At 40.9% G+C, this 252,363-nt stretch overlaps 14 protein-coding genes across 23 annotated transcripts; 9 read left to right on the forward strand and 5 right to left on the reverse strand.

Annotated features, from left to right (window-relative positions):
* Nucleotides 1-706: 706 nt before the first annotated feature.
* Nucleotides 707-9,083, reverse strand: LOC106699831. Its single transcript, XM_023348363.1, has 6 exons — nucleotides 8,914-9,083; nucleotides 8,770-8,827; nucleotides 8,114-8,192; nucleotides 6,149-6,611; nucleotides 5,629-6,030; nucleotides 707-5,274 (listed from the first exon to the last, which is right to left on the reverse strand). The coding sequence occupies exons 4-6, from the start codon at nucleotides 6,590-6,592 to the stop codon at nucleotides 1,387-1,389; spliced, it is 4,734 nt and encodes a 1,577-aa protein (XP_023204131.1). The 5' UTR covers nucleotides 6,593-6,611; nucleotides 8,114-8,192; nucleotides 8,770-8,827; nucleotides 8,914-9,083; the 3' UTR covers nucleotides 707-1,386.
* A 4,103-nt stretch (nucleotides 9,084-13,186) lies between these two features.
* Nucleotides 13,187-16,262, forward strand: LOC102232118 (3-mercaptopyruvate sulfurtransferase-like). Its single transcript, XM_005806085.2, has 2 exons — nucleotides 13,187-13,920; nucleotides 15,542-16,262. Exons 1-2 carry the CDS (start codon nucleotides 13,203-13,205, stop codon nucleotides 15,838-15,840), a joined length of 1,017 nt encoding a protein of 338 aa, XP_005806142.2. The 5' UTR covers nucleotides 13,187-13,202; the 3' UTR covers nucleotides 15,841-16,262.
* Nucleotides 16,263-18,352: 2,090 nt separating this feature from the next.
* LOC102231862 (3-mercaptopyruvate sulfurtransferase-like) lies at nucleotides 18,353-20,466 on the forward strand. The gene is made up of 2 exons (XM_005806084.2): nucleotides 18,353-18,979; nucleotides 19,657-20,466. The coding sequence occupies exons 1-2, from the start codon at nucleotides 18,388-18,390 to the stop codon at nucleotides 19,953-19,955; spliced, it is 891 nt and encodes a 296-aa protein (XP_005806141.2). The 5' UTR covers nucleotides 18,353-18,387; the 3' UTR covers nucleotides 19,956-20,466.
* Nucleotides 20,467-22,902: 2,436 nt separating this feature from the next.
* On the forward strand, nucleotides 22,903-29,576 carry LOC102224681 (SUMO-conjugating enzyme UBC9-like). Its single transcript, XM_005806057.3, has 7 exons — nucleotides 22,903-23,229; nucleotides 23,513-23,597; nucleotides 23,726-23,809; nucleotides 25,336-25,408; nucleotides 26,663-26,772; nucleotides 28,025-28,104; nucleotides 28,447-29,576. Exons 2-7 carry the CDS (start codon nucleotides 23,532-23,534, stop codon nucleotides 28,508-28,510), a joined length of 477 nt encoding a protein of 158 aa, XP_005806114.1. The 5' UTR covers nucleotides 22,903-23,229; nucleotides 23,513-23,531; the 3' UTR covers nucleotides 28,511-29,576.
* A 7,340-nt stretch (nucleotides 29,577-36,916) lies between these two features.
* On the forward strand, nucleotides 36,917-45,669 carry LOC102231600 (interleukin-2 receptor subunit beta-like). The gene is made up of 10 exons (XM_023348435.1): nucleotides 36,917-37,196; nucleotides 39,362-39,445; nucleotides 39,601-39,733; nucleotides 39,852-39,915; nucleotides 40,143-40,236; nucleotides 40,365-40,513; nucleotides 42,250-42,415; nucleotides 42,520-42,628; nucleotides 42,707-42,785; nucleotides 43,541-45,669. Exons 2-10 carry the CDS (start codon nucleotides 39,364-39,366, stop codon nucleotides 44,297-44,299), a joined length of 1,635 nt encoding a protein of 544 aa, XP_023204203.1. The 5' UTR covers nucleotides 36,917-37,196; nucleotides 39,362-39,363; the 3' UTR covers nucleotides 44,300-45,669.
* Nucleotides 45,670-51,496: 5,827 nt separating this feature from the next.
* On the forward strand, nucleotides 51,497-56,807 carry LOC102231337 (complement C1q tumor necrosis factor-related protein 1-like). Its single transcript, XM_005806082.3, has 3 exons — nucleotides 51,497-51,888; nucleotides 53,059-53,250; nucleotides 54,881-56,807. The coding sequence occupies exons 2-3, from the start codon at nucleotides 53,061-53,063 to the stop codon at nucleotides 55,426-55,428; spliced, it is 738 nt and encodes a 245-aa protein (XP_005806139.2). The 5' UTR covers nucleotides 51,497-51,888; nucleotides 53,059-53,060; the 3' UTR covers nucleotides 55,429-56,807.
* A 4,504-nt stretch (nucleotides 56,808-61,311) lies between these two features.
* chst12 (carbohydrate sulfotransferase 12) lies at nucleotides 61,312-69,137 on the reverse strand. Of its 2 annotated transcripts, none has more exons than XM_005806056.3 (5): nucleotides 69,056-69,137; nucleotides 64,416-65,067; nucleotides 63,619-63,771; nucleotides 63,351-63,530; nucleotides 61,312-62,040 (listed from the first exon to the last, which is right to left on the reverse strand). In XM_005806056.3, exons 2-5 carry the CDS (start codon nucleotides 64,782-64,784, stop codon nucleotides 61,492-61,494), a joined length of 1,251 nt encoding a protein of 416 aa, XP_005806113.1. In that variant the 5' UTR covers nucleotides 64,785-65,067; nucleotides 69,056-69,137; the 3' UTR covers nucleotides 61,312-61,491. The 2 variants fall into 2 exon arrangements, with proteins under 2 accessions (XP_005806113.1, XP_023205191.1); XM_023349423.1 differs by lacking the exon at nucleotides 69,056-69,137 and adding an exon at nucleotides 68,568-69,037.
* A 1,899-nt stretch (nucleotides 69,138-71,036) lies between these two features.
* Nucleotides 71,037-105,259, reverse strand: card11 (caspase recruitment domain family member 11). Of its 4 annotated transcripts, none has more exons than XM_023349429.1 (25): nucleotides 105,077-105,259; nucleotides 93,387-93,590; nucleotides 92,679-92,816; nucleotides 90,185-90,361; nucleotides 89,514-89,662; nucleotides 88,007-88,186; nucleotides 87,571-87,717; nucleotides 86,788-86,913; nucleotides 86,493-86,687; nucleotides 85,166-85,306; nucleotides 84,814-84,883; nucleotides 84,566-84,726; nucleotides 83,957-84,063; nucleotides 83,787-83,827; nucleotides 83,522-83,633; nucleotides 83,233-83,434; nucleotides 82,915-83,041; nucleotides 81,427-81,670; nucleotides 80,258-80,342; nucleotides 79,595-79,693; nucleotides 79,030-79,147; nucleotides 75,299-75,481; nucleotides 74,462-74,583; nucleotides 71,862-71,977; nucleotides 71,037-71,441 (listed from the first exon to the last, which is right to left on the reverse strand). In XM_023349429.1, exons 2-25 carry the CDS (start codon nucleotides 93,577-93,579, stop codon nucleotides 71,237-71,239), a joined length of 3,438 nt encoding a protein of 1,145 aa, XP_023205197.1. In that variant the 5' UTR covers nucleotides 93,580-93,590; nucleotides 105,077-105,259; the 3' UTR covers nucleotides 71,037-71,236. The 4 variants fall into 4 exon arrangements, with proteins under 4 accessions (XP_023205197.1, XP_014326895.2, XP_023205196.1 ...); XM_014471409.2 differs by having other exon boundaries at nucleotides 93,387-93,582; nucleotides 104,945-105,259; XM_023349428.1 differs by having other exon boundaries at nucleotides 104,945-105,259.
* Nucleotides 105,260-111,753: 6,494 nt separating this feature from the next.
* ap5z1 (adaptor related protein complex 5 zeta 1 subunit) lies at nucleotides 111,754-123,850 on the forward strand. Of its 2 annotated transcripts, XM_023348597.1 has the most exons (18): nucleotides 111,754-111,865; nucleotides 112,787-112,924; nucleotides 115,804-115,984; nucleotides 116,783-116,933; nucleotides 117,016-117,128; nucleotides 117,207-117,381; nucleotides 118,349-118,396; nucleotides 119,338-119,478; nucleotides 119,574-119,611; nucleotides 119,854-120,016; nucleotides 120,447-120,625; nucleotides 120,703-120,845; nucleotides 120,922-121,040; nucleotides 122,096-122,223; nucleotides 122,291-122,388; nucleotides 122,464-122,596; nucleotides 123,174-123,388; nucleotides 123,475-123,850. In XM_023348597.1, the coding sequence occupies exons 1-18, from the start codon at nucleotides 111,825-111,827 to the stop codon at nucleotides 123,725-123,727; spliced, it is 2,457 nt and encodes an 818-aa protein (XP_023204365.1). In that variant the 5' UTR covers nucleotides 111,754-111,824; the 3' UTR covers nucleotides 123,728-123,850. The 2 variants fall into 2 exon arrangements, with proteins under 2 accessions (XP_023204365.1, XP_005806137.1); XM_005806080.2 differs by lacking the exon at nucleotides 118,349-118,396.
* A 132-nt stretch (nucleotides 123,851-123,982) lies between these two features.
* Nucleotides 123,983-135,753, reverse strand: mmd2 (monocyte to macrophage differentiation associated 2). Its single transcript, XM_023348598.1, has 7 exons — nucleotides 134,603-135,753; nucleotides 130,753-130,834; nucleotides 129,355-129,515; nucleotides 129,008-129,082; nucleotides 128,074-128,175; nucleotides 127,878-127,947; nucleotides 123,983-127,076 (listed from the first exon to the last, which is right to left on the reverse strand). The coding sequence occupies exons 1-7, from the start codon at nucleotides 134,629-134,631 to the stop codon at nucleotides 126,876-126,878; spliced, it is 720 nt and encodes a 239-aa protein (XP_023204366.1). The 5' UTR covers nucleotides 134,632-135,753; the 3' UTR covers nucleotides 123,983-126,875.
* An 8,307-nt stretch (nucleotides 135,754-144,060) lies between these two features.
* wipi2 (WD repeat domain, phosphoinositide interacting 2) lies at nucleotides 144,061-152,197 on the forward strand. 2 transcript variants are annotated; one of them, XM_023349334.1, is made up of 12 exons: nucleotides 144,061-144,313; nucleotides 144,985-145,067; nucleotides 145,684-145,853; nucleotides 145,932-146,028; nucleotides 147,635-147,732; nucleotides 147,902-147,994; nucleotides 148,097-148,167; nucleotides 148,314-148,421; nucleotides 149,097-149,261; nucleotides 149,551-149,658; nucleotides 149,744-149,841; nucleotides 150,791-152,197. In XM_023349334.1, exons 1-12 carry the CDS (start codon nucleotides 144,240-144,242, stop codon nucleotides 150,901-150,903), a joined length of 1,278 nt encoding a protein of 425 aa, XP_023205102.1. In that variant the 5' UTR covers nucleotides 144,061-144,239; the 3' UTR covers nucleotides 150,904-152,197. The 2 variants fall into 2 exon arrangements, with proteins under 2 accessions (XP_023205102.1, XP_005806110.1); XM_005806053.2 differs by having other exon boundaries at nucleotides 144,062-144,313; nucleotides 148,314-148,427.
* An 8,669-nt stretch (nucleotides 152,198-160,866) lies between these two features.
* On the forward strand, nucleotides 160,867-184,787 carry smurf1 (SMAD specific E3 ubiquitin protein ligase 1). 4 transcript variants are annotated; one of them, XM_023349260.1, is made up of 18 exons: nucleotides 160,867-161,159; nucleotides 174,683-174,721; nucleotides 174,812-174,920; nucleotides 175,018-175,151; nucleotides 175,243-175,308; nucleotides 176,643-176,718; nucleotides 176,808-177,019; nucleotides 177,096-177,180; nucleotides 177,965-178,114; nucleotides 178,444-178,672; nucleotides 179,967-180,070; nucleotides 181,056-181,170; nucleotides 181,257-181,435; nucleotides 181,648-181,785; nucleotides 181,876-181,996; nucleotides 182,116-182,317; nucleotides 182,893-182,977; nucleotides 183,069-184,787. In XM_023349260.1, the coding sequence occupies exons 1-18, from the start codon at nucleotides 161,105-161,107 to the stop codon at nucleotides 183,166-183,168; spliced, it is 2,199 nt and encodes a 732-aa protein (XP_023205028.1). In that variant the 5' UTR covers nucleotides 160,867-161,104; the 3' UTR covers nucleotides 183,169-184,787. The 4 variants fall into 4 exon arrangements, with proteins under 4 accessions (XP_023205028.1, XP_023205030.1, XP_005806109.1 ...); XM_023349262.1 differs by having other exon boundaries at nucleotides 182,902-182,977; XM_005806052.3 differs by having other exon boundaries at nucleotides 160,868-161,159; nucleotides 177,968-178,114.
* A 1,438-nt stretch (nucleotides 184,788-186,225) lies between these two features.
* rnf216 (ring finger protein 216) lies at nucleotides 186,226-204,913 on the forward strand. Its single transcript, XM_005806078.2, has 18 exons — nucleotides 186,226-186,342; nucleotides 187,203-187,320; nucleotides 188,309-188,439; nucleotides 188,560-189,840; nucleotides 190,581-190,657; nucleotides 190,783-190,891; nucleotides 191,746-191,907; nucleotides 192,017-192,128; nucleotides 192,231-192,364; nucleotides 192,711-192,761; nucleotides 193,523-193,660; nucleotides 194,476-194,624; nucleotides 194,726-194,804; nucleotides 200,567-200,664; nucleotides 202,142-202,364; nucleotides 203,680-203,749; nucleotides 204,162-204,539; nucleotides 204,732-204,913. Exons 2-17 carry the CDS (start codon nucleotides 187,257-187,259, stop codon nucleotides 204,530-204,532), a joined length of 3,249 nt encoding a protein of 1,082 aa, XP_005806135.1. The 5' UTR covers nucleotides 186,226-186,342; nucleotides 187,203-187,256; the 3' UTR covers nucleotides 204,533-204,539; nucleotides 204,732-204,913.
* A 6,378-nt stretch (nucleotides 204,914-211,291) lies between these two features.
* On the reverse strand, nucleotides 211,292-230,958 carry fscn1 (fascin actin-bundling protein 1). Its single transcript, XM_005806050.2, has 5 exons — nucleotides 229,880-230,958; nucleotides 218,060-218,216; nucleotides 216,186-216,307; nucleotides 213,156-213,323; nucleotides 211,292-213,065 (listed from the first exon to the last, which is right to left on the reverse strand). The coding sequence occupies exons 1-5, from the start codon at nucleotides 230,718-230,720 to the stop codon at nucleotides 212,857-212,859; spliced, it is 1,497 nt and encodes a 498-aa protein (XP_005806107.1). The 5' UTR covers nucleotides 230,721-230,958; the 3' UTR covers nucleotides 211,292-212,856.
* Nucleotides 230,959-252,363: the final 21,405 nt, after the last annotated feature.

Raw genomic sequence — 252,363 nt, forward strand, 5'->3', positions numbered from 1 at the left:
CACTTTTTGTACCGTTTATTGATCAAATCTTCTTGATTATTCTTAAATGTCCCCTGCTTACAGTTGGTCATGATTGGTTTTTAATATGCCTTTTCAATTTAGTAAATTACCCTTTTTCAATAACGTAAAAAAAACCTTTATTATACTATACTGTACTGTACTATACTATACTATACTATACTATACTATACTATACTATACTATACTATACTATACTATACTATACTATACTATACTTCTTACGTTTTGTTGTGTTACAACCACAATTATTTTTATTGGAATTTTATATAATAGACCAAAGCAAAATATCACACAGAAATAATTTCCCTGCTGGGATGAATAAAGTAATTCTATTCTATTCTATTCTAATTGTGACATGGGAGCTTAAGAATACATAATTATTTTTATTTATTTCTTATTTTACAAAAAAATCTGAACAGTAGGATGTGCACTTGCTTTCAGGATCCCTGGTTAAAAAAGAAAAAACAACAACTTTTTAGGACTATGTGTCAGTGTTAAATTCTCAAGTGTTTTGCCATCTTTTTAATCCTTTCTTCCAGTTGTGCTCTGTATTCAGCGTCTTACTCAGACATAAGTAACATTTCAATAGAATAAAACAACAAAATGGTCATAATTGTGCTGTTAACCTGTGTAATTTCAGTCAGTTTTGCAAGTCAATACAGATATGCAGAAAACTGTTGCAAAGGCAAGAATTTTATTCCACCATGAAACAATACAATTTTACACTGGCGAAAGCTAGTAGAAAAAGATTTCAAAACAAAATGTACTTTCTTTTTTTCGAGAAAATGCCAAAACATATCTCCAGGTTATTCAGATTGCTGACAAATATATATTTGCTACAATGATACATAATTCAAATAACAATCATTTGCATAAAAAGGCAAGCTGCAGAAAAGACAAAAATATGAGTGAAACCGGTTTATATGACAGACAACAATAATGATTTTTGAACACAGCCAAAACAAACAATTTTTCATATCCTTGATTTTGAAAACTGTTACTGTGTTTTGTATTATCTGTCCTAACATAATGCGATGAAAGCAGATTATAAGTAAATTTGTGTTTTATTTAATTGACATTTTAATGATAAGAAAAACAACTCAATCTGGTGTAACGTCACTACGTTATAAAAGTTGGATCCAGTGTATCATTGAGTTCTAAAAATATTTGCAAGCTTCAATAATCAGGATAAAAGACTACAGAACATGTTTAGAAGCTGAAGAATAGAAATTTGTATCGAAGTTACAAATAATGCATCCCTGATGTATTTGCGAGCCCTTGAATCTACACTGTATGCTGTAGTTTGGACCAGTTACCACAAATATATTACATCTGTTGGCCTGATTGTCTGCAGTAATTGTATGATCAGGGCATGTACTTTATTCCTTTCATCCTTGGTATAATATGCAGATCTCTAACGTCATCATGCTGAAGCAGCCAACACAAATAGCGCTCTGTCCCCATGCCCCATCCACTGGTGAGGAGAGGTTTCACTTTGCGCATGCTAATGTACCATTTGTAAGACTCTTCTGGTACTGCATGGTGCCTGAGAGCTTCTCGTACCACCTCAGGGGTGGGGTGGCGTTCACCAAGACCAACAGTCTCACCAAGCCCCAGCAAAAGGTCTGCTGCTTTGGCTTTGGACCGTCCTGTGCCCTCCATGTACGCCTGGTAGAAGGGAACGCCCAGGTGGTCCATCTCAGTTAGCCATACAGCACCACCAAATTTCTCTATTAAAACGTGCTCTCCTTTGCGAGTTAGCTTTCTACCAAAGAGGGGTTGGCCATCTTGCACCCACTCTAAGCAGTCTGCAGAGGGCATCATGGAAATGGCTTGAGCCAGGGGGATTCTCGGAAGAGCAGTTTTTCCTTCCATTTTGCTCAGGATTTCTGTCACGTGTGCTAATGTTCCAGCAGAGTTCTGGATTATGTCAGAGTGATTTTTTAACATAGACTTGGTGAGGTGAACCAAGTATCCCTCTGCAATGGAAATGGCATTGTCCATGTCCCCTACCAATTCACACTCTACATGGTAGAACTGATTCAAGTGTGTGGTGTCTGGATCTTCCCCTCTAAAGCTTGGAGATATGTAGTAGGTTCCGGGTAGGTTCTCCTGAAAGCGAAGGAAGTATTCAAGAACAAACTGCATTGAGTCAGCCAGGTACACATCTTGACCAAGCAGACTTACAGACACTGGCTCTGAGTCGGATCCCAGGCCCATTGGTGAAGATATGGTGTCTGTGGTGAGAGGGGTCAGAGCATAAGAGTACTGGCAGGAATTGTGGAAATATTCCACTGTGCTGTGGAACAAAGTGTTTTGAATTTGGAACAGGTTGCGATACCACTGGCTTTTCATGGCCAGAGTGGAGTGAAGTTGAGGATCTTTCCATGAATTAGGAGGTCTGCACTGAGTGATTTTCAAGTGTGTGTTTTTGAGAGATTCAGCACCAGCTGGTGGGCCATCCAAGGATGACACAAATCCAGGATAGGTTTGGAAGAATTCTGGTTGTAGCTCGGCAGCTTTTGTCCCATCTGGTGAAGGTAGCAGAGGCACCAGCTTGACATGAGCATGGTCGATCTCAAACCCCTCAAAGATCATTGCAACGCTTGAAGCCTTCATTCCTTCCTGCAGCAGTTGAGCAACTTTATATGTGGCCAAGAGGAGAGTTTTGTACCCTGGATTGTCTAGACTGAAAATGTCACTGGACAGAGGCTTGCGTGGTACCACAACAGTTAGACCGGGTCTATTTGGGTATGGTGTAAGGAAAGCAACATGCTCACTGTCTTCCCACACTCTCCATTGTTGCTGTTCTCCCCGTACAATCCGGCTAAACAGGTTATCACTGGAAGGGTCACCAAAGTAATCAAAGCAAAATGGTGCATTAGGTGTAGGCAGTGCATTTCTGATTTTGGCTTGAACTTGAGTCAGTGCCTCATCATTCCAGCGTGGGCCACTTTTTGAGTTACAGAAGCCTGTATCATAACTGTGGAACTCCTCTTCTTTGGCAAGATGAGGTTGCCACTTTGGTTCTAATCCATAAAGTGGCAGTAATCTAATTTGTGCTGGTTTATCAGGTATTGGATTAAAAATCAAGGCACAACGTTGTACTCCCAGTCGCTCACATAGCAAGTTTGATACTGTTTTTGCACCTTGTAACATAGTTACAAAGTCAGGTGTGGGCAACTGAAAGATACTGTTAGCCCCACTCAGAGTTTTTCTAGCCAGAATGGTTGACCCAGGAGTCCAAGGGTTTGGGTTCAGGTAAGCAACCAGCTCTTCTGTTTCCCAGATCACATTGATGTAGTTCTTCATCGGCTTGAGAACTTCTACCCTGGAAATGCCACCACTAATTGAGGCCACAAACATCACACCAGCATTTGTTTCAATGACAGCATCACCCTTTTTGTCCACAGCAATGATACCAGCACACACATCTTTCAGATTTTGGTCTATCACTTCTTTGCAGGCCTGTCTAAGGCTATAGCCTTTGTTGTGGTATAGACTGGCTATTTTCTCTGCCACACTGCTCCTTAAAAAGACATCTCCATCTCCAGAACAAGTAATTGCTACCTTGTCATCTGCATATATCCCTGCTCCTACTACTGCAGTATCCCCTACTCGTCCTTTTAATTTTCCCACCAACCCACCTGTTGAGGTAGCAGCTGCCAATGTGTTCCAACGATCAAAGGCCACAGCTCCAACTGTCTGAGGATGGTTGTTTTTTGAGGCATTTCCACTACTGATTTTTGCGAGTAACTCTTTGTGACGTATATCAGTGTAAAAATACTCTGGCCCAATTGGCTTCTCTTTGTCCTTCAGCCCTTGCAGAAACTCTTCAGCTCCTTCCCCAACAATCAGTGCATGTGAGCTCTTCTCCATTACACATCTGGCTGCTTTGATAGGGTTTTTTACACTTTTCACACAAGCAACAGATCCTGATCTCATTTGACTTCCATCTACAATGGTGGCTTCCAGTTCATTTTTGCCATCTTTGTTGAAAACTGAACCTCTACCTGCGTTAAACAAAAAGCAGTCTTCCAAAGCTTCCACAGACCTCTGAACAGCATCCAGACTACTGCCACCTTGTTCAAGAATTTGGGCCCCAAGGGTTAAAGCTGTTTGCAGTGCAAACTCAATCATCTCTGTCACTTTGCTGTTCAGCATACTCTCCTCTCCAGCACCACCATGAATCACAAGAATGTAGTCAGAGCTCATGCCAGATACAGGGTCAATAGCACCTTTGCCCTTTTCTACATTCTCTTGGCATTGAAGCACCTGCTCTGTTTTTTGTTGTTTGAACAGGCAATCTAGTGCCCCCATTTGGCTCGTGATGGCATACCTAACAGCTAAAAGCATCAACAACTTCAAGCTCATCTTGAAGTTTTCTTGAAGCTTCTTCAGAGCAACAGCAAATGTCCCCTTTCCATTCAGCACAAGTCGCACCTTATCATTCTTTCCAAGGTAGGTTACAGCAAGTTGGTCTTGTGCATAAGCATTCCCTACTCCACACTCTACACCTTCCATCATGTCAGAACCTGTAAGGTATACAGATGGACAACCAAAGGGATCCAGGAATTTCCTTAATGGATTGTCAGATGGTAAAGACCGGCGCAGAGCAGCCAGGTGTGGACCAACACCTTGGCCAGTTTTGGTGCTTCGGATAAGGCTCTTGTGCTCTAAAAAAGCAAAATGGAACAGCTGCAGTAAGTCTTTAGTGTAGTGGATGGTGTTATCAGGACGGATGCGAGATCCCAAGGCATTAACTAACTTCCGGGAGTGCATTGTGAGAGAGTACGTGGGATCACAACGACCATGTTTGTAGTGCCGCATATGTGTAGGTGTGACAAGCATATGTTTGGCAGCAGACTCCCCAAGAGTCTGCCAAAGGGAGAGCTGCAAAGAGAAGTTGACCCAAGCATCATACAAGCCCCTCTGCCCTCTAAAAGTAGAAAACACATCAGGATATGAGGGTAGATCAAAAGTGAGAACTAGATTGTCTGTTGTCAATACAGGGTTCTGTTGGAGGTTCCCTTCAAAGGGGAACACTAGGGCTTTTGGACATGCAGAATGAACAGTGTCTGTTGTCTCAGGCTTGGTCATGTCTTCTAAGTCATTATTGACAAGGTTTAAATCAACAGTCTCAGACAGATGATATACACGTTCAGTCACAAGAGAAGCTACCATTCCATCCACAGCGCTGTGTTCGAACACCATCCCAGCCGTGCTGTCTTTGAACACAACAAGGTTCAGGACCTGCAAAAAAAAAAAAAAAAAGCCTGAAAAATTGTATTGGTTTCTTCCTGAAATTTCAGCCATCTCTTAAAATTTTAAAGCTTTTAAACATAAAAGTACAAAATCCTGTTTGTTGTAACTCAATAACATTGGGTTTTGCTTTGTCCCTTGATGATCCTACTGGTTGATTGAATACTGTTTAAATTTAAAATAAATTAAGCTAATTTGTGTTCTTTATTTGATTTTAGAAATTCTCTGCAGACTTGCGTAATTTGTTTTATGCACTGTGAAACTACGGAAGTCCTTAATTATTCTTCCTATTCACTATTCACACGTATTTTTCTGTCGGATCATTAAAAACCAGTTTAGATATACCTTGTCATAATGTCTCAGACATGGAGTGTCTCCTCCTCCTCCCAGCCTCACTGCATTGAGGACGTCAGCCATTTCAGAGGGGGCGTCACTATCTTCCAGACAGAGTGTAAGGACGGCGCTCTCCATGAGCTCGAGTGATTTTTGCACATCACCTCCTTGCTTGAGAATCTCTTCTCTGAGGGAAGCCCAGGACTTGCGCTCCAGAGTTGAGAGGCTGCAGATGAGAGAGGGATCTTTTTGTTCCCCAGCTTTGGGCAGATCCATCACCTGGGCCAGTTGCTTGTAGATGTCTGTAAAGGACCGTGCAGAAACTGGTCCACCGGTGCTGGGACGCCAGAGTATGTCAACGGGGAATGCTCCACCGGCACAGGTGATGATGGCATGGAGGCTATCTGGATAGACCTGATGAACAGAGTTTCACAGTATAGTAAGTGAGCGGGAAGCAAATTCAGCGTCATCATTGCACAAAATGTTTTTTCAGAAAGGTAAAATGTTTTGACATTTACTGCATTAATCTCACCTTAATTTCATCACGGCTCTTGCCAGGAATACGGCTGGCGGCGAACACTTCAGACTGCTGAGTGTGTTCCATAGGAACATCGCCCTCCAGTAAAACGGGTTCACTGTACAGCTTTGCTGCTGCCCAGAGCAGAGCAGCTGCCCTCCCAAGCTGAGAGCATCCCTTAACTTTAGATGGAAGAAGAACAACCGGGAGGGCCGTTGAAGTAGGCAGGGGGTCAGCACAAGAAAGCAAACCCCTCTTGAACTGCTCTGTCACCCAGTTCTCCTGGCCTGTTGCAATGGCCTCTAATTTCCTCTGGGCCTCTTCCAGGGCATTCCTCTGCTGTTCCAGGGTGCTTTTGAACTCAAGGTAAAGATCTGGGCTTAGCGTGAGCTGCAGAACACGGCTCACTTCTCGCAGTGTAGCGTCCAACTCTGGAACTGGGTAGTTGAGAAGCGTCATCCTGTTAGAACGGAGGGGGCTTGTCAAAGAAAGAACAAAAGTGACACTGTCAGTGGAGAAAACAGCATTGTTTTCAATAATCAATCCAACACAGTTAACTCCAAAAGCTGCTGATCATTTTAGGGAAACGATTGCATTGCAAAATTGCAAAATTATTTATGTAACTTACATGTTTTCAGATTGTACAGGTACAAGTTGTACCTGTATATAGCATCAACAACTTGATGCTGTTATTCATTGTATTTTAATGGGATGTTATAGGTCAAACAAAGAAGTACATAATTATTAAGTGGAAATAACAAAAATAGGAATGTCATTTTGTGGTAAATAGATTTGCATAAATGTTTCACAAAGCATATTTAATTTTCTAAAATTAAATCACACCTAAATGGCACATTTTAGTCATTCCTGTTGAAAAATGCTTCCACCAACCATTGCTAGGCCTGTTTTTAGTGCTGCAGAGATAAGCTAGATCTAATTATTAGATATCAACGTCATAAATTCTTCTTTAAGAGGTAAACACCATAGAGTTTTACAACTTTAGGTTGGGAGAATGGAATTAAATTCTTCTCATATTTCCCAGAGGTAGCTTTCATTTACAAGCTGTTCCTATTTCTGAAGTATGTGACAGCTCTCACGCACACACACACACACCCACACCCACACACACACACACACGCACGCTCACAATGAACATATATTACACACAGTATGACATACGTTTCCTTCACATGACGTCCAACCGTTCTCACATTAGTGGAGCCAATAAGTCGGTTAGGTTGTTAATGCTTAAAAAAGCACAACACAGCTCTCTTTGTGAGTGAAATTGGTGGACATGAATGGAATGCACCCCACCACTGCTGAAGAGCACAGCTCCCTCCGTAATGTCCGGTAACAAGGCCCGTCTGCTCACACGTGAAAGCAGTTACTCCTTTCCTAAAACTACAACTTTCTGGTTGTCAAGGAAACGCGATGGAAATTAGATTTATCTTGATTTGTTCAAATCATCCACACAGTGCCAGCTATCTGCGGTCTGACCAACTTCAGCAGGAGTCAGGCTTTCAAAGAAAGCTGGGTTTGTGATGCACGCTACCATAAGAAGGAAATGTACTGCAAAGGTGAAATAAACCAACAGAACATTTACAAGGAATGTTACGCACCAATAAAACAATCACTTTCTGTGTGTGTGTGCTATAATATCCCAACTTTTATCCAAACAAGTCATTAACAAATAAGGTTTCTCTGACTTGTTTAAATATATTAGAAAAGCAACCCTTCAACTCCGCAAAAAATAAAATATGTTCACATGAAACTTCAACTGGATGTCAGGATTTGCTATCGCAAAAAAGAAAATGAATAAGACAGAAATATGTCCAGGTAAGAAAAATGTATCAGAATGCATAAAAATGGCATAGTCGTTATAAACTGGGATGTACAGGTAAGGTTATAAACGTCCTGTTAATTTATTTTTAAAAATCTTTTTCTCTTGTTATTGTGATTGCAGAATAAAAATGATCTTACCTCTCTAAAGGACTTTGTCCAAGACTTGGCCAGCTGCTCCAGTGGGAGACCACTCAGTGGGAGGAAAACTCAGAATGGACTGCAAAAACAAGGGATGTTTTTTTTTTTTTTACCATAATGAAGAAGCTGTGACTCCAATTAAGAAACCTTCTCTCCACCTCTCACAGCCCATCTTTCTGAATAAACTTTCATGTTTCGCTTTCTTTGTTTTTTTCTTTTCTTTTCCCAAAAATTACAACTGAAGTTAAATATGATACAAAACAAAATAAGACGTAAGAGTAGCTCAGAAGAAATAAAATGAATCTCCCTCGATCATCTCAGATCGAAATCCTTTAGAAAAACTGAGGGTTGAGCTGAAGAAGGAATCTAGAAAAATCTAGAGATAAAAAGAGAAATGGTCAAATTAATAAGAATTTACTCAGATTTTACTCTTAATTCTCCATACACTAGTAATTTACAGCAAAGGATAAAAAGACATGGTCTGTATCAAAGTCTATAAGTTTCTTCCTTCCTTTAATCCAATTATTACCTAAAATAATTTTTTTTCTAAAATCTGATATTTTATGCATTAAATCATTTGTTTCACTTTGAATAGTATAATTTCCATATTTTACACATATGTGATGATGTGTGTAAAATAATGTGACAGAACTTACTTGCGTCTTTCTGATGATTTGCCCCTCGCTGTTTAGATCTCAAGATGCACTCCAGGTCCTGAGCATAAATCGGTTGAATAAATGTCAGGCTTCAATAAATACTCATAGCTCCTCTTTGAGATTTCAGCTGATCAGCTTACTCACCTTGGTGTAGTTAGGGTAATGTCATGTGACATAAAAAGTGGTGAAATTCAGTAATTTATTTTTACATGAATGACTATCGTGGGACTGAGACGTCTTAACAAAAGCAGATGAGATCAACAACTCAGTGTATTTATACTCTGTGATGCCTATATAATCCATGAAAGGCTTCCCAAAACAAATCTTTTGCAGGCTTGGATGAAAAAAACTGATTATGTTCTTTTGCTTTTGTTTTCCAGGGAGAAAAAAAGGGACCTCTCTTCCTGATTAACAGTAAATGTCAGGCTAATATCCTCATACCGAAACCTTTTCAGGCGTATACTTCCCTTCTGATAAGATTGACCCCTTACGTGACCCTCCCCAAAACGCTGACATGTCAGACTTTAGTACTGTGAGGACACCGGTGTCTTCATGACAGGAAAGAGGTTGAACACTCAGCATTTCTTATGAATTTCTTTGTTTCAGTAAAATATCTGGCTGGACAGACCAATAAAACATTTTAATAGGCTTAAGAGATCACCACTAGGGCAGTTGCCCAGGGTGTTATTTGAAAGTGGGCACAGCAGTACCAAACAACTATATATTTTAAATATCTTTTTCAATCAATTAGTGAATCAATCAATCAATCACATTTTATTTGTATAGCACATTTCAGCAACAAGGCCTTTCAAAGTGCTTTACGTCGTAAAAACACAAAACTACAGTCGTAGAACAATTGAAACGTTACATTTTGTCAAGTGCCATCGTTACACATCAGATTGGTGATTAATGTCTCATTGATTATGTTTCAACAACAACTCTAAGCAGGCAGGATTTTTAGTCTAGTTTTAAAGAAACTCAGTGCCTTTCACCCTAAAGGAGAACTGAAAAGTGTTTTTAAGCTAGCATCAGGTGAAGGAAAATCATAAAATATTCTTACTGTAAGATATTCTCCAAGAAATACCACTCAGCTGTTTTTGGCATTTCTGTAATTCTGCTGTGTTTTAGTGGCCAGCTGAGCCTCATGAACTGAGGACGGTAACTCAGCCCCTCAAAATCACCCCAGTTCGGTATTTATTGACAAAACCTCTAAAGACATTTATTTAAGTTTTAGGTCAGACAAATGTTTAGTGGAAGTGTTTCACTGACTGATATTTGTGCAGTATCAATATTTGAGATTTCATTTAAGTTCTCCTTTAAACAGGTTTTCTGTTGCTTAAATGTGTGTGCTGTCAATGGAGAGACAGCGCCCCATCCTTAGTGTCAACCTTCTTAGTTTGGAGAACATAACAGAACAGCTGATTGTCATCTGCATAAAGCTGATATTTAAAAATGTATTAATGACATGTCCATATGAGGGAAAAAAGCAGGGGGCACAAATCTCACATCTTGATCATATTCTAATTAGTAAAGCGGTGACATCTGCACACTGGCGTCATAAAGGAAAATTTCTACTTTTCAGAACTTTTGTCCACCACTGTAAACCAGATTACCATAATTATAATGCTTTCTTCTTTCATACTGAAATTGTGTGCGAAAGGTTTACGTTTTTTTGTTGTAAAAATGCAAGTTTGTCTTTCGCTGTGTGTTAATCCTTTTTTGGGTTAGCCGTCTGCCTTTAAGTTGGAACAGACTGCAGATCTCCACAGAAACAAAACAGCAGAAATAAATAATGGGTAGATAATCAGTCTTATTTCATGCACACAAAAGATTACAATACAGAAATGTAAAAATCATAAAGCATTTTCAAGGAAGGATTGTAGCAAACACAAATGCAATATGTTAGAACTTGACATAGTTTTCTCTTAGTTTGTATTTAACTTGTTTTTTATTCTTTGTGTTCAAAAATGTGCACAGCTGAGTAAAAACAAAACACAGAAAACAGAGAAGTGAAGAAGCAGCTGCTCATATGATGCAGATCATTTTCCCTATATTCTATTTATACAAGGTCACAATGAATCACCATGATGATCTTACACTCAAATGAACATTTGCGTGATTACAAACCACTAAAAGAAGGATTTGGTCAGTTTCTAATCCTGGTTTTCTTTCCTTAACCTTTGTCCTCTGTACAAATTTCACAACAACAAAAAACCAATTATCTAATTTTAGTTTCTCTTCTTGTCTGGCTGCTACTAAACGCCATGAAAGGCCACCAAAGTGGTGGTTACACTCACAAAAGATGGTGAAAGTTTAATGTATAAACTATTGGACAGTTTTTAATTTCATCAAGCCAGTAGCTCACACAGTATGGTACAACCTCTATGTGTGAGTGTGTTCCTGTACTGTTTTAACACCTAAAATAAATAGGTGCTATCAGTCTGTAAATAGACCGAAAGGTGAAAAGATGCTTTAGCAAAGTGGGGCTTTTTTGTTATTATTAATTGCTATTCTGGTTAATTGTACAGAATAAATGTCTGAGAAAAAATTTCTAATTATCATTGTGTCATTTTTACATGAAAAAATCTGACATTTTAACATGGGTATGTACACTGAGAGCTACTGTAACCACAGCAGAAGACAAATGCACTATTGATTACTTATTTTATGATATTATTGCATTAACTACAGGCTCAAAGAATGTTGTGCATGCACATATTTTTCTCCTCTGGGAGCCAGAACTTCTCTTGCTGAGCCAACGTTGTTCTGTGTTAGTGTTCAATCCGCGGGCTCACTACTTAGACACAGAGTACTGTCATTTCAAGGTCGGAGGCTGCAGTGTTTTTGTTTGGTTTTTGTCCCTCTGTCCCAGTTTTTCCATGCAATTTGTATTTTGCTTATCTAGAGAAGTGAAGTGAGGAAAGAGTTCTTCCTTCAGTGGCTGCTCCTGCTTCTTTATTGCAGTAACTCACTCTACCATGATAACTGCACTACCTTCACCGCTGATCTTTAGATAGCATTGTGCTACATACACAGAGGACAGATGGTAGGGAAATAGATAATGTGTTGGGTAAGCAGGCACCGCTCAGGTGCACCTGCAGAAGGTGTGCACCCCCACAGAAGAAGAAATCTGTCATCATCTGTGTGTGTGTGTGTGTGTGTGTGTGTGTGTGTGTGTGTGTGTGTGGGTGTGTGTGTACAAACTAAACAGTGGTACATTGTGACCTGATAAGATTTGATCTGTAATAATTTCCCCATTTTTTAAACACTTTACAGAAGCACCCTTTTGAACCAAAGCAAGCTAAACTCAGGTTAAAGGTTACAGTCGCCCTCTAGTTCGCGTTTTGTTACGAAAATATGCCTTTTCACTCGCTGCTTTTTGCTGCAGATACTTCTATAGATCATTTAGGGGTATTTCGTCGGTGCTTCAACAGCAACAAAATGAAACACTGCCATCAAGTGGACAAAAAATGTAAGTGCGTAACAGATAGCGTCAAAACTCAAAATAGCCAGACGAAGAACATGTGGAAACTCATCTAAAATAAAACTTATTTCTCCATTTGTTGATCATGGCCGTCACTGGAGCTTGCTGGAGATTCAAAGCCTTAGAAATGGCTGTAGGCTAATCCTTTGCAGAGGACTGTGCCAGTGCCTTTGTTTCTCAGCTGTTCTTGGCCTTCTTCAGATGAGATGAATTGTGAGATGCTTCTATTGGTCTTTTTCAGCCTGCTTCATCGATTTAAGTACATTTCTACTTTACATAGGTCTGGATGCGGCAGTAATCAATGAAATTGAAGTCAGCTTTCCAAAGACGTAATGATTTAAGGCCAACCAAATGCTGCCACCTGCTGACCAAAACGTGTAAGTGCAGCTCAAACTAATCAAAACGTTGTTGGTTCGTAGTCTTTACTTGAAAGATGGTTGATGTTTTACATTTTTTATTGTCAGTAAAAGATACAAAAACCATCATAGGTGCGTTCAGTACTTTAGATAGTTTTGACGTACTCATGTTAATCTTTGCACAAATGTTTATTAATAATCTGAAAACTCAACTTGAGCAAAATCTGAAGTTAGTAGTAACTATTGCTTTTCTTAAAAATAGAGTGTAATCTATTCATGGATCTTTTAGTCGATTTTGTGATCAAATATTTAAAATCGTGCACATTGTAATGCATTGTAGAAATAAAAAAGACAGAATTCAAATTCAAAATGATTTTATGAAAGATTTATTATTATTATTATTGCATTAAAATTTTGTTTTTCCAATGGTTCTCATCTTTGAAGCTTGAAGTCATACTTACCTCTTTGCAGGATGTTTAACTTGATAAAGACTTACCTAGAGGAAACTTTAACTGTGAAATATTTAATTTAAAAAATATAGAACATTACATAATATCTTTTGAGTAGTAACAATTATTTCACAGTTTCAAATAATGAAAGAGTTAACAGAGCTCTTTGACTGGATAGATAGAGATCAGGGCGGGACGAGCGATCGGTTAAATGCCAACTGTTTGCAGCTCAAGTCTGTTTGCTCCCCGCTGTCCTGCCGCTCATTCCCCGTCATGATGGATCCCACTCCCGCTGTGGTCTCCGCTCAGTGGCTGGCGGATGCCATCCAAAACAAACTCGTCGGTCCAAAACTCCGTATTCTGGACGGGTCCTGGTACCTACCGAAAAGCAAGCGGGACACCAGAGAGGAGTTTAACCAGAAACACATACCGGGAGCGTCGTTTTTCAACATAGATGAATGCTGCGATCAGAGCTCCCCGTACGACCACATGCTGCCGACTCCCAGCGACTTCTCCCGGTATGTCAGTGACCTCGGCATCGGGAACGACACCCACGTCGTCGTCTACGACACCAGCGACTTCGGATCGTTCAGCGCGCCCAGAGTGTGGTGGATGTTCCGGGTGTTCGGACACAGCTCGGTGTCGGTGTTGGACGGAGGCTTTAAGCACTGGGTGGCTGACGGTCACCCGGTGACCTCCGACTACACCAAGCCGGAGAAGAGAGACTTCCAGGCGAGCCTGAACCAGTCCTGGGTGAAGAGCTACGAAGATGTGCTGCAGAACATCAAGACCAAGCAGGTCCAGGTGGTGGACGCCAGGTCTGGTGGCAGGTTCCGGGGTACGGACCCAGAACCAAGAGGAGGTGAGGAGGATCAAAAAATGCATTGTTAACAAACATTAATAAATGCTTAATGTGCTTATATAATAACCCTAGATTCACACATGAGACCAATTTATGTAGGAAATGTACTGAAAGTCAAGCCTGAAATAGGATCTTTCAAAAATTCAATGCCACAGAGTACAGCCAGACTGACTGTGTTTTACTGGTTTTGAGTCAAGAGGTCAACTTTATTTGTGGCAGGAAGAGGTTGTAAAGCAAAGGAGTTGATTAAAAATAATGAAGAGTTATCTGCTGTCAATCCATAAAACCATAAAAAACAGAAATAACGTAATTACTGGAGATGCACTTGTAAGCATTTTGTGGTCAATGTCTATAGGGATCTATAGTTTTGATAAAGCGTTGACTTGAAGATATAAGTTTCAGGTTAATTTAATTTCTCTTTTAAGAAGTAAAATAAAAGAACAGGATTGAAAATGGTTTATTTTATAAGTGGGAGTGGAAGGTCTCTATAAAACAGAATTATACTATTTTGAGACAAAATAGAAATGGAGTTGAAATGTAAAAATCTTAAAATTAACACAATAGGCTACATGGGTCATCTAGCTTATAAGTTTCCAAATCCAGCATGTTCCATCACAGATGTTGAAAGCTCAAAAGGATGAAATGGAGAAAGTTTTCTGTAATACGGTCAGCCTTCCTGTTATCGGCTGAAAGTCTCACTCTCTCACACTTCATCTCAGTATTCTTTGTTTTAAATACTTTTACTGTCTTTACTTCTGACTTAATGTTAAGCACACCACTGATGCTGGAAATGATAAACCTTGAGCCTTCTTCCGTCAGTAACAACTTCCACAGTTAGGAGTAATGTTACCATGATGCCGTTGCACTAATTTTTACTAATTTCTTTTTTAGTTTTCCAACAATCAGTTTCCAGACGTTTTCTTGGTCTTAATTGTTTTCTTTCTCTTAATAGCCGATTATAGAACTCAGTGCTAAAGTTGAGTTGTTGAATGCAAATGAGGTTCGGTGGGCCTTTATTCACACTTCAAATTATTATTAGGCTAAAATGGAGTTGTGACTGCAAAGGTAAAATCACATTTAGATTGGATTATCCAAGTACCGATTTTCCCCCAATGCTATTGATAAATATCATGTAAAAGTTCCGGTTGATGAGGGGCAAACTATTCAGAACCAGCAATAAAACCTTAAAATAAAATCTGTAACTAACAGGAGTTTGGTAAATATGAGGCCATCAATAATGTTATATTGTCATTTATTTTCTATTGTCCTTAAAAGTTACAATTTCTGTTGAAATAAAGCCATAAATCTTGGCTAAAAATCATTGTCATCCTAGTTCAGCGATGCTGATATGAAGCCTGAAAAGCTTGTTGACTTGGAGATGAAGCGTCCCTTGGCAGCCACGCCCAGTTGCTACACACGGTTGTTGCTACTCACAATGACAGTGCACAAAAATCTTCCGGCCTGATTCCTACAGCAGAATAATGTGAACTCTGTGAGGGTTTTATGAACCAAATGACTTCATTGAAAGTGCTTCTTGCAGTCCTTGAACTTCACTAGTTGAAAACAGAATAATTTTTTGACGCCCTTTCCTCTCCCACCCCATTTATCTATCTCCTCTCAGATATACAGTCTGGGCATTTCCTCGGAGCAATCAACATGCCCTACACAACTTTCCTGGAATCTAATGGAAAGCATAAGAGCACAGAGGCCCTGACCAAGCTCTTCCAGAATGCTGGAGTGGACCCGAAGAAGCCGATCTGGGCCTCCTGCGGTTCGGGAGTCACCGCATGCCACGTTCTTCTGGCTGCCGACCGGCTCGGGCACGCCGATCTTTATCTCTACGATGGCGCCTGGGTGGAATGGTTCAAGAGGGCTTCTCCAGACCTCATCATCTCTGAGGGGGAGGGAAAGAAGGCATAAACCATTTTAAAATAAGCCAGAAGCTGGATTCGATTGCTGTTTGAAATGAGACTAGTCTGTTTGCTGTGGAAATTAAGAGTACAACACTTAACTTCTGCTGCAGGGTGTATATTTTTATTTGCTAATGTTGGGATGATGGAGAATGCTATTAAAAAACTTCTAACGTTATAAATTAAGTGCTTTATAAATGTAAGCGAACAGGGGAAGGTGTTGGTTTTCTGCAGCTGAAGAGCATTTTATGAAACTCTTTACATTATGCAGATATGACTTTTTTTAACAGATCTATGTATAATTTTTCTATTTTCTGGTATCATGGGACAGCAGGAATATTACATTCCTTGATTAACGTTCATATGTAATTATGCACGATTTGCTTTTTTGTTTCTGAAACATAAAATGAATAAAATGTTATCTTGGGTAAATGTGCTTTTTTTTCCCCAAAAGATGGAAAATATGTTAAGCTTTATATACATAAAAATTGACTAGAAAAAGTCAAAAAGAAGAGAAATGCAAGCCTATCTGCTTGTAATTCCTATTCATGTATTTGTTAAGTGCAGAGTTTTATCTAATACAAAATCCAAAACGCTTATTATGAATTAAAAAAAATAAATCCTAACATTAATGTAAGAGGATCTCGTCAAACGGTCCTTACCTGATGTGCCGGTTTTCCTAAACGTTAAACTTGTTCAACTGGATTGCAGTTAAGACATTTTTTCCTTCAAGTTAACGAGATCAAGACCAAAAAGCAAAGTGTAAATATGGATAAAAAAGGAATCCGAACCAATTTTATAGGGCGAAATTATGTTCACACAAAAGGAGTTTGACTTGGCTTCACACGTTCACATCATACAGACATTACAAATATATAAACTAAAGAGGAAACAAAATATAGGATAAAATGAACAGCATGTACAGCCATTAAAAAAGGCATAGTGCAAATTTGCATATTTTGTTCACAGCAGAGTGGCTGACTGCTTAGAACATAAAGTGTTCACTATGTTTATCAGAGTGACATCCTCATGAAAGAAACTGACTCTGTGGCGACTGTTTTCGTCAAACTGTTTCATTTTTCAATGTCATTTGAGCAAAACAACCATTTCGCAACAACATGCTCCCCATATTAACAAGTGGAAAAATATAAACAGTATTGGACCAAGCACTCAGCCCTGTGGCATCCCATAAATAACTCTGAGACATTAGGCAGAGTTATGGATCACATAAATAAGTAAATGAAAATTAAACACGCTGAGGAAGCCCAGCTGACATTAAACACGCCTGGAGCCATTTTGGAAGAGGACTTGGAGCGGCGCGGGAAAAACAAAACACATAGAAATACATCGGATTTAGAAAAGGCGGATTTGGGCATAAACTGGTATGTGAATGGTTCCGTTGGAAATGGAGATAGAAAATGAGGAAGACATGGATTTTGAAGGGTGGACGCCAGTGGGGAGAGGAAGAGGAAGAGGACGTGGAAGAAATAAAATAGATGAACCAAAAGGGATTGGTAATATTCAAGGTAGTAAACGAGAACTGGAAGGAAGTAATTCAGAAGAAAAAAGGATAGTTAGGAGGAAAGTTGTGAGGGAGGAATTTAAAATAATATTAAAACTTAAGAATGAGGAAGAACAGGATAACATCAACCCCATTGTGGTGTCAAGAGAAATAAAAAAGAAAATTGGAGATGTTGAAATGGTAAAGATCTTGAGAGATGGAGACCTATTGGTAGTTTGTAAAAATGAAGAACAAAAAAATAAGGCTTTAAATGTGGACAATATCTGTAAAAAAACTGTGTTGGAGAAAAAAAATCATGGGAGAAAATAAAAAATTAGAGGAGTGATTTATGGCATCCTTCTAGATGAAGATCTTGATAAAATTAAGAGAACTATTGTAGGTGCAAAAGTGAATAACTTGAAGAGATTGTCAAAAACAATAAATGAAGAAAAAGTAGGAAGTTTGTCTACCCTCATTGAATTTGAAGAAAAAGAGTTGCCACAAAACATCAAAATAGGTCATCTCAGTTTTCAGGTCAGACCTTATATCCCTCCACCACTTTGTTGTTTCAAATGTCAAAGGTTTGGACACATAGCAGCAGTTTGTAAAGGGAAGCACAGATGTCCGAAATGTGGTGAGGATCACAGGTTAGAAGAATGTAAAGAAGAAGTACAAGGAAAATGTGGCAACTGTGGAGGGCAACAGAGAGTTGCGTATGGAGGATGTGAAGTAAGGAAGAAGGCAAAAGAAACCATACAGATGAAAATAACTAAAAACATAAGCAATGCAGAAGCAGTTAAAAATGTGAAGGAACAGAAAACAAGAAAGAGTGAACAAACAGCAAATCAAATTCCACATATATATATATATATATATATATATATATATATATATATATATATATATATATATATATATATATATTCATTTTTTGTAGATAGACCATCACGAACCACACTCTATACCAGTAAGTGGCGGTAATGCTACTAAACGTTTGTTGCCAACCGCCAGAAAATCCAAGAAGAAGAACCACACGTCTGTTTTGACCTCTCCAACATGGCGGCGGATCCCACTCCCGCTGTAGTCTCCGGTCAGTGGCTGGCGGATGCCATCCAAAACAAACTCGTCGGTCCAAAACTCCGTATTCTGGACGGGTCCTGGTACTTGCCAAAAACCAAGCGGGACACCAGAGAGGAGTTTAACCAGAAACACATACCGGGAGCGTCGTTTTTCAACATAGATGAATGCTGCGATCAGAGCTCCCCGTACGACCACATGCTGCCGACTCCCAGCGACTTCTCCCGGTATGTCAGTGACCTCGGCATCGGGAACGACACCCACGTCGTCGTCTACGACACCAGCGACTTCGGCTCGTACACCGCGCCCCGTCTGTGGTGGACGTTCCGGGTGTTCGGACACAGCTCGGTGTCGGTGTTGGACGGGGGCTTCAAGAACTGGGTCGCTGACGGTCACCCGGTGACCTCCGACTACACCAAGCCGGAGAAGAGAGACTTCCGGGCGAGTCTGAACCAGTCCTGGGTGAAGAGCTACGAAGATGTGCTGCAGAACATCAAGACCAAGCAGGTCCAGGTGGTGGACTCCAGGTCTGCTGGCAGGTTCCGGGGTACCGAACCAGAACCAAGAGAAGGTGAGGAAAACAACTAAACTTTTCATGAACGCCAGTGAACAGGCTGCTCGTTAAAGATTACAGGACACAGGTCAAGCTTAAGGTCATTTAAAACACACAAGGCCTACTTCCTTTACAATTTAGACAGGAAAGGAGATGATATAGATAATGTAAATATTTTACATGTCACAAAAGCCATAAATTTAAATGACTAAAGTGGAAAACCAAGGGGAAGGATAACCGTTAGCAGACATTTGCTTGCTCTAAATATTAAGTTGTGCTGGATTTGGGCACCACAATGTGGATTATACATTATACAATAACCTTCGTTAAGACTTGTGTTAAATAAACATACTTTTGTGCTCATTGCAAACATAAACCCCAGATCGTGATAACATTTCCCTTTACTGGAACAAAAGTTTCTAAATTATTTAAATCACAACAAATAAACCTGTTTTGCATATTTATGTAAAAATGTAATATTTAATGTAGACCCAGCAGTCCCAGATCTTTGGGATATTGTAAATACCATAGTAACGATAAATTTGTGTTGCAGCCCAGGCTGGATTGGTATCACAGGGTTTTTAAATGGTATTTTTAAAGCGATGATGCCAACATTTCGGTATTCGATGCCTTTTTGTGAATAACACCATATTTACCGGGGAACATTTTCTTACTTCTCTGTCTTCCCTGCTCAGATATTCTCCCGGGACATTTCCCCGAAACCATAAACATCCCCTTCACGTCTTTCCTGGATTCCTCTGGAAAGCACCACAGCCCTGAGAATCTGACCAAGCTCTTCCAGGAGTCCGCGGTGGACCTGGAGAAGCCTCTCTGGGCCTCCTGCGGTTCTGGAGTCACGGCTTGTCACGTGATCCTGGCTGCCCACCGGCTTGGCTACTCTGGGGTTGGTCTTTATGACGGGTCCTGGGGAGAATTTTTCAAAAGGGCTCCTCCAGAGTTCATCGTCTCAGAGGGGGAGGGAAAGAAGGAGTGATAGCCAGGTGCAATCACGAACAGGTCTCTTTTTGAGGATGGAAGCAGCGTTTGGCTGCGGAGAAGCTTAAAATACTAGCCTTGTATTACGAGGTTTATGCTGGGATGAGCACATGAAAGGCTTTGATGAATCCTGACTAACTTACAGAAAGATGCAGATTTTAAGAGTTGCAGAAGAAATCATTTCAGAGAATCTCACACTGTGCTATGCAAATATAATCTAGCTTTTATTTTGTGGTCTAATATAAAATTAAAGAAATGATTCATGTTAAATAATGTGTTTCAACGTGTATCATTGCTCAATAATGTGAAAACTGAACTGCCAAAGTGCCTTAAATCTGCATGCGTCTTACGGTGCTGCGATCTCTGTTTTGTTGCTATACTGCTATTAATGTAATGATTCAATGAGAAATTATGCAAACCTGTAAATGTCGAGGGTTCTGTCGCAGAACTCTATGCATTTCAATTGTAGATCATAGCATTAAAGGAATTGCCACACTGTATGTGATTTTCTTCAAGTGACTGTCTCTAATACATTTTAAAAAAGGTATAAGCTCACTTTTGTAATCATGTGACTGCGCAGTGAAAGTGATGCATTAATCGTCTGACCAATTAAAACACCAACCTGAGCAAAGAGGCGGCTGATTATGAGGACATCCCACGGCTTTGTGCCACAAATCCCACAGCATCATGTTTTTTTTTATCTTATTGTCTAGTGAAATGAGGCTCTTTCCATTCACATGATCCGTTTTGTTTATAACATTTTTTTTTTTTGTACTCAAATCCTGTTTCTTATCACATGATGCTCCTCTAGGGAGCCGCAGATTATTTCTTCCCAGATATAATTCTTTGTACCTCAACGAATGAGCTAAGAGAAACATTATGTTTGCCGTACATTTATTAGATTCCTCCGGCAACGTCTTAAAACTAAAACTGCCTTTGCAGTGATGTCATTTTTAGCAGAATGTTTCTTATTTTAAAAAGCAAGATCCAACTTTGTAGGGTTTGTTTTTTTTCTACCTCAAAAGATTTGAATATTATTTTTGCTGTATTTAAGGACTCGACAGAATCCGAATGAATCTACCATTGATCAAGACTGATGATCACACATTCGCATTACTACTGCTGGCTTTCTTTATCTGACTTTATAGCAATACATTCTGTTGTGAGCAAGCTAGAATCACAAACTTCAAACTAATTGGGATTTATGTGATGGTAAATAGTTTATCTGTGTGTAATTTAATCTCTTCATTGAAATAGCTCAAGCACTGAAAGATTTACAGGGCTTGAGCCCGGTACTTTATAGCTGTGTACTTTATAAAGTTAGTTTTTATGGAAGAGGGACCAGAAGAAAAGCAACAGGAAGTACAGTATTTGGTTTATTACATGCTATGAAAGGGATGACACACACCTTTTGCTCTCTGCTCAGAAATTTTCTGTGATACTGATATGAGGGCAAGGTGATGGTCCACGCCAAAACATTAACTTTGTTGTACGCAACCCACTTTGCAATCGACTGTTTGCCTACAGTCGTTTTAAATTATGAAAACTCTTTTTTTTTTTTTTTGTCTAAGCTTTATCTTTGTAACTAATTCTTTGAAATATGACTTTTGATTTTCCACATCATTTTTTCTGCTCAGTGAAGTGGACTGATCTATCCTGCAACCCGATGCTGCCACTTTCATACTTTGGTTTTACCAATGACATAAAGATGCGTAATTTTTTAAAAAAAACAAACAAACATTTTTTTACATTTGAAGAAAGCATTTAGTCTGGAATTTGACAAGACTAAATAATTTGTGTAATTCCGGCTGACTTTAAACAGGAAAGTTGTAGAAAGTTATTGTCCTTTGCGGTGTATGTAAATATCTGGTTTCAACATGCAAACAGAAAAACATATACAGGTATTTCTATGAGGAACGACGAACCAAATTGACGCAGGCTTTCCCATCCATCAGTATTTGAAGTCTTAATTCACAACTAATGCTGCTGTGTCAAGAGTCACTCGGTACAATTTACCTCACCATGAAGTATTTTTTAAAATTTTCTAATCCCTATAATGCTTCTCTCAAAGTAATGTGAAATAATGTGTGAAATTGTTCTCTGTAGCTCCCATTGATGTGGTGCTGTGTTGTGCTGGAATGAATGTAAGCAGATCAGAATAAGTAGGAATCATGGTGGAGTGAAGAAAAACAGCAAATAAGCTTGATTACATACAGATAAGCTGATTCTCAAACGCTCTGCTGCAGAATGTTTTTGTAGCCCAAAGCCATTAAAGTATAACTAATTTTTATGTGATGTGTTAATAAGAATACATTTTTATAAATGTATTTAAATATTGTTTTTGTTGTTGTTTTGTTTTATTCAGAAACTGTTTAGGAAGTTGATCCCATAGCATAATTCAAAGTATCACCAGGGGAACTTGTCTGTTCCCATTCCCAGGACTTATTATGTTTGAAACCTTCTCATTCAAACCCACATTCACACCACAAGATTTTCCTCTGGGGAGCTGCAAATTCTTTCTTTCCAGAAATATCTCATTGTACATCATTCGTTGTACAATTTATCATTGATAGAGGAAGTTACAGAAGTGGCTTATATTATATTTCTTAGATTCATTTGGTAAGGGTGTTGTGGTTATAGATCTTTAAAATATTTTCCTTTTTAAGGACATAACAGAAATGTGTACTTGATTGATCACAGCTGCTTGTTACAAGTGGATTTTTTCAGCCGTAAACTCTTGCCACACTTTTAATCTTTTCAAAAGAGATATTAATATTTTTTTCTTTTTACAAAAAAATAATAATCTTGGGAGGATTGTAGAAATTTTATTTGTCACGTTGTAAATTCTATATTTTCCATTTCAACTGAGTGCGAAAGAAGAAAAAGAACTACAGACAAGATGGCGGACCATGCGACCTAATCACTGCCTGAAGGTCCTTACGAAATAAACAAATTGGGGTCCTTTCTTGCTGAAGGCTAGCTTTTAAAACGGGTTTTAGCGCTACATTGTTTTAACTATTCTTAAAAAAGTAGCCCATAATTTTGTTACTAGGTGTTATATAAGCTATTAGAGTTTTGTTATTAAAAGAGAAGTTTTATTCGGCTCGGCTTTTTGTGCTCCAAGTGGCGCCGTTGGTGCGTTTTTAGGCGTTGTGTTGTTTATCTTTCCGTTTCTCTTACTACGGAGCTAACGTTAGCATCACTTCAGCGAACAATCTGCGCCTACCACCTGCCTAAGATCTACTGTGATATTCCCTCATAAAAAATACGACGTAAGTTTATTGAAATGATGTGATAAAGTAAAAAAAAAAAACACTGCTGTTTGTTGTGTGCCGCTAGCGGACATTGTAGTTTCGGTTCTGTGGCGAGTAAGGAAGATGGTAGCTCGTTTATGTTTATTTCTACTGTCTTGTTAACAAATTATAATTCTTACAATTCAAAATTAAGCGAGTTTGTATCGCTACCTGTAGAGATGCACCACAAACGGGCATTTAATGGCTGAATAACTTTTTCATGGAAATGAGCAGTAGTGTTGTGTTTTGATTCTTCCACCAGGTGGCGTTGATGAGCAATCATGTCTGGCATTGCTCTCAGCAGGCTGTCCCAGGAGCGCAAAGCCTGGAGGAAAGACCACCCATTTGTAAGCAGCAACACGCTTTTATCCTAAAATACCGTCTCTACACGGCGATGTCTGCTAATGAAAACTTTAAAAAAAAAAAAAAAAAAAAAGAAAATCACATTTATTACTTGTTTCCTCTAAACCAACAGGGTTTTGTTGCCGTGCCCACTAAGAATCCGGATGGAACCATGAATCTAATGAACTGGGAGTGTGCCATCCCTGGAAAGAAAGGGGTACGGCGATATTTAGGTTTTCCACGTTTATTTCTGTCAGTTCTTTACATGCGCTGTCTGGCAAAGTGTCCACACTGCAAAGATATTTGCACTTACAAACAGACCAAAATGATCTGGTAAGAGTTTGTGTTTTTGCAGTAGAGAGCACTGTTGCTACCACACATTTTTGTTGGGAGTTTGTGTGATGGATCAACACGAAGTGGCACAGCATTATGCACTGGGATGTCAAGTATGCATGCTTTTATTTATTTATTTTACAAGTAAGAATGTGAAAAACATGACATGCATTTCTGTTGACAGGACAAATAGTGGCACTCCTCAAATCTGGCCTTTTATGGAAGAAAGATATTGATGAAAGAAAGCCATTAGATGTTCTGTTTGCATTTTGCCACCAGTTAAATAAGTGTATGACTAAAGTTAGACTTTTAGCCTCCAAACTTATCACTTCACATCACCATGAACATGCTATCCCACAACATTTGTGTTGGTCTATCAGATAAAACCCCATCAGGTTTGTAATTATAATGACAAAATGTAGAATAGCTCTTGGCAATATACATCCACATCACACAGTGCTTCCCTGCTTTTGTGTAGCTGCATTTAAAGTGAACCTCTTATGCGAAATTCACCTTTTGCAAGTTTTTGTACTTCAATTTGGGTTTCTACTCCTAAAAACAACCGAAGCGCTTAAATAAACAAAACAAAAAACACTCGGCTGTTTTTTGGCAATAGGTTTGGTGTCTGGAAAACAAGCCATTTCAAAAACCTCCCGATTGTAACATCACAAATCAGTGGACACTACTCCTCACCTAGCAACCCCAGCAAAGCTCAACCTGTTACCTAACAACCCAAGCTGAGCTCCAGGACATTTGGTCAGTAGGTTTAACCGCTGTATGTTTTGTACAACGGCTGCTGGAAAAGACAAGTGTTGTGGGCTGAACATCCAGGAACCACTTGCTGCATTCTTGTTGGTTTTGCAGGAGGCTCCATTTCTGCTTTTCAAAGATGTACAGTTGCACATCTTTGTGCAACTGTTGAAAATGTACAACTGTACACACACAAATGCGAGTGTAATATTTACTACTTTCACATGCGAGTGTAAATATTGAGTAGTGGGGCGTGGCCAGCAGTAGCTTATTTGGATTTAAAGTGACGAGACGCCCTAATCCAAGACCTCAAAATAGGCAGAACTGACCAGACTAAAATCTCATTATCTAAGGATAATTTTGTGCAAAAAATTAAAATAAGATAATGAACGTGTATAGACCATAGACCTACCCTAATCTGTTCAAGGAAGCTTAGTGGGTCACCTTTAAATATTTAGCAAACACACATTCTTTCACATCTGTGTCCGAAATTAGAAATCTTTAACTTCTTCCCACTCAGTTTTGCATTTTAAAAGTCGATGCTTCTTTGCTGGACTCCAGCTTTGGACATGAAGTGAGATTCAGAGTTTAAAAGCCATAACATTTGATGAATTACTCAGTTCATTCAGAAACTCCTCTGCTTCCCCTTTCATCCCTTAGACCTTGTGGGAGGGAGGACTCTACAAGCTCCGAATGCTGTTCAAAGATGACTACCCGTCCTCTCCGCCCAAATGTGAGTCGCTCTCTTCTAGCATCTTCGTGCATCGTTAATGTCACGCTAAAGAGCACAAACAGCCAGCTATTTAAAAAGGAAGCAGGAAGAGCTCAGGAAATAATAGTGCTGGCCACAAAAACCTGTGTATAAAGTTTAACTGTTGCACTACCTGGTGCAAACCACGCAGGTTGACTGAACCACGTGGTTTTAGATGTTATCACTACAGCAAAGAGTTTGGTTAATGAGAATCTAGAAAATATTTTTATTAAATCAGTTTCCAGAGTTGCATTGTGGTGGCTGTAGTTGTCCTACAACACGTTGCATGCATGTGAAATGCATTTAAAAAATTTTTTTTAAATGTTGCATACGTGCAATATGCCTCATAGAGTCGGGTGGCCGTGAGAAATATGAAGCACATTTTAATAGAGGTAATGTTGGAGGATGCATGTCTTATTTAGAAGAAGTGCAGCTCTTTGCTGAAGAATTCAGACCTCTTAAACTTTTCCAGATTTTCTTCCACGCATTTTAATGGGATTTCTAATCGGATTTTCACCTGGAAGGAAGATAATATATGCTTCGCAATCAACTGCTAATACGTGTTGGTGTCTCTCATGAAACCCATTGCGGTTGTAACAGGAAAAGTTTGTGAAGTTGAAGGATTTTTGCAAGGCTCGGTGCTCAAGTTGACGCAGATCTGCTTGTGTTTTAGAGACATTGTGTGAGTCGCTCATTGATGGCTGGGTAATGCTGTGATACTACGTCAGTTTTGTGAGTTTCTTTCAGGACTTTAGGATTTTGAACTCATTTTCAGCTCTGTCACAATAATCAATAAGTCAATTAGTTGCATGATGAATTAAAACTCAATAATTTCCATTGGCATAATTTAACATTTCTCTCTTTTTTCTGTCTTTCTACCAAAAATTGGATGATAAAAGTCTTCAGTTTGGTGCTTTGGTCTCAACAAGACCCGTTTTTTTGAATGACAGTTTCGGTTACAAAGTCTTCAAAATTCATTTTATTTGTCGTTTTGTTTATTTTGAGTATTTAAAATGCCTTCCAGTTCCCGTGTCAAATGTTCATTAGATTTAAAGTTTATTGATCTTTAAGAATGTGCTCTTGCATTATTATTTTGCTATTACCATCATATTGCTTAAAAATGGACTCAAAACAACGTTATCGTTCATTGCAATAACTTCTGGAACATTTTATCGTCCAGCAAAGTTTATCGTGACAGGCCTACTCATTTTTTAAAATTTGTTGCTGTTTCTTTAGGTAAGTTCGAGCCGCCGATATTCCACCCCAACGTTTACCCATCAGGCACCGTGTGTCTGTCCATCCTAGAGGAGGACAAAGACTGGCGGCCGGCCATCACCATCAAGCAGGTTTGGATTGTTGCAACTTCCTTTAGTTGACTAAATGTTTTTATTCGTAGCGTTACGTAGCTCCTGGCAAATTGGACAAAAAATTACAGTACTTTTTTGTATTTATAGATTTTATTAATCAAATTAGCAATTTGGTGTCTTTGGTGGGGGGGGGGGGGATTTATTTGTGTTTGTGGCTTTGATTCATTAGTAGCGTGACAGGAAAAGAGAGAGGGAGGAGAAATCGAACGACTGTAGCCTCAGCTTACGGTATGACGCGCCTGCTTCACCACGGAGCCACACGGCGCCGCCTGATCCACTACGAACCGAGTGAACAAATCCAAATAAACGTTATTAACCACAAAAGAGATTTATTTCACATATTTCACTTTGTGCAGAAAACAAACATGTTCCTGTATGAGCATAAAATTATTCAAATCTACTTTGCGTCATGTCAGAATGCTTAAATAAAGACGGGCCCACTTGATGCTTTTTGATACCGTTTACTGACGTCGAGCCAAAACAAAAAGCAGTGCAGAGAAAGCAGAGACGATGCAACACGGTCCGACTTCTGTCCTAGAAAACTCGTTCGACTTTCCACCCTACAAACGCTGCATGTTGCATTATCTATCCGCTCGTAGAAAAAGTCTGTTGGGCATATCTGGCACGGTGGGTTGCATCAGTCTGGCTGCTACGGCAACAAGGTGCAAATAAGGTTAAATTAAGTGGAAAAAGTTGCATAAGAGAGCTGCTTCTCTGCTTTTTCTTCTACTGACAACCAGCTACTCTAGTTGCCTTTTTTTGCCAAAGTAAAAAGCTATTTAGATTTTTTTATTTTTTTTAAATTCATGCAATCTTTAGTTAGAACATGTATTTTAAAGGAAGCATGTGTGGTTGTGCAAGTAGTTTATTTCAAGCTGGGAAGTTCCTTTGTGACGGTAATAACAAGATGAGCAATGAACAAACTACAAGTAATTAACATAAAACAATAATAACAATTTTAAGAGGTTAACAGATTGAAAATAATCTATGACTTCAAATCACATATTATATTCAGTTATTGAGCAAATGTGACAGTAAGCTAAGAAGAACGCTACGCTAATGCAACTAAGGATGGAAATCCCCTCAGTTTAAAAATCACACTAACGTTTTTACTGCTTCCTGCCATCAATGTGTGTGATCATTTCATAAATTTCAAAAAAAAAAAAAAGAGGAAGTTTTTTATTTATTTATTTTTTGGGGATGTAATGAGTGCAGAACATTTTCTGTTTAGATTCTGCTGGGCGTCCAGGAGCTGCTGAATGAGCCGAACATTCAGGACCCGGCACAAGCAGAGGCCTACACGATTTACTGGTGAGTGTCTGAGTCGGCCCGCTGCAGGACGATCACCACTGTCAATAATACAGTGGAAGTATTAAAAAGTGGAAGTCAGTCGTTTTGGAAGTGTATGGTTTCCTACATTTGAACATTTCTTCTTACAGACGTGTATCATTTGTGAAACATGCAACATTGAGAATTGAAAACCAAAATATGAGGTGCTTAAGTTTGAATTTGTCCATGCCTCCTCAACTCTGTACCCTCGGGAAAATAAAGGAAAGCAAAGAAAACTGGGAGAAAAATCTGAATTAATTGCAATTATACATGTTTTTTTTTAAAAAATATCGCTCAAGCCCAATTTGTGTTTTTGTGTTTCAGTCAGAACAGGATGGACTATGAGAAGCGGGTCAGGGCACAAGCCAGGAAGTTTGCCCCCACATAGAGGGGTGGATCAGCCGGAGGCGACAGGAAGCACCTGAAGGACCACTCCAATAAGAATCTGTTTAAAGTATTATTACACTGTCCCACAGGTGAAATGCAAAGCATCTTTTGCTTTTTTTTTTTTTTCCTTTATCCCTTTTCAAACTACAAAAACACAAATGATTGTACATGTAATAAATATTTTTGCATTTTAAATGCATTAGCGTTGGCGTAAGTGCTCAGCTCACTCATTTCGTCAAGCTGTACAAATAAGAATCCACCTCTAAATCCTCTGAAATCCTCAGTTGTTTTGTTTTGCAGTAAAGGAGGACATTTCACACGGTGTACCTTCACCCAACCATCAGTGCTCAGACGTAGTGTGCTTCTGTGTCCATTAGTGTGCCTACAGCTGGAGATAAGGCTAGAAATTATACACGCCAGTGAGGTCGGAGTCAAAAGAAAAAGACAATCCTGATGCTTGTCATGAAATCGGCATTGAAGGAAGTATATCAGTATATCTTGGCTCAGGAAAAAGAAACAGCAGAGCGGGCACGAGTCTTTTCTCCACACACTCCTCTGTTTTTCCAGTTTAAGACACTTGGTGTGCAGATTCTCATTGTGAATCCAGCTGAAAGTGATGAAGTCATTCGTTTTCGGTGTGTCGTCCCCTTCCGAGATACTGTAGCTTCCTGTAGATAAGCTCCATTGTGGGGAGGGAAACAAACAAAAAAACAAATCAAAAGCAAAGCGGTGACTGTTAGTCGTCGGCCACTTTCATTCGGTCATTTTTAAACCAACAATGCTTCCATGTCCGGCTCCGAACCGGCTCCCGGGAGCCGATGGATCCTTGTTGGAACGGCCTCTCTCTGCAGCAAAGATGGACTGAAGCAAGCGCACTTGTGAATAAACTAAGGCCCGACTTTGTCTTTTCTGTGGGCCTCCAAATATGAGTGCATGTACATAATATAAATAAACTGTGGAAGTAATGTTTTATATTATTTTAGCTAGTTGATAAACATTGTATGTGGTTATTGTAAGAAAAGGAAATAAATGATCTAAAAATTGTCAAATAAAGCGAAATGAAAGAATCGAATGTCTTTCTGGGATGTTTGCTATAAAGTGAATGAAGATCCTTTGGATTTCTTTTGACGTACAGAACCTTGCTAAAACATTTTGTAATGCAAAAACCACTCAATTTAATTTATCTTTTTTTTAGTAGATTTTAGTAGTGGGTGGAAAATACATAATTCTTTAGCAAAAAAAGTATATTTTTTGTGAAGGTTAGAGAAAGTTGGTGAACAAACTGCATCATGAATAACAAGGAACAGAATCTTGAATTTCACCTATACATCCAGAAATGTGTTTAAACAGCAACCAGACAGTTTTACCCGTTTCTTTTCTCAGAATAACTGCATTTAATTTATTCTCATAACAGAATGACACCCAATCCACCAGTAATAAATATATTTTAGATCTATTTTTATTGTCACTAAGATGGAAACTATGCTGATTTTACATAATTTTTTCTAAGTTTTCCATAGAAAAAAATCATTCTCTTTGCAGAAGTTTTCTTTATTTAAAAATCTACAAATGGAAATAAAACTGCAATTCCTTAAAAGGTACAACAAATTTCCTAGCGTAGTACAAACTCAGGAGGGGCTGAACACACTTCAGATTTTTAAAGGAGAAACGTTTCGCTCTACCAAATAAAATCCTGTTTAGTTTGTAACTTGAAAAGTAAAACCTGAAAATGCTCCAAGTTATTTTGCAAGGTGCTACGTTTCTATAGCATGCTGTAGTTTTTAAAGGTTTGTAGCTGTGGTGTTAAATATAAAGTGGCTTTCTTGTTAAGATGAGCATTTTTAACCTTCTCTTGTTTTTATGTTCTCTAAATATAAGCAGTATTGGGGGGACTTGTTTTTGGCCTGAAACTTGATGTAATGTTTGCCGGGTGTCTAAAGAAACATAACACCTGTTGCTCTGTTTTGTTGCACCTTTCCAGCGGTTTTATCATCTTTGTTGACCAAAAGGACACAAAACCAAGGTGAGAAACTTCAGTTGTTTATTTCTCTTTTTCTCCTCCGTTGCTATGCAGTGTTTATTTAGTTCCTCCTTGTGTGGTGCGTCTTTTATAGAAAAAATAAACCTGTCCAAGATATAGTTGAGAAAATGTCCTTAATCGGACTTGAGGTAAGCATTCAAAATAAAATACAAAAATTCAGAAACACACTTTTATGTTTTTAATAAAGCTTTTAATGACCTTTAAAATTGAACACCTGGAAACTTTTCATGCTTGCTTGTTTTTTTATTTAGGGAATCTGTTTTTCGGTTGCTCAACAGCTCGGAGAACATTCTGTCGCATTTTTCTTTTCATGAACCGCAGGCTGGGTTTTTAAATCTAGGTACAGGAAGTTACATCGTTAAATTATCGCCAGAGCTTCAATTTTTGGGTTAGTTGCGGTAAGAAACTAATAATCAGATTATTGTCTTTGTGGGGAAGCCTTGTTATTAAAAGAAACAATCATCCTGTTTGTTGAAGGGTTTGTTCCCCCCCTTTTAGATCCTTGCAGTAATTAATAAAGTCCCCATAAAGTCTAAATATAAACCCTGGACAGGAGCTGGATTTGTTGCTTGTTTTGGATGATACAATATCAGTCACTGCACAAACGACATGCATGAAAACATGGTTGTGTAATCATGTATATTTCACTGGGTGCCTCACCTTGGTTGAACTGACAGCAAACGCCTACACTTAACAACCAAATATTTACACACGCGTTCAGAGCCGACCCAAGGCATAAGCAAACTAAGCTGCTTCTTAGGGCTCCTGTAAATGCTTGAATTTGCATGCAGATAATGGATCTAACTTTATTTATAACCAATTGTGCAACAGGTCCCATACAACCTTGGGCCAGCCCTGTTTACATTGTCTCCCATTAATTCAGAGATAAACTACTGTTTCTCTTACTCTTGTCTTTAAAATTGAGATGGTAATTCCATCTAATACTGTTACTAATATGGCGGTATGCTTAAAATAATTATCCACTCCCTCATGCCTATCAAATGATTTGAAATACTGCTTTAATATTTCAAAATATAATCCCTTTTCTCCATCCAAATGTTACACTGGTCATTATGTACAACAAACCTATTTAACTGAAAGCCATTCAGTTAAATGGCTTTAAATGTATGACTGTCTGTAATGATCCCACATAATGTATTAGCAGTAGTTTCGCTTGTTTTTAGCTGAATTACTAAACAAAGTGAAGGTTTCTGTTTCTCATCTATAATCCAGTGAAAGGGAGAGAAAGGCATTATTTACCAGAAACTGAAAAAGCTGCCAACTGAAATGGAAAAGAAGGGGGAACCACAAAACGAGGTCCGGCTTCCTACCTCAACACCACAACACACACAGAGTCCATGTGATTCATGCCTAGAGTTGCTTTGGATGTGCAATCATCTGTACTGCTTTGCACGTGTGTGTGCGCGCGCGTTTGTTTGTAATACCTTGTGGGGACTATTTTCCTGACATATACTACGTTGCGGGGACCGGCTGCTCCTTGTGGGAACCGAAGCCTGGTCTCCACAAGGGAAAACGCTGTTATTGGTTCAGGGGTTAGATTTAGGAGTAAGGTGAGTTTTGTTTAGGGTTAGAAATAGGGTAAGCTTTAGGCTGTAGAAATGAATGGAAGTCAATGGAAAGTCCCCACAAAGACAGTCACACAAACGTGTGTGTGTCTACTTGTTTATATGACTTTTGAGGACCTTTCATGTCATTTTCTGGATGGACCATCCTTAAAGGGACTAAAGCCAAGTCCTGATGCATTGTCATTGATAGGGTTAGAGTTTTGGTTCAGGGCTAAGATGTGAATTATATTTAAAGCAAGATTGTAAAGATAACAGTTAGGGATGGATAGTTTAGTGTCAGGGTTGGCATGAAAATAATTCAATATAATGTGCAAACTTGTGTGTTAAGCCAAGCAGCACCGACTTGTGAGACTAGAGAAGCAGCCATCTGAACCACTATTTGTACAACATGTTATTTTATACTGAAAGGGTGAAATAAGAAGATAACCTGTTCATGCTTAGTAACGATTACTCAATGAAGCCTATTTAAACTGGAGAGTTGGAGGACAAAAGATTACGGTAGTATGAATAGCAGGGTGATGTAGTGGTAAGGGGAACACATGGACTGTGACAGACTTTAGAAAGGACTTACAAGGTGGTAGCCCAGGGCCACCGTTTTTGGGGCCGGGCCCAAAGATTTTTTGTTTTGTTTTTAATGAATGAGTGTTTTTCTAGCATTGCACTTAACATAAAACTCATTGGCCCAAATCATGTGAGTTGCATTAATTTAGGACTTTTATGAATATAAACAATATTCAAATATTTGTTGAAGAACACTGAGTTGTAGGCTAGAGGACAAATTAAACATGCAATGCATCAGTTACCTATTAACGTACTGTAATTTGAATTACTAAAATAATTTTTCCTCAGTGGACTGGACACCAGCTCCTATGTCCTTGGAAATTCAGCTCTGCTGATGGAAGAGACTTAACTTTCCAAAAGAAATACATTTTTAAAAATCACAAACAACTTGTCTTTTGATTGAACATGTACTTTTTGTGACAACTACTGTAAATGAGATGAAAATGAGCATCTGTGTTATGGTTTGTGTCAACATTAGCACTACTCAACACTATAGCATTTTTTACATTTTGATATGAAAGGGAAATAACCTGAAAAACACTTACAAAATTTCCCTAAGGGATTGAAAGGAACTCCTTAAGAATATGTTAAAAAAGAAAACTGCCATGATCGAGTTCATCCTGCAACGAAGAATAAATTTAGACTCTTTTTCTTTTTTACTTTTTTAAAAAATTCTTTGGCATTTTGTTCAACTCTGAACCTTTGCTCCATTTTTCCAGCAACTCATGATTGACTAAAACAGGTCAAATTGACCACAAGTGTTCCAGCTCTAACTCAGCCTACTGAGAGGAATATTTATTGCTTAGGGTGTGATGTGTAAAAACAGCCAAATGGAGGTGGTTTCGTTTGAAACCACTGAAACTGATCCATTCTTTAGCAGAAAGATAAAGAGGGTTGAGGGAACTGTTTGAAGTCAGTTTCGCCGTCTTGCACAAACTGCCAAAATCAGCTCCAGCTGACGCACTCCCTCTGTATTAAACAACACCTCAGGGGTGCTTTCTCAGCACTATCACACTGTAAATTTTGAAGCAAAAAAATGCAAAGCTTTTCTGGGAGTACATTTAATTAGTTGAAGGGGGAAAGATTGAATAAAAATGTTGTTTTAAAAGAATCACAGGTACCACATTTATGTGAAATTCCATTACATTTGGCATACAACTATTTAGACGTGTTGGTGGTAGTGTGATGCTTTGGTGTTTCAGGATCTGGTCAGCTTGCGCTAAATGATGGAATCACAAATTCTGTTCCGCATAAGAAAATCCTCAAAGTGAATGTCCACCTTAGGCTCAAACTCACATTGGTTATGCAGCAGAAGATTGATTTGAAGCACACCAGCAAGTCAGCTTCTGAAAGACTTAAAAAAACTAAAACAAAACTAAATTAAAGTTATGGAATCAACACCTAAATCTATTTAGGTGTTTCAATGTGACTATTAGTAAGACATCAGTAAACAAGAGTGTGCCATAATTCCTCCTTAGCTTTGCAAAAGACTGCTATCATAAAATCTGATGAATCTGTAAATCTGTGAAGACATTGTAGCAGTAATCAATGCGACAAGAGATAAACGCATGGATGAGTTTCTCTAGATCTTGCTGGAGCATTATTCCATTAATCCTGGAAATGTTCATCAGGTAGGAGGCTGAATTTGTGACTATCTGTAATAAATGAAGCTGTGTGATGACTAGTGGTTGTTCCTCTTGCGGTCCAAAAATATGCTTTTCAGTTTCCCTTCTATTCAGCTGGTGAATGTTGTGGCACTTCCATCTTTGATTTGAAGTTATCCAGGGTCTAGACAATGGATGGATAGGCACTATTGCGTAGGGGAAGCTGGTGTTTATCCATCACAGGAACACACAGAGACAAACAACAACTTGGAATATGGGAGGAAACCAGAGTACCCAGACAGACCCCCTGCATTCAAACTCCATGACCTTCTGGCTGCAGGATAGCAACAGTGCTACTCCACCTGTGGATTCTGCTTTATCTGCAGTTACTGTTTCCCGCATGCTCTCTCCTTCGTTTCGTGTTTCTACCAATACCTGCTAGCTTGCATGCTAAACCACTTGCTTTTGCTTTTGCTTCTCTTAAGTCAAGACCCAGTAGGCGTCAAGTGTTACAACAGACTCTTTTAATGCGCAACCATCCTTCTACATCACAGGATATTGAACTTAGTCACCTCAGGTCCTGCTTACAGGAATTCAACATATTTTATAGCTTACTTCTCTATTTGATGAGTCATTGAATGATGTATGATAAACGGAACATATTTAGCACCCTTTTCTCATCACAGCTTGAATAATGTGAGAGGCCATGTGCCAAAAGTGTTAATTGCAGTTATTTGGGAGTCAAATCACATTGTTATACAGACCTATAGTGCTCGTATTATGAGCGCACCGTCTCTTGTTATTGTTCTCACCTCTTCCCCACAGTGCACCCACCGTTCCCCTCCCTTCCTCCCCCACGTAGCACTATCGTCCTCTCAGCGGTTTTCCGCTTTAGGCACTGCGGACTCTGACCTTTGGGCGAGAGCTGTACGCTCGTCTTCCTCCTCCCTCACTTTCTCCCCGCTTTGACACCCCTAGCTGATGCCGACAGCTAAGTAGCGCCAGCCTCCGGCTCTACGTACCCACTCAGTCAGACAAGCCGAGAGGCTGCTGACAGCAGAGAGCAGACGGGTGAATGTTGCAACACTTTCTGCATTGTGTACATGAAGGCCTTGTGGTTTGGACTGTCTATGCAGTAAGGTATAGGGAGGAGTGTTTCACAATGGCCTTTTTCTGAACCTTTAGCCAGAGAGGAACACTACAGTCTTATCTAAGCATTTCTGGGTCACAGTCACTTCACTTTCATCTTGACATTTTGTTGCCGATGTGATAATATCACGCCAAACCATGTTGTCATCAAACTTTTTCTGTTATTCTTCTACTTATGGCTTGTTTTGCTCCTGATATACCCTAGGTATTCATGCCCTCATTCCTTATTTTTCCAGAATTGTGAAGCGGTATAATATCTTAGTACTTCAAATTAGACAAAACTAGCTTACAAGTAACAGTTAAGAAATATATAAGATCTTGAAGTAAATAATTTCTTAATCTTGATGAAAAAGTGAACGTTTTTCACATTATATGCATTTTGCATGCCTTACATAACTTCTCTGACTTTCTTTTTTTAACGCATAAAACACTTTTCAAACATAACAGAAAAAAAAGAAATAATAGAGAATATCACGCCAATATCAAACAAGGAGGGCTGGGAGCCTAAAAGTAATAAGAATGGTTTACCTGTCTTTTTAACTTAGTGACATGGTGAGTTAATTGCATTATTCTACACCCTGAGAAAATAAAGATTTTCAGTACTACACAAAAGGTGAAATGTTTTCATGTTATAAGTGAAATAATCTGCCAAATTGGCAGTTTATCATTGATATTAAAGAATTATTTACTTAAGACAAGCTCCTATATTATATGTCTTGCTGAAAAGTTACTTGTAAGTTAGTTTTGCCTTATTTCAAGGTAGTATGCACCAGAAACTATGTCAAAAATACTTGGTAAGATTTAGGATTTTATGCAGTGAACGACAAGAAGTTTAAAATTGTTCTGCATTTAGCTCCATTTATTATTAAGTGTATGCTCCACTGCAATGGACACAGCTACAGGCCTGGTCGCTGCACTAAAATGTTTGGTGACCTCTGGTTAACAAGAAGGCTGCCTCCTTAACTGTCAACCTGTTTCCCTCTCACAAGCAACCAGAGTTGTTTATGTGCATCTGCAGTGGTTGTGGCTGTAACAGCAGCGGTTTTAAGTCTTTACAGCTTAGTGAGTTTCAGAAAGCGAGAGAGAGAGAGAGAGAAAGAGGTTTTATTTTTACATTTTCCCCCCCAGCATGATTCTAAATCTGATCATTTTTGCCTCTCCACTCCTTTGAATCGTCTTTTTTTAAGCCGGGTTTCGCTGATGCAAACCACTTCACAAGAACATGGAGTTTCTGTGCATACAGCCCCTTGTTTTACGCTGCAATTGAAACAGGATGTGGTGATTCTTTGCGTTTCTTGCTTTCAGTACAATTATTATGACCTTAAAGCATGTGATGGGGCCCAGGTATGGTGACTGCATGGCTGCTGCTGAGAGAGGAGGAGGAGGAGGAGGAGGAGGCAGAGGAGGAAGAGGCGAGCAAAATAGCCCCACCAGCAACACGCAGTAGCACCTCCACCAACCCGGCCCGTCCCTTCTCACTATCACTCACCGCTGCTGAAGCTTCCTGTAAGACCTGTGAGCTGTGGTTTCAAGTGGAAAATGTCACTGGGCACTTAGAAGAAAACAGAAAAGGGGCGAGAAAGACAAGAGAGAGAGAGAGAGAGAGCTGATGTGACAGTCAGTTTGCTCTAGTAGGGAGAAAGAGGTGCAGAGAGAGAAATTAGAGAAATTGAATCATCTGGCCAGAGGAGGACTACGCGAGGATGTCATTCCTCTTGCCGACCACCTGCTATCAGGATACATAAGGTAAGTTTTTTCCCCAACTCTGCTCAGGAAAATAACAGAAATGCAAAAGTGAAAAGTCAAATTGAGCATGTTTTCTGTGCAAATTTCTAAATAAATTCACTTCTTACCTTTTCAACACAACACCATGGTGTTGTTCTGGGTCGCAGTGGTGAGATCACTCTTCTCTGTTTGCTTGACTTAAAGTGACAACATTTAGACTTTCCATTTATAGCTGTTGCCATCTTTATCAAAAAACCCGAAGCTAAATGACACTGAACACTGAATGTAGTCACTTGTTTCTGAAGTGTGATGTGAATTGGTTTATAGTGGTAATAAAGGATAAAGTGAGTCATTATATAGTCTGGTTGGAGCTCTTTCTGTTATAGAAAGGTAAAGGTAATTATATTTATATAGCACATTGTCAGCAACAAGGCAATACAAAGTGCTTTACAGGATTTAAAAGAAAATACAAACAAAATAACAAACCAAAGGAAAGAGCAAAAGAAGAAAAAGCTAATAATGTTGATCCAAAGTAAATAAACTAGATATTCCTATTCAGGGTTGGTAGATAAGTATAAGTAAATATCCTCTGGTCTAATTCCTTTTCTGGGTTGGGAGAATAGGAGTCTAAAAAGTAGTTGCTAAGGTAGTTTTTCTGGGTTACAAGTTCTAATCCCTGTTCTGTGTTGCTAAATCAGTGTAAGTAAGTAAGTAAGTAAGTAAGTAAGTAAGTAAGTAAGTAAGTAAGTAAGTAAGTAAGTAAGTAAGTAAGTAAGCAAGCAAGCAAGCAAGCAAGCAAGCAAGCAAGCAAGCAAGCAAGCAAGCAAGCCAGTCAGTCAGTCAGTCAGTCAGTCAGTCAGTCAGTCAGTCAGTCAGTCAGTCAGTCAGTCAGTCAGTCAGTCAGTCAGTCAGTCAGTCAGTCAGTCAGTCAGTAAGTAAGTAAGTAAGTAAGTAAGTAAGTAAGTAAGTAAGTAAGTAAGTAAGTAAGTAAGTAAGTAAGTAAGTAAGTAAGTAAGTAAGTAAGTAAGTAAGTAAGTATCCTCTGGACTTCTGGGATGCTAGATAAGTATAAGTAATCTCTGGACTTTCTAAGTGTGCTCTATATTTGTAAAAGTAATGAGCACTCCACAGTTTCTAAGTAATAATAAAAACTAAATGTTTCTGTTCTGGAAGAATTTTTTTCTGGATTCTAATTTTGTTCTAATTCCTTTTCTGGGTTGCAATAATAGGAGTCTCTCTGCATCTAGATAGTGAGTACTCTACAGTTTCTAAAATATAAGCTAAAGAGGGACTAATAAACTAGAGTCTCTGGATTCCAAGTTTGTTCTAATTAATTTTCTGTATTAAAAGTGAGTACTCCACAGTTTCTAACTAAATAAAATAAAAATAAAATAAAAAAGAGTTACTTACACAGTTCGTTAATTTCAGATGAGTGTTTGATTTTTATTGATCAATCTGAACCTTTATTACACAACTAACCCATTGAATGTTTTTAAAGGCAACAATTGGTTGAACAACTATAAATTTAATGCAGAGTTTCTCTAATGCACAGAGTCAAAACTATATATATATATATATATATATATATATATATATATATATATATATATATATATGTAGCTCCTTTAAACTTCATGCTAATATTTAGATAAATGTGGCCTGTGCAAGTTGGACATTTGGTAAAACCTTTACCAAAAGCTTTGTGGTTAGAAATGCTAAAGGTAGATTTAATGCCTGGCTTTTAAGCTTACGTCTGCACGTTTTTATATCAGGATGAGGTCAGGACCATTCCAGAAACTTGGTTTTGGTGCTGGTGTTGTCAGAACACCCAGCTGTGTCAAAGCTCCACTCTGACGCAAGCCGTCACCTCCAAGTGAAGGAGATGAGTCAGGAGGCTTAAGAACATCTCTGGAACCACAGAGTCTGCTGTGAACTGAACTGCACTGGAGCTTCGGTTTTACCGTACACCATAGACTAGAGAGGGTGCCAACCAAGGAAGAAGTGACAGCTTACAAGCTGGACTGAAACTTGGTAAATGTCGTCTGGAGAAACGTTTAGTGGTCGGATGAGATGAGGCTTTCAAAATTAGGAACATTAGGGGCTTTCAGGTTTCAGAAACAAGTTACAGAGACAAACATTTCTTATTTAGTCTCATTGATATTCACCTGATTTCTGCCCTTCTTCAGTCATGTCGCTGGCCGTGGAGACGCTGTGGGCCCTGTGGATGTCGCTGGTTCTGATTCCAGCTCATTCTCACAAAGCCTCACCCGGTACGGACGTGTTCGATAATTACTGTCTATTTTTTTTTCTATTTCTACTAAAAATCAGCAGATAAATAAAACTAAAACTAGTTTCTGTTTGAGCCTCTTCAGAGTCCACCGCTCTGTTAGGACACCTTTCTAATCTCCTTGTTTGTCGTCTCAAGGACTCGTCTGCACAAATAACTTTGTTAACAACATCAGCTGCAGTTGGACCGGAGCGGTGCTTGGTTCTGCGGAGGACTGTTCGATTTATGGAGAGAAGACTTTTTGGATTAATAGACAACCGCTCTTAACCCGGTAAGATATCACAGACATTTTCTGGGAAAGAGAACATTTCTGTTGTTTTTCTTTTGTTGTGTTTTTTGCTTATTAAAGATGAAGCTGTAAGTTTAATCGTTTTGGTCTTGTTTTCCAGTCAAAGCTGCAAACTGAAACAACATGGCAATTCTTTGGGCTGCAGCTTTGTCTTTGGAAAAACAGTAAGCGGTCTTCTCACCTCTTGAACTTTTCCACATTTTATCACATTATAGCGACAAACTTCATATTTATTTCACTGGAGTTCATGTCGACAAAGTGAGGCCAACTTTCATTTTATAATCGTGTTGATCTTTCAAATGCAATCCCAACCAGGAGCTTGTGGTTGGAACCTTGAAAATCCTGTTCCTATCTGCTTATAAGACATTTTTTATGTGATGTTTCTGTGTAGGAGTTCTCTGGTTATGACGTGATGCCAAGCATCTATTTGAAGTGTAACGGGACACTGGTGGAGAAGATCACAGACTACAAGCCAGGGGAACACAGTGAGCTGCTTTCCCTCTCTTAGCTCTCTCTCACTGTTGTAGTCTGGCCTCAAGTGCTTTAATATGTAATTATTTGTGCAATGGTTGGTTAAATCTTGTTTTTTGTGTGTGTGTTTGTGGACATGCAGTTAAAATGCATCCTCCAGAGGCTCCCCAGGTCAACATCACTGCCAATTTCACCTTGATATCATGGAGCCTGGAGAATCCTGTCTCAAAGTATTTCACCTCTGGCTTCGACTTCCAGCTTCAGATCAAACAGAGAAAACAGCAATGGAGGGTGAGAACATTTATACATGTTTACATCTTGAAATCTGTTTATTTAAATAGAAATTTGGGGATAAACCTGAATAAAACTCACCGATGTGGTAGAAATATCACTTACGCAAGCTAAAGTGACAAAGGTTTGTTCAGTCACTGTTTTGTTCAGTACGCAATCGTTTTTTTTCTTTGCTCGACCAAGATTCTGTGTTCCCCCCACCCCCCACTGTGAACCGATTCAACTATTTGGGAACGACGGCAAGGACATAATCTAACATAATCTAGATGTTACTCTGGATTTCTTCTAATTTACCTCTTAAATCTCTGAATACAAAGAAAGAACAAATAAAAATGGCAATGAAGAGAACAGAAAATAAACCATGTTTTAGTCATGCTCCTTCAGTTTTCACTGTTAGAAAGCTTCACTACAGCTTCGGGTGAGTCTTCTGCATCCAGGCTGATTTAGAAATGGCAATAAAAACAAAAAACAAAAAAAAAATAATGAAAGTTCAAAACTTCCTCAGGTATTAGTTTCTACCCTGACCTTAATTCAGCCATTAGACCAGGGGTGGGCAACTCCAGGCCTCGAGGGCCGGTCTCCTGCAACTTTTAGATGTACCTCTACCTCAATAATAAGGTCAGATAATGAGGTCATTAGCAGGACTCTGGAGAACGTGACTGACCTTAGGAGGTGATTCAGCTGTTGGATTCAAGTGTGTTGGATCAGGGAGACATCTAAGAGTTGCAGGAAACTGGCCCTCGAGGACCAGGATTGCCCACCCCTGCATTAGATGGTGAGGCGACAGCGGCAGGAGTTGCCGGTTTGAACTCCCGCTCAGTCTGTTTCAGTCGCCGTGTCCTTGAGCATCATCAGTGTGTGAATGTGTGAATGTAGTGTGTAGTGAAGTAATCTGGATGGCATAAAGCGGCATTTAGTGTTCGCCATTCCGTTACTTTTCCTGTCCAATCTGTTCATGTCCAAATGTAGGATGTTAGGGAAACATGGAACCTCGATATTGTTGCTGAATGTTGTAATGATGACATGCCAATGACCCAGAACGGTGTGCTGGGGCCGTTTTATGTAGAAAAAACAAGGACATTTCTGAGTTGGAAAAGTTGAAGATTTGCTAGAAAGAAATTTAGAATCTTTGAGATTAACCTCAGAAACTATCTGGAAAAAATACTCAGAGATTTCAGGGTTTGAAAAATGCAAGATTTGTTAGGAAAAAAAAATTAGAACTTTCTAGATTAATCTAAGAAATGTTCCAGATAAAAACCTCAATTTCAAAATTGTAAACTTTTGGATCTCAGAAATCCAGAATGTTTTTTTCTTGAAAACTTCTGAGTTTTTTCATGCACGGGCAAATAACAAAAACAATGGCAGATAGGGTAAAATGTGCTATTACACCAAGACCCTCCAGATAACAGATCGTAACCTCTAAGGCAAAGTCGGGCCATCGTCTAGAGGAAGCTCATCTTAACCCCTTTTATCTGGAATTTCCATCCTTTTGGGAATGATCCATATCTCTTGACCATAGACGAAAGCCATTTGAGAAAATGTGCTTTTTGTTATTCTTTGCAGTCTACCAACATCTGAGTTTACTAGTCTGATGCCGACACCTGTTGCGTTCACTTTCACTTAAACTGCAGCTTAAATTAGTGACTGTATATTTTCGTGTGATGAAATGGGGTAGTGTTCACTTTCATCCAGCTGATATTGTCGCAGATCTGCTCGCTGACGTTAATATCTCTCAGGACTCCAGAAATGTTTCCACGAGGGAGCGAGAGCTGAGGTCTGAGGTGGGGAAACTAAAGGGCCGCTTGGAAGTCAGAGTCAGAGTCAATCCGGTTGGGAGACCCGGCAGCCACTGGAGCGACTGGAGCCCGACAACATCCTGGGAGGATTTGAAAGATGAGAAAAGTGAATTCATTAACCAAAACACAATTTTTATTCTCATACCTCTCCTACAAGTTTATTTCTATAGTTTCTAACTTGGGTTTGGTCAACGTTTTGTATCTGACCAGGTCATTCATACTCACCATCGGATCAGAACACAGTGAGGTGGAGCTTATTGGCCCTCGGCTTGTTTCTCGCCACCGTCATCCTTGTGTTGGCCCGCTACAAGACCCGGGGGTAAGTAATTGATCATCCTGATAGTGTGTGTTGGCATGTTGCCATGCCTAAGCTAATGCTGAGCTTGTTTACTTTCAGGCTGCTCAAAGGGAAGCCTCTACCGAATCCCTCGGAGTACTTCCAATCTCTCCACACTGTCCACCAGGGAAATCTGAAAGTAATTATTATGTCCTCATTGCAATGACAGCGTCTGTGTGTGTGTGTGTGCTTGCAAGAGTCATAGCAATGTAAGACTGATTGACAAATTCGTTTATAGTTTTGGGAAGCGCTGGTGGTATTGTTTTTTTCACATTTTTTTCAAAGCTGCAACCACCAACTTCAATGTTTTGATTGGGATTTTTTGTGACAAACCAACTCAAATGAGTCTAATTGAGACAGAAAAGCGAGAGAAGTCTTTCCTCCAGGGTTTAATTTTACCCGACTTGTGATCAATGCCGTCCAGCTTTGCTGAAGGAAGGTATCCCGACATCGTGATTCAACCGCTGCCATGTTTTACAAAATGGGCGGTGTGTTCAGGGTTTGTGTGCAGTGTTAGTTGTTTCACACACATAGTGTTTAGCAAAAAAGGCAAAAGTTGAACTTTAGTCCCGTTTGATCGGGTGGTTGCTATGGTCACTCACGGCTTGTGTCAAACTTTATAAAGGAAGTAGAGGGAATGAAAGCAAAACACTTAGCAGGTTTCTGTTTATTTGAAAGTAAAAGGTGTCATTTTCCTTTTAATTCACAATTATAGACTATTGTGTGTTGATCTCATGTAATCTGAGTAAACCACATCGAGGTTTGTGGTTGTTACATCACTGAAATGTAAAAAAAAACAAAAGTCCTTTCAAGTCACTATAATTTCACAATCAACACACACTAATGCGCCTTTGTCATCCCTGAACCTGAATTTGCTTCTTGTTTTTCCTTCAGGAATGGCTTAATCCCTTTTCAGGGACCCAGTCGTTCTTCGTCACCCCTTCGTGCGACCGAATCTCCCATGTTGTGGTGTGCGAGGACTGGAACGAGGAGGCATCCTCCCCGTCTCCAACTTCCATCACCACAAGCCCCCTTCTTCACTTCCACAGATACCCCACTTCTTGCTCAAACAACAACGGCCTGATCTACAACTCGTCGTCCCTGTCAAGCTTCTCAAACGTGGGCTACTTCATGTCCAGCTCCTCCGGCGGCGGCTCGGCTCGGACCGACTCCAACCCGGCTTACTTCGCCTATCAAGACAATTTCCAGGACCCTCCCCACATCCATGGCCTGCACTTCCGCCTGTGTGATTCCCTCGCTTCGTATCCCAAATATGAGAGCTTGAAAAGGGAGCCGGAGAGCCCCGACTCTGGTTTTGGCATTATGAAGGAAGATGAAATGAAAGAGACACAGAGAGCGATTAGCAGGGAAGGGGAGGAAGTTCTGAATGATCAGAGTTCCCCCCTTCTCTTCCTTCCTCTCCACCTTCCCTATCGCCCTCCCTCCTCTCCATCAGCTCATCCTTCCACGTTGACACAGCCGTCTGAAAGCCAGCAGATGGACGCTGCTGAGACAGACACAGGCAGTAGCTCAGCTGCTCAGCCTGTTGCTGGCGCCATGTGCAGATCCTCCTCTATGCCCGTGGAACCCTTCAGAACCGGCTATCTGACGCTTAAAGAGCTGCAAATGACATTCAGTAACAAATCCATCTAAAAGCTGAGCTTAGAAACTTGACTCATCATTAGGAGGAATTCAAGAAGTGTTTCTAAGGAGAGAAAACAGGAAAAAAGCCAAATTTGTCACAAAAATTCAAAGATAGACGCAAAGTAGTCTATCTACTGTCTACTGCTTGAGGACAGTAAAGTGTACCTTGCTAAAATTTTTGAAGTCATCTGGTTGAGAGTGGTTTGGAGAAGAAGAAGAAAAGAAGAAGTTTGTGTGGTTTATCTCAGATCTCTTAATCACAGAAAACATAACTGACATAAACTTATTTGGGATGTTTGATCTCATGGTGTCAAGAAAGCCACCCCCCAATACTGCGACCATTTTGCATTTTGCATCCCCAGTTTTTACAAATCTCAGTCTATTTTTGTGTACTCGGCTTGCAAAATTGTACTATAGGTTGTGCATGTCATTTATATGATCTAACACGTGTGGGTTTTCCCTAACAATCTGAGTTTAGCATTGGCTGCTGCATCTCCCCATTCTGTCTGTGTCACATCGCCGGCTCTGGTAAGCAAATCCCTAGGTTTATGAAGTAACCGAATGACCTTGTCTAAGAGCTTTGTCTACACATGACTAACTAGGACGGTGACCACAAGTCATCAAAACATAGAGCAAACATTGCTAATATTAGCCTAGCACTACTTTTCTGGATAAAAACAAGGTCATCAGCAGTCAAATGTAAGTTTATTGAAGACTAACGGTGTGTTGAGTCACATACAGCTACAGAAATAAACAATAAAAAGATGCTTATGGCATTCCTCTTTTGGAGCAGCAACTAACTAGGACAAAATACATGTAGCTTTCTAGAAACGCAGATATTAGAGGCTGCAGTGCCATTTGTACGTGTGCCACAAGTACGTTACTAATGTAGCCCATTTGCAGCAGACCCATGGGGTTCCCAGGAGATTGAAACCACAATGGTCCATAAATGGCTTAAATCTGCAAATACTTGAAACCTTCCCCACCAAAAAGACGCCTATTACTACCTATTTTAGTAGTTGAAACATCAAATACACCTTAATATCCACTGATACGCGCAGTGGAAGCCATCTTTGCACTACCGCAGAAACTAACACCCAGTTAATCGTCTTGGCTCTTGGGGACAAAGACAGTCGGCACCAAAGAGAATGAATGAGGCTCCTGCTTTGGGTTCTTTCTAAATACCAGCCAATAGTGTATCAAGAAGCATCGTCTCTTGGTGTTTCGGCTTCCCAAGCTTCGTTTGCTTTTGAATAGTTTGGAATGATTGCAATTTGGCAATTGGCAATTTTCTGCCAATATTTTGGAGTCAGGGCTGCACAGTGGTGCAGTTGGTAGCACTGTTGCCTTGCAGCAAGAAGGTCCTGGGTTCGATTCCCGGCCCGAGGTTTTTCTGCATGGAGTTTGCATGTTCTCCGTTTGCATGCGTGGGTTCTCTCTGGGTACTCCGGCTTCCTCCCACAGCCCAAAAACATGACTGTTAGGTAAATTGGTCTCTCTAAATTCTCTCTAGGTGTGAGTGTGTGTGTGAATGGTTGGTTGTCCTGCGACAGACTGGCGACCTGTCCAGGGTGACCCCGCCTCTCGCCTGGAACGTTAGCTGGAGATAGACACCAGCAACCCTCCTGACCCCTCTAAGGAACAAGGATGTTAGAAAATTGATGGATGGATGGATTTTGGAGTCACATTCCACAGAGAAAATCTGCAAAAAGTTGAATCTGCAAATCCTGAGCCACAAGTAGGGGTCCATTGTCATACTGATTATTGTAAAGCCCAGACTTCTATCAAATAGTACCTATGTACTATTACATCAACTTTTTCTGTGGCTGCTCCCCCCCCAAATATATAATATAGACGAGGTGATCTGAACTGCTTTTCTCACATCATGAGAAATTTTTGAAGATGGTGAAACCTAATAAATGAGCTGCTAAGAGCTGCATAGATGTAAGGGGAAGGAAACGCTGATAAATCTGTGCTGGTTTAACTTCACTGCTAATTTTTATTGTACTATATTGTTTGATCTGCATTAATTAGTTATCAACGTTTATCCTCAATAAAGAAAAATACAACAGCTGCTGTTGGTTCTTGTATAAATGGTGCCCTTGTTGAGACTCTTCTCCTTGACCAGATCCTCCTGTTTTCCACAAATAGCTTGAGTGATTTGACCAAAGTTGCAGATTCAGAATGATTTTATTGTCATCACAGAGAAGCACAACGAAATTTCGTTTCAGTATAGTCCGTCCAAAGAAAAGACAAACAACATTTGACATGGGAAGACAGTGCCTGAGGTTGCATGGGACGCACAACTCTTTTTGACAATTTGACATCAAAAAACTGTTAAAGATCTTCTTTTTTTTACCAACAGACCTTCCGTTAACCTATTTGGTCGGGGATAGGGGATGGTGCCAGTCTCCAGTACACACTGGAGGAGAGGCAGGCTACAGGTCACCAGTCAGTCACAGGTTATCAAACAGATGCAGAATTTCACAACTCTTAAACTACATTTTAAATCATCATCTCTAATAAGTTTAGAGTATTCATAATAATGTCGGATTCTGGCATTATTGTGCAAAAATCCTTGACAGATTCCTTTAGAAAGCAGTGACATTATCTTTTTATTTAGCTATAAAAATCAGAAACCAACATTAACAAGTTACCATGAATGCAGCGGCACCCCCTAAGTGGGTCTAGGACCGGTGAGGAGTGGCATGGACCCCGGTAAAAGTGCTCATATATCTCTCAAAAGAGGAAAATAATGGATTTTATCCTGGATATTTTACCAGTAATGATGAAATATCTTTATTGGGAAGAATACCAATTAAATGTTGTTAGTTTTTTCTTATAACGATCTTTCATCGCATTTCATCCAACACAATGAAATGTCGTTTTTGCCATTGCTATGCCAAAAACACAGATTTTCTTCTCTCTGTCTTGGAATCTGTTGCTCTTAGACGCTCTCTGATTGTTCACATATCAATATGACGCCAACGTTGCTCCAGAATTGAGTCATGACAGACTTTTGATGTCTTGTCACTCGTACCATCTACACACACGCCCCGTGTGATAGAAAATCTCAGGTGGCATCGAAACGAGTGTCGTCCACGCTAAGAGAAAGCCAGCTGGGTTTGCTGTTTCTTTTGGTGCCACCTCATATCTTTACATTTAAATTAGCTCCTGTGCTGCACCTGCTACATTTAGGTCAGCAGATTCCGTACCACACAGCTCACTTTTATGGGCTTCCATACACTTTTAGTAAATCACTCAGGTCAATATTTGTGTTGTCACTCCTCCTCCTCTCTGCGCGCGCGGCACGTTTCCGCTGCTCACCGTGACATCTATACAGAGACCGAAGAAAACCGAGAAATGGGTCACCAGTCACTTCCTGTGTCGTTGTGGAATGAGGGCTGAGGGGTGGGCATGTGTTGTGAGTGAGTGTGGGACAGCTGTGTGTGTGGGTGGGTAGTGTGTGAGTGTTTACATGTCCTGTCAGGTGGTCCTGGCGGTCTGGGTGTGTGTGTGTGTGTGTGTGTGAGAGCGTATGTATTAGAGTGTGGTTTGACATTTAACTCTGACACAACCAGCAACATCCGCTCACCCCAGAGTCAGTTTATCATATTTAGCCATGTAAGTACGAAAACGCCTGAGATGTTCGTTTTCATCAACATTTCTGCCATTCGTCTTTGTTTTTTTTTTTTGCACAACACTTCTCCACACTGATTTTATCAGGACAGCTTATTAAATCATTCTGATACACATGTGCACATTAAACCTCTTCCCCCCCACCCCAGGTGCTGTTTTAGACATTAATGCATTCACACCCCTTCACACAGCTCTAGATCAACTGTAGAAATCTGAAAATAACAGTCTTATTTTCACAGAATTACAAGGAGATTATGCAACCAGATCGGAAAGTAAATGTCTACAAAAGAGCAAGCAGTTGCCACATTCATTTGTGACACCTGCGCAAAATCGTAGCGTGTTTAGCTTTTGCGTGAAGCTCAGATGAAATTGTGACAGCTATGCTGAGGCGTTTACGCAGGAACCCAGAGTTGTGCTGGTGTGGTCAGATGTACCACAGATATATGTAGCATGAATGTTTCTCTCATGTGCAGAGCCTTGATAATATATTTATACATATTTTTGTTTTCTTCCTCCACCCCCCCCCACATTTATCACATGCTGCAGTGGTGTTGAGATCTTATCTGATAGGACAACACAATAAAAAAAAGATTCAATCAGTTTTGAAATTAAAATCTTAATTAAAGTGGTTTTAATTAAATATGCATCTTTTTTTTAAAAATGTTTTTGTTTTAGCCACCTTTATTCACAGATCTCTAAATTAAATCCAACCACGTTATCTATTTATTTTATTCATCAGAGCCAATCTGGGTGGAATTTCTTTTCCAGCTTTATTTTTAGATTTTTAATTTTAACATAAATATCAAACTGCGACGAGACCCATCAAGATATAGGAGATATTTATTGTGACTAGATGGATGATCAATTTGTCAATTTTGATGTCTTACATAAAAAAAAAATGCATAAGATTTCGTAAAGAAATAGAGAACAAAATAAATAAATAAGCAACAAGAATCGAAAAGTTTAATTTCATATCCAAAACAAGAGAGGATCCGTATATCTTTGGTGTCAGCCTTAATTTTTAAATGTTAGAGGATCTGTACAGAATAAAATATTCATATCTTAGTTTTTCCAATATCAGTCAATCAAGTTTATTTGTATAGCAAATTATATTTAATTATTTTACACCATAAAATTAAAAATAAAAAGTCATAAAAACATCATACATTCACCAGTTGAGAAAACCAGAAACAAACATTACATTTTGTCATCAATAGACATCATATATATTGGTAAATGTTTCATTTATTATGATTAAAAGGCAACTCTAAACAGACGGGGGTTTAGCCTTGATTTAAAGGAACTCAATGTTTCGGCTGTTTTGCAGTTTTCTGGACGTTTGTTCCAGATTTGTGCTGCGTAGAAGCCGAATGCTGCGTCTGGTTCTTTCCACCTGAGAGTCACTTAATCTCGATATAAATCCAGCAGTTCTGTTTCTGGCTGTGGAGGATTGTCAGAGAGCAAGCAGCGTCATGAAGATCAACAAACTCAGAACGCAGGGCAGGGAGAAAGTTAACGAACAGTAAAAAAAATAAAAAAAATATAAAGAGATATATTTGATATGGTCACAAGTCCAACATGTAGAAGGTTCTCAGTGCAGGTCAGAAAGAAAGAGGCTGTAAAAGATGAAAACAAAGCAGAGGTTCGTCTTTCTGCAGTGCAGCAACCGCAGGGGCTAAAACGTAGGCGTTTAGATGATGCGTCAGAATGGCCCAGTCAAAGTCCAGACTGAAAAACGACAAAAGTGCGAACGAGTTCGATAGCTATGAATCCTAGGTGACAGCGTAGATCAGAGCAGCGATAGATGAAGACGCTCCGGGCTTGTTTTGGACCACTAACCCACAGCGGACTGTCAGGAACGCGAGGACGGACCCGGACACGAGAGACGCCTGTTCGTCTGTGAGCCACAGCGACCGCAAGGGACAAACAGTTTCTCAAGAACACCCAACACGTCAAGAACACACAAAAAAATCCCTGTTTGCAACATAGAAGCACATTAAAAAAAAAAAGAGAGATACTCGTGTTTGGCACGCATGTTCTCTTGCATACGTGTGCTGCAGGCCGAGAGGAGCCAGACGAAACGTTCTCACCAGCTGCCTTTTTTCTTTTTTCCTGAGCTAAACCACAAGAATGCTTTGAGGTCTGAAGTTTGAACTCACCTCTGCTTTTTTCAGTTTGAATGCACTTCCCCTCTAATCACGCTGATGCGTAAGAACGACATATCTTGAAGAAAAATGAGAGTGGGGTTGCGGTCGGAGGGGGCCCGGAGGTGTGGAAATATCTTAAATTCACCACAAAAAATCTCTTAACCCTTGAGATGAACAGAAGAATGCGAATATCTGATCTACTTTTGACCGCAGGCCCCAGCTGTTTTGCTCTGTTGCTTCTTGTGAGTCGGTTGCATGAGCTTCAGATTCTGCAGACAGGAGGAGAAAATGGTTCCTCTGCAAGGTGGGAGCATCTAAACTTCATTCGCCGGGTGCATGGGGACTGAGAGACAACATGCAGCTGGGGGGCATCTAGGAGCACCAGAGGAGACTTAACTTGGACTAAACTCATTAAGATAGTAAAAGCAACACTGCAATGTTCAAAGTAGCAATGCTGCATTCGAGTTTTACTCTGAACCAGGAAATCCTGACTGTTACGTGTTCCGAATCCAGATTCCCCACTGGGAAACTGGGAGCAACTCCGACTCCCACCAGTTACGGCTTTGCGTTTCAACATGGCCGCTGCTCACGGCAGCAGTAGCGTTGGTGGAAACGTGTTTATTCTACAAGATGTGAGGTAAAAGTATGTCTAAAATCAACGTTACATGTAGAGCCTGAAACGCAAAACTGAGCAAATTAAAACTGCTGTGTGCTTATGGAAAGTAAAGCTTAAAATGACGTTTGTGAGCGTCGCCATGTTGAAATTCCCACTTCTTAACTCCGAGTTCCCACTTCCCAGGTACCTGGAACGCAGCATAAGACTCTCCTGGGGATTTCGGAGGGTAACAAGTGGGTTTATAGGCGACTAATAAGTTGTTATTTTTGCCTAGAACCAAAACCAAAACAATCATACCAAGATCATCCTTCACCCAACGATTGGTGCGGTTCCAAATGAACCCTACAGCGGATTGTTTGTGTTGCCCTGACACAGCAACCAGGAGAATACAGAATGCTTTTTCATAAAGCAAGAAGCCTTATACAACTTTCAGGACGTCAAAACAATCTATTCATTTTGCTTGAAGCAGAACCCAGAAAAACACTTATTTGTGGATTACGTTCTCCGTGTTTTTGCATGTAGTCTGCTACATTGGGGGCATTGTTCATTTGAAAAACCTCTTATCGCCCTTTTTGACATAGAGTACGCCTGGAAAATATGGGTTTGATTAAATTTCACGTCTGCCTTTTAGTTCCTGTAATTTGTCTTAATCCTTGAGGTAATCGTCCTTCCTCCAAGCAGCCGAACTCAAAACTCAACTCCAAAGTTAATCAAAACATTCCCTTTCTGTTTCCCCTCGTCTTTCCGCTGGATTCCCTCATTCCTTGCAGCTGGGTCTCTGGAAATCTGAGAGGAATTCAGCGCAGAAGAAAGGCGGACCCTCCAGGGAACGACGAGCGGCTTCCTGTGTGTCTAATGCAGAAAGTGTTCATCAAGTGTTAAACCTGAACAGCGGCTAAAAGGAGATTTTCTCATCAGACTGGCCGCTTTCAGAGTGATTAGAAACATTTTAAAACAATCAGGCATGAAAATCAGGCGCCCCGCTTTTAGTCGTGTCAAAAACGCACAAGGCTCTGTTTGGATCAGGGGTCAGCAGGGAACTGCTGGGCTCTGATCGCCAACCGGATGCTGCTGTTGCATAAACGGTCATGAAGGAGGGATCGAGAGAAAGACGGGTTTTCTCTCAGGAAACGTCACTCGCTCGTACAGGAACACGGGAAAGCTGCGGACTCGGGAATCTGCCTCCTGAAGCCGAGGTGAGGATCACTAACCTCCACTTTGTCTGGGTTGTCCGTCTGTTGAGCTGCAGGTGCAAGACTGCTGCATGACACTGACACGAGGATTGCTTTGAAAAATAAGAAAACAAAAAAAAGACTACTGAGTAGGAAAGGGAAGCGGCAGGTTTCTTCTTTAAACTTTTAAAATCTTGGTTTTATAACATGGCTGCATATATGGGATTTGTTACAGAAGACGGCTGTTGAGGAGAAGCTTTCAGAAAAAAAAAACCCCTCACTGTTATGTAATGTGCTAGTGATAAACACTGAGCAGCACCATCTGTGTTTCACAGAATCTCCACAGTAGATTTATGGTCAGAATGAAACGAGAGAAAAAGCACATTTTTGGGACGAGCTGGGTGAGCTTAGTGTGAGCAAACTGCAGCGAACGTTGAGATCAGGGCATAAACATGGGACTGACAGCTCTAACCAAATGAAAGCATTCACCCCTAAGGGTTTGCTGATCCCTATTTTTTCGCACTAATGCAGAATTATGAGTTTATTGCAGGTCTTTGGCAAAAATAGTGAAAGAAAGATATTGGATCCAAGTACTCCCAGCTGTAGATGGACGTATTTCTTACTTTTACTAAACATCTGCCTCAGCCTCACTTGATTTCTAATTCCATAATGATACGGTGAGTAATAAAAAGTCGCATTTCCCATAAGTGCAAATATTTCAAAAATAGCACAAACACCTTGATTTTTATTGCAAAAGAAAAATCCCCAAAACAGTTGCCAGATCCTGGAGGGACTGAAAAGATGCTCACTATTGCTTAATTTTGAGAATTGATTTATACTGTAACATTTCGTTAACAGGTTTCAGCCACAGATTATAACACAACCGGTGATCTTCTGAAAGATCAGTCATGATCCTGATTTGGCCCAAAATCAAATTGAGTTCGACACGCCTGATGTAAAAACATTATTACAACCTCCGATCGATTATATTCATGCACACGATTATGACATAGTCATGTGCTAGAAAGCGTCACAGTCTCTCCCCGTTCAACCTGGCACAGAGTTGGAAAAGCCTGTGTTATTTTAATTATGATCACTTAAGTGATTAAAACATACAGCATTTGTCTGAAGCTATGTATTATGTATTCATGCATTGTAGCTGTATTTATAATAATAATCTATACATCTCTGCAGTTATGTTGGGCGTCCTGCTCCTCCTGCTCTCCTCCTCCTCTCCTGGGGTCACGGTTCCTCCGCCCCTCGCTCCCTGCAGCAGATGCTGTGACCACATGCCGCCAGCAGAGGGCAGCGGAGATCCTCCGGCGCTGGCGGAGTTCAGCCACGTCCCAGAGATCCGCACCTACATCAACATGACTATACTGAAAGGTGACTTGTTGCACACGAGTGCTTTCTTTTTCTTTCTTTAAAGCCGTAATCAGAGGAGACTTGTTCAAGGATATTAGAAATTAACTAAAAGAGAGTATTCCTCCACAAAAATAATCAGGACTCGCATATCCTTCATATTTTGTTGGGGTTAAAGTCAACAAAACTATTTGACATTTACTTGTACAACAAATTGAAACCCGTGCACTTCATGTTTGTGTTTTTCGACTGCATAAAATCCTAATCAGATAATCAAGTTTATGATTTGATTAAATCTGACAAAGGGGTGGGAATATATTATTTTTATTATTCACTGTGCTTGAATCAGCCCAATTCTTACAGTAGAGCCAAAATCATACTTTATACTTCCTTTGAGTTTATATTAGTTTAAGAATGCAATTTTATTTTTTAAATTGAATATTTGGACTTATTATGTATTTAATAAAGAATCTACAGATTTAATTTGAGGTTTAAATAGACTCTATTTAATAGAGTCAGGTTTATTTCTACAGCACATTTCAGCAACAAGGCGGCTGAAAGTGCTTAACATCATCATAACACAATAAAGTCATTAAGCAGTAAATATTAAATTATCGAGCAAATACACGTCAGATATGGTGGCCAATGGTCCAGTTACCGCTAAACAGGTGAGGGTTTTAGCCTTGATTTAAAGGAATTCAGTGTTTCAGCTGTTTTGCAGTTTTCTGAACTTTTGCTCCAGATTTGTGGAGCACAGAGACTTAATTCTGCTTATTGGATTTATGAGCAAAAACAAAGCGCTGGCCGGTTCCCCACGGCTTGCTGAAACTTCACCAAAACATTGGACGACTCTCGCGTGAGCCTCCCCCGTCGCCCCGTCTGCTGCAGGATGTTTGCGGGTTCTTCTCGGAAGGGCTGCCTTGTTTAAAAGCCGCCCACAGAATGACTTGTCCACGTTCTTGTGTGGATTTGTTATTACGACTCGGCGCATTTTCCTGCAGGAATGTTCGCTTTCAGTGCTGCTGATCAGACAGGTGGCCTCAGGGTAGATTCTTTTCAGAAACGAAAGGATGTGGAGCTGACGGAGAGCGAGAGAGTCGGTTCCTATTAGTAAACCTTTAAAAAAAGAGCCATTTCTTTCACGTTTTTCTACAATAAAGTATTTTTTGTGCCTTCTCAGTGCGTCTTAATCAGTAACTAGTTGTTCAGTTCCATTTACTTGAGCAATGTTTTGGGGAAAAAAATTACTTTTAGGAGTATTTTATATTACGCTAGACTTTTCACTAGCGTAATAAATTGTGTCTATGTTTTAGCCAAACATAGACACAAATCTGCAGTTTTTGTTAAAGTTTCATAAGTTTTATATCGAAACATTGGGAAAAAAAAATTTCTTTTGACTTATTTTGATATTTTGTATTATTCATATGAATTATTTTCATTTTGACCTTTAAAATACATCTGATTGTGTCATTTTTTTAGTATTAAATGACTGTTTCGGAATACTAGGGCAGCATTTTTACTAAATACTTTTTTTATTCTTACTTCATTTCCTGGACGGCTGAGTTTTACTTTTACTTGAGTAGAAATATGTTCAACTTGAGTAAAGTTTTTGCCTACTCTACCCACCTCTGGTCTTAACTCCAACCTCACTCAGGTGACAAAGGAGATCGTGGGGACAGAGGAACCCCAGGAAACGTTGGACACGAAGGCCCTCCAGGGGCCCAAGGCGTAGCGGGGTCAAAGGGCAGCAAAGGCCATGCGGGTCCTCCAGGAGACCCCTGCAAGCTGTCGCACTCTGCCTTCTCCGTGGCTCGCCGGAAGTCCCTGCACAGCGACGACGCCTACCAGGCGGTGATCTTCGACACGGTCTTCGTCAACCTCGGCGGCGACTTCGACATGTTCCACGGGAAGTTCTTCTGCCGGGTCGCCGGGGTCTACTTCTTCAACGTCAACATCCACACGTGGAACTTCAAGGAGACGTACCTGCACGTCATGCAGAACGACGCGGAGCGGGCCATCGTCTACGCCCAGCCCAGCGACCGCTCCATCATGCAGAGCCAGAGCGTCATGCTGGAGCTGCGGCCGCGCGACGCCGTGTGGGTGCGCTTGTTCAAGAGGGAGCGAGAGAACGCCATCTACAGCGACGACGTGGACGTCTACGTCACGTTCAACGGATACCTCATCAAAGCCGGCGGGGAATGAGGGACATTTCGGCGGGACGTTTTGAAGATTGAGTTAATTTGTTAAAAGTATTCACACCGTTTTCACATCTTGTCAGGTTACGGCCTCAAACTTCGATAAATCTCGCGATAAAACAGTAACATTGTTCTTGGCTGGCACGTCTCAACAAAATGTGCGCGTGACGACTAAAACGTCATCAATCTTCCGTGTTTAAGGAAATAATTCCCGCAGCAAACAAGCATTTTTGGCATAGTTCCTAGTGTAAATATCTTGGTACACTTGAAATTAAGACAAAATTAACTTTTTAGCACGACAAAAGGAGCTTGTTTTACATCAATAATCCCTTAACATTGATGAAAACGTACTAGATGTAAGTGGAACGTGATGTACAGTATTTTTTTCCCCCACCATTTTGATCTCATCTCAGCAAAACACCTCCTGTGTCCTTATATGTGGTTTTCTTTTCCACACATCTATATTAACTATATTTATCACATTTTAGTAACTTCCAGTCTAACAAACAGGAGAAACTCTGTCAATACGGTATTACATTTGGTTTATCCCATAAAATCTAAATAAAAACAAAAATAAATAACTTTGCGACATGAATAAAATGTGAAAAGGTTTAAGGTTGTGAAAACCTTGGCAGCAGTAGACTGTTTTCCCCATTTTTAAATTTGGGATTAAAAACCAAAACGTTAAAGGAGAAATTCTGTTGATGCTTTTTCTGTTGAATTCTCAGCTTGGTTTTGGGGGCTGGCGTCGGTGGTTGCTTGTGGTTCATCCATCCATTACTGGTCACTCACTCTGCCACAAATTTATAAAACTCAAAGGAGTAAAGAGAAATAATTTGACTCCCATATACTTCATCTGTAAACCAATTTGTTAGGGCGGAGCTGGAGGACCAAACCCCTTATAGCAGGCACAGAGGAACACAAGGACAGACAAGTATAAGAGGACAAATAAATTAAAGAAAACATTTTGTGAAAATATACAACTAACAATATAGACCCAATTACACTTAACTAAGTCACGAAGCCACTGAATGCAGCATAACCACACTAGGAGGTTCAACCCAGGACTGTAAATTTATGCTTGAAAGAAAATAACTCTCTCTGGGGGATTTTGACCCTGCTTTCATTACAGACATTTCAGTACAACCTCAGGAAAATGTGTCAAATTGTGAAAGATGCACAGGATAGTTAACAAACATCCTCAAAAATGGTTTTGAGGCTCCATTAAAGTCTTCCAGCGTGTTGATGTAGGCTAAGAAAATGCATGACCTGTTTTTTTCTAGTGGTAACAAACTGTCTGATTTAACTGGCTAATTTTAAAATATGTTCAGGGTTTCCCTCAGTGTATTATAAGCCTGGCGGGCCACCGGGCTTTACTTGCGCCCCCACCAGGCTAATCATTGCTTATTTATCTCAGACATTTTAAAATGTTTGCATTTTTTAAGACTTTATAGTTGGTGTTCAGGTATTAATCTTCCGTTCTTTCAATAACACATAATTATCAAGTGATATTTTCAAATTTCCTGTCAACTTTAAACATGTTTAACTCAAAAACACGACGGGCCGCTGGATGAATGACCGCCCTGGCGCCCATCCACCGGGCTTAGCGAGTTTTCTGGGGAAACCTGATATGTTTCTTGCCAAAACGTTTTTCTGTGTGTTAGCACAAAACTGAACTCACTAAATTATCTTTCTGAATGACTCAGACCAGGGACAAGAAATAATACAAAATGATGTTGCCAAAAAGTGGCAACAAACAAGATTTTATTTATTTATTAAATAATAAATAAATAAATGAGGCATGTACCTTTAGATTACTGTATACTCTATTCCAACTGAGACATCAGAACATTCAATTACGTAAGTCCAAGATGATTGCACCTACACGGCTTAGCAGATTTGTAAATATATGAAAAAGAAAAATCTTAACTAAAACCATTCTGTTGTGTATTTTGTAACTGTTTAAGCTTGAGTGACAGATAACGGACATAAACTCGAACTTGAGTAAAACGTCTTTTGTTGGTTTGACTCATCACAATGAAAATCTAGACCAGTTTATAACTTTATCACTATGATCTTTTATATATTGTGAGAAAATCATTCATTTGTACTATTAAAAATATGGAGTGAAGTTAATTTGTTTTTCTCGTGTCTATAAGAGATGATATAGATGAGGTAACGTCAGAACAGCAAACAGCATTATGTAAGGGAGCACCAGCAGGCGGCGCTGCAGCAGGAAACTGTGCCACTCGTTTGTCAGTAATGTCTCTTCACCAGCCTGCCTTCAGTCTCCATGGTAACCAGCTGTTGTTCTGAATGAATACTAGCATGGACGATAACTCAGTCTCACACTACATTAGACTAACCATGGAGACTGATAAGTTAAATATACTTATCAGAAGGAAGAGAAGCTTTTACAAGACCTAAGTAATGTCTTACTTAATGTTTTAAGACTATTCTTATTTTCCTGTTCCTGTCCAAATCACATGCGTTTTACTTGAATGGCATGTTTTTATCTATTTTGAGGAGAAATTTGTGTCAACTCTACACCAAATCAGTGATTCCTAATCAAATTATCTCAAATATTTTTGATTTGCCTAAAAGGAAGTACTGTGTAGATTTAAGAGAAATCTTTAAATTACAATTAGCAGTGTCTGTTTGGTACCAATTCTATGTATTTTTAAAAAATAATTAAAAATAAAATGTACAAAAATCAAAGATGAGTTTTTTTCTGTGAGCGATAGAAGTGATTTTGAATTGATCCAGTTGTAGTTCTTTAATTTGACCTCTAGATGGCAGTAAAGTCCCGCTAATTAGCATTTAGTTGTGTTTTACTACTGGAATGCTTTAAAGGGAAAGAAAAAAAACACGCTTAACGTGTGATAAATGCAGATTTTAACATATCAGACGAAACAAACATAGTGAGAACCTAAAATTCTGTCAATATTAACAATAATAGTACTGTGCTTCATGTTTGTTGAAGGACTTAAAATGTGGGTCGTAACTTGTTTCTGTAGCTTTAATTAGTGATGTTGAGTTCTCATTTGCAAGAAACAGCACACACTCATAATTATTTGTTTTATTTGAACCACAAATAAATTCCTTTTTTGACTTGCAAACATTTCTGTTTCGATGTTTTTTTCCCCTTTGCCCATTGACAGAAAGAAAAATAAATAAATCAAAAGTCGGAATTTTACACAGGAAACATCAACAAAGAACATGAATAGAAAAACCAAAGGTATGAAAATACAACAGGACTTAAAGTACCAACACAGCAGAGGTGGACTATATCCACACTCACAGCATATGGCCACAAGATGAAGACAAAACGTCCCCCCAGCCCCGTAAACAATTCTCCATAAAGATCAGATTAAAAAAAAACATTAATAAAGAAACACCAATACGTGTGTGTCTATCACATCAACGAAGAGTCGGAACAACAGCGACATCCAGCATGGATCTGTGTAGATTTAAGAGAAATCCTAAATCTTAAATGGCACTGAACATCAACACAATGGAGAATCCAAACAAACGGAGAGATTTACAGCAAAGTCCCACGTTAACAGTTCAGCCGAAAGGCTTTTGTTTTTCTTTTGGTCCCTAAATACAGTTGAAATCAACACGCAGTATATCAAATATTCCTTTTTGTGAGTCTGTGATTTTAGTACAAATGAAGTCCTATAAAAATACTTTCGTTTTTTTTAAGCTGTGTAAACTTTTAGCAACCAAAGGCACTGTCTTTTCCTCACTTTCATCACCTAAAGCCATCGATTCATTAACACCACAACTCCAATAACTTACTTATCTCCTTTTAACTAACACTATTCATGTTGAACCAGCTTTCAGCTGTGCAGGAGTTCATCGAAGCTCAAAGTAATGCTACACAAACAATGCAATGCACCGCATAATAAATGCAGAAGCAACCTGTGGATATCATGTTTAAGGGTAAATGACAGCATATAGTTGCAGTATGCAGGAAAGCTCAGCATCAGTAACGGTTGCTTCGTTCGTTCTCCATTTTCGTTGTTTTCCTCTTTTCTTACCGTAGCGTTTATGTTTGGTTTGCTACCAATATGAAGCTTTTAAAAAGTTACAATCTTAAAACCATCAGACCTTTTCTATGTCTTAAAGTCCTTCTCAGAGAAAGTACTTGAAGCATAAAGTAATGCCCCGCTGCCCCTCCCCCACATGCTGCTGCACACTGCTGGACAGCTGGCTGAAAGAACGCTACAGCACCTTCCCATTGGTTGCAAAAAGAGGAAACCAAAGGTAGTCCTCCATCTTCTTCGTTAAGCGTTACTAAACATATGTATTTGAAATAAAAGTAGCTCATGTTGCATTTTTTGTAAAGAAAATGTTGAGATTAACAAAGTGAAAATGACATTATCTGTCATTTTATTTGCTTTGACGTAACAGACACCCGATAAAGTCTGTTATCGGTGTCGAGGACAAGGCTTACAAAGTTACGGCCTTAAAACCACGAGGGCTTTCTTCCACAGTTTGACTTCAAGACCAACGCATCGCTGCTCCCTGCCGGTCAGGAGGCTGAAACACGACCGCCACACTTCTTCCTTGCTTCGATTGGGAAAATACTTCCAGTCCTGGTGTGAAACTAAAGGTAGTGCTGTCTTAAGACGACTGACTGAATGCTAAAAAGGGACGGTGTGAGCAATGAGCACAGCTAAATTCAGTGGTTGGATTGCTGTGTAGATTTTTGCTACTTTTTCACCTACATTATAGGCAGCATAATTGAAAGTGTAATAATAAATATGCTATTTTCTGTGAAATCAAAGATATTCTGTGATTAGTTTTTGTTCTTATTTTGTGTTAGCATCATAATACTGAAATTTTTACTCAACATTTTCATACATTAAGAATCTCTTAACTGCACTTTTCTCATTTTGTACCCACTTGCACATGTACTTTTATATAATCTTCTATAAGTTACTACATTGTATTCATGATCCGCTGTGTTTAAGTGGCTCTATAAACCTTAGAGCGTCCTCAGAGTCATTTTAGTTTAATCAGGGAGTGAAACAGTTCAAGTAGAAACTATAAAACCAAAGTAAGTGGAAATAGGACGGAACATAAAATCTTTCAAAATATCCAGCAAGTTTACACGATTCTGTAAAATACTACTTTTACCAAGGGAAGTAAACTTACAAGCAATTGTTATGAATATTCTAGCGAGATGGTTTGTTTAAGGTCATGAAACGATGATGGCGCGAGTTAACCCAGACCTGCCTGGAAAGAAAACAAAAAGCAAAGACACAAATGAGAGATTTCCCTTTGAAAAAGATTTCTGAAAAACAAGCAGAGGCACATCTGTGCATTAGTAACCGTAAGAATATGTCTGAAACAAGCGGAGACAAACCCAGGTCACCAGCTGCCTGCCGCTGTGCTTCCTTATGCTGAGGCTACATTGTGGCAACCGGCTTTAAAACTAACCAGACGCCAGCAGCGGTACTTCATTTCCAGAACATATTTTGCTCGCAGAACCTTATATAGCTGATATAAATTAATCAGCCCGGTTCAATTCACGAAAACGTAAAGTGTGAATACAAGGTAAAAAAAAAAGACTTACTTCAACATAAAATCACTTTCATGCTTAAAAACATTGCACTTTAAACAATGTGAAATAAACTAGCTGACTACTGATAGTGTAGTGAAAATTTAAGATAATCTAGCAACGCAAAAAAAGAATCTAATTGTCCAAAGCGAGCAATCACAACCAAAACGGTCTCTGTGCATCATTTTGTTTTTTAAACAGAGTGCTACCAAAGTATGTGAATTTAGTCACAAAAGTGGGCACAGATGGCATTACATAAAAACATGGAGGTTAAAGTCCCTAAAGAGGGCAGAGGGACAGACATCTGAATGTGACTGCATGCTTCTTCTGTGGTTTAATGAGGCAGAAATGACTCCATGAGTGTGTCTAATCATGTGCACATTCAGTCCAGCAAAGACACGGCGGGAGAAGGTGTGTGTGACGCCTCTCGCTGGCCGTTGGGGGTGCGGCGCCCGCTGTTGTGATTTTAAAAACTACATTTCGCCTGTGCGTTTGCGTGAATCACTCATTGAGGATGGACTCTGGCCTGTCGTAACCAAAAAGCCGGAAGTCGGGCTCGTAGAGCTTGTAGAGCTGCCGGCGTGCCTCCACAGGCACCGGACCGAACCAGTCCGTCTCCCAGCTGCTCGCTGTCAGGTTCCTCTGCGAGGTGGGGAACTCCACCACATTGTCCACCCGCAGCAGGCGCAGCAGGTGCTCGGCGTCCTCCTCTGCCGTTTCCAGGTGGCCCACGAAGTCGTACTGGATCTGGCACGGGTGGCAGAGGCGGTACACCTGCCGCCAGTGCTCGTTGAAGGGCACGTCCTTCTCGGTCTGCGGGTCCAGGAGGTACTGGGTGAAGTGGGAGAAGGACGGGCGGTTACCCAGAGCAAAGGCCTCGTCCACGGAGGCGGGAGGCGTGGGCTGGTTGGCGTAGCGGCGCAGCATGACTTGTGCAAAGTGCCGGTAGAAGTCCTCGTTGCGCATCTCAAATTTGTTCCTGTAGGCGGAGATGAGACGCACAAACGGGTCCCGCACGAACAGGAACTTTGTGTACTTCTTCAGCTTCACCTGCCAAAGGTAGTTCCAGCATTATTTTAAAATACATCAGAAAAATACATATCAAGGCATATTCTACTACACATTTTAGAGTAAAAAATTCTCAGTAGTCAGGGGAAAAGTAATTCACAATGATCTGTTTTGATGTTTTTAACGCAGCCTTTGAAAGGAGGCCTTGATATAACAGAATATATATGGAGAGATTTTATATCTGCAACATAGAGGGTGACTACCTATTGCTGTGAACAAAATACAGACCTTTCTCAATGAAACAAGTCGAATGGATGCTAGCTCTTCATCTTGGGAATACAGTAATGGAGTGAGCGCTCTCACCTGCCCCAAGATCCTCTAATCATCATGTGATTTGTGAGAGTCACTAGGAAGAATCTCTCCTCTTCCACAGAAAGAGTGCTTCAATTCAAAACGCTTGTTGGCACACGTGATTGAAACGATGAATCGGATAAATCGTAACTATTTCATCATCAGCCAATTTAGTAATCAATTAATCGTTTTCTAGAGCTTACAGACTCAAAAGAGGCCATTTGTTGAAATAATAACAAAAATATTCAAAGTAGTGAAGCAAAAACTGTACAAAATATATACATTTTGAATTTAAGGTAACTATACAGATTCTACCCAGAACTCCTCAAATGACAGTTCTAGCTTAATCTGACTCAAATTCTGAAAAAAACTAAAATGAATAAAAATCTCCGGTAAAACACCTTCTGCATGCAGTTATTAATTACTTAATCGAACAATTAGAAAAATGTCACTTTATTGATGCGATGTCAAGCAGAAGGGACAGAGCTTTCCACATGTTGATGCTGCAGATACATCCCCTGCAGCAAATGATCAAGAGTTCACTAAAGGGTTTTAGGTGATAGAATGTTTATTTTCTTGCTTAAAAAATTTATGAATTGTTTATTTCCATTTTTTAATTGATTCCTAATATTGCATAAAACAGGCTAAGATGAAAACTCTTCAAAATGTTCACTTTTTTTTAATCCGATTAATCAGTTAATTGTCAGAATAACAAATAGATTAATTCATAACTAGAATAATCGTTAATCGCAGCGCTAGTGTTAAACATAATCTTGGCTTCAAGTGGAGGAACGACTTGAAGCTGTGGATCGAGGATGCAACAAAGTTTAGGGCGACGATGGGCGGCTCTAGTTGAGAGTTAACAGCCAGACCACTATGTTCACGACGTTTAGATGTTGGATGTGCTCAAGCGTCTGTTTTCTCAGGTAAGAAAATGCATTGTGACCATAACACAGTCATCCCAGCATGAAGTTAGTTTGGCGGTATTTCTCAGAACTGACCTTCATGAGGTGCTTTGCAAACTTGCCGTAGCGCTTCCAGAACTTGTTGAAGGTAAAGTGCATGCTGCTGTTGTGGACCAGGTCCCTGGGGATGGCCAGAGGGTCTCTCTGAGGAGCGCCGTCCTGCTGCAGGCTCTCGCTGAGGACGATCATGATGCGCTTCCAGTTGCTGCACGCCACCTGAAGTTACATTCACAGCAGAGAAACAGATCAACCCGATGTTATAAATGTGACAAAATGTACAACACTGGCTAACCACGTTGCATACCTTGGGAACATAGCAGTAGATAATGCCGTGTCTGTCATCCACAATGAGATGATCCAACTCCTTGTTAGGAATGTCATCAAACGAACGGTTTTTGCCCGGAAACGGCACGCTGTCGTTGGCGCAGACCTCCTGGAGTAACCTTCGCCTCTTTTCCTGATTATTCCATTTGGAGAAACAATTATGCGATAAATATCACATGTTGGTCTTACACTGATGACTTTAGAAAGGGTCAAGCATGAAAATTAAACACATTCAAAACAAGTGTTTTTATTAGAGGTGAACCGACTGCAGTTTTCTGGTCGATCGCAGATCTTTTAAAAGTCTCACCTGTCGATTCCGACCAATAGCAATTTCTTTTGTTGGAAAAATCACTAAATATAGCGAAAAGGTTGCTAAGTTATCCTTTGTGGAGATAGATAAGATCAGTGGGAAAGATCGGTTTAACATGTTAGTATCTGGTGATTGCAGATCATCCAACATTAAGGATATTGGGACAGATTTATTTACGAATAATTGAATTAATCGTGATTAAACAATTATTAAAATAATCGTCAACTACTTTAGCAATCGGTTAATCATTAACTGCAGTATACAGACTCACAAAAAGGCTCTTTGGTGAAAAAACATGTTAAGAACAACAATGCAACCAAAACTGTACAATATATACAGTATATGCACACATTTTGTATTTAAGATAAAATCATGTTTGTCTGTAAATATGTTTTACCCAAAACTCCTCAAGTGGCTTCTTTTCCACCTCTTTCCATCTGAAGCTGCCTGCCAACACCTTAGCTCACCTGTCTCTCCCGTAGCTCCGCGGCAACCGGCGTCAGGTGAATCTTCCACTCCCTCCGGGGGACGTAGCGCTCCTCTGACTTCTCCGACTGGTTGCTGGAGTCCACCGGCACCGTGTCCGTGGGCTCCCCGGTTCCGGGCTCCAGGAACTGGTTGACGAAGGCGTCGATGTCGGACAGGAAGGACGGGGTCCGGGTGGTGTGGGGCCTCGACTGGGGGGGCTGCGGGTGGGGGATCTTGGGGCCCAGGGACACCGGGGTGTGCAGGTAGAGGTGGGTGGCTCCCACGTCGTCCCAGTAGATGATGATTAGGAGGATCATGAAAGCCGAGCCCAGAACCACGAAAATGCGGAACATCCTGGATGTTCCCATAGTGACAGCTGCTTGCTACAGAGTCACCATAGCAACAGACTTATGATTTCGCAGGGCGTCTGCACAGCGTTGCCATGGCGGCAGATTATAACAGATACCTGCGTGTTTTCTCATGCACGGACCGGGGGACGTGGAGGCTCGGTTTTGCTGCGGGGCTAAAAGAAACCCAGAAGCTCCATGCGGGCGCGGTTAGGGACGCATCGGCTTCAACGGAGTCTGACGTCGGATCGGGCCAAACATGACGGGGGGACTGGAGACCGCCCGTCAACGATCTGCGGAGAAACTGACACAAAACACATGTTTGCACTCTTGAGAAAAAGTATCCAACGCATGCTGACAAATCCTATTAAATCACATCTGAATTGTGTTCTTTGTCTCTCAAAAAAAAAAAAGAAGAAAAATCAAGGTCACACAAATCACGGCAACACCATCAAATGTTTTCTGGTGAAAGATATGAGCAAGCTAATTGAGAGATTATTATGTTTCAAAGATAATTTTAGATGGCTTCATCAGATTTTAGATTTTAGCAAAACAAGCTCTCATTCAAACTATTCATAAGTAGGCCTGTCACAATAAATTTTATTGGACGATAAATTGTCCAATAAGTAATTGCGATAAACGATAATATTGTTGCTTTGAGACAATTTTCAAGAAATATAATGGTAAAGGCATAGTACTGCAAGAACATATTCTCAAAGATTGATCAATTTTCTTTATTTTATTCTACATTTAATACTGGAAATGGAAGACATTTTAAATATTTAAAATAAACAAATAAAATGAAATATGAAGTCTATGTAAACAAAATTGTCCTTGAAAAAAAAGGGATGGTTAAAACCAAAACACCAGATTGAAGACTTTTAACATCCACTTTTTGGAAGAAAGAGAAAAACGATAAATCATGCAAATAAAAATTATTGAACTCATTTGAATTTATCATGCGATTAACTGACTTATAGTTTGTGACAGGCCTAATGATATGTTCCTTCTTTTCTTTTTTTAACAGCTTTGCTTGTTGCTTTTAGTGTTTAAATAAAACAGCAGGTTTTATTTCAGAATAAAACCCGCCAAGAGATGTGAAAGTTTACTTAGATTACATTTTTTAATTTTATTATGAATTATTCCAAGTTATATACAGTTAAAACCAAACATTTACATACAGTAAATAAAAAGACACACACATATTTTCTTCCTCACTGTCTGAAGTTATGAAAAAAAGTTTGAGGAAGTCTCAGGCGTGATTTATGGTGAGGCTTGTGCAGAATTTAGCATTCTGGCCCCACACCGCTTCCCAGCAGTAAGATCACAAACGTTTGTCAGATATTTTCAGGTCAGGGGGACTCGGCATACCAAAGAGGGATACGCTGAAGCCCGCAGCAGTGTTTGCTTTAAATGCCACGCCCTCCTCAGATAATAAAAATGCCAGTGTGAGCCACTTTTGAAGGAGAGGCGGTTATAAAAGGTTTCGCAGCCTGACCTCGGCGCACGCTGCACGAGGGAGACACACAGATGCTCACTGTGCTCGCGTGCTAATTAGCTTGGAAGGGTCTGAAGTGGAGGCAGTGTCTGTTCCGTCCCCGAGTCGCATTTCCTGCATCTCGGGGATAATTGGGCTCCAGTCTTCTATACTTCTCCTTCCTCTTTGGATCAAAAGTCACGGAGCGTCACCCCCCCCCCCCAGCTTACTTCTAAACTTGGAGCTGTCATGCATCATGTTTCTGTACCTCCTCTTCCCCTGAAGCGAAGAGGCAATTATTGACATGGAAACGTCTGTTAGGAGGCAGCAGACATCTCTCCTCTTCCTCCCTACCGACATATCAGCTGCTGTCTTACTACATCGTGTTGTATTTATCATCGCCGTCGGCAACAACATAAGTACTCCGGTGCAGTTTGCATTTCATAGACTAGTGGCGCATCAAATAACTTGTCCTGGGTCAAAGTCTGCCCATTTTCCTTTGACCGGCTCGGACCAGGCAGGTCACGTTCTGTAAAATCCAAGTTTATTCTCAGTTTTTCCTGTTTAAAACTTGAATAATCCCATATTTCCAGCCGTCGAATGCATTAAGAAAACAATTTATTCTGAGTTACAGATTTTTGCTTGTACTGCATAAGTGGGGATAGCTGCAGTAATCTAACTATTTTTCTGTTAAATAGTTTAAATAGCCACCCACCAGGCTAAGCGTCATTTATTTAAGTTAAATAGGGCTTTTTATACTCTTGTAATGGTGACAGTAAAGACAGATTAAGCTAGGTTTAGAGCTGACACATTGGTTGGCTTCACACACACTGCCTGCTCCTGCACCTCTGAATTTTTGTATTTTTTAACATTTTTAACACAAAAATATGGTGCACCACTAGCTGACTGCCCTAGCGCCCCTACCACCGGGCTCAGCCACGTTTGTGGGGGAAACCTTGCAGAAGAAGAAAATATTGAAATAGGGCAAACTTGGTAAAAAAGAAAAAGAAAGAAAGCTGAAAATCTGAATCAGCACGGAAAAGCAGGATTAAATTAGGTCACAATAACTGACCAACTAGGTTTAAAAAGATTCAGTGATTTGAATTAGAGTTGGACAATATATCAAATTGCAATGCAGTTTTGTTGTGTGTGACATTTTAATAGCAAAGCACTCTTTGAATGTGTTATTTATAAGGATGTAATAACATTTCAGGGGGCATGGATTCAAACTCTGCATGTTAATAACAACTTCAGTTGATTGGACTTGCATCCTAATCTTTAATACTGAACTTTAATAACCACATCAAAGCTGTCATAAAAACATTATACTACCATCTAAAAAATATTGCTAAAATTACACGACTCATGTCCCCACAAGACTCTGAAAAATTAGTTCATGCCTTTGTTTTTAGTAGACTCGATTACTGCAATGGAATTTTCACTGGATTATCAAAAAAAGCACTAAGACAGCTCCAGCTTCTCCAGAATGCTGCTGCAAGAGTCCTAACTAAAACAAAAAGAGATCAGCATATCAGTCCAGCTCTAAAATCCCTGCACTGGCTGCCTGTTGCTCGAAGAATAGAATTTAAAATCTCCTTAATGGTTTACAAAGCACTTCATAATAGAATCCCAGACTACATTTCTGATCTTCTTCAACCATATGTACCACTCAGACCTTTAAGATCATCAGAATCAAACCTTCTAACTATTCCGAGAGTCAGAACTAAACACGGTGAAGCAGCTTTTAGTTTTTATGCTCCAACACTCTGGAATAAGCTTCCTGCTCACTGTAAGACTGCCCCTACCTTGCGTTTATTTAAAACAAGGTTAAAAACCTTCTTATTTGACGTTGCCTATTCTTAAATTTTTGTTTTTTTTTAAACTGTATTCAAAATTGTAATGTTTATTTTGTTTATTTTTAATCTGTCGTTTTTAACTTTTTTGTACAAGCAGTTTGAATTGTCTTTGGCTGAAAGTTGCTATATAAATAAAGTTGCCTTGCCTTTCACTGTCTTTAAAATCCAGAACAGTAGTGGGAAACAAAGAGACAATGTTAACAATGTTGCAATATTCATCAATAATATTAAAATTTGAATGTTTGTTGTTGTTTGTTTTTTTTACATCAGGATTAATGCAAATAAAATGATTGTGATTATTTCTGCTACTGTTATGAATGTGGATCCATAACACTATATTAAGAGAGATTTTAAAAAGCATCCTGGTTAGTTTTGTGTTTTAATTCTTCTAAATTGATTAGAGAATCAGAGTAAGTTAATTTCCCACCATACATTTTCAAAGAGCTTGAACTTTGAGGTCGTGCCACTCACCTTAGTTGATGTCTTTATGAATTTAATTTCCCACCACGTCTGTAACCTGCAGCTCCAGCCCAAACGGGAGCCTGGGCTGACCGCTCGGCTCACACGAATCCCTCCGTCCTGTCCGCAGCAGCCCTCGGCGGATGCCAGACCGGACACAATGCTACCTTTGACGGACGAGCAGCGCCGCGGGAAGAGGCTGTTCCCTCACGCCGGGAGCCCCGAAACCCCAACCCGCCCGGGACCCGCTCGGTTACAGCGTCGTGTGCGGTGCATTTAGGCGAACAAATACGACGAGCGGGTAAAGAAAACACCGAGTTTCAGTGGTCACGGTGGGTTTGTCGCGCTGTCAGTGCGCCTAACGGTCAAACAAGTCCAAAGCACTGGGGCAAAGGTGTATGCGGGGGGAATGTGCACCAAAATCTTATGATATTTAGTATTATGGTCATGTTTTTATATAAAAAAAAGTACAAAGATATTTAAGAACTAAACGTCCTTACCTCTCTTTTCCCTTTCTGCTCCTCTGGTCGCGTTAGCTGAGCCTGCCCTGTCGGCGCTCCGTGTGATGAGAGCCACCGTTTTTTTTTCCGTGGGAGATGGAGCGGGATCTCAGAGCGAAACACCGCGAGAGTTGGTAGGCTGAGGTTTTCTGCAACGTGAGCTCGTGAGGAGGAGATAAATTCACTTTTCTGGGTCAGCGCCAGCGTGACATTTCTCTGATCCGGGATGATTCACGTGTTCCCAGGGGGTTAAAAATAACTTTTTAAAAACCTGACTGCAACATTAAATGTAAAAAAAAACAAAAAAAAAAAATGACAAGAAATAGAGAGAAAAATAATGAACACTGGCAATCGTTATCTTGATTAGATGAATTAGGTGATACTGAAGACAGCTGATTCGTGTTGTAACCTAATCTGTGTGGGATCGGACATTGTCAAAAAATTTGCTTAGTGTAATCGGGTTTTTTTTTTGTCCTAGCAGCTGACTTTCTTCCTTAAACACACACAGACAGTTTTACAACACAAAGTGGGGGAGGTAGTGCACCAAATTTAGCATTTCTGCTCCATATACCTGATATGAGCCGCACTGGGAATATTTTCCCACATATTTTCCATGCATGTATGATTATTTGGGTTTCTTGGAAAAGTATGTTCCTCAAAATTCCCACTGACCTCTAGAGAACCACAATAAACACTTTAAAAAACGTTTTGATGCTTTTTAAAAATGCTTTTCTTCCTGTTTTACTCATTAAAACATGAAGATAGACATCAACAGTAATGTGTTTTCTAGGAACAAGTTTGGACAGCCTTCCTCCTCGTGTTACCACCTCGCTATTAATCTTCGGTGAGACGAGTTTGTGCTGCTCCTTGGATGATATATGAGGGTTTTCTTGCACGCGCTGCCTGTTTCAAGTAATTCTACAGATCTGGGCTTTAACTCAGTCCAGGAATTTCAATTGCTTAGTTTTCAGTCAGTCCCTGGTGAATTTTTTGGTATTTTTGGGGCCTTTTATATGTTGTAGAATCCAGTTCTGCTTCAGAAATATTTCCTTTACAAATAAGTTGCAGGATTTCTGAGCGTCTCACCAATCTGACAACGTTGCACCTTCAACAGCACTCCTTCCACTCATGCACTCAAAAAGGTTTCCTATTTGTAGCCTGTCTGCGTTAAAGTTAGTCAAGCAGCTAGTCAGAATTTCATCTTGAGATATCCTGTAGCTGTTTAGGCACATGTAGGTAATGGTTGTTGTTTTTTTCTTTTACATGTTAGGCTTGAAGTGCCTTGACATGACATGTGGCGGGAAAAAAAGAGACTTCTACTAAAAATAAATGCACCATGCCGTCTTTCAGATATTTATTTATAAAAGCTTCTGAAAACCCACATAATTTTCCTTCCACTGCAGTCATGCAGTATTCTGTTGGTTTGTCACATTCAGTCCCAGCAGAACACACTGAAGTGTGTGGTTGTAATGTCGTAGAAAGAGAAATGCAGTCATATTCAATAAATTGGAATATCCACTCCACTGAGGCTCGTCTTTTAGATTAAAAGTGGCTTTTGGAAATAACAATATTTAAGCATGTATTAAATATATTTAACCTTAAGCCCACATTTCTGTACTGAAAATGTCTTATCATTGTGTTTCAATTACCTGTAAGCAGAAAAACATCACAACAGAAAAAAAAAAGGCTTAAATGAATCATTCTGTGTGTAATTAATCTATATAATGTGTTTCACTAAATGAACTGAATTACCGAGGAAATGTAAACTTTTCAATAATTTTCTAATTTGTGGAATATGACTGGTTTTTACTGGATTGGTCTAACTGTTGTTTCTGTAATGACCCAACCTCGCCACTAGGTGGCAGTTTAATCTTGGTTAAAATCTACCATCAAACGCAAGCGCTGCTTAAAAAACATTTGCCTGCAGCACATCCTGTGTCAGATGTTGTTTTTTTTTAAATAAGGAAATCTTCACATTAGGGTTTTTTAAATCCGTTTATCTTTAGAAAATTGAAATACAATTTTACAAAATACATAATGCATTTGTTTGGGCCTCTAAGACGTGCCTCTTTGAGTCTGACTATAAATATAAAACGAGAGCTACAGTAGATTTACAAGTTTTGTGGCTTACTGCATTTAGCTACACACGTATTTAAATGTACAGACTGGTGCACAAGAGGCCTACAGCAGGTCCTGCTCCACCCAGATCGTCTTCTTCTGCTCCTCCAAAATTCTGTCCTTGATGACCCTTACCAGGTCCTCCATCCCCGTCCAGGAGTCGGGCTCCAGGGTGGCGTACAGGCAAGGGATGGTCTCCAGCTCCTTCTCTTTCGCCCGACACAACCTCACAAAGTCCTCCTCTGACTCCACGCGCAGAGGCAGCTTCCTGTGTGGACAGGAAACAGGAAGGAAGCAGCATTGCGGTGGTGAGTGCGGTGATGTTTGGAACCCAGTATCTCTGATGCCGAGATCGTGTGGAGCTGCAGCGGCCCGTCTAATTCAAAGACGTCACAGAATCCACCCAGAGATACGTCAGAATTTTTTGGTAATTTTACTTAGAAACAGCAGAACCACGGAACAGACCTGTTTTTGGGGGTTTATTTTTAGAAATGGTTGCATTTGCCCATTTGTTTTATCTACTTCATCTTTCCAGGTAGCTCAAAAAGAAAGCATCAAACAGAATCGTCAAAGTGTGTTCTCTCTAGTCTCCAGCATGGAAACATTAGCTCATTACAAGAACTGACGTGTGTTTGGATTTGGAAAAAGAGGTTTCACTGCACAGGCAGAGAGTTCGTGTTCGACTTACCTTAGCTTCTTGACATTTTTCTCACAGATCTTGACATAAACGATAATGGGGTAGATTTCGCTCCGTAGAAGGTCCTTGACACAGCTCAGCTCGGCCTCCAGCAGGCAGTGTTTACCCTGAAGAGGGGTAGAGAGGAAACGAGGCTTGAAAACAAGTCTACAGGAGTGGTGGCAAACGGCGTGCATCTAATCTATCTGTAGAAGTTAGGAGGTGCTGGTTTGCACTCGTGAAGGTGTTGTAGTCTTCGTGCACACGCTGTGTGTGTGAAAGTTTGCGTTTTCTTTAACAGAAAGGCCAGTGGGGGAGCGTCAAGCTAGTCCTCCACTCTTTTGGTGAACTGATGCAGTCGTTTTAAAAGACGCGCTGACGATTAGGGCCATTCCATGAAATAATTACTATGCAATAATCTCTGTTCAATCAGCCATGGCAGACCAAGTGTCTTGTTTGACATTTGTTCTGAAAGTCCCCTGTTCCTTCTTTTAAAAAGGGGGAAAAGATATTTTTAAAAAAACCTTTTGAGCAGCATGACATCAACTAGAAGCTGATATGACTTGGCCTCCAAATATGGCCCTGAGAGGTTCATGGTGTTGGAGAAAGGAAGTCCGATTCTAAACTAAAAAGCAGATCAAATACTGTCCCGATTCCTTAAAGCCTTCAAAGTATCCATTTAGCTTAGTGTCAACTAGGAGTCTTCAAATCACAAACCTGCCTCCATGACACTTTTTGCATCACAGTGAGGCGCTAACATCCCCTTGGCTCAACGTGGAAGTACAATTTGAATAATTAATTAATTTAGTCCTTCTCCTCTCTGGATTTTCCTACATGTATTTTTTATTCTTGTTTCATAAAAGACAGAATGATTGTAACCTGTGTCCGTCACTCATTGTGACCCATCTCAGAATAGGCTTTCTTGGTTTACTGATTCAAAGAATCAGAGAAACTCCTGCTAATATCTGAAAAATGTTTACAACTTGCACAAATACACAACATAGTGTATCTCCCAAACTCATCATTGATGCAAAAATATAGTTTTATTACATAGTGCTTTATACAAGCCTGCCTGAAAACATACACGATTTCTGAGAGGTTTCAACAATTCAAATTTAAGACTCCTTCAGACATTTTTAAGACCATTATCAAAGAAATGTACGAACTTCGTCCAGCCAAGTGCTTATAAATTTGCACTTATACATGACAGATTTAAAAGAACAAAAGCTAGCTAGCTAGCATACCTGTCATGCAACTTGGAAAGATAAAAAAAAATCCGGCAAGAAAAAAAAAACAATACATGGAATATCCATGATTATATAGTACAAAATGTAACACCTATTATGATTAACTACTCCTTACTTTTATAAAGGGGCAATAATAGGCAGTGATGACATCGGACAACTTTATTCAGTAACTAGTCACCTAATGCGTTGCTATTTCAAATCCAGTAGTCAGATTACAGTTACTTATCGAAATCACTTTGTGTTACTATTTTCTTTTGTAATTTAATTTTATTTCCTCTAAGCGTCTTGGCGAGTGACCGCCGTTTCTGTGTGACAGCATCAGCAGCGACAGAAACATAAACAATGGAGGGAAGAGGGAGATGCGCATTTTGTTGCTGGAAAAACTATTTTGAGTTTTGCACGTCAAGTAAAATTATAATAAGCGGCTTTGGGCTCGTTTTTGTCTAAGGTCCGTAACGCAGAACCTGGACGCTGGAGGGGTGGGGGTCTAAAATCCTATTTATAGTTTTCCAGACAATAGAAACACACACAAAAAAAATTACAAACATTTTTTTTGTACTGTTGTAACCATTAAACAATCTCCCCTTCAGTTCAACCATATAAGTGGAGACACATTGTTGATGTTACCATTATAAAATAACTTGCAATTAAGTTTTGGCAAAGGTCAATGTAATTTTCACAGGTGGCAGAGCGTTGCTGTTAGCAGCTGCTGAAAGTAACTAAAAAAGTTACTTTTAATGTCACTTAGTCACTTTCCAAATCAAGTAACCAGTAGTCTAACTAAGTTATTTTTTCAAGGAGTAATCAGTAATCCGATTAAAGTTACTTTTACAAAGTAACTATACCATCACTGATAATAGGTGTTTCCCAGGCACCTAATACTGGTAATTACTTCAATACTATCAAGTAACTATGCTACCATCAGTTGTTATAAAAATGCCATATATCAAATATGACTTAAAATGAATTTGTCTTAGAAAATTAACACCTTGAAATTGTGTCTCTGTTTCTTTAAAACCTCCTGCTGGTTCTGAAACTCCTCTTGCAAGAAGGCATCGCAGCATTGCTCCCCTATTAACCCTCTAACAACATTTTTCCCAGCGTTGCTCTGAGAAGTAGCTGCTATAATGAGATGCGCAGCTCCACCAGGTGTTTGCTAACTGCTGCTGGCTAGTCTGAAGGAGCTGAGTGGGTAAGTATCCAAGTATGTTTTTGATGAGAAAACAACACTACAACTCAACAAAGTTGATTTGTCATAATACTGCCCCTTTAAAGTCAATTTAAGACATTTTAAGTGGACTCCTTGCATTAATAACCTCAACCTACTTCTTGAAGGCACCAAATGCAGATCGGATAAACACCAACCTTGGCAGCGACAGCTTCGATGATTTCCTGGGTGATGCATTCGAATGTGGCCTGCTTCTCCTTGTAGTGAATGAAGGGCTCCACGATCTGTTTCAGACGAAACTCCTCCTTAGTCAGGGTATCTGGACACGGAGAGCAAAACGAAAAGACGAGGGGGAAGCGTGAATTGAACGTCACACGTCGTGTAAATTTGTGGAGCTCACAATGGGACGCATTCACACCGTGCTCATTTGCTATGCCGCTGCACGGCATCATTTATCACAAGGAACAGAAACTTGAGGTTTTCGCCCAGGGGACTCTCCACGTCAGAAAGTCACAAAACAGACTCTTGACTCGCCAGATGTTCAACCTTCACCGATAACTTGCCTGACGGCCCCCTCCTCTGTCAGGAAAAGGATGATTTCCCACAGGACAGGGAGGGAACATTTACAACATCTAAATGTTGTAAATGTTTTTTTACAACATTGAAAAATGTTGTAAAAAAACAACATTTTTACAGTGTAGTGTCAGCGTGGCGTCTAAAATATCTGTGTCATTGTCACTGCAGTGCATCGTCACGCTGGTTATCAACTAGGCCATCTTCTGTGCTGCGTCTTTTTCTATCTCTGGTTACACTTCTTAACTTTTTCATCACAGTGCAGTACAACACATAAGTTAAATCCCCACGGTGGCTTCTGTTTCTCTAGCATTCACCCACGCATCATACAGGCAGCAACACACTGGGATTACACCCAGTAATCCCAGTGCAGGGTTAAAAGAACAAAAAATCCCTTCACAGACAATTAAGTGACATTTCTTACAAAGACTTATACTGCATGCTGTTGATCAGACACTAACCCGGTTTGCAGATGTTAAAGTCCATGGCTGCGCCCATGTTCAGTATTTTCTGGATGATGGTTTTGGCCAGTGCGGCCGGAGTGAAGAGAACCGGTCTTCGCTTTTGGGTCCGCTGAGGCGTGACGGGACTGTAAGGGATCAGGTTCAAACTTCTGCTCAGTTCGTTGTCGGGGTCAGCAGCGTCTGCTTATAGGTGACGCACAAGTACAAAAGAGAAAGGCGTGCATTGAGAGACCCTGTTTCTAGAAGGAAAAGCTGTTTACAACCACAGTCTGCCTTTGCATCGTTTTGTGAAGCTGGGTAATTTTGTAGGACTCTAATAATTGTTGCTTGTAGACTCAAAACAATAAAATAAATACTTCTTTTCTGATACTTGAATTCAATTCTATTCAAGTCAATTCATCGTCGTAGAACCAATTCATAGCATATCAAGGCACTTTACAGAAGAAATAACTTCAATTCAATCACACGTACACAAATAGTATCCTACTTGTCAATGAGTTAATTATTGAAAGCAGTTAAAAGTTTTTATCTAAGGATTGCATCGGGTCACTGACTTGCGGCATTCGTCAAGTTAAGTCATTTCAAAGCGAACTTTTGAAATGACTTAAACTTGTTTCAGTATTGGTTAAACATTTAAACAGTGATTTGATGTGTAAAACGCAACATGCTTCATCATTACTAGGGCAGTAAAGGAATGAGAGAGCACTTTTACTTTCCCCAAATATCTTCTTTTAGGGACAAATGGGAAGGAATTGTGAAAGTTACCAAAACTAGTCTCCTAGTTCGACATGTTTTATCTCAGTCTTATAAAGTAGGAGGCTTGTCTACCTAATCCCGACGGAGGAAGACACAACATAGTTCATGTCAGGACAATGACGGACAGCTGGAGCTGATTCAGCAGCCATAGCAACAAGGTGTTGTTTGTGAGCATAAAGTTTTTCAGGATATAAAATGGATAAGCAACCCATGTTACCATGCTTTTTCCTTTTTTGTGTCATCTGTCAGTATAAAATGGTCCAAGCAGTGCTCTAACAAATTAAGTCAACAACTGCTCTCTCCAAATGTTTCTGTTGCATATTTGCTTCTGATAGTTAGCGGTAGCGCTCTGATTCATATAAGTGACAGATTGTATGGCAGTATTTTACATCGCCTTCCACCCACCATGTGTGTGGGACTAATTAAAGTGACTTTTAAGAAAAATTCACTGTGGACCCATTCAGAAAATTTAAATAGGACAATAGATGTTCTCCAGATACTAATGCAATACACAAACAAATATTCTGAACACAGAGAAAATGAACATGTAGAAAAGTGAGACTTTCAGCTGCTTCCATTCACTGCTGCTCATACGAAATGAGCTATTCTAGAGAAACACTCATTAGTATAAAAGTTAAATCTTGGAATATCACTGCTGGTCAGAATAGGAGCAAAAATCACAATGTAAATCTGAATACTGAGTTTTTCTCCCCATTGGCGGGTACGTAGTGTTTGCATGAGCATAATCTTTCTCTAAACTTCCTCTCTTCAGTGGACAGATTGCTATTTTGATCTTTGCCCTATAAACTCACATTCGAGCTGAGTACATAGCCACCTACTTTTGTCTCAATGTGGCCATTGTGTTACGTGTTTATGTGGGTTTGTTGTTCTTTCCATAACGCCGTCCCTCTCTGGCTGCTTTCCGCTCCTTGCTCTGCGTCTCGTGCCAGCTTTCTCTTTCTTTCTCGCTTTTTAACATTTGCTGTGCATTTCTGCCATTTTGGGGCAATTACTTTGAAACTAATAAAAATAATCAAGCCTGATTCTTTCTTTGCCGACTGAAAGTTGGCGACAAAGTATGTTGCCATATTTAAACGTCTTATCATAAAAGTACCGTTCTTCTGCTTCACTGTTCGGTCTGGACATTCGTTGTGATCAGGATTGTCTTTTTATGATTTATGATTGTATGTTCTTTCACAATATTCACAACTTTGCGTCAGGAGATTTCTTGGATTAAAGAAACTGGTTGCATAGAAAGTGTTATTCTTTTAACCCTCCTAGTGTTGCAACCCTGTTTCAGAATTGGTTCAGAAATGAGCTGTCTCTCTCTTTTTTCTTTTGCATAAAAATGCCTTCGCAGCTCTAATTGATGTCACTTAGCTATTTCTACACATACTATTTGATGTAGCTTTATTCAGTCGGATGTTACGTAGGTGCCACCTCTTCCTGCTTCTCTATCTCAGCGAAAGCGCTTGATCTTTTTTTTTAATTCTTGCAATCTTTGGAACGGCAAACACTTATAACAACATTTCCAATCTGACGTTCAGTGAGCACCTTCGCTCATGTTTTTGTGCCCAAAACAGTGCGTTAAATGTAAATACTGTATTTTCCGGACTATAGAGCGCACCTCACTATAAGCCACATCTACAAAGTTTTTTTTTTTCAACTGGAAACGTACATATATAAGCCGCCCCAGGCTATAAGCCGCATGGTTCTAAGTGTAGGAAAAAAGTAGCTGCTTATAGTCCGAAAAATACGGTACTTATGAAAGAAATAGCTATGATTTGGAAAATTAAGCTTTTCAAGAAGCTTCATTATATCTTGCTTTATCCTGTCCTGTTGGAAGATCCTCAGATCAACCAAATTTCAAACAAACTGTCACTATCAGTTGAAAAAACCCCCAAAAACACAAAGGCTCATGAACTTGAAACTGATGCTACCGCAGTGTCACTGTCCACAGCGAAGAAAGTTTAACACCAATATAAACATAAAATCTATTTCTATATCGAAGATGTGTTAACTGAAATGAGGTTGCCAACCAAACAAATTTTTTCTAAACACCTCACCTTTACTTTTCTGCTGGTTAAAATGTAAATGCAACCCAGCTTTTCAAAAGGATCCAAAAAAACATCAAAATAGTTTTTTAAAACGGTAAAACAAGTTAATATTGGCATAAAAGTACTGAAAGTCTTAATCTGACTTTCAGTAATGATGAATTTACTTAGCGCCATAAAGACATTAATTTGTCTCTCCACAATGTTTCTGGTATTTATCTTCAAATCTCACCACTTCTCTGCTGTTTTTCAAATTAACTTCCAGAACTGCTCAAAGACCCTGAAACATGTCCTCCATTTTGACCCTCGGAGACCATTTCATCTCACCAAGATGAATGGAGTCCGCTTCCTTCCTCCTCCGACTGGGTGTTTCTGCTATTCAGAGCTTCGTTGTCATGGTTACAACTCTTCCCCCCCCCATCTGAATGTTGTGAAAGTTCAGCTTTCATCGTCTCCGCGATACGACGCTCATTTCATCCAACATGTCAGCGCTCACACTTTCATTGTCCGCTTTTTTTTGTTTGTTTGTCTTTTAGGGTAACACATTTTGACTTTCGAAACGGCTTCGACTTCATCGTTCTGTACTAGCATCAGCTTGGGCCAAAGATGTCTAAGCACCCTTGCTGAACTTCCACTTCCTTTTTTATTTATCTAACCCAGCAGCTCCTTTTAGAGAGGTGCCGCCTTTTCATATCAAGTGATAAAAAAAAGAAAAGAAAAAAAAAAACCCAAAGCATAAATTCACACTTAGGCTTCTTTATGTGGTTACGACTTCGAACATCCCTCCTTGCAGTATCTAATCTTAAACCGTGACCTTAGACGCAGTTCAGACAGCTTTACTGTGACTCTTCAGAATTGCGTCAGTTTCCTTGTTGGTTCTGAAGAAGAGTCGGTTCGTCCGCGACGCTTCGCGCTCACCTTCTTGCCTGAGCACCTCGAAGCTTTGTCTTGCTAGTGTTGCACTGCCAGTGTTGATGATCCTCACGCGCTCGTTGCTGTTCAGACGCTTGTACTTGATATCCACCCTGCTGACAAACTAGAGTGACAGAAGGCCGCAGTGAGTCTGACGGGGTTCCTTTAAGGGGAAAACAGTTTTTGCTCCAGGCATTTTACAACCAGCTGCCTTCACTTTGATTAGCTGACATGCAAACTGATGGAAAACTAAGGCAGCGAATCACAGTGAACGCACTCCCAATGGGGAAACGTGGTGGTGGAAGCATCATGCTTTCCTTCTCTAGAGACACCGAAGCTGGTCAGACTTAATGGAGAAATGGACGGAGCTAAATGCACAACAGTCTGAGAAAGAAACGTGTTGGAGGCTGTAAAGGCCACAGAGCAGAGCTGCAATGCTCAACAGTACAAACCTAAATCTTTTTGAGAATCTGTAGCAAGATTTCCACATTTCCAGATTTTTCTATTTGTAAAAAAAAAGACTTAAAAACTCGTCAGACTGTCAGCACCAGACGTGTTTGGACTTTATTACCTGCAGGATCTGATTGAGGAAGATACTGGCTCTGGACAAACGAGGGCTGGCCTTAAGATCGGGAGGGGAGCCGGCCTCTTCTGGCTGTAAACTGCTCGCCTAGGCGCACAGCATCATAACACAATAAATAACAAATAATTAATATTGATAAAGTCACAGTAAAGATGTGGCGCAAAATAAAAAGAAAAAAAGATTGAGATGCAAGAAAGATTTTAGTAAAGATGCTACAGACTGTCAGAGTTTGGTCTGAAAATGTATATTGGTGTCAAAAGTTTGACGTTTTTAGATTTGGAAAAGTTTCATAATTCTCTGAGCAGCTTAAACATTTGAGAAAAGACACAATTTAGGTGAGATTTAAAAAAAAACAATTGAGAAGCAACAACAACATGGAGAAGCAGCATTCAGCTTCTCTAATCTTGAACAAAAGTTCAGAAAACTGCAAAACTGTCGAAACACCAGTGTCCATTAAATCAAGGCTGAAATCCCACCTTTGGTCAACAATAACTGGAACAGTGATTAATATATGTAATGACGGTTGTTGCTTGTTTGGCCATTAAGTTATACAAATGAACTAGACTTAAATCAGACTTAAATTATTATGTTGTTGTTAATTTGTTGTTGTCTCTGACGACAGCTGAAGAGATAAATCTGGTAGATCCTTACCCTGCTGGTGCGTTGGCCTTCATTTTCTTCCTTCCCTCCTCGACAGACGAACTTCTGAATCTTTACCAGCAGCAGCTGCTGAGCTCTGCAGTCACACAAAAACACTCGTAAAGCTCTAAAAATGCAAGGATTTAAATCAGCGCTGAAAATAAAGCAGAGCTGTGAGAAAGTATTTTCCCCCTTTACAGATCTCTCCTGTATTTTGCCCCCTTTTTTGGCACAATAAAATGTTTCAGATCAATCCGATTTTGATACCAGACAAAGGTAACATGACTATTAAACTATCAAGATCACTGCTCCCAAAGCAGCAACATTTGTTCTGTTCCTGAACTTCTGTAGATTGGGGGGCAATGTGTTGCTTTTCGAGATCTTCCAGCCTGCTTCCTGTTGCCAGGTAGGTCCCGGTGAAAGGATTTCCTCTTTATAGGTCTGGATGTGGCTTGTGAAACTCAAACACATCACTTAATTTGTGATTTAGCAAAGGAGCCCATTACATTTTCACATCACTGTTTCAATTTGTCATTAGAAAAATGCTTTTTAAATTTATATGAGTAATTTTTGTATAATAATTTGAAAGATTTTGATGCAAAAAAGGAAAAAAATCTTAGAAGAAATATTTAAGTAGGCCAAAATTAGTCATGATGACTAATTTTGCTGGACAATTAATTGTTACTGCGATACACAATAATAATAATTGCTTTCGAGACCATTTGCAAGTAATACAATGTTGATAGCATAATAATGAGAGAAAACCCTATTAAAGATCAATAAACTTTACTTTCTAATAAAGATTTGACACTAGAACAGGAAGATATTTTTAAATACCCAAAATAGATTAAAAAAACAATCAAAACAACAAATAAAATGGATACTGTAGTTTCTGTAAACAAAACTGCCCTTCTGGAAAAGGTGTAGTGCAAAGGAAAATGTAAGAAAATATTACATTTATCACGCGATTAATCGATTTATTGCAATAGGATTATTTTTGAAGTGGGCAAAAATTTTCTACGGCACTTGAGAAATATTTAGTCATAACCATCAACTCCTGCTACAGATTTTCGATCGAACAGATTATGTGAGAAATGTTCACTCTTTGGAATCAAAGCGCCACACAAAGCTCTGATCTACACCTTTCAGATTGTCTGACAGCGTCTGAGTTTGGGGCCTACCGCGAGTTGCTGGGTATGGTGCCGCGCTCGGCCAGGTCCGTTCCACTGTAGGGGTCGATGCGGGCGCACAGCCACTCGCAGCGGCCCTGGTGCCTGGTGTCCAGAACGTGCACCACCTCGTCGCAGCGCACGCTCAGGGAGCAGCTGTCCGACTGTCCACAGATGTTCAGGTTGACTCGGATGTAGAAGGAGTCTCCAGACGCCAGCGTGCCGTCGGACAGGTTGCTCTGGAGCCGACGATAAGCTGGAGAATGGGCATTTAGCTTATTTAATATAAAGCTGTGAAGTATGTCAGTGTAAAGGCTTGATCTAAGGAGACGTAAAACAGCTACGGGGCTTCAACAGGGGACAACGCTTTGGTACGTTCATTGGTTTTTAGGGCCAAAAACCAAGAAACATAATAAGGTGTTGTTGTTGGTGTGACAACAAAAACCCAAAGAAAACGCCAAATGCTTGGTTGGTTTTCTAAATGTTTCCAGGTCGGCTCACCATATAACCAATTTTGGAATTCAATTTTGTATCAAAGCCATGCTATTTCGTCTCTGTTTCTGAGCCATACACAAGCCAGTTGTACCGCGCTACTTGAGTAGCTAAACCGTACAAACAGACCATAAAATTAACCAAAACACAACAGCACGTTTCTTGAACTGAAAAGCTTCTCTCCTTTGCCTGCACCATTTCAACTGTTTCCACCTGGTGGCAAACTGTCTGAACTCTAGGTGGCGCTTATTAAGAACCAGGTGACTGAATTTGTGGCTAATGGTTCACTTTTGGTGTATGTAATAAAAATGATGCCGCATAAGAGAGATTTATACTAATCAAACAAATGGCTTGACATTGAGTCAGTCGTCTATCCACTTCTCACCTAGAAGGAGCGAATGACGCAAGTCGGCAACTCAATACAATCTACTGGGTCTCCTTAGGTAGAAAACAGTTTAAACTATTTAAATAAAATGGGAAATTGTCTGCATTGTTTGACAACTATATAAATTGCAATGCATGTAGTTAACTTGGAATCTGCATGTCTGATTGGACTGATGTAGCTTTTCTGTGTTGTGAAGAGCTGCTACAAATGCGTGATTTTACTGGCAGAATTGAATAAAATAGGCTATTATATGACTACTGTGTTTGCCGTATTTTGCCGTCACTTGACCTGAAACCCAAACTCTTGGTGCTGCTCATCAAAAACAAGCAATTCGATCTTCAGCCTCCTGCGTGATTTTACTGGCAGCCATTCTTGCATTAGTTTGGCGTGGAGTCGTTTAGATAGTAACTTCACTGACTCGTTTTCCGTCGTAGAAAAAACAAAATATACCAACAAAATCACTTTTGCATCCTCTTCTTAATCTAAATGGTCGTTGGCTGTGACTCACTGCGAGGGACGTCGTTACTGTGTTGATACGAACACACGTTCCGCTACACTGTCTTCTTAAACCCAGCTGCCATTTATTTAAGCTTCTACAACTCTCAACAATAAAAATGACTTACAGTCAAAACTGGCTCGATAGTGCAGCTTGATTGGTCCAGAGCAGTGCTGCAACGTCCAGTGGGCTTCTTCCTGAGTGCTGGTATCCAGTGGAAGGCTCTGGCTTTCCCCTCTTACGGATCCCTCAAGCTGGTTAGTCGATCACAGAATAAACAGGGGTTAGAAACCCATCTTTGGGTCTCATAGATTACAGCCACAGTACATTGAAACAAGTAAAATAACTTGGTTTGTGATGTTCCCGAATAAATCCTTGACGACCTAATAGATTTTCACCTCATATTTGACTCATTCAACTTTCAGGATGAACGTTAACTTCTTACCAGCAAGAGGAGGTGGCCTTCTCGCAGCCCTGCTCTCTCGGCGTTGGACCCAGCCTGAACCGACGAGATGAAAATCCCGCTCTCGTTGCCACCGACCAGCGTGACGTCCTTCAAGAGGTTGTCGCCTTGCAGCGCCACCTCCTGCACCGGCTTGATGGTGGAGCTGATTCTGGAGAAGGAGGACAAAGACGGGCGAAACGGCCTGCGCGTCCACCAACACAGAAAAAAGGGGTTATTGGTAGAAGATTTTTTTTTATTTTTATTGAGTAGATGGAAAGTTACAGAATACCTCTCCAAAGAGAACTTCCTGAAGATATTGTTGACCTGCTCCAGATCATACGTGTCCATTCCCTCCGATTGGTGGGAGGACGACGACGAGATCACAGAGTTAGGACCATCTTCTGAGGCAAAGCAATAAAAATCAACACACACACACACACAGAGAGAGAGAGAGAGATCAATCAAGATATTAATTTTGAAAAGATGTTTTTTAGAGCACTATGACCAAATTAATCATTTGTGTTATTTCTGAACGTTTCATTAAAGCACATTACCATACTCCATTTCCATGTTGTCGCTATCAAAGTCGGAGAGGCTACAAAGAAAACAGAAAAAAAAGGCTTTTTTTTTGCTCTCACTTCAGGAAATGAGAAATAAATCAAATTAAATTCAGTGAAAACTGGTGGGATTATAACGACCTGCAGTAAAATTAAGATAGCTGTACCTGCGGAGCGGGAAGTCGTTTTCTTTTTCCCTCTCTCGTCTGTACAGCGACGCCTTCTCAGGAGGCTCCGGGACGATGGACATGATGCTGTCGTTACGGAAACGGAGCTGAAGTTTCAACAGAAAGAAAAACACCGAATCAGTTCAGACGACAAAGGTCAATTTCATTCACTCCGATGTTCAATTCATTTAATAACAGCAGAATTCATTTCAATTAAAATCTTTAAAAATTAATTTATTATTAAATTGAATAAATGTTACTAATAAGTTACATCATCAAAGTGAAATAGAAATGAAAAAACTCCAAATAAGTTAAATTAAATAATATTTAATTGTTTTCTAACAAACTTAAATTGAATTTTAAAAAATCCCATTTTAATTGAATCACTCACATTAAAAAAGCAATTGATTTACATTTCATTCAATTTATTAGATAAATTCCAAATAGTCTAATTTGATTTTAATCAATTAAAGGTACGCTTTATTTCATCTGAAATAATTTTATTTCACAATAATTTCATTTACAATAAAACCTATTAAATAATTTTTAAAAATTGCATTAAATTAAATTAAAATGTAGTTTGTACATGCTCAGTTGCCCCCTCTTTACCATATTTTGCCTGCACTGCTCCAAGGGGTAGATGTTTGGTAGGGATGACGGAGCAGAGGGCCCTGGCAACGTGGGGGAAACTGGGAAACTGGGCGACGGAGGGAGAGAGTTGTTGTTGCCGTTGACGTTTGGCGTCTGAATCTCTAGGAAATCTCCGTTGACTGAAAAGTAGAGATAAATAGAGAGTTAAACCAAACCAATCGACTGGCAGTGTTGCATTACAAGCTGAATCCCAACATCCTGCGTACCTGTACGATGGCTGGCGTCTGAGGTGATCGGACTGTCTCTGAGCCCCAACACTGGAGACTTACATCGGAGCTAGAGACAAAATGATGAAACAATTATTCTTACTACTCCTTTTTAACCAGCTTTGATGTCTGTTATGTTTTTTTAAACAAATGAAAGCAATAAAAAGTTGAGGGATATTAACACAGTTCAAGTTCAACCAATTATTTCCAGGTGGAAAAATTATTTAGATTTCAAATGACTTCAAAACGTAACTTGTGTTGCATGTTTTGTTCCCCCACTGAACACGATTATTTCTCTTTTCAAAAAAGAAGCGAGTTGCTTTAAATAAAATGAAAGTGCAGGACGGCTTACCCCCGCTTTAAGGTTTGGCCTGCGTTTGAGTCGCGGCTCGTCCGACGGGCACTTCTCCTCGTGCGACTCGTCGCTGGACCAACACTGTTTATCCTCGGCCGCATGAGAGATGATGGGCAGCGGCATGTCCCTCGGCAAACTCTGCCAAAATAAAATACATTTAGCTTGTGGTTTTAAATCACCTTCCAGCCTCCACATTTTACTGAAGTACATATAAAAGTTGGTGTTGGCGCTGCAGCACAGCTAGCTGCAACAGGAAGTTAGAAAAGCAGCTGTTGTTAAAACAAAGCGAAGTTTTTGTCTTGGTTAGGGTTTTGTGGCAAGAGGAAACATTAAGTAGGGAACAATTATTTGGCAATATTTGATATACTGTTAGTGTTTGAGCTAGTCTATTACTGACATAAATAAGGATCTAAAGCATACATGTTGGTACAGAAAGGCATTACTGCTGCCCCCAATGGTGAACATGGGCATTTAGCATTTATATCTATTATGGTTGTCACACTGAAAAAACATCGATCTTTAATTTTGACTACATTAATATCCAATGTTAGGAAAGAGTAAATATTGATACATCGTACAATCCTTCAAAACAACTGTGACTAAATTCACTTTTCATCAGTTTGCTTTAGTTATTTCAAACTGCGTCTTGAAATTTAGTTGATAAACTGTTTTAAATTCCTGGGAATTGAGCAAAAGAAAAAAAAAAAAAAGAGATTTCCAAACATCACAATTTCTCCACTGAATAAATGTACAAAAATAATAGTTTGGATTTTACTACATTTTTCTGTGTCAGATTGTGCAACTGCAAAAAATACTGGAGGCTTTTTACGGATCTTTACTAATAATAGTACATGTCCAGAATAATAAGACTTCTTATTATTCAGTCAGTACAGAAGGCAGTCCAGTTAAATAGAGATAAATGACAAGATTAAAGTATGCTTCCATATATATATGGAATATAGAACACATATATGATTGGCAGGACAGTAGATCAGTGGTTCCTAAAGATTTTCTGGGCCTCCCTATGGATTACAATAAAATCCCCCTCGAAAAAAGAAAAAGAAAATCAACTGGGCACACACATCGTTCAACCACACATAAACCTACACACATATTTTGTTTTCAAACTCCACTGAAGCTTATTTCACACTTCAGGTTACAACAAAACAGACTACAAACCATCTTTACAGTGAAACACTTTTGTGAAACTGTTTTTTTTGTTTTCATTCAACCATACTGCTTCCCGCGCCCCACACTTTGGGAACCACTGCAGTAGGGTGCAGGGGGAAACTGATGACTCTGTGATGATGTGATTATGTCTGACCTGGTCCAGAGGAATGTCCTTGGACATCCGTCGCAGGCGACTTTCCAGCGCCACCAGCTTGGCTTCCTTGCGGACGATCTCAATGTGGAGCTCGTCGCTCTTCTCCTCCAGCTCCCTGATCTGCTTACGGTATTTGTCTTTGTCGACGAGGCTCTGAGAGAACTGGTGCTGGGCCTCATCTCTGGCCCGAAACGCCTGCGGAAGCCGACACAGCAAAGTAAGAAACAAAATGTGTTGTTTTCATACAAAGTGACCGACACACTGAGTGTGTAGAGTGTGTTTTGATGCTGGTCACCTGGTCCCTCTCCTTCTCCACCTCATCCAGCTGGGCGGAGATGGTGTCTATGCGGTTGCGGTACATCTCGCAGTCCTTCTGAACGGTGGAGCACTTCAGCTCCAGCTCCTCCTTCTCCTCCAGGTACTACAAACGAAACAGACAGCACAGGCGGTGTAATTTATAGGTGTGGTAACACACACATTATTTGCAACAACACACAAATACTAAATGAATGCGGCTGCACACTGACGGTACACTTTTCCCTCACTCATAAAAACCATTCAGTCTGAATAGAAATATGTCCAGTTAGGACTGGGCGATAAATATATTTATATATTTATTTTCATCTGCATGATTTATTGTTTTTCTCTTTCTGCCAAAAACTGGATGACAAACGTTTTCAGTTTGGTGCTTTGGCCTCAATCAGCCCCTTTTTTTGAAGGACAGTTTTGTTTACAAACACTTCATATTTCATTTTATTAGTTTTTTTCTTTTTTGTTATTTTGGACATTTAAAATGTCTTCCAGTTCCAGTGTTAAATGTTCATTAAAATTTAAAGTTTATTCATCTTTGACCATGTGTTCTTGCATTATTGTGCCTTTACCATTATATTGCTTGAAAATTGTCTCATAGCAACAATATTAACAATAAGCACAGTAAAGTGAAAGGCAGACGCAGAAGGAGGAAGGCAAAGAGAGAAAAGCCTAATTATACTTTCAAATCAGAAACCACCGAAACCCACATGACCATCTCAGAATGTTAACAATGGGGGTGGTGTGGTGTGTCGTGCCGAGCTGTGACCTTATCTCGTAGTTCCTCCGCCTGTCGAACTTCTTCATGGAGGTTGTAAAGGCGGTTGACCAGATCCTGTCTGTCCTCCAGAGCTTCCTGTCTGTCATGCTCCAAAATGTCGAGGATGGCCTTGTCTGACGCAGGCAAGGGGCCAGGCTGAGAAAAAAACACACACAACAAAGTTGTTGTTTTTTTTACAAGGCTTAACCTTTTGGGGTTTTTTTTTCTTGAGGCGTCTGGTGAGCAGCGGGATATAAAGTCACGAAAAGCTCAATTATTTCCCCACATACTCTGCATAGCTTCATGACTTGGCCTCATATTCAACTCCAATCAGCTTCAACTGAGCAGCAGGTGGCGAGTGGAGTCAAATATTAAATATTACGTCCATGTACAGGCTGACTCTGTGGATCATAATCGTCTCTCAGAGGAGATAAATGCTCCCTACCTGTATGATGGACTGAAGTTCCTGCAGCTTGATCTTGAGCATTTCGTTTTCCCTCTCCAGCTCGAAGATCTGCTCTCTCTTGGGTCGGTTCTCGATGTCATTCTTCAGCTTGAGACTCTGCCTCCTCTCCATCTTGCACTCCTCCTCCACTTTGTTCAGCGTGTGCTTCAGCTGGTCGATCTGCAAGGCAAAGAGAGTCCGACATTTCCTCAAAATGTGTTCACGAACAAAGAAAGATCCAAATGCAGTGCAATACATTACCGCCATAAATCTCAGACTGACATAAAGTAATGCCTAATCATGAAGTGGAAGAAAAATTAAGATGAAATTATAGGTTTTAGTTTCTCTGTTTTTGGGGGTTTTTTACTAAAAATCTCAAGAGATTAGCAGATTTTATGATTTTTATTCAACAATGTTTAGGGTTGTTGTTAATCAGATTAATTGTGATTAATGGATTATTGAGATAATCGTCAGCAAATTTAGTAATGGATTAATTGTTAACTGGATTACGCAGACATGTAGCATTTGCTGGAAGAACACACTCAGATCATTAACTGAATACATTTTGCATTTAAGATAAAAAAAAAAAAACGTGTGTGTGTTCTACCCTGAAATCCTAAAGTGGCCATTTTTGCTTCAGCTGGTTCAAACTCTGTAGAAAAAAAAAATCTCTTCTTGAGCAACTTTTGCTTTTCAAATATTAACTAAAAAATAATCAAGGCTAATATATTGTGTTTTCTGTTGTTGACTTAGCAACAGAACAGCCTTCTACAGCGTAGCGCTCCCTACGCTGCATTGATGTTAAGTCAACCAGAAAGAGCCTTTCACATGTTGATGTTGTAATCCTTTGCTGCGACTATTCGAGCGTTCACCAAAAGGAATGCTGTTATTGCATTTTAGGTGATAAAATGTTTATCTTGGTCTTTAAAAAAGGAATTGAATCATTTGTTTATTTGTATTTTCTTGCACATTTCAATATATTGTATAAAACAAGCTTATGTAGTTAAGTAAAAAATCTGCCAATTTTTTATCCAATTAATTGACTCATTGTGAAAATAAACAAATAGATAATGCATTAAGGTCTCTCGTCTTGCTAATCTTTCGCAAAGGGCAGATTTGATGACTGACAGTCCTCTTGTCAGCTGTGAATCTCTGCAGCTCCCCCAGAGTTTCCATGACGACTTTTCTATAATTAAACCTCGTTTCCAGCCTGTCTGGTTCAGGGGACCTGCCAGGTCTTAGTAGTTTCCAGAACAGCTGTATTGATGCTCAGATTAAATTGCACACACATAGACTCTTTTTACGAACTAGGTGATTTCTAAAGGCATATAATTTTTCAAATGTCAGAATGAACCCTAAAAGATTTGGGAAAACCCAGCATCCTTTTCCATTCACGTCATTATTGTGCACTACAAATGTTGAATAATTAAACAATATTTGTGGCTGTAATGTGCAAAAGCTGAAGCGGTGCATTTTTATTTGTGTGAATGCTTTCAGGTGGGGGAACCTCAAGCTGCAGGTCTCGGCTCCTCATCACGGCCATGTTCTTCTCCTCGCTCAGCGTGGCGTACCTCATGGCCAGTTTGTAGTTTTCATCCTTCACCCTCAGCAGCTCGTCGCTGAAGGTGTTCCGCTCCTCTCTCAGTTTGTTATATCCTGGCAAACGTGGCAGAAAACTAATTACTATATATGAACAAATGGATTTGCATAAATTAGTTGCGCTTATTAAAGAAGTGTGTGGGTTTTTTGTTTTTCCCATTACAGTCTAGAGGTGAAACCTTAACATAATTTCCTCCACACTAATTTAGGCTTTCAGTGTGTAAATAGTTGGAAAAGTCTGCTTAGCTTAAGCTACGTGGTCTGTTTTGAACCCGGCTAAAAGCTTTCTCACTGTATTTTTAGATCTTGCTTGAAGGTGCCTCAGTGTGCCAGCTGCAGAGGTTAACTGCACAGGATATGATAACAAAGACCACAGTGTCCTAGTTTCAGAAGCAGCCCTTTGGTAAGCTATGTGATTAAAAATCCTTGTTAAGCTAAACTGCGGCGCACCGAGAGAGGTAAACCAAACACTAGCGGTGGGGTTAGCGTTTTCCAGCACATAAGCCCAGCCGTTTTATCCTTGCCAGAGGTTAAAAGTGTGTAGCTTGTCGGTGGAGGTGAAATGTGATTTATCTTTACTCTGCTGAAAGGCTTGAAGCTCCTGATTAGCCAAGCGAAGCTTCTTGTACTCGTCCTCCAGCGTGCGGGTCTTTCTGCTGAGCTCTGTGTTCTGCAGGGTTTTGACTTTGGTGTTCTTCTGCAGCTTCATCACTTCATTCATGAGGAACTGGGTCAAACCCTCCTGACCCTCCTCCACTAAAGAGGGGAGTGGAAAAATATAAAGAGGAGAAGTTATTGTACAATACCAGCTTTAAATATATACAACACACATCTCAGATTCTAACCACAGACAGTAAAGCAAAACCAGGAAGGCGGGGCTGGCTTTGCCTCAACGGAGTGTAAAGCTCTATAGCTGCACGGCTGGTTTCGTTCATTTCAGAATGCGTGTGAGCACATACTGTCCCAATTGTTCATGTCAGAACCACAAACCTTAAAGTTGTTCATCAGAAAACAGTGTGCAAAACCAAGAAACAAAGTAGAGCACAAAGCAGTAGATGGATAATCATGCAGGTTTTTTTTTAATTTATTTGGTGGAACTGTTGGTAGCATGGCTGCTTTGCATCAAGAAGATCCTGGGTTCAAATCCCAATCTCGGGTCAGTTTGCATTTTCTCCCTGTACAAGCGCTGATTCTCTCTAGATAATCCGGGCTTCCTCCCACAGTTCAAAATCATGACTGTATCTCTAATTAAAAAATATATTTATTAATCTGACATGGATTATTTTCCTGTCCCACAAATCAATCAATTATAGTACATTTGAAGGAAAGAGAAAAAGCAGAGGAGTTCATCCGTTTGTTGGTACTGCAGCTTGTTTCTATCAGATAAGAAAATGTCAGTCAACCTCTACAAGAAAAATCACCCACAGTGACTGCATGATTAGACGCCTTAATCAATTATTACTCAAATTTAATCTTTCGGGTGATACCCGAAGAGACACATGGCAAATTTCTGCCAAATCGGAGTTCAAAGTGTTTTTTCTAGAATAGTAAATTCATCTTTGTTTACTTACGAGTCAATCAATTCAAATTCTACAATCTTTATTTTAGATTTTTATTTCACGTCTATGTTTTTGATCATTGATCTAGCAAAGGATCGCCCCCCTCAATCTCAACTGTGTAAAAATAAACAATCCAAAGACTGATGTTTTTCCCGCCCAGTGATCGAATCCAGTTTGTTCCAGTAACTCCAGAAACGTCAGTCGAGGCTGAGAAAAACTGGTAACAATGTCGGCCATGGGGAATGTTTGACAGATTTTACAGATGCGTTATCTCTTCCTCAGCTCGGGTGTTTCTTGGCTGCCGGCCGTGTTTGGGCTGATGCGACTTTATCAGCATAACGGAAAGATGTTTAGGAAAAATCTCCCTACATCGCCATAACTTACTTTACAAACCCAAACCCTAAAAGTAACGATTTCCCGCTCCGAACTAGATAGCTAGCAGAAAGGAGTAATCTGTCTCTTTGTGACCTTAAGTCTGTTATTCTGTTGCAAAGTGCATTATTGCAGAGGTGACACTGTTCATGAGCTGAAACAACTCGACTTTGTCTCGGCCTGCTTTGCTCATCTAGAAACTGAATTTGGAGAGCATTCGTTTTTTTGCACAATAGCTCAGTCAGTCTGTTTCCCAAAACGCAAACTTTTAAGGAATTAAGGTTTAGACTTTGAAGGGGGCACGCAAACACATGAATGAGGTTTGATCTTAACCATCAAATCACATCTCTGAGAATTAGTATTTACTTTGTGTTATTGCTGGAAGGCAAATCGTCTTCAGAAGCCCCTACACCGATCAGGATTGTCCCACATTTAGCTCAATCTACTTCCCAATCAATCAAGAATCCCAACAGCAAGCTGTTTTGCAAGGAAGTTAAAAAGATTTTTAAAATTTGGTGTTATATGAACAAAGCAGCTTTCTCTGCTCTGTCTCCTCCGTGACTTGTAGTAAGCTTTAAACAAAACCATTAATGTCTTTACGCCCAAGTAAAAGGTGCTGGAAATAAATGATCATTTTCCTTACACTTCTCAGTTAAATCTTTCCATGTTGGTCAATCACATAAAATCCCAGTAAAATATCAAGATTAAAGTTTATGGCTGGAATGTGACAGAATCGGAAAAGGTTCTGGAGGAATCTAAACATTTGTGAGATACTGTAGGTGTCTCAGATAGGGGAGAACCGATCTCCGATTAAAAATCCTGACATGTCGATACCGATTTTGGCCGATACCAATTTTTTTTTTTTGTCCGAAATGTCGCTAATGGTAGCAAAAAAGTTGCTGAGTTGGCAACTGCAAACGTGCAGATATAACCTGGTGAGCTGGTCCATCAGTCAAACTTCTCTCAGAGGAAAGCAGAAGAGGATAGCGTTAATGATTTTTAGACCTTTGCTGAGGTCAATAAGATCAGGGAATAACATCGGCTTCACATGTAAGTATCGGCCGATCACAGATGTCCCAAAATTAAGGAAATCGGCACCAATAAATTGGTGAACCCTTAGTCTCAAAGTGTCCGGGACTCACCTACGATGGTGGAGAATCGTCTCGTTGGGTCTTTCCCTGTGACCGACTTGTAAAGTTCAGGGTAGTAAAACTCCAGACTCTCCAAAAACGCCCCATATCCCCTCTCCCCTTTGGTGCGGAGGATGTCCAGCAGACGACCTAAAAGAAGGTTAAAGAAAGATTCTTGTTTTGTTTTCAAGTTCAGCGAATGCAAACACAATGCTCCTGATCTCTGTTATAAGACAAAAATCAAACAACTGCCTTAATTCTTCAGCTACAATTACAGAGTAATGGGGTAATTTTTGTCATTTTTAAATCTATTGCCTGAAGGCAGATGTGATGAGAAATTCATGGCTTTTTTGTGGCCTGAGAAAGACCATAAAAGTTCACTGAAATAACAAAATATCATATCAAAATAGTAGAGAAACAAAAAACTCAGAGCTTCTGCTTTGCAGGAGACGTCCGATAATAACTTTATGTCTGAAAGTGTATTCATTGTGTGACAGAAAGAAATGTGTAAGGCTAAATATCTAAGTCACAGGCAATCACAATTTTTCCTAGATTGCTAGAAAATCTAGCATTTGGGTAAAAAAGTAGACCCTGAAAGGCTTTTATTTCTAAAGTTCAGAGCCAGTAAATGAACATAATTTCCCATCCAACCGTAACGTTTCACCATATGTAAGAGAATTCACTTTTCTCCTTACAAATCATGACATCTCTTTTACTCACTCGTGCGGTTCGCTTTTGTCTGGAGCAGCGGGGAGTTGAGGATCTCGTCCTCGTCCTGCTCGTCCAGCACTTTGCACTGACGGAGGTACGGGGTGAGCTTCGCCGGAGTGATGTTGCGACACAGCTGGTAGCGCTTGCACTCCACCTTCTCCCACAATGCATCGTTGTCCTCCAACGTCCCGTTCTCGTCCATCTCCTACGGCCCTGACGAGCAGCAAAAACGGACAGGAACAGTTCACTTTGCTGTCTGGCCTGTGACTGTGAGCAGAGGCGGTTCTTGGATGAATGCTGCCCTGCGCACCCACTGAGACTTAGGTTAGAAATTAACCTGAGTAAAATGTTTAAGAAGTATGTGAGAAACAGAGCCATCCTTCACACAAAGTAATAAAAAAATAAAAAAATCTGCACTTACTATGAAAATGTCGGTTTTTAAAAAGCGAATCATTTGGATTATATATGCAAATATTCCCCAACGGATGTAATAAGCAAATATTTTCACAAATAGAGAATGTCATTGTCATTTTCCTTCATGTTTACATATACATTCCCATGAGGTAATGTGTATCACCTCTACAACTCTTATTTGGTTGTAGAGGTGGTGATTTTGATCACAGCGCTCCGTCTTATCTACGGCAGCTGCAGGAATCTAACGGAGGCTGTTTACAAGATACTGATTCAAACCACCTCCTTGATGGACTTCACGATACGCTCATAAATCTAGAGAGACTCAAATCGACTGAAATAAATTGTCTTTACCACTTTTATCCTTTTTCATCTGACACCAGCAGTTAAATCTGATAACCTCCTGCTGAAAACAATCCGATCTGTATCTCAGCGAAGAATAAGCATGCCTGTGCTTGGATTAGGTAAGAAAATACGAGGAAACCTGCATAGACTCCACACGAGACGATGCTTAAATACATGGAACGCCTTTAAGCAAAGATATCCCACAGCAAAGAACAGTGGGAAATGTTGGTGACTTTGTAAATCACGCATTTCTCATTTAAATTGTAAGTTATTATTTAAAATCGGCTGGAACTTCAAATCACCTGAACATACAAATTACTTATCAGTCCATCGCTCCAGTTGTAAATGGCATAATAGAGAAGCACTGTTGCAGTGACTTGCTGAGGGCAGAGTGTTGGAAAGAGGAGGAGCTTCTTAAAGAGACAGAGGCCCAAAGTCAGGGTGTTAAATTACAGTCAGTTTTCTTTCGAGTTAATCTTTGATAAATAAAGCATTTTTAGGACAAATGAAGGCAACAGAGTTAGTTTTAACTGAAGTAAAATAGTTCTGTGAAATTAGATTTTATTTTTAACAGTAACAGCTCAAAGAATAGAGTACCTTTTTCTCTTTATTATTCGTGTTTTTGTGAGAACGACAAACGGGAAACGGAGGTGGAGTCAGCCAATTACGATTTATTTTATTTTTTATGTAATGCGACCTGTATCCGATCTTTTCATGACAGTCTGAACAACACAGGTCGGAATTTTTTCGAACGCGACCGTATCGGATTGGGTATCCGATACGTACCTGATTCAAATGTGACCTGAATCCCCACTGCCAGGTCGCGTTCATCCGACGTTAACGTCACTGATACGGGACGTTATTGCGCCCTCTACTGCGCATGCGGGACACTTTCAGGGCATTTGCCCTTTCACACTGGAGAACAAAAACAGCTCGTATTTATTTGGAACCGTGAACGACCACGGTAAAAAAAAATAAGAAATCCGATTTGACAAAAAATCGGAATTGGTTCACTTCAGGCTGCAGTGTGAAAGCAGCCAAGAAAGTGAAAGAAAATGACCAAGAAGCCCCAATAATTTTAATGAATGGACATTAACGAGTGTTTCAGGTACTGAAGGAGCCTGTAGAAAATCACTAATTTCTATGTTCTCTAGTCAAGACATACCATATTTTCTTTCCTTACGTATTTTCAATATATTGGAAGTTATGAGAAATTGTGTCTTCTCTACACCTAAATATCAAAAACGTCAGAATACAGAATGCAACAATGTCTCAGAGGCTATGACTTTGAGATTCATGTGACCCAGGAAGCAGCTTTTTCTGCTAAATTCAGAAAGAAATGAGGAGGCGGCAACAGATGTCTGATAAGATCTTATTTTAAGAGACCTTCATCAAAGACCAGTCTAAATTTATACTCTCTTTAGCGTGGCGTTCCACAGGGTTGTGGCTTTGAACCAATTCCATTCTTTCCTTTAATTCTTTCTGAAGAAAACGTGACAGATAACACCCAGCTCCATTCATCGATGAACTCTGTGCTGGTTCGCAAACTTCAAAACTTCAATTTTTAACAATGTTTTATGATGTAACCAGGACAAAAATGACACATTTGGTTCTAGAATCCTTTGAGATTATGTTCTGATTTTATTCTTATTCTGGATGACATAACGCTGCTCTCCAGTGTTTCATCAAGTCACCAGGAACTCATCTTTTAAATCTCACATTTAGCAAGTCTGAGCAAAGTTTTTCTAAAATTAGAATTAGCAAAAACTCTATTCTCAAGGTTGAAAAATAGTGAATGACCAGTCAACTACTTTGACAAGTACTTCTGAAAGAGATTGTGCTGTTCCAATTACAGCTTCTCTAAATTGGCTTCCTGTGAAATGTAGAACTGCTTGGAATTTTTTTCTTATGGTGTATAGAACCAATATTGGCTTTTCTAATGCTTTACAATCCCATAAGGTTTAATGTTTGCTGCCGTATTTTGCTGGAACAAAAATTAAAAGGGAGCCTTTAACTTTCCTTTTCACTGTCGGGTAGAGAAAAGGTCTGTATCTGCAGGGATGTGGGAAACAACTTGACTTTAGAGAGTAACAAATATCTGTAGTCCATTGTCAAGTCTCACAGACGGTTAATGTCTGTCTATGAATGCACAGGAGTTGTGGTCAATGCCGCAATAATGTTATGTTGTGTTTGCAACCTTGGGTGGCCAGTTTCTCCAAAATCTCTCAGCATATTGATATATTTGTTCGTTGTGGTTTGCCCCGTTCAGTGGACGTTGTATGCGCTCTTCCGGCACAATTGATACAAAGGTTTCACACCTCAATGTTTGACTATACTTAATTTGCAGCTCAACATCTCGCCAACTACTACGGTCTTATCCAAAAGGCTGTTTGAGATATTGTTATTGGTATATCCATGGGCCGATCAACGAAGGCATCAATCAAATCGCTTGTGCACAATTGACGTGGCTTGTACCCCAACTGAGATGGTTAAGAAAATGTGGGGGAACCGTGCAGGATCTGCAAATGGAGATGAATCTGGCTGGGAATGAACTAGTTAAAGAGACCTGCAGACCAAATATGCAAGGTCAGGGTGAGGTCGTTAGAGGTAAGTCAGAGTCGTAGTCAAGATCCTGTGCCCCAAGGACGAGTCAAGTCAACTTAAGACCAAGACTATGAAGGAGGTGAGAACAAGACCAAACCAGTAATGTAGTTGTTGCTGCAACTTTTTCAGTAAAGTGTTCTTGCATGACATTTAGGTGAAGCCAAGCTTGTGTGTAAGCTGAACCACCTCTAAATGCCCCTTACTGACAAGACAGAAACAAGGTAAACAGACAAACCAGACCACTCTGATGAGTGGATACATCTAGATAAATGTTATACATCTTAGCATTAGCTCCAGGCAGAGTGACAAGAGGCAACAGGACATGGAAGACTTCACTTCCTTTCCACTTGATGTACAAATAAAAAAACATTGGCGCATTTACTCTGCTCCCGCTTCACTTATTTTCTCATCCCTGGCATGTAGGAACAAGGATGGTAGATGAAAGCCAGAAGGTAAAGTCATTATTAGTCCAGTTTGAATGCAGTCTACAGTTTCACATGGTCTTGACTATTCTTAGAACAAACAACAACAACAACAACAAAAAAAGTCCAACACGTCCAAGACCGAGACAGGGTTGAGTAAAAATATAAACAAGACCAAAACAAACCAAAACCAAGGCCAATCTGGAGCAGTACAACACTACGATTGGGAGATTAACAAGGCAGACAGCAAAACCAATGCAACATAATAAAACAGGAAGCAAGCTGAGACGAATATGGAGGAGAGCATAACAAATGAGCAAATCTAACCAAACAAAAAGACATAAATAAATCACATCAACATGCAGAATCAAAGGAGAAAGGTCAAACCAAAACCCACAGACCATGTCCATCATATATTTTTAACACCTAAAGCTAAATAATGGTAGGTGGCAGTAAAGTTGAAACCTGACATTTGGGTGTGGAAGGACTCAAACTTTGGCTGCTGATGTGATACTGTGCAGAATAACCACCAAGCAACACATGTGTTTCTGACTAATTTGGAAAGTGTATGCAACAGCTTGACATTGAGCAAAACAAAGATGAAGTGAGAATTTTGTTTCCATTTTTGCGCTGTCAAGTTGTCACCTCCAAATTTCCATTGTAACGGTTTTCTATTTGTAGAGTTCAACTTAATTGTTCAGACTGCGGTCGATGCCAGACGAGGCAGCCCGAGGCAGGATATCACACGGGCTGAGTTGCTGCCAAAAGCAATCCACAACAAGCCGACGTCGTTGAGTAAGATCTGTTTCGGCTTCACTTTTACACCACACATCAATCATGTCACAATGAAAACAGACAAAAAGGAAGCGAGTCCACTGTGCAACACATTAAGGGTATCGAGAAGAAAGAAAATCTGTGCGACTTTACCAGGTTTTAAAATCATTTAATCTAACCTCAAGTGTAGAAAAATGTATGGCTCGTGTCATACCAATGATATTAATTCAACACAGTGTGGAGGAAAAGAACGACAGTCTATCAGTGTAGTAAAGGAAGTCTTGCCAAGTCTTCTGGCAGTTTGTCAATGCTGCGATTCATTTATCCACAACTCAAACGTCCGGTCACAGCTTTTCGATTTGGCCGAGGTATTTCAGACATTTGGTTTTGGATTTGCTGCCGTCTCTGTACCGCAGGTGATCGTCCACGTTCTTCCAACCTTTTTACTCTGGAACCGGAACGGATTGCTTCACATTTGAATCTGGAATACTTTTCTACACATTGGAGTTTATGGTCAACTCAGTAACTGCAAGATGCCTGTGTCCAGCTCATCACACTTCACCACCATGCTTGTATACTGGCATGCCATCTTTTTACTTTCATGCCACGTTTTATTAGTTAGCTCTCATCTAATCCAAAAGACATTGGATTAACCAAGATGCAATCTTGTTCTGTCATATTCTCTCTTCTGCGTGATCTGACGCAGGGGAGAAACGTGTGGGATGTCTACTCCTGGGAAACTTAAATGTTTCCACTCGATTAGAAGCTTTCCCACAGAGAGATTGGGATTGTTTGGAAAAGGCTTTACAACTCTTCTTAAATCATTTGGCAGCTTTTCCAAGTTCACTGCAGATTGTATTCCTGTTTGGCGTTGTGTTAACACACCCATATGCTCCAGAGCTACAATCTGCTGAAGACTTCGCTGCTTTACACATGCTGACACTTGCTAATTTTCCATTTCAGATAGATGAATAAAGACAAAGTGACATCTGTTTTTCCACAACTAAGGCTGAATTTAAACGACGTAGAACTGTTGAAGACCAGATAGTTTTTTTTATTAGGTCCTGATATGTAAAACCCAAGGCACAGAAACATGAAGAATCGTGATGCGTAACTACGCAAACTCAACCTGACACATTTCACCATAAAACATTCTTTTTGTGCAATTTTTATCCTGCACACTTGTCACTTTTGTACTCCTCTATCGTCCCCTTATTCCCCCTTGCGTTCCATTGCCCTCACCCTCTTTCAAACATTAACACACATATCAACACCAACACACGGTGCCTGCATCGCAAAGCATTTGCATGCCTTCAGGTTTGCAGATGTCACTCCACAATCCCGCTTTGTGACCTGTATCCAACAGTTAGGCAAATCAAGACTGCCTGATGTCACAGCGCAAGTAAACGCACACAATCACACACTCTGCGTGGTCTGTGAATGAGCTCCAGCTTGCGCTTTCATGCCACATTTGAATGGCACATCCTGGTTTAAACTGGGGTTACGCAATGCCGGAGCGGCGACTAATCGACCCTGCGACCCCGGCGGAGCCGTGGCCCCAGCTCCGCGTTGGAAGGCATTGTCTGTAGTTTGCAGCCTTGCATGAGTTGTTGCCTCAAGTCGCTGCAGACAGATGACAAAACCGCAAACACTCAGACCAGCTCGCAGCCATATGCAATTCCTGCACAAGCACAAGTGCGCACGAACACATCGCAACACAGACCCCCCATAAGTAACCGCACATGTTTCCTCTTCTCTGTTCTCCTATTTTGGACTTTGTTACCGAGAAAGCTGATCCTTGCTTCCTCCTTTTCAAACCAGATGTGTGTCGCAGCTCTCTTCCTCTATTCTTATTTAGCCCGTTCACTCAAGCCCTTGTATGTATACTACTGTTTTTTTTTTCACAGCAGCACACTCACAATATATGCCTTTCATTTTTACCCATCTTTTTTGATCAAAGCAACACAGAGACACATGCAGCAATGCAGACAAGCAACCTGCAAGATGCACTTAGCAAACTCATCGTTTCCACCCTCTTTTTCTCATAACTCGGGTCACTTCAACATCATTTTGCCTTTGAATTTCCAAATCCACCTCGGGTGAATAGAGCAAGAGATTTACTTATTTATTTATCTATTTGTGACCTGACAGTTGCAAGTGAAGACTTATGAATTTCTTTTTTTTCAATTTTGGGGACATCAGAATAAGTCTTTTTGAACATATGTGCAAATTTAGAGAGGGGGAAAAAAGGCAGAAGTGATTTTACATATTTTCCGTCTTTATAATATGCAGAATTACTGACTGGCTGAATATTGTGGAGTCGACACTGTTAGCCTTTAGTGTAGACTCCACTAAAAGCCCTTTGTTAAACTCTAAAATGAAAGCGGGTTTCAGAGCGCTCCATTCAGATTTTGCCCATCTTTTTTATTGCGAATGCACATGAGCCACATGCGTTACATGTGACAATATTACTCTAAATGTTTGACAAATTCAACTTTTTCTACAGGCTCCAAGACAGAAAAGCAGTAACGTGTGCTCATTTCACTGTGTGCTCTCAAATCAGAGCTACCATATAGCTGAAATTCGCCTTGCTTCACCGCTCTACTAATCCCAATCACGCAGATAATCAGGGAACTTATGAGTTAAAGTCATAATTTCTCAGTTCTGAACACATGAATTTAATGAGTCCAGCCGTCTTTTATGACTGAGCAACTGCCATTCGTTAGATTCGTTCAAGTTAAAATACAACTAGAAAATGGGAACCCAGAACACCTGGTGAATGATGTATTGTCAATAAGGATCAAAATGACCTTTAAAGAATAAAACAGCAGAGTTATTTATGAAAAGATGTGCATATTATTACCTATCAGATCATGGGGTATCAAGGAATCCCAAGTTACGGATGACAAATTGCCAACATTTAGCTTTTAACGAGATGTCGGAGAAGTCGCCTTACTGTGTCCGTAAGTACACATTTGCCCCTTCCCGACCTGTTGCTGCACACTGCTCGTCATCTGGCTTAAAAGAAGAAGAAAAAAGAAAAGCTACTGCACATTTCTCTCACTTACAAGAAAAGGCAAATGTGGCTGTTTGGAAATATTGACAGTCTCAACACACAGAACAGTCATGGAGTAGAAACATAAAGATTTCCACTCATCTCTACTGTAAACTCAACACTGTTTTAAACTAAAGTTTGTACGCCATAAGACTAGATAATCAGGTGGATATGCTTATGAACTACGTCCAAATAATCTAATTGTGTTTTAAAATAAAACAACAATAACTAGATTATAGATTGTTATACATATATATATTTAACAGTATTAGGATTAACTAACTTTTTTTCCCGATTAATTCCTATTTTACATTTTGGTTTTAAATTACTGAACAAACAACATAATAGCATGATTTTTTTCTTGTATTAATCAATTATTGCACTATATTATGAGTATTTTATTACATACTGAAATTCATTTAATTTTATTAGTAGCTTTTTTTTTCTTTACTTTTTTTTTTTTTTTACAATTTTGGTGAATGTTTGTTTACATTTGGTGTATTTAGAGAAATAAAAACAGGATTTTCACCAGGAAGGTTTTTTTTCTTTCTTGGGCTGAACAATATTCTGTTTACCATGTACCAGGAGGACGGAAGATGAAATGTAAGCAATATTTTTGTACAGTTACCGTTTTCAAACACATGACTGGACCATATGTCATAATCTTTCATACTAAGATGGTCCTTTTGCTCGTCTATGACCGTGTCAACGTGTTTTTGTTTATTTTCTAACCACATACCCAAAACGGTGCCACAAAAACAACATGGAAGAGCTGGAGGCTTCCTCGATATTTATGAAGTCTTCATTTACAGACTGTGTCAAAACAACGGGGCAACTCAAAACCTACTTCCTTTCTTACTTCAAAATGAGAGAATGAAACACAAATACAGGCTACAAGCAAACACATTCATAGTAAGAATATAGACTTACTTTTCCTGATGAAGACAAAGCTCACTTTGACAAGAAACACTGAGGTGTTTCAGTCAAAAACGTGGGAAACAACAGAAGTGAGGATCAAAAAAGTTATCAAAATAATTTGTTGTTTTTTTATTATCAGTATTATTTCTCTATGGACCTATTTGTGTCTATATTAAAGCTGATGATTATATCAATAATATATGAAAAGTCCCCAAACTGTGTCTAGAATTGCTACTTGTCTGAAAACAACTTTTCCACAGCTGGTTCAATGAGAGCATTAATGAATGCTGCTTTCAAAAAATGATTGAACTCTATCTTTTTGTACTCTTTAGCAGCACAGTTGGAGTGATAAACAAGACAGTTATAATGATTTGATGATGAGTGACTGTAATTTTTTAAGGCAAGAGGCGCTGCAGCCTGTACACAGAGTCACAGCACGAGTAGACTGTGTTGAATCTGATCATTTTTATCAAGATTACTTTTATCATCCCCATCATAAATGCCACAAAACAATCATGGTAAAATCACTGGATTTTACATGTCTTGCACGGACAAGCAGTTCAGTAAAATCCATTGAATTTGTAAGAATGAAAAGAAATAGTAATTTCTCCGTATTTTACAAATTTATACTAATGAACCTTTAAGATCACATGTGTCAAACTCAAGGCCTGGGGGCCAAATCTGGCCCACCTTATCTTTTTATGTGGCCCTGTGGACAAATTACATCAATATTTTTTTCCAGGTTTTCACAAATCTGCAAAATTTACACAGAATCAAAAACATTTTCTGATTTTACTGCAAGTTTTCTCAAAATTGGTCAAAAACATTAAGTGTAAGTGACAGCTGCCTCAACTTTACTTGATGTCAAGTTATAGTCCATAACTGATGCAGTGAGTAATAAAAAGTGACATTTGCCATTAGTGCAAAAATTATAACAATTTCTTACTAATATTTCTACATTAGCAACACAAAATCTGTAATTTTGATTGCAAAAAAAACCCCCACTAAACAATCACAAAATCGTGGAGGAACTGCTAATTATTGATATTTTAAGAGTTTAATTGGTTTTATCAATATATTCTGGCACAACCAGCCCTTTAAGAACATTGATATTTTTAATATTGCCCAAAATGAAAATGGGTCTGACAGCCCTGCTTTAGGGAAGGTTTTGCGTATTGTGTTTACTTACGGCATGTGTCAGGAGCTCAACTGGAAGCATATTCTTGCGTGCTTCATTGCATCACCGCACTTCGACACGCCAAGCAATTCAGAAAAGAAAAAGCAAACTACTATAAATGACAAACTTGAATGACATCTGTAACCAAAGCTCTATAGCTAAGCAAGTCGATTTCATAAATCCTTTTTCTCACTTTCACTGATTTTATTGTTACTGTTAAACAATTGTTTAACAGTTGTTTGCATTGTTACAGTGCAAACAATTGGCCTCTGTTTTGTCTGAGAGCTGTCGAGCAGTTTTCTTCCCCCACTCACTTGTGCGATCAAACACTGAAATTAATCCTACTTTTTTGTTCGCCTTCCTGTTAATCCCAATCGGAGTCGAACCTCCAGAGCCGGGCCCGGGGCTTCTGGGGGCTCGCCGTCAGCGCACCGGTCTGGTGCTCTGATGCAGGCAGATATGATTGATTCAAGTGTACAAACTGACATAAAGGCTTCATTGTCCAGCCGAAGAGCCGAAGCCTGTAGGAACTTGATACATGTGTTCCTATTGTGTCAACTGAAAGAGCAAAAGGGGGTCAGAGGTTCGGCTCTGGCAACCATTATTTGAAAAAGCTGGAATAATTTGCATTAAAAAAGAAAAAACAGTGAACAGCAGGTTGGTGCCGTGTAAACCACAACGCAGTTTGGGTTTGATTCTGCAAAAATGCAGAAAAGTTTGAAATTATGACCAACATAATGAGTCACAGACAGATTTTGGAGCATGCACAGACTCCTCTTGGGTTGTGCACACACATTAAAACAGAAAGTAGTGCACACATGTGAACAACTTTCAGTAACTTGAAATAGCCTGCATTTGTATTCAACCCACCTTTTCTCTGATTCCTTCTAAATAAAAACAAGTGTAGCCAACTGCTCTCACATGACACCTATTCCCCAAAACGTGGTTAAATTCAGCATAAATCCAGCTGTTTTGTTGAAGCACAACAAGGCTTGTTAACAATATCAATGTAATATTGAGATAAATACAAAGCAGCAGAAGAAAGAAAATGGTTTAGGTAAAAGCAGATGTGTGTGTGTTAGAATGGCCCAGTCAAAGTCCAGACCTACATCCAACTGAGCTTGAAAACTGCTGTTTTCTGCCTCTCTCCATCCAATCTGACTGAGCGTGAGAGATTTCAGTCTCCAGATGTTCAAAATGGATTGAGACATACACCAAAAGACTTGCATTACTGCCCGAGTGGAGGCAGGGGGGGCGAATATAAACGCAACACTTTCCGATTTTGATTGTAAAAATGTTTGAAAATCCACGTGTTGTAGTACAATCTGGAAAAAATGCACATTACTTTGCGTTGGTCTGTCACATCAAATCCAAATAACACAAACAAAGAAAGCAGAAAGTCAAAATGCCTAAAGGTTGAAGGTAGGTGAATACCTTTGCCAGGCAGATGATTGATTGACCTCATGTGTTTAATTTTACCCCGTTTCTCCCCCCACTGTCTTTCTCTGATTCCCAGGCTTACTGGTTCCCATTATCCGCTGCACCTGCTGCTGGAATCCCAGGCATTTTCATGAGGGCTGATAAAGACTCAGTGATGACAAAGAAACTCAACTCTCTCCTCCGGCTTGAGCCAAGAGCATGTCAGAGGCGAGGGCACAGAGGCAGACCAATACCTTTCAAGTCCTTACAAACAGATTATAAGCCACTTCGTATGAGGGTAAAACGCAGCTCTGCTTTTGACGACACGTTTTGACTGTGGAGCGAGAGAGAAGCTGTGCGCCTTGTTTTCCCACTGGCGACTGGTGGCATTTAAATTCAGACACGGACACAACCGTGAGACCCACGGGGTCACTTTTCTCACCTGAAACGATGATCCACAGGTCCGCCGGAAATCAACAGATGTTCTGGTAGTTTCTTGAGAAAGACAACCAAAGACGCGCGCGAAGAAGAAGAAGAAGAAGAAGAAGAAGAAGAAAAAAAAATTGTTTTTTACGCTCAGGTTGTCTCCATGTATCCGACTCGAGGAGCAGGTGTTGGAATAAAGCCGGCAGGACTCGGCGGCTGTGGAGCCCCGTCTCTCTGAGCCGCGGAGTGAGGTGGAGACACAGACCGAAATGGAGAGAAACTGTCGCCCAGAGAAGCAGACAGAGAGCGGAGGTGGGCGGGTTGATGGAAATAAGCTCTCTGCTGCTGCTGCTGCTGCTGTGAAAGGAAGAGCTCAACTTCACTGCTGCTGCTGCAGTGATCAGGTACGGACAAGCTGGCCAATGACTGCTCACCTCCACCTTTAAAATGAACTGCGAGTCCAATAATAGCTCGCTCTTTTTAACGTGACCTCTGTGTTTACTCCCTCAGCTGCGCCATGTCAACACAAGAAGTTAGACTCTTCAGTATTTCCATCAAGCTGCGTGCTTTGGTCCCACGGTTTAGTTCTAAGAGAAACAATAGTTCCAACCAACCACAACCTCACAAAGAATGAGCAATGATCCAATTATAGCCCGCACGGTGCGAGCAAAACAAGCCCGAGTGTTATTTAGAAGATGGTTCAACTGAATCACTTTCTGAATCGTGACTAAGTCTGCTTTTCACTATCAAAAGATTTTTATTTTTTTTTTGTGAAGAGGCTGGTTTTAGTGTGGGTTTAGGTAAACCCCCCTGTAAGACCTAATGCCTGTTTCTAGCCTGTAAGTGATGAACAGCTCAGCATTAACTGAGATTAATGAACTTTATCAAACCGAGATCCTTATATATATATATAGATAGATAGATAGATAGATAGATAGATAGATAGATAGATAGATAGATAGATAGATAGATAGATAGATAGATAGATAGATAGATAGATAGATAGATAGATAGATAGATAGATAGATAGATAGATAGATAGATAGATAGATAGATAGATAGATAGATAGATATAGAGTTGTAATTTGACGCGCCTTCTTTGTGTCAAACTCAAGGGCCAGATCCGACCCACCGTAGCTTTTTATGTGGCCCTATAGATTCTGGACTAAACACTAAGTGTGCTTAAATATTATTTTATCAATCAAATCAATGCAGTTTTTTTCTGTTTACTGCCGAATTATATCAATCAGTCCCTCCAGCTTCTTGAGAATTATTGTGGAAATTCACGCAAAATCAACAAATCCCCACATGTTTTCTTACGATAATACATAATTGGGAGTTTGTTCCAGATTTTTCTCAAAAATGGTCAAAAACTTCCTTATTTGTACTAAACAGCTGCCTCAGCCTTAATTGATATCAGATTATGGTCCGCGATCTCTACAGCGAGTAATTTTACCATCATAAATAAGTGCAAATATTTCCAAGTTAGTCCCACAAACACTTTGATTTTATTGCAAAAAAGAAAATCACAAACACTATCACAAAATTCTGGAGGGACTGAAGAGATGTTCAATAATATTCTGTAATTTTAAGAATTCAATGATACTTTAACAGTCGGTAAGCAGGTTTTATCAATACATTATTATGGCACAACCGGCCCTTTAAGAGCATTCATGGTCTTGATTTGGCCCAAAGCGAAAATGAGTTTGACACCCCTGGCGTACGCCAACTTTGCAAATAAAGCTGATTCTGAAGTTAAAGAGATGGTTCCATTTTTTTATTATTATTATTTTTAGGATCAATCGAGTGATTATTAATAGTCAGTATCTTACAAGCAGCAGGAAAGTCTCTGAACATCCCGAGTTGGGAGAAACAAAGCTCAGTTCTTACAGGAGAGCAGTGGCTGTTTTCCATATGTTTTTCATATGCGGCCCTGCTGACCTGAAGCTATGCGGGCCATGTGGGTGACATGGAGGCGCCGCAAAACAAAAAAGTAGTCTGTCAGTCTGTCAAATTAGCTTTTTATTGCTTGTTTGCGTCCAGTCACTCGTGCTGAAGTTTTGGTTTCGGATGTGAACTTTCCGACTGCATGTTGAATTAAAAGGATTATTTGTCTGGTCTGTATTTGATCGTCTCCAATTTCAGATATAAATAAAGTGTTTGAACCAGAGCTCCTTTAATCTACTTTCCAAAATGTAAATGTTTTTTTTAGTTATTATTATTATTATTAGCATTACGACCCTCTTATATGCATGAAAAGCACAAGCAGCGAATTATGCCAGACTGTTTAGAGTTTGTAATTTGCGCTAATTGACTTGTGAAAACAAAATGAATTGCACAACTAAAGGTAAATCTATTAAAATAAAATATGAGGACGAAAAGTCTTGAATGTCTAATGACTTTAAGAAGAGCAAACATCTGGCTACATGTTTGAGCCAGAATGTGAAATGAATGTTGATCATCTTCAGAAAGTGAACTGGTAAAAATCTGTTTCTCCTCTTTAGTGACATTTTTCTTTTATTTATCTGTCTTGATTTCCTTCCATGCCCGTTCGCCGTCCAGGTTTGATGAATCAAAGTATGTTATTTAAAGAACAAGAGGTGGTGAAATACTTGCAAAAACAGCCATATATCACATCCTAACTGCACCAACTTAAGCAGTGACGTAAGAATACAAAGGCTGACAGAAAAGATCCTGCTCTCTGGAATTATGTCTCTGTTTAAAAAGATGGGTGTTTACAACAGACTTGAAATCGTCCAGAGATCCAGCAGGAGGTGGCACGTTTGGCTGGGCCAACTGGTTCCGCGGGACCTCGCCTAGTGATCACTCCTGGCAGTTGTGCAGTGCAGGTCCCAGCAAGATACTCCGTCGGCACATTAAAACCAAATCTGGCCATTCTACTCCGCCCTGATCTTGTCCAACTTAAATCTGGGCTTTGTCGTTATCTGGATAACAACAACATCTGGATATGGAAGATATCCGGAGGAACAGCTCACAGTTTAGAGGCAAAGTCCTCGTAAGGGCAAACGTGAATAAAAACACAGAAGAAAATGCAAATTGTTTCACCTTGAGCACATTAGACTGCTCTTTAACCGAAAGTCTCCTACAATGTCGATGTCTTATGTACGCTGAATGCAGAGGTTGTGATTTTTAGTTTGCTGATTTATAATGAAACTGGAAAACTGAAGTTCCCACATCCTCAAACCAGAGTTGGATAGTCACTACTGGTTACATTTACTCTATTACATTTACTCGAGAAATGTTTTTCGAAAGATTTTACTTTAAAGACTATTTTTACTTTGCTGTACTATTTACTTCTACTTGAGTAATTTTATTACGACCTATTTCTACTCTTACTTGAGTAAAACATTTTGGATTCTCTTCCCACTGTGAGTAACTTCACTGAACATGTTTTAATCAAAAATTCACCAGACACACACCTGCAGGTTTTGTTAAAGTTTCATAAGTTTTTTTTATTGAAATAAACTTAATTGAAAACATTTTTTTTTTACCTGATTTTATTATGTTTTGTTACTTATAAGTTATTAATGAATTATTGTCATTTTTGTCCTGAAAATACCAACATTTCCACTTATCTTTGTATTTTGGTCCATCTAATTATGTAATTTCCAAATATTAAATGACTGACAATTTGGTCAGTAATTGCTTGAGTAGATTTTTTTTTTTTTTACCAAATATTTTTTTTACTTTTACTTGAGTAATTTCTTGGATGGCTACTTTTTACTTATAATGGAGTAAAAATAATTTTGAAGTAGTGGATACTTACGTACTCTTACTTGAGTACATTTTTTGGGTAATCTGTCATCTCACTCAGTGCCAACCTGACTAATTCATCTCACACCAAGACTACGACTTCTCTGCCTGTCGAGATTACAAAATCATCTGAACGTTGGAATGCCACTGGTTCAGACCTACCTCAGCCGCATCTTCAACTTCTTTCCCACCATCAGTAACCAGTAAAACAAGACCCAAATATTTACCTCTAAACCCTGTTAATCTTGGTCTTTCTTAGCCAAAATCTCTTCCTGGTCCTTCCTGGTTCAGACCGGTAACTCTCATCTTGAGTCAAACTCTACGACTCTCAGTCTGTCTGTAAATTTGAGTTAGTGAAACTTATAAAACATAATAAATAAATGACTTGTTCACATAAAGACAGCCAGCCATGGCAACATCTACAACAAATTTTCCCAAATTGCTGATGCCACAAAACACAATATCTGTGTCACTGCTAAACCCGTTAGCCATGATGACTAATTGTAGAAAAACTGCACATTTTAGCAACACATGATTTATTGTGAAACAATCCATTGAGTGGAAAATAATCCCATAAACCCACAAAGGTTATTCATAAGTTCCCGATCAAGAAGTGAGCTTTGCCTGCGTACTCCTAGCATTCCTGCATTAAAATATGATTAGTCAAGCGCTTACAAAGAACTGCTTCACTACATATGTATCCTGCTCTATAAATGGCAACAGTTAAATATTTGAAAACCTATAAAAAGATGGCACTGTTTTTGGTGTTTGGTTTGTTTTTTTGTATCTATTATTTGCATAGGGTAAAATCAACCTCTGTTGCATGGTGTATGCAGCAGTATTTGAACAGTAATGCTCCGTAAAAATCAAAGTCAACTGCAGCTTAATGTGTAGAAAATATTAAATTATAAGTGACTAATTGGGAAAATGATTCTCTACAGCCAAGGCTTTTGGGTAACTCTCAGAGCTTAGCAGATATAGCAAACTCTGAGTCATTTTAAATTATTTTAATATTCATAAATTAACCAGTCTTAATAGTTGTCTCAAATTAATAAGTTTCATAGATCCCATATTATTTGATTTGTGTACATCCTTGCTTGCCGTTCAGTGAAATAATTCAAGCAGCAATTCAAAACAGGCAGATAAGTATAATGACTGACAATAACAACATTAAAAATGTATGGGGCGTGCCGTGGTGGCGTAGGGGATAACGCGACCCGTATTTGGAGGCCTCGAGTCCTCGACGCGGGCGGCGCGGGTTCGACTCCCGGACCCGGCAACATTTACCGCATGTCTTCCCCCCTCTACTTTCCCCGTCCTGTTAGCCTACTTCCGTATAAGAGACACTAGAGCCCACAAAAAGACCCCCTGGAGGGGTAAAAAAAAATGTATGTATGTAAAGAGTGCTGTTAAAAGAAGAAGAGTTGATTTGTTTGAATTTTCCGATATTTATTGAAACCCATAAATATACCAGTTTGCTGGAGAGGCATTTAGAAATATCATGTCTAATCATGCCTGAAGAAAATAAAGTAAGGCAAACCTAAATAACTAATAAACAATAAACAATAACACTGATGAGATAAAACAACAAATTTTAAACATAACACTAGCTATGGCTTGAGAGTTAAGGCCTATACATAATCCTCAAGAAAAGAGAAATTGGTTCTCTCTTCCACGGCTGCGAAAGCAAAAGGACACCATTTCATCCTTGTAGCTCTTCTCTGGACATTGTTGCAGCTTGTTCTTAATTTATATTCTAAAAAAAAAGTTCTGTCCTTGATGTCCTGCTGGGTATATGTGGGTCTTTACAGGAGCTGAAATGTATAATATATTTGTCTGACATCAGTTGCCTGGAGGGAAATACGTTGAAGTACTCTAGATAGGAGTTTTATGACCCAATTTTAAGATGTAAAATTTGATGTTATAACATAGTAAACTCTGTGACGCCACACCAGTGGACTGGTTATGATATCTAGACAGTTCAAACCTTTTCTGTCCGCCCACTACTTGTCCCTAGTAAGTAATGCAGGCGCACAGTGAGCAGGATGGAAGAAAAGGTTGGCATCTTGTCACCATTATAACCGTTAGATGCTACGCTCATGCTAACTGTTGTTTTTGTGGAGTGTTATTCCTTTAAAAACTCCTGAAAAACATGTAGATTTTGCTAACCTCTTTTTAAACTTTAACTCAGATTGTAACTGAGATTGTCTGCTTTGGTCAAATAATAGCTTTTTCCCCATAAACCCTCCACGAGGGAGGACCATATTGGAGTTGATGGCAAAATGAAGTCTCTCAAATACCAGTAAATTTTCAACAAGTATCTGACTCCACCAGAAAGCTGAAAATGGATAACCAATTGATATTTCCAAATAATGATGGAAAACATGGCAAATCATCATAGGACTGATTCAGAAGCCACAAAACAAATTCCTTCTCAGTCCTGTAGAAGTCCTGTGTGTTGAGCTGAAAGAGGCGATTATAAGGAAAGGCTCAGAACTAAAATGATCAACAGAAATTGCGCAAACATCCCTCTTTCTGTACGGCCCAACCATGAAAGGATAACACACTCTCATGTTGCCAGAAGAGAGGGTTGTGCTAATTTTATCAAAACATTTCTTCTTAACATGGTTCAGTGCACTCGGGTTAAGTTTTGTATTTGAGTTGTTTTAATGTTAATTTGCTTGAAGGCTTTTGATACACCTTTACCAGGGTCACCAATAAATATGACCGAAAATTACGCACAACAGGAGAATTGCGATTTCACAGTATGGAATAATGAGACGGCCTGAGGAAGTCAACCATGTATTTCTTGGCGTGACATGTTGGCCTGCTGGCATCAGCCGAGTTATTATTATTATTAAAGTTATTAATTTATTAATTTAAAGTTATTAAAGTTATTAAAGTTATTATTTATTGCTGCTTTGTAGAATAGCGTGCGAGTTTTTATACGTTTTAGTTGCTGCATAAATTACATAGTGGCGCTATTTTATTTAAGTTAAACATGCAAGTCAAATCAATCGAAAGCGGAACTGATGTCATGTCATGTGAGCGCAGTCCGGACATGTTTAAAACGCGCACTGTTTACCTTTCGCTGTAGTGGAAAGGCTGACTGCTTAAAAAAAATGTATTCTCTCGGTTCAGAGAGTTTAATTAAACAAGCGAGGTAAGGACTCGGAAAGTTTGGATTTTATTCAAAACCTTTTGCTCTTGTGCTGCTTTGCTAACAAAGCTAAAACCAGTTAGCCCGACTTAGCTTCCTTGTTTGGGTAGATTTCATTTTAATTTTTTTTACGTTTCAATTATTAACGCTGCTAAAACTTGAAACGTATCTTTTGTTTATATTTTATGTAGCCATTAACTGAAAAACCGAGGCTGCAACAAGAAGTAGTCAGCTTCCTTCTTTCCCCCTCCGTAACATGTTAAAATGAAAACATGTCACTAAGATGGAAATCAGTATATTATTATTTACTAGATTTGTTTTGGAATGTAAAAAAGCGTTTTTACCTGAATGACTTATCAGTGAAATGTGATCTGGTAAGCGAACACCCTGGGAATGTCATTATAATGTCAGTTGTTTTGAATATTTTTTACCATTTTTCCTGAAACATTGAAGAGCTATTTGTGTAACACGGTGCAGATATGCCCCACGCGGTTACATTGTTTGACATTATTGGCCCTTTGGTTCTCGTAGTCGCTATATTTTAGCACAATACAGCTAATCTTTTGAGATTTTGAACTGTTTTTACCCTGAAAGAGTCTTAAATTGCTGAGTCTGTCAGTTGATTTAAAAACACAGCAATGTAAGGAGAACAAAGCACATAAAACTTAAAAAAAGATTCCAGGAATCAAAGTGTTAAAAATGAATGAGCTAAAAATAACATTTAAAAAAGTCACTTTACTGCAATGATTCAGCCTTAGTCATAATAATAAATGATCAGGTTCTGGACTGAAAATGAGTGAAAGCCTGCAGGCATATTGACATTTCTTGGGAAGTTTGGTAAAATGTCAAGAAACTAGACGTGATTCAAGACTTTTTGTGCAGCAATGTGAGATGAAGCCTCGGTGTGTTTTGGTTGTTTTCCAGGGAGATTCAGGAGACTGAGCTGCAGAAGTTTTACAGCCGCCTCGTGAAGCTGCTCCAGCTCAAGGAGCTCGGTCATGAGACGGTGGACTCGCTGCAAAGGCTGCACCTCATCCTGTCCGCTAATAAATACGCCAGAACGTAAGAGGCCCTCCTCGTGATCTTGATACTTTTTTTTACAAGTATTTGTTATAATAATTTTGATAGGTCTGATAACACTGTAATAATGTTTTCAGAGATCCCTTATTTTTTTTCCGAAAGCCCAAATATGTCATGACGCTGCTTTAGGTTGTGTTTAGCCTTTGTCTTAAACTAAAAACATAAAACATTGATTTGCTTTCTCAACCACAGACTAAGGATGCAATATTTTATTTAGACAAATAATCTAGTCGGACATTTTTGAATGACAGCAATGTCTAAACCATGAGTCTGCAACCTTTACAATCTAAAGAGCCATTTTTACCCTTGACTCTTGCTAAATAAGTCATTTAAATCTGTAAACATATATATATATATATATATATATATATATATATATATATATATATATATATATATATATATATATATATATATATATATTCCTTCATTCCTTCACGAAGGAATAAAGGAATATCCTTTATTTAAATAAATGTATTTTCTGCTAAAAAGAAGAAATGTGCACAGAAACATGCACAGATGTTTCTGTGCAGATGTTTCTGCACAGAAACATCTGTGCAGAATATGGACTGGAAACCCCGGGATCAAAGTGGGAAACACCCCCAAAGGTGGCGGAGAACGCCAGAGCTAAGATCCTGTGGGACTTCCAGATCCAGACAGACAAAATGGTAATGGCGAACCAACCAGACATTGTCGTAGTGGATAAACAACAGAGGAAAGCCGTTGTGATAGATGTAGCAATACCAAGCGACTGCAACATCAGGAAAAAGGAGCACGAGAAACTAGAGAAATACCAGGGCCTCAGGGAGGAACTGGAGAGGGCCTGGAAGGTGAAGACCACAGTGGTGCCTGTGGTCATCGGGGCCCTCGGGGCAGTCACCCCCAAACTGGACCAATGGCTACAACAGATCCCAGGAACAACATCAGACATCTCAGTCCAGAAATGTGCAGTCCTTGGCACAGCCAAGATACTGCGCAGAACCCTCAAGCTCCCAGGCCTCTGGTAGAGGACCCGAGCTCAGAGGATAAGAACCACCTGCGGTGGGTGAGAAGGGAATTTTTTATATATATATATATATATATATATATATATATGCATACACACACACACCCACACACACAAAAAAGTGTTGTCCCTACTAAACAATCATCATTTTTATTCCTGTTTTTCTTTTTGATTATTGTAAAATAAAGACAAACACAACACTTTTTGAAAAAAAGATGGATATCTCTTCTCTGAGATATTGGCATTTATAAAAACGGGTAAAAATTTTTTATAAATAAGCTAAAACACATACTTGCCAACCCAAAGACAAGAAAAATAGATTTAAATGTTTATTTGTCATTGATTTTCTTGTGGAAAATGAATGTAATTGTGCCATAAGAACAGAAAAAGCTGCTAAAACCTCCATTTGTTTTTGAATTCATATTTAAAAACATCAGTTTGATTCTTTTTAATTTTAAGCTATTGTTGGAGATATAAAGAGCTACTGGTGGCCTAAACCACTGCAGATCCAAAACTTAAAAAGCGTTTAACATGTTTGCTTTGTTAAAAGAAAAACATCCCGTTTAAAATTTGTCTCAATTAAAAGAAATAGGAAAAAAAAAGTTACTCTACCTTTAGCAAAAAGAACAGGCTTTCGGGTCACTCTCTCTTTTTAAACACTTAGCGTATTTAGCCAAGTTAAATAAATCACTTAATTTGGCGGCTGCTTCTGAGTAAAAGTTATGAATAGACGTGTTTCTGTTTAGTATAAACAACAGAATTTAAAGGCAAATACTTTGTGTTGTAAATAAAATTTTCAATTGTAAGAAGATTTTAATGTATTGGTAATCTTTCTTTGTAGCGGTAGTCCAAATCTGTATCAACACAGTAAATCAGTCCAGGGGCAACAAACGGCTGTAGATCTCATCCCAGGCAGATGTGATGGTTTATGATGTTTGATGGCGTCTTTGTGGTCCTCTGCAGCGCCTTGTTGTCTTGCCGCCGGATCACACCAGGAGGTTTATCTTTCAACAAGTTTATCTTTAGCTTTTGTGCCTTTGTGACAAGAGTCGTGAGGTTTGTTTTCTACGGGAGGCATTCAGAGATGTGTGAATCTGAAGCTGGAAAGCCTTTTCCCAGGGGTGTCAAACTCATTTTCGCTTTGGGCCAAATCAAGACCATGAATGCTCTTAAAGGGTCGGTTGTGCCATAATAATGTATTGATAAAACCTGCTTACCGACTGTTAAAATATTATTGAATTCTTAAAGTTAACTAATATTAATGAACATCTTTTCAGTCCCTCCAGGATTTTGTTATACTGTTTGTAATTTTTGCAATAAAATCAAAGTGTTTGTGGGACTAACTTGGAAATATTTGCACTTATTTATGATGGTAAAATTACTCGCTGTAGAGATCACGGACCATAATCTGATATCAATTAAGGCTGAGGCAGCTGTTTAGTACAAATAAGGAAGTTTTTGACCATTTTTGAGAAAAATCTGCAATAAACTCTCAAATATATATTATCTCAAAAAAGTGTGGGGATTTGTTGATTTTGCTTGAATTTCCACAATAATTCTCAAGAAGCTGGAGGGACTGATTGATATAATTTGGCAGTAAACAGATAAAAATTACATTGATTTGATTGATAACATAATATTTAAGCACACTTAGTGTTTAGTCTAGAATCTAGAGGGCCACATAAAAAGCTACGGTGGGTCAAATCTGGCCCACGGGCCTTGAGTTTGACACATGTTTACTATGAAACACTTTGACTTCTTCTCTGATTAACGCTTAACATATTTAACTTGTACTTTTTTAATTTTTTTTTTTTTATCCTTACTGCTCTGCTGTTTCTGTTGTCACCAATCAAAGGCTGCCCTCAGATCTCCAGCAGAGGCTGCTGTTGCTCCTCTCCTCACCCTCAGAGCAGCTCCAGGTGCTGAGCTCCGCTCTGCTCAGGGAGACGCCGCCCTCTTCTGGTGAGGAGCTGAACAACATCCAGGAGAACGTCAGTCAGCTGAACACGCATGCTGCCGCTCTGCTCGTCTCGCAGGTTTGCAGGAAGATAGAAAAGAATATGCTCAGAATTTTATTTTATTTGTGAGCCATTCCAACTATTGCTGAAAAGATTCATTGAATTAGTCCCGATTAATTAATTACTAGAATAATCAATTAATTAATCGATTAATCATGAACTGGATTAATCAGACTGAACAAAAGGCCAGCTGCTAAAAGAACAACATAATCAAAGCAGCAAATAAGCTTTGATTATACATTTTGCATTTAAGATTTAAAGAAAAGCTTTAATATGTTTTACCCAGAATTCCTAGAGTCGTGAAGTTTCAGCTTCACCTGGTTCAAATTCTGTAAAAAAGAAATAAAGGACTTCTAAGCACCTTTTTCTATCCAATTAATCAGTTAATAAAAAAAAAATACATACATTAACAGGTCAGCCCTCCGCTGTATTATTGATGTTAAGTCAAGTAGAAAGGTTTGAGCTTTTCACATTTTGATGTAGAAGTAATTTTGTCACTGCAGATGCATCCTTTGCTACAAGTGATTCACTAAAAAAATGCTGTCATTGCATTTCAGGCAATAAAATGTTTATTTTCCTGTTTAGAAAAGGAATAAATTATTTTATTAATAATTGCATCGCTTTATTTGCATTAATGTATTTCTAACTTTGCATAAGGAAAGCTTAAGTTTAAAAAATCTGCATAATGTGCCAATTTTTAATCCGATTAATCAATTAATCTTCATAGTTATTAATCAATTTATCAATAACTGAAATAATTGATAGTTGCAGCCATAATTTCCGACTTGTTTTTCCGCTCTGCTTCGGCTGCAACAGGCCAGATCCAGGACGGATTTGAACAATCTCTGCGCTCAGCTCGTTCACGGTCTGGAGGGCCGGCCGTCTGACGGGCCGACTCGCTCGCTCATGTTCACCCTGCCGGTGCTCAACAGCATCCTCAGGCTCAGCCCAGAGAGCCTCACCGAAGGTAACCAGCGGACGAAAAGAGGCTCCTCGGGACTCTGTATTTACGGGTACTTGTGACTCATATCCTTCTTTTTCACCTCCAGAACACGTGACCATCCTGAGTAAAAAGTTTGTCGACTGGCTGCGCTACGCAAGCATCTTGCAGGGGGGTGGAGCCTCCTTGGGAGGGTTCTTCACAGGACCCAGGTCCCGTCAGGTGAGCGATCTGGACCCAAGATGTCCCCGCGGAAAGTTTGAAAACTTTGTGTTTCAATCCATGTTTTGTTTGTCTCAGCCTCTGCCCACAGCAGAGCTGGATGGCTCGGTGTCGGGCGACTTCTTCACCGTGCTCTGCGTGGGCCAGGGATTCACGGAGGACCAGTGGATGAATGTCTATTCGTTTTCCATGCTGCGCCGCTGGCTCCTCACCTACCACTCTGTTTCCAGCGGAAACAGCACAATGGACGCTGGTATGACCACAGATTGTCATCTTACCGCCACAAACTTTAGCGTATTTTAAATGGAAGTTAGGCTTTTATGACAGATCAGTAACCTTAACCCTAAACCAAAGTTCCTACCTTGAAAGTCTACAAAAGGGTGAAACTGGATTTGATCATATTGGATTTCTTGATAAGTATGGAATAAAGTTTTGAGTTTAGACTTATCCCAATAGCTAAACGAATAAATTTAGATATATATATTTTTTGCTAATAAAGGACTTGTTATATTGATTAAGAGTTAATATTTGCTTTAAGATTGCCTCACAACTTTTTTGTCTACCAACCAATAAGACACATCCGTTTTAAAAAGTTACGGCTCTTTTTGCCTCTACCCCTGTAAAACTGAACCCAAGGTACTTTTCATCTTGAGAAACAAAGATTTGGGCAATCTGTATTTACACTAGAATAATCCAGTCCACAGTTTTCTACAGTAAATATTGTACATGTTTGGTAATGTAAGATAGCAGCGTATGCCCAAAAATCAACATTGAGTTGTATTGTTATTGGTGGAAAAACCCAATAGTGGAGCCCAAATAAGTCAAAGTTTGCATCCATAATGTCCTAAAAAAACGAGGCCGAGACTGAAAACAAAGAGCTGTTCTGCCAGAGTTTGGCAATGGATTGGGCCAGTCCATTTCCCAGTTAGTCTATCACATAAAAATCTTATTGCAATCTATTGAACTTTATGCTTGGAAAGGGACAAAATGGGAAAAAGTTCAAAGACTAGGGATACTTTTACAAGGCACCTTATATGTGTGACTGATGTTTTACTGCTCAGCGTTTCAAACTTTAACGAACAGGCGTATGCTAACCAAATGGGACTTTGTTCTTTGTAAAAGAGCCTCCTCAACCCATGAATCACAGAGGTTACTCAACCTTCACATCGCTCATATGAAACAACCTGCCTTTTTTTTTGTTTTGTTTTGATCATCTCCAGCAAACAGGCTGCAGCTCAGCCTCTCCCTCTCCCACTCCTTTTCCAATGGTAAGACATGAGGATTCACGGATCTTCGGTGCATGCGTTCACATCTGAGAATTATTAACTCAACTAAACTCCCGAAACGTTTTCTCGAGGCAGCTCAACAAATTTGAAATGCTGATTATGAATCCCAGCTGCACCTGACCCTAACAAACAATCCCTAACAAAACACGCCACTAGCTTCTGATCTCTAACTTCCTCTGTCTCTGCTGTCCATGTTGGATAAATTGCAGTGATTGCAGTTTCTTTCAGAGAATGATGCACTAACCATTTCATACCCCTGGAGTCAAATATGTTACATGTTTAAGAGTTTTTCTTTGTGAGAAATGTAACTTTTTAGTTTTGTGCTAAATATTAGATGTAGCATTTAGGTTGTGGTGGTAATGCCTGTTTAAACTTGTCTGCGCATCTTTAAAGATTCTACTTTAAAGAACTACTACTCAGTGGTAGTTGTTATTGTGTCTTGTCTCTATCCTGTAACTGCGAAGTAATTTCCCTGCTGGGATGAATAAAGTACTTCTATTCTATTCTATTCTATTCTATGTAAATATGACATTAAAGTAGCTAAATAAACCAAACTTTAGTGACATTTAGATCATCGCCTATGATGGGTTGTTTTTATCGTAAAAGTTGAGTCAGAAAACATGTGGTGTGGCTTGCAAGTATGTTTTTATCCATTAAATTTGAACTGATTTGGTCACATTTTAGCCACAAACTTCAACACATCTTTTTTTTTTACTCTATGTGACAGAACACAAAGTTGCTCATTATAGAAAGGAAATGCATATAATTTTTTTTTTGTCTTTTTGTTTTGCTTGCAAAGTATTTTAACATTCTGCTTTTCTTTATTTGTTTGTTTTCTGGGCCTCGATCCATGTGGGTCCAAAGCAGTCCAATCCAAGCTTCTTTTCTTTCCACTCTTTAATACCTGACCCTGCATGTCGCAGATGATCGATCAGAAGTGGACGGATCAGTGGTTTCCATGGTTTCGGCGACGTCCTCCTCCAGCCGCCTTCTTCCCCCAAAGGAGCGTCTGAGAGAGAAGGCGTTCCAGTACTGCCAGCGCCTGATCGAGCAGTGCGATCGCAGTGAGTGAGCTCCACCAGGAAATCCTCCTCTTTTAGTTCGAATCGTTTAAGCGTGCGAGGCTGAACTCCGGTGTGAATTTCTCTCTTTCCATCAGAAGCACAGAAGAAGTCGGACACGGAACTGCAAAAAGCGGTGAGATTTTGAAGGTGTAAAATCATGAAAAGATTTCATGAAAAGGAGCTGGGCCATAACTCTACTTCATTGATTTTTTGAAGATTTAATTATTGGGAAATCTGGATATGTTTTTTTTCTCCACCAATGAACCCTTTGTGTTTCCATAGTTCATAGTGACGTTAGCCAGACCTTTATCAAAATATTCACAAAAACACATCACACCACTGCTGTTTGTGTGCTGACTGGTTCCTCTCTGTTAGTGCATGGTGGAGGCCGTGTGCATCCTGGACTGCGTGTGCGTAGAGGACCCCTCCATGGTCTTCCGCACCTTCCCGTCCATAAAGGCTCTGTTCAGTCGGCTGAGCTCGGATTTGTCGTATGCCAGAGTCCTGCTGCCCATAGCGCAGTTCTACCTCAACCATGGTGAGCGCTGAAGGCTGACTGACATTTACTACACATTACCCTCAACAGTGGTCAGAGCTTGTTAATAATTAAACAAAAACAATAAAATCATTCACTGAGCTTAAGTTGGTTTTTGTTAGTATTTATTACTACTTCTGCAAGACTCGTTTTATTTTTGACGCCAGATCCTTTATGATGGATCAAAAATTTTTAATCATACAGTCTGATTTAAAAAAAAAAAAAAAAAAAAAAAACGTGAAAATTGTGGGAAAAGTGTACAGACTCTGCTCTGAATGCTGTCTTTTTGACAACTTTCTACTGTTGATTTGAGAGCTGCATAGAAACCACAACGCAGTTTATGTTAAATATGGAGAAAAATCCACCAACAACTACAAATTTGTTTATCTGAAATTGAATAACGGTAGATGCGACCCTGAATGTGTGTGTGCAGGTGAAATGGCAGCCGTGGACTGCGAGTGTGTGTGGAAGTTGGTCTTTGCCCGCTTTCCCGCAGAGCTCTTCAACGACCCTTTCCTCGCCCACGAGCTGCTGCGCTTCCTCCGACAGAACCTGGACGGCCTGCGGCTCCGAGCTCCTGAGTTCATACGATTCCTCCCGAACCTCCTGAAGGTGTCTATCCAAAAACCCAGGCATGCTGCGTCCCGCCGCGTGGATCCCTGCTCACTTTCTGACCCTTCTGTGTGTAGTTTTTAGCATGGGATAGCTCAGCGGTCGTGGATGACTTTGTGGATCTGCTGCCCTCTCTGGTTACTGAAGGAACTGCGGTGGAGATGCTTCACACGCTGCTGGACCTGCCGTGCCTTTCTGCTACACTCGTCTTGCAGCTCAGGTTTACAGACACACAAACACGTTCAACGCTGGTTATTTACCCATGTCTCACTTGTTTCTCCATGTGCGTGCTGCAGGTCCGTGTCTTTGCCCATCTCGGAGTCGAGCAGCCGAGGCCTGCTGTCGCTCGACGCATTTCGAAACCCCGCGTTCAGAGGACTTTTCCTCTTTCTGCTTCGAGTGGAGACGGGCTCAGGTAGTGATGGACTCGAGATATGTTGGGAATTCTTTCTCCACACTTACATAATCCACACGTGTGACAGACGGGTATGAAATCTATCTGAGCAAACAGTTAAAACACTTATGATTAATGGTTTATTAGGTTAAAATTAGTTCTAATCTATTAACTAACAGCGCCCACTTAAACCTTCTTTCAGTGTTGTAGTTTGGCCGCCATCCAGGAGAGGGCGGCGCTGGTCATCCCTAAGTGGAGTCAGTTGATGCAGAAATAAAGATGGCAGGCCCATACCGGAACAGAAAAGAGAAAGGATCCAAACAGAGTCCAGAGCGTTTTACGTGGGACGTAAAACGCCCTTACTGCGGTTCTGTTGTGAAACATGAACAAGCTTAATGACGCTCGTTCATCCGGGATGCATGACGGGACAGCATCAACTTCTCAATAAAAAAATAACGGATGTGGTATGAAGGCGAGGATGTGAAGACTGAACAGCAGAGGGCATAACAGAAAAAAAATTACATAATGGGAACAAAACACGATCCTAATGAGCAAGGTTGATTTTTGGGTTAAAGTGCTTCATGAAGCAGTTTTAACTTTCTTTCAAAGGCAACCACAGACAACACATTAACAGAGAGATGTTCACAAAGAAGTACTGTTTCACATATTTTATTCTTTTCATCGTTTACATTTCTGTTCTGCAGCTTGAGACGTTCCCATTTTGTTATGTTTCATGAATATGTCTAACTGTAGTAATATGAGAAACCCACAAGTTTCTGTTCATTCAGTCAGTATTTGATGCAACAGCAACAAAAATAATGTTAACATTTTGTTATGCTTTTTTTAAATTCAGCATATCATGACAAATTCAGCCCTTTATGATATGAAAAGATGATTGACCCTTTTGATATAAGACAAAATTAATTTTTTTAAAGAAAATGACCGCTTATAAATTAATTGTTAGTTGATCAGATTAACTCGATAATTGTTGTTGTTTTCAAGACTTGTTATTTCTACACCGGTGCTTGGTAATAAAATTGTGTTTTTTTTCGAATTGATTTTGCTTCTCTTCTTAGGTCACACCATCGACCGGTTGAGCACGCTCCACGATCTGCTGGCCGAGGCGGCCGACTGGCCCAGAGTGGTGCGCTGTGCCCAGGTCGTCCCCGTGCTGCTGCACATTTATTTCAACACGGTTGTTACGGTAGGGACAGAGCGCATCCCGAGTTAACATTTGGAGCAGACAGAATAACATCGTCGTTGGTTTTCAGGTGGGTCAGGAGAAGCTGTTGGCTCACCTGATTCTGGTGATGCTGGAGAGGAGCGGCCTCCTCCTCGCCATCCCCACGTACAGCAGAGAGATACACAGGTACAACAGGAGACGTTCCCTAAAGGCTCCGTCTCCGTTTCCCCGCCTCCTTATTCTCTCTCGTTGCTCCTGCAGGGTGTTCAGCTGTCACCTGCTGAGGCTGTGCAAGCTCCGCCCCTCTCTGGTTGTGGACCAATCACACGAGCTGTTGGAGTTTGCTGGGACAACAGCGAACGTCTACAGCAAGGAAGAAGTCTACACTCACGTGGTAAAGAAAAAAGAACAGTTTTGGTTCTGATTAAAAATGTTTCCAATCATGTTTTTTTTTTAAGGAAAAAATCACTAAATATAGCCACATAGTTGCTAAGTTGGCAACAGTCAAGTGTAGAGGTAGACATTTATTTTATTGTTCATTTATTTTTAAAATGATCTTATGGTGATAATTTGGATTTGTTGTCTTGAGGAATTCAAAATAATGATGTTAATTTAAAAAACCTTTCAGTATTATCAGAATTATATTTTTTTTCCCCACTGTTTGTTTCACAAGAGCATCAGTAAATATCAGTAAGTTTGAAAATGTGTTTAAACGCGGTTACTGTGTGCAGCTTCGCAATATAAATCTCACTTATTAAAGTAACTGTGTTTTAGAGTATTTTCTGAAGGACAATATTTGTTTGTGGCGCTATTATACCTAAAAAAAGGAGTAATAAATAGTTTTTTCATCATTTTCATCTGCGTACGTACAGACCTGACTTGGTGGGCGGGTCCGTCACTCTATAGAAATGATAATAAAACATAATAGAAAACGCTGAGCTGTTTTTTTTTGTTTTGTTTTTGGTCGGCAGGTGTGGGTCCTGGGGGAGTACCTGTCGGCGGCGTCTGACTCCCGCTGCTCCGTGGCGCTCATCACTTCCTGTTTTGAAACTTTGGAGGCGGTGCTGTTTGAGATAACCTCGTCTGCCCCGCCTCCTGGAACGGTGTGCCCCGCCCCTAAAGTCATCACCACTTTGATGAGCGCGCTGGCTAAACTGGCGTCGCGATCACACGACTTGATTCCAAGGTGAATAACTTTTTTGTGTGCGTGTGTTTTATTAGCGTTCCTTTTAGAATAATGTAAGGTGATTGATTGTTTCTGTCTCTCGGTAGGGTGTCTCTTTTCTTCTCCAAGCTAAGAACTGCAGCCAGAAACGGCTCGGTTGCCTGGTGCGCCGACGAAGACGACCTCGTTGCCATAGTAACCCGTGGTGAGGAGTTGTGGTCTCTGCTGAAAGCCCCCGGTGTGGCTCAGAGCGTCCTGACCCCGCCCCCTCACGTCCTGACGCCACGCTGGCACAGAGACACGAACCTGGCCATGCCGCTGCAGCTCCGAGTCCTCACCAGGCTCACACACTCACAGTGACTCACACACACACACACACACACACACACACTCACACAGTGACAGACACACACTTCATTCTCCTGCACTGGCACTTGATATGAATTATCTGAACAACAAAACACCTTCATTTTGAAATTAGATTTTTTTTTAGTAAATAAATTAGATTTAGTGATGTTGTAAATGTAAATGTGTATAAATAAATAAATCTCACTGGTTTTTAAAGTGTCATATTTATTACAATGATTTTACTGAAAAATAGCATTTTTACAAAAAAATACTTGATTAAAAACACACACACGCACACACTGTGCTTCACTTCCTGAGTCAGTGGTGTCTTAAGACAGTAGCACATTTCAGTAGAAAATTCCTCACTTGTGGTTTTTACTGTCCTTGTTTAGGCATCATCAATAAAAATCAAAATTTTCATGAAAACCTGCATGCTTAAAATGATTAAATCGACACTGTAAGCCAGATTCAACTAGTTGGTTTGATTAAATTGTACATTAAATGAAACATCTGTGAATCGAAAAGTGCTTGTGAATTTAAGTGCGTCATATTAGCAAAATAACTGGCAATTGCAGTCCAGACTACGTAAAGAGTCTGAATGCAGTGGTATATATTTTAAAATGACTACAGAAGTTTTGATAAAATCATTTCAACGCTTTTTTCCCACTTTTAGTGCAGATCAGCTAAAAAAAACCCCAAAAAACAAATATAAAAGCTTCATAAACCTGGTTGCATAAATGAGCACAGCATCGATCTGATCATTTCTGTATTCGCTCTTCAAGATCTGATGAAACTTAAATAAATATCAGCTGTTCTAGTGAAAGCAATCTAGCTGGTCAAAGGTATCAATCAGGAGAAGGGTACAGAACAATCCCACCAAGAAAACAGACTAAAACTGGATGATTTTCCAATATGCACACTTATGTAACTGGATAATTCAGATGTCTTTGTTTTTCAGTCAAATACTACAGGATATGCAACATGTTAAATTTGAATATGAATAATTTATCATCGTCTCATTTTATTTGCATCGCAGAACACACTTTTTAGATCCACTGCAGTCCGTCTTGAATTTGCCTGTACAATTTAAAACCTTTCCTTTCGTCAGTTCTCTGTGACGCATCTTTAATGATGCCAGATTGGAGTTATTTACCCACGACATGTTACCATAGCAAATTATGTCAAATTAATTAGCGACACCTTCACAAACAAATAAAAATCAACAACAAAATTACAATCAGACGACATTTATCCTGAGAGCAGCTGTCGATCCACGTCGGGCTTTAAGTCCGTCTTCATTGCTCCCCACGCTCTCAGTCCACCCGATGAGTGGACTTTTAACCAGAAATTCTCAGCGAAACGCAGAGCATATCCATAAAAGAATGCCTCCCTAAAACTTTCACCTTGAGATAAAGTCAGTAATTAAAAGTGGCCGGTAAGTTTTGGAACCCCAAAACGAGCAAATGGTTACAGTTACTGTGAAAAAATCTTGAGATATATCAGATTTTTTTTCATTTTCACTCCCAACGGCTGATCGATTTCATGTTGTTCATTACGTCAGTTAAGTCCAGCCTATAAATTATTCAGTAATTGTCGCTGCTAATTGTTGAATCAGTGGTGAGTGTGAACACACACAACCCGACTGAGCAAAGAACTCGTTTTGAACTGGATCTTTAGGCACTTTGTTACCAGCAGCCTGTTGCAAAGAGGCAAATTGTTCAACGTGTTCAGTTGAATCTAACAAAAAGCAAAAACCAGATTCCTGTTTCAACAAAAGGAAAATCCTATTTTAGCTCAGATGTTGTGGTTCCCAAAGGGAAAACAATGCATCTTATAAGGGACCTGTCTCTGATACTGATTCTTCTTCTTTTGTCCTCCACATGACACAATACGCTACCAAGACCTGGTACTTGAACTAGACTTGCATAGAAAAAAACAACCAAAATCCCCCCCAAAAATTATTTTCAAGTCCTTTAGAAACTCTTCGCAACTCTGAATCTGGACCACTTTAAAACGACCATCTTGGAAATTATTGCTTCATGCTAACATAAAGTAGCTCCTATGCTAGCTTAGCATAAAAAAGACATTCTGGTTTTTCCCTTGACTGCCAATCAACGGTCATCTTCATTTAGCTTTAGAGATAATTTTCTATCTTAAACTGCAGACATTATGTCCTTTTATAAATACTTTTTTTCTTAATCCTGCCAAACAATAGTGCCCTGCAAAAGTACATTTACCCCTTAAATCTGACATTTTCTTATGTTACAATCATAATCATTGATGTGGTTTAATGGGGTTTTACGTGATTTGTCTGTGAAGCGGAAAAAAAACAATTTATGGTTCTCATTTCTTTATCAATGAAAGTCTGAAAAGTGCGGTGCGTATTGGGTTTTGCAAAACCCCCTTTCACTGCAAATGTAACTGAAACCCTTTTGAGGTGGAATGAGCACATCTTGAGACTAAAATTTCGTCTTTCCAAAAGAACCTGACCTACGTCTGGACTTTAATTGAGCCGTTCAATCTCACGAACATGACGCGATTTAAACTTTTGTTGCAGCTCTGAGTGTAAGCGTCAACGAAAATAAGTCTGAGTATTCTTCTTCTTCCACTTCATGATTATGCACCCTTTTTTTGTTGGGTTACAGTCACATAAAATCACCATAACACTCGTTGACGTCTGTGGTTGTAACCTGACAAAATGTGAACAATTTCAACACTTTGGCCACCATACACTTTAAATTATTCTTCTGAAGATATTTCAATGCCAAGCCTGTTTAGCAACAACAGAAAATATTTTAGCAATGATATAAGTTATTGCTTAAAAAATGTAGGCTTCAGAATCAAAAACACATAAAGTGCTTAAAACTTTTGCACAGTTCTCTATTTAGGCACACAAATGAAAACTTGATACAAATAATGCTCTTAGTCAGCTTGTTAACAGCAAAAACACAATAATATACTAGAAAAAGCTCCCATTTATCCTACTGTACTGGCTTTGACCAGGTGTTTCGTCCCTAAAACTGAGAGTTTAATCATCAGCACCAACCCAAGATGAAACCCTTCAGTCCATTTAAGTGCAACCATCAGTAGCCGCCTTCGGGTTTCAAATCGGCAGCTTTCAGTATATATTCTCCGATGAGATCGGCTGAAAAGCTGTCCGTCACCTGGACGTCTGCGGCTGTGGTCCCGCCACGTACAGGTACCTCCAGATGGCGTAGTAATGAATGCCCGCTCCGACCGCAACGAAAAGATGCCATATGGCGTGGGCGAATGGGACGAGCCCATCGCTCTTGAAGAAGGCCACGCCCACCACATAGAAGACGCCTCCCAGAGCCAGCTCGCACACGCCTGCGCGGTCCACCTGTGATGGAGCAGGACACATGTCACTGAAGAGCCTGGGGGCACGGCAAGGGAAGGCAGGGAAAGTTTACTTGTGCTTGGTTAGAAGTGGTTAGAAGTAAAAAAGGAAAAGTTAAATAAATTGACTAAAAGAATAGCACAGAAACTAAATCCTACCCAGATTTTTTTTATTCTCATGTTAAGGGACACTTAGTAAACTGGCCTCTGATTACTTAGAGAGTATCAAGTACCATTTTTTTCAAATTGAATGTTTCTGTTGCTTTCAAGTGTTTCAAAAGTTTACCAGTCTCATCCCGGAGGACGCGGCTACTGTTGATATCACAAATGTGAGGGCAAAACACTCCCAGTGATATCCGTTACACTCCTCGCTCCTGTTTCAGTGATGTTTGAAATAAACCTAAAAGCCGCTTTGGCGAATTCTTTTAATCTTTTCTGAAAATAACATGACCAGATTTAAAGATTTAGCTGGTGAGTTCGGGGCCTCTAAACTCAAAGCTAAGAGGTTTTAGAAGAGCAGATTCAACTTTCAGGCGCTGAAAGCAAACATTAGGGGCTTCTAATGAGTCTAACCACAATGATTCAGAAGAGAAGAAGGTTAATGACAAACATTTGCATTTGTTGGCTTAGCAGAGCAAGAAGATGTGTTCGGAGGAAATGCGCTGAAGCAAACGGGTCTCGGCTTGACTCTCTATAGGGGCCGTGCAGTTCAACCACAATGGAAGGAAGTGTCGAACGATAAGAGAAGGGCTTAGCTTGAAGCTGAAAACAGACAATAGTTAGACCCTGTTGTTTTAGTGCTCACCATGGACAGAATGACCAACGCAGGAACAGCCCCCATTGTCACATATCCCAGCAACTCTCCCAGTTTGTACCTGCGGAGCAAGAACGGGAGCGTCAAAAAGACAAGACTTCAGAGTTTCACCTGAACACATGAGGGCCGGAGTTGGGTTTCAGTCAACACGTTCACGCAAAGCTTTAAGAACTTGAGAGAATCTTACCTCTCGTGGAAAAAAAAGACGTACGTGGACCCAACGCAAGCCATGACCCAGATCAGCCAGCGCATGTGGTACGTCCAGGGTCCTAGCTCCCTCAGCATCAACCTGTGGATGGTTTTAATGCAACTCTGGTCACGTGCCTCCAACTTGCAAATGTTTCCCCGCACATGCGCCAACATTATAGACACAGTTATTCAGTGACTGTAAGGAGCCGTTGTCCTGTGGCGAAGCATGAACATAAAGTCTTGCGTCATCAGCATTGATGAGGGAGGATATGTTGTAATGAAACCAAAGACTCAAGACGAGACACAATATTGAGTTCACAAGATGAGACCAAATTTTAGCGTTACTTTTAAGAAAACCACAAAGATCCAATTTATGCTGCAAAAAGGCCTTTAGCCGATCTGACATCTTTCTTCTTCTGACTTCTTGAATCTCTCCAGACCTTAGGACAGAGCTTCAACTGTCTGCAGTGCAACATTTACCACTGCAGACCTGCAGACGTCCTGGCATTGGAAGTCATTGTGATGCTTTCTGTCTCTTTCAGCATCAGAACAACTTGCAGTACATATCGACAGCGGCCTCCTGCCATAGGTGAAGTTTTAATATTGCAAAATCCTGTACGACAAGATCTCGTTACTCTACTCTAGAGCTAAGGCAAGTACTGTATATTGATGTTCAACAGAAAGGAGCCTGAGAATTGAGCCTTGAGGAACTCCAGGTGTAATCTTTGTCCCACAAGTAAATCCTGAACCAATTTAGCACAGCACTGTTCCAATCTCTCAACCAATAAGGGTAACGATCAACCTGTCAAATCAAGTAGTGTCAATAGATGCCATTTAAGACCTTAATGATGGTGTCCCAGTGCCTAAAACCCAACCGGATTAGATGGCGTTTGATTTTTATTTTTACAGAACAATCAAATCCAAAGACCCACCAGGGAGAATAGGAGGCAGCGATGAAGAAGTAGATGGCCATCCGGTCACACATGTGGAAACGTTCCTCCACCTTCCTACAAAAAGTTACAGACGAGACATTTCAAATTCAGTACGGTCTTATGAAATTATATCTAAAATGTTACGCTTCAGTACTAGAAAACGCATGAAACCACCGGAAAGTCATTGTTTTTGACAGATTTGAACATTTGTAAGCGGTCTTCTACTGAAGTTTCAAACAAGTCGCGTTCTTCTCTCCACTATTGTTCTCCCACTGTAACATGACAGACCCATGGCGACTTGAAAATCTACTAGAACTGCTGAGATGCACACAGGTGCAAGCACCCACCGGAGATGGCTGATCTTCCAGGCGGCCGTGTGGAAGAGCGTCGAGGTGAGGAAGAGGCCAGTGAGACCGCTCCCATAGAGCAAGGCGGCGACCCGGTGCCATTTGTCCACAGACAGGAAGTAAAGCGCAGACCCGCCTACTATGCTGGGAAGAATCCAAAACTTAAAAAAAAAAAAAAAAAGTCATAAATTATTGTTGGGATTAACTCAGAGCTTCATATATATTTTTTGTTGTTAATTCTTTAACAGAAGGCTGAAAGAAATATTTTATATTTTGGCTGGGACGAATGCTGGCCTCGACTTCACACCAGAGGTTTCAACATGGCGGCGAGCCTAAACTTTGTTTCTAATAGCTTTTATGAACATCATTTTAAGTTTTTCCTTCCATAAGCAAACAAATTTTAATTTTCTCAGCGTATAGTTGCAGGCGCAACATAAAACATTGGTTGTTGACCCATTTTACATACAGCTCTGGAAAAAACGAAGAGCCCACTGCACTGAACCCCACTGAAAGCCTCATGGTTATTCCACCAAATATTGATTTCTGAACTCTTCTGAGTTAAAACATTAGTATTGTTGTTTCTAAATGAATATGAACTTGTTTTCTTTGCATTCTTTGAGGTCAGAAAGCGCTGCATCTTTTTTGCTATTTTGACCATTTCTCATTTTCTCCAAATAAATAAATTTTTGCGTTGAATTTCAGAGACGTGAGTAGTAAATAGAATTTTCTTTTAAATTCAATTTACTCAAACATACCTATGAAAAGTAAAATCAGAGAAACTGGTCATTTTAAGTGGTCTCTTATTTATTTCCAGAGCTTTATGTGTCATGTTAAATATTTTCACCACGTCACTACTGTTGACGGGAGGATCGGACTTTATTGAAACGCAAAGTTCGCCTTGCAAGTCGTAACTGGGGGTAGTTGGAGTTGTTCCTCGTTTCCCAGTAGGAAAACCCACTTTTGAGGGTGCGTTACTTGATTTTCAGACTGGGAACTCAGAATTTCCCAGTTCCAAGTACAACTGGAATGCAGCATTAATGAATGCTGAAACAGAAGGACTCTCATCTCTAACAATCTGGTGTCCAAGAAGGAGCAAATGTACATAAATGATCAGTGGCAGGTGTGAACATGCTTGGCGGTTAATACATCACGGCTCAAGCCAAAAATCTAAAAAAGCCTAAACACGACTGAGCATTATTTTTCCATTTTCTTCCAATTTCTGCATCCGTCTGTTTCGTTCCATCTGTGTGAGGCTGCAAGGATTACAGCAGATTAAATGAAACTCGCAGATTATCTCCTCCCGTCACACAGCCAAAAGAGAAAGAACTGTCCTCTCCATTCTGCCTCCACATCCAGTCAAACACTTCCCACTCCCCCTATACATGCTGGTCATCTTACCGCGTGTGTGACACAGTTGGCTGCGTGCTCGTACTCTGTGGGCTGGTATCGCTTGTTGGCCGGCACCCTGCAGTTCATGTACCTGACCGCAACGACGGCAGAGAGGCAGAGAACACATTAGCAGTAGATTTAGAGGCCAGACGGGTCAATTTGTGTCTTTACTGGTTCCGAAAACACAAAGGGAACCGGAGCAATGTGCTGGGCAAGTGATTATTCTTGGAGGATTTGCAGTTTTCTAATTCACATCACACTTTGTGTGACTTTTAGCTTTCAACATCCCCACTGAGGCCTTCCACTAAGTCACATGACTTTAAACAATGTCCAATTCTCCAATGACAAGTTGAGTTCTAGGTGAGCAGGCAGCCAAGGCTTAAACAAAACATTACCTTCCCCTCGTGTGTTTTTCTTCTGCTTCACCTCCTCCTAAGTGTTCTTTCTCGCTCAACCATGAAGCCAAGCAGCAGTAAGAGGTATGCGCGCATGATGATGAGCACACGGCCTATATGCAACCAAACGGCACGACCCGACCGGCGCGGACGCACCTGCGTCCCCACGCGAGGGGCTGCGCTCACGTAACTTGGTGTTAGTCTGGGCGAGTGGAAAAAAAAAAAACACACAAAAAAAACGTGGTTTCATAACATCTCCAGATGTGCTGTGAGCTGGGATGGAGGGATTTACTGCTGATTAAATAGGATGCACAACGGAGGCGTTCATATGCTAGCTCTCTGTAAACTGTGCACATCCATGTTAAAATGCCAGGCTTCTGTGATGGAGGAAATAATTTTTTTTTTTTTTTTACATGTATCCTGATCAAATAACAAAAACATGCGGAAAGAGCCTGTCAGCAACAAGTGCTGAATGTGTATTAAATGCAAAATAAAACTTTATTATCCATATTTTAGGGTGGGACAACTACATATGCTTGCATTTATTTATTTATTGAGTTTTACATGATGACTTTTTATAACGAAACATGATTCTCTGGGGGGGGGCAAAGGGCTAGTTAGCATATTTCCAGCAGGTTTCCCCAGCTACCCCTTTGGGGGCCGCCACTGATTGGTGGGGAATATATAATAGTCTGAAGGAATCAAAATAACTTATGGGCCATAATTTCAAAAGATCCCAACACATCACCAAGGGAAACACAATAACCACATAATGGTGGCGCCATCATGCTCTGGGATTACATGTTTTACCAATGTAGGTCAGAGGTTGTTATACAGGTGGATTAAGTTCTGATTAGTTCCTGTTTGTTTTGACCAAAATCTTTGAGTGGGTTTCCTTTTTTTAATCCCCATGCGAGTTCAAGAATGATTTCCTGGAATTGAAATTCCAGTTTTGAGAGTTGAATCAGAATTGAAAATAGATATCCTTACAATCATAATCTGACATCATCTTTGTTAATCACCTGTTCTTATATTTACTCCAGTTCCCCGGCATGACGAATTATAGTTTTAATCATGACAACAACAAAAAAAACAACGGAAGAAATCTTTATGTTTATTGAGATCCCGGGAGTCGTAGCACATATAGCCGAAAAATTAACGTAGAAAGACTATAAAAACACATCCAGCCATTTTAAAAAAAAAATAAATCAAAAGTTATAAAGAATAACACATTGAACTGTGGATAATAAACCCTTTCCAATATGCTTTGACTGGGTTTCAAATGTGAAAGCTGCTAAGATCTGAAGCTTATACATAAATAATTAGGCATCATCTGTCCTTCAACCCCGCCCTCTCTCCACCACAAACAGATCTGTTGACGTCTGTGGTGGCTTTAGCTAGTGGATGTGGGCATCAGGGTCCCAAAATGTACATGGCAGATCTCTTTATCACATTTTCACCCTTATTTTTCTGTTTGTATTCAACATGATGCAAAGTGGCTGGTCCTGCTTTCTGTAGCCTCACTGGAATTCCCTTCCTACTTACATGAGTTCAAAAAAACAAAACAGTGACATGACGAACTAAAGTCAAAGTTTTTATTGTCAAACTTCAAAGCAGAAATATAGAAACAATTAGTGAGATAACATCCGATGTTTGAGTAGCTGCCACTTCTTCCCCGTTTGTCCTCCGTCTCTTGAGGCCGTGCCAAGAACGCACAACAAGCGAGCAGCTATTCTCCTCAGCACCGTTGCTGTGTTTGTGGCTTCATGTGGCGCTCTGCTGTTCTCTAATCAGCTATGACAGAACTCTGAGTGTGTGTGTGCCAGGGTGTGTAATCAACTGAAAAACGGGGCTGATCGCACAGGATGGATGGCAGCGTTATCTGTCTTCTTTTCTGATCCTCTCTTTCTTCTTAACAAGACTTGCCTCTTCTTCTTCTTCTTCTTCTCCTTTTGTGCACAGATGGGCGTCACATGCCGGCTAAATGTTCCCACGTGTTTGCAGGAGCCCGGCTTTCTCCTCGCTGAGACAGAGGGCCCGTTGCGCCACACAGCGCATGAATAGGATCAGCTGTACGTAATAATGTAAGGATCAGAGCCTCTGGATCCCAGCGTGCGCCGCAGGAATCTGTGCGTGAGTAACTCCAAGGCTATTCCTTTCACTGCGAAGATCAAGTTAATCTCCTCTGGGAGTCCCGACTCTGGTTCTCACGATTATAGCCAAGCTTCCCCTTCGACGCAGTGAACGTCCCGGGGCAGGACTGGACTTGATAAACTGGTGTCACGACGCTGAACTATGACCCGCATCGGGGGAGGAGGGGGGGCTTACTGAGAAACAGAAGCCTGACCCATGTATGTGTTTCAAGGGGGTTACAGAGTAATATAAAATAGCAGATGATTGTGACGTAGAAGGAAAACTACACATGGATTTCTTTTGTTTTCAGCCATCTTTAATCTGACATATAAAACCACCACCAGTGTTAAATCAGCAGGGCCAGATTTACAAGGATGTGTGGCCCCGGGCAGAGCAGTTTTGGTGCCCTGTCCCCTAAGAAAAACCTATTTTATTAATGCAAATTACAGGACACTAATAGGTTGTCATCCACAGCTATGCCTTGATTCATGGTAGGTTTAATAGCCCCCCCCCCCACCAAACAAACGGCGCCCTGGGCTACTGCCCCTATGAGCTCTTCTTAAAATCTGGCCGATCAGCAGATCGGGGATAAAGTTGTGCAGACGTTTAAAGTACTGCTTGGTTATACAACAATATCCAGATTTGACCTTCTAAGGAGAAACTTACAGTAAATAGACAGAGTGAAAACAAGTGGTGGCAGCATTATGTTGTGTAAATTATTTTCTTCGGGGATACAATCCTGGACGACAAAATAATTAGAGAGCGAAAATCTTACGGCAGGACAGCCTGCAGTGAAATGGTTTAAATAGAAATATGCTCATGTGTTGGAATGGACCAGTCAAAGTCCAAACGTGAAATTTAGTGAGAATCCGTAGCAAAACGTGAATATTGATGTTTACGGATGTTGTCTATCCAATTTGACAATTGGACAGATAGGAAGTGTTGGCTTGGTTAATACACGCCACATGTTTTGTATGAATGAAAACGATGAGAGTCGTGAATGTTGCACTGACTTAGTGTTGGCCTTCTGGTTCTATCACATGAAGTCTGTGGTGGTTTCCATGTTACAAAAGGTGAAAAGTTTCAAGGAGCGTGAATACCTTTCGACGCCACTGTACCCCGGTGGAGGAAATACGATGATCCCGGGAGAAAGATTAATATTTGAACCGATTGCTGCCTCGCATATGCGCGCGCTCACTAATCCGTAAATCGCTCTGATTGTCCTCGCGCCAGCGCGTCACAGCGCGTGGTAGATGCACAACATCTGTCCGCCGTGTGGGAGTCTAGTTTCATTCATAATGAGCTCAAACGTTCTTTTCCCCCATAATTACCTTCCAAATTTGGTCTTCTTGAAGTCCATCTCGAGCGCAGAAAAGCGCGTGCGTCGGTGCGCTCGCGCTCTCTTCACCAACCCAGTAGCGACCGTGGTCTCCTCCTCCTCCTCCTACGGACTCTCCATGCCGGATGTCCCACCGCCGTGCTTTCGGAGATGAAAACAATAAAACGGCGCTCGCTCATATGTCCAGCAGGGCAAAAGCGACCTGCAGAGTGGGCCAACTATATCTGGAGCGCCGAGACTTCCTCCCCACGGAGCGGCATCACGACACGAGCACGGAGGGAGCGAAGCGCCGCGAGGAGGGTGTGGGGGGGAAACACTGAGCGGAGTTTGGTTTCGACTCCCGGACTTGTTTGCAGGATGTTCCGCGGGACTGGACTTGTAAGCCCTCCCCTCCCCTTTCCCCTCTCCTGGTGATAACGCATCAGCAGCGAACAGCTCCTCCTCGCTGCACGTTGGCGACACGCGAACAGCGAGGCTGGTGGAACATAACGCAACACTTTTAGGTGGGTTCTGTTATACAAACACAGGCCAACCGCTTAAAGACACAGTCCAGAGCTGTAGCTCTTTCTCTTTCTCTCTCTTACAGATGCACACTAATAATAAAAAGACAGCTGGGCAATGAAACGGTTATTATACAGTTTCACCAAGTATAACTTTTTTAATTAAAAAAAAAAATCTAGTTTTGCTTTGCATGGTTGTGAGTCGATGACATCACATTAGGCACGAGATTTCAAACTTTATTGGCAACATACAAGTCGACACATTGGGAGGAGAAGTTTGATGAAAAACAAAGAACAAATTATGAACTCAAAAGAACTCGTCAGCTGACTTGTGCCTCATGTGCTTTCTCCAAATGCTAAGTTTTTCTAAAGCGAAGACTTTATTTTGATTAAATAAACATTTTATTATAGAATGGGGGGAAACTGATCACAACTCGGTGCCTTTGTCTGAGTGAGCTTTATGAACATAGTGTGTGTTACCCCCCAAATGAACGTGCTACATCTTAACCCTCAAACTTTATTTAAGAAGGTGTTCTTCTTGTTTGTTTTTTGTGATTTTTCTGATCGTCTAGGTTTCAAGTTTTAAGTCTAGTGAGAAGATTCTGGGTTGAGAAGTCTGAAATGTGTCCGGTCATTCTTCTTGGTGTCAAATCGCTCATTGTTCCGATGTTTTTTACTCCGATGAATAAAATAGCACATGTTGCTTGTTACGTCTAAAATTGGAATCAAGTGGTCATTGAATTCATCATAGTTGCATCAGTTTTATTCGACAGTTTCTATCACTTTATTGCAACCATTCGCAAGGACACTACATTTATTTTTCTTAGCCAGTTACAAACAGGGAAATATTTCTAATAAAGTTTTAAAGGTTAAAAAAAACACTGTCCTTTTTCAGCATTTTAAGGAAGACAATATTGGACTGTGGCTACAGTTGCTCTGTGGGAAAAGGGAAAGCCTCACCATTCATGTAACGCTGCCTGCAAGATTTGATTATTCAGATTATGTTGCGCTTTTATAGGCTTCACTGGGGGCTTTGGTGTAGACAAAATATAGTATATCCATGTGTTTTGACATCGTTTAGCAGCTATAGAGCTGAACAATAAATATCATCTCCATTTGAGTTAGCACAAGACAACTCAGAAATCTGACTGTTGGCGTTTTCTGAAGTTTCTTGTTGAAATTCATAATAAGTTTCAACAAGTAAAAACTTCAGGAGAACCCATGAACAGCCTCAGCTTGGAGGCGGGTTTCTAAAGTTTGAGCTTGATTTGCAGCCAAAGGCAACAGGAAGAGGAAAGAATTTTAAGGGATACCAAAAGTTCCTATTAACAAACTTCCCATTTGTAAAAAAGAAAAAAAAATGACAAAGTAGCTTCTGTTACAAGATTTTAATTGTTAACCAAATTGAACAAAACCCAGCCAGAGTATTTTGCCGTAAACACAACGAAAAGACACAGAAAAGTAAATAAAGATGAGAATCTCTCGGTAATAAAAAGCAGTTACCCTGAAAAATGAGTAAGAATCTCTCTGATCAAAACTATCTCTTCACCACAAAACACTTGTAGACAGTAAACGGAAACTAAAGTTCTAATATCTGCACTACCTTCATCTAAACGAAGTACGCCAGAACTGCTTTTGGTTTATTACGGTAAAATCTTGCTAAAACTGTTGTCTTTCTTTGCCTTTTAAAAATGAAGTGTTGGTTTATAACATTATTTACTTATGAAGACTTTTGGTGGTAACCTTAAATATCATTATTGTTGTCTCACGCATTTCATTTATTTATCGTTTTGTGATCTGGCCACTAGAGCCATGAAAAAACTCCTTAAAAGGAAAATGTGTGAGCAGGTTTGAAAAGGTGTGTGTGAGTGAGGCGGCCTACAGACCTGACTTAATTTCTTCATTTGGGAGGAATTGGCCAAAATTCGTGCAAAGCTTTATGCAACTCCTGTGGAAGAATAAGCAAAGTATCAAAAAAATAAATAAATCGTGAAACTCAAACAGCAATCCTTTTGAATACAAAGAAAATGTCTGTAAACACCTGACTCCCCCACTCAGCTCCTTCAGACTAGCCAGCAGCAATTAGCAACCACTTGGTGGAACTGCACATCAGCTGAACTTATTATTACGAGCTGCTTCTCAGTGAAACACTGGTAAAAAAACGTTGCTAGAAGGTTAATAGAGGAGTCATGTTGTGATGACTTCCTGAAGGCGGAGTTTCAGAAAGAGCAAGAGCTTCTTAAAGTGACAGAGGTCCAATTTCAAGGAGTTAAATTACAAAGTCAAATTTTTCTTAAGTCTTATTTGATATATATAGCATTTTTATAACAACAACTGAAGGTAACATACTTCCTAGTTACATCATAGTTACTTGATTATGCTATAATTCAAATGAAATAAACGCCATGTGGCTGTGAAAGCATGTAAAACTGCCTCTTTTTAAAAAAACTAACTTTTCCTATTCTGGGATTTGGCAACTACAAATAATGTTGGTATTCGTAAATAACAAATACCAAAATTTGTTGTTTACCCATTACTTTTATAAAGTAAAACATTTCAGTCTGATTTTATTGACAGATGGCTATCTGCCTTTTTTATACAGCAACTGGATTTATAAATTTGCCTGCGTGGATAGAGAAGATAGAAAATACACTTTAAATTCAAACTTTTTGCACCCAATATTTGATTTAAAACACATCCCACCTTCATTGTATTGTAAATGGTAGTCAGTAGATATATATATATATATATATATATATATATATATATATATATATATATATATATATATATATATATATATATATATATATATATATATATATATATATATATATATATATATTTTTTTTTTTTTTTTTTTTTTTTTTCAAAGTCTGCTCATGCATTTCCTCAAAGTCACGTTTGCACTCGCTGTAAAAGTGAATGGAAAATTAAACATTATCCCACGGTGACCGCAGCCAGCAGAAGCCAGTTGAGGCCGAGTTCAGCAGCTGTGCGAGGGAACAGAAACAATATGCAAATACACGAACATCCTAACGAGTCAGCAGGACACGTGACGCGTTCACCCCGCTGTGTTTGAAGATAAGATTCAGTATCAGTGACTGTGTGGTCAAGCAACCAAATATTCTGGTAAATAACACTCCCACCAGCACACAGCGAGCAGGCCTGGGGGTGTGTGTGTGTGGGTGTGTGTGTGTGTGTGTGAGTGGATGGTTTACATACAGGAATAAATACATGTCAGAGCCAGCAGGTGGATGGGAACGTGTGCAGTTTGTGCTCAATCATTTATCGAGTCAACCTGCAGTTATCAGTTAATTTACACTCTAGATGATATTGTCCGCTACAAGATGAACATGGATTTCTGATTTACAGCTGCGAAAGGCTGTTTCTCAGGCCCCAGTTTCTCTGCCCTCTGGCCGTTATGTTTGTTTGGACAGCCTGGTTTGGACCTGCTGGCAGACCGGGGGACGCTCAATCCCTGGAAACGGTAAAACTGGACCAACTGACGTCGCTTTCTCTGAATCATAATGTAAGCAGAGTAGAAAGCGACCTTTGAGGAATTCACAAAAGGCTGCTGTGGTTGTTTAAAAGACCAAAGTCGAATCTCACCATGGCATTTCTCAAAGTACTCAGATGCTTGTTTTTTTTCCTCATTGCAGCCACTAACCCTGGTGTGTTTTACTGGGATTTTGTGTGACCGACCAACACAGAGTGGAACACAATTGTGACATTGTAGAAAATATGATGCCGTTTGTCTAAAACTGTTGAGCAACTGCATTCACGCCCCATGTTAAATACTGCAGAATCATCTTTTGCTGTAGCTCCGAGTCTTTTGGGATACGTCTCCACCAGTTTTGTACCTCAAGTCTGACATCTTTGATGATTCTTTTCATCGCAAAATAGCTCAAAGTCATTGAGAATCCGCAGGAGAGTGATTCTTAAACAATGATTCCTTTTTCTTTTTCTTTTTCCTTCATCCATCTTCTGATCAGTTCTGACCGGCTTCTCTGTTCCCTGTGACATGACACTGCCACCACCATGTTTCACTGCAGGGATGATTAAGTCGATGTGCAGTTTTATACGTTTTCCTGCCACACATATTGTTTTACATACATAATCCTGGTCTCGTTTGACCTGAGTACTGTTTGCCGTGTCTCTCAAATGGCTTGTGGGAAACTTTAAAAGTGGCCATATTTGTTTCAACTGATCGTTACTTCTCTACCTCTGGCTTTCTGCTGTGTTCCTCGGCCTCCGCGATGCTTTTTTTCTTCTCTAATATTACAAAATTCACTTTTATAATAATAGAAAAAAACTTTGCAGAAAACATTTTTATTTCAGAGCATCACAATACAAGGGGCTGGGTAAAAATGCACAAAAATTTTTTTTTCTGTAATCTCACCAATTATGCATCGTTTTGTGTTAGCTTGTGACATAAAATCCCAATAAACTGCCTTTAAGTTTTGTGGCTGTAATTTTACAGAATGAGACAAAAGTTCAGTGGGTGCCAATATATATATATATATATATATATATATATATATATATATATATATATATATATATATATATATATATATATATATTGCACAAGTATAAGCTGTTGATTTTACCGAGGTGTTCGGCGAAATCTCAAGGAATCGAACATTTCTGCCAAATTTAATCCAACAAAACAACACGGACTGCAGGTGCTTCCTTACAGAAACAAACAATGTTGCTTTGTCTTCTCCCTCAGCTGTGCTGCCCTTCTCCTCGCTCTCTTTCCTCTCCGTGCCTCTGCCAGCCGTCTGACTGTGTCTGGGTTCTGTATCCTTCCTTTGTTTGGCGAGATTCTCGCACTGAACAAGCAGCAGAGCCAGCCGGCGCAGGCTGCCAATTCCTCCTGCTTCACTTTCCTCCGAGTTGTTCTCCTGGCGACCCATATCACACACACGCACACACCCCCAAAGATTTCACTGGCATGACTGGTTGCTTCTTTCGCGTGTCCCTCGCCAATTACCGACGACTGAAAGACAAACTGCTAATTATCTTGTGGAGCAGCCAATTCTCAGGACAAGTCGGGGCTTGGTGCAAAAGAAAAGAGAAAAATCCCGTTGGATGACTAACGCTGCTGATGAGTTGAGACAAGTTGGGGAAAAAAAGAAGAAAGTGGTGATGTTAATGTGAATAAATTCAGGTGCTGTCAAATATAGTTAGTTTGTTTCATTTGTCAGGAGCTGGCATTCAGAACGATTAGGAAGTCTGCGGATGAAGACCAGATTTCCCGTGACGCAGGTTTTATGTAACATTCTGGCATTCAACAGGCTTCTGGAAACCTATTAAATCATTCCATTTTACCTGTGATCAGTTTGTGGAAAAACGTAATGCCCAATATGAACCTAACAATCGTGATTTTTTTAACCGTGGCGGGGAAGCTGGAGTACCTGTAGAGAACCCACACATGCACAAGGAGAACAGCAGACTCCAATCCAGGACCTTCTTGATGCAAAGCAACAAGTGCGACAGAAATTTTCTATCATATTAGGCCTATTAAATCTAAATTTTGATAGCGCTAAAAACAGTTAGGAATGAAAAAACATAAGTAGCTGATGAAAGTAACTAAAACACAATTGTAAAATAAGACACAAAAAACACAATTTCTGGAGAGGAATAATGGGGTGTTCCAGTTGAACTGATGGGAAAAAACATCAACTGGAACGCCTTCTGAAGTCAGATTTCCCACTGCGAAACTGGGAGCAACTCCACTACTCCCACTGTAGGCAGGACTTTAACTTAATGCAAAACTATAAATCAAGGAAATTGTGTAAATATATCTCAACTCTTGATTTTTTATTCATTTATTCTGCCCCCACCAAGTAAACTTGTGGCTTCTCTCTTTCTTAAATTCATGTCCTTGCCAAAAAAGACTTGTTTTTGTATTATTATCCATAATTACCCCCTTTAACCTTCTGTTTCTGCATGTTTTTGTATCGCCTTGTCAGATTTGTGCCTCTGTATAGTGTTGGTAAATCTTAAATCAATTTTTTTTTAAAAGGCGGACTTCCGTTTCAATATGGCCGCTCCTCGCATTAACAGTCATAAGTTGTGGTGGAAACTGGAAACGTGTTTATTTACAAATGTAAAAGTGCATCTCAGATTTATATTATATGTAACGCCTGCAATTTGTTCTAAGCTGAACCAATTAAAAGTGGCGCTTGCTTATGAAAAATAAAGCTTAGAATTATGTTTGTAAGAGCTATTGCAAACCATGTTTATGGGCGTCGCCATGTTGAAATCTGACTTCTTCACTAGAGCGCTGTTAGCCTCGGCTAGCGTCAAACCCAGCACCGAGGTAACACTTCCCAGCGAAGTGGAGCACACCTACATTTAGTTTTTTGCATCATAATTATAACATTCTGCATTTTGAAGGAGGTTTGACCCGTCTGAACCTTGGACATATAGTCTGGCTGCTCCTATCTGTTGAAGGGAGAGTGAAAACCCTTCTGGGGTCAAAACAGCAATCTGGTGCCTCCAGGAAGTGAGTGTGGTAAAAGGGTCTCAAAGGAATCTGAAATCGGCTTTTTCACTCTATTGGAAATAGTCTAACTATGGAGAACATTCAAAACAAGCGCCTAGATCTGGCCGTACGAGCAAGTATAGCAGACAAAGGAAGCCTCCAAATACTTTAAATTCCCATGGTGCTTGAGGAAATACAGTGGAAATTAGTAAAATGTGGGTGAGGCCTCACATCTGAGGTGTTCATATGCACAAAAATATATTACATTTTCATGCATCAGGATGAAATTACATGTTTTTTGCCACCATAAAAGCATTAAAGCTTAACTATCAGAACTGATGAGCAGTTTTATAAGCTTACATATTGCTGGCCGGAGTGATTTAATCCCCAAACAGTTTGCTCACAATGCTTATGAATGAAATGGGAAGGAAATGGGATAGGACAAACAGAGTATCTATCATAGTCAAAACAGGATTAGGAAATACATCCTCAAAACGTTCACAGTATTTAAAAGGGAAAGTAGCAGGTGCTGCTAGTCGTGTGTGTTTCACTAAACTGTTTAGTCATCAGTGTGAACATCTCAGTGTGACCATACTTCTATACTATAGAATCAATATCGTTCTGTCGAGTGGAAACATTTAATGCTTTTGGTATTTTCCCAGGAGTATTTTAGCCAACCTTTAGACAGTAATAAATCGTGACGTTCACAACAGAACAATTTATGCACCAGTTTTGGTTGGTCAGAGAGAGACATCCTATTTTCTCTAAAAGGAATACGGCAGCAAAACTTAGGCAGTTAGGTTGTTCTATCAGAATGAACCACAACGAATCTGGAAAACCTTGAATAGGCATAACTGAAACCAGGAGATCAGCACATGCCTTTTATTTTAACTGTCAAGTATAGTAATAGAAGAGGGATAGTTTGTGCTCGACTTGTAGCCACAGAGTCTGTCCTATCACGCACTGATGATACGATCATGAACTCCTAAATATGCTGGCGTGGGTCATGTGGGCATTGCGGGTACCAGGCGCCCAACAGGTAAAAGTCGTCCCAAACCGGGTCTGCAGCAGAACAACGATTCCAAACACACCAGAAAATCCAGAATGGTTGAAAAAAAAAAAAAAACAGAGACATTGCAATGACCCAGTCACAGTATGGACCTCAGTTTGACTGACATGCTGTAGCGGGCTCTTAAGGAAACAGAAACAAATGTTGTAGCGATGCGGTAAAGAATCATAAGGATAAGGCTGTTTAAAGCTGTTGCCGCTACGGATGGTTCTCCGAGCTGGTCATTAATAGGATGTGTTGGTTTCTGATGTGGAAAAATTACAGTTTCTCTCACAAGTTTTAGAAATGCTGCCCTCTGCTGCTGAACATGAGATTTGCTTACCAAGTTCTGAACATAAACCGAAACTTCTTGTACATTTAATTATTTCATTATCACGCGTTAAATTTTTCCAAAAGTGTTTTACACATGCGCACAAATACTACCAAAGATATTTGTGTTATTATACAGTTCACTGTCTTTTTTTTTTTTTTTTTTTTTTGCTTTAATCTACTTTCTCGTTTAATATTTTAAAACAGTTCAGTGAATCCAAAATGTTATGTTTTTATTTATTTGTTTGGGTTTTTCCACTTTCATTTTATGCTGGTTTTCTTTTCTTTCTTTTTTTTTTAACAATCCCTTTCACAAGCAACTGACAATCAGGATGATTTTACCTTAAAATGCTTTGTACTTTAAAAAAAGGGGAGATCATTACACCGCATTTTTTGCTAATATGTTATATAAAAAATATTTATTTTGCAATGTGGACAAAGCACACGTGTTATTTTTTTTTTTATCTGGTCAGTCCTAAAATATAATTCATGCAAAAATGTTAATAAATAAATAAACTGACTAATTAATTAATTACAAATAAATTAATGTTTATCCTACTCTGGCCCTCTAAATGCAATCGATTTGGAAGGTATGTAAAATCTGCCCTTCTGACTGAATCTAATTGAACTTAATTGAAGGATCGTGTATCAAGGATTTATCAGCAAAGACGCCAAACCAGTCTGTTTGTGGGTTAATAAAGTTAGGTCTAAATATATTATAGTTATCGGCTGAATTTAAATGACACATCAAGAGCCCAACAAATTTTCTAGTTCATTGTCCACCACAGATTAGGAGGATTTGTGTGATTAATGTTGGACGCTGTATGCATTACTACCTATCCTAAAACTCCTATATGTGACGGTAGAGGGCGCTGGTAGATCAACTCACAAATTACGTTACATTGTTATATTTTCGATAGAGTCATACTTGTAATTCATCCTCTTTCTCTTTTCGCTGCTGTAACTCAGACGTACGTTTTGAATTTCGCGAACGGTTAAAATTTATTTTTTAAAAGCTATTTACTGACACTTTGTGACGTTGGCCCTTTAAGGGAACTGAACGCAGTCTTCCACTGAGCATGCGCGCAGAGGGTCAGCAACATCCCCAGTGAAAAACAACAACAATCAGAACCGTGGGGCTGGAAACGGAGATGGCCCCGTGAAAACGCAACACTTACACTTATTTCATTGAAACAATTCCAGTCTCGTTGCTGCTATTTTACCAGAAACTTTATATGTCGACGGTGTCGAGCCCATGAACCTGGCCAGTCTGAGCGGGGATGCTGGCGGAAGCCAGCTTCTCTTCGCCAACTTTAACCAGGACAACACGTAAGGCTGGGCCGGGGAGCGAGTCCGGGGATGCAGCGGCCTGTGGGAGCTTTCAGGCTAGTTGACGTTAGCTCAGTGTGTAGCTGCCAAGGCTGCGTGACATTCAGGACGGGGTTTCTCACTGTAACATTGAAAGTAGCAGTCAGGTTGTTAAGGAAAACATCTATATAGGATTTTAAGGCACTGAAGACTAGCTTAGCTTGTTAGCTAACGTGATGCTGTAATGTCGGGGCTAACTTTAGCCACAATACATCCAAGTTAGCCTCCACAGGGATTATTAGGGTGTCTAAATGAAGGCTGCAAATGTTATTCTTTACCCGACAGCTAAAGTGTGTAAAGTTATAATTCTGTGGCGCGTTTCAGTCGCTCTAATGATGAATGACCAACATTTTCAGGAGCTGTTGGATCTAGTCTTGCTCGCCGCATTTGCATTCGTTCATATTAGGAAATGGGAGAACCGTCAGCGGGGTTTGTTCAGCTGAATTAGCAGCGGACAAGCCTGGGTATTATTGCAAAACCGCCTCAGTCGGGTGACAAATGTCGCAGTGTGACAGCTAACTCTGGCGTATCCAGTGACACAGAGACAGCGGAGCTCCACGCAGCCTCCGTGTGCCGCTGATGCAACGCTGGGTCACTTGCAGCTGTCTGTCCTCCTCCCGCTGTTCCTGCAGGTCTTTGGCTGTTGGCACCAAATCAGGATACAAGTTTTTCTCCTTGTCCTCTGTGGACAAATTGGAGCAGATATATGAATGTAGTAAGTATTGTGCGAACTCTGTTCTTTCTTTTCTTCCCCCTCCTCCAGACTGTGTTTCCCAGCAGGTTATCACTCATCACACTGCTGCTCAGTCATATGTTTGAGTAGATGTTTTCAATGCAGTTTGTCTAGACAGAATTGAATCACCAACCCATTAGTAGATTTTTATTTGTTTGTTTTTTTAAACTAAAATATTAAATATCTTGTAAATCTATGCTTTAACATCAGGTATTTCCCTTCTTCTTAGATTTAAATTGTATTATGTAATTTTTTAAAAATCCTTTTATGTTTTGCAAAAGTATTTACAGCTTTTTAACGTCACAACCAAAACTTTCACTGAATTTTTCTGAGAGTTTGGGTGATAAACCAACATAGTGTAGAAATATCACACACGGTTTTACTTTATTCCTACTACAAATAAAAATGTGTAAATATGTTGTGTGCAAGCCCCATTTACTCTGACGCCACTAAATAAAGTCCAGTGCAACAAAACGCTAACTCTGAAGAGTTCGGAAAAACCCCTGGTTTTTCCACACTAAGGGTTGTTCTCGTTTCCGTTGCGACGCGACGGAGCAGACGCCGTGCGGTGATGTTTTCTGTGCGTCCGTTTCCGCAGCTGACACAGAGGATGTGTGCATCGTGGAGCGCCTGTTCTCCAGCAGCCTGGTGGCCATCGTGAGCCTGAAGGCGCCCAGGAAGCTCAAAGTCTGTCACTTCAAGAAGGGAACTGAGATCTGCAACTACTCTTATTCAAACACCATACTGGCTGTGAAACTGAACAGACAGGTAGGGGAAATAAAAATGACAACACGGTTAGTTTTGAATTTTGTCAGTCTTGTTGATGTTGCCGTTGTCTCCCTGCAGAGGCTGATTGTGTGTCTGGAAGAGTCGCTTTACATTCACAACATCAGAGACATGAAAGTGCTGCACACCATCAGAGAGACTCCACCCAACCCGTCAGGTCGGTTCACACAAGCTGGATTAAAAACGTATTGATTCAATTTGCGGTGGAATGAAAATGGATCAGTTCTCCTCCATTAAAAGTTTACGAGAATCTGTTAGAACCAGGAACTGATGTGTAATTTAGGTATATATATATATATATATATATATATATATATATATATATATATATATATATATATATATATATATATATATATACATATATATATATATACATACAGTACAGACCAAAAGTTTGGACACACCTTTTAATCAATGAGAATCACACTGAAGGCATCAAAACTATGAATAACACATGTGGAAATATGCACTAAACAAAAAAGTGTAAAACAACAGAAAATACTCCTTATATTCTAGTTTCTTCAAAGTAGCAACCTTTTGCTGTGATTACTGCTTTGCACACACTCTGCATTTTCTTGATGAGCTTCAAGAGGTAGTCACCTGAAATGGTTTTCACTTCATAGGTGCCCTGTCAGGTTAATAAGTGGGATTTCTTGCCTTATAAATAGTCATGAAAATAAAGAAAACCCATTGAATTAGAAGGTGTGTCCAAACTTTTGGTCTGTACTGTATATGTATATGTGTGTGTGTGTGTGTGTGTGTGTGTCACAGTAAATTAGAATATTATCAAAAGAGAAAACTTTGACCACTTAATAGTGGTATTAGCTGTAGCCTATCCAGCTGCAGTTGACACCTTGTCAATGGGAAATTTACTGAATTTATGCAATGCTTTTACATAAATTCAAAGTGCTTTACACAAAAGTCACATTCATCCAGTTGTAATCACAAAGGCGCACACATTCATACACTGACACTGAACCCCAAAATGGCCACCTGTAGAGTTAGGGACACAGATACATGAAGCTGGAATTCAACCCATTATCTTCAGATTGCTAAAGGGATTTCTCTACCCACTGATCCACTGTCAAAATCTCCCCCCAAAATCTTTTTTTTAATCAAACTTTTTCCTTCCACTAAACTTTTTATTGACGTACTTGCATACAGAACTCTGCAAACTGTCCATGTCAGGCCATAACATTGAAATAACATCTCTGAATTGATTTTTATTATTATTATTATTATTATTATTATTGCTCTTAAGAAATATTCAAGTTTTTAGTGAAACTGAATGTTGGATTTTATTTAGCAGTAACCCCCCTCCCCAGAAATAAACACTTGTAAAATGTCTCACTTGTCATGTAATGTATTTGTAGAATGATTGTATTTGAACTCAGTCGGCATTCACATTGCAAAAACACATAATTTTACTATAAAATAATTTTGGTCCAGGTTTTTGTTCAAATATGTTAGTAAATTTGAAATGAAATAAAACTAACTTATAAGTAACTTTTTGGATAACCAGTTGGAGCTTGTTACAAGTCAATAATTCCTTAATATTGATGGAAAAACTACTAGTTATTTGTAAATTAATCTGCCAGTGCAACAACACATTTCCCATTTATAATATCAAGACGTAGCACTAGAAATTAAACCAAAAATACTTAGCAAGATTTTCTGTTTTTGCAGGTTTAGATTTAAACTACTTAACACCTGCTTCAGTTTTTCTGTAGTTCATCTTTTTTTTTTTTGCTTCTCTGCAGGACTGTGTGCTCTCTCCATCAGCAACGATAACTGTTACTTGGCGTATCCGGGCAGCGCCACGATAGGGGAGGTCCAGGTGTTCGACACGGTCAACCTGGTAGGGGGAACCGACCCGGCTCGAGCAGTTTGGTTTATGTGGCTGAAATATTTACACACACTTCTTATCTGTAACGTTCGCGAGTCTTGATGGCATCCGTTCGGTTTGGGTCTCTCTGCGTGAGCTCGCTCAGCTTAAAGTAAACACGGGCGTGTTTTGTTTTCCTCAGAGGGCAGCCAACATGATTCCGGCTCACGACAGCCCCTTAGCGGCGTTGGCGTTCGATGCCAGCGGCACCAAGCTGGCCACGGCTTCAGAGAAGGTAATTTGTCTGACGCGTCTGGAGGACAGACAGAGGAGGCCTTGTGTTCGCTTCCTTTTTTTTATCTCAGCCTGCCTCCTGTGCGTTTCACTTCCCTGTCAGGGCACGGTCATCCGCGTCTTCTCCATCCCAGAGGGACAGAAGCTCTTTGAGTTCCGGCGAGGCGTCAAGAGGTAGAGCACGACTGAGATACCTGAGCGGTTTGCTGGTTGGGAAGTGAAAGAGGAGTCGAGCCTCGGCTGTGTTTCTGCGCCTGCGCATGTTTCCATTTGCTGAATGTGTGTGTGTTTTATTTAGTTTTTTATTTTTTTGTTCTCAGGTGTGTGAGCATCTGCTCGCTGGCGTTCAGCATGGAAGGCCTGTATCTTTCTGCCTCAAGCAACACAGAGACGGTCCACATTTTCAAATTGGAGACGCAGAAGGAGAAGTATGTGTAAGTGCCCTTTGTTTTTCTCTCTGTCCATTATTTTAACCCTTGGGGGAAAAAAACACAGTGCCTCCTGAATGTTTCACCTTTCAGTTAATTTACAACCACACACATCAGAAAGATGATTAGTAAGTAGTCTTTATTATTTTTTTATTTTTCTACATGTAGAGTCTTAAACTTGTCGTGTGCATTACTTCCCATTCCCCTTAGTGAACTCTTTGGTGGTCTTTACTAAATTTGCACATGTGGAAACTCATGTTTATGCTCATCCTTTCCAAAAACAAGTGCAGCTCAGTCAGAATGAACAGAAATCATCTCCAAACATACATTTTCAAGTCTTGCCTCGTGGACTTTGACTAGGCTTAGACATGCTTTGATCACTGAAGCTCTTGTTTGTATGTTTTGGGCCGTCGTGCTGCTAAACGATGAATTTTTGCCTCAGTTTCAAGATTTTTTTTTGCAGCTTCTGACACGTTTTTCTTATCAGAAAACTCCACATTCTTTACCCAGCCCTGGAAGAAACGTGATGCTGTCAAGTAAAATAAAATAAATAAACCATAGATCACATAAAATCCTTATAAATTATAGAAAAAAAATTCAAATAAACACTTTTACAACAAACTATAAACATACCTTGTGTTCTCTGTTTCTTTCCCCCGCCCCCCTCCCTTCTAGGCCGGCTGAGGAGCCGACGACATGGGGGGGTTACTTGGGGAAGGTGCTGATGGCGTCCACCACCTACCTGCCTTCACAGGTCACAGAAATGTTCACCCAGGGACGAGCTTTCGCCACCGTACGCCTGCCCTTCTGCGGACACAAAAACATCTGCGCCTTAGCTGTGTGAGCACAAACGAAACCTCTTTCATTTGCTTTGAAAACCAACCTGATCAGTGCACATTTCCCTTGGTGTTTACCAGGATTCAGTTGCTATAATTATTTGAAGAAAAATGTTTGTAAAAGTTGACTGACTTCCTTTTCTGATCCGCCTGATAGTGTAAGAGCTGAAATGCAAATGAGCAGGGAGATGACCTAGCTGCTCTGTGTGTGTGTGGGTGCGTGTGGGTGTGTGTGAGAGAGCTGCAGCAGAATGCTCAGCGGGTTTCTGACGAGCCTCCGTTTTCCAAACCAGGATTCAGAAGATTCCCAGGCTGCTGGTGGCAGCGGCCGACGGATATTTGTACCTGTACAACTTGGACCCTCAGGAGGGGGGGGAATGCACGCTCATGAAGCAGCACAGGTGAAGCAGAAAGGCTGTTACATCCAGCAGACTGTGGGAGTTTATTTACTTATTTATTTTAACGTTTTTCTGTTTCTGCACGCAGACTTGACAGCAGTGCCGAACCTCCCAATGAGATCCTGGAACAGGGCTCACACGATCGCCCCCTTGTGGCCCAAACCTACAGTGCTGCTGTCAGTAAAGGTAATTTAGAAATCTGCAATTCACTCGGAACTGTTCTAATTTACATTTTATACCAGTAAATGCCTTGAAAATATACTGGGGACAAGATCAGATCAGATGGTGGAGCCCTGTGTAAAAACAAAGACGGGTCATAGCTGGAACTGTGTGATAAAAATGTAGGAGGAATAATTTATCTTGTACTTTCATGCTTGAAGCACATGTACGCACACAAAAGGTTTTGGTAATGCATGTAATGGAATTTTTCACACTGTAAGATTTAGAGAAATCCAACCTTTTTGAGAGCATGTGTTCATTTATTTTCCACTGCTTTTTCTACAGTTCAAATGATTCATCACGATTAATCGATTTATTGAAATAATCGTCAACTAATTTAGTAAACGATTCATCGCTAACTGGAGTATAGAGAATCGAAAAAGGCCATTTGCTGAAATAATAACACAATCAGAGCAGCAATTAACTCAAAACTTTATTAAAAAGAAATTACATTTTGCATTTGAGATAAAAAAAAATTTAAAAAAACTGTCTGTAAATTTGTTCTACCCTATTAAGCACGCCTGGCTATCTAATTATAAATCTGCAAATCCAAAAAACAATCAACAGATCAGCCCTCTGCTGTATTATTGATACTAGAAGTATTTTTTTAGCTGGAAATGCCTCTTTTGCTAAAAATGATCAAGCGTTCACTAAATGAATGCCATGTTGTTGCATTTTAGATATTTTCTTATGTACAAAACGAATTGAATTATTAATTTGCATCTCTTAATGCATTTCTAATTGAAACGCCTTAAATGACATGCTTCCAAATCCACAGAATTTTAAAAAATAGAGAAAAAAAAAAGTCCTACCCTGCGTAACTTCAATTCCTATTGAAGTTATGCAGGGTAACTTCAAATGTGCAGAGCTGTTCGTCTCACTTGTCCCGATTGCGTCCGACTCCCTCGTCTCCTAGGTTACTGCGAAGAGCAGGGCGCGGTGGGAGGGGCGGGGCTCGAGGAGGACCTGAACGACTTGCGCCTGGAGGAGGAGAACGAGCAGCCGCCGCTCATCCTGGAAACCGACTGACCCCGACAGAACCCTAAAACCCTCCTCCCGACGTCCAGGGGCCTCTTCTGGTGCTGCTGTGAAAACACCAGACACGACGAGGGTCAGGGACGGGATCAAAGGCTGGGGGAGGCGTTCAGGAACCTGCCTTTCAGTCTGTCTGTCTGTGCGTTGTTCGGTTCACATACCAATCACTTTTCTGCCCCCCTCTCCTCTCTCCACTCCTCTTCCGTCCCCTTTAGTTTGCCTGTGCGGGCCAGAATCTGGAGCGTTTTGCATGTACATGTGCCAACTGCTACAAAAAAAGAGCAAAAACAAACCATGCTTCATTGTGAAACTGAGCCCCCCCCCCACCCTGTGAGCGTGGTCGAACAGAAAGAGTAAAAAAAAAAAAACAACACAATGTAGCCGTGTCTCATTTGGTGGACACGTATATAAATGCAAGCACTGTGTACAATGAAAGTGATTGTGTAAGTGCCTCTCTGTTTGTTTTTTTTTGTTTTTTTATTTCTGTTTGGAAGGGGAGGACATTTTTAAAAATCCGTCGTCAGCAGGCCGACGGTTCCCGATTGTCTGGCGCAGCATCCGTCGGGTTTACCAATGTTATTTTATTTTTTTCAAAAAAAAGGAAGATTTGAAAACTTCCGCCTTGAGACATTTGTGCGCTTAGCTGAGACTTTGTGTGTGTGTGTTGGGCATGTACAATAGCAAAGCATCTACCCTCTTTCCATCATCCAAGCTCCTTCTCTTCTGCACAAATCGGTTGATTCCTCTCTTTTTTATTTTATTTTTTAAATGACTGATAATATTGATGGTTTTATAAACAAACAAAAAAAAGTCTTCTTAGCTAATCAACCCAATGATGTGTCGTGCGTATGCAAACATGCATGTTGTTGTTGACGTGCTACTGTGCCCATCCATCGCAGACATACGAGTAGAGAAAGACGGCACGGCGTCGGCCGCAGACTCTCCTTCTCCTTCATCCTAATCTGTATCTCTATACCTTACTAGATGTGGTCAGATTATACCGGCCCTAATCCCAGACGTCCCTCGCTGGGGAAAGAGCGGTGAAAGTGGATGTTTGACCATAAAATGGGAAACGGTGGACTGAAACTTTGTTCTGAAGGTCGGGCTGAGCCTCGTCATCCGGTCCAGGATGCTGCATGATTCCCAGTTTAATCCTTTAGCGGTCCCAACACCCTCTAAGGATTAGCCCCGGGATTATGGAGCAGCAGACATTTTCTAATGATTTTGTACAAAATGTAAGACGTTCATCTGAAGGTAAAATGAAAATAAAATTCTGTATTGATGTATACGAGACGTCGCTTTTCTCTTGCGTTTCATATAAACTTGGAGGGCAGGAAAAATCCAAGTTGACCCACAGCAGTGATCAGTTGTGCTAATTTAAAGGTTTCAGAGTTTCAACTCCCATTTTACTGCTGCAAAAATGAAAAAAACTTCTGAAACGTTCAGACAGCTACATGCTAAAGTTTAGGGCTGAAACAATCGGATTTATTGTGATTTATCGATTGTTGAAAATATCAAATCATTTAGCAGTTGTTTGTTATGGCTTTCTTTTTCTTTTTTTAAGACAAAATGTAATTTGTTGAAAGAGCAACATGGAGAAATTAAGTCAAAACTATGCATTGCGTTTTAAAGTAAAAAACAAAACAACTTTGTATGTGCAGTCTGACAAAAAAGCAAGTTGAGCTTTTCACATATTGTTGCTAAAAGTTATTTTTTTTTTTTTTTGCTGCAGATACAAATGATCAATTGTTCACTGAAGGAATAAAATGTTTATTTTCTTGTTGAAAGGGAACTCAAAGTTTTGCATTATATGTGATACTAGTATTAAAGAAACTTTTTTACACTAGAAATATAGTATAAAAATATTTATACTAGTTTAAAAAAAAACTAGTTGCAGCCCTTCTACAGTTAAGTCTAAAATTATTCGTAGTAAATATTAGGCAAAGAGCCTTTCCAAACTCAAAGACTTGAAGCTCATCACCAAAAAAAACCCAAAAAAAACGGTGACATGCAAAAAGTTGCTGAGCATTTATAGTCCACAACGCCATTTTTTTTTTCTTTCTTTTTGTTAAATTGTAAACAAAAACAGTTAAATTTGCTCATACTCCGTTCTCACTGCCAGACAAACTTCTTGGTTGAATGAAGGTCATTTTAAATCTCAACCTCACCGGGGTGTGAATACGTTTTGGCCTCATTATATCGTCCTCAGTCGTAGCAAGAGTTATAATGAAATGCAGAGGGTTCAGCTTCAACCGGCTCGGGTAAGCTGGGAACAAAACGTCAGCCTCCAGGCATGTTGACAAAGTAATTGTTCTTAGGGTAGGTTAAAATAACATGACTCAAGTTATTTTTGTAATAAACATCAGCCTGAAATTGACACAGTGGTCTTTAATTTATTTATTTTTTTATTGTATAATCTTGTAGAAACTGCAATATATTAGATATCACAATTCAACCAAACTATATATGTATAGCAGGGCATCCTTTTCTATTCGTTTCTATGCGTCTCGTTTGTGTGAATTACAGTAAGAAATCGCAGCAGCTTCATAAATAATACATATTTTCTCAAATAAATTTTCTATTCGTTGCAGCTTGACATGTTAATGTTGCTTTTCAACTTGTATTATTAATATCACTATTACTACTTATATTTATTCATACTTGGATACTTAGAGCTACATAAGCAACAATTTCCACCCATTTCCAGCAACAATAGTTATGCAGCCCAGACTACATGGATGAATTTATACATTTATATCTGATACTTTCCCTGCAGTGTTTCTCTTCAGTGTGATGAATCCTGCATGTATTCCGGAAAGACAAAAAAAAAAAAGACACTTTTGCACGAGTGCAAACTCGTATGTTGCTTAAAACTCAAATCATTTTGTTTATTTCTTTTCTGACAGGTCTTGTTGCTCATTTTTACTGTTTTCCATGTCATCGTCTGCTCTTTAATTCACACACTTGTGACGTCCATTCTTCTGTAGTTGATCTCAAAGTCACAGATCTCTCGGGTTTTTTTGTGAGAATTTGAGAATACAATTCTAGGAAACTTAAAAGCAACTTGTTTTCCTGAACAATGTACATTTTTCATGGTATCTTAGAAACGGTCAGTAGCTGCATTTCCACGTTTAGTGTGTCCACTATTGTGAGAAATCGTTGCTTAGCATGTAAAAGTGCCTCTCTTGCTTGTAAAATCTACCAGATTGTGATGACATCCCATCAGATTCAGTCTTGAACTCTGACCTTTCCAAAACTTTTAATTTTCCTCTCGCATTTTTCCCCCCCTTAATTTGAATGTTAAAATTTAGGTTCAGTCCGTCCAGATCATGATTCTGCCTCCGCTGTTTGTCTGTCGGTGCTCTTTTGGAGACGCTCAGTGTCATATTTAAAGACGTGGGAGATCCCACCCCGATGTTTTCCTTTAAAGAAAACACGTCTTTTCTTGTAATCCTCCCCTCTGGTCCAGACGTACGTAGAAAACAAAGCGTCCACAGTGGAAATTCCTGCAGTTCTTCCTGTGTTGCCATCAGGTTCCCGGACCGGTTTCATTCCTGTCTTGTCATCAGCTTCAGAGGAACATGAAATGTTACTGTGAAGTACCTGCTGCCCCGTATCATCGCCATTATCTATGACTCTCCTCATTGTGCTGCTGCATAAAACACGATGTGAAGTTTTTTGGCTCTTGTTCTGACTGAAGTGTTAACACAATGTGTAATTAACGAAGTACAGCTCGAACCAGGAACTTTGATCAACGCCCAGGAAAGATGAAACAGGTTTTATTTGAATGTGGAAGATGATCACCGGCGAGAGAGCTACTTCAGAGTTGAGTGGACTTTTTTTTTTTTTGGGATCCCTCTCCTGACTGACACGTTTGTACAAAGCGGTCATTTTGATCCTGTGTGACCTCAGCCAGCGAGGATTTCACAGGATGAAATGTACGGAGAGAACAAACGCATGCACAGGGAAAACATGCAAAATCCATGCAGAAAGACCCCGGGCCGGGAATCAAACCCAGGACCTTCTTGCTGCAAGGCAACAGCTCTTCAGCTAGAATCATTACAATTATTTCTATAGGCTATACCACATACAGCAATAACGAAAGAGTGTTTTCAAAATCACAAGTTTACATAAGGAATGATTACTATGTCTTCAAACAACGAGGGAAAGCCCAGGATGATGTCATGACTTTGGAAACTTCCGGCAGGTTACATCTGAGTTAGCCGGAGCCATACCTGGAGCGCACTACTTTCTGGTTTGACACGGTGGGAAGGTAATAGTTGTAAAAGTAAGTATTTTTTTAAAAAGTAACATAGACATGACGGGAAGGAGGCACGTTCTGTGACCCAGAGAGAATTTTGTTTTGGTCCGAAATGTGCGAATAAACCCCAGAGTAAAAGCTAAAGACTTTGTGCCTATGCTGGCTGAAACTGGTTAGGCCGAGTCATTGTCCACAGCGAACCGTTTCCGGTGTTACCCGGTCCCGACTTGGGCTGAAAGGCCGCCCAGCGAAGAGGAAGCCATTACTCCCAAGATAAGAAAAGCAACCAAGCTACTGGGAGAGCACGAACATTCCTCCAGTCATGAATTTCATCCTCTACCATCACCTGCATCCTTCAAAGGACGCACTCTGGGATTCCTCGACTTCCTGGTGTTGCACCAAAATATATCATCTCCACTAGTAAATCCCGTCTGAGAAAAAAAGAATATAAGAAACGTAACATTGTTTGCTAAAAAAAAAAAAAAAGGATACCAAATGTATGCGCCCAAATAAGCAAAAAAACAAGCGTTACAGAAAAAGTGTAACACTGATTAAATATGCTGGTGTAAAACTTTATAAATAAATGCTCACTGAAACACAGCTGGAGGACATGTCATATATTTAGTTTTGGGTTTTTTTTGCATTTTAATTGTATTTTTTTTACATTTTTACCAGCTGGGTTGGGGACTGCGGTTGGAAATGAGCACATAGAGATAATTTCCTGGTACAGTGCATCTTTCCTCTTGCGGCTAATATATATTTTGTACATTGTCCCGGTTTCAAATAAATAAATCAGAATGTAAAAATCAGACCCAATGCAAAACAACAAGGCACATTTTACATCAAGGAAGTACAATTTAACTTCTGTGAGGATATACAAGCATGTTGTGAAGAAAAAAAGGAATTACTATTAAGAAAAACTTTCCATTATTTATGTAAGACTTAGTGACCTCCAAGACGCCACACCTGGCCATAGTGACCTCTAGAGATTTTTTTAATGCACCGTACTGCTCACTGTTCATGGTGGCAAAATAAAACTAGGTCATTGTTCAAGCAGTGGCATGTGTGTCATGGCTTATAGGCAAATGCTGCTTCAACTACATTTATCTCAAATGGTTTGCTAACATGTACAAGTAAAAGTGTCATGTGTGCTTTTCTTAAAAGTAATTATTTATTAGCAGATTGGTTTTTTGTTTTGTTTTGTTTTGCCCTCTTTTGAAATAACTCATTGAATGTTGGAATTTTCACTCACTGAAGGGAACGTTTTCTTTGTGAGAATAAATTCACAGTACTGACAATAAATTATTTACACAGGAACAAAAGCAGTTAGATCCTTTGAGTTTCAGTACCAGGATCCTCTGGAGTTTGTTTTGCTTTTTACATCATGCCGTTGAGTTTCGGTTTCGAGTTGACTCCTGTGTTTCTGCTCTTTTGTTCCGTTCATTAGAGTTTTTCCCCTTTGCCTCCTTTCTGTTTTGATTTTGTGCTCAACAATGTTCTTCCCTTCTCCTCCTCCCTTCTTTATGGCTCCAGTAATCGTCCCAGTTCCTCCTGTTGTTCCTCCTGGTGGTCCTGTCTTCTTCTCCGTGCTGCTAATTCTCATTTTCGTTGTTTTTTGTAGCTTAATTCTGGCTACCTTGTGCCTGTTTTTGATCTCCTACCAACAACAAGCACAGAAAGCGTGCTTCTAGAGTAAAAGATGAAACGCTTTAAAGGTTCACTCTGAAAACATGAGATATTTCCAGCCTGTAAAGTTTGAACAAATTTACAGCCAGCAAGTTGACTTATGACTTTATTCGCTGTCATTAAAATCAATAGCACTGCAGCTTCATCAGCCTCACCTACGAGTTCTGGCTTTTCTCCCAAACAGAGGCTGATAAAAAATTTAATCTCGTGACCCGACTCCACAGAAACGGTTTGTCAAACGTTTCACTTTGGTTCTAGTAGTCTCTTCGCATAGCTTCTGTGTTCATTTTTTAAAAAACCTGCACATAAAAGGAAGGCTGTGTAACCTGTACAACTGGTACAGCCTGATCCCGACTAGCAGGAGAATGGAAGTCCACTCAGAGGTCCAAACATTGGCACCAGCCCACCTGAAGTGGATTTAAACGAACTTGCCCTGAAAGCAGCAAGGATGCAGAGAAAACCTAATCCTCACAGAACTTCTGAGAGAGGAAAGGGAAGAGTTTGGAACCAGAGGAGACTCTCGTGTCTTTGACTGGACTTTTCCTCCCAAATCCAACGGCCTTCTTGGGTTTTCATACTTCCGAGGATGAGATTCTTTCCGGCCAAGTCCCAGAAACAAATAAGGAAGATGCCGCTTCGTGCATAATTTGCACCATTTGTCTGAGACAGATGTTTGCTCTTATGTGACAAACGTCGACTGTTTTCTCTTTTTTTTAATCTAATGTAATGGCAGGAGATGGAAAAAGGATAGGAGAGGAGGGAACGGAGAGAGACAGAGGGGAGAATAATTGCCGCTGATTTCCCTGAGAGCAGATCAGAGAAGCGTTGATTTTCAGTGTCAGCACTCCAAACAACACAGACAGATGTTTGCTCTCTGCAGACGCCTCCTGTAACGACTTCAAAGTATTTCCCCTCTCCCTAAACAAATCACGCCAGTGATTAGCCACCGCCAACGACTGGCCCATTTCCACACGGAGCCCTGCTTTTACTTTCAAGCAGCTGGTCTCCAGGGTGGAGACTGAACAGACCCACACACACGCACACACACACACACACACACACACACACACACACACACACAGCATGCATGCTCATCTCCCCTCTGTGTCTGAAATCCCGCCCCCCCTCTGCTTATTGGTCATATTATTATAACTTTCAGCATTCATATCTCAACAACCTGGGCTGCTTAGTTCAAAAATCACTTTCTGTTTTCACATGCATGGTTGCAAAATCCTACTATTGTTATTTAATCTAATAATCTGGCTTTTCCTGAACAATGCTAAAAACATTTTAACTGTTTGCGGAGACTTTCACTTTCACGGTGACAAAAAGGCCGCACTGGCTGCTGAAGCTTCCCGTGTGTCTGCATGACGGCATGCGAGGAGGAAGTGACAAGGAGAGCAGCTGAAACACGAGCCGTTAAATGTGAAGATGATGGAAGAAACACTCAAAACGATGTTATGGGTCAATTACTCCAAACTTTTCAGTCAAAATGTGGTTGAAAATATTATTTAAAACAGATAGCTGATTCCTTTTTAGCTTTCGGAAACATTGAAATTAAACCTTTTAAAAAAAAAACTGTAATTTTTTAATTTACAGTTGTAAAAAAATTTACATTTTTTAACAGTTTTTTAAAAACTGTAAAATTACACTTTAATTTAAATTAAACAGTTTAATTTAAATTAAATTAATTTCTAATTAAATTACAGTTCAGATGAACTGTTCAGTTGCTGTGTTCAGTTCACAGCAGCTGAACATTTTGCTGACCTGAACAAAAGGTCAGCCAGTGACCTTTTGTTAGTTGCTGGCCTCTTCTCTCTGATATAATTTCATTTCTTCTCTTGTTTTTATGTGTCCTCTTTTTTTCGATTACCATATTGCTATTGTACATGTGCAGCATTTCCATAGTGCGCACGCAGTCACACACACACGCCCACACACACACATATACACACACACACAGCCAAATAAACAAATAGACATCCAGTCTCATAACAAGTAGGCGTACACGGTGAGTGTCTTCATAAACTACTGGAGTGTTGAAACAATTAAAGAAGGAGCCAAAACACAATCTAAATGGATATAACATAGAATAAAATAAATCAGTTTGTGCTTTGCGACATTATAAGGATGGCATTGCGCAAATTTAATAAGGGTGAGTGTGATGAGAAATGTTTGACTCGGACGAACAAAAGAAAAGTTGGCAAGAAAAAAAACAAAGGAGCAATGAACAGAGTCTGCATGTGTGTGTGCTTATGAGCCTTGGTGCGTTCGGGTGTTAGTAAGCCGAGCCTCTGGAAGTGAACAAGCGGCCTCGGTGCTGATGTGGATTTACTGGGTCCTGTAAACAGGCTGAAGAGAGCCTCCATTGTTTCCACAGCTAATGCTACAGACACACAGCTGAGGAACTCAATCCCATAATCCTCAATGCCTCTCTTTCCTTCAGGCTTTCGCAACTGTGTCGGCCTCCCGTGCTGAAAACAATCCGTTTCTGAAAGCAAGAGAGACGCTCACCTCTCCTGGTTCTTCTTCTTCTTACAGTCCGAAGTGATGCATGAAAACTTCAAGCGAAATCAGATGAGCATTGGGGAATTGCTCAGTGCACTTTTATATCAAACTATGATTACATGAATAAATATAAATCTACTCCCCTAGACATTATAACTAGCAGAACAACTGCTATCAACCGGTTGCAGGAAATCTGGCCCTCTTTGCTGCAGAATTGCTTCTGAATAAATATCACAGAATCTCATTCAGATTTAACTCTAGAATTTGACTAGGCCACTACAAAACACGGTGCATTTCCGGGTCAGTTTTCTGCTGCATAACCTAAGTGCACTTGACTCTAACACTAGAAATGCTGGAGTTTGTCCATTTTGACATAGGCTGGAGATAGTCCAAATGGCCTGAAGGATTGCTTTTGTTCCGTAAAGTTTAGAGATAGGCCAAATGACCTGAAGGATTGCTTTTGTTCTGTAAATAAGGCCATTACCTTATAAGTACCCTGGTAATGGCCTCAACGCATCTCACAGTTGCACAATTGTTCCTTAGACTTAGACTTCGACTTAGACTGGATAATGCAGCACAACATCATGGATCAGCTGCAAAAGGTCACATCTCTCCAAAAACACTTCGTGTATGCTTCAAAACTAGACTGAAGAGCATTACCTACAGGAGATCTGATCTCCTGTTGGTATCATAGATACCCACCCCCAACATGGACTATTCACACTCCTACCTTCTGGCCTGACGGTCAACAACCACATTTACAATTGAAGAATGGATGCTAATTTGAGCCATCAGTCGTTGGTTCTTTTGGCACTGTTTCAGTAAGTCTGGGGAGAAATCGAAAACCTAGTACTCCTAGTAAGGTAACAACTTTAAAAAAAAAATGATGACAAGCTGTCCAGATGCAACAGGACACACATCTTACAAATAATCATAATTATAAATACTTTGTCCCCAAATCAATTTCATCAATCAATTTGGTCAAATTGAATTGTGGTAGACAATTATAGGCTTATCAAGATCAACACAAAATAAATCACAAGTACATACAGGCCAACTAGGCATTCCTTCAAACAAACTACATACACGTCATATGATTAAGAACTTAATAGTTTCCGAAAGAAATTAGAATTTTGATATTTTTTTTAGTAAAAAGATGCTTGTTTGTAAATTGAAGAGATGTCTTACTACTACTCATATCATTATCGATTTATTTTAAAAGCTTTACACGTAATATATGTTAGCTAAAATGGAAGTGTTGCTATTTCGTGAAAAATTTATTTAGCTGAATTAATTTGTAAAATTCTATATGTTAAATTTAATATACAGCATCCATTTATTAAAAAAACAAAAGAAGTTGTTAAACATATTTTTATAACAGTCTGTTTATAACCCAGTGGTTTCATTTATGGATTTTTAACGCACCACTCAGCTACTTTTTTGTCGTATCAAACGGGCGCGCTCACGCTACCCGGCGCGCGCACGCAGCGGTGAGAACATGACGTCAGCCGCGTACGTGCTTAAGCCTGCCCGAAAATGTTCTCCCGTGTTGTTGAATTTCGAAGGAGCGCAGGACTTTGCGGTGAAATAATACAGTTTTGTCGGTGAGGAACAGCTAAGCGGACCACATGTTTCGCCGCTGAAGTCCTTCGCGGTTCCGTTTCTTGGCGAAGGTTGTGATTTTGGGCGACTCCGAGGGAAAGTTTGAGCTATCCTTTTTTTTTTTTCCCTCCCGGAGTGATGTCGAATCCTGGGAGTCGGAGAAACGGGTCCAGCATCAAAATCCGACTGACAGGTAAAAAAAAAAAAAAAAACGAGCCAAAGAGAAAACGCTTACAGTGCTTGTTTTATCCAAAGCTAAATTACCTTGTACACACGCGTATATTGTAATATGTTGATGTAGTCAAACCGAACAAGTTTCTGCGGGGCTCTTGGTCTGTTCTTCACCCAAACATCCGGTTTTTGCGAGGTGAACAGCAGTTAAAGCCTAGCCTGTTAGCAAAAATGCTACCAAAATTGCCGATAGGACAGCCGAAAAGCTGTCTTTTGTTGTTTTTACGGCTGATTTACGCTTCTGTTCGCCTGTTTGCACGTTATTAGAGAGAGTGGCGACTGAAAGCCGTCCAGAAACTTTATTTACAGCCAACCGTCGCCGCTAAGTATTAGCCCGCTGCTGTTAGCCTTTAGTAACACTGTAGTTACTGCTGACCGCTGTAGCTGGTTAGCTACACCCTTTTTAAGGGGGTTGACCACCAGCAGGACCCGTCGCTTTTTTAGCTAATGCGACAAAATTAAAAGCATATAAAGCAAACGTTTCTCCGCATCCTCTGCGAAATCGATCTTTTTCGTGCAGATATGACATGCTAGCCTAGATAATACCAGTGTGTATCGATTGGCGTTTGGCTGCTGTGTCAGCTGCAGTGAGACTCATTGAACTTATCCCGACCCGGACGAGTTGGACACGTTTGCTCTCCGAGCATCACGTACTCAACGCACCAAGGATACATGTGTTTAAATATATATATTTTTCTCAGTTTTTGGGTCAGGATTTTCTTTGTAGGACTCTGTCTTTTTCTCCCACGTTTCTACGTGGACAGAGAGCAGGAACAACGGTTTTTACTGTAGCTTAATGTAACGCCACTAGGCATCGAGGGGCCTCTATTCAAATGGAAATGACCTCCCTTTGCTGCCTGGCTCACTGTTTCCCTTCTGCTCAATTTACAACGGGACATGCAGGCACCACAGGTTCATTTTGTACAGTTTTATGTTTTATTTTTAATTTTTTGGTTTAGAGTTGCTAGTGTATCAATGATGTGTTCAAGTGAAAACCTGTTTCAACCTTTATTTTTCTGCATGGCTTTGCTTTTTGCCGAGCAGGATTTCAAAGCCGGTAGAGCAGCAGAAACATCCTTCCCAAATTAAAGACTCATCTTTCCACATTCCGGATTTCACAAAACTCCGAAATGTCTTTTCAGTTCATCTGCTCAGGCACATAATAGACCAGGTTACTGCTGCATTTTGTTAATGTGGAAACAACTGATGCCAGTCATTCAACTGATCAGTTCATTTAATGCTACTGGTTAGAGCTATGCAGTGAAATCTGTATGTAAATGACACATGTGGTGACAAACCACACAATCTCGCTCCCTCTGTTATCTTTTTGTGTCTGAAAGCAACCTATTCTACTCATGTACTTTAATAAGCAATGGAGATAATGTAACAAAATGACATTTGTGTACCTGTATCCCAGAACAGCTAAGCAAAAAAAAGGTCTGATTGGATCAAACACTCCATTGAAGCGAAGCGTTGTTCTGATCAGGTTATTTTAGGTGCTCTAATTGTTTCGCCTCGACTCCATCCAAAGAAGTTCAGGAAGATCCAAATAGATCTTATCAGAAAGTTGTGGCTCAGATGATTCGCAGTGAAAACAAAGCTGAGAACGTGTGTGTGTGTGGGTTTGTGTAAGGCACGTCGCTCATTATTTCAACATGGATGCAGAGGTTATTGCCCCCCTCCGAGTGTGTCCCGCCCCCCCAGGTATGACTGGAATCCTAATTGGGCGAGGAATGCGCGTTGAGCCAATGGGCCGACTATGCTGCCGGCCAGCTCTGTTTAGTCTGACAGACTGAACGATTGTTTGGCCTACATCAGAGAAGCCTGTGTGTCTGTGACAGGGAGTCTGGCTCTGGGTCACACTTCAGAGCGCCCTCAGTGTGTTTATGCAGGCTTCTATTTAGCCAGGCAGAATGTAGTTGTTGTATTTGATGGGTACCGTACAATAACCCTTGGGAACAAGCATTAAATTAGTGGTTTCGCGAAGATTTCTGCGAAGATGTCGGTATGACGCGAACGGGCGCAGCATTTAGACCTGGCTGGTTTCCAGTTGTCTGCAGCTAGGAGCTTAAATAAAGCGCAGATGGCCAATGGAGGAAGCAAATGTGCAATTTTTTCCCCCTTGTTTCAGTCAAAACTTGGGTTTCCTTTAAACAAAATTCAAATTTCCATAAATGCCTCAACAGGATGGATCAATATTGAAAACACACGCTGCCCCACTGCAATCCAAAATAGAAGCAAACTGTTTTTGCTTCTAATGAATTGAATTACTTTAATCACAGGACCATTTAATCTTTCATATTCTATGTAGTTTTTCTCACAGGACTTTCCTGTCAGACAAACTTTGAGTTGCGCTCAGACATCTTCTTTCCGTTCTGTAACTGGAAGCAGTTGAAGCTACTGCTAATTAGTTGCTAATAAACCACTGCTAGCTAGCTGTTTTGCATCTTTCATGGGTAAGAGTAGTTTATCACGATGTTGGTCTTTACCTGGCTCACTTCTATCGCCAAACTCATACGATGCTACATTCATTCTGGGAAAAACCTTGGCACTACTATGGGAAATATGTGACTCTTTTGTACATTTCTGTCATGACACATGTCTTAAATTTCATTCATAATGGTCTTAAAAAGGTCTTAAATTTGCGTTGGTGAAACTTGCACAAACCCCATGTTTTATAGCATTTACCTTTGTGAAATTGTAACCACAGAACAGCTTTTGAAGTCTGCATAGTCAAAGCTAAACAATGAACCATTTCCAGGAAACCAACTCATGTTCTAAGCACTTTCCTGTTACTCACTAACTATTAAGTGGGTACTGTCGAGGGACAACAAACCCTTCATTCTGCAAGTGGCCAGTGTTGTCTGTTTTTCTCTGGCTGTTGCGATTCGAGCTGGTATTTGGGTCCTGGAATTACTACTTCCTCATTTCACGTAGCAGTCACATGATCAAGCTCTTAGACGTGCCGTCAGCCCTTTTTTTTGTTGATGCCACCGAGGATCCCCACCAGTGAATAAATCATCGCTGATCATGCACTCAGTTTATTAAACTGAGCTGCTGCTGGTGCTGCTTTAGGTGAGGTTATGTCATAGCGTTGCTGCAGATTATTGAATATGATTACATAGTACCTCCGGGTTTTAATTTGTTAAAATGATGGCTCCTTTTAGAGCTCTCTGTTAGATAATCTGGATACATAATAATGTTAGAAACTGAATTAATGAGACATTTTAAAAAATGCATGGAAGTTTGGGAAATTAATATAATAGGTGTTTTTTCTGCCAAAAATAAAGGGATAAACAAACATTAAATCACAAAAATGTATAAGTTTAGTCATACGTTTTTAGCCAGTTGTAAAAATAGATATATAGAGGACAACTATACACTTGTTTTTGGAAAAAAAACCACAATACTTCAACAGTTTCTCATTGTTTAAGCAGAGATTTGGCAAAAAAAAAAATGTTTTAAGACTAAAGAAATAAAACAATCAACTTCCCCAAACTAGGAAATTCCATGATCTTATTTTAATTTATTGCAGACCTTTTTATTTTTCAAAACTGACGTGAAACACAAGGAAGTGATATGACTGATAACTCCTGAATTAGCACACAATAGTTGTGATATAAAAACTTATAATGTTGTAACTGGACGATCTTTCTGGTTGTTTGGTGGGTGGATTAGTAATACGCAGCAATTTGTCTGAAATTAAGGTGACATCTCTAAAGCAGCTTTCTTTTACATCATGGTAGAGATGAGTCATCAGTGTGATCTGTGTTTTTATTAAAGATTCAACCTGACAATAAAGACTTTAGACAATTCTGAATTATCTTCAACAATTACAACATAAGGAGACATTCAAGTTCACATTTTTGGTCTTGTTGCTGGTAGCAGTGATTAATTTATTACATTTGAGACAAATGTGACAGCATGTTGTGTGCCTAAAAGACGAATGGCTGTAAATTGGAGTTTACAGTCTTAAAACAAACAGAAAGTGCTTATTCATTTCCAACAAAGTTTATGAAGGGCAGCGAGTGAGAGCTTAAAAAAGATAAAACGAAGCAACTTGTTTACTTTCAGCCTTCCTGTTGTCTACTGAAATCTCACTCCGTTTAAAAAGCAGCGAATGCCCTTCACAGAACACATTTCTGATTCCTCTGGCTGGATTTTCAAACACCTTGCTGAAAATGGCTAACTTTAAGTCTCTGTTACTCATTAAGGACCTTAGCAACTATGATAGTTGCTGTTACCCTGGTGCGTTAGGCACGGTGCATTCACTAATCTAGGATTTTTAAGTTTCTTACAGACTGAAGTTAGGGCGATGAAGCAGGAAGTTGTCAGATTTCAGTCACCAGACGATTTAATGGCTCGTCTCTAGAGTTGGGCGATTAATTCATTTGACAGAATAGTGAAAATTTTCTGTTCACTGAAGATTCACTTTTTGGAAAATTAAGATTTTCTTTCACTAATGCACTTCTCGGGTTTCCAGCACGATGTTAAGAACTACCATCTTGTTTGACAAGATTGTAGTTATTTTGACTTTGAATTCAGTTGAACTCAAGGAAGGAATTATTAAAATAAAAGCCAGTTTTTAAAGATATTTTCTCTCATTTGTATTTTCAGGGAAAAGGAGTGAGGAAAAATATAGATTAAAATCAGAAATTTAATTTGGCAAAAAATAAAAAGCCATATCGCCCAGGGCTTAGCAAGGTTTCCCCCAGAAAACTTGTAGTAATGGACCACTCATCATCGGTTCAAGGGCCACAATAGACCTGTGCCCCACACTTTGGACACCCCTGTGTTAAAGGGTGGCCAAAGTGTGTGATCATAAAAAAGAAGACGGTTGTGTAAGAGGAAAATGTACACAATTATTCTCAAAATGGAGAGTTCGACTGTTACACTTAATTTCAGCATTGATTTTTAATATTTTATTTTGTTTTATTTTTGATTTTGAGAAAACACTCGCACCCCAAAGCAGTCCTTCAATTTAGTTTGACTTCAGCCTGAGTGGAACCTTTTTTGCTTGTTTTTTTCCCCCCCCTCTGCTTTTACCTCTTAACTTTAAAGCCAATAATGCAATGAACTAAATTGGCAGTGAGGGAAATCGGGCACCAGCTGAGCTGTCTGTGTCTCGGCCATCGGTTACCTTGGCAGCATGGGAAATTTCCCGAGACGCTGCGAAGGGGGTCCGTCACACATTCAGCGCCGCTAAGGAGGTGGTCAAGTAGCCTAAGAGAGGGGGGGGAAACAAAGCCGGATGTTGAAATCAGAGCTGTCCTCTGTTTGTGGCGAGGGAGCGGAAGTGCAGATGGAGTGGAGAGAATGGTTTTCCTGGACTGTCTGGATGAAAGAGGAGTCAGGGATCAGCCTCCCTGTTCTTTTCCTCTCCGTCTCTCTCTCTGTCTCGGTGCCCGACGAAAAGATGAGATCTCGGTGTGGAATGCGTGAGTCAGGCAGAGGAGCGCTGAAAGAGGTCTGCGTGGGGAAAGAGGGAAGGATATCCTGTCAGCATTCTCCATGGCTGGATCACAGGAAGTAGGACCCGGCTGAGCCTGACACATGTTTGCCACAAGTTGCCACATCCTAAACCACCGACTGCCTTACTCACCGCCTGGGGCGGGGGGAAGAGGCCTGACGGGTTTTAAATCTACCTGAAGTGATGTTTTTATTGATTAGTCATATTAATCACTAACAGGCTTCATTCACTTATCTTTGCTGGTTAGAGGAAGTACGGGATACTTCTGTTTTTATCTAATCACCATTTTTACACATTTTTGTGGAAATTGTGCTGAGAAATATGTGTAGAGGCTTCTTATTATTTAACGGTCTCTCTTTTTTTTTTTTTTCAATTCTCAATCTTTATTAAATCCTTCAACAATAAAACATACAGTGAAACCAATGTTAACAATATCACTACTGTGAGGTATACAACCTCAAGTAGTTATACAGAGAAGGATTTGAGTTTTTAACATTTTCCCCCCTGAACCCCTCCCGATCCTCCCGTACTCCCCCCACCCCAGCCAGCAGAAGGAGCTAAAAAAAAAAAAAAAAAAAAAAAAATTACAAGCACACTATCATTTATTCTGGACAAATAGTGTTTGAGCCTTTCCTCTATGGTTTTAAGAACGGTTCCCACATACTCTGATACGCCTCAATCTGACCGTTTATCTTGTAGATGAGTCGTTCATAAGAAGCAGTTTCTAAAAGAGCTGCATACCATTCTGTATAAGTAGGGAGACTTTGACCTTTCCAGTGTCTTAGTATAACTCGTTTAGCCGTTGTGAGGGCTATTTTTAACCACTGTATTTTTTTTGTTCCTATTTTGACTTTATAATCAACGAAATTAAGAAGTGCCAGTGTAGGTGTCAACAATAGGTTGGAGTTGAGGGTGCTGTTAATTTTCCCCATGACCTCCTGCCAATAGGAAATTAGTTTCGGACACATGAGGAACATATGAAGCATGTCTCCTGAGCTTTGTTTGCATCGCCAGCAAGTATCAGAGTTATTTATTTTAGCTCTGAATAATTTAACTGGTGTCCAATATAGTCGATTCGTAATTTTGAACTGTATCAGTTTGGAGCGTGCATCTCTCATGGGCTTTAACATTTGTTTGACTATTGCAGCCCACCGTTCTTCTGTGAACTTTACGTTTAACTCTGATTCCCACACCTTCTTAAGTCCTGTATTAATATTGCAAGTGTTCTCAATCAGATAGTTATAAATATGACTTACCCGTCTTGGGGAGTCTTTAACTTTATTAAACATGGCGTATATTGGTGATTCCATGGGTATGCTTCCCTCAGAATTCTTTAATTTTGTAAGGCAGTCTCTAATTTGTAGGAACTTCCAGAAATCCTTGTGGTTTAGATTGTATAGTTCTTGAAATTGTTGAAATGACAGTAAGGTACCATTTTTGAAGAAGCAGTTTATACGGTCAATCCCTTTTATATGCCAGCTCCTCCAAAAGATCATTTTCCCCCCTATTTTTATTTTTGGGTTATTCCACACTGAGGCTGTACCCTGAGCGAAAGGACAGCTGTTTGCTTTTTTATGTAACTGCTGCCAAACCTTTTTAGTGTGAGTGATAATTGGATTGGATTTAACTCCATCATTTGAATGTTGGGATAGATAATCAAAAGCGTTAAATGGAGCATTTATTTCACCTTCCAAGCTCACCCAGATCGGACTATTGTGGTTGTGTAACATAATTGATGTTATTTGTGCGCTTGTAAAAGCTTCCTGATAAAGTTGCATATTGGGAAGTCGTAATCCTCCGTATTCTACTTTAGTTTGGAGTTTTAGGACAGACATTTTAGGCTTTTTCCCCTCCCAGATAAAGTTGTTTATCATTTTGTCCAGGGTCTTAAATATAGAGTGTGGCGTTTTGAGAGGTAATAAGCTGAATAGGTAATTTAATTTTGGTGTAATAATCATTTTAATGGCTTGGACTCTACCCCATAGTGATATTTGTAGCTTGTCCCATCCCTTTAAAAGTAAACTTATCTTATTTATCACAGGTTCAAAGTTGTCCAGAATAATGTCTTCCAGGCCCGGGTTCAGCAGTATTCCTAAGTATTTAAGGTTTTTTGGTACCCAATGAAATTTCCATTTTTGTATATGGCTTTTGTAACAAAGTTTTGACAGGGGCATTACTTCGCATTTAGACCAGTTGATCTTGTATCCAGACAAATCAGAAAAATTGTTAATTAAATCCAGTAAAGAAGGTAGTGATTCCTCAGGATTCGACAGCAGAAGCAGTACATCATCTGCAAATATCAACATTTTGTTGTCTATTTCACCCATTGTTATACCTTTTATTATTTTGTTTTGTCTAATGGCTTGGGCTAAGGGTTCGAGTGCAATAATAAAGAGTAGGGGTGACAATGGATCTCCCTGTTTAGTCCCGCGTTCAATTAAGAATTGATCTGATCTTGATCCATTTGTCGTCACAGTTGCTTTTGAGTCTGTGTATATCATTTTTATTATTTCTAGAAAAGAGTGTTGAAACCCAAATTTTCCAAGTGTATAGTAAAGATAGTTCCAGCTGACCCTGTCAAACGCTTTTTTCCGCGTCAAGTGACAGGGCCGCTACAGGAAAATTTAAATGTTGGGCCTTCCAAATCAGATGTAGTAAACGTCTTAGACTATCAGAGGAAGTTCTGTCCTTGACGAAGCCTGTTTGGTCCGGATGTATAATTGATGTTATGACTTTATTAATCCGCAATGATAATATTTTCGTGAATAATTTTGCGTCACAGCACAATAAGCTTATAGGCCTGTAGCTTGAACATTCCAGAGGGTCTTTTCCTTTCTTCGGAATGACAGTAATTAATGATTCCTTCATGGATGTGGGGAGCCGATGCGAATTGATAGCTGAATTAAAGGTTTTTAATATTTCTGTGCCCAGTTCAGATGTAAATGTTTTATAAAACTCGTTAGGAAAACCGTCCAGGCCTGGGGTTTTCCCATTGGGTGAGGTTTTAATGCATTTAACGAGTTCTTCCATAGTTATAGGCCTTTCTAGTTGTGTGGCACTCTCTTTGGACAACTTCTGAAGACTTAACCTTCCAAAGAACTCTTCTGCTGTATTTGAATCAAATTGTCCTACTTGAGAATAAAGGTGCTTATAGAAATCTTTGAATACTTTGTTGATTTCTTTCTGACTAGTAACTACATTCCCAGCCCCATTCTTTATCGCACTAATTTGACGCGCTGCTTGTTTGGCCTTTAATTGGCTGGCTAATAATTTATCCGCTTTATCGCCTGATTCATACCATCTCTGTTTGATCCTGAAGAGAGAGTACTCTACTTTTTTAGAAAATATTGTATTTAGCTCATATTTAGCTTTGACTAATTTATCGAAGATTGAAGGGTTAAGATTTTCCGAATATTCCCTCTCCAATTTCTTTATCTCATTTTCATATCGGTTTATATTTTGGGAGTCTTGTTTTTTGATCCGGGAGGAGTATTGTATCAATATTCCCCTAATATATGCTTTGAACCCCTCCCAAATTGAGTTTTGGTCTGCAGTATTGTTGTTGTTTATAAAGTATTCAGTAATTAGTTCTCTGAGTTTTTTGCATAGGTCAGCATCATTTAGTAAACTGGTGTTCAACCTCCAACCCCTAGCCCTTTCATAATGAGAACCCAATTGTAGGACTAGGTCTATGGGGGCATGATCGGTTATTGCTATTGAACCAATATTACAATTCCCAACATTTTCGATGAGAGGGTGTGAGATCAGGAAATAGTCTATCCGGCTATAAACAGAGTGCCTACTTGAGAAGAAGGTATAGTCTCGCGCTGACGGATTTAGGAGTCTCCACACATCTGATAAACCAGCATGTTTGCACAGAGTTTTAATCGCTTCCTGGGTTTTGCTGGTTCTAGGAATTGATTTCCCGGATTTATCCAAAACAGGGTCTAAGACTTGATTGAAATCTCCTGCTACGATAGTAGGGAAGTCCCCAAAATCCGTAAAAATTGTCTTTAGCTGTAAGAAAAAATCTGGATCCTCTATATTAGGGGCGTATATATTGGCTATAATAATGTTTTGTCCTGAAATATTGACTAGAAGAACTATTACTCGACCTTCTTTGTCTTTATATTCTTTCTCCACCTGAATTGAGAGATGTTTAGAAAAAAGAATGGACACTCCTCGTTTTTTCTGTTTGAAAGTATTATGGTAAGCTTGTCCCACCCATCTATCTTTAATTCTGTTAACATCTTTCTATAACAGGTGTGTTTCTTGTAGCATCATCACATCTACTTTTTTTCTGCTTTAGATATTTAAGTACTTTGCATCTTTTGGTGTAAGAGCCCAAACCATTAACGTTCCATGAGGATATTTTAACTATGGTCCCCATATTTTATGTTCGTTTATCAATAATAGTAACAAGACCATCAATGTGTCTTGTGCTGTGTCGGATGTGTTTATACATATAACAAAAGAAAACACAGAAAAAGGCTGGCTGAGATGGAGGACCCCTACAACAAAAACAAAAATTAGACGCAAACAAAAGCGTCTTTTGTAAAATAACCATGCCTTATTCCTTATGACGAGCATGGAGGCCTTCAGAGTGAGCTGCCTCGGCCCATAACATAGAATAATAATAGGCATCAAGAACTTCCGCCAGAACTTTGTTAGTGCAAATGAATTAGATAAGAAGCAAAAAGGGGGAAAATACCCAGTAAGCTGGGCTATTTAAACTGTATGTTAAACCAATATGAGGGACATGAACCCATAGCAATTTAGATTGCCACACACTCATATTTATCGATCCAAAACACCATATATGCGACTTAAAATGTTTACATAGCAATCGATTTTCCCCATCAGCAAAAATTCACCGAAATAACATAAATCTGACCCGATTAACGAAGTCCAGTTTCAACGCGTATAATATGATAAACATCTTAATCTTAATAAGTTGGAGGTTATGATTAGTGTTCTCAGAAAGGAGATATTACCACTGATTATCGCAGCCTGTTCGTTCAATCACCTTCCTCTGTGGGTTGGTATTTGTCTATCATCTTCTTTGCTGCGGTGGCGTCTTCAAAGCGGAGGCGTTCCTTACCAAGGGAGACCCAAAACACTGCTGGGTACTGCGTGTTGTATTTCAGCCCCTTGGCTCTGCACATACGTCTGACCTCGAAGAATTTGCTCCTTTTTTCTTGTACTTCCCTCGTGAAGTCTGGAAAAAACTCTATCTTGTTTCCCCTCCAGTGAAAAGTTCCAACCTCTCGAGCTCTGAGTCGTATTTTCTCCTTGTCTGTGAAGCGAAGGAATCTCACCAGGATGTGTCGGGGTCCGGCTGGCGTGTTTCGTCTGTTTTCTTTTAGAGTAGCAGGTACTCTGTGAGCCCTTTCAATGACGATTTGATCCGTTCCCTGATCCTGTGGGAGTAGGGCTCGTAGTACGTCCATGACACACTCCAATACGTTATCCCCCTTCTCCGAGAGCTCCGGGACACCCTTGATCCTTAGATTGTTTCTCCTGCTGTAGTTTTCTTGATATTGGATCCGATCTTCCAGCTGTGCAACTTTGGACTTGAGCTCGGCCGTGCTCGCAGTGAGCACCGCATTCTCGTCCTCAAGTTGCGACACTCTGTTTTCCGCTTCCCCCATTCTGCCGCTGAGGCCGGCCAAGTCTGATTTCAGCGAGTCCAGACAGTCTTTAATTGTGATCACGTCTGCTCCGACCTGCTGTATTTTGTCTTGGAGGTCCCGGTTCATGACCCGAATCTCGTTTAAAATCATTGAATCTGTCCCTGCATCAGCGAGCGTCTCCATGCTAGTGTTAGCATTAGCCTCGTTAGCTCGTGGGTTCGACCGGATCATTTGGTCGATTTTAGGGCCCGGTGTGCTCTTTATCCTTGAATTTTTCCCTCTGTTCATCTGTATTGCTTACCCTGTACCTCGCTCACACGGGTTAAATCTTCTGACGGAAAGTAGCAACGTAAAACTGGCCGATATCAGCTCTGGCTCCTCAGCACGCGTTCTCTCCTCGCCGCATCGTCACCGGAAGTCTTAACGGTCTCTCTTATTGAATAGATTGTCATGGTATGATTACTTTAAGTAGAAATTCAGTAGTAAAATATGGAGAAAATGATGAAATTGGTTTCATATAAAGCAGAATTATTTGAAAACAGAAATATTTAAAGCAGCTATTCAACATATTGCTTACTAAGCTTGTAACATGGCTAGGCCTGGATGGTATGGCTGAAAAGCACATTACGATGTAATCGTTTCATATCAGTCGATATTGATAATTGTAGATTAGTTTTTTGGTTTCAATATCTGAAGTGCTGCTAAACTAGTGATGTGACCTTTCCTGTTTTATCCACAGTTTTAACTCCACACCATTATTTATTTATTTTCTTTTAATATCAAAGTAGAAAGTACATGGTGTGATACATTACATCAATGAAAGGGGGGGGAAAAGTCATGGAACTAACAAAGAAGAGGAAACAAGGTATTGTGTTTAAAAAAAAACATTTTTTTTATTTTTAAGCAGTTATGAGGCACATAACATGAAACTGTTGCACAATTTACTCAACAAGTTAAGTTGAGTCTTTGGTTGCTAGGTAACCAAAGAGTGAGTGAGTTAAGATGCCACCAACCTTGCTTAACTCTCTTGAGAGGTTGAGCCGCTAAAGTATTTCTTATGCCTACATCCCCCAGAATGCTTTGCATTTCTGGCTCACAGTTCAGTAAAATGATTGAACATTCTGTCATGTATTATCTATTACTATTATTGTTCCTAGCCATGGAATAATTGGCTGTTAGATGTTAAGCTTTTCTGTGGTTTTGCTCTTTATCAAAAAGCATAAGCTAATTCAATTTCTGATTTTGATTTAATTCCCTCACTTTAAAAAATAAAAAGATTAGAAATGACAGAATATATGTATTTTTTAAAATCATTCTTTCTTTAAGTTGACTTGAATTTGGAGTTGATGTAAATAGAAAGTGTAAAACTTGCTTAGTGAAACAAGATGGTGGCTCCTGGATGGGCTGACATCACTCTGAACTATGGAAACCCAAGGAACACATTGGTGTAGAAAAAAAACAAATCTTCCTAAAAGTAAGTCTCCAAAAACATAAAATTCGGTAAAATAGATTTATTGCCCAGCCTTAACTCCTAAACAACAAAATTTGTCATTCTTATAAGTGAGTAGCCATTTTTCAGCTACCTGAGATTACACCAGTTAGAGTACTGTTGTCTGCAACAAGTTTTTTATTATTTTAATTGTGATAAACTATAAAATGAATACCCACTCTATTTATTTTCAGTTTTAACCTTTTTTTTTTTTTTTTGCAGTTTTGCTCTTAATAACATAGTTCAACACTTTCTCTTGTAACTTTCTAAAACTTCCTTGTTATTATATTAATTACTCTAGTCGCACAGTTTAAAAAACATCTTTATTTCTTTTGTTAGTGGAGATCACAGTTGCTTTGGGTATTTATTGTTGTTTGTTTTTTTTTTAGCTCATTAATATATGTTTATATGTATCCTCTGGCTATGTGAGCATGGCTAAAGTGTCACCAATACAACAGAAAGTATTAATTACATCGTAAGTCGGTGTGTAAACACATCATGTTGTGATTACAAGCTACTGCATGTCTGTGGAGTATTGAGAGCAGAAGACCAGCTCTGTTTTCCATCATGTTTACCGCATGGCTAACATTAGCTGCGGCTCACACCTGAGCTAAATTGAAGTGACTGTGTCATCCGTGCGCTGCATAAACAGGAGAAGTCATGTTGACATGCAGCTTGAGAAAACTTTGAGACAGAGTGGGCAGCCTCATCTCAACAGCGGCATGCATTATCCCGCTCACCCAGTTCTGCAGCTCATCAGTATTCTCTGGCATTCATATTTTATCCTAAACTACATTCTTCCTCCTCAGAGTGTTTGTTATGCGTCAGAATTTATTAGAGCTGCCTACACAGTAAGATTAGCCTCATGCTTATGCCTTTTTTTCCCCCTGCAGTATTATGTGCCAAGAACCTCGCAAAGAAAGACTTCTTTCGTAAGTATTGCTGTGGCATTTTCCATTAGTCTGCTGTAGTAACAATTGGTACACAGAGCAGCGTTTTGGTGACGTCTTGTGTGCGTGCAGGCCTACCGGATCCTTTCGCTAAGGTGGTAGTAGACGGATCGGGTCAATGCCACTCCACAGACACAGTCAAGAGCACACTGGATCCCAAGTGGAATCAGCACTATGACCTGTAAGCCTCCTGGCGACCCCTCACCTCCCACATGCCTAGGCTTTAAATTCAGGCGGCGGTGGCGTAAAGAAACCTGACGAGTTCCTCGCTTTTGCAGCTACATCGGGAAGACGGACTCGATCACCATCAGCATATGGAACCACAAGAAGATCCACAAGCGGCAGGGGGCGGGGTTTTTGGGCTGCATACGACTGCTTTCCAACGCCATCAGCAGGCTAAAAGACACAGGATGTAATTTAGATTTTTTTTTTTCTTCTCTAAATGATTTTATTTTTAACCCTATTTGCATCTGGTGCATTCATTCTGACTTTCGTCCCTCCAGACCAGCGCCTAGATCTTTGCAAGCTGAACCCCTCTGACAGTGACGCAGTGAGGGGGCAGATCGTAGGTGAGGATGGACACACTGATAAGCTAAATCTGTTTCCATTTGCTGTTTTTTTTTTCTTCTCTATCTTTGTCTCCGTGCAAATGTTCAGCTGCAAGAATGTTAACAACACCCAGAAAGAGCGCACACATCGCACTCGTTTCAGTCTGGAAACCTCATCCCTGCATACCAAAAGATTTGAATGTCATTAAAAGTTTATTTCGTCCAATAACGTCACACTTATTTCTGTTCATTTTGATTACTCTGTCATACAGACTTAAACCCAAAATCCACTCTTATCAGGAAATGTATAATATTACATTAGAACAATAAAAAAAAGCATTTTTTATTGCGAAATGGCAGCGTATAGAAAAATATGTCCATGTGCTCGACTGTAGCTTTCTGCCAGCAGTCAGTTTCTTTAGCAGTGACCCTCTTCGGCTTCCTCTCCTCGTCGGGGTGTCAGTGACCGTCTGCTCGACATCTGTGAAGTCAGCAGTTATCCCGTCCCTTTATAGACCATAAAATAACACATCTACACATTTAGAAGTCATTAAGTTATAACGATCAAGGCTTAAAGAAATAAATTCTACATCGACCAAAGTGGACCTCTATAACACAAGTTTCACTTTTTAATTGAATCAATTAAAAATGTTTTATCATAATTTATTGTAGAACGCATAGAGAAGCCGCCATTTTGCTGATAATGCTGATTTGCTGATTTTGCTGACATGTTCTTCCAAACTGGAATTCACTCGCAGAAGATCCGAAGCAGTGTTTTAAGAATAAAATCAAGAAATTCGTTTTTAATTTAGCTGATTTCTAAGATCCTGTTAACATGTTAGATTATCTTTCTGATTGACTTTTAAATGAAAATTTATTCTGAGTGTAAGAAGAAATTCAATTGAAAACTTTTTTTAAAATTTAAATTAGACATTTTTATATTTTTATGGATGCTTAGTTGGTTTGGAATTTTCCAACTTTATTTGCATTTATGTGAATGAATTGTTTGTTTTCAATGTTTTTTTAAAAATCATTAAAATAGTTGTAAATACATTTTACTTCAGTCTAATTCCTACTTTTCTTTAAACCCAGTTTTATATTTTTATTCCTGTGTTTTTATTGGCCATAAAGATGGAAAACCGACGTTTCTTCCTCCACCATCCACATTGACAGATTCAAACATCTATGAATGTATTTTTTAGTTTTTTCTTCATACATTTTGGCAGTTTTATCTGTTTCGTTTTGTTTTTTTCTTTATCTTGTATGGCACTTTATATATTTGGTATGAAAGGCACTGAATAATTACATCCTGACTTATTGATTCTGTCCGATGTCGACATATTTCCTGTTTGTAGTGAGCTTACAGACGCGGGACCGCATTGGCAGCGGTGGTCCTGTAGTGGACTGCAGAGGACTGTTGGAAAACGATGGGTGAGCGCATCTCCAGACTTTTATAACTTTAACGTTATTACAGTTAAATATCACGTTTAGACTTCTGAGCTTTGTGCGTAACTCCTCAGACCCGTTTTCGAGGGCTGCTTCAGCGAAGAGCCGCTGCCCTACTCCGACCCCACCGGCGCCGCGGGCGGCGGGAACTGTCGGCTGGACTCACCGGGTCAGGACGGCCGTCTGCAGACTCTGCGAATCAGAGGGCCGGACTCCAGAGGTCATGGCCACACCCCTCAGAACAGACCTCACGGGCATCAACCGCCTGATCTGCCAGAGGGATACGGTCCGTTCTCAAACACATTTGTCAGCCGTCTAAATTTGAAACGGCCACGAATAACATTGTTTCCTTATTGTAACAGAGCAACGAACAACTGTGCAAGGCCAGGTGTACTTCCTTCACACACAGACAGGCGTCAGCACCTGGCACGACCCTCGGATACCACGGTAGGATTACTCACTGGTTATAGTCAAACACAGCTTGAAAATAAGGAAAATCTTTAAGAAATTACATTGAAAATTATACTTTACACTTGAGCAATTATGTTTCTTTGTACAAAATCTGGTGTTCTGTTTGTAGGAATGAATAGTTATACATTTAAATTGATAAACAGTCAGAAAAAAGAAGATTAATGCTGAAAAGTCTGAATAAGTATAGAGAAAATAAAAACTGAGCATGAAATTATTGATTTTTTTTTCTTCAGATTTTTGTGGTCATCAAAAAATTCAAAGATCTTAGTTTCTGAAAAATAAATAGTTTTTCAGATTGATTTGTACTTAAATGTTTCATCACAGCTGTGACGACGTTTTAGTTTTTGATTTACAGACTTAAGAACCCGTAAGTGAATGCTCACATTTCAACAAAACACCTATTAGCCCTCTAGTTCCTCAGAGATTCAACTTTAACCTGCACTTGTTGTTCTGAAAGCTGCTGTGGTTTAAATACCAAACATATTTGGCATATTGTGCATATTTATATCAGATTAAAGGTAGCAGAGATGCTGAACTGCGTTTAAAGTATCTGCATGACGTGTCCCAGTCCTTATTTGAGGAATTTTTAATTTTTGAAATGAGCTTGGTCCAAAACAAGAATTATAAACATAAAAATTCTGACTTTGGGAATATTTTGTGTTCACATGTATTGAATGTAGTAAAACCCGAATGTAAAATCTAGAAGTTTGAGTCAGAAAACGTCTGAGAAAATGTTCTGCCACGCCCTCTGATTCTGGAGTAGGGATCTGGCCAGCGTGAGCTGCGAGGAACTCGGCCCGCTGCCAGTGGGGTGGGAGGTCCGAAGCACCGTGTCCGGCCGCATCTACTTTGTGGACCACAACAACCGGACCACGCAGTTCACAGACCCCCGTCTGCACAACATCATCAGGTGTGTGTCTGATCCAGGAACACTCCAGATTTCTCCCGACTGCAGACTCAGCCCGCTTTAGGGCCGCAGACTCCTGCAGCACGTCCTTAATTAGTGGATTTTAGTCTGATTTGTTCTTAGCCTGATCTGACACCGACGTAAAGCTACACCCAGTCTGGCCCCGGACGTGACCTACTAACGGTCATCAGCTCCGTTAACACTGCAGGGAAGTGTGATTTACAGAAACGCTGGCTTACGGGAGATTTAGCTCGGCGCGCGGCGTCTAATCCTGTCTGCTCTCCTGGCCTGCCGCCGTCTCACCCACCTCTCGCTTCTTCTGCTCTCTCCAGCCACCAATCCCAAGTGAAGGAGACGTCCCAGGCCCCGCCGATGGATGTCGGGGTGGACGAGGGGGGAGGCGGAGGGATCGGCGGGGGCGGAGGAGGAGACGGAGACATGGCGGTGCGCTACGAGCGAGACCTGGTGCATAAGCTGAAGCTGCTGCGCCACGAGCTGTCGCTGCAGCAACCTCAAGCGGGACACTGTCGCATTGAGGTGTCCCGAGAGGAGATCTTTGAGGTAAGGAGGAACAAAAAGGTAATATATCACTGGACTGCATCATTTTTGTTTCTGATTCCAACAAAAAAACAATAAATATATATTAAAAACAGCTTGTTAAATGCATGTAAAAGTGCAAAACAACATGTTTTTATCACCTTTTTTTCCTCATGAAATGTGTTGCTTTTTTCCCTACACATCAAAAACACTAAATCTTACCAAGTATTTTTGGCCTAGTTTCTAATTTATAATATCTTGGCACAATTAAAATAGAACAAAACTAACTTACAAGTAACTTTTCAGCAAGATAAAGGAGCTTGTTTTAAGTCAATAATTTGTTAATAGTGATGAAAAAAGGGCATTAATTTCACATTTTTCCCATGTTATGAGTGAAACAATCTGCCAGTGGAACTAGCAGTGTAGAAGATAGATACATGAAGTTGTCACAATCTTTTCTGGACACAAAAATGGCTTTAATATTTTTTTTTTTATCTGTCTTTTTTTTTTTTATCCTCTTTGTTTTCTTTGAATTACTTATTTTTTCCCCGAGACGCCTCAGCAGAGAAACATTTTCAACCCTGATCCACTCAGCTGCTTATTATTCTACTGAGCTGAGAGGTTTTCAGATTGTAAACACGCCTCTGATTGGTGGATAGACTCTGTGCAAAACCTTGTTTGTGTTGCATCACCGGCAAACAACAGCAGCTGCTGCTGCTGAAGCAATACCGACTCCAGAACCTTTTCCACTTTTTTGTGGCACAAACTTTAATATGTTTTATTGCAGTTTTATGTGATAGACAAACACAAAAAGTAGTTGTGAAGTAAGACAATGATACAAAGGGTGTTAAACAAGTTTCTCAAATAAAAATCTGTGACGTGGGTGTTTATTTAGCCCTTATCAAGGGGACTTTTCCACCAAACCGGATTCAGTGTTAAACTTAGCACCAGTTTGTTTTGTTTCCACTGAGAGAAACCGTGTCTGCCCCGAAGAAGCAGCGCTAACCCGCGTTATAGTCGGCAGGCGTGGAGCCGCGTTTGTCAGGAGAACGAGGCAAAACCGATGAACAACAAGCCAATCAAAACATTGAGTGTGCCATGTTTAAAACTCCTGAATTAAACAAAAAAAACATTTAGCACTAGAATACATTAAACCACCAGGCTGCAGCACTAAATGTCGTATTCAACATTGTGCTTAACTCGGCTGATTAGGATTGTGACACGTTCACGGCCCAGGCTTGTTGTCTCAAACCGTTTCGGCAGACTTGTATGACTTATTCAGGTTTGTGTGTGATCTGTATCCTGTGTGCGTTCCCAGGAGTCGTATCGACAGATAATGAAGATGAGGCCGAAGGACCTGAAGAAACGGCTGATGGTGAAGTTCAGAGGAGAGGAGGGCCTTGATTACGGAGGAGTGGCCAGGTAAGGGTGAAGGCTCTGAGTTGTTGTCTATTGTTGCTCTATTTCTTGTCTGCGCCACGTTTTATTAAAATGTGCAGCATATGTTTAATTAAGCAGAAGTGCTGATTCTTTTCAGCTAATCTGTTAAATATTTCCAGTCATTTACTTTCTAACAGAGGTAAAAATCATAACTAGTGAGAGAAACTGAAGGTTTTCCATTGTTATTTCCTTCCAGGTAGTGTATTACTAAATAAATGTATTTAATAAAAATAATACCCACTTTAAGGCTGAAACAATTAATTGAATTAATTATGATTATTCGATTATTGAAATAATTGTCAACTACGAGTAGTAGTCTATTAGTTGTTAATAGGAGTTTACAAAGATTTGCTGAAAGAACAACATACTTAGAGCAGTGATTAAACCAACGCTGTACAAAAACATAAACATTTTTGCATTTAAGATAATAAAAAAAAACTCTTTGTAAAAATGTTTTACCCAGAACTCCACAAGAACTCAAAATCTTAAAACAAAAAATCTCCTATAAATGCTATCCATTTCTTATCAAAATAAATCAACAGATCAGTAGATAATATTTCTCTAGCTGCAGATGCATCCTTTGCCACAAATGATCAACATAACATACACTAAAGGAATGTTATTTCATTTTAAGCAATACATTTTTTATTCGAGAATGTAAATGAATTATTTGCGTCTTTTAATGTATTTCTAATATTGTGTTTGTAAAAAAAAAAGCTTTAAGTGGTTAAGTGGCAATTTTTTATCATCTGACGATTACTAAAATAAACGTTAGTCGCAGCGTTAGCCCCCGTTGTAGCTTTCTTTAGCTTGAATAGAATAGAAAATTCCTTTTATTTGTCCTTCAGTGGGAAAATTTCAGAGTATCAGTAAGAAATTGACAAGCACATGTATGAAGAATAAGCAATAATATCTGGTTTATTGTGTTTAAGTTCACTCGTTTAATGCTGAGTAACCTTGTCTCCAGGGAGTGGCTGTATCTGCTGTGTCATGAAATGTTGAACCCCTACTATGGCCTCTTCCAGTACTCCACTGACAATATCTACACACTACAGATCAACCCCGACTCCTCCATCAACCCTGTGAGTTCACTAATAACCCGCCTTACGTCGAGTTAATTATGGATCTCAAACTTTGGTTCACATTCCTTTCTTTCTCTTTTTCTAAGGACCACTTGTCCTATTTTCACTTTGTGGGCCGCGTGATGGGCCTGGCGGTCTTCCACAGTCACTACATCAACGGCAGCTTCACGCTGCCCTTCTACAAGCAGCTGCTAGGCAAACCCATCCAGCTCAACGACCTGGAGACCACGGACCCGGAGTTGCACAAGAGCCTCGTCTGGATATTGTGAGAACTTTGCCTAGATCGGCCCAAATAGCCCACTGTGACTTTGAGTCACTTCCCTGTTTTTATTTCATATTTTACAGCCCAGTGTTCTCTTTATTGTGTGTGTGTGTGTGTGTGTGTGTGTGTGTGTGTGTGTGTGTGTGTGTGTGTGTGTGTGTGTGTGTGTGTGTGTGTGTGTGTGTGTGTGTGTGTGTGTGTGTGTGTGTGTGCAGGGAGAATGACATCACTTCTGTCCTGGATCACACTTTCTGCGTGGAGCACAATGCCTTTGGGAAGTTCTCCCAACATGAACTCAAACCTAACGGCAGAAATGTTCCCGTCACTGAGGAGAACAAGAAGGAATACGTTAGGTGGGCACAGATAACAAAACAAGGTGTTCAGAAATGCTTCCCAGTGTGGTGTGGGATGCTGACTTTGCTCGTGTTGGCTGTGTGTTGCAGACTTTATGTGAACTGGAGGTTCATGCGTGGGATTGAAGCCCAGTTTCTGGCTCTCCAGAAAGGATTCAGTGAGCTGATCCCACAGCACCTCCTCAAACCGTTCGACCACAAAGAGCTAGAGGTGCGCGCCTCTGAACGATAAACCTTCATTTGAGGGAAACCAGCTTAACCGACCAGGATTCTTCACATCTCGTTCCTGTTTTCAATCTCATAACATCCCGCTCTCTCCGTCCCATCCAGCTAATAATCGGCGGACTGGGGAAGATAGACCTGGCGGACTGGAAGGCCAACACCCGGCTGAAGCACTGCACCGGGGAGAGCAACGTGGTGCGGTGGTTCTGGCAGGCCGTGGAGGCCTTCAGCGAGGAGAGGAGAGGGCGCCTCCTGCAGTTCGTCACGGGCTCCACTCGGGTTCCCCTGCAGGGGTTCAAAGCGCTGCAGGGTGGGTCAGGCACCGGCACAGAGCCTCCACACAAAATCAACACACAGCTTTTAGCTGCAGTCCTTTCATATCAACATTCGTTCATTTACTGCCAATAGGTTTGTTTTGATTCACGTTAGGGCTGAAACAATTAATTGTGATTAATCGGTTATTGAAGTAATCATCAATTATTAATCATAGCTTGTGAGACAAACGGAAGGTTCTTATCGATTCCTTCCAATCGGCATATTGCTAATTGAATATGTGCTGAGTAAAATGGGGGCTGAAACGATTAATCGTGATTAATGAATTATTTGAAATAATCATCAACTAATTTAGCAAATGATTAATCGTTAACTAGAGTATACAGATTCTAAAATATGCCATTTGCTGAAACAGCAGCACTCTCAAAGCAATATTTGGGGCAAAACTGTACAAAAAATATGAACATTTTGTAATTTAGATGTCAAAAATAAGGACAAAGATGTCTTTGTCTGTAAATAAACCACCGGCGTTTATACTGGTGTCTGATTTCAAACGACCAGCCAGCCGTTTCCCATTGTAGAGCAGTGATAACTAGAATGTATGTGTGTAAGGCTCTACAGGTTCTGCAGGACCGAGGCTCTTCACCATCCACTTGATAGACGCCAACACAGAGAACCTACCGAAAGCTCACACGTGGTAAGACGCCTCGGGTCTCATTCATTCATTCATTCACTCATTCATTTATTACAGAGTCTGACTTCCTGACGAATCCTTTTGTTGTCTCCAGTTTTAACAGAATAGACATCCCTCCCTACGAGTCCTACGAGAAACTTTACGAGAAGCTGCTGACAGCGGTGGAGGAGACGTGCGGCTTCGCCGTGGAGTGATGGCGCCGCCACAAGGACGAGGAGGACAGCGCCGGTCACACTCGCTTGCACTTGCACACCCAACTATCTGACATTCGACATGTATGCACACACACGAACCGAACTCGAGGTGTACTCCGAGTATACCGAACAGCCAAGCATTACGAGAACACGCCGACTCTTGCCACCTCTGCGCCGCCGGACTGCCTGCGGTTAAACGAGGAAGCACAGCAGCAGCAGGAGGAGGAAGCAAAGGAGGAGGAGGAGGAGAGGGAAGGGGATCAAAGGGGGGTGGGAATAAAAGAAAAAAAAAAAAGTATTTTAAAAAATTTTTCAAATATTTTCAAGAAGCATTTTTATCCTTCAGTTTTAACAAGCTATGATGTCACTCTTAAGAATGTGTAACCACGGCAAATTCGACTCGAGTCGCGCTCAAGTCTCCGGGCACAATCAGCCAATCGCGTACGAGCCTGCGAACTTTGAATTCGGGTGTGCGTTGAACAAGGCGGGGAGCGATGTTTTTTTTTTTTTTTTTCTTTTTTTCCTCCGTAACAAGCTGATTGATCGACTAGTATTCATGCTTCATGTTTAACCACTGTTGCGTGTCTTTGTGTCTCAGTCTGCATGTGAGAGAGTGGGATTTTTTTTTTTTTGTATGCGTGTGTGCGTTTGCATGTGTGTCGAGCATGGCACTCTGTTATGCTGTAAAAATGATAAAATGAGCCTCCATTTAACTTTTTTTTTTTTTTTCCTCTTACGTTTGTACCTGCGACCACTCTGATCATCTCTGATGTTTTTATTATTTATTACTAAATGATTACTGACCAAGCTGCTATATGCTCTGCAATGAGCCCTCACTAATTTCTTAATCGCAGCTCAACCTCCTGGAGCTGAAGGGTCAATTCTCATGCAATTCAAGTCATCCACAAAGTGGATTTTTTTTTATTGAGTTTTGTTACTTTCAAACATCCATGTTACTGGGGGTTGGGGGGGGGGAATACTCTCGTCGGTGTACGAAAGATGTTGGTGTTTTGAAAACACCGGGTTACATTTGCTGAAGTTACATTTCCCCTGCCACCCCCAACCGTAATTTGAGAAATAAAACTAATCCAAGGGTATGTCCAAGATTTTATCTTATTTTTTATTTTTGGTGGGGTGGGGGGGGAGTTTGTTATTCGTAATCAAAACGAGCCTCAAGATGCAAAGAAGCCACTTCATTTGCAACATCTGTGCTTAAAAACAAAAGACCCCTTAAGCCTTTTTATACATGTCTTATCGCCTATATTGCCATGTTTTTATTCCTCCTAAACATGATTTTTTTTCTCTCTCTCTGTAGCCAGAACGTTTGGAAAACTAATCATCATCTTTAAGACCACAATGAATGAACTTTTGAACCATTTAAGCTCCACAGTAGAGAATGAAATCAAATTTTATTGAGCGAGAAGAAACATGCGGACGGGAGGGAAAGAGGGGAACGTTCCGTTGTAGATTGAAGACTGTTACGCAGTATTATTTCAATCTGCATTTTCTATGGTCTAATTTCACTGTGTAATGGATGCAAAAGTATTGTAACTTACAATGTACTAAACATTTATGAAAAAATACAATGTAAATAAGATTATATTAAAAGAAATTAAATTGAAAAATACAATCCGGCGTGCGTGCGTGTCACCCTTTCTTTGCCGTTTCAGTTAGAAAGACTTATAATGATGTGCTTAATGGTTGTAAGGATTGTTTTTTGTAACAATTCAGAAAAATTATTCTTTACAATCCTGGAGAAGCTACAGAAAATCCCTAAAGAATGATGGAAAATTATATCTACTGCCTGCGGGAGCACTTGTACACATAAATCTGAAAAGTGTGGCATGAAAGTCAAGACTGCACGGGGTCCACGCATCTTTAAAATGTCTTAAGTTCATTATTAAAAGCTCTCCATTTTATACAAGTTAAATCAGCAAAACCAACACTTTTGGATGCATTCGCCGTCTCCACCCAACTGGCACGCACCTCACAAAGAATCAAGCGCACCCGTCTCTTTCACTGCTCAAGCTCAGCAGCCGAAGCTGTAGGTAACCTGGCACACCTGTGCTCACACACTGACCTGGACCTGGACAGGACTCACAACACTGAAGCGCTCTCTAGATTGGAGTGTGGATCAGGTGCTTTTACTACTAAAATCTTCCCAAAACACCCGTTCTTTCTAACAAACTAAAAATATTAAAAACTACATTCCCGGATGATCTCTGAAACAATTCCCTTTTATCTGATTTACTTTAATTCCCATCTAAATTTCTAATTAACAAGGGGGCACTTCCAAAGACCCTCTTTGACTTTAGTGTTATCAGCCATCTTCTATGGTGCTTTCCGTTAAAACAGCAGCAACAGCTTAGATAAGCTAATCAGGAAGGCCAGCTCTATGCTAAAATGCCCACACAACCCAATGCAGGTGGTGGGAGACAGAAGGACTCTGGCTAAAGTAACATCACTATTGGACAACGAGGGTGTCAGCTCATCCTCAAAAAGTTTGGCATTTATAGATCTCAAATTTAGGCCTTAAAATGGTTTGAGTTCATTTTGTCCAAACTGGCTGCGCTTTGTGTGGAGGGATGAACAAAAATGTGTGGTGTCCAGGTGTGTGAAGCTGGCAGAGACATGCTACAACAAACCTGCAGTTGTAGTAGCAACACAGTAGGCATTCAGAGTGGCTGAATTCACATGCATGCCACACTTTTCAGATTTCTATTCGTTTGGGGGGAGTTAATCCTGTTTCAATTTCCTCCTTCCTAGTGAATTTATCTGTGTTGCTCTATTGTGCAAAGTTAGAATTTTTTGGTATTTTCCAGATACCTTGGTAACCAAAACTTTATCCTATTTCAATTCTAGAAATAGTTTGTCTGGTAATTTTTTAAGTCTTTATCCCTTCTGTCTATATATGTAATATTGAGCTTACTCGGGTGGAAAGAAGAAATGTAGCAAAACATTACACTTTTGCTTTATCTTCCCTTACCGACAGCCTTCCTGTACAAGTGAAACGCTCAGCACGTCTTAAAGACTACATTTCCCAAAATCCAGCGGGAGGACGTAGGCGCCTCTTCATGTTTTGGCAGTTTCTCACCGATAAAGCTACACGGATATAGAGCCTATCAAGGAGACAGACCACCGGGATTTTTCGTGGTTATCCACGACAAAGCTACGGTATTCAACCTTTTTATTTTGTGGGATTTTCTTTATTAAAAAAAAAACCGTGTTTTACTCCTTATGCGACTGATTTGAAGCGCCGCTAGTGACTAAAGGAAAATCCTGACTTCTGTCAGCTAACTAGTTACCCTTCTAGCTAGTTAGCCAGGCAGGCTAATACGCATCGAGTAAAGCCACTCCGAGAAGAGCGGAAAAGACTGACGATAAGTGGCCTGTTTGTTTTTAAAAGCTGCGGTCTCGATGTTCTTTGTGTCGGAGCTGTCAGTGCGATTAACACAGCGCAGCTACTTGGAGCAACTACACTCTTAGTTCCTGCTGTTAGCCAGAAACATCTGAACTACACGTGAGATTTAGATTGATTTAAGGCATATCTGGGCGCCTGCTGGACTAAAACAGCCGCAGCCTTTGTCAAAGCTAGCAGAAACGTACGGAAAGCGGTGACCGGGGCTGGGTAAACAATCAACTTTAGGATTTAGCTGTCAGTGTTCATTTTAGCAAGGGGGCTGGGGCTGCTCTTGTTCAACCGCTAACATGTGATTTCCTGGTAATCCGTGATTTGTTTACCTCTTAAATCTCAAAAGTTTGACCATTGCAGACCTGACTCCGCGTCGCCTTTTGTATTCTTTGCGTGACGTATGCATGTTATGGCAACAAATGATGCATTAAAAATGAAACCAACTGGTGGGTTTTAGGGGAATTCTGTCTGCATTAGTGATCCAGAGTGTGACTCATGTTGCTTACCGCTATATATCCACAGTCACCGGACAGAAACCTGCATTTCTGATGATCCAACTTTCACAGTGTGAAGATGATATTGCTTAACTTCTCTCTGTGTGTGTGTGTGTGTTATTTTGTAGATGCTACTGACTGGGCAGTGACTGGCAGTGTGAGCTGGTTAGTGGTGCTTCACAATGGCCGATGGAAATGATGATGATGTCATCCACCTGGCCAGCTTCAACGTGCACCGGAGCCAAGGTGGGACTCATCACTGACATGCTCTGCATGGAGTTTTATCACATTACAAGAAGAAGAAGAAGAAGAAATAGTTGAATGCATGCTTTATGTGTTTCATGCTTTTGTCTGTGGACCTCAGTTATTAGACTTTTAGTTAGTCGTATGTCTTGACTTTCACTAGGTCATTTTAGCAAATGAAGCTCAAGGTTTCCCCCAGAAAACTTGCCAGGCCCGGTGGTTGGGTGTTAGGGCAGTCATTCATCCAGCGGCCTGTCGTGTTTTTGAGTTAAAAAATGTTTAAAGTTGACAAGAAATTTGAAAAATATCGCTTGATAATTGTGTGCTATTGAAAGAGTAATACCTGTACACCAACTATAAAGTCTTAAAAAATGCAGACATTTTAAAAAAGACATAAATAAATAAGCATTGCCAAGCCTGGTGGGGGCGCAGGTATCTGCTCTTCTTTTGAGTAAAGGTAGTTGGTTACGATGAAATGAAAACGAAAGCAATAAATGGGTTTAATAAAAGACGCGTGCTGCTTATTTTAAGGTTCAAATCTGTGAGAGAAAAGTACGGCCCAAAGCATGACGAGTCCAACACCGTGTTTCACAGTGAGGATGGTGTATTCAGGGTGACGTGGGCAAGCTGATTTCCCAGCATTTCTTTTGGAACATATTTGTGTGCTAACAGACACAAATATGTTTTTTTTGTTGGGGTCAAAAATCCATTTCCAGATGGTAAAACACGTTAATGTACAGTTTTCTATTTTAAGAAACAATCCATCCAAACCAACTGGCATAAATATCTATATATTTGCTGTAAGATTTTGACTGATTTTTGTGTTTATGTTCAGAAATGTGTGGCTGTGCATCACTCAATTCCCTTGTAATTGATCAATTATTCCTCGGTTCTTTTGACAGCTATGATCAATAAAGTTGATTACTGTCTCGTAGCGTTTAGTGTGCTATGTTTGCTATTGATCCAGCAGTGTGTGTTTGTGTGCGTGCAGGCTCTCATTCGGGTCAAAAGGAGTTAATCACCATTTCCGACGACTCGGATGAAGAGCCAGTGACCTTTTTACCCGGCAGTCCGGTTTTAGTCCCAGACGATGGCGATGACGACGACGTTAGCATACTAGAGGTGACTGACATGTCGATCAGACGCTTTATCTCACTTCTTCTTTGATTAATGTTATAGCTTTTTCCTGCTTATGTAGCGTTTTCCCTTTGTAGATTTGTTGTGTTTGTAATTTTCCTGCAGGTACCACCTCCGGCACGCAGGAACATAATCCGCCAAGCAGCCAAATGGAGCGGGATCTTGCACAACCCGGGTCAAAGCAGCGAGATGGCCACCGCCGGGGACCCAGGCTCCGCTGTTTCTACCTCCAGAGACATCAGGACGAACCAGCAGGCCACACAGACATCGACCGCTGCGCCCTCTGCCCCGACGTTGCACGCACAGCTTCAGCCAAAGCACCACACGTCCGCGCGGCACCGGGACAACACGCCGGCCCATCCCGCCGACACCCCGTCTACCTCTAAGCCGTCTGGGACAGCTACCATTTTTCAGGTTCAGCCGAGCACATCGGGACTCCTCCTGGGCCCCTCGGCGTGCGTACCGCGGCGTCAGAGACATGAAGCTGCAACCGTGGCGTGTTCCTCCGCCAAGCCTCAAGAGACGGCGAGTACGTCCGGATTCGTTCTGGGCCCCTCGGCGTGCGTACCGCGGCGTCAGAGACATGAAGCTGCAACCACGGCGTGTTCCTCCGCCAAGCCTCAAGAGAGGGCGAGTACGTCCGGATTCCTTCTGGGCCCCTTGGCGTGCGTACCGCGGCATCAGCAACATGAAGCCGCAACCGTGGCGTGTTCCTCCGCCAAGCCTCAGGAGTCGGCGAGTAAGAGTGGACGAGCAGCAGTGGATGGTACTCAGGCCAGTACGTCATCTGCACACGCACGGACTCAGCCTCAGCCTCAGCCGGGCACGTCTGCGCAGCCCAATGTCTTCCAGGTGAGCCTGGTCGTGCTTCCGCAGCCGCCCAGCATCCGGGCGTCGGCGCTCATAACCCAGCCGCAGCAGCGGCCCAAGAACTTTCCGTCGCACAATCAGCCGCAGGGCAATCTGGTGCAGATCGAGCCACAGCCCCTGGCCCAAGCCCCCGCCCAGACGCCTCAGGCCGCGCCCGTCGTCCCGCCCGCAGTTCTAATCGCCGCTGCCCCGGAAAGATTAGGTTCTCCTGAGGCGGGTCACCGAATCATCCTGGGGAGCCAGGCGCCAGCGGAGGCCGTCCCGGATCCCCCGCCGCAGGCCTCTGTGGCAGCGGCGCCCACCCACGAAGTCCGGCCGGTGCCCCATGACCGAGGAGGGGCCGCTGGGCTCGTCCTGGCCCCAAATCCAGAGCAGGTAAATCCAGCGCCGGCTCTGGTGGCCGTCCCCCCTGCACCCGAGGCCGTTCCCCAGATAGAGGACGCCAGACCCGGACCCTCGGTGCCGCAGGGCAGACCGGACCAGCAGCCTCACGTTAGAGCCCTCATCACTGGAGTTGTGAGTATCTCACACTCTTTGCTCCTCTCCACTCAACAACCATTTAATACCACAAAAGTATTCATGTGCATTAAAGCTGCAGTACGTAGCTTTTACTAAAAGATGATGTTTACAAATTTGTTCAAACTGTCACATTATGAGACAGAAAATGTGTCCCTAGTGTAAGGAAAGATACATGTGAGAAAGTTGTGGAGTTAATTGTAATCACAAATTTTTTTTCATATTGCAAATAAATATCTTCCTGTTAAAATGGTCCAGTCAAAGTACAAATCCCAAAGCCAACGGACAATCTGAGGTGAGACGTGAACATAGAGGCTCCCCATTCAAATTAGAATGAATGGTAGAGATTTGCTTGAAGGGATATATGCTAAATTTCTCCATATTTGATGAAGAAATGCTTGGCCACAGCATGACTCCACCGCCACCGTGCTTTACAGTGGGGACGGTGTGTTCACCGTGACGTCATTGTTTCCTCACATTGTAGCTGGAATTATATTGAGATTAAATCACACACAGCTGGACTCTATTTAATGATCAGGCAACATCTGAAGGCAGATTTTATTTTTTATTTTTTCATTCTTTTAGGGGATCAGAATAAATGGTAATGAATACCATGTTTAAGATTTTTCTTTTTCTTTCAGAAGTTGAACTTTATGCGTAATTTTTCTTTCAAATCCACATCTCTGCACTGCTTTGACCAGGACCGTCACATAACGTCAGTTTCTCCGTCTCTCCTCCAGCTGGATCTACTCCCAGACGTCCAGGAAGCGTATGTAGCAGAACTGATCCTGAGGAATAATGTGAAAGACTTGAATGTGTAAGAAGCATTTTCTTTCCTATTGTGGAAATAATGAATACACATTTATGAGAATTCGCCTCTACGTTTTTTTTTTTTTAACCCTGATGTGAAATAATTCAAACTCTGCGTCGTTCTGGTCGCAGGATCTGCAACCTGCTGCTGGAGAATCCAGAGTATCCGAGGAGGGAGGCGGCTGCGGCCACAGCCGCTCCCACCAGCATCCTGCTGGAGTCAGGAGACGTGCAGGCGGAGGTGGGTGCTGCTCTGCTAGTCCTCCCCTCCAGAAGGTTCCACTTCATGTGGGATTTCAGTCGCTGAACTCAAAAATCAGAACCTACGTTCCAGAAAACCGATTGGTGGTTCGGTTCTGCTGTCTGATTTTGGCATCAGCCGATAGGAATGGCTCTGCACCCTGCATTGTCTTACAAAAAGAATGAAAAAATAAAACTAAAGAACAAAAATAAACTTTAAAGAACATTCATGTTGTCTTAAAAAGAATATTATAAAATGAAATGAATAATTAAGGTGCTGATGTCTTAAACGGTAATTGTAAAAATAAACCAAGGAAAGAAAAATAAATTGTAAAGGTGACGCTGTCTTAAAAAATAATAATAATAATTTTAAAAAGTCAAGAAAAATAAATAGTAATGTAAAGTACTGCTGTCTTTTAAAAAAGTAAATAATAAAACAGCTGGTACCTTAAAAATAATACAATAAAATGAATTAATAAGAAATAAAATAATAATTATAAAAGGTTCTGTTGTTTAGTCGATCGTGTGCAGAAGCTGTCCCAGATTACTGCATTCCCTCTGAATCCTACAATGTACAAATTAATTAGGTTTTATTAAGAAAATAGTTTTTCCAAAACTTTTGCTATTTAGGGTCATTTTCAGCACCTTCCAACACTTTCTGGCACTCCTGGTAAAGAAAAATAAATGTTCTCTTGCAGTACGATTTAGAAAAATCCAAACTTTACTCTACTGTAAATACAGAGTGTAAAATGCAATTTAAAGGAAAAATCGCTCAGCCCACTTGTTTTCCGTGAGTTTGTTTGCGCGTCAGTCACTTATCTGAGAATAAAGGACGCGTGTTTTTTATTCTTTCAGGTGACTGAGGACCTGTTCGACTACGCCAAGCTGAGCACGGTGGGGCCCATGGTAATCATGCAGGCTGCCGACTTGCTGATGGCAGACTTCAGGATGCTCAGCTGTCAGGACATCAAATGGGCCCTGAACGCCCTGAAGGGACACTATGCAATCACACGCAAGGTACCGCTGCTGCTCTATGACAGCACGAATCTCAGAAATGCAGCCTTCCTTCCTACCTCGCCTGTAGCCTGTCTCATCTCCATTATGTGGGTTTTTTATTTTTGATCAGGCCTTATGTGAAGCTCTTAAGAAGTGGCAGGAATCCGGCGACCCGTCCGGAAAGAGACGACGGAGCAGGACCTCGTCGGAGCGCTGCTACATCGATTTTCATTTTGAGCACGGTAAGGATAATCGTTTTTACATTCTTTCTTGCCGATAAATAAGTCGCAACACGAACTGGAAACCAGGTTCTCAGTTTGACGAGCGTCCTGTTTGCACACCAGGTTCTTACAGGTTGGACAGAAGGATGTATTTTTTGGAGAACGACCGGCGCTACTGCAGGACGTACAACAATCTGGAAGGTTCTGTCCAAAAGGAGCTGTCCTTCTATCAGCAGAAGACCAAGGAGTGGGCAGAGGTACACAAACTTGTTTTCTGAACTATTAATAGTGCTTCATCTCTTTTCATGTTAAGCTTTTTTTAAACAGCAGTTGTTTTTTTTGCCAGATTTTATTTTTATCTTTCATGGTCTATTGCTGCTATAAAGACCATCAGTGACATAAAAGAGTAAAGAGTCTATGATGGGGTTCCACAAGGTTCAGTTCTTGGCCCATTTTTTTTTTTTTTACTTGTACTTTAGTTTATGGCACATTTTACGCAGTATTTTGGCTACAAAGCTGTCAGTTGTACAACATAATTGATCAAATTGCTTAATATAAGTGTCCCTGCTAATAATAATAATAATAATCCATCTCTGTCTCCAGCACGAAGACTTCCTCCTTGCTCTGCAGGTCAACGAAGATGAATATAAGAAGGTATGAACCACATATTTTAGCTCAACTGATTTTATTTGCTACAACCTAGTGCTGCATTTGACCAAACAGTTCCTGGTTGCTTTACTGTCGTTACTCTATTTTGTGTGACAAAGTTACTGCCGAGTTTAGTATGTGTGTTTGTTTGAGATACAGGACGCCACGTCTTAAACGTTCTGTTACTTTGAAACAGCGAAGTGAGGAAAAAGACGACCTCGGTTTTCAGAGTCACAAAGTTCAACAGGACACATTTTTAAACAAGATTACTTTCATGCCTCTGTTTTGCGCTTCCCTGATTTCCAAGAATAGCTAAATGAACCCAATCAAAAGTTACGTTATAACCAAGCTGCCGAACGTTCTTATCGTTCTCAAAGCAGACGAGGTACAGATAAATTCTCCAGTCGTCGTGAAGCCACTTCTCGGGATAAGTGGGTTTTCTCATTTAAAAGCTAAACACCATTAAAAAATTTTCGCCGTTACCACAGGAGCACAGCTCAGTATCCAGCTTAACAGTGTTCAGCACCTGTTGGGGAAAAATACTTGAATAAAGTGTAAATTGGAAACAACATCCTATAATAGCTCCTATATCTATAACTCCGTCAAATTATTATTTTGGATGTTGGCCTGTCTCATTTTATTCTTAAAAAAATAATTGAAAAGAAAGTTTGATCTCAAATATTTCGTCTTGTTTTTCCATCAGGATGTTGTCGAGCGCTGGAGCTTGGCGACTTGTGTTGGTAAACGTAGGCTTGTTCTCTGCACAGGACGGTCAGCTGATCGAGTGCGGCTGCTGCTACGGGGAGTTTGCCTTTGAGAAGATGACGCAGTGCTCGGACGGACACCTGTTCTGCAAGGAGTGCCTGGTTAAATACGCTCAGGAGGCCGTGTTTGGCTCCGGCAAGGTACTCTGGTTTCAGTAGAACATGACAACATCTCTACGGCCTTGAAGTGTCTCGCATTTTCTTATGCTGCAGTCAGAAATTTCAGGATATTTTAAGATTTTGTGTGTCTTACTAAAACAAAAATGCTATGGAAGTGACTGTACTTCTTGTTAAATTTGTGTTCGGCTTCTGCAACAGAAGGAGTTTTGGGACCACATTGAAGGATTTTATTTTTAATTACGAAAAAAAGTTGTGGAAATACGAGAGTTAAGTCATAGTAAAGCGAGAATAAAGTCGCGGGAGGGCAGGACTAAAGTTGTTGTAAGGCGAGAATAAAGTTTTAAGAATAATAGATTGAAGTAGTAATTTTACATTGGCTCACCATGACCACACCACCCCTTGTGTAGAAACATGGTGGTGGCAGAATCATGCTGTGGGGAATTTTATCGGCTGTTGGTTGGAACTAAAAAACAGGGGAATCCTGGAAACAACACGTTGTAGATGTATTGCAAAGAAAAATGTGCAAAAGTGACAGACTTCCTCCAAGGTATTGGAAGAGGTTGAATACAAATGCGTGCCACACTTTTCAGATTTTTCTTGAGGGAAAAACATGAAATCCAGTTTTTCTTTGTTATTCCACTTCATTTTTAAGTTTTTTTTTTTTTTTTTTTTAAGTTCAAGGGTTGTGAATACTTGTAGTCGCCACGGTAACAGTTTACTTTCTTAATGAAATGCATGTGGAGAGCTACGGGACCCGGGAGATAAATCGCAGCTTCGTAACAGCTGGAAGGTGTCGCTCGCCGTGACGACAGGAGTGTGTGTTTTTTGTGTTTCAGTCGGAGCTGAGCTGCATGGAGGACGGCTGCCCGTGCTCCTACCCCATGTGCGAGCTGCAGAAGGTCCTCCCCGACAACATCCTGTGCAAATACAACGAGAGGCAGGCGGAGGAGGCGGTGGCGGCCACCTGCGCCGACGAGTTAGTGAGGTGAGGCGCGGCGCAACGCGGCCGGACCCCGAAGAAGGAACTGCGACAAATGCGTCTGTTTTCTCACTGTTTTCTCTCTCTGTTCTTCTCGGCTCTCGCAGGTGTCCGTTTTGTAACTTCCCGGCCTTGTTGGACAAAAACATGTCTCTGTTTAGCTGTCCCAACCCGCGCTGCCGCAAGGTCAGTCCACCCGCCTTTCCCTCAAAATCAAAGTCCAGACTCTGATTCTAGCCGTCATAAATTACACCGCATCAATCTCCTCGGTGCCTCGGTCCAATCAAAGCGAGAGTGACTGCTGGAGGGGAGAAACAGTTCCCCTCTCTTCCTTTGTTTTTGTTGTTTTTTTTATCTCTGCGTCTCCTCCTTCTATCTCAGGAATGCAAGAAGTGTGTGTGTGTGTGTGTGTGTGTGTGTGTGTGTGTGTGTGTGTGTGTGTGTGTGTGTGTGTGTGTGTGTGTGTGTGTGTGTGTGTGTGTGTGTGTGTGTGTGTGTGTGTGTGTGTGTGTGGGGCTTTTTGTCTGGTGAGGTTATCACAGGAATTCCAGTGTGAAATGCTTTAGTGTTGGTGAGAAAGAAAGTGACAGAAACTCACAAATATGCCGCCAGTTGTCATTCTTGCGACATAATCACAGCCCTGGTGTTTTGCTGTCGGTTAGTCCTTGGCTTTCTGCCGGTGGGAATGTCCCACAGTTACATCTCCTCCACAAACTCTGATCTCTGTTACTGAATAAGAAAACATTGTTTGCTTCTGTCCTAAAAGTGTGTATTTTTTACCTGCTGGCGTTGTGCTAAAAGGGCAAGGCCAGCTAATAACTACTTACTTTGTTTTTTTTTTTTCAAATAATTGTTAGTTGCGCAAGTTTTTTTTTTTGTCATACCACTTACACGTTTTCACCTTTTGACTTGTTAGATTGTCCAAATTCAGTGTTTTACATCATAAACCAGCAGAAACTCGTCATAATTGTTACATAATGGTGTTCGAACTCGTCCCCCTTTCCTCTGATCCCAACAATAAAATTCCGTCAGATGTTGGTAATAGTCAGTCCACCTGTGTGTGATTTAGTCTCTGTTCTGTGAAGGCCTCAGAGGTCTGTTAGAGAACAAACTGGACTTTTTTTTTATTATTATTATTTTTTTAGGGCTGAAACGATTAATTGTGATTAATCAATTATTGATATAATCGTCAAATATTTTAGCAATCAATTAATCATCAAGAGACTCAAAAAAGGTTGTTTATTTTTGGAAGAACATTCTCAGAGCAGTAATTGAGCCAAAACTACAACAAATATAAACATTTTTCATTTAAGATTAAAAAAACGAAGACTTTTTAAAAATGTAAATATGTTACCCAGAACACCTTTTTGCTTCAGCTTCACCTGCTTTAAATTCGGTAAAGAAACTAAATCTGCTGCTTAGTACCTTTTAAAGTTCAGTTATTAATTGATTAATGCAAAAAAGAATCAATTAATCTTTAAATGATCAAGAGTGGAATATAAGGAGTGCTATGTTATTACATTTTAGGCATGAATATATTTAATTTTAAAAAAAAAAAAGGAATTGTTTGTTCATTTGCATCTTTTACTGTATTTCTAATATATTTATATCCAATTGTTTGATTACTAAAATATTTGATAGTTGCAGCTCTGCTGTTTTTTGTTTTTTTTTCCTACTAGCTTGGATTAAAACTTAATCATATGTTAGGATGAACTAGATCTTAATCCAGTGGAGAGTCTGGGGTGAAATGTTGCCGTTTACAGTCTGACTGAGTTGGAGCTACAGAGGGAAAAAAAAAAGAACAGACTCAGATTCTAATCCAGACACGTTAATCTGGTTGAGACGCGTTGTACAAAGGCCTGCGGGCGGTTCTGCAGCAGCGCACCTCCGGTATCACGAGTTGTTTCCACAGGAACGTCCCCTGGGGATCCGAGGTGAAACCGAAATTATCCGACTTCTTAGTTTCCCTTTTGCTTTTTTTCCGCCTTGAACGATTCTGACATTTAGTTGCAGCTGCGTATGTTTGTAGAACAACAATCAGGATCCGTGCAGGAAGAAGTGATCTGCGGCGTTTACAGTAATCGGCCTCTAGGTGGAGCCAGAGGTTCACTGATTCTCCTGCACAAGTTGGGTTTCCTGCCCGGCTTGCTCACTCCTGATACCAGAGCAGAAAAAGTTCGGCAGACTTCTTCTTCTTTGGTTCTGATTCATCGCTAATTAGCATGCCTGAACAGTTCCCAGCAGCTGGGATGGGCTCAGAGGGAACTGCGTGCTCTATCCGTTGTAGGCTTTGTTTTTTTTGTTTTTTTTGTTCCTTCTTGGCAGGAAGCTCTGGCCTGGTAAAATGGACTTCTTCTTTGTTGTGTGTAAAAACATGAGGGTGTGTTTTGTTGTTTGGTTCACACACACACATAAACACCTGGAGTCCGTTAAACAGATGCAGGGACCGGTTCCAGGTAGCCGTTGGTCCGTCGTGGCCAAACAGCTCTCCCTCCAGGGTGGGGCGTCATTATGTAACTAACACACTTCTGTTAAGCCCCGCCCATCCAGCCGCCCCCCCATTGGGCAACTCTCCTTCTCTGGTTTCTTACTGGTTGGGGAAGCTGCTAACATCGTTTTGAAACGATCCGGCTCTGTTTTGACCCAGATTCTCGTGTGTGTGTGTGTGTGTGTGTGTGTGTGTGTGTGTGTGTGTGTGTGTGTGTGTGTGTGTGTGTGTGTGTGTGTGTGGGTGTGGGTGTGTGTGTGTGTGTGTGTCTGTGGTGGTGGGGGGGGTATCTGCATGTGTTAATCCGATCCACATGTGTCTAGGCCTTTTTATTTGCTGTCAGAACCACCAACACAAACGTGTGGAACTTTGCAGAACTTTTTCTTTTTAATGCACAATTTACACTTAACTGTGTGCATAATTGTCACAATGAATCATTTCATCCCATGATAAATTAAAAGGAGCTCAATAATTTCTATTTGCCTGATGTGTTGTTTTCCTCTTTCCTCTCGCTCTTTCTGTCAAAAACAGGATAACAAAAGTCTTCGGATCTCATCGAGCAAAATAGTCCTTTAATTGAAGGACTATTTTGCTTACAGAGACTCCATAATTAATTTTATTTGTTTATGGTTAGCAGACATTTAAAATGATGCTGCTAAATATTTGTTAGAAATTAAAGTTTGGAAGTGTTTTCTTGTATTATTTTGCCTTTTACTTGAAAACGGTCTCAAAGCCACAATATAATCGTTTATCGCGATAACTTCTGGGGCAATTTATTGTCCGCAATCACAATAATTGTGAAGCAGAGGCAGTTTTGGAGGTCAGAATTACTCCTTAAGTGTGTTTAACGAGGTGTGAATGCTTTTATAAAGCATTTTGACGCTCTTTGCTTCTCGTTCAGTCTCCAGCGCCACTGCCTCCGTCTTGTCATGTTTTCTTAATTTCCTTCCTTCCTCCTTCAGCAATTAAACGCTCACCTCTGCACAGCCTCAATGGCCCCGTCTCAATCAGGAGCGCCGCAGACGGCCTGCACTGCCTTATAAGGGCTGCTGCAGCACCAGAGAGCAGCAGCATGGGAGGGGAGAAAAGATATGAATGAAACCGGGCGTGGGGAGGGGCAGAGCTGAGGGAGAGGAGAGGCGAGTTGGAGCAAGTAGTAAAAGAAGGCGAGGCTTGTTAAAAGTGCAGGGTTAATTGTTGTTTTTTTAAGCGACTGTGTGGTTTACCTCTGGCACACCTTTAGTCTCGTACAGGTGAAACGCTCCGGGGCGGACGAAGCCACGCCCCTTTAAGGTCGGACCCTGACGTCGTTATTTTTAGCCGCGCTATAAGAGCTCAGGTGTCTTCCTGCTTTTCAGTCGCATGCTTTCACTCTCTTGTGCTGCTCTTCTTCTCGCTCTCTGTAAACCCACTAGGGGGCGATCTTTCTCCACTCCATCTCTCTGTTTTTCTTTCCTCCCCTCCTCTAGCTCTTCTGCCCCTCTTTGTTTGATCCGAGGTTTTTTTTTTCTCTCTCCTCTTCTCTCTGCTGCAGACCGGTTCCTGTTTCCTCCCTTTTTTTTTTCTTTTTTTTTTGTCTTCGTCGTCTCTCTCCTTCTGCAAACTCTAACAATAATCCAGTTCCTCACCCTTTGGCTGAACCTGCACAGCCGCGTCAGGAAAAATACCGTTAGCGCAAATAAGAAGCAGATTTGTGCAGACGTGCGTGCTCAGAGGGTGATTAAAGGATGCAGAACTTAGGCGTGACCGCCTCCCCTTCGCAAAGGTCAGATTGGATCTTGCCGCGCCGCATCAGCTGTCGTTCGCCGCTCTCTTCAATATTAGATGAGCGACTCAAATATTTATGGCAGCACCACTTAGCTAAGGGTTAGCAAGGCGAGGGGAACCATCCGAGCCGGTCCGAGGCGTGCACGTGTCTCGGGGCCCCCCGGCGAGACAAAGCAGGCCGGAGGATGGAGTTCGTCCTTGTTCCTAGGCAACCGAGCATCCTGCAGCCGCAGACAGATGTTTGCGGCAATAAAAAGAAGAAAGAAAAAAAGCTGCACCTACATGTCTGCGAATGGGGTGTGTGCTGCAGTGGCCACGGCAGCAGCATACAGAGCAGATGATAAAGGGCGGGGGGGTGTTGCTCTTAATGCAGTGCGCCTCTGGTTTGGCGTGGATTTGGAAGATGTCAGAGAAGATGGATGACATGTGGTGTGGAACTGCAGGTTTTAGCAACAGTTACCAAGGTGACGGTGTGGAAGGAGAAGAAAAATACAGATTTCTATTTGACCTGAAAATTGCACGGCGGGATTTCTTTTCAGCTGATAGCTCAGCAAAGATGTTGAAGGAATTTGGTGAACTTTTTGGCCCACATGCAAACAAGCTGTCAAAGTGAAACACGGCAGTGGCAGCGTCATCCTGATGGGGGGGCTTGTCTTCAGCAGGGATCAAGTCCGATCCTCTGCCTACATTCTAGGAGATGTAGGCAGAGGAAAGGCTTTAACCTTGCAAACTCGAGAGGCTAGCTAAGCACGGTTAGTGGCATCGACTAACTCACTCACTCTTTGGTTACCTAGCAGCAACCTGTTGAGTAACCAATCAGTAATTATCTATATCAACTCATATTGACTATAAGAATATATCGTTTAGCAATATAAACTGGGTTCAGCCTCCAGCAGGACAACAGCCATGAAGACACCACTAGGGCTACAATGGATCGGAGCATTTTCATCTGGTAGAATGGCCCAGTCAAAGTCCAGACCTAAATCTTCTTGAAAAGTGATGTTCAAAGATTCTCTCTGTCCAGTCCGACTCTCTTCAGATGTTTTCACAGAATGAAATCTCCTGACTTGCTGCTTTAGTCGCAGCTTCTGATTGTTTCTTTGTTTATCTGGATCCCCATTAGACGTTGCCGTGACGACGGCTACTCTTCCTGCATTGCACAGCATTTACGAGAAACGACAACAAAAAAGCACTCGTTACAAAAGCAGTTACACACACTTAGTATAACATTAGTAACGCGACATATTATTCCATAAGTGTCCAATTTAAACACATTTTAATAAAATCTCTGGCGGTTGATGTAATTAAAACCAGATGATGGACGGGATTTCTATGCTCTCCTTCCTCTAAATGTGACAGATTTTCATCCGGTCTTCCTGTTGTATGCCGGAGGAGTAAAACAACCTGTTGAAGCAACCTGTGCCTTGTGTTAAATGTGTGCCAAGTGTGGCAAACATTTGGGATCTTAGAAACAGTTTCCAAAAATAAAAAGCTTAAAATGGCAAAATCAGCCTTATTTTTAACATACGGCCAACCTAATGCTCTGTGCATGCTGAGATTATTTATGTGGATCAATTCAGTGCAAGACGCCTTATATTGGATGTCTTGTAATTTGGTTAGATGTTCTTCTCTCTCTGATTTCTCGCCATTCTCATCTGACTTCGCTTTTTGTTGCCGTTGGTTTTTCCTTTAGGAGAGCTGCAGGAAGTGTCATGTCCAGTGGAAGCAGCATGTGGGAAAAACCTGCGAACAGGTTCTGGAGAGAGACGAGATCCGCATGAGAGTTCTGTTGTAAGTTCCTTCAGACATCTGCTTATTGTGGCCATTCTGTTAGGAGAACCTGCATTCGTCAGCGTTTGACTCGACGGAAACCAAACGCCTCTGATACAAACTTTTTACTCGTCTAGATGTTTTGTTTTTCCACCCATTTTGACACTTTGTGCACATTTGGATTCGAGTCCCTGCTCGTTTTCCCGTCTGCCACCCCTCTCTGGCAGGAGAGGATGCTGGGTAAACAATATCAGTTTCCCGGACGACGCTCCGGGAAGCAGCCGTGTCGGCGGGCCAGCTGCTTCCTTTCGACCCAGCAGGCTCAGAGGCGCCACTTCCTGTTTTCGGAGCAGCTTTACTTCCTGGTGCCGAAAGACACAGGAAGAGATCTGGTAGATGAATCAGTCGTCCTGTTGTTGTAACGGGACGAAACCAGGCGGCTAAGTGCTTTTGCACTTTCCCACAAGCGTGGAAGTCTTAAAAAGTCTGCAACTTCAAGCGTCTAAAATTAAGGCCTTAAAATGTCTAAAATAAATTTTTTGTCCCTGGTTTTCCCTCATATATTCCATGTAGAAAAGTCTTGGAAACTTTTCTGTCAGGCAAACCTTTGAGTCGCACACAGGCGTCTTCATTACGTTCTGTAATCCGAAGCGGTTGAGGCTACCGCTAACTAGCTGCTAATAAGCCCTTGTTAGCTAGCTAGATTTTTTTTGTGTCCATGATTGGTAAATGTACCACCAGTTGTCCGAACAACGTTGGACTTTGCCATTGGCTAAATTCTGTTGCCAACTTGTACGATGCTACAAAGCTTCTGGGCAACAAACGTTTGGCACTACTGTATTAAATATGCAACTATCTTTTGTACACATTCGTTGTGATTCAGGTCCTAAATTTCATTCAGAATGGACTTTTAAAAAGTCTTAAATTTGTGTACATGTATAAATAAGGCCTAATGTCTTAAATTCATTAGAAAATATGCAAGTTGGCCTTAAATATTTTTATTACAGATCTTAAATTTTGTTGCAGCAAAACTATTCAACCTTCTTTGTAGTTTTTCTGTCAGACAAAAATTTGAGTCGCACACAAACATCTTTCTTAGGTTTTGTGACTCGAGGTGGTTCATGCTAACTAGCTGCTAATAAAGCTTTGCTAGTCAGTGTAAATTATAGCCGGTTGACTGAACAATGTTCATCCTATCCACTGGCTCACTTTTATTGCTAATGCTATGTGCGTTTTAGACAAAAGATAAAGATTGGCGCTGCTATGTAAAATATGTGATTTTTTTCCCCCCTACGTTTTGTGTTGTGATCCAGGTCTTAAATTTCATTCATAAACTTCTTAAAAAGTCTTAAATTTGAGTTGGTGAAACCTGCATGAACGCTGCTTCATTATTGTGAAGTAAAAACCACGAGTGGTTGCAGACGGTGTGTTGAAACGACCTTTCCTGATCTCGTATATTGCTGCGTAAACCGTCACCATGTCGGCGTTCTGACCGCAGCGAGGAGCGGATGACGGCGGCGCGGGTCAGGAAGTGCGTGAAGTGCGGGACGGGCCTGGTGAAGTCGGAGGGCTGCAACCGGATGTCGTGCCGCTGCGGCAGCTTCATGTGCTACCTGTGCCGGGAGCCCATCACGGGCTACAACCACTTCTGCCAGCACGCCCGCTCCCCCGGCGCCCCCTGCAGGCACTGTCGCAAATGCTCGCTGTGGACCGACCCCACGGTGAGTCTGAACACTCACACCGTTTTATTTTTTGTTAGCCTGGTATCCATCTCCTCGCCACCCACAGTGCACCTTGGCTGCAGCTTCTCTGGCAACCAGAAGCATCATTTAGCTCCCAGCCGGCCGATGAGCTGGCACAGAGCTCGCCGTGGCAACGAAGCCAAACGACGGGATTAAAAGTCTGGCCTGTAAAGATGTGCTGGAGGGAGGCGGCTGACCTCTTACTTTCACCAAACGGAAGCCAGATAATCTCTGAAAACAAAAACTATATATATATATATATACAGTATATATACTGTATATATATATATATATATATATATATATATATATATTTTTTTTTTTTTTCATTCATATGTTGGAAGCTCTGAAATTTGGTTTTGTCATTTTTCAGGTTTAAATTGTTACAGAAAAAAAGAAAACTGAGAAATTAAAAGAATGTTTTATTTCTTTTGTTTCCAGAATTTTTTTTAGTTTTATTTTCTAAAGATCAGTGATAAGAAAGATCTTACCAATTTTTTTGCAAAATTTTTTATTCACTTTCTTAGATATTTATTTCAACCTTTTTTTTTTATTTACTCATGATTTATCCAATGCATTTGCTTGTTTTGTTTTTAGCCCTTTGTGGCGCTTTGACAGCATCCTGGACATTTAATCGGCCAAATTACACCCTGATTTTAACGTCTCCCTGCCGAAACGTTTTTAAGATGCGAGAGCCACAGATATTTCCTGTTTTTTTTTTTTTGTTTTTTTTTTTGGACTCAAACCTCTTTCTATCAGAGTTTCAGACTGGAGCTGCTCCTCTGGGTCTGGTTAAAATGCCGGAGCTCTGAAACTGTTGTGAAACTTTGCAGTTCACAACAGTGAGCACAAACAGAAACAGATCGCACAAACAAGCTTTTGTTTGTGCGATCTGTCTTCAGTGTTGCGTAACCCAGTCCATTTATGGCTAATCTTTTTAGTTGCAGCTGAAGTAAATTAGCTGAAATAGCTCTTTAATGCTCTTCCACATCGGCTGCCGTTTAAATTATGTTGTCTCACAAATCGTCGAGCGCGCACACACACAGAGAGAGAGAGACCGACTGACATTCTAGCAGCTTCAACCGGAAACCTTTTTTTTGTTGTTGTTTTTATTCTGAAAAATCTAGAAATTTGAGCCCAGGCGTCGGCGTTGTTACGTCGGCATGACGACGTGTAGGAACTCCTGACTTCACGCTCTTGTTTTATTTTTCTGTTATCATAAGGTCATAAGGGTGGAACGTGGAAGCTGCTGAAGCAGGTTTGACATGAATCTCTTTCTCTTTTGTTTCTGCAGCAAGACGACGAGCGAATCATCCAGGAGATCCAGAAGGAGGGCGAAGCTGAGCTGAGCAAGAAGTGTACAGGTCAGTCAGCGCGACGGGTTCTCTCGACTTCGCATCTCTGTTTTCTGAAAGACGGCAGAGAAAAGATCCGGACCCCCCAGGGTGTTTTAATCCGACATCTGAATGAATTAGGGTTTCGCCGAAAAGTTCGTTTATGTTAGTAAGTTGGAAAAGTGAAACTCATCATTAAGTTTGTTATGCTTACAAAAGAAGGAACAGCGCTAAAGAAGCTGGTAAACGTTATTCAGATTTATTGATAGAAAGTTGAGAGGAAGGAAAAAGTTTTACAAGTGCTCAAGCAACAGTGATCACGTTGGGGTTGAGAGAAATTGTAAAAAATAGTTGTCTGTCCATCTGTCATAAATCTATTCATCTGTTTATTCATCCAGCCATCACTCCGTATGAATCTCTTATTTTCTTCTTCTTCTGTCAGATAATTCAGGGAAGCGGGTCGGCCCGCCTCCTGAGGCCATCAAAGACTCTAAACGGCCCCGCGTGGGTCCGCCCCCGGAGAACCCCCCACATCCCAACGCCCCGCCCGCGGCCCCCCACGGACCCCAGGCGGTACAGGCCCCCCTGTTCGTCCCCCCTCGCGCCCACTACCACCCGCCGGTGCCGCAGGGCCGGATCTACCACCCCATCATCATCCCGCGGTTGCCCCCGGCGCCCTACGTGCCCCCGCTGCAGCACGTGCCCCCCCTGAACAATAACAACAACAACAACCAGCACAACCACAACCCGCCCTTCAACATGGACATGCCCATGCACTACGGACCCCCGCCACACTACTACAGACGCTACTGAGAGCGCGGTGAGTCGCCGCCCCGACCCGACCGCGACGTCACAGCCAGGTTTCCTCTCCGCGTAACAAACACTGAGATCAGAACTGCATTAAAGACGCAGCTCTGCCCTCTTTTTAATTTGCCTTCTGCTGACTTCTGTTATTCAAGAGGATGTTCCCTTTTTACTTTTACTTTTTTACTCTCTTTGTCTCTCTTTACAGAACCGAACCGACGGACCGCTGAGGCAATTTCTGTCCGGTTTCTACAGATATTTTTGAGTAATAAAATTGTGTAGAAGTGCAAAACGACAACAACAAAAGAAATACGTTGAATTCCCTTCTGTATTTTTGTCTAACAGGTATGAATTTTCTAATAATAAAGTTTTCTTCATGATGCCTCAGAATTCCGCCTCCGGCCTCGTCTCGCGCAAGAGAGGAAAAAAAAAAAAAACGGGCTGAGTCACGATAACCGAGCCCAGAGGGGGGGGCTCTCCTCCAATCGCAGCGTCGCGACGTTTTCTCAGAGAGCCGAGTTCAGCCGAGTGTGTCTGTGAGTGTGACGGATCACTCGGCCTCACGCCGCCTCCGGTGCCATCATGGAGGCCGCCGCCGCTGCTGCTGCTGCTAACAGGAAGGACGGTGAACCTCCGCTGCAGCCCTGGGCTCCAAAGGCTGTTAGTCACGGATTGCATGAGAAAGAGGAGGAGGAGGTTCTTTTTCTTTCTTTTTTTTTTTTTTTTTTTTTTTTTTTGCTGCTGTTTGGGTTTTATTTATGCGTGAGCCAGAATTGGATTTTAATGAGATTATTCGTCTCTAAGCAGCAGCCAAGTGAAAATGGCTCCAGCGATCTGCGCTGCGTTTAGAGCAGACGCCAAAAGAGCGCAGGGAGGGGCCAAGGAGAAATGCTGCACCGCTTATAATCGGTTTTCTACCCTCAAGTCACACGGTAACCTCATGGCCCCGACCTTTGACCCATCCATGCAGGTCGTCAGCCGGCAACATATGAACGTCTCCTCCTGTTTGGAAGAGAACCCTAAACCAGCTTTTCGCCAGTAACTAAACTCATTTTCTATTTGGGGAATTTTTATTTTTTATTTTTTTTGCAAAATTAAAATTGAAGGGGAAAATAATTTATAAAAAAATATAGAAAGATGCGCCTCTTCTTACCGATTCCCCGCAGCACGATGCTGCCGCCACTGTGTTTCCATGGACGCGGTGCGTTCGTGGTTTCATGCGTGGTAGTTCTCTGCCTTGCGCAGCGTTTTGCAATTAGACCAGGAAATACAAAAACGTGGATTTGATTAGGTGACTTCTGATAGAAATTGATTTCACTGACGCAGGATAAAATGCTAGTTTTAATTTGATTCCCTCAAGTACGACCCGCTCATGTAGCAACTAAAGGAAATCGTGAATGAGAAGGAGCAGAAAGAAGTACAAGCTTAAAATTTCAGACATTTAAAATACACAAACATCAGCTGATTCGCTGCCGTGTTGCTTCGTCAAAATCGTATTCAATTCAGCTCGTTTCACTCCGTCGTCACCATCCTGAGTCTGAATTATTTTAAGAGTTATGTATGTTTTTGTTTTGTTAAGCTTCATTCCCCAATTTCTCTGTTCCGTTTTCTTTCTTTTTTTTTTTTAAAGCCCCTGATTATGCTGCGGGGTTCCCCAGATGAGGCTCATGGATTACGCTTGCAGAGAATTAAAGAGAATTATCAGCTAATGACGTTGTTCATTTAGACAACAGAGGGCCTTCTCGGCTGATGCGATTAGGCAAAAATAAAGGACAATTCCAGCCGTCACTCATTCTCACCCACTGCTATAAAGACTTAAAAACACGGAGGACGGAGTTGGATTGTCCAAAACCTTTTCTTTTTTGTCCAGCTTTTGAGCATCGACAGAGGATCAATCTCTACGGCATAAATTAGATTTATGCTAAATTAGCCGCCTATTCTAGATATTTTAGGTGGATTCTGTCCAGTTTAGTGGGTCACTAAATCTGTGAGTGCAAATAGTCTGAGCAAGCACGGGGCGCCGGTGGAGGGAAACCTCTCCGACGTGCCGCCGACGCGGTCCGAGCGGCCATCTTCCTCGATCGGCTGGAGGGTGAGAAAAAACTCGAATCGCGTGATAAACGGTCTTAATAAAACATGTAGTCATAATTAAAAGGCAACACTTTTGAGTTCATTTTGTTTTTTGGATTGAAAATATAAAAGTCACTTTGAACTCTGATGCATGTGTAACTTTTACGATTCAAAATTACACGTTTCTCCGTTTGTTAGCACCTTTTTATGTTGGGATCTTTATTTGGCAGACAGTAGATAATGCATGATCATTGTGAAAACATATGTAAGTTTTTCTTGATGTTATGCATTCATTCCCCCAGAAGCTAATAGAAAAACTTCTGCTTGGACCAAAGCGCTGCTGCTCGTTCCTGGACTCTGACTTTCTTCATCAGAACGTCTCCATCTCCGTCACAGTGTGTTCCTCAGGGTCGTGTGCTTAGTCCTTTGCTATTCCTCCTGTTGAAGACTCAACAGTGGGAAACCTGATTGTTAAATGTGCAAATGGCGCCACACTCTTATGCCTTTATGTCGACTTTATGATTTAGTCAAACTCACACTTCCTAAAGAATCTGAACATAAAAAAAATGCTCTCAATTTGTTGTGGACTCCCAGGAGCAGGACACTTTTAGATTTGATATTTATCTTTCAAAACCTTACTGATATTATATGAATTATAGTAAAGTACACCAGAAGATGCTTCTTTCTGCGCGACCAGCAGCTAACCTTTAGTTCAGTCTCTGTTCAGGAGCAAATCTGGCACCAAATCCAGCCTTCACAATGAAATGTATAAGTCGAGCTTCCAGTACAGTAACCTTCATCCTCCGTTTTGAAAGAGCACTCGGAAAAACAAACAGGCTTTTCATCGAACCCTGGCTCCGGACCTGGACCTCTCAATGGGTCTTCGATGGCCCAGATTAGAGCTTTTGTTCTGGGAGAAAACGCGAACCAGACGCGACCCGCATATCTTCTGCGACACCTGAGATGGACAAAGCAGCTCCGCGCCAGAAACTTCCTGCTATTCAGATCGGTGATCTGCGTTCACGCGCAAACAAGGCGAGACCTTCAAATCCTGAAGGTCTCGCCTGGAGGTTTTTATCTGTGTGTGTGTGTGTGTGTGTGTGTGTATGAAATGTCTCGCCTGCGCAAGCCGGCTGACATTTTGAGCCGTTTCAGACTTTAAAGAGGCTTTAAAGACGGACGAAGACGGCAAGTTAACGTCTCACAAGGACAGCTGTAGATCAGGGGTGTCCAAACATTTTCGCCACGTGGGTCAAAAAACATCAGAAGAGATTGAGGGCCACAAAATTTAGATTTACATAACTCACTTTTACCTGCACAAACATAAACACAACATTTAATTAAAATAAAGAGGTGTGATTTCTGTAGAAAAGGAAGTTCTAAATAGTCATAAAATCTCAGGCGTTTGAATATCTATATATAAGGAACTGCAAACAATATCCTAAATGTTGATGTTTTTTCTCATACTTGTGCGATTTTTTTTTTTTTTTGAGCAACAAAACCTCTGCTGCTGCTCTATTTAGCAGAGTTTACTAAATGGGGGCTCCAGTTAGTGGATGGAGTTTGGTCCTGCTTAGTATGATGTCGGATTAAAAGCGGAAAACGTGGCTGATGAAAGACGAGTACTTTGTTTTTAATCCTTAGTAGGGAAAAAAAAAAATCTCTGGAATTAGTTTAGATTTTTTTTAACTGCATCAACTTCCAAAACCTTGACGTGAAAAACCAAATTTGTGCCACTTTTTTTTTTTTTCGCATCACGTTTGTTGGGCCACACAAAACTCCCCCGAGGTGCCTCAAACGGCCCTTGTGCCGCATTTTTGACTCCTTGTGTAGAAGAACATATGACTGTGTGTGTGTGTGTGTGTATGAAAGCGTCCTCCTCTGGGACCGCTGGTGTCTGCCAGTGTTTTCCCCCCCGGCGGTCCCGCATCCCGCCGGCTCTGTTTGTGTCTGCTATTGTTTGTGTGTATCTTTAAATGAGGGGATGTAAATTTAATGAGCGGCGCGTTTACAGCTGTGAGCTCAGAGAGCAGCTGCTCACGCCTGCCCAGCTGCTGCCTCATCTCCCTCTGATTAATAGGCGTGTTTGTCACGATAAAATGCCTTTCTGGCGTGGAAATGCAGCCTTAAATGTGAACTAAATAGCGGCTTACAAAAAAAACATGGAGACGTTCATATTCCTTGAACGTTTCCATGTTTTGTCATATTAGAGACCGCAGAGCAGCGGGGCTTGCACAGGCTGCATTTCATCGATTAGCACTCACAGACACGCCACACTTCTCAGTTTTTCATCTGTAAAAAATGTTTTGAATATCATTTTCTTGCATACCACTTTGTGCTGATTTTTCACATTAAATTCCAATTAAATATATTAATTTTTGTGGGTTTTAATGTGGCAAAACAGAAAATTTCAAGGGGTGTGAATACTTTTGCGACCCTCTGTGTACACAACCACTAATACAATAAGTCATTCTTGCTCCCAAGAAGCGAAATCGCATTTTCTTCAAACCTTTCATGCCAAAACGACTATACATTTATTTTTTTGGGGGGGGGATTTTAATATCTAAAAATCACCAATGAGCTCCCACTGCCACCCAGGGAAACATTACGCCCGCTGCAGAGGTGAAAGCTCGCAGAAAGTCTTTGATTTGCATTAGTGAGTCATCCTGCTATTCATCTCCCACATCCTAAAGAGATTAGCGCCTGACCCACTGACCCGGAGCCGGACCTGCGACTGTCTGACTGGGGAAACGTGTGGAGGCAGATTCGATTAGAGCGCCACGGAGCCACGTGGTCGACATGACGAAAGGCAGACGCCCCCCTCTCTTCTTCTTCTCCTTCTTGATACGAGTCTGGAGATCGAGGCGCCCCATGTCTCCGGCGCCCGCTCGCAGCTGCCGTCTCCATGGCAACACTGAAGCCGGACGGGGCTGCAGAGGAGATGGCGGCCTTTCTGCCTTCCTGATATGAGCTAGTCGGCGTTTTAGCCGCAGACCGCCGCAGCCATTCCTGGGAAATGGATCATATTTTTAGTGACTCATCTTAGGAGCTGGAAAAAAAAAAAAAAAAATGGAGGCCGGGACGGAGGATGGAGGGAGCGAGGACTGATGGGAGATTAGAGGAGGAGTTGGCGCGTGTTTGTTTTCAGCCGTGGCGGTGGTCGGTCCTCTGGGATCTGGGAAACAGATTGGGGAGAAATGCTCTGGAGGCTCCATCACGACGTTACCACCCGGATCTTTCAGAGGGACGCACACACACACACGCACACACACACACACACACACACACACACTGCTCCAGAATAAATGTTTCAACACAAAGGCTCTATTCAGGAGACAAGGAGGGGGAAAAAGTGTGTGGCTCTCCCGCATAAATGTGTGCGAGTGGGACAACACATGGAGCCGCTGTGGTCAGAACCTGGAGGGAGGCCAAGTATGGAGCTAAATCGTGGCCATAAAGTTTGTTCAAAAGTTTAAAAAAAAAACAAAAAAAACCAAACATTGAATCTGGAAAAAACGATCCTCTTTTTTTCTGTTGCAAAATAATTTTTCAGATTTTACTTTAAAAAAAAAAAAAAAAAACTTTATGACCCCAATTTAGCTCCATAAGCAGACCTGGAGCTGGGATTACGCGGAGCGGTGAGAACACAGAAGGAAAAGGTTGGCATTTGCACAGGTATAAATGTTGAGATCCGAGACGTTTTAATGGACGTCTCGGCTCTCACAAACACTGTGATGTTTGGTTGTGGCATCGTTCATGAATAATTTGTCAGATTTCTGCATCAGTCCGTGTTTCTGGTGGAAAGAAATGTGTGACGTTTGGACAAATCAAAAATAATATGTTTAGGATGTTTTGAAGGTTAAAAAGACTTTTTGTCTTCTGCCGTTTCCTCGGCTGAAAACTTAATCTGGTTCGAACATTTAAAATTAAATTAAAACACAGCTGGGCTTTCTCCTTTTCTTCAGAGACATTTAGTGTGAAAAATGCAAGTTGGTTTAGATTCCACCCTTAGGTTTCTAACCAATAAACCAACCAACGCAACAAAGTGCATGAATCAAGTAGAGGCGACAGTTTCCATCTGCCAGTGGAACGAGGCCATTTATTAATATTAAGAAATTATTTACTTTAAACAGGAAGCTCATTTTTTGCTAAAAGGCTGGTTTTATTTCAAACACACTAAAACATTTGCAATAATAGAGCAAAAACCAAAATTAGACCAAAAATACTTAAGCTTTTGTGTTTTTACAGTGTGGAAATGGCTTTCAAGCCACGTGATTTATTTCTTTTTATAAAAACTGAAACCTAAAAAAAGTAATTTATTAGTTTAATAGAAAAAAAATTGTTTCAGTCACGCTGCATTTTTTTCTGGACCAAAGGCAAAAGTGGCTCTCAGGGTTAAAGGTCACTGACCCCTGATATAATCCATTACCCAGTCAAGTATTCACCAGGGTTTTTTTTTATTTTAATTTTATATTTAGCTCCACCCTAAGGAAGAAAAACATTCCCACAGCATGCTGCTGCCTCCACTATGTCTCACTACGGCGACGGGTTCTAAGGGATGTGCAGAGTTAGATTTTCTCCCATGAAGTGTTTGCATGCAGGCCAAATATGCACAACATCAACAGCTTTGGTGTGTAACAGCACAATTATGCTCATATGCCACTGACTGAACATTGAGACAAGAAAAGAAAAAGTCACTTTGCGTTCCAAATTCCAGTTTTTATTGGTTGCTGGATTTCAGGTGAACCAATGGCACAAGAGAGAGATTACTCCACAATATCCCAGAAAAATTGTACAAAATAATACAAAAGGAAGTTCCAGTTTTACAAAGCAAAATGTGTGGACTTTCATTTTCTTTTCTTTCATTTTCTTTTTTTTTTTTTTTATCAATTAATTATCCTACTGCCAAAAAATCAAAACTCAAGAGTAAGGCACAGTCATTACCACATGTTTACCCTCCCAACATCCAGTTTGCCAAAAGTTTCTCGGAGAGGAACTTCTCTGTTTTTGTTTCCCACAGAACCTTTCGTGAAAACACTCAGAACATCAGAAAAACGTTGGACCGGATACAATCGTGCATCGATTCGTCGAGTGATTGCAGTGATTGGTCGTCTAAGTGGATTTAAAAAAAAAATACAAATAAAATTTTAAAAAAATCAGCAGGTTGAGATTCCGTGCGACTGAACTACGAGATGAAACGTCCGTTTCAAACTGAGACGGCAGGAACCCGAGATGCAAGAGAGAGAAAAAGAGAAACGGATTTTGGGTGAACAGGTTCTCCGATGTGGAGCCGAGATGTTGAACGGGAACATGTTGCTAGCACCAGATTCCAGTTTTGAACAGCTTGTCGTCTACCCAGTATCAAAAGTTTGGTCTGCGTAAAGGCTCAGGTGTTTGTTTGGTCGAGGGAAATCGAGAAAAAAAATTTAAAATAATAATTAAAAAAAAGCAGCTTTCTAGGCATCTATTGACTGTTTCACTACATTTACTACACCTATCCGCTGTACACGTTTAGCCATGATAATGTCTGTGCCTTGGACTTGGAGCAAGAAATGAATCCAACTGTGCAAGAGTGCAGCAAACGTACGGAAACGTGTGTTGATCTGCGTCGGCTTTTAACCCTTTATACCGTTTCTCCGACTACAGCTTCCGGAGGATTTAGGTTTCTTCCTACGACCTGCTAAGATCTCAGACTTCTGCCTCGTCACCGACTGATGATAATACAGCTAGAGAGCAACACGGGCTTACATCTAAATATCATACACTTGAGATGAAAGGAGAGTGGGGGGAGGGGCTAAGGGGAGGTGGGCGGGGCTTTGTCCCGTCGAGTTACATTGTCTACATCGTCAGATCCACTCTAGTTATATTACAGTCATCAAGAACGCCAAGCTCTCATAAACAAACGCTGAATCTGGGCCCTTCAGTCCAGTTCAGACGCCAACAAGCAGAAACGCGGAGGAAGTGGCGCGACAAAGACGGATCGAAGCAGGAAAAGTGCACAGCACCCTGTGGTAACTACGGCGACGGATACAGGTTGGCACCGGAGGGCAGAGCTGACAAAAAAAAACAAAACGAAGAAGAACGGAGGAAGGAAGGAAGGCAAGGGAGGGAGAGAGGAGAGGCTCCTTTCTTCTATCCTTGCTGATCTCTGTGCAGTTTGTCAACATATAGTCAAAAAGGGGGCGGGGTTTAATATGAGGGTGGGGGAGGGGTGGACGGGTAGGTGTTTAGGCGGTGGACGGGTCAGGGGGCTCTGGTTCCCCTCAGTACTCCCAGAGAGTGGCGGTTTCCAGGTCGTCGGCGTTGGCCTTCAACACGCCGGCGTGGTCGCCACGGAGGTACTTCCCGTCGCCGGCGTGGCGGACGGCCAGCTTGTTGTAGTCGCAGAACTCGAACAGGAAGTCGACGGGAGTGTCGCTGCTGCTCACGACCGCCTGCTCGTTCCCCACCATCCAGTACTTTCCGGTGGAATCTGCAGGACAGACGACGGAGAAGAAGGCGAGTTAAAAAGGGGCAACGTCAAGATGGGATTTGCGGATTTGCCCTCGACAGCCGCGCCCACCCTGCAGGCTGTAAGCGCCGTCTCTGAACTCCAGGGTGAAGTAGTCGTAGGAGGAGCGGTTGGAGTCCAGCGTGCCGGTCACCTTCCTGCAGCCGATGAAGCCGTGTTCGCCACGCAGGACGATGATGGGACGGTTGATCAGCTTCATGATGAACTCCTCGGACTCTCCTGAAGATGGAGGACAGGCGACACAGAGACGGTCAGCAGCAGACAGGGCTGGGCGATGTATCGAGTATGCTCAATGTATCGCGATATTTTCAATTCACGATAGTGAACATGGCTATATCGCAACCATCCAGTATAAATTGTAGTTCAAATAATAAACTTTCTCCGTCAAATTCTAGTCCCTCTCCCCTCCCAACCTGAAGATTTTCTACCAATCACGCTGCTCGGAGAAAACAAACATGGCGACAGCGAGAGTTTGAGGCGAGCCGTGAATGAGACGGTAACTGAAGAGGAATCAGATGAACTAGTCTGGTTCCGAAGAGAAACAGCGCTGGATCAATAATCTGGCAGTGGTTGGGATTTTATATGGAGGACGTCGAACAAAATGAGGTAATTTGTGAAACATGTTGTAAAACTATTGCGTCACAAATCTGTTTCACTGCCTAATCAGACTATTGTTTTACATGCGGTTCATAGCCGGTAGAACTGGTCCGTTAAAGTGAAACCTGGAGACGTAAGTAGGATTAATTTAGTGCTATGCAATAGGAGAAATAACTCAAAACTACTCATTCCTTTTTTCCTCGCTCTCTGTCGGCTTTACGCTACGCTTAGACTCGTTGCCATAGCAACTGACAACAACGCAACTTTATGCATCAGGATTCAGCACCAAAAACAGTCAAACATTACCCCCACATAGAGAAGAACATTCAGTTCGTTACAGTTTTATGCTTTTAGACTCGATGTGTATTGTGATTTTATTAACAAGTGGTCGCTGTGGTAGATTAGCCGCCGCTGCTATTAGCCAAGCTAACACATCAGTGGTTGGTAAGATAATTTAAACACCTGCTCTGTCAGTTTGTGTGTAGGCTGCCTTTTTAGTTTTAAGATGAACCAAAACACACCTCATTCCACAGCACATCTATGTTAGGTTTGTCAAAGTTAAGCATAACTGAACTACTTCTCTCTCCCTCGCTATTTTTGTTTTAGTTAAATCTCATTTCTCACCTTGTTATCTAGTCATAGTGTAGACAGTTCATAGCAAATCACTGCATCCCTTTTTATATGAGCTTACATTCAAGTCCAGCAGAGAAATGGGGGCGGGAACTTGCATGGGTGACATCATGCTGCAAGGAGCATATCGTGATATATATCGTGTATTGTGATATAGCAAAAATATATCAGGATATTAGATTTTCCTCAGATCCCCCAGCCCTAGCAGCAGAGTTACTGTTCTGGTACAACTCATCTAGATATCCTGACTAAACAAAAACACATCTGCCTGTTTCGTTTCTGCTTCACCACCATCAGGAGGGGGAAAAAAGAAGAAAAAAAAAAAAAGGTACGATCGGCAAATGCTGGAACATGATGTCCATAATTTGAGACTTTTCAGATCTACACGGCTTGCAGCAGGAAAAGCGGTCACAATGGTTGAAATCCCCGACAATTAAGTGCTGAGTTTTGTTGTATTTTTAGTGTTAAGGAGCAGCTGTTTGGAGCGGAGCAGCTGTTCTCCAACCAGATCATGAAACAAGCTGCAAGTTTAGAAAACTAGTGAGAGCGAAACGCTGAAACCTTTCGTTCGGTGCATTCTGACCAGTTTAAGGTTGGAAGGTTTTCTGAAGGTTACAAAAAAAGCTTCCAGCATCCATTGAAATTGGGAAACTTTTAGCTGAAAGTTTCACATAGACCAACGTTTAGCTTCAATCAAACCTAATTGGTAACCGGTCTGTCAGAAACTTAAAAATCCAATCTTTTTCCTCAGTCAGTCATGGCACCAACAACTAAACTTTTTTTTGAGTGGATGTCGTTACCGACCGAGTCCAACTCAAAGTCAACCATTTTCTGAAAGCAAAGAAATTAAGCGCTTGAAAAGGAGACTGTCTTCAAACTTATGTCGACTTTTGCCTGCAGTTTATTCAGGCTGTGACGGAGCGAGAGAGAGCAAGACGTCAAACTTGACTTTATATTTGAGAGTTTAACCTCAGTTGTGCTGGTTTTGGAAATATTGGCACCTTTAGGTAAATCTGATGATTTACAGTCTCCAGGAACTACACTGATGCTGTTTTTGATAACGTCGCCAACATGAGAAACTAAAGACCATGTAAAGTAGCCAAATTTGTACTTTCACACAGAAGTGTGATGTCTCCACTTCTAATTAATGATTGCTCATTAATTAGAAAAATTAAATGTTGTATCTTAATGTTTTATTTGGACTCTTAAGGAAAAGCATGTTTGAGTAAGAACATTTTTAAAAAAATAAAGATCTCTTTAGAAATGCATTCGTGCGTTTAATCATCAGCTAATTTTATTTTTCCTCTTCAAATTATATTTCAGTGTTTACATTTATGGATTATGTGAAGTCTACCTGTGAAAGATATATAATCAACTCCTATAGGTGCCAAATGGAAACTGGAATCTGCTGAAATAACTGCAAATCATCCCGTTTGTTCAACACGGGGGGGGGGAAAAACTGAAGAGAAATAAATTTTTAGCATTTCGGTGGTTTTTCTGAGCCACGTCTTGACCTTAAAGTGGAAGTTTGACAAGTGGGTGTCACCTCTCTGTGCAAAGCAAAACAAAAACAGACATTTTAGTATGAAGTATTTTGTGCACAGGAACAAAAATGACGCAGCAAAGTGCCGTTTCCAATATCCATAATTAAAGACAGAAAACTGGGACACTACAGCTCTGGAAAATGCAGTAAGCAGCAACGTTTACTCAGAAATGCTGAACCCTTTAAGAACCAAAACAACTGGAGCATCCAGACATGATTTCATTACTCCTCCTCCTCTGAACCCTTCATCATGTCAGCGCCAGGCTGTGAATCAGTTATCCAGTCGTTCCTGTCAGCAGATCAACACCGACCTGCAGAGTCCATGGTGGCGGCGAGCTGGCCGTTTTTCTTGGCCGCCACGTACTTCCCGTTGGCTGCGCGGAGAGTCAGCCGCTTCCCACGCCACTCGATGTCAAAGTAGCAGTTAGTGGACCTGCGGAGGAACAGACAGAAGGCTTCAGCGTGCGCGTCAGGAGCGGATGAGTCGCGCCACGTTGTCATTTTTGGAGCCCCGACGGTTGGGGTCTCATCTGTCTTTTCTCCCCCTTGGCAAATGTGGATGACTTCCAGGAGCGATAAATTAAGAAAAAAAAAAAGAAACAGATTACTCACTGTTGACACCCTCACACGTACAAAAACAAGGAGCTGAGTTCAGGGTTTCTTTAAATCAAGCGGTTTGTCCTTGTTTGTCCTTGACCGAACTGGATACAAGCAAGGACCGAGCAATCTGTTAAAGTTGATTTAAAGAAGTCAGAGCCATTGGAAAACACAATATTTACTTGTACCTCAATGCCATTGAGAAGTTTACTCAGTAAATAAAGTGAAACTCGACGTAGCACGGCACGGAGGAGAAATGTTACAGGTTGCCTCTCCGGCGACCTTTAAGGAGTTTTCTGACCGAACCAAGCAGAGCAACACCACAGGCATCAAAAGCAGGTTTCGGTACGTTTAGCAGCGTGTGCTGGTACCGAGTCCTGCCGGGAAAATAAACTCAGCATCTCCACGCGGCTCGCCAGCAGACGGAAGCACGAAGGGCTCGAGAACTTTCTGCTGGATGGTCGCAGACAATGTGGCGTCCTGGACTTCACTCTGGACGTCATGCAGCTTGGATTTTGTGCTGCTTAGTTTACTTTATTTTGGAAAAACAGTCACGTAAACACAGCAGCCAGCCGCTTCCCACAGTAGCCAAGTAAAAGCTGGCTACTGTGTGCTGCACTGCTCTGAGTGAAGTAAAACCAGGACGGTCTGAAGTAGAGGGAGAATTAAGCTGAATTAATTTTCAGGTTCTAGGGTGAAAACGGCCTTGATGTCAATGAACGTCGCAGTAGCGTAGCTAATCTACTGCTATAGCGAGAGGCACAAGTTTGCTACCATCACATACTAATCAGATCAGTTAAATCTTTTGAATTTGGAGACATTGAGACAAAAAACAAAATCTGTTGCTACATATTAGAGAATGTATATAAATAAGTATATAAATAAATGTAAAAAAAAAATAGCATTCAGCGTTGTTTATCCACGTCTGGTGAGAGATCAGATTCCTGTGGTCTGGTCTGAGGACTCAGTCGAGCCAAATCTCAGGAATTCGTTGCAGGAATGTGGGGAAGTTCCTGCAGAGGACTCAGAGCCGTGACCCCTCCACCCCCGGCCCGTCTCCAAGCTTCAAGTAAAGTTTAATTTGTAACCGGGGGAATCCGATTTTCTGCTGTTTGAGAGCAATCTCTGCCTCCGAGATCACACGGCAACCAGACCCACCGTAGCGTTTGAGCTAAATTGAATTCCAGTAACCTTTGATCGACGTTCACGCGTTGGACACTGGTCCACTTTACGTAACTCGGGGTGAAGAATCTTTAATCCTGGGTCAGGAGCCTCACTGGGATTCGTTTCTGGAAAACTGGATGGAGGGTGGGGGGTGGGGGTCAGAGGTCAACAGCCAGCTCCCTGCTCGGAAAGAACTACTACACACAAAAGAAAACACTCCCCACCCCACACACACACACACACACTTCATCTTCCACTACATGCCACTGCCAGGACAGGAGGTCACCCACTCTTAACCTCCCACTCATTGGTCCCCTCCCCCCCGTAGGAACCCAGAGCTCCTGTTACACCAACCGCTGCGACCGGACAGATTTCCTTTCCCAAACAGACGGGGACAGGTGCGGCTCTGCTGATGGACGCTTACTTGCTGGAGGCGGTGCACTGCAGGCCTCCGTTGGCGGTGAGGGTCCAGTACTTCCCAGCGGCGGTCCGGAACGCGCACTTCCTGTTCTCACGGCAGATCTCCACCTGGAACACCTCCTGGTCGCTCTCTTCGTCCTGATTGGCAGACAGGTCCATGCCTAGAGGGGTAGAGAAGAAGCAGATAGGATTTATGGGCGGGGGGGTTAACGAATCCATCATGAAGTGGGCGGGCAGCTGGGCTGACCGGTGACACACACACCCACACACACACACATCCTGTGGTCAGGATCAGAGGGACTAAATGAGCAACATCAGACGGCTGAGATTAGAGGGATTTCACACAGCTGCACACACGGCCACATCTGTCAGACCTCGACGGGCTTCAAAGGATCAGCAGTCGGGACGGACGGCGAGCGGCAGACAGAGGTCGCACCGTAATGAGGTGACCGCTCCACACCGAGGGGCAACTTTAACACCATGTCAGCAAAAAAAAAGAAAAAGAAAAAGGCTTCTGATGACCACAATTGTTATAGTTCCCTAAAACTAAAGAAATGAGCTGAAATTAAACATTTTAGCCGAAACTGAAATTAAAAAAAGTATAATGGGGGAAACTGTAACTATGTGGTGCGTTTGTAAAACTGAAACATACAGAAGGTAGACGTGACACCCTTCGTTTTTCACATTTATGAATCGATCTGATGTGAAATAAGGTTTTACGTTAGCCGTCGGTAAATTACAGAACGCCACACCGGCGGCATTTATGCTAGTCCGCAAAATAGTGGCGGCTAACGTTGGAAGAAAACACCAGAGTCAGTCGATTATTCAATAACTGAATACTTTTTTGTTTTTAATTGTATCTTCTGTTGAGTGTTCATGACCCAATCAATGGATACATAATCAATACAATACTTGGACCTTTTTGAATCCTGCACCTAAAAATGATCCAAAGTATGAAAAAAACCCCACCAAAATTACATCCATAAACAAGAAACTATTTAAACTCATAGCTAACAGAAACTAGCAAACACACTGTAAAAAGTAATTTAAATTAACTGGATTAGACGAAAAACTAAATTGTAATGAAAAACCCAATATATCATCACCGTGCTGTCGACTCATCCAGAAACTGATCAAATCCATTTTAAAAAGTTACATCCTGGTAACAATCAGGAACTACAACGTCTCACAAAACATCAGTAAACTCTAGTAGACGCTTCGATGAGGACGCGACGCCAAGGCAGCCGGAAAGAAATCAAATGCATCATTTCCTTCTCAACAACAAGGTTTTACTGAAAATGTCACTTCTGGTTGGTTATTTGATGACCCTGGAGAAAAAAAACAACTAAGTTTTAGTTTACTTTTATTCTAAATTAAAACAAATTGTAACCAAATCCATTGCAGACATAGCTAGATGCACTTTCAAGCTTTGCAACATTTAACCCATTTAGCATGTAGTTTTTGGAGTAGTGCTGAATTGTAATTCAGAGTATCACTGCTTTGCACATAAAATAACTCCTTCCTTTATTTTCCCCAATCAGTTCGTCCAAACAGAACAATTCAATCCAAGTTAAGCTGGTCTACACAAGCCGGTTCTAATTCCCCATTTGACGTGGAGCAAAGCGCCTCCGTTTGATCCGTCACTTAGATTTGTAACTACAGAGGTCCAGATTTCCCAAACAACCAAAAGTTGCACCGTTTAGTGGCAACAGAAAGCTTCAGCACCCAGAGCCAACTCTGACGCAAAGTTTTTAAAGAATCTAACATCAAGAACTACTTTGTTTCTTACTTCAAAATAAGAGTCCAACTTGATTCTGGACATCACGTTAAAGAACGCTTGGCTGAAGAACGTCGACATGTTCAACTGGACAGATGTCCCTTTATCTAATCAAAATGATTTAATGTAGTCAAATCTTGTGCCACAAGATCTGGTTACGACCGTCAATCTGAATTGGTTAATGTTTAGTAATAATAATAATAATAATTCTGTTTTTGGATAACTTCAAAGTGCCACAAACAAACTCTTGGAAAAACATTCACATACGTCACTGAGCTGCACTTTGTGACTGCATTTAATCATATTTTCAAATTTACAGATATTTATTGATGCTCTGGAGGAGCAAAGGGGAGAAAATAGTGAAAATAACTTCTGATAATACTGTCAGTTTTGAGGGTTTTTTTATTCATCATCATCAATTGGAATTTACCTAAACATTAAATCAAATTCGTAATACTTTTATCACGATAAACGACCTGTCTAGTAGAAAGAGTTCTCCAGTGTCGCTTTTATCACAAACACTCAAACAGAAGATTTGAGAGTTTGTCGTTTCCAGGAAAACCCATTTAACTTTGCGTCATCATCTGAAGCCTACAAGTGGGAAATTCTTCCAGAAATACCTCAGAGTCCAGAACACAAATCCCCCCCGCTGGGCCAAACGCGTTAGCTTAGCCGACGACTAGCTTTGACCACGTTAGAAAGTCGGCCCGTCAGTCCCGCTGTCTGCCCAGAACAAGAGACGCCATTAAACATCACGCCATCCTCGCTCCGGCTTTTAAGAGCAGCAAAGTGGTGGACAAATATGACTGAGCCGCCGGATGAACACACACAGATACTTCATCGCGGACAATGCGGCCCATTGTCCAGGCTGAGGTCACGGCGTGGCTGGACGTATAGCCAGGGGCATCATGGGCTGTGACTGGGCGCTGTGTAAATGTGTGCCGAGAAAAGAAAGACCTGTTTGAGAAAAGACGAATGGAGTCATGGTTTCACCGTCCATGTCTTTTCACACATGACTCACTCCCCAACCCCTAACATCATCCCTCCATCTTGGTTTTTTGCCTCTTCACGTCGACTCTGCTCATGTTGGTGAAAGTATTAAAGCGGGGAAGGTGTTATTCCACGCATTCCTCCGCCCCCCCTTAAAATCCAAATCTGAAACCACACAAGCTTACGAAACGTTGGACTGAGTTTCTGCAGAAACGCGCTGGGGACACACGCGTGCACGACTGCACACGAAACGCAAACATAGACAACTGGGGAAGAGAATGGAGCGGATCGTAATGGAAACCACATGGCAGGGAGGAGGAGGAGGAAGAGTAGCGCATGAGAAGACGAAATCTGAGTTCATCTGCCAGAGGAAGGTGAAAGCCTCGCCGCGTTGGCCGACCGGTCAGCGAACTCGAGCAGAAATTGCTCCCGGCGCGGGAGTCCGTTCGTTACTATAGAGACGACACATCTGCTGGACAAGTCGAGAGAAAGAGACACATATATATACACAAGGTTTATATATAAAGAAAGTGCCATTGTGGTTTTTTTTTAATCGGGTTATTCTGATGATTAATTAATCCGTTACTCGTTCGCTGCGGCTCTAGTTGTATGCATTATATTGACAGTTGCAAATTAAGTCAGTGGAGTTCAGTTTAACCCCTGATTTTCTCTGACAAAATCCAAAAACAAATTCAAATGCAACTACCGTAATGCAGCAGCATGCAGAAAACCTTCGAGGAACCGAGTTCTTCTCTTGCTGCAAGACTGTAACGGTTTTGCGCAGTCAAAAATGTGCAGCTATGCAAGAAAAGGAAAAGAAAAATTGGCACCTGAAACCTGAGAAAACTCTTTTTTTCTTGTTCCTTAAGTATAAACTCGCAGTCACTACTTTATGGCTACCGTCTGAGAAGCTTTTTAAAATGTTTTTATAACGTCAGCAAGCCCAAACTGTAACCAGAAGTCTGGACTATTAAGAGGCCAGGCTTAGAGTTTGAAAGAGTTTTGCTAGTCGTGCAAAAGCCTGGTATTCTGATAATGTATCATTGACCTCGAGGGAAATCAAACACGAAATGCCAAACTAGGGCGTTTGCATGCTGTGGTGAACCTTTAATACCGAACAAACATATGATTTGAATAAAGTCATTGAAGGTCTCATCTCCTATTTTGCCTGGATATTTTCAGTAAAAGCTAATTTCAGTGGAAGCACACAGAGGAGGATGTTACAACAGTTCAGTGTTTGAACTGAAACCGTTTCCAAACGTTACCCCTGGAGGACAGAGCAAATATTTTTATATTTATATGAGCCTGCTGGAGACAAAACAGAGAGGAAGCCTGAAGCTACCGAACAGATTCAGCTCTGCTGATCAGTTTGTGAGGCTCGCAGGGATAAGCGAGGGTGAGGGGAGGATCAGCCACACACTTAACGTCCTTCTTCATCAAAAGTGGCGACCGCGGGGTCAGAAAGATCCTCAACCATGAGCGTACAGCCATAAACAACCCCTCCATCTTGGCCTCGTCCTCGCTTCCACGAGAGGCCTGCTGCGAACGCACGTGATTGCATCAAGGGCCATTGTGCTCCGGTGTGTGTGTGTCTCTTCTATTGTTTGAGGAGGCGACCAGCTGGAGCACAAACATTCAGCGGGATCAGCAGCCTTTATTCTGATCAGGACAGACCGAGCGCGGAGCCAGGCAGCCAACAAGAGCTCTCAGAAAGGTCCCACAACAATGGCGGCCGGGATGTGACTGCGTCTCGCACGAGGGCGTTTGCAGGAATTGATGTGTGTGTTCATGTTTGGATTGGAGACACACCCTCAGCAGGCTGACACACTGGAGCCCAGCACAAGTCCAACCTATAATAAAGCAGCAGCCAGGGAGGAGGAGGAGAAGGCTCCTCTGTGGTTGATGAAGCCAAGATGGCTTGGCATGCTCCGAAACGGACCCGGAGAATCCAACACTAAAAACATACGGAGTCTCTATAAACACATTATCGCATATCCGCTCGCTTAAAACGCCCGGCTTTACAGGGAGAGCATAAGTGTATCAGTTTCTCTTCGTTCGTGACGAGAGCTGGCAGACACAAATCATCGCCCTTCACCCTGCCGGCGGAGATTATCGCAGCGGCAGACAAGGTCGAATATGTGCGACTCATGTCTCATTTCCTGTCAGCAGGAGGCGAAGGATGCAGAAAGGGTGTCGGGGTTGACTCGGGGCCAGACGCAACAGCTTCGGTCTGCGGCCTTTAACCTGCACAAACACCGCATGGAGCTGTTTATTTGAAGAGCTCCTAAAGTCTTAGTGATTACCAGAAAAAAAGCCAGTAGTGTAACCAAAGGAAAGAGTTTAGGTATTTTATGATTAAAAAATATATCAGGGTTATTTGATGTTTTGGCTGTAGTCTTTTTAAACTATACCACTTTAAAGCCTCAGTTAGCAAACTTAATACAGCATCTCTTAAAGCAGTTGATATGCTAGCTACCGTAGTAGCTAGCTAGCTAGCTCCTAGTAGCTTGTTTATTTCTCCATAAAATGGAGCAGAAAAGCTAAAAGATGCCTTGAATAAAAAGCCATTAAAAACCATGGCTAAGTTCTCCTGTTGTTTATTACATTTTTTATTTATAAAAAATAAATTACAGTGAATGTGGACGCCAACTCCAAACTATTTGCTTTTTTTGTAGAATCATATCAGGAAGCAAAAATAGCTAGGCTAATTGCTATGTAGCATGCTATTAGCTAGCATTAGTAACGCAACTAATCCAGGAGCGCCCTTTTCATTCCTTGGCACTGATTGGCTGCAGTAAGACCGTAAATCATGACGACAGTGGATGTAGCTTCTGCGGTGGAGTAAAACCTGTTTCTGCTGTGTTTATTAATGCATAACACGGTATGTTTGGTGTTTGAACTACAAAAATAGCCAGCTTTAGTCTTTTTTTGTTTCCTTTTAGGAGGTGGAGTCTCAAATATTTGTGAATGTCAGCTATTCATGGGTGATTGCAGTCCTAAATCCCTGTGAATACTGGGTGTCAGAAATGTAACAAATACTTAAAGATGTGTTACCATTACAGTAATGTAACGGTTTACCTTTTCTGTAAACTGTGAAAGTAAAATCTATAAAAGTATCACTGCAACAGTTACAGTAAAAAAAAAAAAATACTGCTTTTTGTAAAAAAAAAAAGAAAAGCAACTGGTTAACTTGTAAACATTTGTTGTAAATTTATGGTTTTACTCACGCCAAAGTTATATCAAGATAATCTGATGTCAACTTGTCGTAAAATCTCACCCATCATCATAAATAAGCTGGTTTACAGTTACAGAAAAGGTACATTTTCTCATTCAAGATCATCTTTAAGCTGCTTGATGTTTTCAGTATTTTCTGGCTTTCTTTCATTTAGTAGAACCATGGCCTCCTTTCTTCATTTCAAATCAATTTTACAGTTCAACTGGTGGTTAGTCACATGAGGCGGCTGGAAAACAAAAACTTGGTGCCACAAGACCAAATGCCCCAGGGCATTTTACTGTAACCCATTCACACCAAATGCATAATCAAAATAAATATAACCCATATTTACAAAAGAACAGTCGGTGGTCGCACCAGAAGCCGGCCGGATGTGATGGGCTTTCATCCATTTAGGCCTCTGGTACCAAGAGTAAGGAGCAGAACGAGTAAGAGCCTCTAAGCTCCAGGCTAACTGACTGATAATTGTGGCCCGGACCACATGAGGGTCGTTAAACTGTCTCTGGGAATTTGTGCCCGCTGATGAGAAAAGTGGATGTTATGAACCGGAAACAGGCAACAGCATAGAGTCTGTTTATTGGCGGCTTTGAAAGCCATGAGCTCAAGTTGGACGATAAACAATGGGACTGCTGTAACGCCTGCCTAACATTTGTCTAATCAAAAAAAAAAAAAAAAGATAAGTTTCTGTAAGTGACACATTCCGACTCTTTCGTCAATGCATCTGGGAAATGAACATGAACTTTCTGGCTACATTTATAGCCTCAGGCTGAAAAACTGAGGCTATATTAATAGGGTTTAGTGTGTAGCAGAATTGTCATATTGGCTACATTTTTAACAAAATGTAGCCATGTTTGGGGGGTGACTAAAACTAGCTAGCATTAGCTTGATCAACCCTGAGATACTCACCGGTTGGCAATAAAAAGTTCAAAATCAAATGAACCACAGATGTAAAATGCCATTTTAAAAATAATAATTTTCTAAGACATGCAAAGGCAAATCTCCTATGGGCTGCCAGACAGCGAGAGAGATCAAGACTTCAGAAAACAGGAAGGCTGAAAAGTGGTAAAGCAACGTTGCTCCGTTTCAGTAGTCCAGAATAAATATGGAGATTAAAATCCTAAGAAATTTCTAAGTACATATCGAGTTTGCATATTGTGAGAAAGTTAATCTACAGGTGAAATGACTAAATGCCTGCTAATCAGAAACAAATCCTTGACACAACTAATGTATTGAAGAAAAAAGAAAAAAAAACAGGTCCTGAATGTTTCATTTTAATATTTTATAAGTCTATCATCAAGTATCCTATTAGGTTTTTTCAAATCTGAACTATTATGCTGGTTTTGATTAAACATGGGGGGGGGGGGATTAGGTCATCACTTTTCGTAAAAAAGCCAAAAGGAGGGGAAAATGGTCTCAATTAAAATGGACTCAATCAATTCTTGTGCAACTGAATTTCATAATTCAGTTGCACAAGACAATTCTGTGAACAAATGAAGTCACTGTAAATTATGGGACAAACACTTTAATCCAACTTAAAGTAGTAATTTTCGGGAGGGGGAAGCTAAACCAACTAATGGAAGGATATTTTCGAGTAGGGATTTTCCGTCTCTACTCGTCTAAAGCTTAGTGAAAGTAAAATCTGTACTCTTGACTGGACAGACACAGATTTTGGATTGACCCACTTGAGCTGGCCTCATGTCTAAAACCTCCCAGCGCTAATGAAAGCCAGCGGAGTCCGACCGCCATCTTGGCTCAGGTCTGCCAGGCAAACAGCCGCTGCAGAGTTCGACTCTGAGCTGCGGCGTGTTTGCTGAACATCTGGAGCCAGTTTAATTCCTCTCAGCATTAATCCTCATCCCAGCCGTCCAGTTGTCAGAGGGAAAAGTACAGTTTCTGTAAGGACTCAGGTCAGGTTTTGCAATAAGCAAAAATCTACACAGGTTGACTGTTAATTACCCGCAAGGAAGGAGGCTTCAGGCGACCAATAGAAAGCTGACATTGTTTAAGACCATAAGACAACAAAATCTTTTAAAACTAGACATGCAGAAATAAAAATGGGAAGCACATCATTTTCGACTTCATTCATCCTTCTGTCCATACCATGCAAATAAAGCCACATGCTAACATTAGCCTAGCCAAAGAGTATATTTTTTATATTTAATGAGCCAAAAATAAAGTAAATAAAAATGACATTTGAACTGTCTCCTGGAATGTCAAATTTGAATTAGCAAAGAGTCAGAAATGACAGCGCTAGCTGCATGTAGCGCTAGTTTTTGTTAGCCAAAAACAAGGTGTGAATGAAGTCTGCTTTCACAAATATGTGTGGAATCATCAGATGTGTTCACAAACTCAACACTTCAGTGTTTCAGTCAAAAAATGAAAAGTAGCCAGTAGCTGTCTAAAATGTTGCTGAAAGAAAATCGCCTAATATGCACAAACATCAATAAGACAGCAAAAGAATATACCTTCAATATGCTTAAACCCACACTAATGGACATATTTTCCTTTTGTTTAAAGTCACTATTGCAACCAGCCTCTATATAAGGTATGGGATTATAAATGTGTTTATTTTTTCTTCATATTTTTCAAACTGTGGCACTTGGGAGCCTACGAGGTGTCTCGGTAAAAATTCACATTTTTAAGTCAAAGACTTCTCTGAATAGACTAAAAACACCAAGACCAATAGAAGCTTCATGCATATATGAAGCACTAAAACACTGCAGGCAGCGTGTTTGAACAGTGGTCTCATCCTGGCACAGAGTCTTCATGATTACCAAATGCCAACCCTTCTCTGTCATAACGTTACAAATCTAAAGACATGGAGCTTGATAAGCTCTACTGGAACCTTGGCTTTGTGCTTTGGTCAGACACAACTAAGGTTAAACTTTGCTATGTTAAATGCTCTAGGTATGTTTGGAAAAGCAACTCATTCCCATTGTTAAGTACGGTAGAAGACCTGGGATGTTTGAAAAATAAAAAGGTGTTTTCTCAAGCCAAAATATATTAAAATAATGATTTAGACACTTTGAAATTCTAGAGAGACTAATCAAAGAGTAATTGTTAAATGGATTCTCCAAACTTGTAAAAAGTTATGGAAAAAGAAAAATTTCCATCTTTATGCAAAGTATCGGCAGCAGCGGTACCAATCCTTGTACCAAACAAGATTTTTGTTTAAAAAATAAAAACTAACAAAAAAAAAACTAACATCTTTAAGAAATGTGTTCTCCAAAGGTTTCCGCCTGAGGGCATCCATCTTTATTTTTAACAAACCACCTTAACCAATGAGCTTACACAGCTAACTTTAATCCATCAAATTGATTTATACCATTATAAATGTGGGAGTACAACAGTTTTGTACTATAATGTCACTTCTAGGTTAAGTTGAACAGGGAGCTATGGGACGTTTGAAGTGAAACCAATACTCTCTGTAGCCAAGGGAGATGCCGTTTCAGAGGACGAGAGGTTTAGATTATGGGGTCTTGGTGACATGCTGCAATCAGAGTCAGATTTGTTGCGCAACAGAGTCCGCGTACGCCCACAGAGCCCTGAAGATCGAAGAGTGGGAACCTTTTAGTACAAGCCTTTCCTCCGACAGCCAGCCTCCATTTTGTGCTCGAGAAAGCAAACCGTGTCAGAAAGATCTGTAGCTGTCGGTGGAAACAAAAGCTGATAAATATACCAGAGAAGTAAACAAAGAAGAAAGAAAGACAGCCACTCCCTAGGGTGATTGAGACTTGGCAACAGGAAATTAAAAGTGAGGCATCAGATTACGGTTTCAGGGGAAAAGAAGAAAATGGGCAAAGCCACTAAAACCACATGGCATTCCCAGTGAGCTCCTCCGACCAAACGCCATATTGAGATCTAGAGATCAGTCACACATTCCTGTCACTCAGTACAATTCAGTCACAAGCAACTGCTTTCAGGCAATTCCTCTGTATCCTTTCTATTCCACTGATTCTTTATGAAACATTTCATGGCCCCAATCTTATATTTTACTGATTTAGATGCATTAAAGCACCTCAATAGTTATGGTTATTCAACTTCAGAGCTTCTAAACGGCATCAACAACTCCCCATGAGGGATTGGGACAATGCCAAATGGAGACAACCATCCGGTGTGAAGGAGCAGGGAGGAGTTGGGGGAGGAGAGGAGGCCACAATGGAAAAGATGTTCCAAAAAGGAGGCACGCATGTCAAAATGGGGGGCGGCGGGAAAAAGCAAGGAAAGAGGAAGCAAGAAAGTGGTGGGGGGGGGGGGGGGGGTCGGGCAATTTAGCATCTCTGCCAAGTTAAACAGCTGAAACAGCCCAGACACAAAACCACATCTGATCTGAAAGCAAGGCAGAACCAAAGTATTTAAAGGTCTGGAGATCTGACAGAGTTATCTGGAGTGTGGGCGCTGCCAGATGCATCAAATTAGACCTGAGTAGGTCTAAAAAAAAGGAAACATGTGTTTTTCAGTTTTTTCCCCGTATTTTCCTTGGACCATAACATCCTAAGTGTTAACTGTTTTTTTGTGCACTAGAACAGATCCATAAACATCAGGCCACTTTGGGCTGTTGAGGCAATTGTTGTCCAATTTGAGGATATTAATGATATCCATCGTTAACCTTTGAGTGCTACAAGTACTTTCAAGTCCTTTGTTTTCTGCGAGTAGCAGATCAAATATTGTAATCTGAATCCCCAAATCTGAGAGTCCCCAGCATTTTTAGTCCAATACATCCACCAGCTCCGTGTACTTTAAACATTGGCGCTTAATAAGTTTGAATCTGGCGTCAAATCAGAGGAAACAACCAGATTAAGCTAGTGTTCACCCTTGTTCTTGCTAAACATACCATTTTGTTGAACTTGCACCACTATCCACTTTGACCATGTTGATACAAAACACGGGTTCTGGCCTTGATTACCAGATAACCCATCAAATGACCAAAATGAGCCAATTTTCCTCTCACTGGTCAGTCAAATGCATAAAGACTAAGAATGCCCAATCACTGTTAGTCTCAAAACACAACCTGCAGCGTGTAGATTGTGACCAGAGCTCATCTGGTCTTGGATCAGCTCATTAACCAATGGATAAAAGTAGCATGCCAAGGTTTTTGGGGTTTTTTTTCCGAGAGATGCACCAAACTTTTGATGATTGGCTGCCCAAATGCTGAAAAAGCAGACTGCTGAAAACCAGGACCTCCCACCATTTCATCACCCAGCAGCTTAAAGCGAGAGAAAGGTCATGGGAGCAGCAGAATCCTGTTGCAGATCACCTACGTTTACCTTTGGATGTACGACTGAATTTTATCAAAGCACATTTTATCTGTAATGTTCCGTCGTCCTTATGGGAACAAAAGAAAACCAGAAACACAACTGGCAACAACAACAACAACGTGATCCCAGTTTGTTTGTCCGCCATTGTTCCTGCACTTTCATCTTCAGAGTGAAACCAGATCAGATCATTTCAAACACATTTTAAGGGTTTTAGTCGATAAATAATACAATTGGCATCTGTTGTGCTTGTTGCCACACCAAGACTCATATGAGAGGTCGGCTTCAGGCCAAGCAGGCCATTGTTTGGGGTGTAAATACACACGGGCCACTGTTGTGTGTGTGGGGGGGTGTGTGGGTGTGTGTATGTATGTGTGTGTGACTGGGCCGTGTCCTGTAAGGATCATTTAGGATGTGCAGCAATGGATGGGAGTGGGGGGGAAGGGTTGGGATGGGGATGCAGGCTCACATTCCATCACGTTAACACTTCCTCTGCCAACACACTCACGCCCTCACTCACACACCGACCCGGGAGACCTGGTCCGGGCCTGCATGGACCACCACACCCACCTTGCCTGGTGGAGACGTTCCTCTCGTTCCCGGCGGTGAGCACGACCTGCGGGTGGCTCTGCTCCAGCACAAACAGCTCGTCCTTTCCCACCCGCGCGCTCTTGCCGGACTTCATGGTGCCGGACGGCCCCGAGGGCGCCAGGTACTTGCCGCTGCAGTCCCTGAAGGCCACCTTCCCGGAGCGGAACTCCAGCGTGTAGCCCGTGGTCTTGTCCGTGGTGGCCACCAGCGCCCCGTCGTTCCTCAGGAAGCGGTTGTCGGAGGTCTGCAGGTGGTACCGCTGCTCGCGGAACACCAGCGTGATCATGGAGTCCACCCCCCACGGCACGTCCCGGTCGATGGCGATCTCGTCCACCTTGTCGCTCAGGTGCGCGTAGCGCTTGCGCGTCACGCTGAAGATGTTCACCTGCGGGTGCATGGCGATGTGCACGCTCCATTTCTCCGCCACGGACACAGTCTGCGCGAAGCAGATGATCCGGTCCTCGGTGCCGCCCAGGTACCGGCCGTACTGCTCGGACTGCAGGGACCAGCGGCCGTCGTCGTGGGCGGTGATGACGAAGCGGCACTCCGGAGCGGCGGCCTCGCTGTCTCCGGTGACGTTCCCGTCCTTGTCCGCGGCGATGTACCGGCCCAGATGCGACTTGAGGAAGAACACGTTGGCGCTGGAGTCGTCTCCGCTCTGCTCCAGGGTCCAGATCTGCTTCTTCTTCATGCTGGTGGCCGACGCGTTAATTTTGAAGCCGAACGTCTCCGCGGTGAGGTATTTGTTCCCGCAGTTGATGAGGCCGAACTGGATCTGCAGCATGTCGCTGGTTCCGTTAGCGGAGCCGTTGGTCGTCATGGTCGGGGCCGGGTGAGGGGGTGTGTGTGGGGGGGCCTTCGGTTCGGACCGGTTCTTGCCTTGGAGGGATGAGCAGGGTGGGGGGTTTCGGGGGGGAAGGCTTCTGCAATTGGGCCGAAAGGGTGGGATGCTCTGCCGCCTCGCGTGCTGCTTCTTTGTTTGGGGGAGAGCGTGAGTGTGAGCGCGCGCCTGCCGGTCCTCAGTGCTCTGCTTGTCTCAGCAGCGCGAGCCCGTCGCCACAGCTGCAGCCTATATAACCATCAGTGACGTAGCTCAACCCCCCCGTCCTTCCTCCCCCAACCTCGCCACAAACCACGCCCACCCTGAAACATCCACACACAACAAATAAAAATAAAATCTGGAAGCAGATGAGCTGAAGGCTGAGGATTCATTCCTCTGGTGATGATGTCGATGCCAGAACCGGTCCAAGGTTCTGACCTTGGTTTCTGGTGAGACCTTCAGCCAGCTTACCACCGTGGCAATGAACTGGACTATCATTGAAAACTGTATTTCAGCCATTTAATTGTAAATAAATAAATAAAACTGATATAAAGAGGAATTGCGCACATGTCCTCAGAAAATTTAAAGTCACGGAAATATAAAACAAAAGAGGTGACAAGAGAAGCAGGCTGCTCACAGAGTGTCGCGTTTGAGAATGCTTTTGGAAAGTTGAGTGGAAGGAAAAGGTCTTGTCCAAAAATGCCACAGGGATAGCTGCGACCTTGGGAGGACTGCGAAGCAAAGTCAAATAGTTTACTTTTTTTTTTTCTTTGAAGAACGTTTAAATTTGTCTCCCTGCCTGAAAATATTCAGGATATTTAAATCTAACATGCAGTCACATCTGAACACATTAAAATATCGGTAAAAATTGTAATTTATTTTAATAATTCAGCTCAAAAAGTGAAGCTCATGTTATATTGACTTATTACATTCCACAAAAAGGCCACTGCTATAAAAACAAAACAAAAGAAAAAAAAATTGGTTATTCAGAGTGCTGAGAGAAAGTTGAGTGGAAGGAAAAAGTGTGTTAGAAAAAGGAGTAGAGTGGAGTAGATTGCAAATGTGTGGAGTGTGGCTGTAGTCTAAGTCGACTCCAACACAGACATAAGCAGCAGAAAGGATTTAATAGCGACAATAAATTGCGATTGTTAGCATAATTATTAGCATAATTATAATTACTAACAATGGTTTTTCCTTTAATTGTTCTTGTGTACTATTTGACTGGTTTTATTGATGTTGAGCCTAACTGGGGACCACAGAGAAGTTTTGCTACATTGCTGGTGTTCAATTATGTGCAATGTTTCCTGTTTACTTTGTTAAAACATACATTGATATATTGCTTGATGCTTTGTTGGGCTGCATTGTTGCTTTACTTGGCGTATTTTTATTTGTGTGCATATTATTGGATGCCTGTCGCTCGGTGTGGTGCGTAGTTTTGCATTGTCCTGCACAACGTGTGTGTTGTTGACGCCTACTGCAGGCCCTGAGTGAAACCTCGTGGCACGCCACTGTAAATATGAAACTGTCAACATATTTTTATGATTAGAACTAACATAATATAAATTTGAAATTGCTTCAAGTTATTTTGACAAAAAAAAAAAAAAAAAGAAAGCAAAAGTGTTAACATTTACATATCCAAAGCGTTCTATTAAGCAGCAGCTTAGTTTGCTTATACCTTGGGCTGGCCCTGGTTAAAACTTTTACACTTTTAATACACAAGTTAAAGTAAAAAAAATAAATGAAAGATAAACTTAACACGACTTAAAAAAAAAGCAACAAACTCTTCAGTCTGGAAGAAGTCACATGAAGGGAGTCTGTTTCCCACTGGACGCTGAAATTATATCAGTTTCTCCGGAATCCGACGGACTCAGCATTCAAATCATGAGGACCGGGTGTGTGTGTGTGTCCCCGGACAAAGCGCCATTCATGGCCCCTAGCGCGCACATCAGAAGGCAGAAAGGGCCCGGCTCCGTAAACAAAGAGGCCAAACAGATCAGGGCGCATGAACATCGCCCTCAAAAAACACACACACACACACACACACACACACACACACACACACAAATACCGAGGCGCACAAAGTGCAGGGGCGCATGTCAACATCAGCGGCACGCTCTCTGCAGAGACAGAAATGCTCCGCGGCCTTATTGCGGCCGTTGTCTTGGCGAAGTGAAGCATAACATGGGAGAAACAAGGCCCGGGTCGAATTATGTTCTGCTGCATCGCGATGCAAATGATGGGAAATTTTGTTTCAGGCCGAGCAAAAGTTCAAACACATATCGGTTTATGTTCCAACAAGCAGCACTGGTTGGCAGCAATACTTTGTTTTTATAGGAGCCGACTACTGAGTGTTTTCTTTTTTTTTTCTTTTTTTAATAACAACAATCATCTGCTCTGTGTGGAAGCAGCAGTAAAAAAAAAAAAAAAAAAAAAAAAAAAGCTGGTGGGGAAGGTAGATATCTCCTGTTTACCTCTGGGTACTGCAGGGTTTGCAAAACAGAAAGAAACGCGACCTTCTTTCTGTCTCTGGTTCCCCCGCGGTCTGGATAAATCCGATCCTCACCAGAAAACGTCTTCAGACAAATTAAATCTGGGCGCGTTTTCACCTCCCCGCAGCGCCGCGCTAATAAAATCACCTGAGATGCTCGGATGTGTTATCAGGAAACATGGATCCTAAAAGCCGGTTTGTAAAGATTTAAAAGCCCGAAGAGAGAGAGAGAGAGAGAGAGAGAGAGAGAGAGAGAGAGAGAGAGAGAGAGAGAGAGAGAGAGAGAGATTTGGGGTCCGCATTTTCTTTTATTTTCTTCGGTCGCCTAGCAACAGATCCGACGGTGTGATATAATATAATAACACTTCAAACAATTCAGTCGTGCTCATACTGAAAGCAGAGCATCTGTATAGTCGGGAATGTCCAACGTTTGTCTCAGATTCTCGTTCGGGTCAAAGTCTGGGCTTTGACTAGGCCATTTCAACACATGACATGCTTCTGGTGTTATGAGTGAAACAGAAACATGACCCATGAAATGACCAAAGGACGTGTTGCGAAGGTGACTCCAGGATCATTCGACTCTGTTTTGTGTGCAATATTTTGGTTTCCCAGGACAAAAAAAAAAAAAGTATAATCTGTCAGATTATCTCAACATCTGAGTAATTCCCTCAGGATTCCTCCGCCTCGGTCTCTTAAATCCTGGTACAAGAGGGCTCCTTTACAGTCGCTCAATACCATCATTTCAAATGAGCGTGGGTTTGCTTTGTGGCTCTAAAGTCAAAGCATCTTTTTGCAGGAGGTAAATGAAAGAGTCTCAACGCGGGAGGGGGCGTGGGGTATGACTGCCCTGACCATAAGATGTGAGTGGATGGAAAACATGACTCAGCTCCTTTGCATTGGATGACACGCAACTTTACAGCTAACTGAACCCAAGGATTTGAATCGCCAGGGTGACATGTAGGCAAATCAGAGACAGGAGCAGAAATGTTCAAAGACGAGCGTGGTGCATACGTGTGTGTGTGTGCATAAGTGTGTGCTTGTGGGCGTGGGTGTGTGTGTGTGTGTGTGTGTGTGTGTGTGTGTGTGTGTGTGTGTGTGTGTGTGTGTGTGTGTGTGTGTGTGTGTGTGTGTGTGTGTGTGTGTGTGTGGTGGGGCCACACCTCAGCGTTCTCTGGGTATCTCTCCTCCCTTGTTGGAGAAATAAATAAATAAAAATCAGACCCAGTTACCCACATAGAGCTCTCTGACTGAGCATCTCTCTCACATATTTTGTCTGGTGTGATGAGATTAGTACTGATTTATGACGGCAACATGCCTCATACATACACACACGCGCACACACACACACACACAATGGCCACAGGAGACACCCACAGCTGGTTCAGGGAAAAGAGGAGGGAACCGAGAGAGAGAAGGGGGTCGCTATCTTTTTGTTCACAGGGCATGTTGCTATGGAGACCGGCCTCGAGCCCTTTCGCTGACTGCCTGGCGGTGTGCGCTGACACACTGACACACTTGCTGCCTCTCAGGCAGGCCGTCACTGCAGCAATGCAGCAGGGGCATCAGAGCGCTGACCAATCAGCAGCAGAGATGTTTGGCAGAGCCGCGAGCTGAAGCTGAGAGTCTGGGGGAGGTTTCCATGCAGTCCAGTTCGCTGCAGCTGTTGAGGAGTCATAGATCCCCAATTTCCCTTCCAAGCGGCGAAACGCTGGGAATGGAAGGAAAATATCCGAACGAGAGAAAAAGAGGGAATGCTGTGAGTGTGAGCCGGAAAGAGAGACAGAGAGAGAGAGAAAGATGGCTTCTGTCAGGGGGGATTTTGTTCCTCATCTGACCTATATTCAGTCTGTCTCCTATGACCCCTGCCTGCAGAATGATGATGAGTGTGCACTCTAATAAAAAGGCAACAATTCAATCCACTCAGTTTTTTAAGTTACAAGCATTGCCTGTTATTAAAGGGGCAGTGTTATGTATTTTCTAGGCACATTGTGTCATTTTATAGCACAATCAAGTAACTATGTTACCTTAAGTTGCTATGAAAATGCTATATGTAGATATCGAATGCGACTTAAAATAAATGTGACTTTTTCTTGACATTGTGTCTCTGCCTCTTTAAAAACTCCTGCTCTTTCCAACACTCTTCCTTCAGGAAGTCATCACAACCTCTGTTAACCCTTTAACAACATTATTATCAGCGTTTCACTCATAAGTGGCTCCTATAATGAGATCAGCTGATGCACATTTCCTGGGTGTTTGTTTCTGCTGCTGTCTAGTCTGCAGGAGCTGAGAGTGAGAGCCGCAGGGGAGGGCTGCTTTGTGGGGCGGAAACGTAGAAACTGCAGCTCCAAGGAGGAGCTCTGCCTCAAGGGCGGGGCTAGGACCACCCAGGCGTTTTGCACAGCTGAATGGTTGCCACGGGACATTAAAGGATTTCTCAAACATGCATCAATTCAACACTCCATGCAGGTACATTTTTGATAAGGGAATAACATTATAACATCAGAAAAGCCAACTTTACATAATACTGCCCCTTTAAATAAACCCAACATGTAATTTTAGGTTTGGTCAACTCAGCTAGTTTAGGAAACCAATGTGATTGTATAATTAAGTTGAAAAAAATCTAATATTAATCTGGAAATTCTGGTAATATTAATGTGACAAATTACGTTAACTGAGTTACTCTAACTTGCTTTTGTTTTTACATTTACTCACACATATTCATTCATTTTGTTTTCCAGGCTACTATAGTAACTTTTCAAACCACTTAAAGTCACACATGACCTTTACACTTCTTCCTGCTAATTATTTGTTTGTTGAATGTACTAAAACATTTCAGTTAGGAGCTGTTTTCTTTTCTCTTTTTTTGTGAGCTTTAAAAATAATTAGCCAGCTCCCTAAAACATTTTTTTTAATGCTGACAAATGTTTTTGTGTTAACTTCTACCGGGAAACGGCAGGAATATTGTTTTTTTAGAGCGTATCCATGCAGGTCTGATTTTAGATTTACTCAGGCAGGTAGAGGGCAGCCTAAGGGGCCTAAACACGGGAGATGGATGGTGGAGGTCTAAGTCAGCTCCGCAGCCACTTACCTACATCTTTCTGTGACCAGCGAAATGGATTCAGCCTGCAGTGTAGGAGGTAAAGTTAGCACTTCTGTGAAACTGATGTCAACCGTCATGTCACAATCTGTCCTACTTTGCTACAAACGCAGCGAGTCATACGACACGTGACTCAGCAAATTTGAGTCCAAAACCGGAATCTCAACAAAGATGGAAGCTTCTCACAACTCTGACAAAATCAGACGGGTCTGCTTTTGTCGGCCCCGGTAATGCTTCCCGACCAAGGCGACACGAATGTGTTTTGCTAATAATAAGAAGCTAACGGTGATCAAATCATGAACCGTTAGTAACCATTAACTAATACGGAAATATTCAAAAACTGGTAGTTCACAATTACCTAATGTAAACAAATGGTTAACTGGACTAATCGCGAACCAACTGTTAGGAGCAAAAAAGTAAGAAAGAACCACAAACTGAACTGATTATAATCTACTAATAGTTAGCTAATGTTTAACTACTAATAGACTTTAGCTAATAATAAACAAAGCGGTAGCAAAAACTGTAACTTGATCATAAACTAATGATGAATCATGAACTAACTTCTGATTAACAATTCATTGCTCATGAATCAATAAAGTGTTGGTAACCATAAACTGAACATGAACTAACTATTAGTGGACATGAGCTACTATTGTCACATCACTGCAGACGCATCACCAGTCATTTGGTACTTAAACTCCTCCACTTGGGAGAGGACCAGGTGTAGCACGTTATCAAGTCCAGAGGACTCCAAAGTTCTTCATCCAAGGACAGAGGTGGGACTCGAACCTTTTTTTGGCTCAAGACGTTGGAGTTGGTCTGGGATTTGGAGTTGCTGATCAGAATTTTCTTGTTAGCATTAACTAATAACTATAATGCTCTCAGTGAAACATTGAACTAAGTATTTTTGCTAAGCGTCCTACAATTATTTGGCATTGCAAAATGTCCATAAGTTCATCAGTAGGTAATGGGTAACAAGCAGGTATTTCATGATTAGATTCACGTTAGCTAATGGTTACCTAACATTTAGTTCTTGAGTACTTCAGCATTACTAAATGGATAACAAGCAGCTTGAGTATAATAGATTGTTATTAGCTTGTGAATAGTGAGGCACATGCTCTAGTCTTTATTAGGTGCTATGATGAGAAAGAGTTTATGTGCCTTACAATAAATCTGGAATAAAGTTACAAAGATCTTTGAATAAAAATGTTTTTAAATTAAATACTTTGCAAGTTTATGGTTTGTAGGATCCCAAATCAAGCCATCTACATTATCCAGAGTTTTTATTTTCTTTAAAGTCATTTGAAAAGTTGTTCTAATCTTAAATATTGGAACAAAAGACTGAATATATTAGTATTTCTGTAGGTTGTGTGTCCATTTAATCCCAGGAAACCACATCCTGGTCTCCACCATGAAAATAGGTACCAGGACATATGTGTGTCCTTCATCGCAGTGGAATGTGTGTGTGTGTGTGGTGGGGGGAGTTGGGTATGTGTGTGTGTGTGTGTGATTGCTGGTGGGGGTGAGCACACAGCTGCAGCCCTACCAAGGGCCTCCTCTCTGCCAACAAAGAGCTGGAAGCTGGAGCCACAGGGGAACACCACACACTCCCCTCCTCCTCTGCTTCACCTCCACTCTGCACACAGCAGTCAGGTCAGGAGGTCACAATGTGCGCATATGTGTGTGTGTGTGGGTGTGCGTGGTGGAGGGAGAGGAGGGGTCCTCAGCTCTCACATCAGCTTCATTGTCATGGCGACAGCTACAAGCAATCAAGCCCGGTCAGCCTCTTCTCTTCTCCCTCTGTTGGACACTTTATGAAACGGTTAGGATTCAGTTTGCATAATGTGTGTCTGTGTGTGTCACAGTGATGGCTCTGACAGACATTAGGACAAGCCGCTAAGTTTTCTTGTTGGTATAAATTACACTGTTTTACATCCACATCCAATCCTCTTCTGCACTTCCAGTAAATGTGAGCTAGCGCTGCTCTGCTCACTTTTGCCTGTGTCACTGTAACTAGCGTGCAGCCATTTTGGAGTGCGCTCTCTCACCTACCCGAATCGATCGGGGGCTTGGGTCGGCGCCCGGAACACTGACTGCAGAGGAATTTGATCAGGATGCCACTAAAAATACCTCTTCCTGCCTCTCGGCGAGGGCCTGTGACTTCACATCCTGGCCTCACAAATAAGCAGTGTTGCTCTGGTCAGCTGCCCTCCTTCCTGCCTGCTTTGCTCCCGCCCAACACCTTGCGCTCATTGTTCCACCTCCTTGGCAGCATCTGTGTTGCTTACAATTCTTCTCTTCAGCTTGAAGACACGGCGTTTGATGTCACGCAGCGGCTCTAAGCGAAAAGGACGTTTGGAAAGTTTTTGATCTCGTCAATGAATCTTAAAGATGCAGAATTTAGTACTTTGATATTTGACACTTTTGGTCAGGTTAAAACCTCAAGTTGTATCTTAAAGGGGCACTGTCGTGTAAAATAAACTTTTTTGAGCTTTACATCATGCTATGATGTTATCCCAACATCAAAAACACACTTGGAGTTTTGCTTTGATTCTTTCACGCATGTTTGAGAAATCCTTTAATCTCCATGGAAACCCTTTTCATTGTGCAAAATGCCTGGGTGGACCTGGCGCCACCTTCGGCGCAGTTTTCCAGTTTCCAAGCTTCCAACTCACAGAGCAACTCTTCCCCACTCAGTTCCTTCAGACTAGCCAGCAGCAATTAGCAAACACCTGGAGGAACTGAGCATCTGCTGAGCTCGTTATTGGAGCTGCTTCTTTGTGAAACACTGGTAAAAATGTTGCTAACGCGTTGATCGAGGAGCCATGTTGTGATGACTTTGTGAAGGCGGAGCTTCAGAAAGGGCAGGAGCTTTTAAAGAGACAGAGGCCCAATTTCAAGGCGATAAATTACAGAGTAAAGTTTCTTTTAAGACATATTTGATATACGGAGCATTTTTGTAACAATTGAAGGCAACATAGTTATTTGATTGTGCTATAAAACGACACTATGCGCCTGGAAAACAGAAAATACTGTCCCTTTAAGTGAAAGGCCAGCCAAAAGAAGTCCATTACGGTGAAATGAAAATATCTAAAAAGGAAAAACAAAATCACATTTCTCACATTTTTGTTTGTAAAAAAAAAAATAAAAAATCAAATACAATTCAAAGCACTGAAGCGTTGAAGTTTGTGAACGTTACATGAGGAAAATGTGAAAACTTCCAAAGGTTGTGAGAACTTTTGCGAAATACGACATGACGTGGCATTAAAGGCAATTAAAGGGTTCAAAATAACAAGGAACCCATGTTTAGACCGATGAGCAGGATGGTCTCCATGACAACCACTTACTTTAAGGTTGTTGGGTTTTTTGCTACGTATTTGTACCAGGGATGTTAATATTTGGGGGGTTTGTACCTAGAAACCCAACTTGAGCTTATGCCTTAATCATTATTAATATATTTAAAGTTGAACATCTTTCTCTGAAAATACATTAAAAAAAAAAAAGAAAATTGGAAGAAATCTTGATTTCCATCACTTGAAAGGAAAATAAATTCTGTCTTCCTGGAAGCAAAATATGAATAAAATATATACATATGTATGTATATGTTGTGGTTTCTCTGCTGTTTGTTCTTTCTCTCTTCCCGTAGGTGTAGAAGAAGATTCCTAGTTTTTCCGTCTTTCCTAGCCTCTCTCCTTTTTATCATTCTGCCTTTTCCCCTTTCTTTTCTGTCTCTATGTCCATTCCATTTGAAATAAACCTACAATAACCCCTAATCTATCGGATACACCATTAAAAATAAGAACCAGCGTTCCTCCAATGTGATGAGCTCACTGGTTTGTTTGAACCTTGACCCTCAATCTCTGGAATTTCTTCCTAAGAAAGCAACTTGGCAGCTTTCAGTTCTTCAAAAAGGCAAAAATAAATCGACCTGAACTGGTAACGATTGCAATATGATGCGCTTAGTCTTAGTGATTTAGTTGTAGCAATAGCGCAACGAACCTTGAACCTCGATAGATGGAAATTCTTTCTTAGAAAGCAGCTTTCAGTTCTTCACAAAGGCCAAAAATAAACATTGCAACACACAGCAAAAAAAAAAAAAAGGATTCAGAATTTGAGGTTATGCATGTGACATTTATTGTTGAGTGTGTGTTTGCAAATTACATTTATATAATAGAGAGGGAGTACGTTCGCTCACTTCCAAAGACATAAGATTCCTGTAAGTTTCTCTTCAAGACAAAAAAAGGGGCAAACAATCAATTAAAAATTGAGAAAACGAATTAATTCCTACCACATTTAACTCATTACTCCACAGTGCTTCCCTCCATGCTTCACTTTTTCCCTCCTCTGGTTCGTCTCTAAAGGAGCTCTTCTGTGCCATCCACTGGCGGCTGCGGCGAACTACACCTATCAAATGAACTGATGGAGGGCCTGGGTAGCATCCCGCCTGATCTGCTCTGAGAACAGTTAGTGGAATCCCTGAATGGACAAACAAACATGTAAACAGAGGGTGGATGAAGCTGGACTGGCAGGTGTTGCTGGTCGCTGCCACCACCTTCCTCCTGGATCCCTGGGGCCCCACCTGCCCCCCACCTCCACCTTCCCACCTCCATCACTCCGACTCTCTGCATCCGTCTCGCCTCAGCTTTTCATCGCCTTCTGTTGATGGCCAATGAGCGGTTTGGGATGCTAATGATATGCCCTCTTGCAACAAAAGGTTGGAGGCCCCCCTCTGGACAAAGACACACACACGCAGGCGTGCACACACACACACATATATGTACATACCAAGCAGCAGCTGTTGTCTGCTGGTCTTTCATTACACAGGAAGAAAAAGAGTCAATTTTGCACAAAGACTCAATTTAATAAAAGCATTTCATTCTCAGCAATTATTCACAAAACACAACCACATTTTGCTACAAATTCAGAATTAAGAAAATGGCACCTTTAAGATTAGCAGATAATTTAACCATTCAGGTTGACTATACAGTGGTCAGCTTCATGTCCCAAAATGGTACACTTCATAAACCTTTAATAAAAATGCAATACTATTTTTTTTGTCAAATTTTATTGCATTTAATCTCTTCGGCAGCTTCAGAAACTATCCATAAATATGAAGTTTTTCATATTTTTTCTATGTTTTTGTGCCTCTTTGGTCCGCCCCCCAAAAAAACTTTTCTTTTTTGAAGGAAAACCCACAACATGCAGTATTTTAAAGAACAAAATGTTTAAAAAAAAATGCCAAAAGGAATATTTTTGGTGTGGGTGTTTCAGCCTTGAAATTCATCAACAGCGTAGATTTTTATGAATTGTTATTTTTGCCGCAATGAGAGTCGACACTCTTAACCTTTGTGAGCTAAAACAGTACAAGGTAAAATTCAATATTTATTCCCCCCCCCCACTTTCACTGTATTATAGGAAAAACTCTATAACATGTTTTTACTGTAAATACATAATTTTTTATTTTATAAACATATACTGTATACGGTATTTTACTTTTTAAACTTAAATTATTTATTACTTGAATGTTTCCTGGGTGTCAGTGTCCTGGTGTGAATAATTGATGACTGGGGGAACTGGGATAATGGGAGAGACTATGTGTGTGTGTGTGTGTGTGTGTGTGATGAACACAAACCATCTGCTCACACACACACACATCCACGTCAGACACTCACTACACACCGAGCAGAGGGGACATTAACATCTGGCACAGATGGCCATCTTGAAACCTTAAACACACAACCTGAGCTGCCACATTGACAGGGATTAACCACTGGGAACACTGGTTTTCATCCCAGCAGACTAAACATTAAGAAATGCAAATACAGACAAAAATATTTTACAGCTAGCAGTTTGTCACTGTCTCGTAAACACACGCTCTGTCTGCTCTGCAGGCCAAAGAGAAGCGTGTCAAAGTGACACTCAAAATAACGACGCTATTATTGAGGTTCTGCGTTGAGAATCTCGGTTTCAAGGTTACTGGGCTGAACATGTGACACGCCGACGGGTTAACTGGAAAAAACCTTTTTGAATGTGACAATAAAAAATAAAAGAAAGGCCAGCTTTCTGTTCCTGATAAGGCTAAATATAGGAAATACAAAATAGCTTTCGCAGCTCCGCACAAATGTTGGAAACGTTTCTCGCCTTTCGCCAGCCAACGCTAAAAGTTTCAGCTCCACCTCCAGGACTCTTTTTACGGGTTTCTTTTAAGAGGACTTGATTTTTGTTTCAGGGTATCAGAGTGAAGGAGGCTGGACACAAACGGACGCCTCACGTTTTAGATATTTATCCTTCCAATTTGCAACTCTGCGCTCATTTGTGCTGATCTGTCGTATCAGATCCCAGTAAAATACACTGAGGCTTTGAGACAAAACACGAACGTATTCATGGATCTGAATCTGATTTCAGCTAGTTTCTTAGTTGCATTTTCTCTTTCCATCCAACTTTTTCCTGATTTGATAAGAAAAGAAACTTAAATTTTATAACTGTATGACTGACATATCCAGATTTTTCAGGTAGTTAAGATATAAACAACAAGCTGAATAGACCACTTTAATGTTTCGTGTTTTTTAAGTTTTTTGTTCTGTTCTTGTCTCCGACTTCATGGAAGCTGACATTTACAACAAACGTATCCAAATGCACCATTAATGACACGGTGAGTTCATGTACGTTTCTGCAGATCTGGCTGGGTTATCGATGAGTGTGGACATTTGGTGCACACACACAAAAAAGTGATGCAGCAACTTTCCCAGAGTTTTTTTTTTTTCACTGAAACGCTTCACTGTCTCTCACATGGTGAAATATTGGGGAAATGAGCTCAGAGTTTCTAAATTACAGGCAGGATGGGATCACGGGATGAAAACTGGTTGCATTTCCCTCAAGCCAGAGTGTGAGTCTATCACATGAAAAGCCAACACACACACACACACACATACACGCATAAACACATGGAGAAATGAACCACAGCTGCAGCCGGTCTCTTTTGACTGAAAATATGTCAGTGTGACTAACCCAGTTATCTGTGACAATGAGAGGGGGAAAGTGGGCTTCTTACACACTTTCACACACACACACACACACACACACACACACACACACACACACACACACACACACACACACACACAACACGGTCTCTGAGGGTGTCGCCTGTCTCTCTTATGTAACAGCTCAGCACTGCGTTCCAGGTTATCAGCTTACAATCAGACGATGAGCCAAGGAAGGCGTTGCTCCTCCTGTAAATCTCCTCTCACTTCTTGCGCTTTATCCTCCCCTCGCCTTTTGTCCCGCAGGCGCTTTGCTACACAAAAGCGGGAGTGCGTGTGAAACTGGGAGCGACCGACAAAAAAAAAAAAAAAAAAGACAAACAGGAATAAGAGGAATTCCACGACGATGAAAAGACGACAAGCATGCAGCCGGCTGCAGCCAATGGCAGCGCCGCAAGTCGTCTGCATGTCATCTCTCTCCGCGCCGCCGCCGCTGCTGCCCAACACGCTGCCAAGGCTGGAGCATTTTCATATCTGCAGAAAAAAAGTGGTGGAGCAGAGGAGAGGAGTGCTGCTCACGCAGTAGCCCCTAATAAAACTTTATGACTTTCTGAATCGCTTTGAACACAAGCGGAGCATGGTGGTGGCAGCATCATGCTGCGGAGACGCTTTACCTTAGCAGGGGACAGAGATGTGGGTCAGAGATTTTAGGAACTCAGTCCTCACTGACAAAAAAAGAGAGTAGAGTCATTTTTGGTTTGTTTCCGTTTTAAATTTGTCTGGTGTAATCAAATTAAGTTGGTCAAACTTACTTTATTTATACTAACGTGACAACTCAATAAGCTTCATGAGTTTACTTGGACGACCTTAATTTGATTAGCTGTGACCAGTTAACGCGTTATGCCTAAATTGGATCGCCCGTTTTTGTTTTCTTTTTTTTTCAGTGCAGGAAAACAAACTTGAGACGTCGAGGGGCGGAGAGTCATCAGCACGGGAATGACGCTCGACCAGATTCATGTGAGAGTCCTGACCTACGTCTAGTCTCTGAAACTTTAGCTTAACTGTGTTCTGCTGGGCCGGACTGTAGAAAGGGCTGGCATGGGCAGTAGCCCAGGGCGCTGATTGTTTTTGTTTGTTTGTTTGGGGGGCGGCCCAAATACGGAGCCTCTGAAGGGACATTGAAGGAAAAAGTAAACTTTCTGGTGCACTAAAAGTAAAGCAAATATCAGATACTATCTAATTTTTATTTCCTTACCTTTTCTTTTGTTTTATGTTTTTATTTATTTCAAAAGGGATAATGCAGAGTTAGCCATTAAAGCTAGTTTTCATCCAGGTACAATTAGTATAAATACAACATGTTACAGTGCAATGCAGACAACTTAAATTTCTACCCAGAGATTAATAATAAATAAAAAGCTTTTTGTAGTCTAAGTGAGGATATCATATTTTGTTTTGTCAATGAATGCATATTTTACAAACATTTTTACTTTATCTTATAAAGCTAAACAAACTCATGAAAATAAACAGTACTTGTTTGTTTTACGTGTTCTTTTTTGGGGGGAACAACGTGTGGCTACGAGACGCTTTAAACTTAGCGTGCATCAATTCATAACAACTAATGTATAAGGGCATCGGATAGGGCACCAAAAGTGGCTCCAGCCCAGGGGCCCACACCCCCTCTAAACCCGGCCCTGGTTCTCTGTGCAGTGTGGCTGAGTGAGAGTTATCTGCAAAGAAAAGTAAGCCACAAATTTGAGCATGTAGAAGCACCTGGAAGACATGCCACTAAAGACCTGCGCACCAAAAAGCAGTTTCACTAAGGCCTGCCTTGGACGGGCTGAATGCAAATGCACACCACACTTTTCAGCTTTTTATCTGAAAAGTGTAAAAGCTAAATGAAGCGCGTCGCCTTCCATTCCAAACGGCTTCGTGTCGAAAAGCTAATCGAACTCAAGCAGACACCGTGTGTGTGTTTTCACAACATGACCTATATTTTACCCGCCGCTATGGGAATCCCTTCAGCTGCAGAACACACACCGGGTCGCTCAAGCATGCACAGACACAAATAGCCTCTCTGAGACCTTTTTAGCTTTCAGATTCATTTCTGTCCGTCACCTCACCTGTTTGACTTTCTGACACCAAGTGAGTGTGTGGGCGTGCGTGTGTGTGTGTGTACTCTGCTGGGGTAAACCGTGGGGCGGCCAGGCGACAGCTTTGTCCAAGCAAAAACAACCAGGGGGAATAAAGGAAGGAAAGCAAAGAGTGAAGGGTTGCAGCAACCCTGTGACTGGAGAAACATGCCAACACCTCGGAGACGAGGAGTACGTCAACGATAGGAATGCCTTTGTTTTGGAAGCAGGAGGCCACTTCCAAAACAAAGAAGTCGGTGGAAGGTTTTTCTTGCTGAGCTGACATGCTGCGGGTCGTAAGGAATGCTCCGCAGAGGTCTGAGTCAGTGAAGCTCGGAGGTCATCAGCGGGGAAAGTTGAGTGGAAGAAGCGGCAGGAGCCAAATTTAGAACGTGTTTATTAGTTTCCTGCCTTCCACGGCTGAAACCCGCTGAATCGGTCAGACTGAAAACCTCACCGACAACAAAACAGCCTACAGCAAAGCTGAAACATTAGTTTAGAAACCTACGAGTCACAAACCCAGCTAAGTCGCATCCTGATTTTTTTCGGTTTTGTTTTGTTTTAATGCTTAACTTGGGGAAAACTGGAACTTTCTGCAGCCGATTGGACCATTTTGGAAAATCTCAAACTGTATGCTGATGACAGCTGAACATCCTCACCGGCCTGTTGCCCAAAACTTCCTGTCCTCACGCTGACAAGCAGCCTCGCTTCGCTGTCAAATCATATAAGGAGACATGATGCTTCACTCAGCCTCGGCAGCACCATTGGCTCAGCCCGTGCAGAATGTGTCTACCTGTCAACTGTTAACCTTATATGGTGCCAGATAAATGGGGGGGGGAAGAAAGAAGAGGAAGTCCCTTTCAGCGAAGCTTAAGGCAACTGTGTGGTTTACATGAGTTGCTTTGTGCTATGGGGGCAGTAGAGAGCAGCCCACAGGGAGGCTGCAGCTTCAGGAAGTGCTGATTTTCAATTCTACATTCACACACTTGTGCACAAACATGGACTGAAAGCTGATTTTTTTTCTGATGTGCTAAAAAGAAAAAAAAGGAAGTACGGGGAGTTTTTTTTATTATGAGGTCCTTCATAAATTTCAAACTGTCAAGTATAAAACCACTCTATTGGCAAGCACACAATGAACTGCTGACACACACACACAGCCACACACACACACACACACCCCTACAAACACACACACACACACAAATTGTTCTTCTTCTGACAGAGAAGGAAATTGGAACAAACTCCTCCTTTTGCAGTTTCCAGTTACTGAAGCATATCTGAAAGAGAAGTGAAATCCACATGCACACGCACACACCCCCACACACACACCCCAACACACAAGCACACACACAAACACACAAGCACATAAGATAAAAACACACGTAAACACACCCCGTCATGATACATAAAGACATAAAGTCTTGCTATTTACTTTAATATTTAAAAGAAAGATAAATGCAACCGATAATTGAGAAATTCATAATGAAACCACAATTGCACACACACACACACACCCACACACACACGCCATTTCGCCTGTCCTCAGGGGTGAAACTGATTTCTTGAGATGGCATCCCATGTGACCAGTCTTGCATTCCTCGGATTATTGTCATGTGACAAACTTAAAGATCTCCTTTTATGGATGTCAGTGTTGACAAGAAGGCGTGGCCTCAACAATACACACCCCACCAGGTCAACACACACACACACGCACGCACGCACACCCACACGCACACACACACACCAGCACAAACGCAGAATGCATAACCTGACTGGAACTCTACTGCACACTCCTGCCAACACGAACAGACAAAAGAGTCGAAGGAGTTGCGAAATCAAAACTGTCGCTTGTCATTTCTCCTGAATTTCACAACAACTGCTACATTGTGTAGATCTGAACGTTTTCTAATCCTGTAAAAGCTCTCGGCAATAACTGGCACTGCCGTTTCTATCTGTTAACATGTCCAGTCGGTGATACTTCAGTGGCTTCACATCTGTTTGGTCCATTTGGTTAAATTTCACCTGCAACAGTTTGGTATCAGTTGTGTCTCTATTTGGTATGAAAAATACTCCATACACCCCCTCGTGATCTCACTATGCTAGCTGGACATACAGTTGAAAAGCTAAATGGATAAAAAGATGATCTGCACAAATTCAACCCATTTATTTAATACCTACAGCCACATCGGGTACCAATCTGGTATTGTTACAAGAAGTTTACATAGTTGACACATTAAGACGAGGCATATGCCGTCGTTGGTGGGAAACGGGACACAAAATGAGTTCCAAATAGAACTGTCAGCAGATTACATCACATCAAAATGATGTAATCAACTCTCAAAAAAGAGAGAGGACCAATGTGAATCCTACATGGCTTGAATCCTAGATGTATCCCATTTTTTAACACTCATTTCATCCCCAACTGTGACCTTCTCAGGGTACCTAACTAGTTTTGCCAAAATAGGTTGCATATAGTCAGTCCAAATGGGCCCCATACAGGAAGGTCAATGTAAACTAGGGGCAGTTTAGCCAGAGCATAGCCCACATGGGCCCACATAGGTGGGAAACAGGCTGGGGAAAAAAATCCCAAATAGGATGGACCCATGTTTACCATCAACACAGGTTATAGGCAGATGAACTCTGGGGGCTGGGGGGACGGACGCCATTTTGAATCTAGAGAGCTGCACAGATTTAAACCACGTTTTTACCCATTTGAGATCCAACAGGGCGGAAAGAACATTGACCAAAATATTTGATGTGTATTGACGATTTTAACGATGGAACTTGACAAAATGTAACATCTGTTTTCACAACTGTTGACTGTATGATGTGCGTATGAACGTTTTGTTTTTATGCTCTCATGATGTGAACTGCCATGTTTCTGAAATGAGCTCTGCAGATCAACTTGATTGACTCAGTTGACTCAAAAGGTTTCCATTGAAGCCCATTATGAGCCTAACCCTGTGGTGCAGCCCACATGGGGCCCTTCCGCACATGTCAGCTTGTTTGTGTTTCTGAATTTTTATTTGATCTGGGGTTAGGGGTCACAGTTTATGACCACTCATCAAACCAAAATAACTCTAATTCGACCTGTTGTTCACAGATACAACTTAATGGAGTTGCGTAACCGCATTTCTTTTTACAGAGGACCGTCAGTTATCAGGTGGACAACATGATAGTGTGTGAATCGGCACATGGCCAGGCCGCGTTGCGTCCCGCCGCTGAGTAACTCCATCTTGGACTGTGTCAAACCCTCGGGTGTAAAAGCGCCGCTCGCATGCTGAACTAAGCTGAAAGATTGCTGGCGTGAGCGATTAAGAGATTTCCAGTTTTAAGCTTCCAAAGGGACTGCATTTGTGACACGAATGTGTCAAGATGCTAAGTCAGGAGAAGGAGATAGTGGGGGGAGATAATGACTGTTATCAAGAGCGAACCAGGAGAGGGTGAGATAACCGACGGGGTGGCATGTTGCACACTCGAAAAGAAAAGCTGGGAGATGGACCGACAAACAAGGTGTGGCATGCTTGTTCTTGTGATTCCTCGGCAGGCTGCACATGCTTCTCTTTGACAGGAGGCTCTCCACTTCCTCCTTTGCCCCACTTCCTGCCTCTGCTGCTGGCCTATGTCCATATATGGCAGCTGCGGGCGGCCAATCAGAGCCGAGCAGGCAGCTCATTCAAACAGCCGGGGAGAGACGGGTGGGAACTGCAAACAAAAATCAAGCACTGCTGCATACATAATAATAATAATATATTCCAGCCCAATCAGATAAAACATTTCCAGGCTTGACTGGTTGACATACGGAGGAATAAGGAAGTATTTGTACAGACGTTTGACTATGTAAATGCTCCGAAATAGCGCAGACGAAGACAGAAGGCGCTAACAAGAAGCTATGCAGAGAATGGAGAAACAGAAAGTTATGTGTGCCAGTAACCACAGGCAACTACCCATTACGTGTAGGTGGCTGACCCCTCTTGGCGTGCTTTGACTGAGGGGCAGCAACACGATAAGGAAGACCAGGAAGCTGGGGAAGGACCGCGGCCAGTCAGAGGCCACGAATCTCCAAACGAGCCAATCAGAAGGTGGGCAGCTCACAAAGTCCCTGCCGTTGGTCAGAGGCAGATGGCTGAGAAAGGATGAGCCTCCCTGGGTCCACCAGCATGTATGGGGGGTATAAAGTGTGTGTGTGTGTAGTCAGCTTTCAGGTTTTCTGCAAAGATCCTTTTACTTTACATTCAAAACTGACTGATCACACACGCATGTCTGACTTTTGCATGGACGTCATCGCAAAACAGGCCTCACTCTACCAGTCAGCACATCATTATACAAATGTGTGCTGCCGTGAGGTTTGATTGGAGACTGCTTTGTCATCAGTGCCGGGTTTGAACGGCACCTGAGTCAAACATCACACCCTTAAAAGGCACCTCAGCCTCGGCTGTGGGCCAATGGCAGGCAGGGACAGCGTGAGGAAGTGAGGTGGGTGCACCAGAAGAGGAAGAGAAGCAGCAAAGGAGACAGAGGGCCAATGCCTTTGTGTGTTAGAGAGCAATAGGGTTGGAGGGGGGAAAAAACGCAACATTTTATGACAGGCTTTCCAGCCTCAGGCATTGCTGCATGTGGCTGATCGAATGACTGAACTGGGCTGCACACTTCAAGCTTTTAATCAGATTTAACCCTGATGATCATATGATTTTTGAAAGGGCAGTGGGTCTAAGACGGCCTTGCAATGCAGAGCACAAAAGAACAAAAAAAATCTTCTTTTGCACTTCCATCTAAAGAAAACGAAGCAGTGACAAAAATGTCAAAAAAGGAAGCAGGAAACCAGTGAGCCAACTAAAATGGGCCCAGTTCCTCACAATAAAACGCTTGTTGTGGTCTGAACTACCCTGCTGGAGATGAACTTTTATGTGGACTAAGCACAGGGAAACAGAAGATAATTAACCTCACAAATATTTCATATGATCCAAATCTCACCGCCCGGCTTTATTAGTCACACTGCGATTGTGTCAATAAATATAAATCTAACACATGTTTAGTATCAGCTCTACATGCACTAAGCTTTTCGATCAGCACCGTTTTTACAAACATCCTAAAACATTATCTAAACAGGTCTTGGATTTTTACACCTTGTTATTTTTTTATGTCGTAAAAACAAAAAAACAGGAATAGCAAATGCTATCAATTAGCACTGCGTGATTGGTTTAGCGATGTAGTTTACTTGTGCCTTTCGTCTCTGCTCAAAAGTTGAAATTTCCTAGATGGAATTTGAGAGAATTCACGGAACGGTTCGTGGAAGCCAGAAATCCAAGTGGAGAGTTGGACGTTTCCAACCAACCCTGATTTCATAATCAAACATGGCTGCCTTGAGCGTTACATGTTATATTTGACCTGGAGTAAAAGAAAAAAACAAAAACACATTCATCGTTTACACACTCAATACCTGTTTCAGTTCATTTTTCTTGTCACAACAAGTAATAAAAATGCGAAAGAATATTGCTGCTAGCTTGTTTTGCTAATCATAGTTAGCCTAGCATATCAGAAGAAGCAGCTACCAGCTTCATTCATGGACTAAGCAGAATATAGAATAAACACCCAATAAATGCAAAAGTAGTGTTCAAGTAGACATGGTTTTTTTTCCACATGATGTTATGCATTTTTGTCATTTTTGTTACAGAGTCACACTGGACTCTGTAAGAAGATTAGCTAGTTTAGTCTCACTACCTCCTCAGGTAGGCATTCTGCAGCCGACTGGCTTAAAGATGCGTGCTGCACTTTTTAAAATAGCAATGTCTAAAGCCTGGGACTTAAACATGCTACACTACAGCAGCTTGGCATTAGGCAAGGCAAGTCTTTATGTTTAGCACGTTTCAGCCACAAGGCGATTCAAGGTGCCTTAGATGAAAAAACCTAAAACAACAAACAAGAGACAATGTATCATACCACACATTGGAGTGGTATGATAAAGGAAAAATAATCAAAATATCAGACTATAATTAATGATGCTCCAGTTATCATTAATCAAAGGCAATGCTAAACAAATGGGTTTAGCTTTGATTCATAGGAAGTTGGAGTTTCAGCGCTTTTGCAATTTTGTTTCTATTCAGGTGAAGTAAGCGATGACAAATCTATGCGCTGATTCATTCTATGCAGCTTAACTCTCGAATGCGCTCACAGTCGTCTGGTGACATTGCGGCATAGAGCTCTGTGTTATCCGCGTAGTTATGGTACCTTTTACAACCTCTTGTGTATATTCAATAAGAGAGGCCCCAAAATGGAACCCTGAGGTATTCCATATGTGATTTTTGTCAGCTCAGATTGACACACAAAAAAGTCTCTGTTCTTTAAGCCTTTAAACTAGTCAAGTACTGCACCAGAGAGTCCTAACCAGCCCTCCAGTCACTTCAGTTTTGTGAAATCTATATTGAAAATCACAGTTTTACCAGGAAAGACCTGATACTGGTTGACATTTGTGGAAATTTGTTGTTGTGAGAATGCTAAATCAGTGACTGGTTGACCTCTTACGATCCTCACTATGGACGACCAACAGCTAAACAGTGTAAACCTGACTTTCCAAAAGAGAGCAGTGGGCTTAGCTCCTATAGTTTTCACACAATGTCAACAAACCTTTTACAGCCAGCCGATTGGCAGTGCACAGCGACAAATGTAGAATGGACAGCTTTGGTTACTTTATGCTTACAGAATCCAGTCAAAAGGCCTTTACAACACAGACCTGGAGTAATGAAAAATCCTTGTGGTTTTCAAAACTTAACCTTTATGTGTGAGAGTAAAAAAAAAAAAGCTTCTTCAATAAACTTTAGCAGGGAAATCTCCTTCGATCTCCACCTCTTGTTTTTTGTTGCTCCAAAGAGACGAACGACATTTGAGGGAATTACAATGCAATATGAGGGAATAGTTTCATGGTTTTGAAACTAGAACTTTTTTTAAC

Source organism: Xiphophorus maculatus, chromosome 16 (genome assembly GCF_002775205.1).
Source record: "Xiphophorus maculatus strain JP 163 A chromosome 16, X_maculatus-5.0-male, whole genome shotgun sequence".
NCBI classification, from domain to species: domain Eukaryota; kingdom Metazoa; phylum Chordata; class Actinopteri; order Cyprinodontiformes; family Poeciliidae; genus Xiphophorus; species Xiphophorus maculatus.

Coding starts and splice junctions, on each gene's coding strand:
- mmd2 (XM_023348598.1), bottom strand. CDS start 134,631: ATGGACTTCAAGAAGACCAAATTTGGAAG. Junction 129,083..129,354: donor TGGAAGATCAGCCATCTCCG/GTGGGTGCTTGC, acceptor AACTTTTTGTAG/GAAGGTGGAGGAACGTTTCC. Junction 127,948..128,073: donor GTCTTTTTTTTCCACGAGAG/GTAAGATTCTCT, acceptor CTTGCTCCGCAG/GTACAAACTGGGAGAGTTGC.
- wipi2 (XM_005806053.2), top strand. CDS start 144,240: ATGAACCTGGCCAGTCTGAGCGGGGATGCTGGCGGAAGCCAGCTTCTC. Junction 148,168..148,313: donor TTCCGGCGAGGCGTCAAGAG/GTAGAGCACGAC, acceptor TTTTGTTCTCAG/GTGTGTGAGCATCTGCTCGC. Junction 149,262..149,550: donor AACATCTGCGCCTTAGCTGT/GTGAGCACAAAC, acceptor TTTCCAAACCAG/GATTCAGAAGATTCCCAGGC.
- LOC102231337 (XM_005806082.3), top strand. CDS start 53,061: ATGTTGGGCGTCCTGCTCCTCCTGCTCTCCTCCTCCTCTCCTGGGGTC. Junction 53,251..54,880: donor CAACATGACTATACTGAAAG/GTGACTTGTTGC, acceptor AACCTCACTCAG/GTGACAAAGGAGATCGTGGG.
- LOC106699831 (XM_023348363.1), bottom strand. CDS start 6,592: ATGACGCTTCTCAACTACCCAGTTCCAGAGTTGGACGCTACACTGCGA. Junction 6,031..6,148: donor AGAGCCGTGATGAAATTAAG/GTGAGATTAATG, acceptor TCTGTTCATCAG/GTCTATCCAGATAGCCTCCA. Junction 5,275..5,628: donor GTCTGAGACATTATGACAAG/GTATATCTAAAC, acceptor TTTTTTTTGCAG/GTCCTGAACCTTGTTGTGTT.
- LOC102231862 (XM_005806084.2), top strand. CDS start 18,388: ATGGCGGCGGATCCCACTCCCGCTGTAGTCTCCGGTCAGTGGCTGGCG. Junction 18,980..19,656: donor CGAACCAGAACCAAGAGAAG/GTGAGGAAAACA, acceptor TTCCCTGCTCAG/ATATTCTCCCGGGACATTTC.
- LOC102231600 (XM_023348435.1), top strand. CDS start 39,364: ATGTCGCTGGCCGTGGAGACGCTGTGGGCCCTGTGGATGTCGCTGGTT. Junction 39,916..40,142: donor GCTTTGTCTTTGGAAAAACA/GTAAGCGGTCTT, acceptor GTTTCTGTGTAG/GAGTTCTCTGGTTATGACGT. Junction 40,237..40,364: donor CTACAAGCCAGGGGAACACA/GTGAGCTGCTTT, acceptor GTGGACATGCAG/TTAAAATGCATCCTCCAGAG.
- LOC102232118 (XM_005806085.2), top strand. CDS start 13,203: ATGAAAGAGTTAACAGAGCTCTTTGACTGGATAGATAGAGATCAGGGC. Junction 13,921..15,541: donor GGACCCAGAACCAAGAGGAG/GTGAGGAGGATC, acceptor ATCTCCTCTCAG/ATATACAGTCTGGGCATTTC.
- LOC102224681 (XM_005806057.3), top strand. CDS start 23,532: ATGTCTGGCATTGCTCTCAGCAGGCTGTCCCAGGAGCGCAAAGCCTGG. Junction 23,598..23,725: donor GGAGGAAAGACCACCCATTT/GTAAGCAGCAAC, acceptor CTAAACCAACAG/GGTTTTGTTGCCGTGCCCAC. Junction 23,810..25,335: donor CCATCCCTGGAAAGAAAGGG/GTACGGCGATAT, acceptor TTCATCCCTTAG/ACCTTGTGGGAGGGAGGACT.
- card11 (XM_023349429.1), bottom strand. CDS start 93,579: ATGGACGAGAACGGGACGTTGGAGGACAACGATGCATTGTGGGAGAAG. Junction 83,828..83,956: donor AACGACTTCCCGCTCCGCAG/GTACAGCTATCT, acceptor TTTTCTTTGTAG/CCTCTCCGACTTTGATAGCG. Junction 81,671..82,914: donor CTATCGAGCCAGTTTTGACT/GTAAGTCATTTT, acceptor CCCATTCTCCAG/CTTATCGTCGGCTCCAGAGC.
- rnf216 (XM_005806078.2), top strand. CDS start 187,257: ATGGCCGATGGAAATGATGATGATGTCATCCACCTGGCCAGCTTCAAC. Junction 189,841..190,580: donor GAGCCCTCATCACTGGAGTT/GTGAGTATCTCA, acceptor TCTCTCCTCCAG/CTGGATCTACTCCCAGACGT. Junction 202,365..203,679: donor CGCTGTGGACCGACCCCACG/GTGAGTCTGAAC, acceptor TTGTTTCTGCAG/CAAGACGACGAGCGAATCAT.
- fscn1 (XM_005806050.2), bottom strand. CDS start 230,720: ATGACGACCAACGGCTCCGCTAACGGAACCAGCGACATGCTGCAGATC. Junction 213,324..216,185: donor CGCCACCATGGACTCTGCAG/GTCGGTGTTGAT, acceptor CTCCATCTTCAG/GAGAGTCCGAGGAGTTCATC. Junction 213,066..213,155: donor CGGCGCTTACAGCCTGCAGG/GTGGGCGCGGCT, acceptor TCTGTCCTGCAG/ATTCCACCGGAAAGTACTGG.
- chst12 (XM_005806056.3), bottom strand. CDS start 64,784: ATGGGAACATCCAGGATGTTCCGCATTTTCGTGGTTCTGGGCTCGGCT. Junction 63,772..64,415: donor CGGAGCTACGGGAGAGACAG/GTGAGCTAAGGT, acceptor TGGAATAATCAG/GAAAAGAGGCGAAGGTTACT. Junction 62,041..63,350: donor TTGCAAAGCACCTCATGAAG/GTCAGTTCTGAG, acceptor TACCTTTGGCAG/GTGAAGCTGAAGAAGTACAC.
- ap5z1 (XM_023348597.1), top strand. CDS start 111,825: ATGTATTCTCTCGGTTCAGAGAGTTTAATTAAACAAGCGAG. Junction 111,866..112,786: donor AGTTTAATTAAACAAGCGAG/GTAAGGACTCGG, acceptor GTTGTTTTCCAG/GGAGATTCAGGAGACTGAGC. Junction 119,612..119,853: donor ACACGGAACTGCAAAAAGCG/GTGAGATTTTGA, acceptor CCTCTCTGTTAG/TGCATGGTGGAGGCCGTGTG.
- smurf1 (XM_023349260.1), top strand. CDS start 161,105: ATGTCGAATCCTGGGAGTCGGAGAAACGGGTCCAGCATCAAAATCCGA. Junction 161,160..174,682: donor CATCAAAATCCGACTGACAG/GTAAAAAAAAAA, acceptor TTCCCCCTGCAG/TATTATGTGCCAAGAACCTC. Junction 181,786..181,875: donor AACAAGAAGGAATACGTTAG/GTGGGCACAGAT, acceptor TGTGTGTTGCAG/ACTTTATGTGAACTGGAGGT.